The 252,874-nt window shown below is 53.7% G+C and overlaps 7 protein-coding genes, 2 long non-coding RNA genes, 3 other non-coding genes and 2 pseudogenes across 39 annotated transcripts; 7 read left to right on the top strand and 7 right to left on the bottom strand.

Annotated features, from left to right (window-relative positions):
* Window positions 1-1,180: 1,180 nt before the first annotated feature.
* On the top strand, window positions 1,181-80,712 carry ELL (elongation factor for RNA polymerase II). Its single transcript, XM_020884446.2, has 12 exons — window positions 1,181-1,345; window positions 51,257-51,304; window positions 57,889-58,010; window positions 58,356-58,519; window positions 60,433-60,707; window positions 64,479-64,603; window positions 70,794-70,890; window positions 72,036-72,522; window positions 76,270-76,336; window positions 76,646-76,817; window positions 77,863-77,907; window positions 78,516-80,712. The coding sequence occupies exons 1-12, from the start codon at window positions 1,211-1,213 to the stop codon at window positions 78,630-78,632; spliced, it is 1,854 nt and encodes a 617-aa protein (XP_020740105.2). The 5' UTR covers window positions 1,181-1,210; the 3' UTR covers window positions 78,633-80,712.
* Window positions 68,970-69,073, bottom strand: LOC139034510 (U6 spliceosomal RNA). The gene has a single exon (XR_011487056.1). It is a non-coding gene; the product is annotated as a U6 spliceosomal RNA (small nuclear RNA).
* A 3,347-nt stretch (window positions 80,713-84,059) lies between the features above and the next one.
* On the top strand, window positions 84,060-87,333 carry ISYNA1 (inositol-3-phosphate synthase 1). Its single transcript, XM_020884447.2, has 11 exons — window positions 84,060-84,169; window positions 84,276-84,404; window positions 84,557-84,718; window positions 85,080-85,212; window positions 85,295-85,488; window positions 85,685-85,834; window positions 85,908-86,123; window positions 86,236-86,400; window positions 86,492-86,605; window positions 86,681-86,898; window positions 87,024-87,333. The coding sequence occupies exons 2-11, from the start codon at window positions 84,285-84,287 to the stop codon at window positions 87,223-87,225; spliced, it is 1,674 nt and encodes a 557-aa protein (XP_020740106.1). The 5' UTR covers window positions 84,060-84,169; window positions 84,276-84,284; the 3' UTR covers window positions 87,226-87,333.
* Window positions 87,334-87,587: 254 nt separating this feature from the next.
* On the bottom strand, window positions 87,588-103,292 carry SSBP4 (single stranded DNA binding protein 4). 9 transcript variants are annotated; one of them, XM_070461670.1, is made up of 18 exons: window positions 102,917-103,292; window positions 94,572-94,644; window positions 94,134-94,195; window positions 93,963-94,021; window positions 91,144-91,233; window positions 90,683-90,748; window positions 90,409-90,468; window positions 90,254-90,323; window positions 90,041-90,108; window positions 89,895-89,962; window positions 89,542-89,587; window positions 89,420-89,455; window positions 89,260-89,314; window positions 89,102-89,172; window positions 88,937-89,015; window positions 88,576-88,604; window positions 88,236-88,459; window positions 87,588-87,986 (listed from the first exon to the last, which is right to left on the bottom strand). In XM_070461670.1, the coding sequence occupies exons 2-17, from the start codon at window positions 94,625-94,627 to the stop codon at window positions 88,250-88,252; spliced, it is 1,125 nt and encodes a 374-aa protein (XP_070317771.1). In that variant the 5' UTR covers window positions 94,628-94,644; window positions 102,917-103,292; the 3' UTR covers window positions 87,588-87,986; window positions 88,236-88,249. The 9 variants fall into 9 exon arrangements, with proteins under 9 accessions (XP_070317771.1, XP_070317750.1, XP_020740107.1 ...); XM_070461649.1 differs by having other exon boundaries at window positions 93,963-94,047; window positions 102,917-103,286; XM_020884448.2 differs by having other exon boundaries at window positions 88,352-88,459; window positions 93,963-94,047; window positions 102,917-103,283.
* Window positions 103,293-109,034: 5,742 nt separating this feature from the next.
* Window positions 109,035-114,371, top strand: LOC139033049 (uncharacterized). Its single transcript, XR_011485675.1, has 2 exons — window positions 109,035-109,336; window positions 110,491-114,371. It is a non-coding gene; the product is annotated as an uncharacterized lncRNA (long non-coding RNA).
* Window positions 114,372-118,545: 4,174 nt separating this feature from the next.
* Window positions 118,546-122,354, top strand: LRRC25 (leucine rich repeat containing 25). 3 transcript variants are annotated; one of them, XM_020884457.2, is made up of 4 exons: window positions 118,546-118,730; window positions 119,245-120,029; window positions 121,944-122,125; window positions 122,227-122,354. In XM_020884457.2, exons 2-3 carry the CDS (start codon window positions 119,254-119,256, stop codon window positions 122,080-122,082), a joined length of 915 nt encoding a protein of 304 aa, XP_020740116.2. In that variant the 5' UTR covers window positions 118,546-118,730; window positions 119,245-119,253; the 3' UTR covers window positions 122,083-122,125; window positions 122,227-122,354. The 3 variants fall into 3 exon arrangements, with proteins under 3 accessions (XP_020740116.2, XP_020740114.2, XP_020740115.2); XM_020884455.2 differs by having other exon boundaries at window positions 121,944-122,354; XM_020884456.2 differs by having other exon boundaries at window positions 118,550-118,662; window positions 121,944-122,354.
* Window positions 122,355-125,085: 2,731 nt separating this feature from the next.
* On the bottom strand, window positions 125,086-127,322 carry GDF15 (growth differentiation factor 15). Its single transcript, XM_020884454.2, has 2 exons — window positions 127,030-127,322; window positions 125,086-125,995 (listed from the first exon to the last, which is right to left on the bottom strand). The coding sequence occupies exons 1-2, from the start codon at window positions 127,310-127,312 to the stop codon at window positions 125,352-125,354; spliced, it is 927 nt and encodes a 308-aa protein (XP_020740113.1). The 5' UTR covers window positions 127,313-127,322; the 3' UTR covers window positions 125,086-125,351.
* A 1,770-nt stretch (window positions 127,323-129,092) lies between these two features.
* On the top strand, window positions 129,093-163,328 carry LOC139033050 (uncharacterized). The gene is made up of 2 exons (XR_011485680.1): window positions 129,093-129,278; window positions 162,951-163,328. It is a non-coding gene; the product is annotated as an uncharacterized lncRNA (long non-coding RNA).
* On the bottom strand, window positions 137,453-138,735 carry LOC110139250 (transcription factor Ovo-like 2 pseudogene; annotated as a pseudogene).
* Window positions 163,329-166,934: 3,606 nt separating the features above from the next.
* On the bottom strand, window positions 166,935-226,585 carry PGPEP1 (pyroglutamyl-peptidase I). 17 transcript variants are annotated; one of them, XM_070461753.1, is made up of 7 exons: window positions 226,478-226,585; window positions 225,346-225,500; window positions 204,926-204,978; window positions 189,203-189,323; window positions 182,836-182,952; window positions 177,553-177,785; window positions 166,935-171,426 (listed from the first exon to the last, which is right to left on the bottom strand). In XM_070461753.1, exons 3-7 carry the CDS (start codon window positions 204,946-204,948, stop codon window positions 171,234-171,236), a joined length of 687 nt encoding a protein of 228 aa, XP_070317854.1. In that variant the 5' UTR covers window positions 204,949-204,978; window positions 225,346-225,500; window positions 226,478-226,585; the 3' UTR covers window positions 166,935-171,233. The 17 variants fall into 17 exon arrangements, with proteins under 17 accessions (XP_070317854.1, XP_070317842.1, XP_070317850.1 ...); XM_070461741.1 differs by lacking the exon at window positions 189,203-189,323 and adding an exon at window positions 200,154-200,228; XM_070461749.1 differs by lacking the exon at window positions 189,203-189,323 and adding an exon at window positions 200,154-200,228 and having other exon boundaries at window positions 225,346-225,465; window positions 226,478-226,583.
* Window positions 187,337-189,196, bottom strand: LOC139033052 (coiled-coil-helix-coiled-coil-helix domain-containing protein 2 pseudogene; annotated as a pseudogene).
* TRNAW-CCA (transfer RNA tryptophan (anticodon CCA)) lies at window positions 190,775-190,847 on the top strand. The gene has a single exon. It is a non-coding gene; the product is annotated as a tRNA-Trp (tRNA).
* Window positions 194,444-194,546, bottom strand: LOC139034527 (U6 spliceosomal RNA). The gene has a single exon (XR_011487073.1). It is a non-coding gene; the product is annotated as a U6 spliceosomal RNA (small nuclear RNA).
* On the top strand, window positions 224,740-236,949 carry LSM4 (LSM4 homolog, U6 small nuclear RNA and mRNA degradation associated). 2 transcript variants are annotated; one of them, XM_020884472.2, is made up of 5 exons: window positions 224,740-224,843; window positions 229,127-229,168; window positions 231,686-231,784; window positions 234,319-234,502; window positions 236,326-236,949. In XM_020884472.2, exons 1-5 carry the CDS (start codon window positions 224,841-224,843, stop codon window positions 236,415-236,417), a joined length of 420 nt encoding a protein of 139 aa, XP_020740131.1. In that variant the 5' UTR covers window positions 224,740-224,840; the 3' UTR covers window positions 236,418-236,949. The 2 variants fall into 2 exon arrangements, with proteins under 2 accessions (XP_020740131.1, XP_020740132.1); XM_020884473.2 differs by lacking the exon at window positions 224,740-224,843 and adding an exon at window positions 228,725-228,994.
* Window positions 236,950-252,874: the final 15,925 nt, after the last annotated feature.

Raw genomic sequence — 252,874 nt, forward strand, 5'->3', positions numbered from 1 at the left:
TTGACGAAATCTCTAGTCTTTCCCATTCTATTGTTTTCCTCTATTTCTTTGCACTGATCACTGAGGAAGGATTTCTTATCTCTCCTTGCTGTTCTTTGGAACTCTGCATTCAAATGGATATATCTTTCCTTTTTTCCTTTGCTTTTTGCTTCTCTTCTTTTCACAGCTATTTGTAAAGCCTCCCCAGACAGCCATTTTGCTTTTTTTCATTTCTTTTTCTTGGGGATGGTCTTGATCCGTGTCTCCTGTACAATGTCATGAACCTCCACCCATAGTTCATCAGGCACTCTTTCAGATGTAGTCCCTTAAATCTATTTCTCACTTACACTGTATAATCGTAAGGGATTTGATCTAGGTAATACCTGAATGGTCTAGTGGTTTTTCCTACTTTCTTCAATTTAAGTCTGAATTTGGCAATAAAAAAGTTGTACACTTTAAATGGGTTAATTTTATGGTATGTGACATTTTTTTAATGGGAGAGCTGGATAACCAGCATCTCTCAGGGTCCTTTGGGGAGGTAGGATTTTATTCTATAAAAAGTCTACTCCTACAGAAGAGCAAAGTTGACTAACCCCTACGACCCCCCAACAACCCCGGACCTACCTTAGGGAAGACCCAGCAGCGCAACCCAGCGTCCCATTCGCTCGCCGTTTGCATAGACACGCCCACTCACCCAGCCAGTCTCTGCTTCCGCGCCCCCACGTGTTTTGCGCCGCCCTGTCCCCTCCACGCCCTCGCTGGGGCTCTCCACAGAAGCCAAAGTCGGAAGACTTGCAGAGACCTCATAAATAATACATCACGTCAGCGGCTGGTGGGGCGGGGCTTCGACGCGGCTGGCTGAGTCAGGGTTATGAATAATACACATTGAGGCGGGGCCTGAAGGAGTGCGCGTGTCGGGGCGGAGTCCGGGCACGGAAGTGGACGCCTCTGGGGCCTTGAGAGGTGGGGGACATCCATCCTTATGAATATGCAGAAATCAGGGGCGGTGACTGCGGGCCTCCTTCGGCCGGTAGTGCGGCGTGGCTAGCCGCGGCTCATGAATAATGCAGCACGTCGGCGGGCAATGCGGCCCTGGCCCGGCCCTTAGGGGCGTAGCCAGGCGCGTCTCATGAATTATGCAGTGCGTCAGCGGGCGGCGGGGTGGGGCGTGGCCGGCGCGCCGCTGGCCCAGGAGCCGGGAAGCGGGGGGCGGGGGAGCGATGGTCGCAAGATGGCGGCGCTGAAGGAGGATCGGAGCTACGGGCTGTCGTGCGGGCGGGTGAGCGACGGCAGCAAGGTGTCCGTGTTCCATGTGAAGCTCACCGACAGTGCCCTGAGGGCCTTCGAGAGCTACCGCGCCAGCCAGGTGAGCGGCGGACTCGGCGCGGGCGTCGGGGCACAGGTCGGCCTCGCGCGCCCCTCTCCGCGGCGTCCTGGCTTGGGGGTGCGGGGTCCGGCGTCTGAGGTGTTGCTCGCCGGTTTCTGGGCCAGCGGGACGTGGGGTGGGCGCATGTCCCACTCGGAGAGCGGGGAACCTCGGATCGGGGAGGCGACCCTGGCGGGCGGCCGAGGGTGGCCGACGGGCCAGAACTCGCGCGCCGGATCCGGGGGGCGTCTTTGTCGGCACCTGGAGGCGTCCGGGGCCTTTCCGGACTCACCCGGCACCTGGGCAGGAACTAGTTTTCTCACCTGATCAGGGGAGTGGGTGGAGGCAGCGCTGTCCGAGTTCGGGAGGTGGGGGGTTAGGACTTCTCTGGCTGTTTGGCAGGGAGACTGGTAGGGATGGCTGACTGCGCTCCCGGGAACAGCTTTTCCGTCTAGGTCACTGGCAGGGTGGGTCAGTGGGTCACCGCTGTCGGGGCACCTGTGGGGTCCTGTTCAGTTTGTGTGGGAAGGGTCTGTCTGCACTTGGGGGCCGTCTTTGACGCTTCCCAGTGAGGCTCCTGGAGTTGGGTTCACTCTTATTTCTTGGGAAGGGAAGTTTGGGCAGATCCTGACAGCGTTTCCCCAGCTCCCCAGGTGATCCTGAATCGCTGGACACCTTTAGGAAGGGGGAGTCTTTTTTGGGGGGGGTTTGCTGGCATGGAGCCTTTCCTAGGCTGGAAGCCTGTGGTGGGCACCTGGGGAGGCACTCTGGCCCCTGCACCTGGCCGCTGACTCTCACACTTCTCAGGGGCCGATTTGGGCCCTTCTGGGGAAGTTCTAGGTGTTTCAGTTCTGCCACCTGGCCCCCCGGGGAGAGGGTGTTGGGGATGGGCTTCTTTGCACCATCTCTCAAGGCCTGACTCGGGAGCACATCTGGGCCCGTGGGCAGAAACTGCTTCTTCCCATTTCTGTGTGTGTCATGGCGCCCTCGTCCTGTGTTGGGACAGAAGTTGCAGGTGCCCAATGCTCAGGTCCTGAGGGGAAATGGTTGGGGGGGTCCTTTTCCTCTTTGCCTGGAAAGTAGGGACTAAAGAGCCTGTGGTTAGGGGGTTGGGTCTGGTGTCAGGTTCGGGGAGGCGCTGCCCTGTGTGTGTGTGTGTGTGTGTGTGTGTGTGTGTGTACTGGGGATGGGGGGGCCTCGGGCGGGTTAGGAGAGAGACTAACTAGGAAGGAATGTGGCTTTCTTCCTGCCCTGGACTTGTTCGGCACCATTAGCTAAGCCCAGAGTTTCTTTCCCTGTTCTGTTCCCAGTGCCCACCCTTCCCGCCCTGCTTCCCACTTTGGGGGGCAGTTTCCTTCCTCTCCTCGTGTCTCGGTTTCCCCTTCATTGAACTGGGAATTCATCTATTTTGGAAGAGCAAGCGCCTACCGTGTCCAAGAGGGGTTCCCCCAGGTGAGGCTGGGGTGCCCCTGCAGGTGAGGAGGAGGGGGCCGGGTGGCCAGCTGGAGCCTCCCTTCCTTGTGGAATCCCAGCCCAGAGTCTTTTTTCCCCCTGGGCAATTCTGACTCGTCCTGCAGGAAGGCGGACTTTCCTCGAAACAGCTGGGGAAGAGCTCCTTCGTCGTGTAAATGAGGTGAGCTTGGCACCTGGTCACGGTGGCTTGGGAGCCCCGCCTTCCCTGCCATGCTGCCCTCCCTGGCTCCAGTCGCCCGGAAGGCCCGCCTGTGCGTCCACCTCATGCTGTCACGCTGCTATTTTTAATTTAGGGTGTTGGTTACATCCCTTAAGCTGAATCTTCCTCCTGTGAGGGTGAAGGTATAACTGCAGACTCAAGTTTGTCCCACGCAGAGCCCAGCTGTGTGCGTCAGTGTTGATCAGCCAGCAGGGGCTCCCTGGCAGAGCTTCTCCTGCAAGCCGGTCGTGTTAACCTGACTGGTTGGGCTGAGTTTTGGGGGTGACTCAAACTTTCATTTTTCTCAGAGGCTGACAGGTGATTTAAGTTTCTTGGCAATTTTGTATTTAATCCCACCAGACAGGCGGTGTCATGGACTGAGGTAGGACCGGGGCAGCTCGGGCACTCAGTGTTCTTGGGCGGTGGGCCTTGGGAAGGTGACTGATGAACCTGTGCGACTAGAGAAGTGCATTGGCTGTTAGCACAACATGTGTTTTGTTGCACCTCATTTGTATGACTGTCACAGTTTAGAGTTTTCTCTTTAGCGCTGCGGCTATATGATTTGCCAGTGGGAACTTGTGGAGAGGGAGGGTTTTCACTTTTACTTTATGTTGTTCTTTACATTGTACTTTATGTTGTTACTTTATGTTTATGTTTTACTTTAAATTGCCCCTTGGACAGCACAGGTTTGAAGTGCCCATTTATACATGGGTTTTTTTTCCCACCAAACACGTGCCATAGTACTAGGGAACCCACGGTTGGTTGACTCTGCAGATGTGGAACTCGGGATATGGAGGGCCTACTATAAAGTTTATTCACAATTTTTGACTGTTAGAGGTTTGGTGCCCCTAACCCCGGTGTTGTTCAAGGGTGAGCTGTAATGGCAAAGAGGTTTTACAAACTCAGATGTGGCAGGAGACTGGAGAGGAGCTTCCTTCAAAACTTTCTCTGTGGCTCCCAGGAGCCTGTAATCCTAGCTGTTGGACTAGCCCCAGTAGGAGTCCCTGACAGCTCCCGTCCCCCGGGGGGTCTGGAGTCTGAGCTGCCTTTTGTAGACCCAGTGAGCAGCCCGGAATGTGGTGGAAGGTAAAGGTGAAGTTACGTATGGCTGCCACTGTCCAGACTGGGGTGTCGTGCAGTCTCGAGTGTGTCCCAAGGCACTCCCATGGATCTCTCTTTTCGCTGTGATGGGTTATTTCCGGGAGAGAAGAGAGAGGACGTGTAAACACAGCCCATCGCTTTAGGATCGCATCATGGGTCTGTTCAGAGAGGTGTCCCTGATAGTGACTCTGAGGAAGTGATCTTTGCTGGGGCACCTTCCTCGATCACGTGGATATTTCATCCTCAGATTTGATGGGTCTGTTGCTGAGCGACCCCCTCCTCTCCTGGATTACAAGTTTCTTGAGAGGAAGATGTTGTTGTTGAGGGAAAATTGAGGGCTCAGGAAGGGCCCAAGAAACCTGTGAACTGGAGCCTGTCTGGGTTTGAATCTCTGCATCTCAGGTGTACCTGCGTGAGGCCTTGGTTCTGTGCCTCACCCCTCCCAGTCCAGCTCCTTCTCCTCAGAGCCGGCTGCGCTGGATCCTTCTTCTCTTTAGGGTTATGAGTGCGCCAGTACCTGTGCCCTCTTAGCTCCTAATCCCGCCCTCGGGGTTGGTGGTGTCTCAGTGCCCAATCCCTCTCTGAGCTCTGGATTCTTCTCTCGGGGCTTTGAGGGTCCTAGTACCTGAGCCCTCCCAGCACCCGGTCCTTCTGTCCAGATTCTGAGGGTCTCGGGCCCTGCGCGCTCTGAGCTCCGGCTCCTCCTGGCACGTGTGCAGCCCTGATCCCTCCCAGGCTCTCAGCACTTGGTGTGGGGACCCAGGGCTGGTTCCCACCTGAAGGTCTGAGCAGAGACTGGGGGAGACTGTCTTCCTGAATCTGGTCTGAGTGCCCGGTCTGTACAGGGACACCGCTCGGGGGCTAGATGTTTACCAGTGACCAGAGTGTGTCCCCAGTCTCTCTCGCTGGCACGCTGGAGGCAGGAGACAGATAATGAACAGGGTGGCACGGAGATCAGCATGAAGAGCTTGTCAGCGGCCAGTGTCAGGAAGGAAATAAAATGGGGTGATGTGAGAGGGCGCTGATTAAGGGAGGCACACTTAGGGCATGCCAGAGCTGAGGCCTGCCGGGCGAGGGGTCCCCAGGCATGGCGCATGTACAGGCCTTGAGACATGAGGGGCTGGGGAGGGTGTTTGCTGAGGGTGGGGCCTGGGGGCTAGGTAAAGGGGTGGAGGCGGCTACAGGGCTCTGTCCTGGGACGGGCGTAGGAAGAGGGGCCCTGCAGCAGATACCACGAGACTGTTTTGGACTCACACTGGGGGCTGCTCGCCTGCTGCTAAGGGGCTAGCTGTGTGAGGTGGGTTCGTCTCCCCTTCCTGGGTGGGGCACCCCACTTGGCCTTCACCAGGTGGCTTCTTGTCAGCCATGTCGGTTTTTCTGATAGGCTGTCTTTAGGAATACCGACTAGGTAAATTCGCTGCCCCTCCTGGCTTCCAGCCAGGTCCCTGTAAGCCCTTTGTCCAGGCACATATCATCTTCCTGATAGTCTTGGCTGGTAGACTAGCTTCTTGTTCCCACTGTTTATTGTGGGGAGTTGAGGGTCTGAGGGGCCATATTGCTTGCTGAGGTCACTTGGATTGTCCTCATTAGCCCAGGCTGCCTCTCAAGTTAGGAGGGAATTTGAGCCACTAGGACTTAGCTCTGGAAGGGAGTCCCACAGTGGTCTCCAGTCCTTATGAAATGCCAGCATTCTAGGCCCCTGGAGTGTTGGTGGCGTGAGTGGCCATGCAGGTGCCTGAGGTTGCCAGCTGTGACGGTCCTGTATCCCCTCTCCCTTGAGAAAGCTTGCAGGTGATAACCAGTGCCTGTGGGTCGTGCCCCACGTGCTCGCGCTGTCCTGAGCCGTACACGTGACTCATCTCGTCTCCTGGCTGTCAGCCCCAGGTGGGGAGCGGGTCCCATTGCTCAGGTGAGGACACAGGTCAAGACTCTGGGAGGCCGAGTCTCCAGAAGAAGTCGGGCCCCTGGCTGGAGTGCAGTGATGCAGTGTGTGGCCTTGAGCTTTGCCCCCTCTGAAGGGTGGGGAGCCCCTCCCAGAAGGCGCATGCCTCACAGGTACTGAGGGCAGGCGAGCAGCCTGGGGTGTGGGGCGAGTGCTGGTCATTTCTGCGGCTAGCCTGTGAGGCTGTGCGTGAGGGGCCAAGCCCCCCATCGGCGGCTGTGACCCTTGGCTGGCAGCCGTTCGCCATGGTGACTGTGTGTAAACAGTCGTCGGCTCTCGGAAGCCCGTCCTCTGTTGACTCATCGGCAAGGCCAGAGTTCATCACCCTTGAAGTAGTTTTGACATCATACCCGGATTGTGACATCTCTGGGAAGTCCTTGAAAAACAAGACTGCTTCTCCTGGTCCCAGAGCAGACCCTGGTTTTGAGAGAGCTGCATCGTTGTGGCGGCAGCGCTGCTCGCCGTGCCCGGCGGTCAGTCCGTCCTGCGCCTTTGGGTTTGCCTCCGCAGCTTCCTCGTTTATAGGGCCTTGCTTCCTTGCTCTGCCTCGATGACTTTGTTTTTGGTCTTCTTTCTTCTCGGTGGCTTGTGTGACCCGGAGTTGTCTGAGATCTCATCTTTTGCAATACATGGCCACTCTGCAGTCACCCAGAGCCCAGACGGATGTATTCTAGAACAGTCCCTCCAGAGACAGCCTCTGACCAGTTATGTATAAGTGGCACAGACAGCCACGACGTACAGTTCTGTCACTTAGCTTTTTAATGAAGAAGCTGGTGTCCAAGTAAAGCATCCAGGGGGAGACCTCCTGTCCCCACACTCAGGGGCTGCACTGGAGTCTGATGCTAATTACACCCTCCCTGCTGGGCCCTCCCTGGCCCCACTGAGATGTGGCTCCCGGCTGAGTCACCAGGTCAGAGGGTGTGTCAGTGACTCGCCACAACCCCTCCAGAGGGGAGGGGTCCTCACGGGTTTGGGAAGTTTGTGGGGTCACTGAAGTGAAGTGAAAGTTGCTCAGTTGTGTCTGACTCTTTGCAGCCTTGTGGACGATACAGTCCATGGCATTCTCCAGGCCAGAATACGGGAGTGGGTAGCCTTTCCTTCCCCAGGGATTGAACCCAGGTCTCCCGCATTGCCGGCGGATCCTTTACCAGCCGAGCCACCAGGGAAGCCCAGGAATACTGGAGTGGGCAGCCTGCCCCGTCTCCAGGGATCTCCCCGACCCAGAGTCGAACGGGGTCTCCTGCATTGCAGGCTGATTCTTTACCAACTGAGCTATCAGGGAAGCCTGTGGGGCCACTGAACTCCTGTTTAAAAGTGACATGTGTCAGAATTTCTTTCTTCTTACCATAAAAGCAGCGTAGCTCAGTGATGAATACTAGTGATTCCCTGTTCCCATGGACTGTTGTTGACACCTTGGTGCCTTCCTCTTTCTTGCATCTAGACACTGAGTTATCACAGTGGTGGTCTCATATAGTCTTTTTTTTAAATATAAAATTTTATTGATAAAAAATATTTACTTTTAGGAGTGCTGGGTCTTTGTTGCTGGGCATGGGCTGCTCTTCAGTTGTGGCTTGCAGGCTCAGTAGTGAAGAGGAACTAAAGAGCCTCTTGACGAGGGTGAAAGAGGAGAATGGAAAAAACTGGCTTAAAACGGAACATTCAAAAAACTAAACTAAAAAACCCTGAAAACCTAAGATCATGGCATCTGGTCCCATCATTTTATGGCAGTTAGAAGGGGAAAAAGTGGAAGCAGTGACAGATTTTATTTTCTTGGACTCCAAAATCACTGCTCAGTAGTTAACCACTCAACCATCAGAGAAGCCTCTTATATAATCTTAGGTCTCAATTCTTCCCTAAAACTGTATAAACTTTTTTTTTTCTTTAAATCACAGTGCTGAGCTTTGCTTTCTAGTGGCTGCGTTTTCTCCTGCAGTGCAGACTCTGAACGGGTCTGTAGTCCTCTGGCATCACATTGATCCTGGGGGTTCCCAGGTGCCTGGAGCCTTGTCCTCTGTCCTGTGCTGAGTGAGGGCTGTGTGGAGATGCAGGATTGCAGAGAGGAGCGGAGCCGAGGGTTGCCGGTGCTGAGCAACTGAACTCTTGTCTGATGAAATCGAGACCCAAGAGGGATATGGTCTGTTTTGTGGTGTTGGACTGTCAGCTCGGTCAGGCATGGAGCAGGGGAGACTGGGGGTAGAAACTTGGATGCCTGAGCTGGGGTCCCATGGGGTCAGGCAGGGGACAGATGTGGGAGTATTGGGGCTGCCACCTGTACCTGGGTGGGGAAGGTGGACATATCTAACCTTTTCTGATTCTGGGCACAGAGCGGAGATGCCTTTGTGCGCCTGGCTTATTGTCATGCCTGAGCTAGGTTTGTGAGAGTCAAGTTATGCGGGGCTTTTGGAGACGCTGGTGGTCGCCTCTGAAGTGACTCTTGGCAGGGGAGGAAGGCGGCTGTGGCCCATCAGAGAGCCGCTGTGGGTCTGCGGTCGGTGAATGATGAGGGCGCGAGGGAGGTGGGAGATGTGTGTGTGTGGCCGTGGCGATGGCTGCTGCAGGGCCTGTGTCTTTCTGGGTTGCTGCCTTTGTCTCAGGGTGTAGATGTCATGAGCTTCTTGCCAGAGTCCTAACGAGTGCAATTTAGAGGTGGTTTTGAATGGATGTGGCAGCCGTGGAAGCCAGCAGCCTTTCTTTTTCTGGTTCTTGGATTGTGTTCGTGGCTCGGGGGCGGTTGGATGGCAGGTTTCCTCGATTGTGCTGGCCTTGACCAGTTCCTGGACAGTGGATATTCTGGATGTTGGGAGAGCCAAGACTGGGCCCTGGACCTGAGACGGCATTTGGGGGTCAGTGTCAGCCCTAGTCAGCTTCCTGGGCAGACAAGCAAGTGGGCTATGCTGTCCACACACAGAGAACATTGTATCAGGGCCCAAGGCCTGCTTACCACTTCCCGTGGTTCCTAGGCACACTTCTAAATAGGCGGCCCTGGGGTAGCTCAGCCTGCCTTGGCCTGCCCTGCTTTCGAGAAGTGCGTAAGCTGCTGGTGGCTGCGGGCTGAGGTCCACGCTCACTGTGGCTGGCCCCTCATCGGGGCTCTCCTGAAGGTAGGCCTGCAGCGCGGGAAGCTGAGGCGTGGCCCGGGGACGCCTGTCCCGAGTGTGTGCTCTCCTGGTACCCCTGCTTTCTGCAGCCTACGCCTGTTGGGGGGGTGTCAGCTCCTCATGGTTTGCCTGGCCTCTCTCTGTCCATCTTAGATATGCCGGGAGGATGTCCTCACAAGGATGTGTCTCTGTCGAAGGAGGCTACATGTTGGGATCAGGTGGACTGGCTCTAGCCAGCTCCTGCTGACCACATGGGGACCCTGGGCTACTGACTTCTTCCCCAGCCTCAGTTTCCCTGGCTGAAGCCACCCCTGCAGGTGTGCTGGCCTCCCAGGTCAGGCAGGGGAGGCATATGGATGCTGACCACTCCACCTCCCCTTGCGTGTGTATGTGCGTCCAGAAACGACCTGAGAATGTGAAGGCCTTCAGAGTGTAAATACCAACTTCTTTGTCTGTGCTCTCAAAGGTGTCTTTTTAAAGTGAAGGACAGCTAGATGAAGTGAGTTTCCTCAGTCTCTTTGAGCTGTGTCCCTGTGCCTGCAAAGCCCACCGCACCGTGTTGGAGGGAGCTGGGCCCCGTCTGTGGTCTCGATGGGCAGTGGGGGGGGGGGGGCAGCCGCTGAGCAGAGCCCAGCTGGGGTTGAGGGGGACAGGAGGGCACGACCAGGCTCCTGGAGACACGTCTGATGGCCGCAGGCTGACTGCCGAGCCCTCTGGGTTGGTGGCTGCTGCTGGCGGAGCATGCGGAGCCAGGCCCAGAGCCCAGGCTGTGGCGGCTCTGTCTTTGCCTTCAGGTTGTGCCCAAGCGTGTGGCCTTTAGGGAATCACACGAGGGCAGCCTCGAGGGGTCAGACCTCCCTCTGAAAATGCTGCTCCCCAGGTTGCAGGGGACGGGGGAGTTCTCTCCCCTCCATCAGCAGCTTGGCTGCGTGTGGCCCTGGCAAAGGTGTGTAAAAGCGGAGTAGTGAGGGTCCACCCCTGCCCTTTCCTGGACCCTATGGCTTCTTTCTGGGCAGGAGTGGCAGGACATGGGCATGAAGGGCCTGAGGAGCCCCTGGCCTACCTCTCTGCCCACATGGATGTGTGTTCGTGGCCTCCATGTCCTGTTTATTAGACGGACTGAGTTGGCTTTGCCCTGCAGCCTCTGCATACCTGTTGGGAGGCCAGCGGAGGGCATGGTGACGAGGTGGGAGCCGAGATGAGAGAGAGAGAAGCACAGTGGCAATGGGCAGGAGGTGCCCTGGGGATGCAGGGCAAGAGAAACCCTACGGGGAGGGCCAGGAATGTCTGCGTGAGATTCGAGGGAGCAGTTGAAGGAGGGAGGCTGGGGGATGGGGGGCAGCCGGAGGAGGTGGGGTAAGGGGTGCCTGGCCGGAAGCTGGGGCTAATTTCATCATCCAGGGAAGCCCTGAGTGAGCTGCTGCGGCTGCTCTTCTTTGTGTGGGTGTAGATGGCTGCCACTCCTTCCTGGGCTCCCTGTGGAAGGCTCAGCCCCATGCCTGACCTCACTCTGTGTATGAACATCTTCCCCTGGGGGCTTCCTCCTGTGACAGGCAGGACTGGGGGAGGTTGTGGTCTGGGAGGCCTTGCCAGTGCTAAGACCAGTCAACCCCAGTCTTAAACCTGGGACCTCTCAGAGCCTTAACATTCTTTTTATTGTTGTTATCTTTTATCTTTAATTATAAAATTCACATAGTATACATTTGCCATCTTAACCATTTTCAAACACACTTCAGTGCCACGAAGTACGTTCACGTGACTGGGCAGCCGTCACCATCACCCGTCCGCAGAGATCATCCATCTCCCACTTTCTCCCCCCTCAGCCTCTGGCAGCCACAGTTCTGTTGTCTGCCTCTACAGGTTTGATAGGCTTCCCAGGTGGTGCTAGTGGGAAAGAACCCATCTCCCACTGCAGTAGACTTAAGAAACGCTGGTTTGATCCCTGGTTTGGGAAGATCCCCTGGAGAAGAAAATGGCAATCCACTCCAGTATTCTTGCCTGGAGAATCCCCATGGACGGAGGAGCCTGGTGTGTAAACATCCTCACCTACACTTGCTGTCTTCTCTTTTGTTGGCAGTAAGCATTCTGACGAGTGAGAGGTGGTCTTGGAGCCTTTAAAATGCATGAAGATACTTGTGACTGCTGCACAGAGCTGCAGTCTGGAGGGCCTCTGGTGCTTGATAGGCTTGGGAGTTCCCCGGTTGAGGGTGACAGAGAACCTGGCCCCAGCAGAACGGGGTGTATTGGCACCCACACTTGAAGTAGGCTTGGGCTGGCTTCAAGGGCTTCCCAGGTGGTGCTAGTGGTAAGGAACCCCTCTGCCAATGCAGGAGACATAAGAGACATGGGTTTGATCTCTGGGTCGGGAAGACCCCCTGGAGGACAAAATGGCAACCCACTCCAGTATTTTTGTGTGAAGAATCCCATGGATAGGGGAGCCTGGCCAGCTACAGTCCATGGGGTCACAAAGAGCTGGACATGACTGAAGTGACTTAATACATACACGACTTCAAGGCCTGCCTGAGGGATGATCTTGAGCAGGGTCACCTGGGAGCAGATGACAGGAAGGGCAGGGAGAGCAGGTACGGCCCCGCCCTGAATGAGACGCTGTGGTCAAGTGGTGATGCAGTGACCAGGGGAGGAGAACAGTGATGAGCAGAGATGGCGGTGACGGTGCGGGAGCCCGGCCCAGTCAGCACCTGGATCACTTACTTTGGGAGAGTCAGTAAGTACCTTGGGTGATTTTCCCTGGTGGCTCAGGCAGTAAAAAAAAAAAATCTGCCTGCAATACAGGAGACCCAGGTTTGATCCCTGGGTCAGGAAGACCCCCTGGAGGAGGGCATGGCAACCTACTCCAGTATCCTTGCCTGGAGAATCCCATGGACAGAGGAGCCTGGTGGGCCACAGTCCATGGAGTCGCCAAGAGTCAGACACAACTGAGCGACTAACACTTTCAAGTTTTCAACACTTTCAACTTAGGTAGTCTGGAAAACCTGTCAGGAGGGGGCAGGCAGAGCCGGGTGAGGGCCAGGGAAGGGTGGGAGTGTGTGACATGAGTCAGCCCAGGCAGCTCAGCTCTCGGCCACCCTGTCTACTTCCTGACCTCCCAGAGGCAAGACTTCTGCCCTCCCCACTCCCCTAAACCCAAACGGAGGTCCTGAGCCCATGTGACAGGGAGGGGCTGGGCGCCTCCCTACAGGCACCTGAGGCTGCCGGACCCTTCCCTGGTCCTGAACCTGGATGGGGCAGAATCTGCTCTGCTTTTGTCAGTTTAGCCGTTTGGGGCCCATGTTGAATCACAGAGGGAATGTTTTGGAAAATGGGCTTTCTTCTAGGTGGGAAGCGGCCTGGAGACCCCAAGGGCCTGGAACTGCCCTTTGTAGGGCACTGGGCAGGTGCAGGCTGAGCCTCAGCCTTCAAGACCTCTGGCGCTTTTGTCCCCACTCCTGTGCTTGACCTGACCTCAGGGCCTGGGTGAAGGTGCCTGGGGAGGCCAGCAGGAGGACCCTGTGGGGTGGGGCTCCTGCAGGGGAAGTTGGGCCCCCGTCTGGTCCTGCTTCTGCCTCCCCTCCTCGTGCACGGTGTGTGTGCATGTGTGTGTGTGTGCGCGCGCGCGCCTTGGCCACATACCCTTGGTCCCCTCGGTCCAGGGAGGCTGATCTGAGGGGACCCGCGGGCCCTGGTTGGGGTGACCACTCTGTCATGTCTGCTTCCTGGTGGGGGTACCGCTGGGGCCCAGAGGCACCATGCCCTGTCCCACTGCCCTGCGGAGGGTAAGTAGGCCAGGAGGTTCCTTTTTCCTTTTCCCTTTAAAAAAGGAACGATTTACTTATTTATGGCCGTGCCGTGCAGCTTGCAGGATCTTAATTCCTTGACCAGGTTTCTTTTTCCTTTTCCCTTTTTTAAATTGACTGACCGATTGCCATGCCGAGAGGCTTGCAGGGTCTTAGCTCCCCAGCCAGGGATTGAAGCCGAGCCCCGGCAGTGACCACGTCCTAACTGCTGCTGGTGGGTGACGGTCTAGTTGCTAAATTGTGTCCGACTCTTGGCGACCCCAGGAGCTGTGGCCTGCCAGGCCTCTCTGTCCATGCGATTTCCCAGGCAAGAGTATTGCAGTGGACCTCCATTTCCTTCTTTACTTAACCACTGGACTGCCAGGAAATTCCTCCCTTTTTAAAAAATGTTTATTTATTTGGCTGCACCAGGCCTTAGTTGTGGCATTCGGGGTCTTTCCTCTTCATTGCTGCCTCTGGGATCTTGAGTTGCAGCATGTGGCAGTCTGGTTGCCTGACCAGGGATTGAACCTCGGCTCCCTGCATGGGGAGCACAGTCTTCGCCACTGGATCAGCAGGGAAATACTCTCCCCCCCTTTTTAAAACTTAACCGATTTGTATTTTACTTAACTTCTTTGGTTGTGCTGGGTCTTTGTTGCTGAGTGTCCGCGTTCTCTAGGTGTGGTGAGTGGGGGCTGCTCTTCCTTGGGGTACCTGAGCTCCTTATTGCAGTGGCTTCTCTTGTTGCGGAGCACAGGCTCTGGGTGAGCGGGCTTCGGTGGTTGCAGCGTGCAGGCTCAGTAGTTGTGGCTTGTGGGCCCTAGAGTATGCTGGCTTCAGTAGTTGCGGCTCACGGGCTTAGTTGCCCAGTGGCAAGTGAATCTTCCTGGACCAGGGATTGAACCCGTGTCGCCTGCATTGACAGATGGAGTCCCACGTACTGCAGCACCAGAGAAGTCCCCCCTCCCCTTTTTTTCAACAGTGACTTTTTGGGGAAATGCAGCTTCCTGCTGTGGACTTTGTGGTTCTCCCCACATCTGGAGGAAGTGATTTAAGGATCCCAGTGCCGCACTCCCACCAAGGGGAGCGCCCACTGAACCGAGTTATGGCAGCCTGACTCACGGGGCCAGAGTTGGGGCAAGCTCAGCTTGGTCTTGCCCGCATTGGCTGGTGCTTCCCTGCCACGTTCTCAAGGTCCTGGCAGTGAGCCTGCGCCATGTCCCCTTTGGCTGCTTCTGTTACCTGTGGGGTTGGTGGTAGGACTCCCAGGGCCACCTTCTGCGTGTGAAGAAGCTGAGTCTGTTGTGCCCAGTGTTGCAAAACCAAGGTGCCGGCAGTCTGCCGCCAGGTTAGGTGAGCAGGCTCAGGTAAGGATGCCGACGATGTCGCTGTTAGGCACGTTCCTCTCTTCAGTGCCAGCCTCAGAGTCTCACAGGAGGGTTTGTAAAGAGAGTGTTACTGGGTGCAGCGGTGGCGGCTGGCTGCTGCCTCGTTGTGACGGAGGCAGACTTTCCCGTCAGGGCCTGTCTGGCCGCCTGAGCCTGAGACGTCGGCTCTCTGGCCTGCAGTGCTGGGTCTGGAGTGCGGGTGGGCGTGTGAGCAGGCGGCACCGTCCTGGGGCAGAGCTCAGGCGCTCGGCCCCTGCGCAGACAGCGGGGCGTCGTGCCTCAGGGCGGGGCCCGCGCTTCAGGCACTTCTGGTCCCGCTCCTTCATTTCGCGAATGGGAATGTCTGGAGGGTGGTGGCCTCAGGCCCGAGGGGGTCCAGTCGGGCCTGCCTGCACTCCTGTTTCACGCAGGCTCTGCATGCTTTCCGCCCCTTGTGGGAGGCGCTGGCTTTCCTGGTAGCAGCTTTCCTCAGGCACAGTGTCAGGCTTGGCACAGCTTCCAGTGGGCCTGGCCTTTTCGTTTGTGACCTTCTGGTGAACTTGGGGAAACATAGTTGCGCAGCCTGGGTGGGAACAGCTGTGCGCGAGTCCCTGGGAAAGCTAAGAGGGCGGGGGTCCGCCCCTGATCCGAGTCAGGCTCTGGCGGAACATCATTCCTCCCCCCCGCCCCTTCCCGGATCCCTCTGCCTCAGCCCCGTGGGTGTAAGGCCTGAGGCCGGGCTGGTCCAGCACGGGGTCAGTTGTTCACACAGTGTTTTCCAGTGTGTGCTGCCCGCCCTGAGGAACAGTCAGGTAGTTGTCATTTCAGATGGGTCCCGGGTGTGGAGGCGGCGGGCAGCAGGCATCTCCTGTTCCCCAGGGGAGAGCACTCACAGCCAGGGTCCGCGCTTGTGGCTTTGGTGACCCTTCGGCGCTTTCTCAGTTCTGCGCCAGTGCCACCTGTAGTTAGATCCTGATGGGCGCCATCTGTGGGTGAGTCTGAACTAGATCCCAGAGAAGGCCTTCTTGGCAGGCCTCTGCCAAGGGGCTGTGGTTTCTGGGTTCTGTTCACAGAAAAGGCATGATTTTGCCGTTATCTGATAGTGTCACTTCTTCCTTTTTAGAATTGGATGGAACTGTTGGGCTGCTGCAGGACGTGCAGGGATGGTGTAGGGGGAATTTGAGGGGAGGGGGCGGCCCAAGGAGGATGATGGGGGACACCCCCGGGTGGAGAGACCTCTGAGAGATGTCTGAGGCTGAGGCAGGCCTCAGCTAGAAGGATGTGTTCCTTCTTCCCCTGGTTGTACTATTTTTGGTATTGGACGCTCACAGATGTCTGCTCGTTCCAGCAAAATACGCTCCGCTCACAGTAGATCTGGCAGGCGGGACAAGGACAGCCAGCCCTGGCGGCCTGTGTCCAACTTGTCTCCAGCCTGCTCAGGAGAGGGCATCAGGCCCTGCTCGCTCCCTTTGCTGTGCCAGAGCCCTGCTAGTCCAGGGTCGTGTGTGTGGAGATCTGGTGATCTGGGCCAGCTTCTCCTGACAGGAAGCGGAGCTGTGCTAAGGATTCTGAGGCAGTGTTTGGGTTCGAGTGTAGGATGGATGCTACGTGGCCCCTGGCCCTCCCTGGTCTTAGCCCTGCCCTCTGATGTCTCTGTGGGGAGGGTCCCTTCTCATCATTGGGTGGGTGAGGTTAATAACTGACCCCCGCCCCCCGCCAGGTGAGCTGGGCCATAAGAGTGGGGCCAGGAGTGGAGTCTCCCAGTGTGTGCATAAGTGCGCAGGGTGAGGCTCACGGGTTGTCTGCAGAAGGTGGGCTGATGCAGGGATGCAAAGGCACAAGGCTCTGGACCCCTTTTCCCGCAGGGGTTGAAGGTGATCCTGCAGAGTCTGGGCTCCAGAGCCAGGCCTCTCGTACCTCATCCTGGGACCTTCGCACAGCTCCTGCCATCTGCCTCGACTCCTCCTGGTTTTGGTCTCGCATAGGAGAATTCCGAGGCCCGGCACTGTGTGACAGGAATGACCAAGTATGTGATCTGCAGGGCACCGCTCAGCCCAGGTGAGTGGCTGGTCTGCGTGGACCTGGTGTCTCTCCGCACCTCCTTCTTGGAGCGCCTGGTTCTGCTGTTCCAGGGCACCTACCCAGGGTAGATGTCTCTGTTATTGCCTAGCTCAGGGCTGGGCGAGCGCAGCGGCATCGAAGCAGGCCCCTGGAGGACTCACAGCCCAGACCTGGGGCAGACAGCAGGATGCCCCACCCTGGCGGACCTGGGCTGCCTTTGAGCCAGCCTGCCTACCTGGGTTGGCGGCCTCCAGCCCCACGTTCTAGTGGGCACCCCGCAGGCCTGGGTGCAGAGGTTCTTGGTGTCTGAGCTCCGTCCTTCCGTCAGTGAGGGCCCGGGTAGGAGACCATCTGTAGAGCGCAGTGCACGAGCCGGACCGGGAAGAGGGGGCTGCCTGGACTCTGGACCTCAGCTTAGCCCCTTGCGAGATAGAGGTCATGTTGTGGGGGTCTGTCCCTTCCTTTCAGGCCACATCCCTTGCTGTCTGCAGAAGTCAAGGCCTGAGGTGTCTCCGAAAGGGAGGCATTTGCTTCTCTGTTGGAGCTCTAGGCCCCGAGTTTGCCAGGTGCCAGCGTTGTAGACCTCAGACCAGCCGATCCTCTGCTGCTCAAGGTGATAGGGTCTTTGTGGGCCCTGGAGCCTGTCGACTGGACCGGTGGGTGGCAGGACTTGGTGGTGGCTGTACGGGGCTTTGCAGAGCAGGTAGTGCAGGTAGCATTTCCCATGACAGCACTTGGAGCATTAGAGGTGGGGAGTGGGGACTTAGCCCAATGCACAGAGCTTTGTGAATCAAGGCCTTAGCCAGGATGTAGCCTGGGGAACTCTTTAAAATCAGGCCTCGTATTTTGCTTATTACTTTTAGCCCATAGATTAACCTGTGCGGGGTACCAAGCTGGTGGTAGGTCTGGCTGCTGGGCTCCATAGGCCTGGCAAGCCAGCCAGCTCTGGAGGGAAGAGGGTTACTGCTCCTCTGAAAACCGGATGCTAGGATTGTGGGTTCTGGAGCCTCAAGTTGCTTCCCTTTCCGGCCCAGTCATAGATGAATGTGACAGAAATCAGATGTGCACCGCAGTTTCATGTAGGCGTCCAGGAAGAATCCTGAAGTCTGCGGAAAATTTAGGGGAAATTTAGAACAGCGACCCCGTGTCATCATTGTCACTCAGGATGTGCTCTGAAACTTTGGTAACTCAGGGAGTCACAAGATGGCATTAAAACCAGAACAGGAGTGGCATCAGCCAGCCCACGCGGGCAGATCCCTCAGCAGCGTGGCTGGCCCCCAGCACTGCCCCAGCTTGTCTGCACAGTGCCTGGGCACCTGTCTTCAGGGCCTGAGATGCTCGAAGCCGTGTGTGTATGTGTGTCCTCCCCACACGACAGCCATCTGACAAGCCCTCCCCAGACCCAGGGAGACCCTGGCTGTAAGGGATAGACCAGTGGCACGCGGACATGGGGGGTCCTGGTCGGCCCCGGGCGTCTGGCCCAGGGCGCCTGTTCTCTGCCTTGGGTGGGCTGCAGCCAAGCCCCAGGAGTGGCAGCCCCAGTCTGGCAGCGCCTGGCCCAGTGCCAGGCCACATGGGTTCTGAGTGAAGAGCGATAGTCCATTGGGTCAGGTTCCACCGCAGGTCAGGAGGGCTTGCTGGAGAAGGAATGTTTGCTGGGACCTGTTGGAAAAGTGGGTTCCTGGGGCCAGAGCAGGTGGTGAGGAAGAGCCGCCACTCCAGGAGGCTGTGCTGATGGGAAGCCCGTCCTCTTCCAGGTGAGCCAAGATCAGGGTGAGAGGCCAGAGTGTTGGGGAGGGGGCCCGCACACGCCACTGCAAGGCAGAGGCTTCAGGAAATGGCCTGTGTGCCTGTGCCTCAAACCCTTTTCCTCTGGATCTTTTTTTTTTTAACTTTTTATTTTGCATTAGCGTATAGCCGATCCGATTAACAATGTTATCATAGTTTCAGGTGGACAGCAAAGGGACTCAGCCAAACATATGCATGTATCCATTCTCCCCCTAACTCCCCTCCCCTCCAGGCTGCTACGTCACTCTGAGCAGAGTTCCCTGTGCTTACACAGTAGCACCTTGTTGGTTATCCATTTTAAATACAGCAGTGTGTGCGTGTCCATCCCAAACCCCCTATCTTTTCCCCTGGTTTTTCCACCAGGTGGCCAAGTCTGATTGCTTCAGGTCTTCCCGGGCTTCTCCCTCCTGCCCTTGCAGCCTGTGTTCAGAGGCCTGCTCCTCCCCATGCCCCCGGGCGCCGTGTGTCCTCTGAGGTGCATGTGCTCCTGGCGCGGCGTTTGGGGCCGCGCTGACACCCTGCTGCAGCAGGGCGAGCCGTGTCCTGTGAACTCGCGGTGGGACCATATCGAGGAGGGACGTGGCTCCTGTGTGGGCCCCATGTCGGGTTCATTGGGCACAGTCTGTTCTGTCGTTCCAGGGGCCAGCATCCTGCTCCGGATCCAGGATGCTGTCAGCTCAGCTCCCTCCTCAGGGAAAGCCCTGCCCTGGAGGCAGGGAGTCTTCCCGGTGGGGGGCTCTCCTCAGCTGCCTCTGTCTGATTCCCTCCCTTCCCCATCCTCCAGCTCCGCCAGATTCCTTTTCCAAAAATAAAAGCCCCGCCTCCTCCTCCTCACTGGCTTTGTCCCAGCTCTCACCCCGGGGTGGTGAAGTGGAGGTAAAGTTCCCTCTGGAGTTGCCCGGGGCAGCAGTGCGGGGCTGTGGGGTGGACGCCTGGAAAGCTCTCAGACCACTGCTCAGCACTTGCCCTGTGGCAGGCCTGGGCCTGGCCTGTGATGCTGAGTTTAACACTTTTTCTTTTTCAGCCGGCTTCCCTTTTTACCAAATAAAATCAGCTTTATTTTTACTTATTTTAAATATTTATTTTTTTAAACAATTAATTATTAGTGGTGGTGTGGAGGATCTGTTCGTTGTGGCATGCGGGACCTTGCTCCCTGACCAAGAATCACACCTGTACATTGGGAGCACAGAGTCTTAGTGGACCACCAAGGAAGTCTCTATTTATTTTTATATTTTTGTTTTTGTCTGTGCTGGGCGTTGGTTACTGTGCAGGTTTTTCTCTGGTTTTGATGAGCGGGGGGCCGCTCCCTAACTGCAGTGGGGCCCCTCATTACAGTGGTCTCTTGTTATAGAGCCTGGGCTCTAGGGCGCTTGGGCCTCAGTAGTTGAGGCTTCCAGTCTCCAGAACACAGGCTCAATAATTGTGGCTCATGGGCTTCATTGCTCTGCGGAATGTGGGATCTTCCCGGATCCGGGATCGGATTCTGAGCCACCAGGGAAGCCCGGTGTTTATCTTTATGTATTCATTTATTTGCTTGCGCCGGTCTTGGTTGCAGCCCTGAAGGACCTTGGTTCTTCGTTGGAGCTCGTAGGGTCTTTAGTTGCAGCACTTGGCTGCACTGGATGGCCGGGGAGTCCCTCACCAGCTATAACGCGCCACTTTATCAAGCAGGTGATGGGCCACCCTGGTTGGGGCCGGGGGCCCTGCTGGGTGGCCCGTGCCCTGGGGGGTCGGGGCCAGCTCTGCCCAGGAGCTCGCAGCTGTTGGTGAGATGCTGGCCCCGTGGGGTCCCAGGCAGTATCCTCCCACTGCCAGGATGCTCCAGCCCCTTCAGCCTGCCTGTGGTGGCGGCACCTCAGATGGCAGCCGTGGGGCATCTGCGTGGAGCCCTGAATCATTCCCAGTGACCAGGCCCCTCCCTGGGCATCGCAGACCTCGCCAGGCTGCTGAGTGCTGTCCCCTCCAGGGGCTTTTGGATTCTGCATTTTTGGTCCCGGAACCTCTTCCCTCATTTGGCTCAGAAGCAAAAGAGGAAGGTCGTGGAGTTAGTGCGCGGAGCGTTGACTGTGCCGCTTGCCCTGCCTTCCTGCTCCTCTGTGCTGGAGGTGTGGGCTGTGGCGGGTAGTGTCACTGCTGTTTGTCCTCCTTCATGGGATAGGGTTTTGGGAAACCCCAAAGGCCGCTCTTTGGGGTCCTGACATGTCCTTGTTGAGACTCTACAGGTTTGCTCCTAATTTGGCTGGTTGCAGGGTTTTCCGTGGGGGGGGTCCCCGTTTGCAGGGTTGACTGAGGCGAGCTCATTCTGGTTCCAGCTGCCCCAGCGGCCTGCAGCACCGCCGTCACCAGCATGCCAGAGGCTCACTGCTCACGAGGGCCTCCTCCTGGAGCCGTAGGTGCAGGCCTGCGCCCCGCTCTCCCTAGGGGTCTGTGCCCCTTGTCCCGACACCCTCGATGCCCTCTGTTGCCTTCTGACGCCCTCCTGCCACACCACGACTCTCGGAAAGCGCTCTGTCAGCACAGATAGCGCTGTGGTCGCAGCTCCCGGAAGCCTCTCGGCACCACAGGCACGGGGCCTGCCCTGTGTTCTCACGGCCCATCACCCCAGGGCCGCCGCGTCTCTCTCTGGGTCCGCTGCTTTCCTGGAGCCCTTGGGCGTCACTGGCCCTTGGACTGGGTGTGTGGCTCCTTAGCGGGATATCCAGCCGCAGTGATGGGGCCCCTCCTGTCCTACAGAGCTCTGGGACGTTTGGTGGCCTAACGTGGAGTGTCTGCCCCCTGTTAACAAAGCCCTGATCTTAGCCAGCTGGGCGGTGGTGCCACTTATGGCTGCTGGGGACCCCTGCGGGCTGCCGGGTGTGAGTCACGGGGTTCCTGGGGTCCCACTGCTGAGGCCACAGCATTCTCTCCTTGGCTGCCCAAGACTTTCTTTGAAAATCTCCTGGGGAATTCTCTGGTGATTCCATGATGAGGACTCTGAGCGGTCACTGTGAGGGTGGGGTGTGGGTGTGGGTTTGATCCCTGATGAAGGAATTAAAATCCCACAAGCCTGTGCCGTGTACCAAAGAAAACTCTCTGCTGTCAGTGCCCTTGCTGCCTCTCCTCCTCCTTGCCCACCGGGAAGCACCCTCCTGGAGCCCAGGATGCTTCCCAGGGGCAGTGCGTGAGAGGGCCTGGTGCCCACCAGGCCTCTGCCACGAGCCTGTGGATTTGACTGGGCCTGCCCTTCCCGGATCAGTGGTCTCCAACTTTGTTTCTCTCTCACACGGTGCAGCCAGGTGGGTCAGATGGGCCAGTGGCCAGTACCTCACCCCCCAGAGCACAGCCTGCTGAGTGCCGGGGCCCCTCAGGCCCCTCCCCGGACTCCAGCTGAGCAGCCGGCGCGTGCCCAAGACGCTCGGCAGGCCTGACCGCAGACTCGAGGGAGGGCCGGGGGGGCTCCCCACCACCCCTCCTCTCCCCCAACAAGAGCTGACTTGCCTTTAAGTTTTTTTTAACTTATTTATTTTATAGTAGTTGTTTATTTTTGTGTGTCCCTAGTCTTCGTTGCTTTGCATGGGCTTTCTCTATTTGGGGCGAGCAGGGGCTGCTCTTCATTGAGGGCACGCGGGCTCAGTAGTTGTGGCTCGCCAGCTTTAGAGCTCAGGCTCAGAAGTTGTGGTACGTGGGCCTAGTTGCTCCGAGGCATGTGGAATCTTCCTGGACCAGGGATTGAACCTGTGTCCCCTGCATTGCCAGGCAGATTCTTACCCACTGCGTCACCAAGGAAGTCCAACAACAACTGACTTTTCTTGCCACCTCTGTGAGTGTGTCCCAGGATGTGTCCCGCAGCCTTTTGCACACCAGATTGTTTTCTTCTTCCTAATTTTATAGCAGTGCTGGGCAAAGAAAATCTCTCATTTTTGTTTTCTTGGGGACTTCGTGTTTTAGCCACTTGCACTATCTTCTCAGTCTGTGCCATATTCATCACCTTTTCTGGTTGGGGTGTGTGTGTCTTTTACTGGGGCTCACTCCAGTGCAGATTAACCTTGGCAGCTCTCTCACAGGATGCTACCTGAGTGCTGTCTGCTCACCAGGATGGCACTGTGGCGTGGTCATTCCTTCTCCCAGGAGTGACCCATCACGTTCTTGATAGGACAAGATCACCTCACCTGCTGTGAGTTTTGGCCTGGCTGTCCCTGTGAGCAGTGCTTACTCATAGGTTCTTCTCTGGCAAGTCAGATGTGTGAAGTTGGAAACCAGCTGGCCATTTGTCACTTTCTTAAAGTTTGACTGTGGACCCGGCTGGCTGATGACTTTGAAGCACTTAGACTGTGTTGTTAGGCTAGTTTTCAGGGTCTTGGGTTTGCTTGCATTTACCTCCGTGACATATTAGTGGAAAAAACGTGATTGTGGATTGGAAAATACTACATTCTGCATGACTCCTGTTGGTTCCCAGAGTTATTCCATGTGTGTAGAGTGAACCCATGCCAACTTCAGGAGGCGGGAGTGGTCAGTTAGGGGGACTGTGCCTAGGCCGTGGGAGGTGTGCTGCCTGTCCCCGGGCGTGGTGAGGGCTCACCGAGAAGTCCGGGCCCCGGTGCTGTGCTGGCCTCGACTGAGATGAGGATACACCATCCATCGGCCCCCACACGTCACTGCTTCCCTGAAGGAAGCCGCGGTTTCCCCAGCGTTTGGTCCTGCAGGGGTGGTTCCTGTTTCTACCTTTGTCAGAGTTGACTCCGTGAGGAGGACTCTGCTGACAGGTCTTGCTCGGAGGGCACTGGATTTGGACTGCAGGATTTCAAGTGTTGTGACCAGAGGGTTGATGAGGGGGCTGTTAAAGGAATCCATGTCAGATGTCTGCGTGGTGAGTGCTTGGTGAGCACCTTCCAAGGGGAGTTAGTCAAGTGCTGAGATGCACTGGGGTCCTTGCAGAGTTACCCACCACATGCATGGTAGAGGTGACAGGAGTGTGGCTAGTGGTCCTGTTTTACTTAAATGAGCACTTCTCTTTCTTGCTTGCTTTAAATTTTTTGGCCATACCGTGTGACATGTGGGATCTCAGTTCCCTGACCAGGGATTGAACCTCTGCTAGGCACACCCCACCCCCCCACCCCAGCTCCGCCTGCATGCATTGGAATTCTTAATCACTGGACCAACAAGAGAGAGAGCGAGAGTGAAGTCGGTCAGTCGTGTCTGACTCTGCAGTCACATGGACAGTAGCCTACCAGGCTTCTCCGTCCATGGGATTTTCCAGGCAAGAGTACCGGAGTTGGTTGCCATTTTATTTTCCAGGGGATCTTCCTGACCCAGGGATCGAACCTGGGTCTCCCGCCTCGCAGGCAGATGTTTTACCCTCTGAGCCACCAGTGAGGCCCCTAGACCACCAAGGAAGTCCCTAAATGAGCACTTTTTGTTGACTCCTCATCACTTTGTTGAGTAGTATTTGAGGTCATCAGTACAGTTTTGGGAAAGGTTCTGTGGCCCTGATGGTTCTCTTGGTCTGGGGGCTGGGTGCTCCCTTTGTCCGAGTCCGTCTTGTCAGCTGTCCCTGCTGGGGCCTCTCAGCGTGCCTGGGGCCCTTAAGCGCCCTTTCTCCAGCCCTCTTCTCCTGCGGCCAGTCGTTTCCCTGATGGGAGAGCAGACTCAGTGAGATCGTGTGACCCAGGCTACCCCTGCAGTGCCCTTGCTGCCTTGAAAGCCGTGAACAAGGTCGTTCCCATTTCGCAGATGAGAAAACTAGCTCAGGCATGAAGTCTGTCTCCCACGGCCACACGGCTGGTTAGGGGATGGGCTCCCTCACCCTGAAGGTTCTTGGAGGCCTCTTCTCCTTGCCTTCTTCCTGCTGTCTGGGTTGTTGTTGTTTTAGAGTGTTGCAGTGGTTTATTTAACAACATTCAGAAATGGAGAGATAGGAGCTGGAGCTCACATGTGGCAGAGCCGGTTTGTACTGTTCCATACGCAGTTTCAAGCAGCTGCTGAGTTATTGCCAGCCCTTTGTGACCAACTCAGAGAGGTTAAGTGTCTTACTTAGGTCACACAGCTTCTAAATGGCAAACCCTGAAGTGGAGGCAAGTTTTCTGATCTTAGTTCTGGGCCCCGAGACTGAAGTTTTGTCTCTGGTTCACGGCGGCTGTTGGGAGCCCCATGTGTCATTCTTGTTCTGAAGCCTTTGGTTCCAGCTCTGCGAGAACCAGTTGATTGGTGTGGAAGCTGGGCCAGTGCACTGCTCCGATCTCCTACTGAAAGGACGGGACCCCTCCAGGTGCTGCCTCAGCTTTCAGGCAGCACCCAGCCCCTCCCTGCACCCCAGCTCTGGCTTGAGTTTGAATGGCTTGGAGTGGTGTGGAGGAGGGGACCCTGGGATCCCGGGGCAGCGTGTTGGTGATGTGAGGCCGGACCAGCCGAGGGCCCGCAAGTTAAGCTGACTTCTTACCCTGCTCGATTCTGGGTTCCTAGCTTACAGGTTCAGAGAGGGTTTGGACTGTGCTGTGCAGTCACTGCTGCCGCACACAACTGTCAGCTCCAGCGGGACCGTTCCGTCTTCCTTTCCTAAATAGACCTTCTGGTCCTGTTTCCGCCGAGGCAGCTGGCCTGGGAGTCCCGCCAGGTTCTACTTCTGTGATGGTGCAGATGGTAAGCTGAGCCCGAATCTAATTTCAGGCCTGAGATAAAATGGTTTTTGTCGACCTGGGCTTGGTGAATAGGAAGGCGGGTGGCTTGAGCTTTCCTTCGAGGTGTTTCTTGATGTTTGCTCACTCAGAAGGCTCAATGTTCCAGCCACAACGAGAGGGCACTGCGCTCCTCCCATCACTGAGGCTGGCCTCACTGTGTCTCCTACACAGACTAACCTTCTAGTAACTTGGAAAAAAGTTACTTCTCACACCTGACCTGGTTTTATTTATGTTCAAGCCCAGGAAGGTGGGCTCTGTCACCCACAAGTGTGGCATGGGGCTGGGTCTCTCAGGTCCGGCCTGGCGAGCAGCCGAGCGAGGCGTGGAGGGCCGCTCCTTGCCTGGGTCACCCCTCCGGAGGCCCTGCTGCTTCCCGAGTCTGGCAGCGGCTCTGGCTCCACGGTCTCCACGATCACAGAATGCAGTGGGAGTCTCCTGCTTCATTTGAAATCTCAGCCAGTGTCTGCACTCAAGGGCCTCCCGTGGGCAGCGGAGGTGTCCGGGCGAGGTGGGGTTTGCTCCCTCCGGCGCGCCGTGCACTCAGGCACGGCTTCTACAGCTCGAGGCCATCATGAGCTGATGTTTGGCTTGGCGATGCTGAAAGGCCGCTGCAGGAGGACCCGGCCAGTCTGGGCTGAGTCCTCCTCCCCCGTCATGGGACTGAGGCCTGGCCCAAGCCTCAGTTTCTCCCTGGGTGGGTGAGAAGGGAGCAGTCGCCCCTGCCCTGGAGGTAGAAAGGGATTGAGGAGAGCATCAAATGAAGGGCCAAGTGTAGGGGCGTCCTCCGCTCACCACTGTCACCCTGAGGAGAGGATGCCCTCAGCCATGTCTCCACACCTGTCCCAGCCCTGGATGTCATCTGTTGGGGTGTTCAAACCCCCACCATTAGGGCAGCCTGTCCCCTCCGCCAGTGCAGACCCCCCCGAAGTGGCTGTGCAGGGGACCTGGCTTCTGTCCGCCCCCTCGGGCTGTGGCCCCCTCTTGCCCGCCCCCCCCCTCCCCCCCCGTCACTCTGCTCTGCCTGGCTCAGCCTCCATGAGGCTGGTCTCTCTGCCTAGGGCCCCCGCCTCCTTCCCTCTGCTGCAGGGGGCAGCTGATGGGGACACGAGTGAGCAGGAGATGCAGCGCCCAGTGTCTCCCCCCGGGCCCCCTGCTGCTTATGCGCTCCTGTCCCCTGGTCCTCGTGCACACGGGACTGCGCCCTGCCCCTCTGGGCGCTCAGGCCCTTCTCTCCCCACTGCCTTTTCCTGGCCTGGCTTCCCTTAAGGTCTGCGCGCTGCCCATCCTTCTGGTCGTGGCTCATCACCACCTCTCGCCTCGTCAGAACACCTCTTGCAGCGTCACTCTGTCATGCAGCTCTGAGGCTGTGCTGAGGGGTCCTCGGCGGACAGGGCGGCGTCTCTCTCATTGGTTGCTGGGTCCCTGCCTCTGCCTCTGCCTCTGCCCTCCGCCTTGCTGCAGTGCTTCTGCTGCTTTCCCTAGCTATTCATAGGAAATCCCAGGTGAGTTGGTTCTCAGATTGCACCTGCCTGAAAGTGGCTGGTGTCCAGGTGCTGCCGGCTCAGGAGGTGGAGGAGGGAGCGGGTTCCAGCCTGGCATGGGCGGAACTGACCCAGCTGTGAAGGTGCAGATGACGCGGGAAGATGCACTTACCTGATCTCATGCCAGAACACTGGCAATGGCTGTGCGGTGGCAGGAGGGGCCGAACTGGGCAGGGACAGGGAGTTGGAAATTTTCTTCTGTGGTCTTTAGTGCCAGGCAGCAGAGAGGAGGGACGAGGCTAGAAGGTAGAAGACCTTGGCGGGGGGGTGGAGTCTTTGGGGATCCTCTTGCCCTGGGATAGATTTCTGGTAATGGTTTTTGGTTCTGACTCCCTGCCTTGGGAGAGAGGCTTTGCTCTGCCCTTGTAGGACAGATCACCTTCTGGGGGTCTCTGGGACTGTCCCCTCTGAAGGGCACTTACGTGCTGGGACCAGAGCAGACGAAGCACTGGGAAGAGTGGTCAGTGACCCAGCACATCTTCCCCAGGCAGCAGGGTAAAGAACGGTGTTTCCCAGGGCCAGGTGGTGGTGGGCCCCTGCCATTTGTCTGCAGGACTCTCCAGCTGTGGCTGTCCTGCTTTTTGGGGCACCTGGGTAGGTTAGAGATAGGAAAATATGATGACATATTCTTGTCACTTCACCCTCTTGAGTGGGGCATTTCACTCCCATTTAATGGTCTCTGCTTTTGCCCAAGATGAAGCCCATGCCTTGCATGCAGGGAGCCCAGCTCACTCTGTTCTGGTCAGCAGCCTCACAGGGTGGCAGCGTCGTGACTCTGCCTAGAGCCAGGCGAGCGTGGCAGAGCTGCAGTGCAGTGTTTTCCAGAAGATGCTGGGTGGAGCTTCCCAGCCTGGCCTGGTGGGCAGTTCTGGTGCCAGGGACCCCCCTTCTCATCACCCTGGCCGCTGAGCTGCCCATTGCAGCCTCCTGCTTCTTTCCTTTTTAATTTCTCATACAAATCTCCGGGCCAACAGAAATGGTTTGTGTTTGGTACTCCCCCCCCCCCAGTTACCCTCCTGGTCTGTTCTTGGTGCTGAAGATGAGGGCAGCCTGCACTCACCTCTCTCTGTCCGCATTGGCTTTAGAAACCACACTGTGGACTTCCTTGGTGGTCCAGTGGTTTAGAAACCGCCCGCCAGTGCAGGGGACATGGGATTGATCCCTGCTCGGGGAACTAAGATCCCGCATGCCCTGGGACAATAAGCCAGAGAGCCACAGCTAAGACCCGACACAGCCAAATAGATAAAGAAAAATCAGAGGAAGAGAAAACAAGGAAAGCGTACCAGACCAGGAGCAGCAGTGGGCCAGCATGCTCTGTGAGGCGTTTAGAGCCCTGCTTTTCATTTGGAGGGTGGAGGGGAGTCAGGAACCGCTGGGTGTCGGGGGAGCATGGACTTACTCTGGCCTTTCCTGGTGTCATCTCAGCCCAGCTGACGGAGGCCAGCACATGGGCTCTTCCTGCCTGGCTGGCTGAGGAGATGGGGCAGGAGGGACAGCCGCTCCTTGGAGCAAAGTACACAGGGTGGGGAGAGGCAGCCTGACCCTGCAGAAGAGCACCCTGAGTGAGGGTTGAGAGAGGGGCCTGGTCAGTGGGTGTGCTCCAGACAGGCCCCCGGGGGAGGGCGTTCATTCCCAAATGTCCCCTCTTGTGTGACCTCTTGGGGCACCTTCGCACACCTGTGTTCTTGAAGTACTAGTGAGATTTTCAATAACTTGAACCCGATGCTCCAGAACTCAGTCCTGTGTTCCCTACTGCATGGAGACACCCCCGCCTCACCCCGTGGGCATCGGGAAGCACTGGGCAGATTAGTCCCCCAGCGGCACTGGTGTGGAGGTGGGGTGCTGACAGTCCATGCCCCAGCTGGCACTTTATGTGGCTTGTCTGGTGAGTCCTCACTCCCTCCCCAAGGAGTAAATAGTGTTTTAGAAAGGTGAAGGAACCTCCCTACTGGTCCAATGCTCCCAACGCAGAGAGCCTGGGTTTGATCCCTAGTCAGGGAAATAGATTCCACATGGAGAAAGTAAAACCTGGCACAGCCAAATAAATAAATTAGTTGAATGTTTAGAAAAATTAAAAAAAAATAGTAATAGGGACTTCCCTAGTAGTCTGGTGATTAGAAATCCACCTGCCAGTACAGGGGACACGTGTTCGATCCCCGATGCAGGAAGAGTCCACGTGCCAGAGCAGCTCAGCCCGTGGGCCACAGCTCCTGAGCCCGTGTGCGCCCGAGCCGCTCTCTGCAACAGCAGAAGCCGCGGCGAGAGGGCCGTGCGCTGCAACCAGAGGAAGCCTCTGTGCAGCCAAAACACAGAATCAGAAACTTTAAAAACAAGGGATTACGACCTAGTACCAGTTTATTATGTCATCGTGTTAAGTAATGAGATCAAGCAGAGGATTTTATTGCTATAATTTTGAAATGGTGGTGAGCATAAGTGGTATTGGAAAATAGCAACTTAACTGTCTATCATTTGATAAAGCATGTCAGAGTTGATACTGTTCATAACTGCTGAAGGAAATGCTGAGAAAATAGATGTTTTTTCTTCACACCTAAGTTCAAGGACAGCCCAAATGGGAGCCCTGTTCTGTCCATGTCCTCTGATGCAGGGCCCTCAGCGGCTGTTCCCGGCGTGGACTTTTGTAATCTGCGTGATGAATAATGAAGCTTCCCAGCTTCAGTCTCGGAAGCGGGGCTCTTTTGAGAGGTGGTTGATCCCACAGCTCTGGTCAGATCCCTCGTGGTCCTCAGATGTTAGAGAGGGCCCAGAGGAGGGCGGGGATGAGTCGGCAGCCAGCACCAAGGGTCCAGGACCAGCCCGAGACAGTCTGAGTATCGGGATGTGTGTGTAGTCGCTCAGTCGTGTCTGACTCTTCGCGGCCCCATGGACTGTAGCCCGCCAGGCTCCTCCATCCATGGGATTCTCCAGGCAAGAATACTGGAGTGGGTTGCCATGCCCTTCTCCGTGGATTTTCCTGGTCCAGGGCTTGAAGCAGCATTTGCTGCGTTGCGGGCAGATTCTCTCTTGCCTGAGCCACCTGGGAAGCCCCGAGCACCAGGGTAGTTAAGGCCCACAGTGCGTTTGAGACCGCTGCAAAAGGCGGTGCACGCGGCCATCAGGGCTCTCCAGAGAAACAGAATCCAGTGGGAGTGAGAGGGTGAGGAGAGACGTGTGTGTGTGTCTGTGTGTGTTTCCTTTTTGGCCCTGCTGCAAGATCGTACTTCCCCAACCAGGGATGTAATCTGGGCCGCGGCGGTAAAAGTGTGAAAGCCCCGAGTCCTAGGCACCGGACCTCCAGGAAACTCCACTGTATGTACGTGTGTGTGTTTTAAGCAGTTTTATCTGTTTATTTCTGTCTGTGCTCTTTGGTGTTGGATGGACTTTTTCTCTAGTTGTGGTGTGCGGGCTTCTTAGTGCAGCGGCCTCTTGTTGCGGAGCGTGGGCTCTGGCACGCTTGGGCTTCGGCAGGCGGGTCAGGAGCAGCACTTCCCAGGCTCTGGAGCTCAGTCTCAGCAGTTGTGTGCACGAGCTTAAGTTGTTCCAGGGCATGTGGGGTCTTCCTGGCTCTCCTGCATTGGCAGGCAGGTTCTCTGTGACTCAGCCACCAGGGCAGGCACCCGTGTGTGTGTGTGTGTGTGTGTGAATTTTGAAGATTGAGGTATAACTGATGCACAGTGTTGTGCTGGTTTCTGCTGTACCCCACAGTGATCCTGGAAGGGCAGTGTGTGTGTGTGTGTACATTCTTTTTTTTAAATTAAGATTTATTTGGCTGTATGGGGTCTTAGTTGCAGCAGGTGGGGTCTCTGGTTGTGGTGGGGGCTCCAGAGTGCAGTGGCTCAGAGTGCGGCGTGGGGTCTTAGCTACTCCGTGGCATGTGGGATTCTTTTTCCCCCACCAGGGATCGAACCCACATCCCTTGCATTGCATGGCAGATTCTTAACCACTGGACTACCAGAGAAATCCCTATATGCTTTGTTTTTAAACTACATTTTCCATTATGGCTTATTGTAGGATATTGAATATAGTTCTCTGTGCTCTGGAGCAGGACCTTGTTGCTTATCCATTCTATGTGCAGCAGTTCACATCTGCTCAGCCCGGCCTCCCACCCCATCCCTTCCCCAGTCCCCTTCTGGGCAGCCACAAGTCGGTTCTCTGTTTGTGAGTCTGTTCTGTTCGCAGATTCATTCGTGTCACAGCTTAGATTCCACATATAAGTGATATCATATGGTGTTTGTCCTTCTCTTTCTGATTTACTTAATACGATAATCTCTACTTGCATCCATGTTGCTATAAATGGCATTAATTCATTTTAGTGGCTGAGTAGTACTCCTCTGTATACACACACCACGTCGTCCTTACCCAGTCACCTGTCCGTGGACGTGATGGTTGTCTCCAGGTCTGGGCTGTTGTGAACAGTGCTGTTATGAACACAGGGGTGCATGTATCTTTTTGAGTTACAGTTTTGTCTGGTTATGCCCAGGAGTGGGATTGCTGCATCATATGGTAATTCTGTTTTTAGTTTTCTGAGGAACCTCCATACTCTTTTCCATAGCGGGTGCACCAGCTTACATTAGCACCAACAGTGTAGGAAGATGCCCTTTTCTCCACCCTCTCCAGCATTTGTTTTTCATAGAGTTTCTAATGATGGCCATACTGACTGGTGTGAGGTGGAGTGCCCCAGTGTGGTTCTTATTTGCATTTCTCTAATAATTAACGCTGTTGAGCATCTTTTCATGGGTCTGTTGGCTGTTTGTGTTTGAGAAAAGACTTACTAAAGAATCAGCTCATGCTTCTTTGGAGGCTGATAAGTTCAAAATCTGTAGGGCAGGTTGACAGGCTGGAGACCCAGGGAAGAGCTGAAGTTGTATATTAAGATACTGATTGAGAGACTTGTGGAGGCTTTACTCAGAATCTATTGATTTAAATGTCAATCTCATCTAAAAAATGCCTTCACTTCCACTGGTATGTGACCAAACAACTCAGTTCCGTGACCTTGCCAAGTTGACACTTAAAATTCACCATCACACTGCTGATGGTAGCATGTAAATAAATTAGTGGGGAAAGGGGAGGGCTCCTGCTTATGGTGGGATGCCCCGCCTGGCAGAGACAGAAGCTTTGTTTTATAGCCGCTGCTGTAAACCTGTGGATGATGGGGTTGGCTGAATCTGGGCTGTGGGTGGGGAGTGAGCATCTGTTGCCAGCTGCGCAGGCAGAAGGCAGGCCAGCCAGGTCTGGGTGATCAGAAGTCCTGGTGCCGTGAGGGCAGACGGAACCCTCTGGGAGGCCCTCTGGGTGGGGTGCCGCCGAGAAGGACGGTCCCCTCCAGGCGCGTGCCTGGAGCACAGCACCATTCATCACAGGCGCACTGGGTGGGCCCACAGTCCTAGGCAGCCTGTTCTAGTAAAGGGGGCTGGGCGGAAATCTCCAAAAATGTCCGTGTCTTAAACGTCACAGAAAGCCGAGAAACCTCCGGGATAAAGGCGGCTGATGAGACAGGGCAGCTCCGTGCTGTGTGTGGTTCTCGTCACTGGAGGGAGGGCAGTGGGAGGACACCACCAGGCCAGGTGGCAGTGTGGAAGGCAGGCAGCGGTGCAGAGTGTCCTCTCGATAATGAACACAGTGCAGCTGGCGGCTGGCATGTGGCTTACCCTCAGAAACGCACCACGTGTTCAGGGTGAAGCGTAGTGGTCTGTGCAGCTCACTCTTAGCTGGTTTGAGAAAGCAAGTAGATGCACGCAGATCTATATGCTACAGGGTGCCTGCGCGGGGCAGAGAGCTTGTGGGTTTAAAGGTACTTGGGTATTCTTCGTGCTGTGGCAGCTTTTCTGCGAGTCAGGGATTATTCCCACACCACGTCTAGGAGAGAGAGCCAGGCAGGGGCGTTTATTCCCTGCTCCTGGAAGCAGCACCTTGCCTGCCACCCTGTGTGGTCAGGGCTGGCTCCCATCTCTGCTCTGCAGGTGGCTGAGCCCCGAATCAGGTGACCTGGTGTGTGCCCTGGAGGCCAGCAGTGGTAGGACATCCTCCATCCTCTTGGGACTCAGCTTCCCGTGGGAGAGACCAGCCCAGCATGTCAGTCAAGCCCTCCCTGGGTGGCAAGGGTCCGAGTGAGCATGCCCCCCTGGGAGCCTTTCTGAGGAAGCCTCAGTGGAGGAGGCAGCTGGCTGGATCCAGGGAGGAATGCCCTGGACAGTGGCTTGGTGGGGGGCAGTGGTCTCACAGTGCTGGGTCTGAGTGTTGTAAAGGGGGTCACCATGGGCCCCCGGGCTGTGGGCTGTGATTCAACAGATGCTTGTGAGCGTCCGGGAAGGACTCCTCCTCATTTCCGTCTGCTCTCTGTTCTTAATGGATCTACGGTGCTCTGAGCAGCGCTCTAGCTCCCTCCTGGTTTCTGGGGCATCTCAGCTCTAGGCAGCTACACAATGCTTGATCTTGTCACTCTGAGCCAAGATTAGTCACTTGTTTTCCGGCAGGTGACAAGATGTTCTGTAAAAAGGTGGCTGATGGGTTCAGACTTCTGGCTCTCTGTGCTCTGGGGGCAGAGCAGGCTGGGGAATGAAAACAGACCTGCAGGTACAGGAGTGAGTGCCCACCTCTGGCAAGGACTCTGGTCAGCCAGTTGAGGGGACAGGAGTGTCCAGGGCAGCATGACCTCGCTATTAATGCTGAAGGAAAGGCAGACTGGGGAGAAGTTCTGTCCTAAAGTAGTAGGGGGCCTGCTGCCTCCTGATTGCGGGGGTGCAGTCTTGGGTTTGAGTGTGGGCTCTGCTGCTTCCTGAGCTGGTGACCTTGAGCAGAGCTGCTGGCTTCCCTGAGCCCCAGTTTCCTCATCCACTCTGAGCCAGTCAGGGAAACACGTGACCTTGTCCACGGGAGTTCTCCACAGTCAGGCTCCTGAGGGCCACTTGGGACACCATGGCGCTGGCAGAACACACACTGCTCCCACCCTAGAAGAGACCAGCGTCGCTGCCCCATCACCTCTGCAGGTCGGGCCGTTTGGTGACATTTCTCATTGCACAGTTCCCTCTGAGGGCCAGTCATGTTTCTGGGGAGCAGTCAGTTGGTGAGACCTGGGTGGACACCAAGGTACAACTTAACCCAAGAACAGGGCTGATCCTTTCCTGATGAGAGCCAGGTGGCAGCTGATGTGTGTGGAGGGGCAGCCTGCCAGGTGAGCAGGGGCCCGCAGGCACGCTTCTCAGAACCCCAGGGCAGGTGGAGGGTCCTGGAAAAGCCGCCACCCGGCGGACTCTCCAGTCGGCCCATACGTGCCCCAAGAGCGCCATCCATAAACCTGGTGGGGGCAGCAGAGAGCCCCCTGAGGACTGGGGCTGAGCCAGTGGCCGGGATGACAGCTGGGTGGGCAGCCGGCCCCCACCCTCCTTGGGTTCCAGCAGCTCGTGAGTGTCCAGAGTTGTTCCAGGAAGGTCTGTTCTGGCTGGCTGATAGAGGATCCTGTTGTTCCGAGAGACTGACACCTGGGTCTGTTGGAGTCCAAGCAAGGATTGAAAGGAAACAATCCATTCTTGGTTCTGGTAGGGATGAGGCCTGAGCCTCTGACAGCCGCTCGACTTCTTACTATGGAGATGCTCTGCGGGTGCAGGACTTCGGGCAGTGTTTGGTTCCTGGGCCTCCCTCTGGGTCCAGCACAGCCAGCCTCACCCAGGTCGGGAGCAGTTTCTCACAGCAGAGTTTTAACTGTGCCAATTTCAGGTAGCCTTCTCCGTGCCAGACCCTGTGAGGGGGAGGACTTTGTTGGGACAGGTAGCTAGTAACTGGGGACCCACGTCTGAGCCTGCCACCTGGCTGCTCCAAGCACTGTCCCAAACTGGAGGGTGCTCCCCAGCCCGCCCGGCTCTGTGCATGGCCCCCTCGTGCTCCGCCAGGAGAAGAAAGAGCGTGGACTGAACTCAGCCGCCAGCTGCGTGAAACATGGCTGCCTTCCACGTGTTTGTCACGTTTGCTCTGCTCTCCCCTGCCCCACGCATTTGAGGACTGGCCAGGCTGAGCCCTGCCCCCAATCAATGCCTGCTCTCTGTGCCGTGGAAGCGCGCCAGTGACCCCGGGACCTGTGGGGGGGTCCTGAGCCCTTGATCATCTTTTCTCCCACGTTAAGTATGTGTGTGTGTGTATGGATGTGCTGGGTCTTAGCTGCGGCATGCGAACTCTTAGTGGCCACACGTGGGATCTAGTTCCCTGACCAGGGACTGAACCTGGGGCTCCCCTGCATTGGGAGCTCGGAGGGTTAACCACTGGACCACCAGGGAAGTTCCTTCTCCCAGATTTTGATGGCTCTTCGAGACTTTTGGAGTCTTCTGGCTCAAAATATCAGAACTACTTGAAAGAGAGAGGTTACCAGCTCTCTGGGGAGGCTGACTTGTTCAGCCATTTCTCCATGCCTCCGGGATGCCTCTGGAGCCCCTAGGAGGGCTGTCTCAGCCTGTGGTCCAAGGCCATGTCTCTAACCTGACCTTGTGGGAGAGGCAGCTGTCACAGCCCAGCTGGTCCAGAATTGGCTCTGCTTGGAGGCAGTCCCCCTTCCTGGGGTCCCCACTGGTGAGTCGTGGGGTGTTCAAGGCAGGATCTGCATGGTGGGGCCTTCTCTGTTCCCGAGCAGCTAGGATTAATTCCAACGCAATGGTGGCTTCCCAGGGAGCACAGTGGAAGAACCTGCCTGCCAGTGCAGGAGACTCTAGAGACGCTGGTTCAAACCCTGAGTCTGAAAGATCCCCTGGAGAAGGAAACAGCAAGGCACTCCAGTATTCTTGCCTGGAAAATTCCATGAACATGAACAGAGAAGCCTGGCAGGCCGTGGTCCGTGGGGTCACAGAAGAGACACAGCTAAGCCCAGTGCAGCGCTGCAGTAACGGTGGGCGTGGCGGAGCATGTTGAACACGGCCTGGAGCTGATGCCTGAGGCTGGTCAGAGGCTGGTGGGGTGCAGATGTGTGTGAACGTGGAGCGTGTCCAAGCTAACCTCGTGGGACTGATGCTGAGTGAGCTCCTAGGCTGGGAATGCAGGTCCCTGACCCAGCAGCTCCTGGGTAGCTGTGTGTGTGTGTGTGCACTTTAAAAGTGGATGTGAGAGAGTGACCCTGCTATAGGCACCAGCTGGAGGCCATGGGGTGGGGTGGGAGGAGCTCATCCTGAAAGGAAGAGAAGGCTGAGTTCTTGGCCATGGCTTTTGTTTTTCTGCAACTTGTGCCTGCATCTCCTGGGACGGATCTGTGGCGCTTTGCAGAAGATGAGAAGGGGGAAACTTGAGCTGAGCCCTGGGCTGAGATGCAGAGCATCCGGGCAGCCCACATCCTGGGCTGCGCCCCCAGAGGGCCTGGGCCATCTAGGTCAGGCCCTCAGCTTCCTCTGCTGGAAGATTCCATCCTAGTCACTGCTGTCTGGGCGGGGGTGTGTGTGTTTCTTTTGTCATGGTGCCCCTAGGCTGTGGGTGAAAGACAGGTTTGGGCAGAGTGAAGTTTGGTACCAACCTCAGGGCCTGTTGAAGAGTTTTAGTGAGCAGTTAAAAAGGGAAAACAGGACTTCCCTGGTGGCCCAGTGGTTGAGATTCCTTCTGCCAGTGCAGGGGCACAGGTTCGATCCCTGGTGCGGGAAGATCCCACAGACCGGAGCACTGAGCCTGTGCGCCCCAACTGTTGAGGCCCCCCCGCCTGGAGCCTGAGCTCCACACCAAGAGAAGCCTCCACTACGAGAAGTCCACACCCCGCACCTCAAGAGCAGCCCCCACTCACTGCAGCTAGAGGAAGCCCGCTCGCAGCAGGGAAGACCCAGCATAGCCAAGAATAAAAAAACCAAGTACAGTTTTTAAAGAGGAGGAAAAACAAGCCCACTCAGCACACAGGCTCCTGGCGAGGCCCGTCCGGGGCACATCGTGCAGAGTGCCCTGTGTACTTTCCTGCCCACTTGTCCGTTTCCCCAGGGCTCCCGTTAGCCTCATCGGGGCTCCCAGGGAGAGAGTGGGATGAGGCCAAGGACACACTCTGGGGTGGGCCTCTGCTGGGAGGGGGGCTCAGGGCCCTGGGGCAGAGCACGGGCGCGGGCTGCAAGCCCCAAGACTCGGTGCTGCTCATGCGCAGCCCGCTCCGGGCGCACGGGCCCAGGGTGGCAGAGGAGACGAGACCCGCGGTTCGGCCCTCCACAGCCGGTGCCCAGTGCTGCAGGCTGCGTGTGCTGGGGCGTGCAGCAGGTACTGACGTGGGGCGGCTTCCTAATTTTTCTATTTGAGGAAAGGCAGATGGGAAAGATGGAATAGTAATGAGGCAAAAGTGTTGAAAAGAGGGCCTGGTGCAGGCGTGGGTTGCAGAGCTCAGCGTGGTGGCAGGGGTTGGTGGCTCATGACAGCCACACTTCCCTGGAGCCAGGCCTGGGATGTGCTGCCAGCAGCCGTGGAGGGAACAGGGCTCAGTGGAATAGAACCACTTAAAAGTACATGTTTATTTTTGTTGATTTGTTACTGGCTGCGCTAGGCCTTCATTGCTACATGTGAGCTTTTCTCCAGGTCAGCGAACGGGGGCCACTCTCTGCTTGTGGCACACGGGCTTCTCTCGTTGCGAAGCACCGGCTCTGAGTGAGAGGGCTTCAGGGGTTGCTGCACGTGGACTTATAGCTGTGGATCATGGGCTTAGTTCCCCATGGCATGTGGGATATTCCGGGAACCAGGGATCAAACCTGCATACCTTGAGTTGCAAGTGGATTCTTAACCACTGGACCACCAAGGAAACCCTAGAAGAACTTTAATGTGAAGAATTAATCATTTAGCAAATGTTTGTTTCATCCTGTTACATTATGTGTGTTTCACAAAGAGTTTGGATAAATTGTAGAATCGGGATACGATCTAATGAACTGTGTCAGGGCCCATGACTGGTCTTCCTTTGAGATTGGGATCAGCTCTACTAGTGAAGTGGGGACCCCAGCCCTGCCCTGGGACCTCCAATAGCCCTGTCCCCACTCTCTACTTCCTTTTCCTCAGTCATACAACAAGAACCCTAATATCTATGAGTAGTTGAAGATGAGAGTGAGTTTCCTGATGGAGATTGGCTGTTCTTGATACCACAAGGCATCATGTTCATTTTGGCTGTGATTTCCATGAAGAGCCTGTGCCCGGTGCATTCCACCTCCAGTCAGGCTCAGGTGCCTCCCGCCCACCCACATCCAAGTAGAGCGCTTGTCGGGTGCTGATGCCCTGCCGTGCCTTTTGCCCTCCTGGTGTCTCAGCAGCCCCTGTGGTGCGACTTACCCATCTGTAGAGTCACTGCTTTGGGCACCTGGGGAAGTTGCTTGGGCTGACACACGGGGGACAGGAAACCTGGCAGGGGAAGGGTCTTGGCTCCACATGGCCTAGGCCTAGACGTGTTGACTCTATTGGTGTGTGAGCCGTGGAGCAAAAAAATTGTCAAGTGGCACTTTATCAGAGTCTATAATTGCTCTTTGAAGGGCATCGTTAAGAGAACAGAGGACAAGCCACAAACTGGGGGAAGAATCTTTGCAAAAGTCATCTGCTAAAGCTCTAGTATCTAGAATATATGAAGAACTCTCAAAGTGCGGTAGTGAACAGTTGACCCAGTTTTTTAAAAATGCGTTGGAGATTTGTATAGCTTCTCCATAAAGATGCGGAATGGCAGATTTGTCCATGAGAACATTCTTCACGTCATTAGTCATTAGGGAAATGCAAGTTGAAACCACGGGATACCACTTCACAGCTAGGAGAATGGCTCAAATAGAAAACCTGACTACACTAAATCCTGACATGGATCGGGAGCAAGTGGAACTCTCCTTCCTTGCGGGTGGGATGCAGAATGGCCAGCCACCCGGAAGTAGTCTCATGAAGTTAAACATACACTTGCCATTAAGATCCAGCCTGTGCTTCTGGCTGTTCATCAGGTGAGATGAAAACTCATGTCTGCACAGGAGCCTGCATGTGGATGTTTATAGCAGTTGATTCATTAGTTCCCAAGGTGGACATGACCCCAGTGTCCTTCAGTCCACAAGTGGGTGAACAGACTGCAGTACGATATGGGGCTTAATACTAAGCAGTGAAAAGAAGTTTGATGACAGCAGCATGGGTCGGTCTCCAGCGCCCTGCGCTGTGTTGTGTGGTCAGCTGCGTGTGTTGCTCTTCAGTCTCTCAGTCGTGTCCCACTCTGCCACCCTGCGGACTGCAGCACGCCAGGCTCCCCTGTCCTTGACCATCTCCTGGAGCTTGCTCAAACTCACATCCGTTGAGTCCGTGATGCCATCCAGGCATCTCGTCCTTTGTTGTCCCCTTCTCCTCCTGCCTTCAATCTTTCCCAGCATCAGGGTCTTTTGCAAGGAGTTAGTTCTTCCCATCAGGTGGCCAAAGAATTGGAGCTTCAGCGTCAGTCCTTCCAATGAATATTCAGGGTTGATTTCCTTTAGGATGGACTGGTTGGATCTCCTTGTAGTTCAAGGGACTCAAGAGTCTTCTCCAACACCACAGTTCAAAAGCATCAATTCTTCGACCCTCAGCTTTCTTCATAGTCCAGCTCTCACATCCATACATGACTACTTGAAAAACCATAGCTTTGACTAGACAGACCTTTGTTGGCAAAGTAATGTCTCTGCTTTTTAAAACACTGTCTAGGTTTGTCCTAGCTTTTCTTCTAAGGAGCAAGCATCTTTTAATTTCATGGCTGCAGTCACCATCTGCAGTGATTTTGGAGCCCAAGAAAATAAAGTCTGTCACTATTTCCATTGTTTCCCATCTATTTGCTGTGAAGTGATGGGACCGGATACCACGATCTTCGTTTTTTGAATATTGAGTTTTAAGCCAACTTTTCCGCTCTCCTCTTTCATCTTCATGAAGAGGCTCTTTAGTTCCTCTTCTCTTTTCTGACATAAGGGTGATCTCATTTGCATATCTGAAGTTACTGATATTTCTTTGGGCAATCTTGATTCTAGCTTGTGCTTCATCCAGCATGATGTACTCTGCATTTAAGTTTAATAGTCAGGGTGACAATATACAGTCTTGATGTACTCAGTTCGGAACCAGTCTGTTCCATGTTTGGTTCTAACTGTTGCTTCTTGACCTGCATACAGGTTTCTCAGGAGGCAGGTAAGATGGTCTGGTATTCCCATCTCTTGAAGAATTTTCAACAGTTTGTTGTGATCCAAACAGTCAAAGGCTTTAGCATAAAGTCAGCTGCGTAAGGACCCCCAGTAGATGTCCAAGTCTTAACCCCTGGAACCTGTGGATTTGGTCTTACATGAAAAAAAGGACTTTGCAGTTGAGAAAATGTTAAGGATTCTTAAGCTGATTCACAGTTATAGAGAACACACTAGTGGTTACCAGTGAGGAGAGGGAATGAGGAGGGGCAGATAGGGATAGGGGATTTTACAAAAAGGGTTGTTATGGGCTTATATGAAATCATGTATATAAAACTTCTGAAAATTGTAAAGCACTGTTGAATTTAAAGACTCAGTCAGTTTGTTGTGTTGTTTCAGTTGTTAAGTGGTGTCCAACTCTTTGTGACCCCACGGACTGCAGCCTGCCAGGCTCCTCTGTTCTCCACTGTCTTTTAAAGTTTGCTCAAATTCATTCAGTAAAGAGCTTTAAAAAGTTAAAAAAGATATGATACATGTAAATCTGTGTTTAGATGCCAAAAAAAGCCAGGAAAAAAAGTTTTTTTAAAGTTAAGCGTTCAGAGATGGGATTTCCCAGGATCCCTGGGCACTAAATCTTATCGCAAGTGCTCTTTCGAGAGTAGAGAGGGATTTGAGGCAGGCAGAAGAAGAGGAGGTGATGGGGCCATAAGACTGCAGTGTCCAGAGGCCACAGACGCCTGTGGCCGTCAGAGTCGGACGAGTCACGGACGGTGCTTCCACTGGAGCGCTCAGTGTGGGTGCAGCCCTGCCGGTGACAGCCCAACTTCATCCTCCAGGACCCAGGAAGTAAACGGGTTTCTGTTGGTCTAAACCATCACGTTTGTTGTGACTTGTTCCATAGCCACAGAAAACTAATACAGTGTGATCCCATTTATGTGACTGTGTGGAAAAGATGCACCTGTAGGGCCAGGACACAGATTGGAGGTCGCTGGGGGTGAGGGGAGAGTTAGAGTCCAGGTGGGCCCGTGGAAATTCCAGCAGAAATGAATTGGACCGTCCAGTGCTGGCTGTTTATTTACTCATCCAAGAAGAGCAAAACAGAAATGCACGGCAGGGTGTCAGGGCCAGTTATAGGTGACTTTACATCTGTTTTTCTAATCCTTAAGATGTCTTAAAAATTTTTTTCCCTAAGCTTTCTGTGTACTTCGGTGACACATATTTTGACACAAATATTTGTTTGCTGGCAACCAACATGGGTCCTGATTTACACCTGGCTTCTGGCCAGAATCCCTTTTTTCTTGCCTTAGGTGTCCCTTCACTTAATGATGAATGTTGTGCCCTCCTCCTGGCTAAAGGGAGGAGCTGCTGTGAGCCCTGGTGCTGGCCTGCCACGCCCCTGATCTCTGCCCTCAGCCAGGAAGGGTAGAATCTGTGTGTCCACTCAGGTTTCCCAGCCTGGCCCTGAGCTGGCCTCGTCAACCGCACTGAGCTGGGGCTGCATCCCAGGCCTTTCTTCCTGCCTGTGGTTCACAGAAAGGCCCCCCTCTTGGTCCCCGACACCACAGTCTAAACTCTCCACGGCCTTGCCATCCCCTTGGAACCTGCCAGGAAGCCACAGGAAGGATTCCTGAAAGGCGTTTCCCAATCGTCTCTGCTTTACTGGAAATGGGTGGGTGGGGTGGTGGGCAGTTGCCAGGAGGTCAGCAGCCAGACCTTTTCTCATGACTTAACCTCCCCCTTTGCTGGCCACACACTGCCCAGGGGAAGGGGCATCCCAGCTCCGAAGAATCAGCTCCTGGACTTCTTTGTGCTTCATAGATTGGAGAGACAATCCTTCAAGGAGAGGCAGCAGCCTTCAGCTTCATCACTTCGTGCAGGCCCCTCTGAGTTACGAGGGCCTCAGGCCACAGGGAGGGTGCAGCCTGGGCACGGTCAGCGCCCCCGGTGGGTAGTGGAGGACCCGGAGGGCGGTGTTGGGCACCGCCCCCCACGCTCGTCAGCGCCGCACGTCCTGCCGCTGTGTCCGGATCTGCCCTGACCGCAGCGGTCCTTCCGCCTTGCCCCCTTTCTCCCTGAGGGCACACTGGTCTGTGCTTGCAAACAGGACCTGCCCCTGTCTGCGCTGTGTACCTTGGTGAGGGGCGGGGGCGAGTCTTGTAAACCTTTCACCTGGGCGTGTTCTTGGGTTGGTGGGACAGAGCTGAGAGTAACAGCTGCCCTCTGGCTGTGATTCAGTCTCACCCTCTGAGCTCTGACCTGTCTTCGCAACTTTGCCCAGTGCCCTCCTCATCTCCCCAGTTTTTGGTTTCTTTGGTTTTGATAGTACATCCTTAGAACAATCCCAGGTGTCTTTTCATTTCACCCGTGGCTTTTTTCAGCCACTGCATTGCATATGAAGAGATACAGACGTGTGTGTTTTAGACATCTCTCTGTGCAGCTCCCTGAGAGCACCTTTGCTGGGACTAGTTCAAGTAGTGTCCGCACAGAGCCACTCTGGACCTTCACGTCTAGTCTCTGCTCTTCCTTCCCTGGAGGCGGCGCCCATCTGCTGAAGACACTAGCTCATTGGTCCCGTAGAATTTCCCGCGCTGTGCTCTGCCAGTCGCCGTCCTCGTTGCCTTCCGCCCGGCTGGCTCAGGGCTTCTCGGCCTTGGCTCCACTGACGTCTGGGGCTGGGTGATGCGGTGGAGCGGCCGCCCTGTGCCCTGTCATCTGTTGGGCAGGGTCTTCTGTCAGATGCGAGGAGCAGCTCCTTGTCACCAAGTGGCGACTTCCAAACATGTCTCTGGACATGGCCAGTGTCCCTGGGGCAGAGTCTCCCCGTGAGACCCACAAGTGTAAGTGGATGCCTTACCCACTGTGCTTCCTGCACACTGGTCGCTAGACCTGGAGGTGGATTTCGTAAGCCACTTCCTGTTGCTTCACCCTTGAAGCTGCCTTCATGGAGAGAGGAGGGGATTTCGGCCATCGAGTTCCTCCTCACTGTCTCCTTGCCCCATCTTAGGCAAGAGGAGTCTAAGGCCAGTGCTCACACCTCCCCACCCCTCTGGACCCACCTGTTTCCCTGCCCGGCACTGTCCTCTGCCTGCCCTGTGTTGTTTTACATCCATTAACATCTTTATTACATGGGTTTCTTCATCCAAGTCGTACAGAGTGGCCTGGGTGCCGAGTGACCTCGGGGTGTCGACACCCCCTCCTGCCGTGTGGAGGCCTTCCCACTGCTCAGCCCTGCCAGGCCTCCCGACTTAGCCCTGGCTCTCAGCCACACCTTGGCACGCGGAGTGCCGCTGGCCCCGGGAAGCTTCGGGGTTCATCCCCCCTGCACTGCTAATGGGAAGTGGTTCCTGCCACTCGGGGTGCTGACAGGGCCCGTGTGGGTCGGCGCCTGCTGCTCAGGTGGTGCCACGTTGGACAGCCTGGCCCCGGAGGGGTGTGTGGCCTGTGAGCCTGCGGCGAGTGGTGTGAGCCCTCAGAGGGTCTGAGGAGACTCGGGTGCTGCGTGTAAGGCTGCCAGCCGGAGGCGTAGCCCGTGCAGGTGCCGAGAGTGAGAGGCGTGGAGACGGGCAGCGTTGAGCCTGGGCTGGGCTGTTGCGGGATCACACGACCTGCCCGCTAGCTGGTCACAGTCTGGGGCTGCCCCGAAAGCTGCCCCAGGGAGACAGGGAGATGAGCAGTCCTGGCCCACAGGCTTGTGGGGGGTGACAGGGTGGCGCTGACCCTGCGCGCCTTCAGCCCCCGCGGCAGGAAGAAAAGGGCCATGTTTGCCTGGGGAGCCCCTGCGCTCGGGGGCCAGGCCAGGCTGGCTGCGTCTGGAAGGTGAGCCCGATGCACACCGCTGAGGCTGGCTCTGCCTGCTTCCTCAGAGGAGCCTGGTGGTACATTGACCTTCCGGGGAGCACGAGCCCGGGGGCGCCCTGTCCCCCCTTGAGGCTGTGCTCTACACCATGCCTCCTCAGCCACGGCCACAGTCTTTGCCCCGCTTGCCGCCTGCAGCCCAGCCCAGTGCCTCAGCTGTGTCTCCTTATGCCGTGTGCGCTATGCCCTTAGCCTCAAGGCTTGGGCAGTACCCCTTGAACGCAGGAACAGGAAAATGATCCACTTAGGCCGAAGTGTCGCATTCAGCATGTAGAGCAGGCAAATATTCGAGTCTGTCTGCTCTGCACCCCCGAGCCAACCGAGGTACAGGGAGATCAGGGTCAGCTCTGGCACCTGGACACCCCACCCTCCATTGACCTCCGGCCGTGGGTCAAGACGGTGTCAGGACCCTGGGACAGTCGCTGCTATCCCCCCAGACCCCCATCCTTGCACCCGGTTGCCACCCATTCAGTGCTGCACGTGCCAATCCCGCATATCATTATTGTTATTTACACCTTAACCTGTCGTGCCTTTTACAGAAGCGTCACGAGAAAGAAGTCTTTCGTGTTCATACATGCTCACCATAACCCAGCCTTCTTCATCCTCTGTGCAGATCTGCCTGCCCATCTGGTGTCACTATTTGTTCTTCTTAGAGAGCTTCCAGAACCTTCCTCATAGTGCAGAGCTGCTGCAAGCAGATTCTTGCCCCGTTTGTCTGAACCAGTCTTGACGTTACCTTCTCTTCGCACTGTATATGGGGCGTTAGGCTGCGGGCTTCTTTCCTCCATAGCTGGCAGATGTCTTCTGTGGTCTCTGAGCTTGTTTCTGGCATTCGACCTTGTGAGTTTTACCTTCACTTCTCCGACTGTGGTACCGCAGTCTGCTGCTGCGCTGATTTGCAAGGTGTGAAAAGTCTATGGGTTTATAGTCTTATGTCACATTTGGAGGTTTGAGGCCATTATTTCTTTGGATACCATGCCCTTGGGATTTCAGTTACATGTATAATGGATTTCTTAGTACTGTCCAGCAGTTCACCAAGGCTTTGTTCCTTTTCTTAATAGATTTGTTCCTGTGTGATTCATTTTGGATACATTGCTGTTGCCTTGTCATCAGATTCACTAACCTTTTCTTCCACGGTGTCTAATATTAATCCCACTCAGTACTTCAAGATACTGCATTTCTCAACTCAAGAAGTTCTGTGTGACTCTCCTCTGACACTTCGTATTCTTTGCATCAGTTCAAGTTTCCCTTTAAGCTTGCGAGCATTTTAAATTTAGAATAGTTGCTCTAAAGTGAAACCCTTGTCTGATAATGCCATCTTGTCTGTTCTTTCTGGGTCTGTTTCCATTCATTGACTGATGCTTCTCTTGGGTTAAGGGTCACAGTTTTCTACAGTTTCCCACGTCTGAAGGCTTTTGGTTTGGGATACTGAGTGTTGTAGAGTGCATGGGATCATGTGCTGGATTTGGTTGTCTTTTCTTAGAGACTGACAGTTCTTCTGGCTGCTGACAGGCCATTTGGTTAGCAGTGGGTCAGCTGATACTGGGGAAGCTTGCTTCTGAAATTCCGTAGTGAGAGGAATGAGAGAAGCCCTTGAATGAGGGCTCGTTAGCTCCACCACTGAGCGGGGTTCAGGGAGGACTCCTCCGGGCTGGCTGCGGATGGCACCTCCTGCCCCCAGGCTTGGGGCCCCATCTCAGGGAGAGTCCTGAAGCCTTCCCCTGCAGCAGCTCAGGCCCCGTGCTGCTGCCAGGAGCAGTCTCCGCATCGTCTCTCCTTCACGGGCCTCTGCCCACACTTCCGGTTCCGTCAGACTTCGCAGACCACGGTCCGAGGCTTCTCTAGGCAGTGAACCCAGCGGCCTCGAGAGGCTCCCTTGGCCCTTCCCTTCTTGCAGGCCTTTCTGGCCTGTGCCGCCCGCGTTCACTTTGAGAGCGTGGTTGTGTGTTCTGTCCAGCACCCTAGCTGTCGCCGGTGGATGGCTTGTGTGGCCCTGACATGGGTGCCTACTTAGGAAGAAGCTGAGAAGATTCAGCAGGACTGCCGTCTGTCCGTTTGCTCTTCATCCATCCAGTGAATATCTCCAGGGCTTGGGTGGCCCATCGTGGCCTCCCTGGGGTGGAAAGGCCCGCCCCTCGGAGTGCGTCACTGAGCTAAACACAGAAATCTCCAGATAAAAGGTTGGAGGTGACTGCAGCTGTGTCCTCCTGGGGTCCGCTTCCAAGTCTTCCTCTGAGGAAAGGAGGCTGTGAGAGTGTGAGCCACCCTGCGGAGAGCCTTGGAGGTGGCAGGTGGAGCTGGCTCCTGGCCCCGTGTGGGCTTGCGCTGGTCCTCTGACCTTTGCTGCTGCTTGAGGTTTGTGATAGAGTTTAGCGATAACAAGCCTAAAGTGCAGCTCTCAGCCTGGCCCACAGGCCGCGCTCCCGGGAGCCATGTGCCCTGGTCCCGGGCTGCCCCCCCACTCAGGGCGGTTCTGGGGGTTCGAGCCTTCACGGGCCGTGGAGGCGTAAGTCCAGGGACGTGCAGGCGGGCTGTTCTCAGGGAGCCTAGGCCTTTGGCTTTCAGCGTGTCCTGCCGTAGGAGTCTGGAGCTCATTGGCCTGGAGCCTTGAGGCTGCTCTGCCCAGGCTCTCCGAAGCCTTCAGGAACAGCCAGCGTCAGACCTGCACCCGCTACAAGCAGAGCTGCAGCCGCCCCTGCCCCCGCTGGCCCAGTGGCCAGCGCTGGGGTCGGGCCCAGGCCTGTGCTGGGGGAGTCTGTGTCCTGGGCGTACCCAGTGGACACCCAGCAGCCTCCCACGTGAGAGTCCCATTGGCACCTGCCGTAGCTTGCTGCTTGGTGCAGGAAGAAAGCCAGGTGGTCCCGCCCTGCCTGGTGTAACAGCGGCGGGAGGAAATGGGGCCACGTTCCCAGGGGCTGGGAGCCCCCGCTGACAGTGTGACCGAGCCATATGGCAGAGGGGCCCATGGCGCTTGGGGTTCCCCTTAGCCTACCTGCCCCACTTGGAACGTGGCTCAGAGGGAAGGGAGAAAGCTGGCAAGTTATCATGCAACCAGCTTCCTTCCAGTAGGTTGTTGGAGGTAACAGGGCTGGATGCACTTTGAGGCATTCAGATGAAGTCTGTTTGCTTTACAGTAAATATCTGTAAACTTTGGTTTGAAAAAATAAAAGCCTGGAACTTCCCTGGTGGTCCAGTGGCTAAGACTGTTCTTCCAGTGCGGGGGACCTGGGTTCACCCCTTGGTCAGGGAACTCGATGTGTCACATGCCACAGTGAAGATGGGAGGTCCTGAGTGCTGCAGCGGAGACCCGGTGCAGCCAAACAAATAGACATCAAGAAAAGTAAGGCGAAAACTTACTTTGATGTAAAACAGATTCCCATCTTCACAGCAAAACAGTAACGTGCCACTTTGGTCGATGTTGAAGACACACAAGTAATTTTAGTACATTTTAGAACTCTTCAGAAAATTCTCTTTTCTTGTAACAATTTTAATTTTGTTGTGCTTCATTAAAATGTCATTGGGCCTCTGAGCTTGAGAGTCTGTGACAGGTGGGATGGTCACATGTCGGTGCGAAGGACACTCCAAAAGCAGAGACTCCTGCAACACCCCGGCCAGCGCCAGCGTTTCCTCCTGGAAACCTGGTTGGGGGGTGGGGGGCCACAGTGGTGACCAGGCAGCTTACTGACAGGCGCCCCCGGTGGGAAGGTCTACACACAAGGTCACGGCTGTCGCCCCTAAGACTGAGGAGAACCTGTGGCGAGGGCCACACCCGGCAGCGGCAGCGCTAACCCCAGTGCTGCGGGCGGGCCCTCTGGTGCCGGCAGGTGTATCTCTGATGCTGTTGGCTGCCGCCTGTTGAGCAGCAAGGGCTGAGTGCCATTAGGACGCACCTCAGGAGGGGAAATGCCCTGGTGGGCCAGTGGTGTGAACGCCACACGTCCACTGCTGAGGGCTCGGCTGCCGCCGATCAATCAATCAACGAACAGACAAGCACATACCTCAGGGGAATTCCCTGGTGGTTGGGTGGTCGTGACGTGAAAACGTCAGGCTTTCACTGCCGGAAGCGTGGGTCCCATCTTCGGTCCGGGAGCTAGGATCCCACAAGCCACGGGGCACGGCCCCAAAAAAAGAATACACCTCAGTCATTGACCAGGTGTTACTGACTCCTCCTTTTGTTCTAAGATCTTCCAAATGGGGCTCCTGTCCTCTCTGCCTGTACAGGGGCTGGTGTAATTTAGGGTTCTGTGTGGTGTCTGTTTTGCTAATGGCTGTAGACAGGTGACTTGTGTCTGGGGGTCACTTGTGTGTGTGTTTGCGAATGCACGATGGTATAAGTGAATTGCTCTGTTGTGGAAGGGACTGACCTGGCCTGGTCCTCCTGCTGGGAGGAGGAGACACTGTGAGAACCCATGTGGCCCAGAGCCTGGTTCTGCGATGAGTTAGGCGATGCGCACTGCAGACCAGCCCTCTTGGCATCGCGGTCCTTTTAGCTTGAGCTTTCAGCCTTGGCCAGCTTCCCCACAGCATAAAATCTTACTCACAGTGCCGTTAGTGAACGACTAGGGCTTCGTAAGAAAGCGATCTTCTAAATAACCTGCTTGGCACCTGGTAAGCGAGTTAAATGCCTCACTAGATGCCGCAGGGAGCGTGTGAGCCACTCTAGGCACAGGTGGGGCTGCCTTGGTAGAGCCCCTTCCTCAGGGGGTGCACGCTTCTTAGTTCTTCTCCTTCTCGTCCCTAAATCTGGGCTTGCATCAGCACTGTCGTCGTCGTGCCTGTCGCCCAAGCTCCTGCAACACAGCCTTGCTGCCGTGAGCCCCGGACTGAGTTCTGCATGGAGGGGTCTGGGCTGAGGGCGTGAGAACCAGGTGCTGCGAGCCCTTTGCTTCTGTGGCACCCCATGTCTCTGCTCCAAGTTTACACCTGCCGTTCCCCACCAAGAGCACCCTGCCTTCTTGGCTCTCGGGCTCAGGTGATGTCGGTGGAGAGCTCCGTAAGGACAGTGGGCACGCAGCTTTGCTTCGATGCTGTCTTAGCTGCCCTTGCGTGTCCTGCTGTCTCCCTTCCGTCCTCTGTACATCACTGTTGACTGACACTGGGTGACAGACGAGTCTCCCCGCTGCCTGTTCAGTAACTCTCTGTACGCTCAGGTGACATTCCCCAAAGCCCCTGAGGCTTTGGAGTGCTCTCGGGGTCTTTTACAACCCATGGAAATTACACCCATTTTAGTCGTATAGTCATAGTGTTAACTCCACCTGAGAGGTTCCCTCCAGCCCACCTGCAGCCACTCCCCACTTCCAGGCACTCACAGTTCTGCACTCTCATTAGTTTGGCCTTTTCTGAAAATTTATACAGGTGGAGTCATCCATTGTATGGTGTTGTATATTGGGCTTCTCTCATTTAGCTGGTGGCTTTAGGGTTCGTCTCTGTCGTGTCTATTGGGACTTCATTTCTTTTTATTTCTAGGTAGTACTTTGTTTCTCTACCAACTTACGGGCATTTGGGTTTTTGGCTGTTCTTTGAATGTTGTTGTTTAGTCACTAAGTCCTGTCTGACTCTTTGCCACCTCGTGGACTGTAGCCCACCAGGCTTTTCTGTCCATGGGATTTCCCAGGCAAGAATACTGGAGTGGGTTGCCATTTCCTTCTCCTAGGGGATCTTCCGGACCCAGGGACTGAACCTGTGTCTCCTATGTTGGCAGCTGGATTCTCTACTGCTGAGCCACCAGGGAAGTAAAGAGTATTTCTGCTGCGCACATTTGTGTGTGTTTTCGTGCATTCCTGTGTTTCCATTTCTCTTGGGTATATCCCTAGGAATTGGAATTGGTGGGTCACGTGATAACTGTTTAAAGAAACCACAAGGGGACTCCCTGGTGGCTTCGTGGTTAAGAATCTGCCTTACTGTGCAGGGGACGTGGGTTCCATCCCTGGCCAGGGAACTAAGATTCCACATGCTGTGGAACAACTACGCCCATGTGTCACAAATACTGAGACCATGTACCCCAGCTAGAGAGTCTGCACTGCAGCAGAGATCCTGTGTGCTGCAGCTAGGCCCTGACACAGCCAAGTTAAGTTAGCTGATATTAAAATACCTGCTGGACTTTTCTACAGGACCTTGTATGCTCCCACCAGTAAGGGATGAGGGTTCTGGGGTGTCGTCTTTTTTCTTCTAGCTATCCCGGTAGGCACCTGCATAGTCTGCACCGCAGTGGTGAGAAATGGCTTCTCCTGTGCTTACTGGCCACCTGCAGATCTTCCTTTGGGCCTCTGTCTTTAAGATGGTTCCAAGCAAAGGCTGCTTAAATGTTGCGTCTCCAAAGGCCCAGCCAGACGGGCCTCCCCGTGCTGCCCCTCTTAAGTCTGTGAACTGCATTCCAGGCAGCAGTCTCACCATGGCTGGAGGCAGGTCGTCTGGCCTCGAGCCTGCCGTGAAGGGAGCCTGGCCCCTGGCTCAGCAGCGCAGTAGCCCGTGCCCCTGCAGGGGCTGGAGGTCATCCTGTATCTGCCCACCTGGCAGTGAGGCGTGATGTGCTTTAAAAGTGTGGTCCAGTGGTCAAGACTCCATCTTCCAGTGCACAGTGCATGGGCTCGACCCTCACTGTAGGGGGCACGGGTCAGAGACTGAGGTCCAAAAGTAAAATACATCCTTACATTCTTTCTCAGATTAAAAAAAAAAATGTTTTCAGTCTTTCTCAAATTAAAAAAAAAAGGGTGGCTGGCTTCTGGGATGTCTGATTCCGTGGAGGTGAGTGCCGGAGCTTGCTGTGAGCACTCAGGTCTGCTCCGGGTGCCTGAGTGAAGTCCTTGGAGACTCCTGGCTGAAGGGGAGGCGCCTGTAAGCTGGCGAGGTGCGAGTCTGGCCCCCGTGGTCCTGGTTGGCTGAACGCTGTCTGCCTGACCTGTGGACAGCCGCCCGGCGGTCTGACAGGGTCACGGGCACTGAGAGGCCAGCCCGCGCACTGGTTGGCTCCCCCCTGTGGGTGCGGCTGCTCTGCCCGCCCCGGGCCGCCGGCGGGCCTGACGTGCTGGGCACAGAGCAGACAGGTAGTCACTGCGGGCTGGTCCTGGGGTCCAGGCGGGGGAGCTGGGGCGGAGGCCTAAGAGGCGGGCTTTGCTGGAGGCCGGTGAGCCCAAGATCTGGGCTGCCACGTGGAGGAAAGCTGAGGAGAACCACAGGCCCAGAGGCTGATTTGGGCCCTGTGGGTTGGAGGATGGAGGGAGGGGGTCGTTGTGATGAACCGGCACCACCCTGTGGGGTGGGGTCTGCTACACAGAAAGTAGGTGCCAAGGGCCCGGGATAAATGAGAAAGAGAAGTGTGACCCTCCATCTGGATCCGTGTTCTTTCTGAAATTCCAGCAGAAGGCTGATCTCCAAATAGCTAAAGCTTAAATTAGAGTTTTTTGGTGTATTTTTTTCCTGTGACATTTGGAAATTCTGTCGCCCCAAGCACAGGGACGAGCTGCTCTGACGCTGTGATGCGGAGCTGGGCAGGCGTTGGGCTCTGTCCTGTCAGGGCCGTGGGGTGGGGGCGTCGCCTCATCAGCCGGCCACTTGGCAGGTGGCGCTCACCCGCGCAGTCCCGCTCCTCCTGGAGTGCCCCCGAGGCGGGATGGCCTGGGCTGGTGCCGCTGTGCGGGGCGATGGTGAAGGGCTGCGCGTGGCCTCTCGTGTACCTTCAGCCCTGGCCCCTGGGCCATCTGAGGAGCTTACTGACCTGTCAAAACCCTGCTCCAGCGACTCTCTTGTAATTTTCAACACGTGCAGTTTCTTCTTTTCACCCCCTCCTGAAAACACTGTCTTTATCCTGCTCCTTGTGTGACTGGGAAGTGAGTCTTTGGATTTCCAGATATCTTTTTCGGACTTTAAACTTTTTATTTAGCTGATTAACAATGTGGGGTGATTTCAGGTGAACAGTGAAGGGACTCAGCCATACATAAACATGTTCCAGATATCTTCATTGACATTTTCCTGTTTTGCTTTTTTGCAGGATTCTGTTTCACTGAGACCTTCAATCCGATTTCAGGGAAGTCAAGGGGTGAGTCTTTTTTTTTTTATCTTATTCATACTTATTTAGAATTGTGGCTTGCTGGGTAAAGCAGCCCTCTGGGAGCAGTGTTTTGGCCCCATCGCCCCTGTGCCAGGCAGGGCCCGCTGCTGAGCCACGCTTTGCCTCAGGTCCTCTCCAGCCTGGCCCTGTGGCTGCGGCCACATTGGCAGGCCCTCTGTGGGCGGAAGGCAGCTCCTCTGTCCCGCAGCTTCCCACTTCCTGTCGTTGCCAAACTCCTGTTCTGACTTGATCTTTGTGCTGATTGGAAACCATGCCCCGCCTCCCCCCCAGCCCAAGTGAACCTGGCCCCAAGGGCGGGGCGCCTCTGTCGGTGGGCCTGGGACCACAAGTATTTAACTTTTTAGTATCGGGAAGTATAGAAACTCAATACTCCAGTTTTTTGGTGGAAGATACTTGATCATAAATGACCATCTTACGGAAGAATTGAGGAATGGGAGAAAGGGCGGGTTGTCCGTAAGCCTTGCCACCCAGATCCTAGGACCGCCGTATCATCCACCCACTAAAGGTGCTTTGGAACACTTTAGTTTTTTTCCTAGTTTTTATTGCAAGTCTTTTTTTTTTTCTTTATATCTGAAGAGTTGCCACACGCGTCTTAAGTCAGTTTCCACCTGACAGCCTGCTGGCTTCTTACAGAATCGGGGAGATCTGTAGATTTCGCCCCAGGCAGGGTGCTCCAGAGAGGTGAAGCCTTGAGGAGATACATGTCTGCAAGTGCAGATACAGCGATACCAAGAGATGTATTGCAAGACGTTGACTCACGGGGCTGTGGGGCTGATGAGTCTGAATTCCATGGGGCAAGCAGGAGCTGGCCCCGAGGTTCATGGGCAAGCTTCTTCCTTATCAGGGAAGCCTGTTTCCCTCTTAAGGCCTTCTGCTTGTTGTGTGAGGCCGACCCAGACCTGATCATGGGTTCATCCATCGCACCTACAGAGGAGCTTTAGAGCACACCCAGGTTGCCTCTCATGGAGTCACTAGGGGCTTCGGCCTGGCCCGGGGATCACCACCACACCAAGAGCAGGCAGGCTCAGGTAGAGGCCCTCAAAGGCCCCAGGGCATGCGCCCTGCCCCATGCCTTCTTGGGCTCCCCATGCCTTCTTTGGCCCTGGCCGCCTGCTTCTGCTTGATCTTCCCCCGGAGCCGTTTCCCCAAGGGGCAGGGCCCGCTGGGCTTGCTGCCAGACTGGCCCAGTGGCGCCCTCTTGTGACCCGTGGTCACAGTGTGCTGGGCAGCTGTGGGAACACGAGGAAGCCAGGGCACAGATTGCTGTTCTTATCCATGAGCAGTGCTTTCTAGTCAGCACGACACCACTGGGGTGCTCATAGAAGCGCCATGAGGGTCTCCTGGGCTTTGCACTGTGTTGCCCAAATCCCTGTGCCAAACTTAAGCGCCACATCTATTCAAGAAAGGGTCCCTGCCTCTGAGTTGAGAATCCCACATTTTTTCCTTCTGGGCATTCTCATGTGTCACGGACTACCTAGAAGGTTCTGAGGGTGTGGAGGCCGTGTGCTGCAGCCAGGAGCAAGCCAGGCTGTGAGTCTCCACTGAGGCTCTTCCCTGGGTGGGACCGTGTGAGGATTGGAGGAGGCCTGTGGCAAGGGGTTGCTGTTCTTTCCCAGTTTGCTGCGAAGGCCCAGGAGCGCGGTCTGCCCCTGGTGACCTCTGGGCCTTGTCCTTCTCCTGGGTGTTGATAGAACGTGACCGTTCCTCCCCGCCAGGTGTGAGAGGCCTGGCCTAGGGCCAGGTGCAGAGCAGATGCTGTCGTGGCCAGGCACGACTGCGTGGCCACTCGGAGCAGTGGGGGAGGAGTCGAGGCCCTCGCTGTCTGCTCCCGATTCTCCTGGCTGTACCCTCCAGCCTCGAGGCTGGAAACAGCAGGAGGTGGGCGGGTCGAGTTGGCCCAGCTCCTTCAGCACTCCTGGTGCCTGTGCTGACTCCATGTTCTGGACCCCGAGCAGGCTGGCAGGGCCTGCTTCCCAGAGGCCCATGAAGCTGGCGCGCTGAAGATTGAGACCCTCTTTGCTTCTAAGCTCAGGGGCCTCGGCCAGGTCATCTCCCTCTGGCTGCTGGCCTCCTCACCCAGGAGAGGGGCCGTGCACTTCAGGGCTGGGTACCTTAGGAGGGAGCCTTCCTGGCGGCACGTGGCTGTGACTCTGCCCTCCCAATGCAGGGGTCCTGGGTTCCATCCCTGGTCGGATAACTAAATTCTACATGCCTCAACTAAGAGCTTGCATGTCGCAAGTGAAGATCCTGCCTGCCGCAACGCGTATCAGAGATCCCAGGTGCTGCAGCTGGGCCTGTGAGACCCTGCACAGCCAACAAAATAAACCATGGCTCAAGGAGAAGCAGAGTCCCCCTGCAGTCCAGAACACACTCACTTGGTTCCTGGTGCTCGTCCCCCCCGATGTGAATGCAGCCCAGCTGGCAGAGGGTCTCAGTGTCCCCCAGCTCCTGGGGTGGGAGTCAGGTCCGGCCCGGCCACTTCCCCACCCGTGCAGGGAGTGCCACGAGGTCTGGCCGTGGTGGTGGGCGGCCAGGCCCTGGTGTTGGCTGGTTCCTGGGGGTGACTACGGCAGCCTGTGGCGCGTCCAGCACTGGGGCATCATCACTGGAGCAAAGCGCTCGCCTGTGTTTCGTCTGCCACGTCTGTGTCTGTGAGTTCTCTGCTCTCTCTCAGACACCGGGGCGGCTGCCCTGGGCCTCTCTCCATCAGGGGTCACTGCTCAGCTCTCAGTTCCCGACAGCTGGTGAAGCATCAGCTTCCCGAGAGGAAGAGACAACCCCTCACTGGCTGGCCCCGCCCCAGAAGTCTTCAGTTGATGAAGAAAGAAAGGGAGGGGGGATTGGTGTCCAGGGCTGTGTAAGGCATTTCTGTGTGCTGCAGCAGGATCCCAAAGGCAGTTTCTAGAACGAGGTTTGATGGCCCTGGTCAGAGGCCGTGACCAGTGTCTGTCTGCAGTCCCGATGCCGGCTCTGCGGGAGTCCTTAGGGCCGGCCCGAGCTTGAGCCCAGGGCTGCCGGTCGCTGCGTGGCGGGAATGACTTGGAAGCCTGGGAAGTGGTGGGCGGGGGGCTGTGTGCGCTCCCTCTCCCTGTCCATGGTGCGAGGGGGCAGCTCTTGAAAGGAAGGAGGTGCTCAGAACACCCCCTGGGTTTGGGGCTGAGGACCTGAGGGCCTTCCAGTGGGCGGAAGAGGTTGCTTTGCTATGGGAAGGCCGTCCAGGGTGTGTGTGGTCACTTGTCCGATGCTGGCACTCCATGGGCTGTAGCCCAGCGGCTCTTCTGTCAGTGGGATTTCCTGGGCAAGAATCATAGAGCGGGTTGCCATTGCCTCCTCCAGAGGGTCTTCCCGACCGTGCAGTGTGCAGCAGCAATTCTTGATCCAAAAGATGTTTTATGCTGAGGGTTCCCTGAAAATAAAGGTGATAAAGCAAGCGTTCTCTGAAAACCCTCTGGCCAGAGTCTGGCTCGGCAGTGTTTGGTTCCTGTGTGCCCCTGTTTGGTCTTGCTCTCTCCTGAAGAGGATGCCAACTGCATCCCCTGCCGTTTCTTTGTGCCCACAGCCTGCTGGGGTTTTCATTTGTCTCACTGAAGCCCCCACTTGCACTGCAGATACATCAGGCCCTGCGTATGTGGGGTTAGGGCTGCCAGCTTGCCCCTTGAATTTCAAAGGGGCTTGACCTACCCACGGTGGAACCAGCACCCTCCTCGGGAGGATTGGATTGGACGTCAGCCCCTTGGGTCGTCCGGGTGGGACACGGCTGTTTGGAGGTCCAGGTCTGCCTGTGCATCTCCGCACTCAGGCACATCCGTGAGTCTGTGGCACCTTGCTCGGCCTCCTCATACCAGGAGTTGGGGCTGACATCAAATGCACTAAACCTGCCCTGCTCAGGCCTGCTGCAGGCCCTGTGGTGGACCCTGGGGGAGCCAGGGCTCGGTCCAGAACGCAGAACGGAGGCCGAGTTTGAGAACGCGTGTTGCACTCTCTGCCATCGCAGAGAAAGCCGGGCATCCTGGGCCACTTGTGCCCAGTGGGCTGGTTTCCCTCACTGGTTCCTGGGACTGGTAGCCATTAACCAGCATCGTAACAGCCCGTCAACCTGAGGATTCTGTGTGCTCTGGTGCCAGAGAGCTGGGGAGGGGCTGGGGCTTCAGGACTGCTATGGCAGGCTCCACCAGGCCTTCCCCCGCCCGCTGTCTTGCTCCCGCCTCTGGGCTCTGGGCTGTGCCCCCCCACTTGAGGGTTTTGAAAGGGCTGATACATACCTGTGTGGAAAAGGTCCTCACTGGGCTAAAGGGTCACAGGGAATGGTCCCCACGCCCCTGCCCAGACAGGCGCACGGTGGTGACGGGACGTAGGCTGTGCCCCTCTCCTTTCCTCTCCCCGACGGGGGCTGTGGCAGGCAGTCACGGCAGCCACTACCTCTGAGCAGCCAGCGATGGAAAAATGTCGCCGGGGGAGGCCAGGTCTCCGCCAGGGCCAGCAAGCGGTGAGGGAGAGGCTCAGGACCGGGCTTGGGGTGGGGCCGTGTGTCAGGGCTCAGGCTTCGTCTGAAGCGCTTTTGGTTTTGCTGACATCATGGTGCACACTCTTCCTGCCGCATTCTGGGTCACTGCGTCAGTGTGTCCCTGCCTGTGGTACCTGGGGGGCCTCTCCCGCGGTGACCCTCAGAAGCGTCTGGGCGCTGGGTGTCCAGTTACTTCCGTGATAGAGAATGAAGGTCGCGTCTGCAGAGGAGTGTGTGCGGACAGTGCGACGCTGCATGGGGACTCAAGTGTGCGTGTGTGAACACACAGGTGTTTTCCTGCCCAAGGTGAGTCATGGCAGGCAGTCCAGGCTTATAGTAGAAACACACTTGCCAACTGCTTCATCCCCTCTTTGACCCTTACAGAAACGTGTGTGTGGAGATCAGGGTCTCTGTGGCTGCCCAGGGCTGACCTGGCATGGGCGCCCTGCTGGTCTCCCTGCCACTGGCTGCGCATCCTGACCGGGCCCTCCGCCACCTGCTGCATGCGCAGGAGGATGCTGGAGGGCCAGGAGAGACGGGGCAGACACCAGCTGTGGGGCGGGGCCGGCGGGGTTGGGAGCTGGGGGCGGCGTGATCGGCAGCCCGAGGTCGTCTGCAGTCCCTGGACAGCCGCCGCAGACTGCCCCTCACCCCCAGGCCAGGCTCTTCCCACCCAAGCGGCTGGGCCCGGGGGCCGCTCTGTGACGCCTTAGCTCTCCCTGTATGAGGAGGGAGCGTCTCCGTGGAGCAGAGACTGGCTGTGCATGACGGGGCTTCCACAGCGTTTGGAGCCAGTCCTGGGCTGCGTGCCCTCCCAGCTCCCCTCGAAGGTCTCCACACCCCATCGAGGGCTGGGCGGGGCAGCAGCTTCTCTCACGGTGGCTGGGCCTGCATGTCCTTGATCACACAGACTCGACTCAGACAGGCTGAGCTGGCTGCATTCGCATGTGACAGCCGGGCACGGGGCAGGAGGCATTCAGCCCAGGGTCGCATGCTGCTGTCCTCACGTCACCTCAGAGGAGGCGTCCTCGGCTCGGTCTGCTGGAGGTGGCACGACAGCCCAGGGACAGCCTGCTGCCCGCTGCACCCTGGTACCGCCCCTTCTTGTCCATCCGTGACTCCTTCCGGTGTGTCTCCCTGACTGTGACAAGCCCCGTGCTCCAGCCCAGGGCAGACCTTAAGGCTGGTCTTCTCTGGCGACAGGGCTCTGGAGGCCCTTCCCGGCCCGCCCTGGGGCTGGCAGCTGGAGCGTGAGGTTTTCCTGACTGTGTTTCTCAGCAGCTGCTGGCCGTCGCTCAGGGTGGGCAGGGGGCCAGAGGGTCGGCCTGGAATGAAGCGGCCTCTGGGTTTCCTGCCTTGTGCTGAGCCCTGCACCTCAGCCAGGACTAGTGCCATCTGTCTGCCGGCCGGCCAGGCCTTCCGTCTTTCCTCTCTGGCAGCTGTGGCTTTGTCTAGTTAGGCCGCAGTGGTGCCGTCTGCTGTCATGGTTAGGTGAACCATGTGCACACGTCCCGTGTCGTGGTCGGCGGGGGCAAGTGCTGCCCGTCTGTGAGCCCCCCGGGGCCCGTGCCTGCCTTCTTCCCAGACACCCAGGTGGAGGGTGACTCTGGCCTGGAGGAGGTGGAGAGGGCCTCGCCACGTGGGGGTACGGGGAGTGTGCGCCAGGGTATCTCAGCCGGGCGTGCCTGGCCTGCTGCTGACACCCACCCGTCTTGGCCCATTTCAGCTTGACGGGTTGTCTCAAGCCTGGTCTGCCCAGCATGGTGGGGGGGACTGTCGTGGCCGGTTGGAGTGGCCCTGCCTCCGGTGTGTGCTGAGAGCTCGTGCTCCTCAGCGCGCAGTACCATTGCTGCAGATGCGGGAAGCCGCACCCCCACCCCGCGCCGCTGTGGGGGCCCGGGACCCACCAGCAGCCTGGCCGTGGTGACAGGCTGGTCTCTCAGATAGGGAGACAGAGGGGATGTATTCACACGTTGCCAGGGATGGGCCAGGACCGCGGGCTGGCCCTGCCTGTGGGCCCCCCAGTGACACCCCTTTCTCCATGCAGCACATCTCCATCCCCCAACCTGACTGCCCCACGGAGGCTCGGACGTTCTCCTTCTACCTCTCCAACATCGGCCGTGACAGCCCCCAGGGCAGCTTCGACTGCATCCAGCAGTACGTCTCCAGGTGAGCCTTGCCCACACTGCCCCAGCTCTCACTTGGCCCAGCCCGCCATGCGGGTGTTTATCCCCACCTCCAGCCCCAGCTCCCCTCCCCAGGTGAGCTGTCCTGGCTCTTACAGTGCATCCAGGGTCCGGGTGTGGGTCCTGGCGTGCCCCCTCTTGCCCGGGAACCGGGGTTCCCTTGCTTCTTTCAGGTCAAGGTGTGCCTTGCAGAAACGCTGTTGGCCAAGTCAGCACCAGACCCCCTTTCCTAGGCGGGAGTGTCAGAGGCGGGGGCGGTGTTGGCCCCGAGGCCGCCTCTCCGGTCGTCCAAGGAGCTCACCTCACCTTCTGGCCTCTTGTCTTGCAGCCGTGGGGATGTCCACCTGGACTGCCTGGGCAGCATCCAGGACAAAATCACAGTGTGCGCCACGGATGACTCCTACCAGAAGGCGCGGCAGAGCCTGGCGCAGGCCGAGGAGGAGACGCGGAGCCGAGGGGCCATCGTCATCAAGCCCGGAGGCCGTTACCTGGGTGAGGATCGGGGGCCGGGGCTCCACCTGTGGGGGTCTTGTGCCTTCTGGGCAGCTGCCAGGAGAGCTGGAGAGCCTCAGGGCCCTCAGGAGCAGGAACAGGAGTGATGGGCTGACAGAGGCCAGGGCAGTGGGGTCAGTGTTGCGTCAGCAGGTTCTTCTTGGTTGTTGTCCAGTGCATTCTGAATCCAGCATGGACTGGAGGGCCTGAGAGTTCCCAGAATTCTCAATCCCAGGGCCCCGTCCCCAGGCTATTGCCTCAGGTACGTCTGCCTCTCACCGTGCGTGAAGCCAGAGCTGCAGCCTGTCCTTCAGTGGCCACCCCTGCCCTCACCTGCCCCGGTGTCTCCTTCCCATGGCTGACCTGGCCAGGGCACAGTGCAGATGGCAAGATGCACTCTGCGGCGGGCAGCCTGCTGCTGTGCTGGGGCCAGCGAGGGACCATGGGGTGGAGACCTGGGAGGAAACGCATTGAATCCCTGTTTCCTAGGACTTCCCACCCCCTCAGCATCTGCTTGGAAACAGTTTCAGTGACAGTGAGACACTGACCACATTGAAAGTGCAGACAGAAGTCCTGTTCATTTAGAAAGCTCCGTCATGCTGCCTCAGTCTTCCCACCTCTGGATGTAGACGGAGTTAAAGAGGCCAGTGAGTTCATGGTCAGGCAAGAAAGGCCAGAGAGGCACGGAGCAAAGGAGAACCTTTCTGGCTTTTGGAGGTTTTTCTGCTTTAAGGAAAAATTGGTCCTTCACATTGCTCCAAAGAGCACACAGTCTCCCTTGCCTAGCGGTGGCGTTGGCGCTGAATGAAACCCCAGATGGTGCTGGTCCTCCTATCAGCACAGGGCCCTGGTGGGCATGGCAGTGTGTGGCCAGGGAGCCTGGGCCCTGGGCTGTCAGCATCCCAGGATGTGCCCGCCAGAATCCCAAAGGGCTGCAGCTGCCTGCTTCTGCCTTAAGATGCAAATATGGACATTCGTACCCATTTCAATAAGTTTTGGGTGGGTCTTTCAGTCAGACTTTGTCTTACTGTTCCATTTAGGATACAGTGACGGCTTTTGCGTTGGTTTGTGTTCTGGCCTCAGAAGCCATAGACGTGCAGTCCTGGCTGTGTCCGGCCTCTCCCCCATGTCATCAGGGATCTCTGGGGATGAATTCTGACCCTGCAGGTTCTAAAAGCACTCTTTCTGTGTTCATTCGACAAGTCAGAGTTAAGGGATACATGCCAAAGACGGTTGTCGTGGAGAGGTTTGTGGCCCAAGGGTTTAAGACCTGCACTGACTTCGCTCAGAGGTCCTCCTTCCTGCGGTGGCAGGGGCGTTGTCCAAGGTGGAGTGAGTGGCTTTGAATGGAAGCTCCCTCCCTCGAGAGCACTCCGGAGGCTCCATGGAGGACCCCCTCGCATGTCTCTGTTTGCACCCGGAGGGTGGGGGAGAGGCCTTCGGCCCCCGGGGCTCCGAGCACAGGCAGGTCTGCCCAAGTGACCTGACGCTTCTATTTTCTCTTTTGTCATAAGAGAGAATGGCGGGACCCAGGGGACCAGCATAGAGCTGTGAACTGCATGCTCTGAGGTGCTCCTTCTGGCCGTTCTGCGACTCCTTTTTAAGCATCAGCCACTTTCCCCATAGGGGCCAGGGTTTGGATGAAGTTAGATAATAAGGCTCTCAGCCCACTTCTGAGACTGGGGACCCCACACGTGCCCGTCGATCTGCTTGTGGTCAGCAGGTGGCACTCTCACTGGGCACATGGGGCTGCATGAGGCTTAAGGCGCCTTCCTCCTGGGCTCGGGGCTGTAGGCCGCGGGCCATCCATGGGTGTCTCTGCTCGCTCAGGAACGTGCCGTCCGCTCCAGACAGGGGCACACGGCGACCACCCCTCAGCCCCTCCCGTCCCTGACACCTGGCTCTTACTGTAGGCAAGAAGGTTCAGTTTCGGAAACCGGCCCCAGGGGCAGTGGACGCTGTGCCCTCCCGGAAGCGGGCAACCCCTATCAACCCGGCCAGCGCCATCAAGAAGTGCAGCGCTGGCAGCGCTGGCGGGGGCAGCGGGGTGTCTCAGCGGCCCTTCCGGGACCGCGTGCTGCACCTGCTGGCGCTGAGACCCTACCGGAAGGCCGAGCTGCTGCTGCGGCTGCAGAAGGACGGCCTGGCGCAGGCGGACAAGGACGCGCTGGACGGCCTCCTCCAGCAGGTGCGTGCTGCCCGGGGCGGGGCGCGGGGCGCTCTTTACTGTCCAGGGCTCGTCTCCTCACAGCTGTAGGCTCGCAGGCAGTGGGCGTAGCACGAGGGGCCCAGGACTTCAGCTGCGCAAGGTTTTTGGAATTGAATGAAGCCTGGGGAATGCGCAAGCCCAAGTTAGCAAGAACTCAGGCTTCATATCAGGTGGGTCTCCGTGTGGTTTTTCAGTTGTGGCTGTAGGCAAGGGGCTTCATGTCTGGACCCTCAGGCTTCTGTCTGAGGCTGGGGTGTGACTGGAGCACCTCACTTTGGGGTCAGGAGCTAATCAGGCAGGAACGTGGGGCCAGCAGGCAGAGCCTGTAGTTAAACAGCCAGGGCTTTGCAGCGACAGCAGTGGTCCCAGTGCCTTCCTGGCGCTGTGCCCTGGAGGAGCCGGCTCACGGACTCCTGAGAGGGTGAGTGGCTCGCTCCCGATCCACCGCCTTAGCTGGGCCCCATGGATGCCGCTCCGCCGTAGAGTGGCAGCAGGCCACCTCAGAGCACTGCCGCTGCCAGGATGGCACAGCCAGCGGCAGTCACGCCAGTGTTCTGGGAGGAGCTGAGGCCCTGCCTCGGACACTCTGGGCTCCTGGGTGCTGCCTCCTGTGGTCGGAAGTTGGCGCCATGACCATCCGGAGCTGTATCTGAGGAGTTGCCGAGAATTCTTGAGAATTTCCAATTGACCGAGTTCTCCCGTGGGCGCCCTGCTGCCCCTCTGCGCCTCCGAGTACAGTCCGAGGCTGGGGTGACCACACATAGCTTTGGTAGAAGGTCGGCATGGCTCTCGTCCCCCCATGCTCGGACTGGCATCCCTGTGTCGTCATTGCCCCCCCAGCGGGTTCAGGGCACGGGGCAGGGGTGAGGAGGGAAGAGGGGCCTCGGTGACCAGCTGCTGCACTCTGAGCACGAGTGCTGACCTGGGGCTCGGCTCGCCTCCCCTCCCCTTCACTGTGGAGACACCCCCGGGGCCTGAGGGCTGAGGTGCTCCCCGGAGCCTTGTTCCCGTTGGGGGTTCCTCCGGGTACTCACTGGGGCTTCTGTGCAAACTTGGCCTCCTGAGCTGCGCCCCCCACGTGCAGGTTGTGCTGGCGCGGGCTGAGGGGCAGTTTCTCCCGGCAAGCTCGAGAGTCGGCTTGGGGCCTAGAGAAGACAGATACAGTGCTCTGTAGTCCAGGAGGTTTCTCTGGGGCTTGCTAGAGCATCCAGAAAGTTCTGGAACCAGGAAGGACATTTCCCAGGGTGCTCATTTCCTTGGAAAGTTGCATGTGTTGCCTCACCCTTGGGAAATTGGGGGAAGCCCACGGGAGACCCTTTTCCTGGGCTGGGGGCCGCCCAGAGCTGCCTCCTGCAGCACAGGGTGGCTGAGGCACGGCTCAGGGAGCAGGGCAGGGTTGTCAGCCGTGAGCTGAGACTGACGGCAGGGGTGACTACCATGCCTGCCCGGCTGGTGCTTGGAGCACAGATTGCCGTCCAGCCAGGCCCTTGGCCCCTGGGATAGCGTTCTGAAAGACGCCCTTGCTCCTGCTCTCCAGTCTCATTCTGTTTGGGCCCAGAGTGAAAAAGCGGCACATGTAGAATGTGAGCCGTGGCTGACCCAGCATTTGATTGCACCTGAGATTTACCCACTGAGTGACCCTTAGCCATGACAGGGGCACCAGGCTTAGTGTTCTGGAGAGAGAGGGCGCTGGCGGTGCTGACCTGGGTCTGCCTGGGGCACCTGCTTTGTTTTTAACCGCCAGGGTGTTCTCATCACTCCTGGTCCTTTCCTGGGACCAGAGAGGCATCATGCTAAGTGCCAGCTTCCCCAGTCAACTTGGGTTTGGCACCTCCCTGAGGCGGCCCAGGTGATGTCTTGCACTGGAGCATCCTGGGTGCCCACTCTGATCTTTCCCATTCTCTGATTACCTGTCCCATCTGCCTTGAACTGCTATGTTTGCTACCGGACTTCTTGTTCTCCCCGCCAATTGTGGGAGGGGGCACTGGGACCCCACCAGTGTGAGGATAGGAAGGTATGGGGGCTACACCTCACTACGGATGCTCATCCCCCCCCGGTGACCAGGGACTCTAATGAGCAGCACTGACAAAGCAGCGCTGTGCAAAGACGCCTCCTCCTCTCCTTTTGTGAAAACATCCAAAGAGAAGATTTGAGGCAGTCCACCTTCCTGGTGGGAGTGTGGATGGGTGGTTGGCTCTTCTGGAGAGCATTTTAGCAAAGCGTCTCAGAAGCCATAAAAATGTTCAGAGCCTCTGACCCACTAATCCCTCTTCTGGGAAGCTGGCCGAAAAAAATAGTCACCAGCATGGAAAAACCTGCACAAGTGACATCTGTTTATGCTCCAGAGAAGCTGGAAACAGAGTCTGCGTCCAACAAAGGAGAAAGGATTGAGTGAATCACAGTGCAGCCTCTTGGTGGAATATTACTCAACCATTAAAAAATGCTCTTTGTGGAAACCGCCGTGACGTGGAGAATAAATTCACGGTCTCAGTTGTAGTGAAAAACAGCAGCTGCTGTGCCAATCACACAGCTCCACACACACTCCGGAGACCATGGTGCCTGACAAGACACTCAGGAAAGTGCCCTCTGCGGGTCAGGGGCCTGAATTCCATCAAGCACATTAAGGCAAATGTTCTAAATGCATCTTTGCACAGTCTTGAAGACGAGCTCGGCTTATGTTAACCAAAAGCAGCAGGGCTGGCTGGTTGCAGGGAAGGTGGGCTCAGCTTGGGCCCTGAAGGCACCCCTCCCCCAGCTCCCCCAGCTCAGCCAACTCTGCCACAAGAGCTGTGAGTTTGAGAGTGTGTATCTTAGTCCATAGGCTGCTGTCATAGAACACCATGGCCTGGGTGGGTTAGACACCACAGACCCGTCACACAGCTTTGGAGACTGGGAGGCCCAGGATCAGGGCTCCGGGAGACTGGGTGTCTGGTGAGGGCCTGTGTTCTGCCTTCTCATGCTCATCCCGGGGAGAGGGGCAAGGAAACTCTGGGTTCTCTTTTATAAAGACACTTGGGCTTGTCTGGTGGATCAGTGGTAAAGAATCTGCCTGCCAGTCCAGAAGACACGGATTCAGTCCCTGATCCAGGAAGATCCCACATACTGCGGAGCAGCTAAGCCCATGGGCCTCTACTCGAGCCTGCGCTCTAGTGCCTGGAAGCCGCGGCTGCTGAGCCCAAGAGCCCTGAGCTTGTGCTTTGCAGCAGGAGCCACCACGAAGAGCAGCCCGCACGGTGCAGCTGGGGGGTAGCCCCCCGCCCTGCCGCATCTGGAGAAGGCTCCCAGCAGCGGAGGCCGGCACAGCCCCTCCCCCAGAAAGACACTCCCTCGGGGGGCTGCACCCTCGTGACCTCATCACCTCCCAGAGGCCTCGCCGCCTAATCCATCACCTTAGGTTAGCAGGGGGTAAGACTTAACATGGATTTGTGGAGGACAAAAATGGTTCCGTCCACAGCAGCGGGATGGGCTGCTGATGGAGTCTTAGGAGTGTGGATGGCAGCGCCCCCTTGTGGAGCCAGCCCGGCCTCCAGCAGCATCTGGGCCTGCTGCTCTGACCCTTCTGCACCCCAAGGGCCACTGTCCCGGACTGCGGAGGAGTTGGGGGGGCCAAGTGTTGGCTTGGGGCAGAAGTGTGCTGTCCTCTTTCCCCTTTAATGTCTGTCTCCGCCTCCCCACACAACCCCCCAAAATGCTTTCATGATCATCTGTCTCTCGGGCTATACACGAGGTGAGCCTGGCTCTATCTTGCAGGTGGCCAACGTGAATGCCAAGGATGGCACGTGCACGCTGAAGGACTGTGTGTACAAGGATGTGCAGAAGGACTGGCCCGGCTACTCGGAGGGAGACCAGCAGTTGCTGAAGCGGATGCTCATCCGGTAACACTGCCACCCCATCCATGAGTGGGTCCCCGTCCGCCGGGCCTGGGCCACATCCCACCTCCAGGAGGCTGGGGCGGCCTCCTGTGGCTCCAGAGCCCACAGGGCCCGCAGGCAGCATGGAGGGGTCTGGAGAGACTGCCTGGGTAGCCCACCATGGCCTCCTGTAGGGAAAAGGCAGCCTTGCTGAGTTGGGTGGAGGGCATGAGTCTGTGTTGAACACGAGAACTTCAGGACAGAAAGCCCCAAAACGGCCATTCCTGCTGCCCCTCCTTCCCCTCCTACCAAGCTCCCTCTGAAATTTGCGCATCCCCACAGGCTACTGCTGCAGGCCGCCTCTTTCTTAAAAAGAAAGTCTCAAGGACTGGAAGCAGAGAGAAACAAAGCAAAACAAACCTCCCCACAGACACTATTAAGCAGCATTAATTAAACGCATCCCCTCTCGGGTTAATGGGGACCCGAAGTCGGGAGTAGCCTAGGTGGCTCGGGGAGGAGTGGTTAAGTCGGCCCTTGTCTAAGGCAAGCAGTTAATGATTTCCTTCTCCATTGATGCCCACGAGCCCCGGCTGTGAAGCGCCCTTCAGAGCAGCCTGAGATGCTAATTAGGCCTTAAGTGGTTTCTCAGGGACTTGGAGCAATTTATGAAGGTTTTTTTTAAGTTGTTTAAAGCAGTAACTGCATCTGGAAATCAGAGCCAAGTTGGGGCCACTCTGGGTGAACCAGGAGTTCCTCCTTGGCCCTGCAGGGTGCTCATCTGCTGTGCCGGGGTCCCTCTTCTGGCTCCCTGGCAGTCTCTAGGTGCTCAGGGAGGCTGAGGCAGACGACGCTCCCCTCCCCTCTCTGGGCGTCCGCTGCACATCTCAGATAGACACTGTCACCTCCTGCAGGTGGTTGCATCAGCGGTAAAGGATCTGCTTGCGATGCGGGAGACGCAGGTTCAGTCCCTGGGTTGGGAAGATCCCCTGGAGGGGGCATGTCAATCCAGTCCAGTATCCTTGCCTGGAGACTCTAATGGACTCTAGTGGCAGGCTATAGGGCATGGGGTTGCAAAGAGTTGGACACGACCGAAGCGATAGAGCATGCATGCACGCCTGGCAGTAGTGTTGAAGTAGTAAGTTACACCAACCTCAGTGCTTTGAGGTGCCAAGGGGCACATGGGGGTGGGGTGCCTTGAGGCTGCTCCCACCTTTCCTTCCTTCAGAGCCTCTCACTCGGCGCCCACTGATCTCAGGCTCCCAGGCCTTGCCCTCCCAGAGCTCTCCAGGAGGGGCATGGCCAGGAACAAGCAGTCTGGCCTGTGGGCAGTCTGGCCCTGGGTGGGTGTGGGCCCTCGGAAACTAGGCTGAATATTGAGGGGTATCAGGTGGGAGGCTCCTCAGGCTCCTGACTCCCGGAGCTCAGGGCAACAGCAAGCTCTTCTTTCCTCCCTCTTGTTTGCTCTGGGCCGTCTTGGCACTCTCCTCTCGGGCTGCGTGGGCCAAGTGGGGGGTGGCCTGGCCCGATGTCTCTCCAGAAGCTGACAGCATCTGGTGCTCTTGGGAGCTTGACCTGATTGGTGGGCAGAGGTCAGGGTCAGGGGGTATCACTGATACCCACAACCTGGGGCTGCTCTGCACAGCTTTTTTTTTTCATGTTTAGGTTGCTCCCTCCCTGAAGAAAGCCCTCATTGCAACTGCTCTTCATGCAGGGGTCTCAAGGCAAGGAGGAGAAACGAGGTCTTAGGGTGTTACCCCAGGGGCTGCGGCCCTCCTTGTCCTACAGCTTCTTCTAAGCTTGCGCCTGAGTTGGGTGCGCTTGTGCTCCCAGGCTCTGCCTGGGCCCCCGTGGCTCTGCTCTGGCAGACAGGCACTCGGGCCTCGTGTTGCAGAGGCTTCTCCTGTTGCGGAGCGCCGACTCACAGCGGTGCACACGTCACTAGTTGCAGCACTCGGGCTCTGCAGCACGGGCTCGGTGGTTGCAGCACGTGGACTTAATGCTCCTCGGCATGTGAAGCCTTCCCGGACCAGGGATCAGACCTGTGTCCCCTGCATTGGCACGTGGATTCTTAACCACTGGACCACCAGGGAAGCCCTCAGCTGTTTATTCGGATGCTTCCTCCGTGCTTTCGGTCCCCATGAGTAGCTGCTCAGGCCTGGCCTGGCCCAGGCAGAGTCTGGATGTCCCAGTGCAGGATGAGGCCTTGAAATCAGCCCCCCGACTGCCCTGTCCTGGCCTCCCTCCCCCAGGGCGTAGCCTAGACAGCCCAAGCCTCTTTCCGTCTCACGGGCGGTGCACTTCCCTGTAGTTGGTGAGTTGCTTGGCCAAGTGCTCAGCCTTCTGTGCCCTTCACGTCCAGCCACAAGCTCCCTCTGGTTGTCTCATGGCCTTGCATCACTTTCAAGGGACCAGGGCTTCCACAGGGAGCTGCCTCCCTCCCTCGCAGATCCTCATGTTCCCGGGTCTGTGATTCTGCCCTGATGCTGAAGGGACCCAGCTCTTGGAGCATCTCTCTGGGGAGAAGGCTTTGGGATGTCCGTCTTCCACAGCTCCACACCTGGGTGGCCAGCACGCTGTCGGCAGTTGGCCACATCTAGCCTTCTAGATTGGAAGGAACTTTTCCTCCACATTGAAGGTCTGGCCGAGGAAGCCTCGTCAGTTCCCTCCCTGGCCTGTGTGTGTCCCCGCGGTCACAGGATAGTCTGGAGGGTGCTCTGGGGCCAGGGCGCCGGTGGCCCTGGCAGTCTGAATGCTTGCCTGATCCTCTTCATCCTCCGTGCAGCTGTGAGAGGCCTCAGCGTCCTCCCGCGGGCTTCCTCTGAGTCTGCCCTTGGGGGCCATGCTCCTACACCATTCACCATTGTCCTCCTGGTTGTTTATTTTTATTTCTTCTACTTTGGGGACATTTCTTCAGCTTCTCCCATGTCTCTCTTTTTGCCATTATTTCTAGTTCCCAAGGTGCAACCACCACCTCCATCTAGTTCCAAACCAGTTACCCTCCAGAAACCCTGAATTAGCAGTCACTCCCCATCCCCCCGCCCCCAGCCCCTGGCAACCGCTAATCTGCTTCCTGCCTGTTCTGGACAAGTCTTATCAATGGGATTATGTGCTCTGTGGCCTTGGGGTCTGGCTTCTTTCACTCAGTATTATGTTTTCAAGGTTTCTCCACACTGCAGCCTGTAGCAGAGCTTCGTTCTTTCCTGTGGCCAGGGTCTTGGTTCGTTTTTATAGTCTGTTGTGTGTGAGTTTTTGCTTATTCATTTTTCTGTCAGTGAACATGTGGACTGTTCCCACCTTTTCGGGATTGTGTACAGTGATGCTGTGAACATTTGTGTACGAGGACACAAATATAACTGACACAGATTTTCAGTTCTCTCAAATATGTCCTGAGGAGTGTAATTGCTGGACCGTATGGCAGTCCTGGGTTTAACTTTCTGAAGAACTGCCAAACTCTTTTTCTCAGTGGCTGCCCCATTTTATGTTCCCACCCGCAGTGCCCAATTCCAGTTTTTCCACGGCCTCACCAACACTGGTTATATTTTCTTTCTCTCTCTTTTTTTTTAATTCTAGCTGGTGTGAAGTGGTATTTTATAGTGGTGTCGATTTGAGTTTCCCTGGATGAGCAATGATGTTGAGCATCTATGCATGCGGTTGTCGGCTATTTGTATGTTTTCTTTGGAGAGGTGTGTATTTCAGATCTTTGTCTTTCTGAGATTGTTTAGGCTGGTGTGTTTCTGGTGGATTTAACATTTTCATCCTCTTAGAGTCTCTCTTTCCTTTCTTTCTTTCTTTTTTTTTTTAATTGGTAAAAGAATTTTATTATGTGGCTTAAGTAGGTCTTTGCATTCTACTAACAGAAAAGCATTTTCCCACATCTTAGTCAGCCTAACAAATGATATATCTGTGGTTTTATCTGCATGGCTGCAGTGTTACCCTATTGAAGAAAACCTTCCTTTCATTTGTACTTTGGTGCAATTATACAGTAGATACCTCTTTCTCCAAAAAATAAAAATATTCTTGATCTAAGCTTGAAGTGGAAAAAGACATTAACACCAAGTTTCTCACACCACTTGGTAAAAGATTGTAATAGAAATCCAAACAGTATACTGTTTAACATACAAAGATGACATGTGTGCCACTGTTGTAGGCAGTCAGAACTCTGTAGGAATGCTTCAGCATGTGGGTTTATTTTTCTGGGGTTTTCACATATGATAGGTGGAATTGTACCATAATGAAGAATAGTCACCTTTTGCTCAAGAGACTCAGATATTAGATTCTAACACGGGAAACATCTCTTGGGGTCACAGTAATGTACGAATGGATAGGGAAAAAAATTGCCTTAGAAAAAATTTCACCACGGACCAAACACCTGAAATGTTTTTATCATAGCAAGAATATGGAACGCTTCATGAATTTGCATGTCATCCTTGCGCAGGGGCCATGCTAATCTCTGTATCGTTCCAATTTTAGTACATGTGCTGCCGAAGCGAGCACTCCTTTCTTTATCACAATTAATTTCTTTGTGGCTGTGCTGGGCCTTCGTTGCTTGTGGGCTCCTCTCTGGTTGCGGTTCTCAGGCTCCTCACTGCGGCGCCTCTCCTGCTGTGGAGCACGGCTCTGGGCTCAGGCTTCGGTCACCGTGGCATGCAGGCTCAGTAGTTGTGGCACAGGGGCTTGGTTGCTCTCTGTCCTTTCAAATGCATAGTCTTGTCTGCTTCAGGGCCTGACATTTGTCACCTGGAAGCCGGGGTGCCCTCTCCACAGAACTCTGCTGTTGGCAGCTCAGCTTCCCTGGTAGCCCTGAGGCATCTCTGGGTCCCTCCACAGGCCCCCGTTATCTCTCCTCTGGAGGCCAAGTTTCTGTCCATCCTGTGTGGCCCGAGCAGCCTCCTGGCCCCCTGGGGAAGGCCTGGGCTCCTTTACTCCCGAACATGCTGGGGGTTCCCTTTGCAGCTGCCCCCAGCAGGCCAGGCCCCAGAGCAGGGCTGTTGGGGGACAGCCTGGCGGGCCCCTGCGCTGAGGTCTCCGAGGCGCACGCTGCGGGCCTGTGGCCCCTGCAGCCCAGGACTCTTCCAGGACAGTCACCACTCATGCTTCTGCTTTCCGTGTGAAGTAGCATTGCTGTCTTTTTTCCCCTTTCTCTTCTATGCCTTTTAGTGGGGACTTGAGAGAGAATGGACGTGAGCACCTGATTCTCTGTCTCTGACTGGAAGTTCTGGCTGCTTCTACAGGGCTGGACAGTAGACTTGCCCCACCCACTCTCGGAACCTTCCTTTCAGCTCTCCTTGCATTTCAGGCTGCTGTGGGGCGGGCGGCCTCCGGAGTCTGGAATGCAGCTGAGGGCCAGGGAGGTGCTCTGCTGGTCACTGGTCGGAGCAGCAGACGTGGCCCCCGGCCTCAGCTCAGCTTCATACAGGGCGTGGGGGGCCAGCTGGGTGCCTGGCCTCCCCTGAGACTCTCAGCCTCTAGGAGTGCAAGAAGCCAACCTCACCCAGCCAGGGTGACTGTCAGGGCCGGGCCTCTTTTTCTGTCAAGCCTTAGGGCATTTCTTCTCTCATCCCTGGCTGCGCTGTTGAGCTCAGATTCCAGTGGTCTGCTGGCTGCCTCTGCCATCCCTTGGGGGCCTGGGGCCTGGGCTCCCAGGAAGATGGGAGCTGAATCTTGGGGGGGGTGGGGATCCTCCCACCTAAGAGCAGGGCATCTCAGCCCTCTTTTGCATTCTGTTTCTGCAGTGAGCGTTGTTATTGGGATGACAGTTGTTTATAAAAGTAAGGACCAAATAAAATGTTTTTTAAAAAAGGGCCAATACCCAGTGTCTGTAGCTCCCATGGGGACACAGCATGGACTCTGAGTGTCTGGTCAGTTTTGCACAGGGGGTCCTCGGTCTCCATGATCATGAAGGTCGAGACGAGTGTCTGGGCACCTGACTCTTCTCTGGGCACAGAGCATCCAGTGTGACCGGCCTCCTGATGGTGAGGCTGAGGCCATGGCCACAGGGCAGGTGTGAATGCAGCCAGGACAGGGTGTGCTCAGACTGCTTTCTGCCTGCCAGGCGGGCCCGTCGCACCCGGCCCTGCTCTGGTTCAGCGGGGAGTCAGGCCCTCCCCAAGACGCCGGGTGCAAGTGGGACAGCATGGGGTCAGTGCAGAGGTGGGTGGGCCTGGGTGCGCCTCGCAGGGAGGGCCTTCCAACCTACCTTGCTTCTCCTCTGCAGGAAACTGTGCCAGCCACAGAGCACAGGTGGCCTCCCTGGGGACCTTGCTGCCAACAGTCCTCCGGGCGAGCACGGGAGCTCAGCCTCTCCCCCTCAGGTAGGAGCGGCTGGCAGGGAGGGTGGGCGGGCTTCAGCAGAGGCGGTGGGCCTGACTTTGCTTCTCGGGGAATCTTTTGGGCCTCTGACTCAGGGCTGGCGAGTTTTCTTGAATGAGTAAGCAGCTGGCTGGGGGCGGGGGTCCCAGGCCTGGAACCTGGATAGGTTGGGTTATCTGTCGGGGTAGTGTGGCCGAAGGCGCGTGTGCTGGTAGCCACTGAGCCTTGCACTTTCTCTGTACACTGGAGGCCTCTGACTCCCAGGGCTGTTGTGAAAATCACTTGTGTCCCCCAGCGGGACCTGCCGTGTCAGTACCGGGGAGGACCTCGCTATCGGGGGCTTGATCTTCAGCAGTGGGGTCCCTCACTGTTGGAGCTGTTTGGTGAGAGCTGTCTCCTCCCCTCGCGTGCTGTGACCAGTGAGTCCCATGTCTCCGTCCCCTGCTTGGCCAGCCCCTCTTTCCCCCTCTGCTTCCCCCTGGAGGCATCCAGCCTAGGTCCTGAAGCCTCCCAGGGCACCCCGTGGCTGGGGCGTGGAGGGCAGGGCCTCGTTTCACTCTGGTCCACTCTGCCGCACCCTGGGCCTGGGCCTGAGCCATCGGGTGTAATTCCGGCTCCGTTCCTCTGCTCTGGCCTTCCTTCCAGACCTCAGTCTTCTCCTTTGTGAATGGGGATGAGGCCTGCACAATGTGACAGGGGTGCCGTGGGGATTCCAAGGCCCTGGGGAGGACGGTCCTGGCCTGCAGGGCCTGGCCGGTGTCACTCAGACTGGGCTCGTTGCTCTTCCTGTCATTGGGGGAGATGCCGGGCACAGTCACGTTTTAGACCAGTTCCCGGGGAGGCCCTTGTGGGCTGAAGCGGGTGCAGTAATGGCGCAGCCGCCCCTTCTCTGCCCTGCTGGCCCGTGGCCCCGCCGGGTCCCTGGGCAGGCAGGCCCCAGGAGCTCCGGGCCTCTCGGGCCTGATGTGGCGTCCGCGCGCCCCCTTGTGGTCGGAGTGGCCCTGCCTGCGGGCGCTGGTCCCCTCAGGGCCTGTGGTGGGGGTACTGGTCAGCTCAAGTTTGGCTTGTTGCTGCCCAGCCTCTCCCTGGGGCACACAGTGACTCCAGGCACAGGCTCCCTTCTGAAATTCTCTCCTTTCCTTCACAGAAACGGCCGCAGCCTCCTGATTTCATTGACCCTCTGGCCAACAAGAAACCCAGGATATCGCACTTCACCCAGAGAGCTCAGCCCACAGTCAATGGGAAGTTGAGCACAACCCTCGGCCGCGAGGGCCTGCTGCCCACCCCGGGCCTGCTGGCTGGCACGGATGCCCACCTGCCCCTGCGACTGGAGCCGCCGCGGGCCCACGACCCGTTGGCCGATGTCAGCAACGACCTGGGCCACAGTGGCCGGGACTGTGAGCGTGGCGAGGTGGCCGCCCCAGCCCCTACTGAGCGCCTCAGCATGCCCCTGCTGACGGACTGTGCCCAGCCCAGCAGGCCCCACGGCGGCTCCTTGCACGGCAAATCCAAGAAGAAATCCAAGAAGCACAAAGACAGGGAGAGGGCCACAGAGGACAGGCCCCGGGACCAGCCACTCGGCCCGGTGCCGGCCCCCCTTGGAGCCCCTCCAGTTGCCCCACCAGTCGCCCCGGGTAGGTGCCAAGAGGTCAAGAGGCAGAGGGCTCTGCCGAAGGGGGGTCACTGGGAGCCTGAGCACTGGCCCTGTGCCCACGCACCCTCACGCCACAGGACGCTGGGGCCGCCTCCTGAGTCCCCACTGGGGCCCGCCCTGCACTCTGAGGCCCCATGTCCTCGCGCTGGCTCACGTGACTGCCCTGGAGGTGCTCTCCTCGAAGCCTCCTGCAGTCAGGGTGTGCCAGGCCAGCCCTGGGGACCAGGGGCATGGAGCCTGATGGAGCTGAGGCTCACAGGAGGGATACTTCACAGGGAGAGGAACAATTCCAGGGCCCAGTTTTGGCTGCAGGGAGATCCCAGACACAGCACTCAACAGGGGTCTGGGGCTCAGGGATGGCTGCAGGGGGCAGGACTTGGTGGAGAGGGGGTCCCTGGATCACTGTTGACCTGCTGTGACCTGCTGAGCAAACATTTGAGTCTGCAGAGAGAGGGTCTGAGAGGCGGGTCCAGGAGGAGGCGGGAGACTGTCTACTGAAAACGGGCGATAAGAGCCAGAACAAGGTCTCTCACTTGCAGCCTGTAGGGAAGCTGGCGGTTGAGAGCCCCTCAGCGGGATGCGGGATGTGAGGCTGCTGGGACTGTGTGCTGACCAGGGCCTGGGGCACTGCAGAGGCTCATAGGGGTGGAGTCCTCACCCCCAGAGCCTCCCTACTCCCAGTTACAACCCCAGGCATCTGAGCTGAGCACCCCTTGTGGCTATTGTCAACCCCAAAATAACTCTGGAGGCTGGAAATAGGGAAACGATTTCTTTAGGGTCTTAAGAATTACCATTCGGGAGACATAGGTTCAGGTGACCACGAGCATTCGTTCTCAGGAAGAGCAAGAGTTGGGTTTATGGAGAGACCAAAAGCCTTGAGTTTGTTAAAGGTTTCTGGTGAGAACGGTTTAACTCTGACGCAAGTCAGACAAGTCAGAAAATATTTGTTTTAGGTTAGGGGTCCAGTAAGTCAACAGTATCACCTTGGTTTGAGGGTGGGTGTCTAATAAGTAGATCAGCTGTCACGAGTTCCTGGCAGATGACTTCATGGGGTCAAAAGGTCAGAGTCCATGCAGGCTGAGCCGTGCACAAGTCACACTTCCTTAGTGGCTTCTTGATTCCATTTTGAGAGAGCTCTCTGAGCAATACTGACTCCATTGCGATTTTCCTCTCACGAAATTTAACCTAATCAGCGTGTCACAGCAACAGAGGCGCAGCCTTCTGGCCGTGTGGGCCGTTTGACCTGCTGCAGCTTTCAGATTATTTCCTCAGGAGGATCCCCAGCAGGGGGCATTCCTGGATCGTGGGTGGAGCCCCTGCCTGTTAAGGCTTTTGAATTTGTCCCTCAGCTGTCCTTCAGAAAGGCCATGCCAGCTCCTCCCTCTGCAGCTGGAGACGGGGGCTCCAGTCAGTCTGATGAAGAGACCTTGCAGCTCCGTCGGTCCTCTGGGACCCCTCGACCCTGCTGCTAGGCTTCTCAGAGGAGAAGGGAGCCTGGCTCCCTGAGCACAGGCCATCTGACCCGGGTCCCGCCCAGGGGCACAGATGTGAGCAGCTGGGCTCAGGGAGCCGTCTGTCCCAGGCAGCAGAAGCAAGGTTCCATATGCTGCTGGCAGGGTCTGGGGAAGTAGGACTATGGGGCCAGGCAGCAGGCCAGGCCAGGAAGGTGCTGCCCAGACCGGCCCCACGAGCGGGGCTCAGGAGGCACTGGCTCCCGCCCAGTGTGTGTCAGCCGCAGGCAGCGTGGCACCAGACCACGGTGAGGAAGGGGTTTGGGATCGGGAAAGCCAGGGAGCAGGGCCCCGAGGGGAGGAAAAGGACAAGTGAGGCACTGGAAGTTGGGTATGGCACCAAGTGATCCACCGTGACTGTTCTCTCTGGGGGCTCAGATGATGATGATCATAGGTGGGTGGGAAGCCTGCCTTTCCTCTCAAGCTCCCACCACACACAGCCTCCTGCTGTGGCTCTTTCCTGGGTAGGGGTTTGTGCAGGCTAGGGCTACCCACCCGCCTTTAACAGCAGCATTGTTCCCTGAACATTTCCCCTGCCTCACTGGAGAGGGTTCCAGGTCGGCACCCAAGTGCAGAAGCTCCCTTAGCCTTGTGTCCTGTGAGGTAGCCCACCCTTCTGCATGCTGCTGCCTGCTCGTCTGGCCCTGTGGTCCCAGCCCTGCCCTGTGATCGCCTCTGACCCTGACAGGTGTGGCAGCCTCCTCCTGTTGAGCAGACTCCTCAGCTCAACCCACCTGTGTCCCCCGTCTCCCCCACCCTGCCAAGGCCCCCCTCTGCCACCTTCCTCCCCCCTGTGCTGCGGGCCCACTCCTGGGTCCTAGACCCACCCTTGTGCCTGCCCCCAGCTCTCGCTTAGATTGTGGTCCCCACCTCTAGTCCAAGGGCGCCTTCCTGGCCAGGCCACATGCTGGGCAGAGGTGTGCTTCGGTTCATTCAGGCCGAACTCAGGCCTACTGACCCGTGTGTGGAAACTGGGGCACCCTCTCTCGTTGGCACCCAGACCTGGGTCCTGCAGGGTGACCCTGCAGACACATCCCTGCACCTACTGCCCTGGGAGGGGCACACGGGTGGGAAGCAGCTGGGCTGGTGCAGGGGTGGCTGGGTGACAGCTTTGCACAGCCAGTGCCGGGGCAGGAGTGGGGCCCACAGAGGGTTGACACAGGCTGGACTCCAGTGGTATCCTGCCAGGGTGATCTGATTCTCAGCCTCAAGGTGAAGCACCCCGGGGCGCCTGACGTGCCTGGGCTGTGGGAGGTGGGAATGTAGACTAAATCTGCATGTTTGCGCCTATTGGGCTGCATCCCAGCGCGGCCACAGCCTTTCCAGAGGCAACACCCGGACGGGGGTGTGGGTGGGCGCCATCCATTGGTGGGAATCTTCCCTTGCACTGGATGGAGTATAAAACCACACGGGGGCTCATCAAACCGCTGATCCACTGGAGGGCTGCTTTCCTCCAAGAGAGGCACCAAAATAGGCACTCAGCATATGCTGCAAAGTGATAATATCGCTTCTGTCTTGGGGTAAAAAAAGGTCATCTGGAAGAAGTCCCGGGGGAAAGGAGCAGACTGTAGTTTGGGTTGACTGTAGCCTGGGCAGGCCTCGGGCACTGTCTCAGGTCACAGTCCCAGGGCTGTCCCTCTGATCTCATAGTCCTGGGTCTGGTGGGAAGAATGGGAGGGTGGGGGTGGGGGTGGTCAGGCCAGGGACCAGAGCCTGCAGGGCCTGCAACTCCATCGGCAGGGAGAGGAGGGGGAAAACCCTGGCAGCTATCCGGCTTTGTCCTGCAGGGCCCGAGAATGGTATGCCCTCGGGACTCAACTGGCCAGGGGTCACCGATTTTCTTCTTTGTGGCCTCTTACGTGGGGTCAGCAGGGGCTCTGAATGAGCTTCCCAGGCATTGACCCTGCAGTGAAGCCATCCTTTTGGGTGCTTGCTGAAAACTGAGCCCACGATGCCATCTCTGCATGGCTGTACTCTGGGGATGCACACCGTGCTGGCTCGCCACCTCTCCCACTGGCAGGGGGCATGTCCAGCTCCAGGCAGGCCCGCACGGTGGCCAGACGGTGCTCGCCCTGACTCACGCCGCCTCTGCTCATCCTGGCTCCCTCTGCGTGGCCTCCCCTCTGAGGCCTTCAGACGATAGGGCATCAACCTTCTGTAGATCTCATCACAGACACACCAGGTATGGACTCAGGAGATACATTTTCTCTTTGTAGGTTTAAACAGGACCTGCAGCAGCTCAAGTGTCCCCACGTCGACCTCGGAGACGCCCGACTACTTGCTGTGAGTACTCCCCTCGCCTGCTGCTCCCCGCCCCCCGGCCCTGCAGGTTAGCCGAGGCAGCACATACCCCATGGCTGTGTGTGTACTCCTGTGTGTGTGCACGCGCGTGTGCTGACTTGAGCCCATGGCTGTGTGTGTACTCCTGTGTGTGTGCGCACTCGCGTGCGCTGACTTGACCCCATGGCTGTGTGTATATTCCTGATGGCCCGGCTGCTTCCTGGGCGGGGCTGGCCACATGGCTGTGGACACTTCCAGGCTCTCTGCTGCAGCCCCCTAAGCCCCTGCGGCCCCTCTCTCCCATCTCCCCAGAAAATACGCCACCATCTCCTCCTCGGAGCAGCGGCAGAGCTACAAAAACGACTTCAACGCCGAGTACAGCGAGTACCGAGACCTGCACGCCCGCATTGAGCGGATCACGCGGCGCTTCACGCAGCTCGATGCCCAGCTCCGGCAGCTCTCGCAGGGTTCGGAGGAGTACGAGGTAGCGCCCCGCCCGGTGCCTGCATCCCAGCCTGTCCCCCCCCCTGCTCTGGGCGGGGGCACTGCCCGCCCCTGCTTCCCACTCCGAGATTCAGGCCTGTCCAGGGAGCTCCGCCGCCTCAGCCATGAGACTGGGCAAGACCAGCGCTATAGGTGGGAGGTGACTGTGGGCTGGGGGGGCCCGCCGAGCCGTGGAGACAGCCAGGAAGCCGGGGTTGGGGTGTGTGCGCCCCCAGCTGTGAGCACCTGGGGCTTCTCTGCAGCCCATGCTGCGTCACCCACCGGAAAGCTCAGCACTGCCCCCCAGCAGGAGGGGCAGGCCCTGGCCACACCCCACAGCCCGTCAGAGCTGTCACAGCCACGTGGGAGGGGCAGGGGAGGAAGGGTCCCTGGGCTCCCAACCCCCTCCCCCACCTAGGGCACTTGAGCTTCCGCAGGCGTCCCGAGTGGGAACTCAGCACAGGGGGCCTTGGGACACCAGCCCCCCACTGCGACCCCTTTCGGAGCTGGTTACCTGATGACAAGGCCGGCCCTGAGGAGCCGTCACGCTAGGCTCTGTCTGCCTGCTGGAGGCCATGTTGATTTCCCGAGGAGATGGCTTGTGACTGGAGGCCCAGTGGGGGTTCAGAGGGTCTAGGACACGCAAGCGCCCCCCCGCCCCCAGGCACCCCCATCCTCCCGCCTCCTTGCAGCCCCCACAGGTGGTCAGGGGGCCTCTGCACTTGGCCTCTACCTGGGCGCCAGCCAGCTGGCGTGCTGGGAAGGTGCCGTCCCACCTGCTCTCTGCCTCCCCCCCCCCTCCCCCCGTGTGACCCTTCCCACTGTGTGACCCCTCCCGCCGCGTGGCCTCGTGCATGTCCCCAAGTCGCCCCCTTGGCCCTGCTCCTCCCCCAGCCTGCACCCAGCCCCTCTTCTCTTCTCCCTCAGGCCATCACGCCACAGCTGCGACCATTATCTTTTATCCTCCTCCTTTATCAAGGAGAAGGGTCACTCCGTTGGGGTATCCTGCAGATAATGCATTGTTCACTGTTTCTTTTTTCATCCAGACTACTCGTGGGCAGATCCTTCAGGAATATCGAAAAATCAAAAAGGTGAGCCTCCATCCCCTTGTGGAGATTAGGGCGGGGTGGGATCAGGTGAGTGGCGCCATGGTCTGGGAGAGGAGGCAGGGCAGGCCTCCCTGGGGTGGTCTCAGGTCCTCAGAGTAGCTCCTCCCCTGCTGACAGCTGGGGACCTTAAGTCTGTCCTGGGCGCTTGGATGCCCCAGGCCCTTTGCAGCTCCCTCAAAGGTCGGGGGAGGAAGCACAGTTCCCCACCCCGTCCTGGCCCCGTCTGAGCCCTTCACTGCTCGAGTCGGGGAGGAACTGTGGTCTCGTGGGCGCAGGCTGCCCCCACCTTGGGCTCCCTGACCGTCTCCTGGGACGTGACGCCACCACAGCAGCTCTCGTTCCCTAGGGTCGAGTGTGCCAGGGTGGTTCCTACCGGCCGTGCCCCAGCCCCACGTGGAAGCTTCGTGACCCACCTTCCTGCAGCCTCTCACCCTAGCCGTGGCCCTGTTTCCCAGGGTGGACCCTGGGGGCAGCTCACGGGTCCCTGCCTGGCGTGAGGGCAGGGAGCAGCCAGGCGGGCGGCTTGGGTTGGCGCTGGGCTCTCCACTCTGGCCCCGTGGATGAGGCTCAGCCCTGCCGCTCTCTTGCAGACCAACACCAACTACAGCCAGGAGAAGCACCGCTGCGAGTACCTGCACAGCAAGCTGGCCCACATCAAGAGGCTCATCGCTGAGTACGACCAGCGACAGCTCCAGGCATGGCCGTAGCCCCAGGCCCCGGCGCAGGAGGTCCTGTGCGCCAGCCAGGCCGGCTCACCTCACCGGGCTGACTGTTCTGGATGGTGGGGGAGCTGGGGGCAAGGGGGAGCTGAAGACAAGAAAACAGAGATTTATTTAACACAATAAACGTGAGGAAGAACACAGTCATCTGAGCCAGCAACGCCGGCTTTCAGGGGAGCCCATGCAGGCCTGGCCGCCCACAGGTCACACAAGCCCAGGTAGGGTGTCCAGCTCCCCCCAGGTCCCCCATACCTCCTGTGCAGCCCCTCTGCCTAGGACGGGCTCCCCAAGAAGCCCACCTCCTCGCCAGCCACCCCACAGGGGGCTTCAACTTTTTGTCAGAGAAAGACTCCAAGGCCGGCCTGCCTGCTTGCCTTTTCTAGTTTTATACAAAGACAGGCTACTGCTGACGAGACTCAAGTCTATTTTTGTACGAAAGAAAAAGCATCTTTTTTCTACACCTGTGCCTCCCCTCCTTGGACGCCCAGGGTCTAGACGCTGCCCTGGGTCCTTTCTACAGTATTACAGATGCTCCGGAAGTCTGGCCTTGCCTCTGCGAGCTTGAGCTTGGAGGAGAGGACCGGTGTGGGGGCGCCGGGGGCCCCTCCCCTGCGCTGGTCTCACACACCCCCTCTCCCTGGCTCCGAGTGGGGCTCGGCCGTGCAAACCCTGCAGCTCTATTTGGAAAACTCCAGCTGGCCCAGGAGCAGCTGCTGGGAGCCACCAGGCCCGCCTTGCTATTCCAGGCCCTCAGCTGTCGGGGGTCACTGGGAGCTTCTGTGCTTGTAGCGCGCTCTGCAGCACCAGCGTCGGATTTTCTCTCGCTGTCTTCCCCATTCTCTCCGCTGCTGCTCCTCACTTGGTACTGCTCAGGCCAAGTGGTCCCCGTGTTCTGGATCTCGCTCCGCCCCTCGGCCCCACGTGTGGGTTCTGGGGTCCTTTTTGCAGAGCCCCCACGGGGTTTGCACTCAGGGAGGGGCTGGGGGTCGAGGGGGCCAGGGAGCCCCTGGAGAGTGAGCTCAGAAGAGGTGCCTCATCCCCCCTCTCTGGGGGTGCTGGCCCCAGGACACCCATTTGCTGCTTAGTCACTGTGCCTAGTCTGATGTCCCTGAAAGCGTCAGGGGACGTGTGTGTGTGTGTGTGTGTGTGTGTGTGCGCGCGCGTGTACGCGCGTGGGGCCCTGCCAGGCCGTGCTGGGGTCTAAAGCGCGCCTTCACGTGAATTCAGAGCCACGTTCAGCGAAGCCACGACGGAGGAAGGCCGTGGGGCTGGTTGCAACCCCCAGCCCCAGGGTCACTGCGGGGAGCGGGGGCAGGGGTTGCTGCCAGGATCCTAGTGAGGCAGGGAGAGCGGAAATGCTCGCATAGACATGTCTATTTTTCTAAGCTGCGGGGGTGTCTCCTGATGGCTTCCCAAAGAGCAGTCATGCCTGCAGTGCCCCCACCCCACCCCAGCACCCCTGGGGTGCCCGGAGCGCTGAGGAAGCTGATCCTTTATGTTTCAATAGCTGTCGTTTCGTTTTTCATTTGGGTTGGAGGGGGACAGACTGAGCAGACCTGGGACCCTGAGTTCTGTGAACAGCCATCATGTACTCAGCCTGGACGGGCAGACTCGAGTGGCACGGGATCACTCGAGGGGCCCCACCCCAGAGGGCCCACCTGCCCTCTGCCCTGGGGTCCAGTTCAAAGGACTCTCGGTTGAATTTCCTCCTCCTCCTCATTTTTTGTTGTTGTTGTTTATTTTCTCCTTTTAAGGAATTATGAAGCTAAGAGGAGTTTTGTGCTTGGGGCGGGGGTTGATGGACAAAAGTTCTAGCTGATTAAATATGGTCTAACTTATTGATACTGTTTTTTTTTTTTCTTTTAATATTGTACTGTGGAGAAAAACTATTTTGAGCCATGGAGTTGGTGTTTACAAGAACTTTTCACTTTTGCCAAAATGTTACAATTGAAAGACGTCTGCATCTTCAGTTTCCTAATATTTTCTTAAAAGATCTAGTGTCCTTTTTGTACACTAAACAGGTGAATGCTGATTTTTTTTCAACCTACAATAAATTCACTGAACTGAATCTGTCAGCCCAAGCTGGGAGTATATGTGTCATTCCCCAGGGGTGGGGGGACTGGGGTCAGGAGGCCACCTGGCCATGGGGTGACTGGGGGGGGGGGGGGGGCATGGGCTGAGCATAGTGAAAGCTTGGCGGGCAGCCTACCACAGCCACTGCCCAGGAATGAGGTTGGCGGTGGATGGCGGACCTGAGGCAGAGGGCCCTGCAGGTGCCAGAGCGGGAGACCAGCCGGCCTGCTCGCAGGTGGGAGCTGACAGACGGGAGGCGGAGGCCTTGGGGAGCCGTGGAGGCACATAAGCAGAGCGCTGCCCCTGTGGCGTGCGCAGAGTGGGTTGAGCCAGGCAGGGGGACCCCAGGGCCAAAGCCCCCAGTAGTGGAGCCGTGTGCAGCAAAGGGAGTGCTTGATTTGGGCTCACGAGCTTTGGCTGATGGGAACGACTGGGTAACAGCACTGTTTGATTAGTCCTCCTGGGCCGCACACTGGGCTGGGGGTGGGGCTTCCCTTGCCCCGCCATGGGGACAGGGGTACCGAGCCTGAGGCCCAGTGGAGCCCCACAGGCTCAGGACACCAGCCGGAGAGCCATCAGGTGAGGAGCAGAAGGCAGGGAGCGTTTCTACCCTCCAAGGACACAGTGGAGGGGAATGTTTATTTTAGGAAGGAAAAACAAAGAGTAAGACCAGGACTAAAGGGGCCCAGGGGTCAGGGGCTGTGGGCCTTAGCCGCCCGGTGGCCCTGCTGGCCAGTGGCCTTGGCCTGAGTTCTGAAGCAGCCCAGGAATCTGAGGGGCACGGGAGGGGAGGCCAGGCAGGCCCTGCGGGGCAGAGTGTACCCTGCTCCCTAGGTAGCCCCGCCACGCTGTTCTAGTGGATAAATCTCTGTCCCCACACCCCTGCCTGCTTCAGCCTCGTCTCGCCTCAGGCTCGCCTTGCCTACCGGCCTCCCCCACAGCCCTGTGGCCACAGGCAGTTCCCTGACCATCCTTTCTGAGCCCAAGACACCCAAGTCCAGGTCTCCAGGGGACTTTGCGCCTTCACAACCCACAGCACGGCCACAGGGCTCAGGGCTGCCCACCAGTCCCTGCCACTTGCTGGACAACATCTGCCAGCACCTGGGTGCATCAGCCCCTCCCATGCCCCGGGCTCCTTCCAGGCGTGGGCACTCAGCAGTGACCACGACAGTTCTGCCCTTGCCCTTGGAAGCCTGCGGTCTGGTGGGGTGGGGGGTCCCTGGTCATTCAGTGCTCACCCGCAGGCAGCACACTCACCCCATGTCACACCCCCAGCTGGTCCCTACTAGTAGTTACTACTAGTAGTGTTAGCAGTAGCCGGAACTACTCCAACACGGCCCCTCCAGGGAGCATGCCTGGGCCTGCTCTGCCCGCACCCCTCCTGCCAGCACCTCCCACAGGCTGTCCTGTAAATGCTGGGCTTCCCCAGGGCTGGGTCTTTACACAGTTCTGTGGTGTGACTTGTGGCCTGGAGAGCTCCAGCTCCTGCAGGTTCTCCAATACCAACCAGGGGTCAGACAGTTCCGTCCCCAGGTTATGGCCCACAGGTCCCCACTTCAGACAGCAGCCTCGAGTCCTTGGCCACCCATACTTCTGAACAACCCACCATAAATCAGGGGTGTGGGGAATGGTACAGGGCTGCCATGACTTCTCCAGGCGTCACCCTCCCAGCATCTCCATGTTTTCACCTGCACCCCATTGTTTAGGAGCTTTTACAGAGGTTCCATGGTTGAATAAATCACTGGCCATTGATCATTTTTTTTTGTCTTCTAATTTTAGGCCACACCTCTGGGCATGCGGGATTTTAGTTCCCTGACTAGGGATCGAACCCCAGCCCCCTGCGGTGGAAATGCAGAGTCTTAACTACTGGACTGTCAGGGAAGCCCCTGGCAATTAGTGATCAAACTCAATCTCCAAGCCAGAAAGTGGGACAAAACCCAAATATACCAAATGCCCTGTCCCCAGGCCTGAGGGTCTGCCTTGGTCCCCAAACTGCCTCCCTCCCCCTCGCATCCATCCAGCCCTTTTTCATCTGCCCCTGAAACCAGTCCCCCAGGTTTTTGTCTAGGCAGCTCTTCATATCTTTCTTTGATAAGAGATGTCTTCATTATCTCAAGACACCGTCCAGCAGCCATCTCTTGCAGGCAGGCTGCCCTGCCCACCACTGCCTCTCAGGTCCCTCTGGTTGGGAGTGCCGCCCTCACTTCTCTTTACTTATTCTTGGCTGTGCTGGGACTTCACTGTGGTGCTCAGGCTTTCTCTAGCTGTGGTGAGCCGGGGCTTCTCATTGCAGTGATTTCTTTTGTTGCGGAGCACAGGCTCCGAAGCGCAGGCTCAGTAGTTGAGGTGCAGAGGCTTAGTTGCCTTGTGGCATGTAGAATCTTCCTGGACCAGAGATCCAACCCATGTCCCCTGCATTGGCAGGCAGATTCTTAACCCTTGGGCCACCAGAGAAGTCCCCCCAGTTCACTTCTGACTCCCCCACAACTGGAGCCCCTTGAGGGCAAAGCCTGGACTAGTTTGAGAGCCCCCATTCCCCAAGGCCAGGCGCTGACCATGTTTCCTGCAAACGTTCCCAACTATCCACCTTTTGGGTCAGTTCCAGGGGTGGAAACTTTCCAGCCGGAGGAGGCCGCTTGTTTTGGAAAGTTCCTGGGGGAGCCGCCCCCGCCCGCCGGCCGGGTTCCCACGCTCCTTTATCACTGGGCGCTTAGAGGGGCTCAGAGCTGTGCAGGCCTAGCTCCTCCCCTCTGCCCGGCCGATGCTCCCTCGCTTCCCCACGGAGCAGCCTCTCCCCCTGCCCCCACCGCAGCCCTGACCTTGATAGGCTTGATAGGCTTCCTGCTACAGGTGGGGGCACCGAGAACTCACAGCCACCTCCTTACCCCCCTCCCCGGGGCGAGCCCCGTGGGAGTGGAGAGTCTGACCGCTGCTCCAGAAGGGGAAGAGGAGGGAGCCTGGGCTAGACGAGTGTCACGCTTTGAAATTCGATTCCTCGCTTGGTCTTCTGCCTCAGTTTCCCTTGCCTTAGTTTCTCCTGAGACGCCCCCTCCTCCAACCCACCAAATAATGAGTTTCCAAGCCTAACTCAAACTCCGCCTCGTGGCTGGGGCTTGACGCTCCCTTACAGCTTTAAAGCCCTCTTTTGTACAGTGGGGATAGGCGGCCGGGGGTCCTAAGTGACTCACGCGGGCCGAGTTAGGGCCGGGGCCTGGAGCCCAGGTTATTTGCCCGACCGGCCAAGAACCAGACAGCCGCTGAGGCTTGGGACCGAAAGACCTCGAACCCGAGCCCAAGGTCGGCGCGCGCCCTACCCCCGGCCGCGAGCGCCCCTCCTCCCGCGAGCGGGCGGGGCGAGGGGCGGAGCGGGGGTGGAGCCACGGCTCTTTTCTCTGGAGTTCGCGCGCCCCGAGCCCTAGCCGTCTGCCGCTGCCCCAGCCGACTCCGCATCGGTGAGTGCCGCCCCGGGAGGGGTGCAGGCTCCCCGGGGACCGAAGTCGGCTTGGCCCAGCCAGTTCTTGGGACCCCGCTGACCTCCTGCCAACCCCGCGCCCCCAGATTGTCGCGATGGAGGCCGCAACTGAGTTCGTGGTCGAGAGCCCCGACGTGATCTACAGCCCCGAGACCATCGAGGCGCAGTACGAGTACCGGACGACGAGCGTCAGCCGCGAGGGCGGCATCCTCAAGGTAGGCGAGGGGCCGTTCGGCGGGCCACGGGGCTGGGGGAGTCAGGGAGCGGGGAGGGAGCGGGAACTGCCCAACGTCTGCGACCCCCGACCCAGCAGTAGCGAGCGGGGAGGGGCCTGCGGTCCCTGGCTCACCCCGCTGCCCACCCCCAGGTGCGCCCCACGTCCACGCGCTTCACTTTCCGGACCGCCCGGCAGGTGCCCCGGCTCGGGGTCATGCTCGTCGGCTGGGGCGGCAACAACGGCTCCACGCTGACCGCTGCCGTGCTGGCCAACAGACTGCGCTTATCTTGGCCCACGCGCACCGGCCTCAAGGTGGGAGTCGGGTGGGGCTCGGTCGGAGAGAGGGCTTCGCTGGAATCCCTGCGGCGGGGGAGGGGCTCCTACGGAGGAGTGGGCCCACAGGGGGCGGGGTTTCTGGCTGCGGGCGGACTCCGGGCGGGGTTTCCACGGGGGGCGGGGATTCCTCAGGGTCTTGCGGGGGCGGAGCCTAAGGTGTGGGAGGGCTTCAGGGTGGGACCTCCCGAGCGGAGCGGCTTCCGCCTAGGCTTAGAGCTCCGAGGGGAGGTGCCCAAAGCAGGGCGGAGCTTGCGGGTGCCGGGCGGGGCCCTGGCCTGCTCGAGGCCCTCCCCACGCCACGCCCACCTCTCACTGCGCTCCCACTGCCGCCCCCCAGGAGGCCAACTACTACGGCTCGCTGACGCAGGCCGGCACTGTTAGCCTGGGCCTGGACGCCGAGGGCAAGGAAGTGTTCGTGCCCTTCAGTTCACTGCTGCCCATGGTGGCGCCCGACGACCTCGTGTTCGACGGTGGGCGGTGCCCTGGGCCGGGGGTGGGGCGGGAGGTGGGGCCGAGGCTTGGGGCCGGGCCGAGCTTGAGGGTACCCCCCAGGCTGGGACATATCTTCGCTGAACCTGGCGGAGGCAATGCGGCGCGCACAGGTACTGGATTGGGGACTGCAGGAGCAACTCTGGCCGCACATGGAGGCCATGCGCCCGCGGCCCTCTGTCTACATCCCGGAGTTCATCGCAGCTAACCAGAGCGCGCGCGCCGACAACGTCATCCCGGGCACGCGCGCGCAGCAGGTGCAGCCCCTCCCCGTGCCCCTTATCCCCTGCCACTTGTTCTTCCCAGCCATTTGTCCACCCCGCCCCCCCGCACCTGCTCTTCTTTTGTCCCCACGCTCCCATCCTGAGGGTCCAGCACACTTGGGAAACTGAGTAGCCCAGGCCTCCACAGGTCGAAGCCTGTACAACCTCCCCTCACCTTCCCCATCCCCAGCTGGAGCAGATCCGTAGGGACATCCGCGACTTCCGGTCTAGCGCCGGCCTGGACAAAGTCATCGTGCTGTGGACAGCGAACACAGAGCGCTTCTGCGAAGTGATTCCGGGCCTCAATGACACCGCTGAGAACCTGCTGCGCACCATCCAGGTGGTGGGGCGGAGTGGGATCAGGGCCAGCCCCCAGGGACTCCTCTGTGCTGACTGGCCCCCTCTGCCCGCAGCTGGGCCTGGAAGTGTCGCCCTCCACACTCTTTGCCGTGGCCAGCATCTTGGAGGGCTGTGCCTTCCTCAATGGGTCCCCACAGAACACGCTGGTACCCGGTGCCCTCGAGCTCGCGTGGCAGCGCCGCGTTTTTGTGGGTGGAGACGACTTCAAGTCAGGCCAGACCAAGGTTAAGTCTGTGCTCGTGGACTTTCTTATCGGCTCTGGCCTCAAGGTGTGTGGGCCTGGGGGACTGCTCAGCTCAGGAAGCGGGGGCCTGAACCCCCGAGGGATGGGCTTGTGTGCTGCGAGGCCTGCAGCTACCGCGGGTCCCCTTGTCCCCCCAGACCATGTCCATCGTGAGCTACAACCACCTGGGCAACAACGACGGGCAGAACTTGTCCGCGCCACCACAGTTCCGCTCCAAGGAGGTGTCCAAGAGCAGCGTGGTGGACGACATGGTGCACAGCAACCCGGTGCTCTACTCGCCGGGCGAGCAGCCCGACCACTGCGTGCGTGGGGCGCGGGAGTGGGGGCAGGGGCCGGGGCGAGGGCGCGCCCAACTGAGGGCAGGGACCCGTGTGACCTCCTGCCGCCCCCCAGGTGGTCATCAAATACGTGCCATACGTGGGCGACAGCAAGCGTGCCCTGGATGAGTACACATCGGAGCTGATGCTGGGTGGTACCAACACGTTGGTGCTGCACAACACGTGCGAGGTGTGGGGCGCGAGGGGGCAGGAGCAGCGGGGCAGCCGCCAACCCGGCCCACCTCCTGACCCGCTGGCCCCCTAGGACTCGCTCCTGGCCGCGCCCATCATGCTGGACCTGGCCCTGCTGACTGAACTGTGTCAGCGAGTGAGCTTCTGCACCGACATCGACCCTGACCCGCAGAGCTTCCATCCGGTGCTGTCGCTGCTCGGCTTCCTCTTCAAGGCGCCACTTGCACCGCCCGGCAGCCCCGTGGTCAATGCGCTCTTCCGCCAGCGCAGCTGCATCGAGAATATCCTCAGGTGTGCCCCAGCCTTGGGGGTCCCCATCCACGGCCAGGATGTCCGCTGGAGGGGCTGTGCACAGGGCCTAGGGACTGCACAGCAGTCTCCAGGTCTAGCCCCGCTGAGCCCTGATCATCCCCCAGGGCCTGCGTGGGGCTCCCGCCGCAGAACCACATGCTTCTGGAGCACAAGATGGAACGCCCTGGCCTCAAGAGAGTTGGGCCCTTGGCCACCGCCTCCCCGGTGCTTTGCAAGAAAGGATCTGTGCCGACAGCACCCAATGGCTGTACTGGTGATGCCAATGGGCACTCACAGGCTGAGGCACCCCAGATGCCCACCACCTAAGGCCCTGGCCTTAGGAGTTATGACTCCCCTGTAACTCCTGCCCCCATTGCTCCCCAGGACCCGACCCTTCTAGGCCCCCTGAAGACAATAAAGCCAGTGCCACTATGAGCCACATCTGTATTCTTGGCGCCTGCCACTCTAAACCCGCCCAACTCCAGCCCATCTCCATTTTTCATCAGTAGACTCCTACCTCCCCTTCCCAACTCTATTGCCCCAACTCTCCGGAACTTTCCAGAACCGCCCCCGCCCCCCTTGGGAGGAGGGGGTAGGAGCGGGTGGCTCTGCCTAACCACAACCCTTGAAGGCTAGGCTAATAAATAGGGTATGGCTGCTGCGAGCCAAAGAAGAAATTTGAGACCAGATACCAAAAACCAAAATCAAGTTACATTTATTGATGGGGCCCACCCCTGCTGTCCAGGGGAAAGGAAGGTCCCTCAAGGAGCGCCCCCCCAGGACAAAATAGAAATGACGGGAAGGGCCCAAACAGGAAAGAACGTCTCTGAGGTCCTTGTGTGTTTTGTTTTTATATATATATACATATATATATATAAAATGAATAAGTCCTTGGTGCGGGGCCTCCCAGCCATCCAAGCCTTGACTGGGAGTCCAGCTGCCCGCAGTGTGACCTCAGACCCTCACCCTGCGGACCACCCGAGCCCCTGGACCTTGGCCCCGGGCAGGGGCGCTGGGCAGAAGCCGAGGCCGGCAGTGGGCAAGGGTCTGCGGCCCCATCACACGCTCATGGTCATCCCGGGGGAGTACTGCGGAAAGACGAGGGGGTGGCGCGCGGGGGGCCGGCTCAGTTCCGGCCTAGGCTGGGACCCGCCCCCCAGGGGGAATGGGGGACAGGGAGGTGTGGACAGGGGGAGAGGGCAGGATCAGGTGGCGGTGCGTGGGGGAGCCACGGGTCCCAGGGCTGGGGGTGGGATGTGGACGGGGTGGTGAGACGGGGCGGGCCGGGGGGAGGGGAAAGGAGGAGGAAGGGAAGGATGCCGCGGCCGCCCCCCCACCTGGCCCGCCGCGGTCACGGTCTTGCTCTGGCCCCCCGGCCGCCCCGCCGGGGTCTGCCCGCCAGGCCCCTCCGGCCCGACGCCGCCGCGGGGGGGGAGTCGACGCAGTCGCTTACGCTTTCGCTCGGGAACGGGTGCAGAAAGGTCCCGGCGGCCGCCATCTCGCCGTCGTCCCGCGGGGTGCCCGGGGTGTTGCTCAGGCCGGCCACGGTGCCGGGGGAGCTCTGGGGGCGACCGAGGTCAGCGCGAACACCGGCTGCGCGGCCCCGCTGGGACTCTGCTTCTCCCACCTGGCCGCCCCCGCAGCCCCGCCCCCTCCCCCGGAGCGCCGCCCCCTCACCTTCGGCAACCCGTCCAGATCGCCCGAGCCTGTGGACCGACAGACGGCGGACACGCGGCTCAGACGCGCCGGCGCCGCCAAGTCCGCTCCACCAACCTCTCCGCAAACTCCGCCCCCCCGCCCCCTCCCTGATCGGGGCGGGCGTCATGGCTGGCGGCCAGGCCTCCCCACGGTTTCGTTGCTGGACCCTCCCCCAGCTCAGCCGGTCACCCAGCAGCCCAGAGAAGCAAAGGCGCCTTCAATGCCCGCCCAGCACAGAGGCGGACGGGCTGAAGGAGGCCGCCAGGGGGCGCACGAGGCTAGCGGAGCAGCGGGGTGGGGGCGGGTGTGAGGGTGTTGGCGTCCCCGGACGCCCACTCACCCAGGGATCCGTTCACGTGGTGAGGCTCCATCGCGCTCATAGCGGCCATGGGGCCCTCCGGACCAGGGCCAAGCGGGAACTACAGGCAGAGAAACAGCCTGGGCCTCCGGCTCCCCGCCCCCAACCAACCACCACCGCGCCCCGAACCCCGCCAGCCCTGCTTACATTAGACCTGCCGGCGCCCGGCCCGATGGGGTTCATGATGGTGTACATGTTCTCGCTAGAGTTGGTGGAGTCTGAGACAGCACACGAGGGGGCGGGGCGTCAGAGCGGCTTCCCCCACCAAGCACAGCCCTCCCTATGCCCCGTTCAGGCTGTCTTACCTCCAGGGCTAGGCATGATGGGGGTTCCAGGGGGCCCACCTCCTCCTGGGGGTCCCTGCACACAGAGGGAGGCACAGACGGTGAGAAAGTCCCCCCACCATGTGTCACCCCACAACCCTTGCGCTCAGGTCCCAGGTGTCCCAGCTTAGGCCCCACTCACCGAGTAGCTGCCGGGCGAGGAGGAGGAGTAGGGGATCTGGGGAGAGGGGCAGCTGTGAGCAGTCCGCCCACTCCACCACCCCGCCGGCTTTTAATCACCCCACACCCCTCCCGGATACTCACCGAGTTGCCACTGGGGCTGGCCCACGGGCCGCGCACTCCGGGGCCCCTAGAAGAGACAGTGGTGGACCCGGGGTCTCAGCCCGGTGGTACCCTGCCCCCCAGCACACACTCCCTGACACCCACTCTACCGCAGGTGCCCTCAGAGCAGCAGCTGTTGGCCACGCAGATTCCAGGCCGGCCTTCAAATCCCAAACCAGTCATGGCTCACTGCTCTTTGAGCCTGAGCTTCCCCACCCAGCAGAGAAGTCAACACTGCCAGGGACTGCTGTGTGGGGTCTGCCTCAGTACCCCCAGCCCGTGAAGTGGGGTGCTGCCCGCCTGGGCTCGCTCCTAGGGGTCCCTGAGGGCCTTACATGTTCATGGTGGGTAAGCCGGGGCCAGCAAGAGAGTTGGGTGGGGGCCGCATGCCACCTCCGTAGCTCTGCGAAGGCAAAGGGGCCTGTGAGTGCAGGCTTAGCGGGGCAGCCCCTGAAGCTCCCATCACCCAAGCGGCCCTTACCTGGGGCCCAACGCCGGCCATGCCCCGGGGAGGCGTCACCCTTTGCATGGGGCCCATGCTCGAATGCCCTGGGGGCAGAAGGAAGAGTGGGCTCAGGTCTGGCCCATTTCCCCGCGAGGACACGCGCTGTGATGTGGGGTGGGGGGGGGGGTTCCTGGTTCTGGGGTCCTGATTGGCTGGTGGGGGGACAGCAGCTGGAGCTTCCCTACTCACCCTGAGCTCGCGGGGAGGGCTCCATGGTGCCAGGGAGGAGGGGCTGGGAGCCGGGGAGGCCCACGGGAGGCTGCGGATGGGGAGTGGCAGCACTGAGTGGGGGTGCCCCCACTCCGGCCCAACTCCTGCCCCCCCTCCCCACATCCCCCTCTCACCTGACTCGGCATCCGCAGGGTGGGCCGGGGGCCCCCTGGGAACCGCGGTGACATGAAGGGCTGGAAGAGGTGGGCCGGGGATCAGCACCTCCCCCGACCTGCTCAGCCCTCAAAGCTACCCAGTTCCTGCTGCCGCCGGGCCCCCAGCCTTCCTCCAGCACCAGCCGGCATACCTCAGCCCGCGGTGCCCGGGTGCCTAGCTCAGTGGTACTCGCCCAGGGGCCCCGGGGAGGGGTGTGCGTGCGCGAAGGGGCAGGGCGTTACAAGTCCTTACCTGAACATGAGGCCCCATCATGGGGGCGTTGGGGTTGTGGGGGGAAGGCTGGGAGCCGGGGGGGCCCTAGGAGGACAGAACCAGGTGGGTTGGGAGGAGCGAGGTCACCCGAAGTTCCACGGTTTCCTGTGGCTCTGCTGAGCCTGGCAGGACAGGGGCGGGGACGCCGTGGAGGCAGGAGAAGGGGCCAGCCAGCCCCCTCTGCGGGATGTGGCAGGGGAGAGGCCGGGTGTGGACTCTAAAGGTAGGGTTAAGGGCAGGACGCCTGGCTCAGAGAGCCAAGCTTTGCGGCCCCAGGCACCCTGACACGCGAGCAGTCCTAGTGCAGAGCCCCCGCCCTCCTTGGCACTGGGGCCCAGGCAGCTCCACCCCTCTCTCTGGCCCTACCAGGGACAGCACAGTATATACCCACCCTGTCACTGCCCACCCAGGCAGACAGGGGGTCCCAGCCCTGGCTGTACCTGGAAGAAGCCGGGTGCCATGGGGCCTGATGCCATTGCATCATTGGGGGCCATGCTCCCCATCACCGGGCTGGGGGCCGCAGCAGCGCTCTGCAGGAGCGGGAGAGATGGCAAGACCCAAGTCCGGTCACTTTCTGAACCAGTTTTTTCTCTTCTCCCCAAACAGCCAGCCCCACAGAACAAGGAACCCAAGCCATCTAACTACTCAAGCATGGAAGGATTGGGCAGGGGGGCTAACACTGAGCAGAGTCCTTGTCCCCCCCAGGCTTAGCAGCCCCATATGCTGAGTGGCCCTAAGCAAGGGCTCTGCCTCTGTGCTGCACTCATGACCCGCAGGTGATCAGGGCCCCGACCTGCGGAGACCCCAGACTAGGGAGGTGGCCAGGGACGCCAGCCCCCGGTTAGTCCACCCTGAGGATTCTAGGGGTCTGCCCAGAACTCCAGTGTGTGCTTCATCCTTCTAGCACAGGCTTGTTCTTTTGGTCTGAATCCAACTTCAGATGGGTGGGGGCACAGACACCCCCTCCCGGCCCATCCCAACCAGCCCTGAATCCTTCTGGCTGGCAAGGCAGCTTAGCTGGGGCCCCAAGACCCCTCAAACCAAGAACAAACATCAGTAGGCAGCTTGGAGATGAAACTCCCTCCCAGAGGGTTCCCTCGGAGCAACCAGAAACCCTTCAGGAAGGAGGGGGAAGGAAGAGCAGCACTCCCCAGTGCCTCTCCAGGCCCCCAGTCTCTTCAGAAGGAGGAGGGGACAAGACCCGGTGTCTGAGAGGGGAGTTCTGGTGTCTGCCAAGGGTGGAGATGCTGGTGGTAGGCCTAGAGTTGGCAGGGGGACAGGCTGACAGGCCACTTCCTCTGGCTGGTTCCAAGTCCCAGGCTTGTCTGCCTTTGGGGCCCAAAGAGCAGGGGGAGGGGGTAAAAAGAGGCCTAGTCTTCAGGGCAGAGGAGATACATCAAAGGACAGGGAAGGGGGAGGACGCTGCAGGCACTGAGGGGAGCGCTCCTCTTGAGGCCCCTTGACGCCTGTCTCTCCCTGGCCGGAGGGGAGCAGCTCTGCGCCCTGGGTCTGTCCACCCTCCCCAGCCCACAGGGAGGGCAGCCCCCCCCCCCCCCCCTTTTTGAGCCGTGGCAGGCGGCGCCAGAGCATTTCCTGGTCGGGGAAGGTGGCTGGCGGTGCGGGTGGCTGGCTTTCCAGACCTTGAGGTGTGGGGGTGGGGAAAAGATGGGGCTCCCCAAGTCTAGGCCTTGAAGGGTTAATCCGGGGGGTATAGGTCAGGCCTACCCTTCCTGGTGGGTGACCTGAGCTGGACCCCCCACGTCAATCATCCACCCGGAGGCACCAGCCGGACCCCGTTGTCATGACGACAAGCTGGGCGCGCTCCTGTTTCCTGGAGACGCCGAGGTCGGCCCCCAGCCCAGAGGCGCAGACTGAGCCCCCTCAGAAGCTGGGGGCTGGAAGGGAGGAGGGAGCCCCGACTGCGAGGGGGAGGCGGCAGGACGCTCCTCACCCCACCTCCAGTAAGTGCGGAGGTGGGGCAGAACACGCAGCCGGCTTCAGTCTGCTGACACAGGGACCCTGTCACCCCGGAGCCGGGCCGCGGCCGGGGCGCCGCCCCCCTCCCTTGACGCGCCCTGATGCCATGGTAACCAGCTTGCTCCAGGAAGCGCGCTCACTCCTGGGAGACGGTGCACTCTTCCCTCCCCCAGAGACGTGGGGGCGGGGACGAAGCCGGGGGCGGAGAGGGAAGGGCGGGCTGCTCAGCCGGGAGGAGGAACAGAGCCCTCAGGGACCCCGGAAAGGCACTGGGAGGAGTGGGGTGCACTGGGGCGAGGGAGTCGGACCCACACCGAGTCACATGCGCACACAGCTCCAGACACGTCTGTTACCCCCGTTCTGGCCGCACCACAACATGACCAATGGAACCTGATGGGGGTGAACAGCAGTGACCGCCCCCCCCCCATAAAAACGCATACAGCGTGCCCGGGGCGTCTTCGGGGACACGGTGAACCCCGGCCTTTTCGGACTGCACCCTGGCCCTTCTGTACTGGGGGGCGGCTTCTGTCGGGAGGCGGTGCCTGGTGTGGGACTCCCGCTAACTGCAGAGAGGGAGGGTGGAGGACAGGCCCTGAGAGGCACCCCGCCCCAGGGGCACAGCGGAGCGGAGGGCTCAGGAGGTGAACGGCCGCTGCAGGAGTGCAGGGGGGAGGGGGAGGGCAGGCGGGGAGTCTCTGCGGGGCTTGGAGAGCAAGCCCCACAAACCGGGAGGAAGAGGGTAAAGGCAGGAGGCGGCCAACGCCTCCCACGTGGGCCCCCTCCTGTTACCCAGCCCTGCTCTGGACGACACTGACTCCCCCTCAACTTGCACTGAAACCCGAGGCCCAAGAGGCGAAGTGAGCAGCCCCAGTCGCCGAGCAAGGCTGGGAGGTCTGCCAAGCTAGGCCTCTCCAACGCCAGGGTGCACCCCTGCCTGGGCCCCCACCTCGGAAGGCTAGGGGGGAGGGGGCAAGCGTGGGGGACGGCCCGCCCCACCCTGCACACAAAGAGGCAGGCAGCCAGGGAGGCAGGAACTGGGGTTCAGTCTATCGGGTTCCACATGGGGTTCACACGAGGGGAAGCAAAGGAGGGGCTGGCCTCCAGAGGGTCTCGGGCTTATGGGGACCCGCAGGAGCTGGATGCAGTGGAGGACTCCCCAAACAAAAGCCACAGTCTCAGGTCAAACCCCACTGCCCGGCCCACTTGCCCACTGGAGCCCCCTCAAGAGCACAGGCCCCTGCCCATGCCCAGCCCTGGTCCCAACCCCGGGGGCGGGACTCACGTAGTCCTGGAAAGCCTTGGCTTCGCTCGAGTGCTCACACGCCTCTCTGCGGTCGGGCGCTGCACAGTACAAGTCCCAGAACACGCTGTGGGCGGCAGGGGGGGAGATGGTTTCCCCACGCGCCCCCACCCAGGCCCCCTCCAAGGCCCGCCCGCGCCACCTCGCACGCACCACCACCAGGAATGCAGGAAGCCCGGGGGCTCCCCCAGCGTAATGTTCTTCTCCCAGCGGATCTGCAGGGGAGAGGAAAGAAGGTGAGGCGCTAGCTGCCCATCTCTGTCTGACCCCCTCCCCTCCCGAGAGGCAGCGCCAGCCCAGCCTGGGGGCCCAGGGAACACTGGGGCAGGAAACCAGTGCGTCAGACCCGGGGAGCCAGGAGGGGGGCAGCTTGATGAGGAGCCCGCAGAGAAGCAGGAGGCAGATCCTCAGATGGATGGACAGATGCCAGGATGCCCATCTGCAGGCCCAGCCCCAGCCCAGCCCTCACTTCCAGGGCGTGACCTGACCCTACCACAGAAGACCTGACAAAAATGGGGTAGGGAGGCCCCAGGGTGCGGGGGCTAAGGAAGGGTCTGGTGTGTGGGTCCCTGCCTGGCTGGGCCAGCTTACCTCAGACAGAAAGGTCTGGGCTGACTTCTGGGCACCGACGTGTAGCAGGTACTCATACACGTACAACGCCAACCTGCAGGCGGTCAGGTAGGGCCGGTCAGAGGCCTGGGCCAGACTCAGTTCCCGCCCCAAGGGTCCCCGAGAGGGGCTCTCAGGCCAAGTGCCTGCCCTCCTGGTGGGAAGGTGGAGAAGGCCCCCCCCCCATGCCCCCTCCCGCCAGCCTCACTCCCTCCCCTTCACTGTTCCCCCGCTGTCCCAGCTCCCCCACTCCTCAGAAGAGATAGACGGCCTCCATGCCAGTTGCTCAGCCTGACCACCTCCACATCAGCACCCAGCCTGCAGGCCCCTGGAGTCCCCAGACCCACTTCCAGGTCAAAATCTGTTTCGTTCAACACCCCCCAGATGGACCAAGTCCGGGGCCTGTCCCACCAATCCTGAGACCTCCGAGCAGCCTTGACCCCAGAGGCCCTCTGCTAGGAGAAGGGGCTCCTGCGCTCCATCCCCGATCGCGCTCTGGGCAGGCCTCCCGGCAGGCACCCTGGTCCACATGGCCAGGGCCCAGTGCCTCGTGCGTGCCCAGCCTCAGCTGCCGAGAAAAGATAGCGGCTCTCTGACCAGGGTCTTCCTCCTCCAGGCCCCCTGGACCCCGTCCTTCTCTAGGGCCAGTGTGCACCCACCAGTGGCGGCCATGACACACCCGTGCCTGCCCCTAGGAGACTCCGGGGGACGGGAGGCAGGGCCAACAGTGCCACTCAGCTGTCACAACACCGCCTTGTCCAGACGCCCACGCGCCCAGCACCCACGGACGTACCGGCTTGGCCACCGCCCAGGCCGAGAGCATAGGCCACGCTCCAACCAGCAGTGCCACTCACGGGCCACACAAGGAAGCCAGACCATCCATACTGCCTTCCAGGCCTTTCCATCCCGGGCCTCCGCCACCCCCCAGTCTGTCTGCCACACCAGCCAGCAGAGGGACAACCCCCAGCCGCTGGGGTCACCCAGTCACCCTCTACCGCCCCAGCCCCTCGGGGCACCCCAGGGTCCTCCTGCTGCCCAACCAGGCCCCAGGCGGACTGAGGGGAGTCTGGGTCCAAGACTGGAGGCTCCCCGAGGGCCGGCCTGAGGTCGCTCTGGTGAAAGCTGGAGGCCCTTCCAGATGCCTGCCCCTCGGCTGGCCGCCCTCCTCTGGCCAACAGCCCCATCTTAAAACAACTGTGCTTTGATTCAGGCTCGTTTTCTCCCGCTCTTCCCAGCCAGGCTGCTCAATCCTCCCATCCCAGCCCCTTCAGCAGACCACCCGGGCTCCAGACTGCAGCAAGGCCCTTCTGTCCCGGCCTCAGCCCCACGGCTTCTGCCCTTGTAGTGGACCTTCTTCCTTTCTTCACCCATCCATCCCTTCATTCATTCAACACTCATTCACGCAGCGCCTCCCTGAGTAGTGACCACCACAGACTCCTGTCCCAGAGGCTACCAGCTTAAGGGGAGAGATGGAGGAGCAACAATACGAAGGAGAACATAAGTGATCTGGTGGGCTGGAAGGCAGTGCATGCCACAGGAGGACAAGGGGGCTATTATGGAGTCAGGGTGGGCAGCTGTCCCGGGGCAAGGTATGTCCACAGCTTGCATTACACCCCGAACTGTGACAGCTGCAGGAATGACAGAAGCGGGGCGCTGAGAGGTGGGATTTGTGGGTTTCCCCCAAGACTAGCCAAGGTCCCCGCCTTGTCATCACACTCCTCTCAGTAGCTCCTCAAGGCCCAGGCGACCCCAGGTTCCAACATCGCACCCAAGAGTCTTCAGCATCCTCCTTTCTCAGGCTCAGCGATTTTCCTCACCATTCGGCCTCGGTGCTCGTCTGTCCAACTCACTCGCAGAGCCCCCTGGCTTTCTAGAGGCCTCCTGAGCCTTCACCAGTGGTCTGCATCCGCCCAGTTGCATCCGCCTGGTCCAAGCCCATCAGTACAAGAATGAACACAAAGAGCTGATGGGGCCAGAGCAGACCTGAGCAGCTCCTGCCAGCTCACTTCCTCACCTTGCAGGCAGAGAGAGGCGGTGAGAGGTCCACCTGGACCCGGTCACCTTGGGGGGCAGTGCAGGGAGCAGGAAAGGCCAGGGGATGAGACGCCCAGAGACAAGGAGTAAGACAGAGTGGGGGAGGGGGGCCCGGGTAGGCTGCCCCAGAAGGGAAGGGGGGGGTGGGCTGCAGATCCCCCACCCCCACCAAGGGCGGAGACTCTCCTCAGGGCTCTGGAGTCCTCTGAAGAAAATGCTGGCTCCAACCAAGGGGTCAGGCCGCCAGCCCACCGTGTCCTCCTCCATCACCTCTCACCCTCCACCCTCGGGTGGCAAGTGACCTAGGTAGGACACAGGTCTTGGAACCCACCCCCGCCCGCTCTCCTCCTCTCTCCCTGGGTGGCCTCCCCTCCTGCTTGGATGACTGACTGCTGCAGCTGCCCACAGGCTTGCTCAGAACTCAGTGTCCACTGCCCACTTGGTATCTTAAAGGCCCAGCCCCACCCCAGCTTCTTATCCTTCCCTTCCCCTCCAGTTCCCCAACCTGGGTGGTCTGAACACACATGTGTGTGGTGTAAGTGTGAAGACCCACCCAGCTATCCTCCAGGGATCACTACATTTTACTGAATTTAGGGGAAAGAACTTAAGGAAAAAGCCCTCTCTCCTCATCCTGAGCCTTCTCCCCGCCTTCCTCAGCACACTCTGGGTCCAGGCTGCCGCCATCACTTACCTGGACTTCAACAAAGGCTGCTTCCTTCCTTCCCCACCAGCACTCCGCATGCAGACCCGTCTCTACTCCCCCCTCCCCCCCCCCCAACACTAACCACTCACTACCTTTCCACCCCAGGGCCTTTGCACAGACTGTTTCCCTGCTCGGGGCACTTCAGCTAGAGACCCTCATGGCCCCACTGTCACCTGTAAGAGACGTCTTTATCACTTCTAACCCCAGCCCTGCTCCAATCTCCCCTCGCCCCCATCATTTTATTTATCTCCATTTGACACCAGGCTCTCCGCTTACTGCCTGCAGCCCCCACTGAATGTCGCTTTGGGCGGGCAGGGACTTCATCTCACTCTTGAGCTTACCTAGCACTGGGCCCTCAGCCGCCTGGAGGAATGGATCCTGAACCCCCTGGGGATGTCGGGGAAGCGCTGCAGAAGGTAAGCACCTATTGTTCTGATGTTAAGGATTTGGGGTTTTATCCCAAGAGCATAGAGAAGCCAGAGAAGGTTTTCAGGTTTGCTGAAACCAAAAACCTTACATGCTGGTACTATTCATTTTTATCTGGAACAAGTCTCAGAGAATTGGGAGCAGTTTTGTTTTCCTGAAGCCTGGGCTGGTGGTTTGGGCACCTCCAGAGCTCTCCCCTCTGGGGCGCTTCTGGCTTGGGGGCCCCTGTCCAGGCCCCGAGTGGGGTTGTGGGAAAGGGCCTGGGCTGTGGGTCCAAATCCCAGTCCTGCCCCAGCCCTGGTCAGCAAATGACCTACAGAATGAAGAGGGCATCCATCCAAGGGGATCCCCACTGCAAGAGGGCAGGAGACGGGAGGGAGCAGGGGATGCACTGGAGGGCGCCCCTCCAGAAGGACTGGTGACCTGGAGCATGTGGGGTGCCTGGACCCGGGTGCCTGGACCGGGGGTGCTTACGGGGAGAAGTGCCTGCGGGCCTCCCTGCAGCTGCGCATGGAGTAGGGGCAGGATGGGGTACCGGGGCCTCCCAGATGGAAACTCCGCAATGCCACCTTCATTATCAAGAGTTACCGTAACTGGCCAAGAATCAAGGTAAGAGGGGCTCCCTGCTCAGCTCCCCCTCCCCCCAGAGCCCCTGGAGCCTTGTGCGCTGGGGGCTGGGAGAAGCCCTCCACTCCAGGCCTTACGTCAGCCCTCCACCCTGGGCTAATCCACCACCAGCACCACCTAGGCCCCTCAGGGACTCTCGCCCACACGTTTCCTGCCTCCTCTCCACCACCCACAGGGCCAGGCCTTCAGCTCTCCAGAGCCACCCTCCTCACCAGCCTTCCCCCCACCCAGCAGCCAAAGGAACGACCCCCACTCATAAACTCCATCCCAGCATCCGCCCCCAGATACTGCCTTCCCAGAAGGCTCCCTGTGTGGCGTGGCTCCACTCAGCCTCTCTCAAGAACCTCTTACCCACGAGCTCCCCTCCAACAAGGGTGCCCAGGGCCACACCTGGACACTCAGCTAGGGACGGGACAGACACACAGTCATTCCCTTGTCCACTGGGAAAACGGACGAACTACCTGAGGTGATGTGCTTGTATCAAAACCGACTCTGGTGGAAACACACACAAGATTCCTGGCGACACTGACCACAGCTGTCATTTATGGAACTATTCTACACCCACCTGGCAGCACTCAAGGTGTCCCAGAAGCCAATGTTTAGATGCCTCCCCCCAATTTAGGACAGCAGAGCCTCTGAGGCTGGAAGGGGGGAAGGATGCCAAGCGGACATAGGGACCTTCAGCCGTCCCTGTCACCTTCATCTCCTTATTTAAAAAGACCTGAAACCAATGACCAAACGCAAGTGCTCGTTAGTTCTGGGTGGGAAGTGCTCCGGGGACCTCCTTGTAGGTTGATGTTCCTCATTTACAGAAGGAGAGGCCGTGGCTTCCTGCAGGCAGCCCACTCAGACCCCACCTCCCTCTCGCCACCCTGCCTTCCCTCCCCTGTATTCTCTGGACCCTAGAGCCCCAAGAGCACAGTGAGCATCCATTCTCTACCTGGCCCTGGGGTCATTTTGGAGAAGAGATTCTTCTGGCCAGAAGATGCTAGACAGATGACTGTCTTTCTGGCCCCCTCTTATCTAGCTGCGCAGTTGTGAGGGTGGGCTCCATTTCCAAGCACCCTTAAGCAGGAAGACTTTTTAAAATTGACACCTCTCTTCTGCCCAGGTTGGAAGCAGGAGGTGTCTGATCACCCCACTCCTGGGGATCCTGGCACATCTCCAGCCATCCTTGTACCCTGGCTGGGGTCTGGGGGCTACCACTGTCCTGGGGGGAATGGTCTGCTTGTTCAGACATGTGCTGGGCTGGGTCTTAGGGTGTAGTGGTCGGGAAGGCAGGTGCTAGCCCAGAAGAAGCCCACATCTGAGCTAAGAGGGAGGTGAGTTACCGCACAAGCTGGTGGGGGGATCTGGTGCTGTGCCATTAAGAAAGTAAGTGGAAAAGTGGGTGGTGGTGAGGGGTGGGAGGGACCAGCTATGTGGAAGATCTAGAGGATCTAGAGGAAGAGCTGTTTACTGTGGGCACAGCAAGTGCAAAGGCCCTGGGGTGAGGTCGGGCCACAGAGCCGGGGCTGGTACCCAGGGTGGGGGTGTGCCATGTGGGCTGGAGAGGTTTGTCTTTTAAAGTACGCTCCAGCTCCTTTATGGAGTGGGGCTTATTGGGGGTCTGCCGGGGGGGTGGGGTAGAGGGCCAGGAAACCTCGGGGAGGCAGGCAGTTATCTGGAACAGAGCTGACTGTGGCAGCTTAGGGGATAGCCATGGAGATAACAGAAGGGAAGAAACAGGTTTGTACCACATGTAAAATAGACAGCCAATGGAAATTTTCTGTGTGACTCAGGGAACTCAAAACTGGGCTCTGTAACAACCTAGAGGGGTGGGATGGGGTGGAAGGTGGGAAGGAGGTTCAAGAGGAGGGGACATATGTATACCTATGGCTATTTCATGTTGATGTGTGGCAGAAATCAAACCAATTTTGTAAAGTAATTATTCTTCAATTAAAAATAAACAAATAAAAAAAAAAAAAAGAAACAGATTTGAGCTGGGGAGGAGGGCTTTGGAGTTGAGTTTCAACCCCACTGGACAACCCAGGGGAGATTCTGAGTCTTTGAATCCAGCCTCAGTTCTTGGCCAGAGATGGAAGAGTGGGTTATCTGAGTTCTCGGTCCCCCTCCATCATTTTTGGCCAGAGCTATCCTACCCTCAGCCATTTCTTGTCAGGAGGGTCCAGCAGAAGTGCTGGCTTGGAGACGAGGTTCTGCTGCAAAAAAAAAAAACTTAGGAAAACAGCAGATGGTAGCATCCGCTTCACTGATGGGGATGCTGGGCTTTAGATAGGAAGGACCCCATCGAAAACTCAGGTTCAGGGGCACAGGAGAGCTCTTCGAAGTGTGGGGCTGATACACTAGAGAGGCAGACTGGAAGCTCTGAGCCTGGTTCGGTGTCCCATCTGAAATGTGGACAGTCAGCCTTGCAGGATTCTCACCAGGGCTGGGGGAAGGCTGCAGGTAGAGTGCCTCTCACAGGTCGCCACCAACTAAGCCACTTCCATCTCTGGTGAAGGGGGTTCCACTGCTCAGGTTCTTAACTCTCCAGTCCTGTTCTTTTCTCCCTGATCCCATCTTCCTGCCTCCTCCTGCCGTTCTTCTCCTTCCTTCTTTGGCCCCTGTCCTGAGCCCCCTCTGGCTCCCCATCTCAGAACGAGGTCTGGGCCAGCCTGTCCTAACAATGGACTTAGAGTCTGCTAGGTGCACAGATGGTGGGTCCCTGCCCTTGGGGGTTCATGGCACACAGTGGTGACTGCAGGCTCCAGGGAATACAGGGGAGGGAAGGCAGGGTGGGTGAGGGGGAGGTAGGATCTGAGTAGGCTGCCTGCAGGAAGACACAGCCTCTCCTGTAAATGAAGAACGCTCCAGCTTACAGGCAGGCCCCAAGAGCACCTCCCACCAAGCACTAACTAGTGCTTGCATTTGGTCATTGGTTTCAGATCTTTTTAGATAAGGAGATGAGGGCTTCCCTGGTGGTTCAGTGCTGAAGAATCCACCTTGCAACGCAAGGGACCCCGGTCTGATCCCTAGTCTGGGAAGATCCCACATGCTGTGGAGCAACTAAGCAGTGCATCGCAACTACTGAGCCAGCACTCTGGAGCCCAAGAGCCCTAACTACTGAGCCCTCAAGCTTCGCTTGTCCTCAGCCAAGAGAGAAACAGTTGCCGAGCTGTAAGAGATGAAAAGCCCGCACGCTGCGATGAAGAGTAGCCCCTGCTTTCCACAACTATAGAAAGCTGGTGTGTAGCAACGAAGACCCACCACAGCCAAAAAATAAAATAAGTAAGTAAATCTTTAAATAGGGGATGAAGGTGACAGGGACAGCTGAAGGTCCCAGTGCGGGTGGGAAAGGGTCCCAATGTCAGCCCAGGCAGAAAACGCAGGATAGGAGAGAGTCCATGTTTAGGGCTCCTTTTCACTGCCCAGACTTTCAAATCCTCACTCCTGCTCTATTCCTTGAAGAGTCATCATGGGACCTCTCCCTGAGAACCCAGTCTCCTAACGTCTCCAGCAGCTGGTGTCCCACGCTAGGTGGCTTGATTTCTACGATCCTGCAAATCAGCCATCGCAAGCTTTCCCTTTTCCCTGGCACTATAATAATATCACAAACCACCATTGGGTGCCCTTGCTTTGATAGTCACAGGTCCTAGCACTTTTCAAATGCTTCCTAAACCTAAGAAGCGGAACTGTTATTACGTCTGCATTTCTCAGGATAAAGAGTGAGCTTAGGAGGCGGTACTCCCTCACCCAAAGTCACACCCCAGGTAAGTGGCAGTGCCAGGGGGCAGGCGCAGCATATCAGCTGCCACCCCACTCCAAGAAGCTCCGAGCGCCCCCAGCCCCTCATCGCAGAGTCTGGGAGCTAGGTACCTGTCCGTCTACCAGCCTGAACGCATCTGCGACCCAAAGCCCAGCTCCATGCCCAGAACAAGTGGGCGCCCCAAGACTGTGAGCCCTGCGGCTTCCCCAAGGGCCCCACCCAGCTGCGCCAGGCCCCGCTGGACAGGTGGTCTTGCGGGGGTGGGCCCGCCGCCCCTCAGGCCCTTCTCCCGTCCCTCAAGCTTTCACCAAGGAGCGGAGTAGGGGGCGGGCAGCGGAGTGGCCAGTCTCGCCTGTCCGGGAAACTTCCCCCAGAGGATGGGGGAAGTGGCATGAATCGCGAGCGCGCACACCGGTGGCAACCTCGCACACCCAAGTCTCGACGTCGGGGAGGTCTCGCGACCCTTTAGTACCCCTCGGATCTCGCGCGCCTCCGCAAATCTCGCACCCTTCGGGTCTCCCGCGCCCCTTCTACTCTCACGACCTCTCGGATCTCGCGTGTCCCCTCAAATCTCGCGACCCCTTAAACCTCTCATGCCCCTCGGTTCTACCGCGCTCTCACTTAGCTCGCGACTGCCCGAACCCCTCCGGTCTGGCGCGCCCCCAACAAATCTCTCTCGGACCCGCACCCACGTGCCCCACGCGATGCCCGCCGGCATTAAGGCCCACGGAAGCGGCGCGGCCACCGAGCCCCGCCCCCGGCTCCCGCGGTCCCGACCCACCGACTCACTTCTCTCGTGCCTGGCTGTCGGAGGGCACGGCCGAGCCCTTACCCCCCTTGGCGTACATGCTGCTCCGCACTGCCGCCGCCGCCGGGGCCCCACACCTGTCAGGCGGCGCCGCGGGCCGCGCTCCCTGTCGCCATAGCTACCCCGCGCCCCGGGCCTCACCGCCCTGAGCCCCGTGCGGGCATCGCGGGCATTGTCCGCGCGGGGGAGCTCCAGACGGCGGCGGCGGCAGCTCCAGCTTTGGCTCCGGCCGCGGGTTTTATTTTCTTCCTCTCTTCCCTCAGCGCGGGCTGTTCCGGGAAGCGCGCGCCCCCTCCTCCTGCCGCGCGCGCCCCCGCCCGCCGCCACCCCGTCGCCCGCGGGCGCCGCTCTTAAAAGGGCGATGGCGGGAGCGCGGGTGGGTCCCGCCGCCAGGACCGTGGGCCGGGCGCGCACGCGCAGTGGCCGCCGCGGGGGGAAGGGGCGCGGGGCTACACACTCTCAGGGCGCGAGTGGGGACTGCCACTCGGGGGCGAACAACAGGACACAGCTGATAGCTGCTACAAACGCAGCGTCCAGATAAGCCCAAATTGTACACAGGAACACAGCCACACAGTTGCGGCTATACTCGCCGACACAGGACTCGTGAGTCCGCATGGCTGCTGGAGCAACTACTCATAGCCCCATAAAGCTACAGGCAGTCACACTGGGTGCATCGCCCCCGCAGAGCTGCCCACACCCAGCACGGGTGGGAACTGTCACACACACAGCCCGCCTTCGGGACGCACTGTCATTCACGTAGGTATACACAGCTCAAAGAGTGGCTGTTACAAAACCCTGAAACACACGCTCCACACTCACATAGGTACCGAGCCGCACGGAGACACGCATAGGCACCGCTAAGCCACAGCTTCCAACAGCTGTGGAAAGACTCCCCGCAGCTACCCTGGGGCACACCGTCGCAGCCTCCCGAGGGCTTCACACAGGGACCTGGGGTCTCACCGAGCCAGAGACGACTCAGTCACGTGCAACACAGTCACACAACAGACACCACACGGACAAGACGCTCCTGGGTATCCAGGCTACCTCCTGGGAGCCACCCAGCACTGCCTGACAGTCACACCTGTTGTCAGTTGCAGGTGCTGGGTGACTTGACTGACTGGGTCACTTTCGCTGGCTCCGCCTCCCAGCCTGTGCCAGCTGTGAATATTCCACCTTAATAGCACCTCTGCAAGAGTCGGGGTGCAGGCAGTAGGCATCCCATTCTCCCTCCTAGGACTCCTCTTCTCCCCCCTGGGGGTGTGCAGAGGAGGTGGAGGCCGACACCCGAAGGACAGGGGCGCCTGGGGTGGGGTTGGGGGGGGTGGAGACCTGTGTGCCGGGGTACCCGTCCGCAATGTGCGCTGGACCTGCTTGGGCTGGGTGGGGGGAGGCGGTCTAGCTGTGACTTGTAGGTCTAGATGCTTCTGTGAATGTTTGCCGTGGATATTCTTTTTCTTTGCTTTGTACAGCCGCGAGTGTGTGTGTAAACACGCGGTTCCTCTGAGTGCACGTGTTCGTCTTTGTGCGCGGGGGGTTGGCAGGAGCCCCAGTCGCTGTCCGGGCAGTTGTTCCTTGCTCTGCGACGGTGGCTGTGTGTCCGCGGCGGTCATGTGCTGGGCGGAGTGATGCCGCGTTAGGTTTTGTACACTAGTGTGTGTACCTCCGCGAGTGGGTGGATTGCTGGCCCCCTGGGACCTGTGTTGTGTGTGGTTGTCCGCTCAGATTTCCTGTGTCGTGTGCGTCTTGATCGGAGCGCCTCAGCCGCTGCCGGCCGACCCCGAATAAGCTTCCCTCTTAGTACCCCTCCCCTCCAGTGGCCTTCCCCCGACCTAGGCCTTCTTGGTGGGCGGGAAGTCTGGAGCCGCTGGGCTTCCAAACAGGCGAAGAGGAAGGGAAGGGCTAGGCCGGCCCCAGCCCCGCCTCCATCCCGAGGGGCCCCGGCCTGGGGTTGGGGGTGGGGAACGCCAGCCCTTCCCACTTCCTGTCCAGCCGGTCGTCCCCTCCCCCAACTTCCTCTCCCGCGGGCCTCCCGGCCCCCGGCAGGCGCGGAGGAGGGGCCCGCGCTGCGCTCTCCTGGGGGCGCGGCCCGCCCGCTTCCGTCAGACGGTGAGCTGGCGGCTGCCCAATGTCCCGGGGGCCAGCGATGGACGTTGGCATCGAGGACACCCTTGTAATACCGGTTCCCACCACTGCTCTCCAGCACCTACTCGCAGCCAGGCACACAGAGGGTGTGACTCAGCCAAGTCACACAGACATCTGTGACTCCCAGGTCCCCTAGACTCTCCAGTCGCCACCCCGGACGCCCCCGTTATCTCTTAAGGCTCGGTGGCTCTCCAGAATTCTGTGCCCCCTGGGCAGGTCCCTGGCCTGCTCTGCTCTGCGGCTCCTTGAGTCGATGTGAGTCTTCCTCCTCCTCACATTTATTGAGCGCCTGCTGTATGCTGACTCTGTGGACCCCATCGGGACACATTGCTTACAGCTTGTGGAGCAGAGGCTTCTGGCGAACAGGAGGATAATTTCAGAGAGTGCCACGTGCTGAGCAGAGGGAGGGGACCCCGGTGAAGAGGACGGGGCGACCGCTGGGGCAGAAGGCGGTGGGAGGGAAGGAGGCTGGGAGGCGGAGGCGCCCGCGGCCGGGCTAGCTGCGGAGGGGGGAGGCGCGGCGGGCGGGAGAGACTAGCACGGTTCTCATGGCAACGGGGACGGATCTGCAAAACACAGCCTCGGCGCCGGCGGAAAAGTCCGAGAAGAGCAAGATCTGGGTCCCAAGCGGCATCCGGGAAGCTGAACCGAGCGCATCACGAACCTGATCGCATGTCTTGCAAAAGCAGAACCCGTAGAAACCCCCCACCCCCATCCCTCACCCTTGCAAGGGAGGGGCATGAGGAGAAAAGGATTTTTGGTTTTTTTTTAAACAAGTGGGAGGGTGGATCTGAGACTTCTGGAGGAAGAATTCGCGGCAAGTGCAAAGGCCCTGAGGCGGGCACACGGTTAAAGCGCTGGAGGCGAAGCGAGGAGGGCAGCGTGACTGGAGCAGGCAGGGAAGGACCAGAGGAGCCGGGCCAATCCCGGCGGGGACGGGTTGGGCTTTGTTTTGAAGGGAATCGGGAGCCCCAGGAAAGTGTGTGGTCTCAAGGGGTGGGGTCTACGTCAGGATTTTAAGAAGCTCCAAGGGGCTGCCGGGTGGGTAGGGATGGCGTTGAGGAGGCAGAGAGGTTGTTTCGGGAAGAGGCCCAGGTGGACAGAGTCGACCGGAGAATTGATTTAGGAGCAGGAGTTGGGGCGGGAGGGACGGTAAGCGAGGAGAGCTAAGGGTCAAGGCTGGATCGGCTCCCGCTCGCCCCCGTGTGGCTGCGCGGGGGCTGCAGCCCTTAGCCGGGTATCTGACTCGTGGTACCAGTGACTCCCTCAAACCCCAGCCCCGCAAGGTCAGGGTCGTTGTCCGCGGGAACCCGGAGTCAGCTCCGCTTTTAGGGCCGGGGGCTTGCCTGGGGGAGGAGCCATCCGTCCCCTCACTTCCTCCCCTCCGGCTCTTGCATTCTGCAGACCCTTCCTTCACAGGCCCACTCCTGGCCTTTGCACCAGCCCTTCCTGCCGCCTGCAGCGCGCTTTCTCTGGCTACTGGCCTAGTCAGTTCTGGTCTCCTTCGACCTTTGGCCACAGTATTCCTCCTCCCCACCCCCACTTCTCTTCCTCCTGTCTCTTCCCTCCTCCCCTCCCCTTCCCTCCTCCCCTCCCCTTCTCCTCCTCCTCCGGCTCTCCCTCCCCTTTCCTCCTCGCCTTCCTTGGCCGTCTCCTCCAGTTTACTGGTTCTGCACTAGCCTTGGTTGGACTTGTCACTGTTAATGATAAAATATTGCCTAAGTCATCTGTTGGCAGCCCTCGCTTCCCTCTGAATCTGCCCTCCCTGCAGACACAGCGGTAGGGGTTCATGAATATGTTGCTTGCGTCGGTGGGAAGGCTAGTTTGGGTTTTCCCGTTGGTGGTTTTTCCTTTCCACAGGAGGTGGGTGCAGTCCGTTAAGGGGATGGGATAGGGGTTCAGGGAGGGTCCAGGATCCGAACCCGAGGCCCCTGCAGCCCCTCCCCAGCCGAGCGTGGGAGGCGACCACAGCTGGGAGCAGGGTCTGCGCCATGAGACGTTTCCTCGCAGAAGCTGTAATTATGGGTAATTTTCTAACTGCAACACAAAAATTAAAACCCAAACAACATCGGGAGGGAAGAAGCCAGAGCAGCTGGTGAGCACCGGGGCAGGCTGAGCCACGGGTTCTAGCCCAGACCTGGGGGGTGGGGGGGAGGGTCACTGGGACCGGCTGAACTCTGGAGAGCCAGCAAGCCCTTGTAGTCTCGGGTTATAGCCCAAATCGATCACCTGGAGGCGGAACTCCCCGGATGGAGGGTCTCCAGCTGGGGGCTGGAAACCCTGGCGGTGTCGGGCCAGCTGGAGCCGGTAGAAGCTCAGCCCCCAGGCTCTCGGTGTCTGGAGAAACTCCAGGCGAGAAGAGGGACACTGAGGGACTGGGCGGAGGCGCCTCAGTTTAACCTACAGGTCGCCCCTCCCCCGCCACACTCTGTTCATCTTCCACAAGGCTTTATCTGAGGCTGTACACATACTGCCCTGCTCCCAGCACTTTCCTTGGCTCCGAAACCCGCAAATCAAGACCCCGCCTCTCTGCCCTGCACTTGCCAGAGTCAGACTAATCAGTAGGAATTGGTGCACCCAGCTCTGACAATCCTGTAAGTCCTCCCAGCAGCCTCATGAGAGAGGCAGCCTTGTGTTTTTCCTCCCCATGTTACAGAATGGGAAAACTGAGGCTCAGAAAAGCTTGGAGGGAAATACATGGGACGCCCCGAGGCAGCAGCTCGCTCACTGGAGCGCCCTCAGGTCCCCGTCTGGATCTAGAATACTCTGGGAAATTGGAGGCATTTTGTGGAAATCTCAAGAGCAAGGAAGGGAGGAATGGGGGAGGGAGAGACCTACAGCAGATGCAGAGAAAGTTCTGCAGGTGAAACGGAAGCTCAGGGCCAGGAAGCAGCCTGCCCGGGACGCACAGTAGAGAGTGGAGGCGCTGGGTCCCACTTTGGCGTCCCCAGCAACACTCCTCCGTCACCTCTCTTTGGAGCTCCCCCTCTTTTCCTGTCGTGGAGGTGTTTCCATGGCAACCTAAAGCCCCAAGATTCCCCGGCAGTACAGGGGGAATGCTGGGAGTGCTGGGCTCTAGACTGGAAGGACCCTGCTGAAGACTCAGGTTCGGTGCACAGGGGAGCTCTTCGAAGCGTGGGGCTGATACACTAGAGGGGCTTTTCTTCCCTTTTGAGGGGCTTCCCTGGTGGCTCAGCTGGTAGAGAATCCGCCTGCAATGTGGAGACCTGGGTTCAATCCCTGGGTTGGGAAGATCCCCTGGAGAAGGGAACTCCAGTACTCTGGCCTGAAGAATTCCAAGGACTGTACAGTCCATGGGGTCGCAAAGAGCCAGACACGACTGAGCGACTTTCATTTTCACTTCACTTTTCTCTGCTTTCAGCAGAAAATAACAGCACTGAGGAGTAGATGCTTGCTAAGCACCAGAAACTGGTCACTTCTGTTCATACTACTGTTGCGGGAACGCAGCTCATTTTCCCACCCAAAGCCTCAGTGGGGTTTGTCACCCCCCACCACACACCCTGCCCAGACCCTCCCCTAGCCAGCCTCCCCTTGTCCTTCCGGCCTCAGAGAGGCCCTCCAACTATCTGGGGGCACATTGCCGTGTTGGATTTCCTGCAAATCATGGTTTTGCACATTGATTGCCCACGTCCCCAGTAACCCATGAATTCTAGGAGGGCAGAGAATTCGATGATCTTGTTCAGTGCTGTGTCCCTAGCACTTAGAACAAGTCTTGGCATGCAGGAAATGTTTGATAAATACCTGTTGCTGAACCAATGAGTTAAAAATTGCCAGTGTCCCCTCTGCTGAGAGTGGGGGGCAACATAGATCGTCACCTGAGGGCGCCCCAGACCATCTTGACCTCGCCCCACCTTCCCGTTTTGGTCGAGGTGGAGTCTGGGGGTCAGAATGGGTGGGGCTAGGACTTCCCTGTGGTACAGTGGATAAGAGCCCGCCGGCCCATGCAGGGGACACTGGAGGTCCCTGATCTGGGAAGATTCTGCATGTTTCAAGCAACTAAAGCCCGTGGGCCATAACACTCTAGAGCCCAGGAGCCACAGCTTAATAAGCCTCTGTGCTGTAATTACTGAAGCCCCCCTCCCCCAGGGTCCACATGCTGTTACTACTGAAGCCCGTGTGCCTGAGCCTGTGCTCTGCAACAAGAGAAGCCGGTGCACCACAAGGAGGAGCCACTCCTGCGCCCAGCAACTAGAGAAAGACCTGGTGCAGCAAGCAAGACCCAGCAAAGCCAAAAATAAGTAAGTTTTTAAAAGGAAAAAAAAAAAGTGGGCGGGACCAATTTTTTGCCTCTGTCAAGACCACCCAGGTTGCAATCCCGAGCATAGCCACACGGGGGCAGCAGAGACTCGCAAGTTCGATTGTGGGGGACCTGGGCAGACTCCGCCCTTGGCGCCCCTTTGAGTTAATCAAAGGCCTCTCTGATTTTTTCAGGCTTGTAACCTAGTCCACCTCTCTTGATCTTGCCCATGCACCCAAGTAGGTTTCCAAAGATATATTTATGTGCCAAATTAGTTCATGGTACAAATGAAGAAAAAATCACTCAGTACTCCCATCCCTTCAAAAAAACGTTCCCATTTTGAGCTCTTAGCTGCACATCTTTTGTTTTTTTTTTCTCGAGAGGACTTTGATTAACTCTCTTTAAAACTGCAAACCTCCCTGTCTTGCTCTCTGAATCTCTCAAATTCTGCTTAACTTTTCCTCTCCAGGACTATTATCTCCTAATCTCTTTGAAATTTACTAATTGACGTTTCATCGCGTCTCCCTACCCATTCCCCACCCACCCCCAATGTCAGCTTTCCAAGGGTGGAAGTTTTGCTGCATCCAGTGGACGCTCAGTAATATTTTTGGAAGGAACAAAGAAATCTTACCCAACTCTAAGAAACAGATAAAACTAAATAACCTTCTTAGCCCCCTCCCCCCCACCCCACCCGCCGCAGGCAGTCACTACCACGAAGTCAAGTCTAAACCCACACATCCAGGAGCAACAGATGACCATCCTGTGCATACAGTGGCTCTGCACACTCTTCCAGGTAGATCCAGACAAATGAACTCATCTGAGCACAGTGCAGACTAATGCTCAACCACACGACTTGGGGGCTGACTCTTCAGTTGCTGTAGAGCTTTGGACAAGCTACTCAAATACACTGTGGCTCAGTTTCCCCATCCGTCAAATGGGGAGGGGGGAGGATAATGATGCTTCCTGCCTCAAGGAGATCATGTGAAGATGACATCACTTAATGATACTTAAATAGACAGTGCCTGGCTGCTGCAATTTATAATTCTTAGAATGTTTTAAAAATAGGACTGCTTATAGTATTCCTTTATAGTCCTCCACCTATTTTTTCTTTTTTCAATTTTTAAGTGTTTGACTGCAGTTGGGTCTTTGTTGCAGCACATGGTTCCCTGACCACGGATTGAACCTTGGACCTCCTGCATCGGGAGCAAGAAGCCTTAGCTACTGGACCAGCGGGGAAGTCCCAGTCGTCCACCTATCTTAATTTGGGGTCCCTTAGAAATATCAATAACCTCAGATGTGCAGATGACACTACATTATGGCAGAGAGTGAAGATGAACTAAAAAGCCTCTTGATGAAAGTGAAAGAGAAGAGTGAAAGAGTTGGCTTAAAGCTCAACATTCAGAAAACTAAGATCTTGGCATCCGGTCCCATCACTTCATGGGAAATAGATGGGAAGACAGTGGAAACAGTGTCAGACTTTATTTTTTGAGCTTCAAAATCACTGCAGATGGTGACTGCAGCCATGAAATTAAAAGACGCTTACTCTTTGGAAGGAAAGTTATGACCAACATAGATAGCATATTAAAAAGCAGAGACATTACTTTGCCAACAAAGGTCCGTCTGGTCAAGGCTATGGTTTTTCCAGTGGTCATCTATGGATGTGAGAGTTGGACTGTGAAGAAAGCTGAGCGCCGAAAAATTGGTGCTTTTGAACTGTGGTGTTGGAGAAGACTCTTGAGAGTCCCTTGGACTGCAAGGAGAGCCAACCAGTCCATCCTAAAGGAGATCAGTCCTGGGTGTTCATTGGAAGGACTGATGCTGAAGCTGAAACTCCAATACTTTGGCCACCTCATGCTTTTCCTCATTAGAAAAGACCCTGATGCTGGGAGGGATTGAGGGCAGGAGGAGAAGGGGACGACAGAGGATGAGATGGGTGGATGGCATCACTGATTCGATGGACATGGGTTTGAGTAAACTCCGGGAGTTGGTGATGGACAGGGAGGCCTGGCGTGCTGCGGTTCATGGGGTCGCAAAGAGTCGGACACGACTGAGCGACTGAACTGACTGACTGAGGAGTAGGCCAAAGATCGGAATTAAACTGGAATTATTTGGAACGAAGTCCTGGTCCAGGTGAGAAGAGAGATGGTGGCCTGCAGGGGGCGCCAATGAGCAGGCTCCACAGGCCGCGTTCCCAGGAGGCCTTCGCGGAGCCCGCGCAGAGCACGTGCCTCGGAGACTTCCTACCCAAGGAAAGAGGGGGCTGAGGCGTTTCTAATCAACTCTCCTGCGGTCTGTGGTCAGGGTTGCTCCCAGGAGAGCAATCTGGGCCAATGGCGTGGCGGCCTGTTACCAGAGCAACCTCAGCAAAGAAATGCCCCTCTGGCAGGTGGAGCACGGTTGCTGACCGCAGCTGCCCTGATGCCACGTTTTGTTTGCCCACCCCTCTCCCAAAGGCGTTCTGTGACTTCTAAATTTTTACTATCCCCAGCGAAGCCGTGTGGCCTCAAACAAGGTCTTTCCAGTTCCTTGAAAATCAAGCTTGGCTTCCTGAATTCGATTTTTGTGCCTGATGGCCCGTTTACCTCTCCCCCACCCTGGGGACCCTCAGCTGGAGGATGCGTCACACACGTCCCCGGTACCCGTCACATGCTCACGTCCACCTCTGTCTCCAAGCGCTTCCCTATACTTGTTTTCCAAAGGAGGAAACAGAGGCACAGACAGTTTAAGTTACTGGCCCCAGAACACACAGCAAGGAAGTGGCTGAACGAACCTGTCACTGTTTGCTGAATTAAAGCACAGAGATCCGCAGCTGCCCGAGCTTGCTCACCCTCCAGGTTTGTCCCTAAGTTGGCTTGGCCATCTTAGCCCAGCACTCAGGCTTTGTACCTGCCTCTGGTCCCGACCTGCCAGCCCCGTAGCCCCTCTGATACCTCAAGATCCCTAGGGCCTGTAAACAGCTTCCGCTGCACTCCGGCTGCCTAGCACCCTGCCCTCAACCCACCCCGGGGTGAGACTGGGCTCTGAAAGTAGCCAGACCAAGGCCAGGGGATGGGGGGTTGGTGGTTCAAAGGCTGTCACAGGGGACTTCCTGGTTAAGAATCCGCCTGCCACCGCAGAAGACGGGTTTGATCCCTGCTCCAGGAAGCCTCCACGTCCGGAGGGGCAACTAAGCCTATGCGCTGCAACTCCTGAAGCCCGAGTCCTAACGCGCATGCTCCACAGCAATAGCAGACACCGCGATGAGAAGGCCAAGCACCCCAACTAGAGAGGCGGCCCCATGCAGCAACCAAGAGCCCGAGCAGCCAAAAATGAATGAATAAATAAAATTTTAAAAGCTTAGCTACAAAGGCTGTCACGGGAGGAAAGGAGGTGGCAGGAAGGGGCTGGGGCCGGATATGTGGAGGCCTTGCCCTGGGGAGGCTCAAGGTGGAGAGGGGCTGGTTCTGCATAAGAGTGAGCGCCCTGGGACGGGGCTGGAGCTGGATGCGGGGCAGGGGAAGCCCTTGGCCACTCTGGCTCTCCAGGCGAGGAGCCTCTGGGAGCACACCGAGGCCACACCAGCACGGGGCGGGTGCAGGGAGATCAGAGGGTGTCCGGGGCATGGGACCAAATCGAGGCGCCACGAGTAGGTGGCCCCAAGGCTGGGTTACCCCAGACAGCCTCCTGCGTCTCTGTCTTTGTCTTTGGGGGAGACCTCTGAATCTTTCTAGCTATCTCTGGGGTCTTTGGGATATCTGAATTTTGGTGGGTATCTGGGAGTTTCCGAGGGGCTTCCCAGGCGGCTCAGTGGTAAAGAATCCACCTGCCAACGCAGGAACTGCAGGAGACTCTGGTTTGATCCCTGGGTAGGGAAGATGCCCTGGCGGAGGAAATAACAACCCACTCCAGTATTCTTGCCTGGGAAATCCCATGGACAGAGGAGCCCGGTGGGCTACAGTCCGTGGGATTGCAGTCAGGCAGACTAAGCGATGGAGCATGCACACATGGTGGTCTCAGAAGGTCTCTAGAAGTCTTGGAGGCTCTCCGAGGTCTCTGTACTGACAGGCTAGCCTGCCTGGGACTCAGATGATCAAGAAGGGGAGTATGAAGATGTGTCTTCTGGAAGTTTCTGGTTCCTCTCGGCCAGGGTGGGGGCCGCAGATCCCAGAATCGCCCCTCTTCCCACAGTCTACCCATGGCCTGTGGGGGGCTGCAGCAGGAAGGTCCAGTCCCCAGCTCCCCCCCAGACCCATCTCTAGCACCCACTCTCTCAGGCCCCAAGCCTCTTGTCCTTCCCCAACCCCCACTCCAAGCCTGAGTGCCTTGAACCCTGTTTCCTCATTTCCTTCATTTCCTCATTTCCTCCTATTCTAAGGGGCCTCAGCATTGGAATCCACCCAGAGCCGCAGCTGACTGGCGCCCCTCTGTTCCTCTCCTCCTGAAAGCCTGGGTGCTTGTCTGTGCCTGTTGGCTGATCCCAACATCTGGACTGAACGTGCTGCCTGTGATTTGTATTCACATGATATGATAAGATTCTAAGGGAAAAAAATGTAAAAACACACACGGGGAGCTTGTTCCTCCCATCCATCTGCCACTAAGAGGTAACCCCAGGGTATTTGTTTTTCCTGTTTCATCAAAAGTCTTTTAGGAAGCTGCTTTAAAATTTTTTATTTATTTGTTCCAATTAACACACTCACTGAGAGGCATTTGCTCTCACCCAGATCCACTCTCACCCCAGGGCCTTTGCATGGGCTATGCTATCCCCCAGATGCCCTCCCCCATCCCTTTACTTAAACAAGCCCCTTTATTCTTTGCAATAAAGTCTCCTTTGATCATCGGATTAAAATGTTGTCACCTTCCCTGCTTGCTTCCCAACTTTATTTTCTCTGCCACCTGTTACATATTTTCTTCATAGATTTTGCATGTTGCCAGTCTCCCTGATGCTACAAGAGCTCCACAGGGACTGGAAATTGTCTGTTTTGTTCATGGCTGTATCTGCAGCTCTTAGACCAGTGCCTGGCACACAGTAGGAGCTCAATAAAGGCTTATGAAGTAAATGAACGAGTCTCTCCTTATTGTTTCAGAGATCTATAACTTCATTTTCATGACTCTGTGGCATCTCCCAGGGTAAATAACTGTTACTGATCTAACCAACTCCTTAGGTTGCTTCTGATTTTTTTTTTTTTAAATAAAGAGTACTGCAGTGAATCACCCTGTAGCTATGCTATGCTTTTTGCCTTTAAAAAAAATTTGTATTGAAGTGTAGTTGATTTACAATGTCAAATAAGTTTCAGGTGCCTTTTTGTTTTTTATTGTGCAAAGTACACTTAACATAAAATTTATAATTGTAGCCACTTTAAGGTGAGCAATACAGTGATTTTTATTTTATTCACAGTGTTGTGCAACCATCCCCCCTGTCTAGTTCCAAAACATTTTTATTACCCCCAAAGGAAACCCCCCACACACTAGCAGTCACTCTCCATCTCCCTCCCCAGCCCCTGACAACCACAAGTCTGCTATTTGTCTCTGTGGATCTGACTGTTCCAGACATATCCTATCAATGAAATCACACACTGTGTGGTCTTTTGTGTGTGGCTTCATTCATCCAGCACAATGTTTTTGAGGTTCATCCACGATGTAGTGTATGTGAGAGCATCACTCCTTTTTAAGAAAATTGATTGATTGATTTTAATTGGAGGCTAATTACTTTACAATATTGAATTGGTTTTGCCATACATTGACATGAATCCGCCACAGGTGTACACGTGTCCCCCATCCTGAACCCCCCTCCACCTCCCTCCCCGTCCCATCCCTCAGGGTCATCCCAGTGCACCAGCCCTGAGCACCCTGTCTCATGCATCCAACCTGGGCTGGAGATCTATTTCACATATGGTAATATACATGTTTCAATGCTATTCTCTCAAATCATCCCACCCTCACCCTCTCCCACAGAGTCCAAAAGTCTGTTCTGTACATCTGTATCTCTTTTGCTGTCTCACATATAGGGTCATTGTTACCATTTTTCTAAATTCCATATATATGCGTTAGTATACTGAATTGGTCTTTATCTTTCTGGCTTACTTCACTCTGTATAATGGGCTCCAGTTTCTTCCATCTCATTAGAACTGATTCAAATGAATTCTTTTTAATGGCTGAGTAATATTCCATGATGTATATGTACCACAGCTTCCTCATCCATTCGTCTGCTGATGGGCATCTAGGTTGCTTCCATGTCCTGGCTATTATAAACAGCACTGCGATGAACATTGGGGTGCACGTGTCTCTTTCAGATCTGGTTTCCTTGGTGTGTATGCCCAGGAGTGGGATTGCTGGGTTGTACGGCAGTTCTATTTCCAGTTTTTTAAGGAATCTCCACACGGTTCTCCATAGCGGCTGTACTAATTTGCATTCCCACCAACAGTGTAAGAGGATTCCCTTTTCTCCACACCGTCTCCAGCATTTATTGTTTGTAGACTTTTTGATAGCAGCCATTCTGACCAGTGTGAGATGGTATCTCATTGTGGTTTTAATTTGTATTTATCTGATAGTCATGTTGAGCATCTTTTCATGTATTTGTTAGCCATCTGTATGTCTTCTTTGGAGAAATGTCTGTTTAGTTCTTTGGCCCATTTTTTGATCGGGTCATTTCGTTTTCTGGAATTGAGCTGCATGAGCTGCTTCTATAGTTTTGAGATTCTTTGTCAGTTGCTTTGTTTGCTAATATTTTCTCCCATTCTGAAGACTGTCTTTTCACCTTGCTTATAGTTTCCTTCATTGTGCAAAAGTTTAAGTTTAATTAGGTCCCATTTGCTTACTTTTGCTTTTATTTCCATTACTCTGGGAGGTGGGTCATAGAAGCTCCTGCTGTGATTTAGAGCATCACTCCTTTTTTAAAAGTTTATTCATTTGGCTTTGCTGGGTCTTAGTTGCGGTAAGTGGCATCTTCAGCCGAGGCAGTCAGGGTCTTCTCTTCGAGGTACGTGAACTCTTGGTTGTGGCATGGGGGATCTAGTTCCTCAACCAGGATTTGAACCAAAGCCCTCTTCATTGGGAGCACTGCGTCTTAGCCGCTGGACCACCAGGGAAGTCCCAGAGCTTCATTCCTTTTTAAAAATGTATTTGCTTATTTCTGGCTGTGTGGGTCTCTGTTGCCGCGTGCGGGCTTCCTCTGGTTGTGGTGAGCGGGGCTACTCTTCACTGCGTGCACAGGCTTCTCACTGCTGTGGCTGCCCGCGTTGCAGAGCGTGGCCTCTAGGACGCTCGGGCTTCCGTAGTCGCGGCCCCCCCAGGCTCTAGTGCGCAGGCTCAATAGCTGTGGTGCGTGGGGTTAGCTGCTTCACGGCAGGTGGGATATTCCTGGACCGGGGACTGAACCCGTGTTTCCTGAATTGGCAGGTGGATTCTTTACCTCTGAACCACCAGGGAAGCCCCAGCTCCATCCCTTTTTCTGGCCAAATAACATTCACTGTATGGATGGACCACATTTAGTTTATCCACCCATCAGTTCCTGGTCCTGTCGTTTTGTAACAGGCAACTATTCCGGAGTCCCAGGAGTGGGATGCTGGCTCTGGGGCCCGGGCATTCATAATTCCCATGACAGGATGCCTCCCACTGCTCTGTGCTACTGATGCTCCCCCAGCAACGTGTGGGCTTGCTCGTTTCCCCACATCCTGGCCAGCACAGGGTGTCATCGCACTTTTGAATTTTTGCACATCTGATAAATATGCAAAACTCCTCTGAGTTTGAAGATAGAAAGGGGAAGAGTCTGAGGAGAAAGGAAAGCATAGGGGAGTAGACTCCAGCCCCCCAGAGTCCAGGAGAAGACTCTTGACATTTATTCCACTTTACATATGTGGAAACTAAGATAAAGAACAGTGAAGGTCAAGCCATGAGCCAGGGGCTGGAAAGGATTTGAACCTGGCCTGCCTAAAGCCAGGACCCCAGTGAGGCAGAGACCCTCTGCCAGCCCAGCTGTGCCCATTCCCTCCTCAAGCCCTCTTTTGTTTTGTTTTTATTCCATACCACAGAAGACGAGATGGTTGGATGGCATCATCAAGTCAATGGACAGGAGTTTGAGCAAACTCCGGGAGATGGTGAAGGACAGGTGTGTCCACGGGGTCACAAAGAGTCGGACGTGATTTAGCGACTGAACAGCAATGTGGCATGACTAGAGATTGAACCTGTGCCCCTGCATTGTCCCGAGTTTTAACCACTGGACCGCCAGGGCAGTCCCCTCAGCCTCTCTTGTGTCACTATTCCTGGGGTCTGACTCAGGCCACCCTCTCCTGAGACTCCAGGCTCCTGGAAGGGTTCCCCACCTCCAGAGCCCAGGCTCACTGCAGAAGAATCTTTTCACACAGTGCCCCTCCGCTGCTCACACACCTGCCTTGGCCCTGGGAATAAAGCCCCACTCCTCAGCCTGGCATTGGAGGCCTTCGCTGCCTGGCCCCCACCCGCAGCCAGCTCCTACACTTACCCTCGGCCCTCCAGCCACTGCACTCCTAACGAGGCTGTCCCCCTTAACCACTCTCTCCCAGGCCGCATGGCCTCTCCGGAGACTGGACCTGTGCTCCCTGCTGTGCCTTCTCGCTGCCGTCTGTGGCCGTTCATTTCTGCCTGCTGCTGCTACTCGTCCTCCAAGCCCCAGACAAAAGTCCTCTTCCCCAGCGAGCCCTCCTCTCAATGCCCCCCGCCCCAGCATCTTCATACACAAGGAGAGTTCTGAGTCTGTGGGAGAGGCTAAGAGCTTGCAAAATCAAAGGCAGGTTTTAGGAATCCTTGGCAAACTCCTATTCATGTGTTGAAACCCCACCTGTAATGCCTCCTTCTCCAGGAAATCTTCCAGTACCCTGTCCCTCACCCCGACCTTGACCTGACTCCGTCAGACTGGGGGTGTCTGTGTCCAGCTTTATCTTTTTCCAAGACTGGATGCTCCTAGAGAAACCGACCGGGGGTGGAGCCTCTTCGGGGGCTCAGCGTGGATAATGTTTGTTGAATGAATAAATGAATGCATGGGTTGGGAGTCAACTGAGCTGAGACTGGGAAGTGAGAGTGAGTTGATGAGGTAGCAGTTAGTTGGGGTGTCACTGGGGGACATATAGTCATTGAGTCTCAGCAAGAAGGAAGCAGGCCGCCCGCCCCTGCCCCTCCCGTGAGAATCCCGATTCTTGAGGCCTTCCACGGGGCGGGGGCGGGTCTCTGGGTCGTCTTTATTCTTCCCCTCTGCACTTCACTCGGCACCAGTTCCTCTTCCCCGTGAGCAGAGCTGGGTGCAGAGCGAGAGGAGCGCCAGGCATCACAGTGGATCGGAATCCGGGGAGGCTCGGACCCTCTGACCCCCACGTCCGGGTGAGCCACCACGCCGCCGGCAACTTCTAGCACGACAGAGGCCAAGGGCGGGCAGTAGGACCAGAAAGGTGGGAAGGAGGCATTGGAACTTGGGTCTGTGCAAACCAGAGCCGGGGCGGGGTGGGGGTGGGGGTTACTCGTCAGCACCCCAACCCAAGACTCTCAGACCCAGACTCCCAGCCCCCTGCAGTTCGAGAAGAAAGGCAGAGGGGCGGGGTCGTTTCCGGGGCAACAGCTCATTTGCATATAGGCCTGTCTTGGCCAGCTAGCTCTCCCAAAATATTTGGGGAAATTGGGCAACCTAGCCCGAAGGGGCACATCTGAGAGAAAGGGAAGGGGCTGACTGGGCCAAGTCTCCTCTTTGCCTTTCAAGCCCCTGAGGCATCAGGGTTAGGTGCCCGTTCCCCAGAAGGGGAGACTGAGGCCAGAGCCAATCAAAGAGGAGCAGCCAGCGAAAGGCTGCCGTTTTAACACTTCAGAAGTGGCCTGAGCTATAAAAACACATATATATATATACAAGTGGCAAGGGGGAGGGTGACCACAAGCTGAGGCTGGGGCTTGGATTCCGGTGTCTCTGCCTAGGTTGCCTGAATGGGGGACGCCCTGCTGTGGGCGCTGTTGTTGCCGTTGCTGCTGCCCCAGGCAGGCAGCCAGACATGCAGCGTGTTCCCGGGGAACGTGAGCTGGGCCGAGGAATACCATGACAGATGCCTCAACTTCAGCGGTCGCATCCTGAGCCAGCTACCTCAGAACCAGTCTCTGCAGGCCAGATTCGTGCAGTTCCTCGATCTGTCTGCAACCGGCCTTCAGCGGCTCCCGTGGTCCTTCTTCAGTGACCTGCCGCAGCTGCAGTTACTGATTGTGACCAACAACTCCTTGGACTTCGTGGACAGGGCGCTGGCCAAACGCTGTGACCTCACCCTGCTGGCTGACTGCAGCTGTGCCCTGGTAGACTGGCACAAGGACTGGCAGGGCAACTGCTCTGGCCCAGAGCCTCCGGAGTGCCTGGATGTGCCCACCGGTGCCTGGCACAACCTCTCTGTCTTCTTGGAAGTGAGCTGTCCCTCTGGCCTGACCAAGGCAACCATCGGAGCACTGGCGGCCAGTGGAGGCCTGCTCCTTGTGCTTGCCGTTGCTGGCCCGGTGCTGGCCTGGAGACTCTGTAGACGTCGGATGGGCCAGAACCTGAGCAAAACGTGGGCTGCTCAGGATGGCTCCAGGTCTGGCTCGGGCTGGCAGCCGAGGTACAGTAGCCAAGCCCGCAGGCCTAAGCCCCCAGCCAACACCCCGCCCGGATCTTTCACTTCTGACTACGAGAACATGTTCGTGGGCCCACCGGCTGCCAGACACCAGTGGGATGAACACAGGTGAGTGACCCACACACGTGTGTCTGTGAGTCTCTGGAGCCGGATGGCCAGGGTCCAACTCCTGGCTCTGCCTCTTATAGGCTGTGTGATCTTGGGCAAGTAGTTTCCCCTCTCTGGGCCTCAGTTTCTTCCCAGATAAAATGGGGTTAATAACAGCCCTCCGCCTCCCAGAGCTGGCGTAAGAACTAAATGAGTTCCTGGATAGAAGACATGCATCCCCCTGCATGACCTGCACACCCAGTTTCTGGCTGACAAGGTTGCGGAGGGAGGAGGCAGGTGTTCAAGGTGGAGTGGGCTCTGTGGTCGCAGTCAGCGGCCTGGGCTTAGATCTTGTGTGACCCCAGGCTGCCTTTGAACCTCTGTTTCTATCTCTGTAAAATGGGACCACATCCTCATCTCCCCCTGACACACGGGAGATGCCAAGAAAGCCGTCTATGTCTCTCTATCCCCACAAAGCCCTGCCTCCCAAATGGGCTAAGCTTAGATAGATGGGTCTGTTTCCAGGTTGGATGAGAGAGGGGATTTCTGGGGGGCAGGCGCAAGGAGAAACAAACCTGGAGGTGGGAGAGAACAGAGACCGCTGTGAATGTGTTTTGAGAAGGCAAGACTTCAGGGCTGAGGTTGGAGGGGGCTGGGAGGATCCAAGCAGGAAAGGAAGAGGGTCACGATTGCGTTGGGCAGCAGAATCCAAAAGATGGGGAGGCCTGTGGGAAGTTATTGATGAGAAATGAGAGAATATGCAAAGCAGATACAAATACGGCTCAAAAGCAGAAGTGGTCTGCGGTAGGGAATAGAAGGCACCAGACTTCCTAAGGCAGTGTATGTTCTGATGCCCACCTCTGCCTTGCTGTCCCCAAGATCTCAGGGCCAGGCTCCTCTAAAAATACGGTTTACAATAGAATGTGTCAATCTCATCCTACACTTCACAGTTGCAGAAATAGAGTTTCTGGACACTCCTTGGCAGCCCAGTGGTTAGGACTCTGTGGTTTCACTGCTGAGGGTGCAGGTTCAATTCCTGGTCCAGGAGCTAAGATTCCACAAGCTAGGTGGCACAGCCAAAAAAAAAGAAAGAAAGAAATGGAGGTTCTAGGAGGCAGGAGAATGACTTGCTCAAGGTCAGAATCAGAGACTAGAACAAACCCTGACTTCCATCCCCATACAACCATTTATGTAATTTGGAGTAATTTATACTAAAGTATACATGACTGATAGACACCACTTAGTCAGTGGGGCCTTTGTTCCAGGAGGAGCCAGGGGTGGGGTTAGGATGTTCTGGAGGTGGGAAACTTCTTCTCTGGGGTCTTGCCCACCATAGCAAGATATTCCTAGAAGCTACCTCTTCCCTGATCCATTCAATAGGTGGGGAAACTGAGGCTCAGGGATTTATTTTTGTATCGAGGCCCAAAGTCAGTTGCTTCAGGAGACCTGAGGGGGAAATTTCCCATCTGAAGGGGCACTGATTCAGCTCCAGGCAGCAGGTTCATGTGCCTGGTGTGACCAGAACTTCCAGTTTTTCAAGAGGAAACCAAAAACTAAATTTGAATGTAAAAAATGGGCAACTATCTCAGCTTTAAGGAAGAAAGAAAAAAAAACCTGCCATGACTCAAGGTCCTTGGACCACAGCGTTGCAATGCTCTCGGACCGCAGCGTTACAATGCTCTCGGGCCGCAGCGTTGCAATGCTCTCGGACCGCAGCGTTACAATGCTGAATCCATAGACTCTTCCCTGAACCACTGTCCCCACTTGCTTTCCTCACCGGAAGTTGGGCCAGGCTGGGAGAGCACTGCTTGATGCCTCACTCACCTCATATGTAACTAGGGGTGGACTCAATCACCATGATCTGCTTCGCCTCTAAACGCTGATGTGCCTGCTCCCTGAGTCCTGCCTGACCTCCCATCTGTCTTTTCCCCACAGGTCTCCCCCTTCGGAGGGCAGCGACTTCTACATGAGCTACGAGAGCCTCGAGCACGAATCCCAGCCTGTTTATTGCAACCTTCAGTCGCTGGGCCGGGTCCCCTTGGATGACGAGGAATACGTGTTCCCCGGGCGCTGAGCAGCATCGTCACCATCTCAAACTCCAGCCTGGCCCCTTCCAGGTGACGGGGCATTCTTCAGTCCTCCTGTCTGAGGACTGGGACCAGGGGAGGGTCATCCTTGAGGCTCTGAAGCCCCATCCCTAGCCCACTCTGCCCCCCAGGCCACTTGGCTGCTAGAAGAGGAGGAGAGACCCCAACATGGATGGGGACGGGAGAGTCAATGTGTGAACGCTGCTGGCATCCCCTGTCAGTGTGCAAGCATTGCCCAAATAAATTCTACAGGACAGACGAGGCTGCTGGTGAGTGGGCTCCTCAGAGCGGGGATTTCTTGAGCTTCCAAGACAAGAACTCTGAGACTCCTCAATTGCTCCCAAGCCCCAGTCCCTCCCCTCTGTCCCTCTCAGGCCCCTTTCTCGGATGCCTGGTATCCAGTCTTGGGCCCCAAGGCAGCCCACACCAGCCTCAGAAGGGTCTTTATAACTCAAGAATAGGACTATGCTCCTCCCCTGCTCACATACCCTCTATGGCTCCCCAGTGCCTCCAGATTCTCAGCCTGGTGGTTGAGACCTGCATGGACCCAGCCCTGTCCAACTCACCACCCTCTCCCATTCCTCTGCCCTTCTAATCTGGGCCTCCTCTCCCATCAAGCTCACTTCCCTCCTGAAGCTTTCATTTCCTCACACCACTTACCCATGCCATCTGACGGCCCAGCATGCCATCCCCTTCCACATCTTCTCACGCTTAAGCATCTGTATGCAGGCATAGAACTCTGGCCTGGGCATCAGGAGACACAGGTCCAATTCCTAACCCCGTCGTGAACTCTCTGGGCTTCAGGTCCCCCACGTGTAAAACAGGGTGATTAGAATTGGTCTCTAAGGTGGTTTTAGCTCTAATATGTTGAGATACCTTACCTCATCCTTCCGGGTCTAGGTGCAGCACCAGTGCCACTCCAAGAAGCCATTCCTGGTTCTTCCTCAGGTAGAGTTCATCACTGCCAGAGCTCAGGGTATTTTGAGAGTTTAAGCTCATGTCTCAGGTGGGTTTCCTATCAGCTGCCCCCAGCCTGGCTTCTGTCAAGCCCTCAAACTACAGGCGACAGAGCTGGACACAGACATCCCCAGTCCTGGGAGGTCAAGCCTGGACCAGAGGGAAAGATGGAGCCAGGACCACCAGACAGAGATGAATGAAGGTGTTTTTAAAAGGCTGTATGTAAGAGGGGAATCTGGAGTGGGTTTTGAAGGATGCATAGGTGTCTGAGGAGAAGAAAGGACAAGGCACAGGGGGCAGGGAGACCAGCTTGGAGGCGTGAAAAGACACATGGGCAGTGGTGTCCAGCCCAGGCAACAGCTGGTGTTTGGGGAAAGACTCAGCATAGCATCTGCTGCCTTTGGGTCATCCTGACATTGAGTTTTATTGAATCACACCACCTGGGAGTGACCCCAAGTGGGAGAGGTGACCTATGAGGGTCTTCAGCTTCCTTGCACCCCTGCATCCCGGTCCTACATGGCTCAAGCCCCCACTCCTGCCCCCAATCATATGTCCCTCTGTTCACTAACACATTGCCTGGGTTGACTCCTTGGCACAGTCCTTGCTGCAAATCAGCCACTTCCTTATGACATTTCTTTTACTCATCTATCTTGTACTCATCTGTCTTCTGCACTTGACCGAGCTGGAATGGAGTGGTTTTGCCTACCTTGTCACTTTATCTTCTCAGGGGCACAGCCAAGGCCTGGCACAAAGGGGGTACTCACTGAATACAGTCAGGGGCACCTACAGTCATTCCAGCCTGCCTCTGGGTGGAGGGATTCACAGGGGACACAGCACTCACTGCTGGAGCTGGAACTGTCTCCTCCAGACCCCTATTCCAGGTACTCAGGGTGAACAGGCAAGCGAGGAGGGGGCTGGATTTGGCACATCTCAGCAATTATTCACGATCCCAAGTAGAAAAGGGTATAACCTGGGAGATGTGACGTGCATGAATGTTCTTCACACATTTTCTCTCCTTACTCTCTCTTATTTTTTTTGACACTGGCATGAGGCATGAGCCATGCTCAGCTCCCTGACAAGGCGTTGAACCCATGTCCCCTGCAGTGAAAGCATGGAATCTTAATCATTGGACCACCAGGAAAGTTCCTCCATGCTCTTTTTACATGAAAGGATAGAGGCACCATTAACATGAAGGGAGGTGCCACAGACAGCAGAAGGAAGGCGACTCTTCTAGGTGGTGGTAGATTCACACACACTGCACCTGATGGCAGATGGACGTGACTCTGGGCTGCCCATGTTTGGAAAGGTGACCCCCATGGGGGGAGAGACCGCAGGATGGTGATCAAGACAGGGCCAGATACCTACAGAGACAGGAGTGCCAAGAGATGAGAAGACATGGAGGGAGACTAAGACCCAAAAGGGTCTCAGAAACAAAAGCAGAGGAACAGGGAGGTAGAGAAACACAGAAACAGTGAGAGGGATGTCCCCGGATACCCGTGGGCCCCATGGATGTCCTGACAGTGAAAAGAAAGTGTCAGCCGCTCAGTCGTGTCTGACGCTTTGCCACCCCACGAAATGTATAGCCCACCAGGCTCGTCTGTCCCTGTCTGCAGGCAAGAATACTGGAGTGTTGGGAGTGTTGACAGAAAACAACAAAATTTTATAAAGCAATTATCCTTCAATTAAAAGATAAATAAAATTTTAAAAACAAATAAAATCACACACACCACAAAGAATACTGGAGTGGGTAGCTATTCCCTTCTCCAGAGGATCTTCCTGACCCACGGATGGAACCCTGCCCCATCCTGAATTGCAAAAAGATTCTTTACCATCTAAGCCACCAGGGAAGCCCATTGACATCATGAGCACCATCCCCTTTCCCGGCATCCCCAAAGAACGTCCTGCCACCCATTCCCTGGGCTGTTTCAATCATCCCATATCAGATCCCCTGGGGGAACTGAGGCCAGCGGGGCTGGGGGTGGGGGTGGGCTCTTCCCAAGGTCACCGGCTCCAGCCTGGATACCACAGAGGGCTGATCAGACAGCTTCACGTTTATTACCAGGGTTTTTCATAAACACACACCCTGTCAGACCACCCCTCCCCAGCCCTCTAGTCCCCAGGCAGAAGACCCCAATAAATTAATAATAAATAGAAATATAAATACATAGGTTTGGGTGGGAGGGGGCAGACAGCAACGGTTATGAATAGGCTATTTCAGGTTCCAGGAGCCCACCAGACAGGCAAGGACAACTGAAGTCTTTCAAATGCGTCCATGCCATAAATGAAGGACCAGGGCCGCTCACACGCAGTGACAGTCCTTGGCCACGAGGTCGTCAAAGGGCGTGAGTGACACGCGGCCGTCGCTGTCTTGGTGCATGAGCACCACCGGCTCGTAGCTGGCAGGCACGCAGCAGGGCGCCGGCGCAGCATCAGGGTTCAGGCCATGCAAGCGCGCCTGCATCTGCGCGTGCGTGTTAGCGGACCGGAAGTGGCTCGGGCACGCGCCGACGCACATGCGCACGTCCAGCTCCCGCGGCGCCAGCACCCAGTCGGCCCAGCCCAGGTCCTCAAGCGACGCGCGCAGGCTCTGCAAATGACAGCAGCGCCCCTCCCCGAGCGGGCAGCTGTCCCGAGTGTGAGCATGCGCGTGACGGCGCCCCCTGGTGGCGCTTGGCCGCCAGTGCAGCTCAAGCTGGGGCGGTGCAGAAGGCAATGCCTCCTGCAACTGGTCCGGGCTTGCTAACAGTTGCAGGCGTATTGCGGGACCCCGGGAGCCTCCGAGTCTCAGCTGTCGCCGTAGTGGCCGCGTCACGTCCCACGAGCTCTGCGCCTTCGGGGACAGCCGGAGAAGGGCCCGATGCAGGCGGGAGGCTGCAGGGAGCCCCTCAGTTAAGTTGACCCGGGGGATGCGCATGTGCAGGTGGCCACCTGGCCCAAGTCGCACTATGGAAAAGAGGAAAGAAAGCTAGTCACTCACGGGCCTACCGTGTGCTGAGCGCGGGGTGGTGGTGGTGTTTGTGCCATTTCCTCCAACACCCCAAACTGGATCCTACCTCAGGGCCTTTGCACAGGCTACTTTGTCCACCGGCCACATTCTTCCCCTGAATCTCAGCGTGGCTGGTTACATACCACTCCAGCCTGACTGAAATTGGCATCGATTGATTTCATTTGGTTGTCTATCATTTGCCTCCCCCACTAGAATCACAGCAGGGACTCCTGTCTCCTTGGTCACCACTGTGCCTGGCACACAGTAGATGCTTAGTACCCGCGGGAATGAATGTATATCTGATCTTTAGAGAGTCTGCGATTTCAACACTGTCTCTGCCTCCTTTCTGCGGGAGTCCCATGGCAACAAGTGGCATTAAGGTGGGATAAAAGCTCTGGCTTCTGACTTGACGCCTCCCAGTTCCTAAAGCAGACCAGATCTTGCGCCTGCTCCGCCTGCTGGAGGCTCGGTGGAGAGTGTGAATATACTCCACTCCCTAAGACACCAGTCACATGCACCTTTAGCAGAGTCTTGGCGCGCGATTGCATCAGATTCGGAACCAGCCCAAGGAGGTTTAGCGCATCTCAGCGCACCGCTCAGTGCCCCCCGCTTCCCTTCCTTCCGCGGGACACCTGGATCTTTCCCCTGGGAAATCCCCCATACAAACAGCCCTTTCCTTATATCCAAGGGCAGAGACCACACCCCCTCGCCCGAACTTGTCTCTGGGTTCTCCTAGGTTCTTTGAGTCTTCAGTGGAGTCGCTGGATTCCCTGGCCTTAGTTTCCCCATCTGCGACCCCGGGAAGTGTTGTAACATCTCAGATTGGCTAAGCCTCGCCTGGTCCCGCTGCACATCCGGTCTTTTGCTCCCCCAAGGGGCATCTTTCTTGCCTGGTTCAGGGATGGGGAAACTGAGGCTCGGCGGTAGGTCTAAGAACCACCAGTTAGATGACTGGAGCTGCCCAGGGTGGGGTCTCGGAGATTTTACTCACGTTTTGGAGTGACTATCCGGACTTGAGGAGGGGGGATGAGGTCCGAGTTCGGGTCTTCCCAGGTCTGGTTCGCTCGAAGCCGTGTCAGCAGATCTTCGTAGCGTTTCCGCAACTCCCGGAATCTGGAGATGTCTGGGCTGGAGTGCACGTTTGAGGGTCCTTGCAAAGTCTGGAGGTGCTCCTGGGTCAGAGACAGGGCGCCTCCCGACCGGAGCCAGGAGAACATGAGCAGCATCAGCAGCATCGGAGAGCGATGTGGCGCTGCCGGTCGCTGACCAGGCATGGCTATGTTAGTTAAGTTCTAAACTAGGACTGACCGGTCGCTGCTGGACCAGCCTTTATAGTCCCCGGACTTTGTCCGCCCCCGCTTGCCTGGTCCCGCCCGCCGTGGGTGCAAAGTAAACACTGCAGGACCAAAACTGGGCGGGGTCTTCCGCTGCTTTTCAGCAGACGGTGCTTTTGATGGGGGGGGGGGGGGGTGCTCCTAGGTATGCTGGGGAACCCCCCTCAAGAGCCTTCTGAGCCTCAGTATTCTCTACTGTGAAATGAGGTCATCGTCCCACCTGGGCTGGTAGGAACAGTAATTTTCTCAAAAAAGATTTATTACTTACTATGTGCTAAACCCCATAGCAGGGATTTAAGAGGTGGCTTTCTTCTCTGATGAGATTCCCCCTCTCCTCTCTGCTCAGGTCAAAGGCTGAAGATAGTGAAAAACCAAGAAAAAAAGAGGGAAAAAAGGGCCAGAAATAGCCAGAAGGTGCAAACTGGGGCAAATCATTCCTATCCATCCCACCTCTATTCCTTCACCTGGAAAATAAAGATTGAGACTTTCCCTTGAGAGAAGGTCAAAAAAGGTGTAAAGGACAGGGCCAGGCACAGAACAGGTGCTTGATAAACTGGGTGTTTTTGCAGTTACTCATCCTCAGCTGGGGAACTCCTATCCATTCCTCAAAACCCTACTCAAAAATCCCCTCCTCCAGGAAGTCTTCTCTGACATTACTTTTCCAGGCTCAGCAGGATGCTCCCTTCCTCCAGCCCAGCCCTGATCCCACAGTACTGGGAGTGCGTGTACTTGGCCCTGTCTGCTCCAGACTGGCAGCTTCTTGAAGGCTTGGACAGGGACAATGGATCTGGGCCCTGATCCTTTGGCTGGGCCTGAAGAGGAGATGGCAGGGAATTAGGGTAGTGAGGCTTAGGGCAGGGAGGGCTGGTGTCGAGTCTAGCCACTAGATAATGGAAGGGCAGCAGGTACTCTAGGAATACCCTTCCTCCTGGGCCACCCAGACCTTGTTCTACTGCTTGGGACTCCTGGCCCCAGGCATCCTTCCCTGTGCCCGCTCCCAGCTTCCTGGGCTCAGAGAGGGTGGGCAGCTGTTCAAAGCAGACCATGGGGGTATGTAAAGTGTGAAAAGGATACGTGCAGGGAAGGGGCTCAAGGACTTATTAGGGGTCGCACAGTAAGGATCCCCGTGAAAGAATGGAGTCCAAGTTTCTCCCACACCGGAACACACCCACTTGCTGGGTGAGCCCAGCTATGCCTCCGGTACCCCCTGAGGCTCAGTCCCAGCCTCTATGCAGGGGTTCAGAGGATCCCCTGGCAATGCGCTGGGCTTAATAAACACACAAGTAAATGCGCTACCATCCTGACTGTGGCTGTTTGGGAGGCTGGGTCTTCTGCACCCACATCTTGGCACATAGAGTAAGTGCGTACTCAGGAAAGGGTGCAGGACTGAAGAGACAGGGATGCCCCACAGCCTCCCCACCACACCCTCCTCCCGACCCCACCCCCCGCAGAGGCCAAACCCTGGAAGCAAGGCAGAACGCTGAGTAATGCTTAACACGGCAGGGGCTATTCAGCCAGGGTCATCATGCCCAGGCTTGACTAGGGATGGCGGGGGCAGAGGGGGCGCTGTCTGGGATGGCATCACTGCAAGGTAAATAATGGTGAGAAGCCAACATTTACTGGACTCCAGCCTGTGGGCACAGTTCACACGCAGTCCTGTTAATGGATAAAGGAACAAAGCCTCGGGGGACTGGTGTGTGTCTAGGGCTGAAAGGTTGGACTCCACAATGGGCTTGGATTCATCCAGCCTTTGGCTGAGCCATCTGTTACCTGGCATTTCTAGGCTTGTGAGGGGATTCTGAGACTCCTCCACTTGTGACTGGTTTTCCTCCTAGTTGAAAAGCCTTGTGAAGAGTTTGCCCTGATCCTTGATCCAACAATCTGGACGGCTCTTGGCTTCAGAGAGGTGAGTCTGGGTTCACGTTCCCTTCCCTCTTCTCCCTGACTGTGACACGTGCAACAATGGATTTCAACCTCAGTTTCCTCATCGGTAAAAGGTGTAAGAGCACCCCCACACACACACACAGGGTCGTGTGTGAGTGGGAATTTTGCACACACTGGGTATCACTCTGCATGTGTGCATGCTTAGTCGCTCAGTCGTGGCCAACTCTTTGCCCCGCCATGGACTGTAGCCCGCCAGGCTCCTCTGTCCATGGAATTTTCCAGTCAGGAATACTGGAGTGGGTTGCCATTTCCTCCTCCAGGGGCTCTTCCCTACCTAGGGATTGAACCCACATCCCCTGCATTGCAGGCAGATTCTTTACTGCTGAGTCTTCAGCGAACGCAGGGATCAGCATGGCCAGGATTCAAATCTCAGCACCTACCACCCACCCCCCACCCCCGCCTTGCTGTGTGACCATAGGCAAGTTACTCAGCCTCTCTGTGCATCAGAACCAAGGCAGTGTGTTGGTTGTAGGACAGAGGACAATCGTTATAGAAATCCTCGTATAGTTTTTACCCAGGGCACCCATAGCAGCTGCTGCAGACCTACTCTCAGGTCACACACCAAGATAGAAACCCTGGTGATGTGGGGGCCCCCCTTCCCACTAATGACCCCAGGCTGAGGATGACCTTGGTGGACGCAAGCTTCTCAAAAAGACATGCCAGAAAGCTGATATTTCAATGCTTTACTTGCTTTCTGGGGCATCAAGTTTAGTGTCTCCGGGGATCCAGCCCCCAGCAATGTCTGGCAGACCCTTGCCCACCCCGGGGTCCCAGACACGAGGCTTTCAGACAAGGCACTCAAGGGGTCTCCCTGGGGTCGGGGAGAAGCCACCCCAAGCCTGCAGGGGCTGGTCTCTCCTTTGGGGACAGGACACAGGGTCACCTCCAGGAGGCAGGGCTCTTCCTAGAGAGAGATTCAGGATAAGATAGAAACCTGAAATGTGGAGGGAGCCCTGGAAACACGCCAGGTACCCCCAAGGCCCAGATGGATCTCCTGTGGCCTCCAGCCAGGCCTTGCGGGCAGAGAGGCCAATTCCCCACCAGCTTTCTCTGGGGCTTCCTCAAAGAGGTGCAGGACCCAAAAGCCCCTGGCCCAGGTCCCACCCCTGTGAACAGCTTGGGTGAGCCCCACCCAGGGGAGCGGGGAGCCAGGGTCTGGGGGTGTTTCTCTCTTTCCTGTCTGTGCCCCATGTGTACTGCGGGGGCAGACACTTCTGTGGGTCTCTGGGCAGCTGAAGGGGAGGCTTGGGTGAGGAGAGGGAGGAGGGGGAACGGATTTCAAGTCGGGGGAGCAGCTCAGGCTGGACTGGAGCCCCTGGAGGTCTGGGAGCTCCTGAAACTCAGTTACAACCACTGAGCCTCAGCTTCCTCATCAGTAAAAGATGTCAGTTCATGTCACCCCTGACCGGGCTGTGGGCGCTCTCACAGGGACTAAGTCATGGGACAGGGTCTGTTGGGACGTTTACTTGGCATCTGTTAGAATTAAATGTCAGGAATTCTCTAGCGGTCCAGTGGTTAGGACTCTGCACCTTCCAATGCCCGGGGCACAGGTTTGATCCCTGGTTGGGGAACTAAGATCCCACAAGCCTTGAGCCAAAAAAGGAAAAGAATTAAGCTTCAAGGCGTGGACCCTGGCCAGTATCTCCTCACTTTAAATGCTGCCATTCTGACCTGCGGGCCTAGCATGGACTCAGACTCTTGGTTGGCATCATGGCTGTGGTCAGACACAGGGCGGACAGGAATCCCAGTGGGTGACAGGTAGCCTGTCTGGAAGATCCAGCGCCTCAAGGGCCTGGATGCAGCCTCTGGGTGGGCGATGAGCGACTCCCACCTGGCGCTGAAGGGACCCTCAGATTCCTGTTGCGGGAAGGCAGAGCCCTTCTGGGGCCCGAAACTGGGCTCTTGTCTAACACTCGGAAATGAATTGTTCGAGGAGACACATGTGCTGACAAAGCAAGAGATTTTATTGGGAAGGGGCACCCGGGCGGAAATCAAGAGGGTCAGGGAGCCCAGGAGAGCTGCTCTGCCACGTGGCCTGCAGTCTCGGGATTTATGGTGATGGGATTAGTTTCCGGGTTGTCTTTAGCCAATCATTCTGACTCAGAGTCCTTCCTGGCGGCGCACGCATCACTCAGCCAAGATGGATGCCAGCGAGAAGGACTCTGGGAGGTGGTCGGGCACATGGTGTCTCCTTCTGACCTTTCCTGAACTCTTCCGGTTGGCGGTGGCTTATTAGTTCCGTGCTCCTTATCAGGCCCTCCTGTCGAAAAATAACTCCTACAAATGGTTCCTAGGGTGCCTGGCCAGGGCGGGCAGTTTCAGTCCGTGTGCTAGAGCACTCCTGGTAGAGTTGCTGACACTGCAGACAGAGGAAGCAGGGTCCAGGGAAAGTGGCATTTCTCACGGGCAAGGGGGATGCTGGGCCGGAAGTTCCCTGGGCAGAGAGACGCAAGCACACAGCAGACTCACGGGTCTATTGTGTGTCCATTTCCTCCAGCATCCCAAGCTGGATCCTACCTCAGGGCCTTTGCACAAGCTACTTCCTCTACCAGCTACACTCTTCCCCTGAACCTAAGCATGGCTGCTTACATGTCCCTCCAACCTTCCTAAAATAGACACAACCCTATTTTACCTGATTGTCCATCATTTGCCTCCCCCACCAGAGTCACAGCAGGGATTTCTGTCTGCTTGATTGCCACTGTGCCTGGCACACAGTAGGTGCTTAGTTAATACTTGCAGGAATATTGAATGTGTGTCTGATCTTTAGACAGAGAGATTCCAACACTGGCTGTGCCTCCTCCTGGTAACCAGAATAATTTTTACTGAAGGTCTACTAAGTGCCTGGGGTTGAAGATGCAGCAACCAGCTACTGCGCTTTCAGCTCTCTGGGTCTCAGATTCCATAGCTGAGAAATGCAGGGTACCAGACCACACACCTGGGCTTCTCAGGCGGCGCTAGTGGTAAAGAATGTGACTGCCAATCCAGGAGGCATAAGAGACGTGGGTTCAATCCCTGAGCTGGGAAGATCCCTTGGAGGAGGGCATGGCAACTCACTCCAGTATTCTTGCCTGGAGAATCCCATGGATGGGGGAGCCCAGCAGGCTACAGTCCATGGGGTCACAAAGAGTCGGACACGACTGAAGCGACTTAGCACGCACGCAGACCACACAGGTCAACTAGTTTCCAGAATCCATGGACCACTCTCCTCTCCCAGAGTGGTCTGGATCTTGGAGATAAGTGTGGGGTGGGGCTGTGGGTCTAGGGCCCTCAGAGTCATCACTAGACTCAGAGAGGATGGGGTTTGCTTGGAGTCACATAGCACAGGTGAGGTTAGAGAAGGGTGAAAGCACTTTCTGAGGTGTGACATCCCCTCCCCTCACCAGGCCGCTCACACACACGCACACACACACATGCACACACACACACACACACACACACACACAGGAAGTCCTTCCAGATCCTGGTGTAGCCCATATCGCCTTCCACCCCCCTGGAGGCTCCTTGGAATGCAAGGAATTTAGGGGAAATTGTGAGGGCTCCTGCTGCTGGCAGCTTCAGTGGTCTTTGACACGGGATTGCTTCAAATCCAGAGCTAGTCTGGGCAAGCTCTGTGCCCCCCGCCCAACAAGCTTACCCAGATCCCTGCTCCTGAATTCCCTCCTCCCCACAGCTGAGGGCTAGGAAGTGCGCCCTCCTGGAGGGCCCGCCTTCGTGTTCTTTGGGTACTGTGCCCCTTCAGGAGAGTCACAGGGCTTTCTGGGCCTCAGTATCCCCATCTGTGATCCGAGGAGGGGTTACCACAATCCTAGAGTGGCCAAGTCCCACCCTGTCTGGCCACAAAGGCAACTGCTAATTCCCCTGTCAGTCCCAAAGATGAGTGGGGTGTTCCTGCAGGGTTTGCAGATGGGGAAACTGAGGCTGAGTAGCAGCTCTGGGTCTCTATGACACAGAACCACTGGTCAGATGCGGGGGCTTCCCAGGGGGATCTCAGCACTTCCGCTTGGGCTTTAGCCTGACGTCTGGGTTTGTCTTTTGAGTTCCCCTTCATTTGCAGCCTAGTTAGCAGATCTTTGTAGGATTTCTGCAGCTCCTGGAATCTGGGGGTGTCTGGACTGGATGGCACTTCTGAGGGTCCTGGGAAAGCCAGAAGGCCCTCCTCAGCCAGTGTTGGGTGCACCCCAGCTATCACCCCAAGAGCATCAGCAGCATCAGAGAGCAGGTTGGTGATAAGCCCAGGCATGTCTGTGCTTGGCGTGCTCTGAGCCAGAACTGACACCTTTGGACTTCCTGCATGGTCTGAGCGTATCCACTCTGGCCCGCCCGGTGTCTTCTGCTTGCCCTTGTGTGAAGAATAAATACTCAAGAGGTCCAAGTTGGGCCTGGTACCAGGGATGTGCTCCTGGGGAAGCTGAGGCACCACTCAGAGCCCCAGTATCTTCCTCCATTAACTGAGAGCATCATTCCAGATGGGCTTGGGGAAAGAATGATTTTGTCAAAAAACAAAATAAAAAGTCAACTTTACACTCTGCTAACTTCCTGGTGGCTCAGAGGTTAAAGCATCTGCCTGCAATGTAGGAGACCTGGGTTCGATCCCTGAGTCAGGAAGATCCCCTGGAGAAGGAAATGGCAACCCACTCCAGTATTCTTGCCTGGAGAATCCCATGGAGGGAAGAGCCTGGTAGGCTACAGTCCATGGGGTCGCAAAGAGTCGGACACGACTGAGCAACTTAACTTCACTAAGTTCCATAACAGAAGTTTAAGAGGTGGCTTTCTTCACCCATGGGATTCCCCCTCTCTTCCCTCTGGTTAGGATCAAAGCCTGAAGATGTTTAAAAAAAAAAAAACAGGAAGCAGAGGGAAAATGACCAGAAAGAACCAGAAAGGATAACCTGGAGTAAGTAATACTTCTCTATCACACCTCTGTTTCTTCACCTGGAAAATAGAGATTGAGACTTTCACTTGAGAGAAGATCAAATGTGGTATAAAGGACAGGGTCAGGCACATGGCTGGTACTTAATAGACTGGCTATTTTTGCAGTTACTCATCCTCAGCTGGGGAACTCCTATCCATTCCTCAAAACCCTACTCAAAAAGCCCCTCCCACCTCTCATAACTTTTCCAGGCTCAGCAGTGTGCTTCCAACCCCGTCCCTTTCTCCAGCCCAGCCCTGACCCCACAGCACTGGGTGTGTGTGTGCTTTGCTGTCTGCTCCAGACTGAGAGAGTCTTGAAGGCTTAGGGATGAAGCTCCTGTGGTTTTTTGTTTTTAACTTTCTGTTTTGTATTAGGGCACAGCAGATTCACAATGTCGTGATAGGCAGACAACAAAGGGACTCAGCCATACATATTACATGTATCCATTCTCCCCCTAACTCCCCTCCCATCCAGGCTGCCACATAACATTGTTCAGAGTTCCCTGTGCTATAGGGTAGGATCTTGTTGGTTACCCATTTTATTTAAAAACTTTAAGACAAAACTTTTTATTTTGTATTAGAGTATAGCCACTTAGCAAAGTTGTGATAATTTATCCATTTTAAATATAGCAGTGTGTACACATCGATCCCAAGCCCCCTAAGTCTGTGAGTCTGTTTCTTTTTTTTTAAATGTTTTATTTTATTTTTTGGCCACACCATGGCCATAACGTGACATCTTAGGCATGTGGGATCTTAGTTCCCCAGCTGGGGATTGAACCCTGGCCCCCTGTATTGGAAGTGCAGAGTCTCAACCAGTAGACCACAAGGGAAGTGCCTGTGAGTCTGTTTCTGTTTTGTAAATAAGTCAGATGAAGCTACTTTGGACCCTAATCCTTTGGCTGAGACTGAAGAGGAAGTGGCAGAGAATTGGGGTGCTGGCACCTGGGTCAGGGAAGGCTGGTATCAGGTTCAGCCGCCAGAGGATGGAGGGGTGGAGGGTGCCCCAGGAGCATCCTTTCCCGAGTGGTACCCGGTCCGTGCTCTGCTGCTCAGAACTGGCCCCAGGCATCCATCCCTGCGCCTGCATCCAGCTTCCGGGCTTCACAGAGAACGGGCAGCTTGGGAGGCAGACTGTGGGAGCATGTAAAGTGTGATGGGGCATGTGCAGGTTACAGCTACAAGGCGGGGGCACAGCAAGGCTGTCACTGGAGGAACAACATCCAGGCCCTCCCCACCTACAGCTGTGCAAGCCCCACCAAACCTCAGGCTCTATTTGGTCTTCACCTCGGATTGCGTGCAGTGGGATTGCACCATGGCAGGGGGCGGTGGGGGGAGGGTTGAGGCTCTCCCCGTGATGCCCCGGGCACTCAGCACGTGCTCCGTAAGACATCTGTCTGCTCACGTCACCATCACATCCATGTGACTGCAGCTGTTTAGGAGACTGGACCAGTCTTCTTCCCATACAACTTAACCCCTTTCTAGGGATAAGGAAACCAAGGCTCTGGGGGAAGGAAGTGGGTATGTCAGGGACAAGTCCACTGTGGGATCGCGCATGTGTCCACACAGGCCATGACTTCATCCAAGTCCACACAGGTCAAGACTTCATCTGAGGCTTGTCAGAATGCCTGGGTTCCCTGGGAACCCAGAGCTTGCAGGCCTGGGAGGAATTTTGGGGAAGTCATCTCTGCTCCCCTCCCTACCTCTTCTGGGGAATTTTCACAGGACTTGTCATGCCTCCCAGGTATGCGCCTCCCCAGAAAATTAACAGGAAATTCACCTTTTAAAATGGACAATTGAGTGACTTTTAGTACATTCACAGTGGTGTACTACCGCCACCCTGTAGTTCTGAAAGATTCCCGTCACTGTAAGAGGAGACCCCACCCCTGTTAGCAGTCACTCCCCATCCTCCCTCCCCTAGCCCCCGGCAACCCCTTTCTTTCTATCTGTAGAGCTATAGAAAGACATCTGTCTTTCTATCTATAGAGCTTTCTGTCTCTATGGATTTGCCTGTTCTGGACATTTCACATTAAATATTCTTTTCCCACATGAACAGTTCTCTGATGCCAGCTGGGTGCCTTCTAATTCAACTCAATTAGGGTTTCCTGGTGGCTCAGACTGTAAAGAATCTGCCTGCAATGTGGGAGAGCTGGGTTTGATCTCTGGGTCAGGAAGATCCCCTCAAGAAGGGAATGGCTACCCACTCCAGTATTCTTGCCTGGGAATCCCATGGACAGAGGAGTCTGGCGGGCTGCAGTCCATGGGGTGGCCAAAGGGTTGGACACGACTTGGTGACTGAACAGCGACAACCCAGAGACAACATCGGACCCCACAGCTTACGGGCTCAGTCCCACAGACTGCCCTCCATCACCACCTGTCTTCAGATGCCCGCCAGGAGTCCAAATTGTCACCTGTACTTCTGATCAAATGAAGTACAGGTGAACTCAAGAAACCCATTTACTCACCAGACCACAGGTTTATTACAGAGGATATTAAAGGAAATGGATCACCCGGCAGATGGGAGAGCTGCATAGACCAAGGTAGGCAGGAAGGGCGTGGGTTTCTGTGCCCTCCCCCAGCGCACTGCTCTCCCAGGACCTCTATAAGTTCATCAACCCAGAAACTCCCCAAAGCCCATCTTCTGGGGCTGTATGGAGGCTTCATTCCACAGGCACAGCTGATTAAGTCATTGGTTGTTGGTGACTGAAATCTATCTCTAGCCCCTCTCCCATCCCTGAAACTGGCAGGAGGGGGTGGAGCTGAATGTCCCAACCCTCTGATCACATGGTTGGTGCTCTCAGCAACCAACCCCCACCCTTGGGTGTTTTCCCAAAGTCAACTCTGTGCCAAAAGACACCTTTGTCTCATCACAGAAAACACCAAGGGTTTTAGGAGTTCAGTGCCAGAAGTGGGGTAGACCACAGATATCATAAATCACATCATGCTGTGCTGTGCTTGGCGGCTCAGGGGTGTCCGACTCGGTGACCCCAGGGACTGTAGCCCACCAGGCTCCTCTGTCCGTGGGATTCTCCAGGCAAGAATACTGGAGCGCATTGCCATGCCCTCCTCCAGGGGGTCTTCCTGACCCAGGAATCTAACCGGGGTCTCCCGCATTGCAGGCGAATTCTTTACCAGCTGATTCACCAAGGAAGCCCATAAGTCACAATATACACAGATAAATGGAATCACACTGCATGTGACCTTTTTTTTTTTTTTTTTTTTTTAGCATTTCAAGTGGAAGTACTTTTATTTCAAGGCACCATATCAATCTCTCCAAGGGTGTTTCTCTCAGAACACCCCTGCCTCCATGTGTGAAAATCCTAAAAACAAAACAAAAAACGAAAACTAGACCCAGACGGTGATCACAGCCCTCCACTAGCTTCCATTAGTGTGATAGCGTTCCTGAGGGCCCAGGTGACAGGGGCCTGATGCCACTGTTATCGACAGTGTTGGCATGGAGCCCCCAATGAGGCCCCAAGGACAGAGATGAACAGACCACTTGGACTCTGGAATAGCACGTGGGGCAGGGAACCTGCAAGACCAGGAATCCATGGACATGTGGCAGAGTTGGCATCCACACCCCTCTCCTACTTCTCTTCCTCCTCGCTCAGGTTGGCGTTTCCCTGGAGCGAGGACGTCAGCTTGTTTTGCAAGAGAGCTGCAAGTTTCTTGGATGTCTTTTTGAGGAACGCGCTGCCCGGGTGGGCACCATTCACGTGCAGGTACAGGTCCTCCTGGGTGGGGCCCGTGTAGCCGCAGTCCTCACAGACGTACAGCTTATCCCGGCGCTGCTTATAGGCATACTGCTGCTGCACCCCATGGATCTTCTTCAGGTGGGACTCCAAGGAGCAGCGCTGGGTGAAGGCTTTGTGGCAGACATCACACTTGTAGGGGCGAATGCCTGTGTGCGTGCGCACATGCCGCTTGAGGTCGAAGGTGTCGTTGAAGCCCTTGCCACAGAAGCTGCACAGGTGCCTCTTCACCTGGCTGTGGCACTTGAGGTGCCGGTTGAGCATGCGCTGCAGACGGAAGGCCTTGCCGCACAGGTCGCAGGTATGCAGGGCCGCATCGCTGCAGGTCCTGTGGTGAACTTGATTTTCGACCTGGCGACCGGGCGCTGCTTCGCCGCCAGGTGTCCATCAGGGCCCTCGCCGTCGCCAGGCTCTGGGGTTTCGCGCTCCGGGCCGCGCGGGGACGAGCTGCTCTCTGCGCCTCCGGGCTCCCCCGCGCTGCTGCTGCCGCCGCCGGTGCTACTGCCGCCGTCGCTGCGGCAGTCCTCGGGGGGATCGTGGAGCAGACGGCCCAGGCCCACTGGGATGTAGGTGTCTGCTCTCTCCTCGTCCGGGAGCTCATCCCAGCTGCGGACCGAGACCCCCGGGCTCCTCCTCTTCACCAGGAAGACTTTGGGCATCGTGGGGGCCCTCTCCCCGGACTGCGGGCCCCTAGTCCCGGTTGCTCCCCGCTAAAGGCGGCGGCGGCGGCGGCTTGGTCCCCGGCTCCCCGCGGCCGGAGCCCACCTTCCCGCCCCGCCTGCCCCCTCCCTCCGCCCCCCACCGCCGCCGCGCGGCTGGGCCTCTCCCCCGCACGCCGGGAGACTCCCAGCCTCCCGGCTCCGCGACACCTCTGCCTGAAATCGCGGGTGAGACCTGCATGTGACCTTTTGAATCCGGCTTCTTTCACTCAGCGTGTTTTCACGGTTCATCTCCGTTGGGTCGTCTATCTGTGCTTTGTTCCTTTTTATGACTGAATAATATTCCAAGGTGTGAAGACACCATGCTTTGTCCATCAGTTCATCCACTGATGGTCGTTTGGGCTGTTTCCACCTTTTGAACTGCTGTTGAGTAGTGCTTCCTTGAGCATCCACATGTGAAGATTTGAGGATCTGTTTCTAGTTCTCATGAGGTTGTACCCAGAAATGGAATTGCTGGCTCATATAGTCATTCTATGTTTAACTTTCTGAGGCATGACCAGAATGTTTTCTATAGCCCTCTGTCTTTTATTATTACTTATTTTTCAGTATTTTTATTTACTGCACTGTGCCAGGTGTTAGTCCCCTGACCAAGGATTGAACCCAGGCCCCCTGCTCTGTCGGCATGGAGCCTTAGCCACTGGGCCACCACGGAAGCTCCCGTATGCCTTTTATTTTTAAACATTTAACAATATATAAGCTATGGAAAGAAAAAACGACTAACCTAACTGTTCAGCCTGATGACAGTTCACATAACCATTTCCCAAAATGAGTTTCTCCCGAACATTCCCAGCTTCACCACTCTCCCTACCTCCTATAACAACTGTGCCCACCTCTGTTACCCTGGGTGAGTTTTCCCATTTTCTAACTTGATATGAACAGAACCAGCCAGTACGTCCTCCCTTCTGTCTGGTGACTTTCACTCAATACCATGTCTGTGAACGGCTGTGTTCTTCATCTGTCGTGTGGCTCATTCTTTTTCCTTGCTGTATAGTATTCCACTGGACATGTCCAGGAGTGGAGCTCATGACTCATGAGTGGGTGTCTGTCACTTTACGAGCAGGATAGTAATTAGTTTCCTTTATTACTGGAAATTCTCAAGGGGACACAACCCATGGGTGGTCCCCCAGGACAGGAAGAGGGAACATTAGCTCCCTGGTGTTTCCACTTTGTCAAATTCTGGAATGCTGGCAACCAGGCCAGTTTGGCTCCCCTTCACAGCATCTTTAGCCGATGACCTCACAGCCTGTCCCTTGGCCAAGCTGGGAGGAGCGGTGGGGCAGACTGCAGGCAGCCAGCCAGTGATGAGCACCGTAATCTTCACTCACAGCTTCCGTGGGTTCCGGAGGCCAGGCCAGGGCAGCGGTATAAACAGGGCACAGTGACCAGTCATGCTGCTCCCTCCACTTGGCTTAGCTCCCAACTGCCTAGAATTTTCCCCTCTACCTACTGTTGGCCATAGACACCTTCATCAAACAGACTCCCCACACAAGAAACAACCCAAACCCGATTGTTTGTTTCTCATGATGTAATGATCTCATGATGTCTCATGAGGCAAACAGGGTCACGACACGAAATCTGGAAGAGGTGAAAAAGCAGGTTATTTAAAAATCTCTGAGTTCAACAGGCAAGGATAATCACCGGCGAACCACTGTAAACATACCTCCAGGTCAACACGTGTATGTGACATCAAGGGTAGCCCACGGGCAGCCTGGGTTCACATCCTGGCTTAGTCCTTGAAATGCCAAGTGGATTTGGGAACCTCAGTTCCTCTCCAAACCTTGGTTTCTCAGTGCAAGCTGCTTCTCTGTGTTACCCCCTTACAGGGTAGCGCTGGTTAGATTGGTTGCAGTGTAATCCCAATGTTTTAGAACTAACAGCCCACTATTTTGGGTAGTTGGCCAATCAGTAATATCTCAGCTTCAGCCAGAGTTGGGTTCAGACAAGCCTGGTCAAGTTTGCTTACAAAGAATGGCCCCCCACTGGCAAACTCCTCTTTATCTCTTCAGCCCCAGCGTTGATGCCCGTCTTCCCATAAGTCTTCCGTGTTCTCTGCCCTGGGTCCCTCAGGCTAAGGGGCCTCCATCTGGCTCCATCCTGACCATACAGAGCCAGGGTATCCGAGTCTGGCTCTGTGTCCTGCCGGCCCAGGGCTTTCTCAAGGACCACGTCCTTCGGTCACTGTTAGTGCCCTGTGGCTGCCATAACAAGTCGCTATAAACTGCGTGGCTTAGAAGCAACAGGACTTTATTCTCTCACAGTTCTGGAGGCCAGAACTTTGAAACTAAGGTGTCAGCAGGGCTGCGCTCCCTCCAGAGGCTCTAGGAGAGGAAGCTTCCTTGTCTCTTTCAGCTTCCGGGGCTCCAGGCATTTCTTGGCTGGTGGCTCCATCACTTCAGTTTCTGCCTCTGATTTCCCATGGCCTTCCCTTCTCCTCCATCTTTCCCCTTTTCTTTTTAAAGTAACTTTATTTATCTATTTTTATTTACCTATTTTTATTTTTGGTTGTGCTGGGTCTTCAAAGGCTTTCTCTGGTTGCGGCGAGTGGGGGCTACTTTTCGTTGTGGCAACGGACTTCGGAGGCTTCTCTCGTTGCAGAGCACAGGCTCCAGATGTGTGGACTTCAGCAGCTGCAGCATGCGGGCTTCGTAGTATGTGACGTGGGCTCGGCTGTTCCTCTGCTTGGATTCTCCTGAACCCGGGGTGACCCCATGTCCCCTGCATCGGCAGGCGGACTCTTGCCCACAGCACCACCAGGGAAGTCCCTTGTATTCTTTTTTAAAAGACATGTATTTACTTATGTGGCCATGCCAGGTCTTTAGATTTGGTATGTGAACTCTTAGTTTCAGCATTTGGAAGCTACTTGCTGGAGCAGTGATGGATCTGCACCCCCTGCACCCTGAGTTCGGAGTCTTAGCCACTGGACCACTGGGAAAGTCCTTATCTCTCCTCTTTTCTAAGGACATTCTGTCAGTATATTCAGGGCCCAGTATAAGTCCAGAACAAAACAACCTCATTTCAAGATCTTTAATGTAACTACATCTGCAAAGACTTTTTTTTTTTTTTTTCTCAGATAAGGTCACACTCACAGGGACTGAGGTTAGGTATGGATCTTCAAATAGGTGTGGTGCAGAGAAGAGCCACGAATCCCCTGAGAGACATCGCAATAGTGAGTGGTGATGGTGTGGGGACACCACACCAGCAGAGTGTGGAGCAAAGAAAGAAACACCAGGTGAAAAGTTTTCTAACGCCTACTGTTGCCAGAGTGCGCTCAGGTCAGTTCACTCTCCACGCAACATGGTGGTATTGAAGGGAAGTACTACATTTATTGCAGGGCGCCGAGCAAGGGAAGGGAAGACAAGCCTCCAAACCCCTGCACCTTGGACCTTGAGTTAGGAGTTTTGTTTTGTTTTGTTTTTAAGGGGGAGAACAAAGAGGCTGAAATTAATCATCTTGTGGCATTGTTGTGACTTTTTAAAAATTTTAGATCTTTTCTTTGTTGATGAGTGTGGGTTTCTCTTTAGCTGCGGTGCGGGGGCTTGGCTGCCCTGCTGTGTGTGGGATCTGAGTTCCCTCATCAGGCATCGAATCCACATCTTCTGCATCGGAAGGTGGTTTCTCAACCACTGGGCCGCCAGGGAAGTCCCGCTATGACATATCTTCCTTTCTTTTATTATTCATTGATTTTTGTGTGCTCAGTCGCTCACCTGTGTTGGACTCTTTGCCACCCCATGGACTGTATCCTGCCAGGCTCCTCTGTCCATGGAATTTTCCAAGCAAGAGTACTGGAGTGGGTTACCCGTTCCTATGCCAGTGATCCTGCCAACTCAGGAATCAAACCTGCGTCTCGCATGTCTCCTGCATTGGCAGGTGGATTCTTGACCCCTGTGCCACCTGGGAGGCCCCCATTTGTGTCATTTTTTTTCTGGTTGCCCTGGGCCTTTGTGGCTGTGCCCGGGCTTTCTCTAGGTGCAGAGAGCGGGAGCGACCCTCTTGTGGTAGAGCACAGACTCTAGGCAAGCAGGCTTCAGTAGCCACAGCTTGCGAACGCAGTAGTTATAGTGTACGGGTTTAGTTGCTTCGAGGCATGTGGAATCTTCCTGGACCAGGGATCAAACCCGTGTCCCCTGCGTTGGCAGGCAGATTCTTATCCACTGTATCACTAGGGAAGTTCCGCTATGACATTTCTTAATCATAGTTCCAAGCATCAGATGTCTCTGGTTTACGATTTTCCGGCCAGGTGCTCCATGCCTCCAGGATCTGTGAGTTCATGTTGCCCCGGAGAAACAACCTGAGTTTGTACATTAGCGATATTATCTCCAAAAATCATTTTGGTACATTAATGCTGTTATCGGCATCAGCATTTGTAATCATCTGACTGGTTGATCAGTGTTCAGTTAGCACAAGATTGAGGTCACACGGGACAAGAAAGGGAATAAAGTTTGGGACAGATGAATTAACCATAAACTTGGTAAGGGAACTCTTTTGGGGGGCTCAATCCAGCAGGTAAGACACAATTCTTGTTAAGACCTGATAAGGTGGATGCAGTGTCTTCATCTCAAGGGTGACAGATTGAGGCCAGAGAGGCGGTTGTGCCAAGGCCAGAAGTCAGTGAAGCTGGGCTTGGAGCCCCAGGCAGTCAGCTTACTGGAGCCTTTAAAACAGGGAATACGGCTGCCCTCAGGGATGAACATGTGCTGTGGGGGTGGGGACGGAGATGAATTTACCCTCCTCCCTTCCGAGTTACTGGCTGAGACCCCCCGTAATAAAAATAGACTGGCAAGAGAGAAACACACAGAAGTTTGGCATGTGTACTTCAGAGGGAAATGAGTAAAGCTCCCCCAGAGTGCCTAAGCCACTCCCTTAAATACCATCTTTCAGTTCGGTTCAGTCATTCGGTCGTGTCTGACTCTTTGTGACCCCATGGACTGCAGCACACCAGGCTTCCCTGTCCATCACCAACTCCCAGAGCTTGCTCAAACTCATGTCCATCGAGTGGGTGATGCCATCCAACCATCTCATCCCCTGTCGTCCCCTTCTCCTCCTGCCTTCAATCTTTCCCAGCATCAGGGTCTTTTCCAATGTGTCAGTTCTTCGCATCAGGTGGCCTAGGTATTGGAGTTTCAGTTTCAGCATCAGTCCTTCCAATCAGTCAGGACTGATTTCCTTTAGGATTGACTGGTTTGATCTCCTTGCAGTCCCAGGGACTCTCTATAGAGTTTTGACCTAAAGACAAAAGAAGGATGTTGGCTACCATATATAAAATAGATAACTAAGGAGAACCTATAGTATAGCACAGGGGGAAAAAACGTAAGAAGGTATTGTTGAGTCCTGCCCCAAGGCCACAGGTGTGAGGCCTTGCACCCAGGCCTCAGAAGCGGAGCCCAGAACCAAAGTCACCTTTGAAGCTGACTGAACCCCTTTGTAACTGTTGTCAAAAGTCCCTGACAATCACTAACAAGCTTCCTGATTCCCAGTTAAGTGAAGACGGCCACTCTAGCAAACACCCTATAGTGCCCCGACCAATCATCTAATGCCAGCCGTCTGGCAGGGATTTTCTGTCTTGAGGCTATAAAAATTGGCTGTTAACCCATGAAAATTGTTGACTGTCCCTGGTCAGGAGGTCGGCACTGCACCCGCAGTGCCCACTTTATCTCCGTTCCTTGTTCTTCATAAACTCACTCCCTTCTGAAATGCTCTGTGTCTGGAAATTCTTCTCCAACCTGCGCTTGGACTACCTCAACAGGTATGATCTGTTTGCAGGACATATATTAAGTTAACCTTGAAGATGCATTCCAATATATAGGGATATGTGTGTGTTCAGTCGTGTTCATCTCTCTTCGACCCCAGGGACTGTAGCCCACCAGGCTCCTCTGTCCATGAGATTCTCCATGCAAGAATACTGGAGTGGGTGGGCATTTCCTCCTCCAGGGAATCTTCCTGACCCAGGGATGGAACCCGAGTCTCTTGCGTCTCCTATTTGCAGGCAAATTCCTTACCACTGTGCCACCTTGGGGTTGATTCCACTTGTGGGAAGTACCTAGAATACTCAAATTCATAGAGTCAGAAAGTACATTGGTGGATGCCAGGGACCGGCGGGTGGAGAAGGGGAGTTAGTGCTTAACGGGAACAGAGTTTCAGTTAAGAAAGTAAAAATTTCGGGCGACGGATGATGGTGAGAGTTGGACAACAATGTGAATGTATTTAGTGCCGCTGAGCTGTATGGTTAAATATGGTTAAAATAGTATGTTTTATGTGACTTTTATCAAAACAAAACCACCTTTTTTCTTTCTTTTTAAAAAAAGGGTGTTGGTGGGGGCTATTGGGGCCAATTCTGGGAAGTGACCAGGAAAAGCAGAGTAAACAAGGATTTGTTCTGCAGTTTTTTTTTTTTCATTTTGTGTGTGTGCGTTGAATCTAATTTTTTTTTTTTTTTTTTTTTACTGCATTGTGCAACTTGCAGGATCTCAGTTCCCCAACCAGGGACTGAGCCTGGGCCCCCTGCAGTGAAAACGTGGAGTCCTAACCCCTGGACCGTCAGGTTCTAATTCATGCTTTCTCTGTGCAGAAGTTTCTCCAGTCATTTAGAACCATGCCTCTCCTCCAGGTACACAAAGCGACCCACACCTACAGATGGAGATTTCCTTTATAGATGGAAATGGCTCTTACAAAAGCATAACTTCTACTCAGTTTTCGGAGCTTCTCCAGTATCTGCAGTTTTTCAAAAGAATCCTTATGCTGAAGAGGCATCTTCTGCTGCCTTCAGACAGGACTGAATCACTGGTGATGTCAGGCATGAACTAGGCTTGCAGTACCTGGGCACTGTGGGAGGAACGCAGCTGCGGGAAGTGAGATCCAGGTCTGAATCCTGATTCTGCCGGTCCCTGGCCGGGTGACCTTGAGCAGGTGGCGTGGCCTCTCTGTGCCACTCGCCCTTCAACGTCCTGAGCCCTGGACTGGTCGCAGCTGTGAGGATCCACAGGTCTTTCTCCTTGTGCTTGCTGGGGAGGTGTTTTAAAGGAACACATCTGCTCATTTATCCATTCACTCCTTCATTTGTTCATTCCACAAATATTTCTTTCACCTCTATTATGTGCCTGGACTCCTTTCAAGCAGCAAAAGAAAGGCTCTAGACATGGGAGAAGGAGAGGAAAGGGTGATCCTGGAGGGGAACACAGCATGTTCAAAGGCCCTGAGGTCAGACAGGCAACGCCAAGCACCAGGCTGGCAAAGGAACTTGAAAGTTGATCCAGGCCCAAGAGGCCATTCACAGCAAGCAGGCCTGGTTCAAACCCCAGTTTGACTTCTCCTTGGCTCTGTGACCTGGGCAAGCAAGCACTTCACATCCTGTAATCTTTTGCTTTTCAAAAGTAGTTTTCCTCACCTGGAGAGGTTGGTTTTTTAAGCTCTTCATAGTCAAGGTAAGTTTAAAAAAATCTGTTGAGTATGTGAATGCACCCCCAAAAGTGCCCAATTGATGGCCAGGGTCACGTGAACAAAGTCATAGTTAATAAGCAGTGTATTATTGATATATTAATTAGTAATTATATTAATTCTTATAGTAATATCAATAATGAACCATAATGAAAAGAATTTTTTAATTACATTATTGATATGAATTGGAGAAGGAAATGGCACCCACTCCAGTATTTTTGCCTGGAGAATCCCATGGATGGAGGAGCCTGGTGGGCTACAGACCACGGGGTCGCAAAGAGTCGGACACGACTGAGCGACTTCACTATCACTATCACTATTGACATTAACATTGAATATCATTCTCTATGCTATACAATATGACCTTGGTTTTTGTTTTTGTTTTTGTTTTGGCTGCATTGTAAGGTAGGTGGGATTTTAGTTCCTGGACCAGGGATTGAATTCATGTCCCCTACAGTGGAAGCTCAACATTCAGAAAACTAAGATCATGGCATCACTTCATGGCAAATAGACAGGGAAACAGTGGAAACAGTGGCTGACTTTATTTTTGGGGCTCCAAAATCACTGCAGATGGTGATTGCAGCCATGACATTAAAAAGATGCTTGCTCCTTGGAAGGAAAGTTATGACCAACCTAGATAGCAGAGACGTTACTTTGCCAGCAAATGTCCATCTAGTCAAGGCTATGGTTTTTCCAGTAGTCATATATGGATGTGAGAGTTGGACTATAAAGAAAGCTGAGCGCTGAAGAATTGATGCTTTTGAACTGTGGTGTTAGAGAAGACTCTTGAGAGTCCCGTGGACTGCAAGAAGATCCAACCAGTCCATCCTAAAGGAAATCAGTCCTGGGTGTTCATTGGAAGGACTGATGTTGAAGCTGAAACTCCAATACTCTGCCACCTGATGCTAAGAGCTGATTCATTTGAAAAGACCCTGATGCTGGGAAAGATTGAAGGTGGGAGGAGAAGGGGATAACAGAGGATGAGATGGTTGGATGGCATCACTGACGCAATGGACATGGGTTTGGGTGGACTCCGGGAGTTGGTGACGGACAGGGAGGCCTGGCGTGCTGTGTTTCATGGGGTCACAAAGAGTTGGACACGACTGAGCAACTGAGCTGAACGGTGGAAGCACCAAGTCTTAACCACTGGACCTCCAGGGAAATTTCAATAGGACCTTGTCTTTAAAAAAATTTTTAATTGTGGTAAAATACACACAGGGGCTTCCCAGTGGTAAAGAACCTGCCTGCCAATGCAGGAGATGCAAGAGATAAGGGTTCAATCCCTGGATCAGGAAGATCCTCTAAAGTAAGAAATGGAAACTCACTCCAGTATTCTTGCCAGGAAAATTCCATGACAGAGAAGTCTGGTGGACCCCACAGTCCATGGACCCCACAGGGTCCAACATAACTGAGTGACTGACCACACACACACAAAATACACACACCATGAAGTGTATCATTTTAACATATGCACCTTAGTGGCATTTAGTACCTTCTCAGTGTGGTGTTACCATCACCATTATCTATTTCCAGAACCTTTCCATCAGCACAAAAAGGAAACCATGTCCCCATTAGTTGTCACTCCACATGATGCTCCCCCAGCCCTTGGGAACCACAGAACCGGCCTTAGACACCAGAGAGATAAGAGAAGCAGATGAAAAGCAGGGACTCTCGAGTTTGTCTGCCAAGCAACACAGAGGGGAACAGCTTGCTGAAACCCCTCTGGCTGTAAACTGCTTCACTGATTAAGCTTGCTTCAGTTCTTTTTTCCCCTTTCATTCTTTTCTTCCTCTCTTTGACTGCCTAGCTTCCTCAGTGTCACGTAGCCCAGTTGTTTTACAGGAACTTGGAGGCAGTGCTTGTCCAACTAAGGCTGATGGGGCCCACTGACCCTAAAACTGGGCCCGTGTAGGTATTGGATGAATGACCTTTTGACGTCAGAGGGTCAGAAAAGTCCACCCTCAGGTCATGCTAAGTATCTCCACGTTTGAACATGCGGAAGCATGTAACCCATATACACCTGTGCAGAACACCAATTACGTCACCTTTTCTCCTACTTCCAAACCTTTCCCCATGCCCAAGACCACGCTGCTTATCCTGTAAATATCCCAGCCCCCTCACCTTGTCCTTCCGTCTCCTCGCTTGACTGCCTGGTGAATAAATTTTTTCTCTGCTGCAAACTTGAGAATTTCAGCATTTGGCTTGCTGTGTGCCAGGCAAATGGACCCAGTTCTGTAACACCGGGATCAGCATGCGTGTACAAGTTTCTGTTTGAACACCTGTCTTCAGTTCTCTTGGGAATGTACCAAAGCATGGAATTGCTGGGTTGTGTAGTAATTTTATGTTTAACTTGTTGAGAAATCACCAAGCCTTCTCTTGTTAGTTTTATTTTTCATTATGAAATATTCCAGGCATACAGAAAGGTATCAATAATAAAATAACAAATACGCATGTACCTGGTGCCCTGATGAAAAAACATTCCCAAGACTGTTGAAGCCACTGTACACCCCTACCACTCATCAAGCCCTTGTCTAAAATTGGGATTTGATCATCCCCATATACATGTATATATATACACACCTGCATGCTCTGTTGCTTAGTCATGTCTGACTTTTTTGTGACCCCATGAACTGTAGCCCTCCAGGCTCTCCTGTCCATGGAATTCTCCTGGCAAGAATATGGGAGTGGGTTGCCATTTCCTTCTCCAGGGCATCTTCCCGACCCGGAGATGGAACCCATGTCTTCTGAGATCCAGCACTGGCAGATGGGTTCCGTATCACTGAGCCATCTGGGAATTCTCGTGTACATATGAGTATATGCATATGTATGTATCTATGTGTGTATATGTGTGTGTTACATTGCTTCAGTCTCATCTGACTTTTTGCAACTCTATGGACTGTAGCCCACCAGGCTCCTCTGTCCACAGAATTTCCAGGCAAGAAAACTGGAGTGGATTGCCATGCCCTCCTCCCGGAGATTTTCCCAACCCAGGGTTTGAACCTGAGTTTCTTATGTCTCCTGCATTGGCAGGTGGATTCTTTATCACTAGCGCCACCTGGGAAGCCTACATATATACATATATATGTACACATACATACATACATACATACATACATACATATGGTAAATGTATTTACATCTTTATCAGCAAAACGGTGCAGCGAAGAGATGGGAATACCAGACCACCTTACCTACCTCCTGCGAAACCTATATGCAGGTCAAGAAGCAACAGTTAGAACCAGACATGAAAGAGCAGACTGGTTCAAAATTGGGAAAGGAGTACATCAAAGGCTGTATATTGTTACTCTGCTTATTCAACTCATATGCAGTGTATATCATGAGAAATGCTGGGCTAGTTGAAGTACAAGATGGAGTCAAGATTGCTAGGAGAAATATCAGCAACCTCAGAAATGCAGCTGACACCACCCTTATGGCAGAAAGCAAAGAGGAACTAAAGAGCCTCTTGATAAAAGGTTAAAGAGTAACATGGAAAAGCTGGCTTAAAAACTCAATATTCAAAAAACAAAGATCATGGCAGCCAGTCCCATTACTTCATGGCAAATAGTTGGGGAAACAATGGAAACAGTGACTGTTTTCTTGGGTTCCAGAATCAATGCAGATGGTAACTGCAGTCATGAAATTAAAAGATGCTTGCTCCTGAAAGAAAAGCTATGACCAACCTAGACAGCATATTAAAAAGCAGAGATAGCACTTTGCTGACAAATATCCGTGTAGTCAAAGTTATGACTTTTCCAGTAGTCATGTGTGGATGTGAGAGTTGGACCATAAAGAAAGCTGAGTGCCAAAGAATTGATGTTTTTGAAATGTGGTGTTGGAGGAGACTCTTGAGAGTCCCTTGGACAGCAAGGAGGGAGATCAAACCAGTCAATCCTAAAGGAAATCAACACTGAATATTCATTGGAAGGACTGATGCTGAAGCTGAAACTCCAATACTTTGGCCACTTGTTGCAAACAACTAACTCACTGGAAAAGACCCTGATGCCGGGAAAGATTGAAGGCAGGAGGAGAAGGGGACGACAGAGGATGAGATGGTTGGATGGCATCACCGGCTCAATGGGCATGAGTTTGAGCAAGCTCTGGGTGTTGGTGAAGGACAGGGAGGCCTGGTGTGCTGCAGTCCATGGGGTCACACAGAGCCGGACATGTCTGAGCGACTAAACATACACACTGGGATGATTCCACTTGCCACAGGGTAACTGAGTCTGAGCACTGCAACTTCTGAGCCCATGCTTCTAGAGCCCACGCTCTGTAACAGGAGAAGCCACCACAATGAGAAGCCTGCGCAGTACAACTAGAGGAAGTCCCGTGCAGCAACGAAGACCCAGTGCAGCCTAAATAGTGTACGAACAAAATGAGATTATCAATTGTTGTCATGAAGGCGTGTCTGACTCTTTGCACCCCCATGCACAGCAGCAAACCAGGCTTCTCTGTCCTTCACTCTCTCCTAGAGTTTGCTAAAATTCATGTCTATTGAGTCAATGATACCATCCAACCATCTCATCCTCTGCCTCCTCTTTCTCCTCCTGCCCTCAATCTTTCCAAACATCAGGGTCTTTTTCCAATGAAGAGATCACATTTTGCATCAGGTGGCCAAAGTATTGGAGTTTCAGCTTCAGCATCAGTTCTTCCAGTGAGTATTCAGGATTGATTTCCTTTAGGATTGACTTTTTTGATCACCTTGCTGTCCTTTTCAAAGTCTTCTCTGGCACCACAGTTTGAAAGCATCAGTTCTTTGGTGCTCAGTCTTCTTTATGGTCCAATTCTCACATTGCTACATCACTGCTTGAAAAACCATAGCTTTGACTATACGGACATTCGATGGCAAAATGATGTCTCTGCTTTTTAATATACTGCCTAGATTTGTCATGGCTTTTCTTCCAAGGAGCAAGCGTCTTTTAATTTCATGGCTGCAGTCACCATCTGCAGTGATTTTGGAGTCCAAGAAAATAAAGTCTGTCACTGTTTCCACTTTTCCTCTATTTGCCATGAAGTGATAGGACTGGATGGCATGATCTTTGTGTTTTAATGTTGAGTTTCAAGCCAGCTTTTTCACTCTCCTCTTTCACCCTCATCAAGAGACTCTTTAGTTCCTCTTCACTTTCTGCCATTAGAGTGATATCATGTGCATATTTAAGGTTGTTGATATTTTTCCTGGCAATCTTAAATTGAATCTTGTGATTCATCTAGCCCAGCATATTGCATGATGTACTTTGCATATAAGTTAAATAAACAGGGTGACAATATATAGCCTTGATGTACTCTTTTTCCAATTTTGAACCAGTCTGCTGTTCCATGTCCAGTTTTAACTGTTGCTTCTTGACCTGCATACAGGTTTATCAGGAGACAGGCAAGGTGGGCTGGTATTCCCATCTCTTTAAGAATTTTCCACAGTCTGTTGTGATCCACACAGTCAAAAGCTTTAGCATAGTCAATGAAACAGAAGTAGATGTTTTTCTGGAATCCCCTTGCATTTTCTATGATCCAGTGGATGTTGGCAATTTGATCTCTGGTTCCTCTGCCTTTTCAAAATCCAGCTTGAACATCTGGAAGTTCTTGGCTCTTGTATTATTGAAGCATAGCTGGAAGGATTTTGAGCATTATCTTGCTAGCATGTGAAATGAGTGCAATTGTATGGTAGTTGCATTGCGTTTCTTTGGGATTGAAATGAAAACTGACCTTTTCTAGTCCAGTGGCCATTGCTGAATCTTCCAAATTTGCTGACATATTGAGTGCAGCACTTTGACAGTACCATCTTTTAGGATTTTAAATAGCTCATCAGGAATTCCATCACCTCCACTAGCTTTGTTCATAGTGATGCTTTCTAAGGTCCACTTGACTTTCACTCCAGAATGTCTAGCTCCAGGTGTGTGACCATATCACATAGTTATCTGGTTTTTTTTTTCTCCATTTATTTTTATTAGTTGGAGGCTAATTACTTTACATCATTGCAGTGGTTTTTGTCATACATTGAAATGAATTAGCCATGGATTTACATGTATTCCCCATCCCAGTCCCCCCTCCCACCTCCGTCTCCACCCGATCCCTCTGGGTCTTCCCAGTGCACCAGGCCCGAGCACTTGTCTCATGCACCCAACCTAGGCTGGTGATCTGTTTCACCCTAGATGATATACATGTTTCGATGCTGTTCTCAGCTATCTGGGTTTTTAAGATCTTTTTTTTATATTGTTCTTCTGTGTATTCTTGTCACCTCTTCTTAATCTTTTCAGCTTCTGTTAGGTCCTTGCCATTTTTGTCCTTTATTGTGCCCATCTTTGCAAGAAATATTCCCTTGATTTTCTTGAAGAAATCTCTAGTCTTTCCTATTTTACTGTTTTCCTCCATTTCTTCGCTTTGTTCAATTAAGAAGGCTTTTTTTTTTTTAATCTCTCCTTGCTATTCTCTGGATCTCTGCATTTAGTTGGGTGGGTACATCTTTCCCTTTCTCCTTTGCTTTTTGCTTCTCTTCTTTTCTCAGCTATTTGTAAGATCTCTTCAGACAACCACTTTGCCTTCTTGCAATTCTTTGGGATGGTTTTGGTCACTGCCTCTTGTACAATATTATGAACCTCCATTCATAGGTCTTCAGGTACTCTGGTCTACCAGATCTTATCTCTTGATTCATCACCTCCACTGTATAATCACAGGGATTTGATTTAGGTCTTACCTGAATGTCCTAGTGGTTTTCTCCCACTTTCTTCAATTTAAGCCTGAGTTTTCCAACAAGGAGCTCATGATCTCAGCTCCAGGTCTTGCCCCACTAATGCCAAAGAAGTTGAAGTTCAACAGTTCTATGAAGACCAACAAGACCTTCTAGAACTAACACACACACACACACACACACACAAAAGATATCCTTTTCATCATAGGGAATTGGAATGCAAAAGTAGCAAGTCAAGAGATACCTGGAGTAACAGGCAAGTTTGGCCTTGGAGTAACAAATGAAGCAGGGCAAAGGCTAACAGAGTTTTGTCAAGAGAGCGCAATGGTCACAGCAAACACCCTCTTCCAACAACACAAGAGATGAACTCCACACATGGACATCACCAGATGTTCAATACTGAGGTCATCAATAAAGAGATACAAATTATGAAAAGAAACCAAACAGAAATTCTGAATCTGAAAAGTACAAAGACTGAAATGAAAAATTCACTAGAGGCAGTCAATGGAAGATTTGAGCAGATGGAAGACAGAATCAGCAAATCTGATTGAAATGGTCGAGTTGAAGATCAATGATCAGTTGAAGAGCAGAAAGAAAAAGAATGCGGAAAGGTGAACTGAGTCTGAAAGACCTGTGGGCACCATCAAGAGGACTGACATATACGGTACGGGCGTTCCGGAGAGAGGAGAGAGGGGAAGGTCAGAGAGAATATCTGAAGAAACAACAGCTCAAACTTCCCAGATTTGACGAAAGATACAAAACCACCCTAGTGAGCTTCCCTGGTGGCTCAGTGGTAAAGAATCCTGCCAGTGCAGGAGATGCAAGAGAGCAGGCTCAGTCTCTGGGTTGGAAAGATCCCCTGGAGAAGGAAGTGGCAACCGACTCCAGTACTCTTGCCTGGGAAAGAGGAGCCTGGCGGGCTGCAGTCCATGAGGTCACAGACGAGTTGGACACAACTTATTGACTAAACAACAGCAACAAATCTACACATCTCAGAGGCTCAATGAACTCCCAGTAGAATATACACAAACAGACCCACACTGAGACACATTGTAATCAAACTGTTGAAAGCCAAAGAGAAAAATGAACTTTGAAAGTAGCAAAAGAAAGCTACTTATTGAGTACAAGTGATCCTCTGTAAGATCAAAACCAATTTCTTATAAGAAACCCTAGAGTCCAGAAGGCAATGAAATGACATATGCAAACTACTGAAAGAAAAACTGTTGATCAAGAATTCTATATCCAGCAAAACTGTTTCTCAAAAACAAGGGAGAGGGAATTCCCTTGTCGTCCAGTGGTTAAGACTTGGTGCTTTCACTGCCAGGGTCTGGGTTCAATTCCTAGTCAGGAAACTAATATTCTGCAAGCCGTGTGGCATGGCCAAAAAAATAAGAAAGAAAGAAATAAAGGGAGAAATCAAGACATTCTCGGGTATGCAAAAATTGAGGGAGTTTGTTACCATTATATCTTCAATGCAAGAAATACTAAAAGGAGTCTGGCTGGTTGAAAGTTATCCTAAATAGCAACTCAAAGCTGTTACTCAATTTAAGAATTGAGGGGAGAAGTAAATAGTTTTATGATAATAGTTGGAGACTTCAATGCCCTACTTTGAATAATGGATAGAACATCTGGACAGAAGATTAAAGATATGAGGGTTGAACAACACTCTAACTAGCCCAAATGGACATCTACAGAAAGAACACTCCTTCAACAGCACACACATATCCCTATCAAATGCATCTAGAACGTGCTCCAGTTATTCAGCAAAAAAAGCAACTCTCAATACATTTTTGGGCATTTTAAATTTTATTTTTATTGAAGTATAGTTGATCTAAAATATTATATGTTGCAGGTGTACTCAGTAATTTTTAAAAGGCTGAAATCATTGCCAACAGCAATGGAATAAAACTAGAAGTCAGTAACAGAAGGAAAGGTGGCATGTTCACAAACATGTGGATATGAAACCACATACTATTCAAAAGACAGTGTATTAAAGAAGAAATCATGAAAGAAATTGGAAAATACTTAAGGATGAATGAAAACAAAAACACCACATGCTAAAGAACCCAACTTGGGTCCACTCACCCTCACGGGGTGAAGTCAATCTGTTGACACCTGGTTATAGTGAAGGAAAATGTAGCATTCACTGCAGTATACCAAGCTAGTATTCAAAACACCAGAGCTCCCTGAGAGCTTTCAGTGAAAGGTTTTCAAGGACAAGGTGAGGGAAAGGGATTGTGGGCTTGTGATCTGCTCGTGGCTGGTGGGGAGGTGATCAGGAGTCAACACCATCGACCTTGTTCCCACTGTTCTGAGGTCTGTGCACTCGGGGACATCATAAGGAACTTCTTCCTCCTGGTAGAAGTTTCAGTATCTAAAAACCCGCTCAGAGGACGTGACTCAGAATATTATTTATAGCCCTTGAGATGGAACTAAAGATCCTTGACTTGTTTAATGGCTAAACTATTATTATTTTGTCTTGCTTGGCTATTTTTCCTTCTTTCTGCCTTTTCTCACATCTCTGATTAAATTTATTCTTTGGAATTTGAGGAAGGATTAGGAGGCTAATGTTTTCCTAATCTGCCTTGCAGGCGTGGTGAGGGCGTGGGGAAGGCGGGGGTTCTGTCCCGGGAAGCCCCATAGAGTCCTGATCAATTACAAACATACTAAGAGTTATGGGGTGCAGCAAAGTCAGTGCTCATAGGGAAACTGACAACTTTAAATGACTACATTGAAAAAGAAAAAAACTCAAATCAATAACCTAAATTTATACTTTGAGGAAGTAGAAAAAGAAGAAAAGCTCGTAGAAGGAAGGAAATAATAAAGATTAGAACAGAGACAAATTAAGTAGAGAATAAAGAAATAACAGAATCACAGGAATTAATGAAACCAAAAAGTGCTTCTTTAAAAGATTAACAATATCAACAAACTTTTAGCTAGGTTGACAAAGAAAAGAGAGGGAAGACTCAGAAAACTAAAATCATAAATAAAAGTGGGGCATAACTACTGATTCAAAAGAAATAAAAAAGATAAGGGACTTCCCTGCTGGTCCAGTAGTTAACACTCCAATGCAGGGTACATAGTGCTTCCAATGCAGGGTACATGGGTTCCAATCCCTGGGTCAGGGAACTAAGATCCCATATGCCATGCCACTCGGCACAGCCAAAATAAATAAAGAAAATATAAAGAAAAAAACGGTAAGAGAATATTATGAAAAATTGTATGCCAAATTAATAACCTAGATGAGATGGACAAATTCCTAAGGACACCAAATTACCTAAACTGACTCAAGAAGAAATGGAGGGTGTCCCTGGTGGTCTAGTGGTTAAGAATCCGCCTTGCGATGCAGGGTACACCAGTTCAATCCCTGGTCCAGGAAGATCCCACATCTCTCGGAGCAACTAGGCCCAAGAGCCACGACTACTGAGCTCTTGTTTCTCAAGAGAATAGCCCCTACTTACCGCAACTAGAGCAAGCCTGTGCATAGCAGCAAAGACCCAGCACAGCCAGGATAAATAAAAAATAAAATATTTTCTTTAAAAGGGAAGAAACAGAAAATCTGGAAAGTGGAAATGTTAGTCCCTCAGTCAGGTCCGACTCTTTGTGATCCCACGGACTATAGCCCTCCAGGCTCCTCTGTCCATGGAATTCTCCAGGCAAGAATACAGGAGTAGATAGATCCATAACAAATAAGGAGATGGAATCAAAAGTCAAAAACCTTCTGGGACTTCCCTGGTGGTCCGGGGGTTAAGACTCCCAGATTCCAATGCAGGGGACACAAGTCTGAGCCCTGGCTGGGGAACTAGGATCCCACATTCCTTGAGGTGCGGCCATTAATAATAATAAACTTTCCAACAGAGAAGTCCAAGACCAGATGGCTTCACTGGTGAGTTCTGAGTCATTTATGGAATAAGATCAATTCTTCCAATTCTTATCATACTCTTCCAAAAAAATGGAAGGGGAAGCAACAGTTCTAACGATGCTAGAATTACTCTGATAATAATGACAGATAAACATGCCACCAGAAGATAAACTTATACACCATGAGATAATAGAAAATATATATGTGTGTATATCTACATTGGGCTCTGCCCCCCAGGTTCCCAGCACAGAGCTCCTGAAACCCTTGTCACTTCCTACTATGAGTAATTTTTGTGCTAATATTTGGTCTTTAACCCTCGTTCCCTGCACAGAGTTCCTAAACACTCTGGAATTTCCTGGGTGACAGAAGTGCCTTTCATTATAATGAGGTGACTCTGGCAGGGCATATGGATGGCTCATGGATGGCAGCCTGTCACCACAGGGGCCAAGCCATGATTAGGAGTTTGGAATTCTCAGCCCCATTCCCCGCCCCCTCCCCCCATTCTCCAGAGAGAGGAGATGGCCTGTAAATGGAGTTAATGATTGATCATGCTGATGTGATGACGCCACCATAAAAACCCCCAAAGTACCGGGTTCAGAGAGCCTCCGGGCTGGTGGCCATGTGGAGGCGCTGGGAAATGGCATGGAACCCCTGACCTCTTCCTGCATGCCTTGCCTTCTACATCTCTGTATTTTCTTTTTTCTTTTTTTTTTTGCTTAAAATAGTAGTAATTTCATTGGAAGGACTAATGCTGAAGGTGAAGCTCCAATACTTTGGCTACCTGATGGGAAGAACCGACTCATTGGAAAAGACCCCAGTGCTGGGAAAGATTGCAGGCAAAAGGAGAAGAGGGCAACAGAGGATGAGATGATTGGATGGCATCACCGACTCAACGAACATGACTTTGAGCAAACTCTGGGAGATAGTGAAAGACAGGGAAGCCTGGTGTGCTGCAGTCCATGGGGTGGCAAAGAGTCAGACCCAACTTAGCAACTGAACAACGACAACAAGTGACAGTTTATATTTTCATATTTCTGGAGGATACAAGTCTGCAATCATGGTATTGACAGGGCCTTCTGAGATCTATAGAGAAGAATACTTCCTTGTGTCTTCTAACTTCAGGCATTTGCTGCCAATCCTTGGTGCTCCTAGGCTGATAGATCAGTTCACTTCAGTCGCTCAGTCGTGTCCAACTCTTTGCGACCCCATGGACTGTAGCACACCAGGCCTCCCTGTCCATCATCAACTCCCAGAGCCTACTCAAATTCATGTCCATTGAGTCGGTGATGCCATCCAACCATCTCACCCTCTGTCGTCCCCTTCTCCTCCTGCCTTCAATCTTTCCCAGCATCAGGGTCTTTCCAATGAGTCAGTTCTTCACATCAGGTGGCCAAGGTATTGGAGCTTCAGCTTCAGCATCAGTCCTTCTAATGAATATTCAGGACTGATCTCCTTTAGGATGGACTGGTTGGATCTCCTTGCAGTCCAAGGGATTCTCAAGAGTCTTCTCCAACACCACAGTTCAAAAGCATCAGTTCTTCGGTGCTCAGCTTTCTTTATAGTCCAACTCTCACATCCACACATGACTACAGGAAAACCATGGCTTTGACTAGACAGACTTTTGTTGGTAAAGTAATGTCTCTGCTTTTTAATATGCTGTCTAGGTTTGTTATAGCTTTTCTTCCAAGGAGCAAGCATCTTTTAATTTCATGGTTGCAGTCACCATCTACAGTGATTTTGAAGCCCCCCAAAATAAAGTCTTTCACTGTTTCCATTGTTTCCCCATCTATCTGCCATGAAGTGATGGAACCAGATGCCATGATCTTTGTTTTCTGAATGTTTAGTTTTAAGCCAACTTCTTCACTCTCCTCTTTCACTTTCATCAAGAGGCTCTTTAGTTCTTCACTTTCTGCCATAAGGGTGGTGTCATCTGCATATCTGAAGTTATTGATATTTCTCCAGGCAATCTTGATTCCAGTTTGTGGTTCATTCAGCCCGTCACTTTGCATGATGCACTCTGCATATAAGTTAAATAAACAGGGTGACAATATACAACCTTGATGCACTCCTTTCCCGCTTTGGAACCAGTCTGTTGTTCCATGTCCAGTTCTAACTGTTGCCTCTTGACCTGCATACAGATTTCTCAGGAGGCAGGTCAGGTGGTCTGGTATTCCCATCTCTTTAAGAATTTTCCACAGCTTGCTGTGATCCACACAGTCAAAGGCTTTGGTGTAGTCAATAAAGTAAAAGATGTTTTTCAGGAACTCTTGTTTTTTCGATGATTCAGCGAATGTTGGCAATTTGATCTCTGCCTTTTCTAAAAGGCAGGTTCCTCTGCCTTTTCTAAATCTAGCTTGAACATCTGGAAATTCACAGTTCACATACTGTTGAAGCCTGGCCTGGAGAATTTTGAGCATTACTTTACTAGTGTGTGAGATGAGTGCAACTGTGAGGTAGTTTGAGCATTCTTTGGCATTGCCTTTCTTTGGGATTGGAGTGAAAACTGACCTTTTCCAGTCCTGTGGCCACTGCTGAGTTTTCCAGATTTGCTGGCATACTGAGTGCAGCACTTTCACAACATCATCTTTTAGGATCTGAAATAGCTCAACTGGAATTCCATCACCTCTACTAGCTTGTTCATAGTGATGCTTCCTAAGCCCACTTGACCTCGAATTCTAGGATGTCTGGCTCTAGGTGAGTGATCACACCATCGTGGTCATCTGGGTCATGAAGACCTTTTTTGTATAGTTCTTCTGTGTATTCTTGCCAGGCTGGTAGATGCATCACTCCAACTTCTGCCTCCAGGAACTGCCCTGGCTGTCCAGTGGTGAAGACTCCTCACTTCCACTGCAGGGGTCGAAGTTTCGATCTTCGGTGTGGAAATTAAGATCCCACATGCACAAGGTGTGTTGCCCCCAAGATTGTTTCTGCCCCCATTGGCTTTCTTTTTCCTGTGTGTACCTATCTCTGGTCACATAGGATTAGGGGTCCATGTACTGCAGTATGACTTCATTATAACTTGATCTCACCTGTCAATCAGCTCTTCAGTGGGTCCTCCCCATGGGGAGGGTGCCCCTTTCACTGGTCCTTCCCAAAAAGAAGAGAGAAGTGCTGAAAGAGCCCATCACATTACTCTCCGTAGATCTACTGTTCCAATGAAGTCATTCCAATTTTTCTCTTATTTTCGCCAATTGAGTAAGCAATTTACCTTGGACTGTGTGGCCTTAGGGTTGGAAATTTCTGTGAGCCTTCAGCTCTTATCCTGTTCTTTTATTAATATAATAAACAGATCTATACTAAGTGAAGGGTTTCCCTGGTAGCTCAGGTGATAAAGAATCTGCCTGCAACGCAGGAGACCCAGGTTCCATCCTTGGGTTGGGAAGATCCCCTGGAGAAGGGAATGGCTACCCACGCCGATATTCCTGCTTGGAGAATCCTATGGACAGAAAAGCCTGGTGGGCCACAGTCCCTGGGGTCACAAAGACTCAGAGACATGAAGTAAACTATGCCGAGCTCTGCGATCTGCTCTCACTAACATCACCCGAGCACGGGGCTGTGGGAACCTTCCATTTATGACCAGTGGTCAGAAGCACAGGTGACCACCTGCACCTGTGATTGGCATCTCAAGTGGGGCCCGTCTTGCAAGACTGAGCCCTTAACCTGTGGAATCTGATGCTATCTCCAGGTAGAAAGTATCAGAATGGAGTTAAATTATCACCCAGGTGAGTTGCTTGAGAATTGCTTGTTGTGGGGGAAAATACAGAAGCATTTTTGGGGTCAGAAGTGCTGTGAGGGGGCAGCGGTGAGAGGACAGGAGCAGCAGAGAGGGCTTGCCTGGAGATCCAGTGGTGAAGACTCTGAGCCTCCAACGCAGGGGTGCAGGGGGTGTGGGTTTGAGCCCTGGTTGGGGAACTAAGATCCCATGTGCTGGCTTGCTGTGTGGTGTGACTGAGAAAAAAAAAAAAAAACAGGGAGAAACGAAGGAGGAAGACTGAGGTTTTTAATAAGACGCAGATCAATATCCCTTACAAATAAAGATGAAACATTGGTAACCAAACGTTAGCAAACCCAAACTGAATCCAAAGGCATATTAAAAGAGCTATATATCATAACCAAGTAGGATTGATCTCAGGAAGGTTAGCATGTCTCAACATAAGAAAATCAATCAATGCAACACATCCTATTAATAAAATGAAGAGAAAAAAAATCCACTTGATCATCTCAATTGATGCATTTAAGGCACTTGAAAATCCAATATACTTTTATGGTAAAAACCCTCAGAAGAATAGGAAAATTCTCACACATGATAAAACACATTTATGAAAATGCCACAGCTAATTTCATCATCAATAGGGAGAGGCTGAAATCTTTCCCCCTAGGACAAGAAACAAGCCAAGAATGTATACTTTGACCCCTGCTATTTCAATGTGATATTTGGAAGTTTCAACGAGAGCAATAAGGTAAGAAAAATAAATAATAGACATCTAAATTGGAAAGGAAGAAGTAAGACTATCTCTATTCACAGATGACATGACCCTATGTCATAGAAAACCCCAAAGAATTTACAAGAAAGCTATAAAATATTTACATGTCATATGTCTCATGAGGGTTCATTATCCAAAATATATAAAGAACTCCTACAACTCAACAACAAATATTCAACTTAAAAATGGGCAAAGAATTTTACATCCAAGGAAAATATACAAATGGCCATGAAGTAGGTCAAAAGATGCTCACAACATTAATCATTAGGGAAATGCAAATCAAAACTACAGGCAGATATCACTTTATACCCATTAGCATGGTTGTTATGAAAATAGCAAGTGTTGGTGTGAAGAAATTGGAACCCTCTTGTGCCTCTGGGGGGGATGTGAAATGGTGCAGCTGCTGTGGAAAATGGTTTGGCATTCCTCAAAATCTAAACACAGGATGACCATATAATCCAGCAATTCCACTTCTGGATATTTTTCTAGAAGAATTGAAAAGCAGGGACTCAAACTGAGCTTGTACACCAATGTCCACAGCAGCACTATTCACAATAGCCAAAAGGTGAAAGCAATGCAAATGTCCACCAAGAGCCAAATAGGTAAACAAAATTTGGTATATCCTCACAATGGAATACTACTCAGCCATAAAAATGGAATGACATTCTGATCTGTGCCACAATGCAAATGAACCTTGAAAATTATGCTGAGTGAAATGTCAGTCACAGAAGGACAAACATTATATGGTTCCACTGGTATGAAATATCTAGAACATGCAAATTCATAAAGACAAAGTAGATTTGAGGTTACCAGCGGCTGGAGGAGGAGGGGGAGAAATGAGGAATTATTGCTTAATGGTTTCAGAGTTTCTGTTTAGGTGTGACGGAAAAGTTCTGGAAGTAGATAATAGTGATGTTTTGTGCTTTTTAAAAAAATATTTGCTTATTTATTTGGCTGCACCAGGACTTGGTGGCAGCATGTGGAATCTCGATCCCTGACCCCCTGGACACCAGGGAAGTCCCCAGTGGTTTGTGCTATGTGTGTGCTCAACATTGGAAATATACTTAAGTCACTAACAGTCCACTTTAAAATGGCAAATCCTATGTATGTTATACATATTTTTTCACAATACAAAAATGCAAATTAAAAAAACTTTATAAAAATGTATCACACTGTTACAGTTATCTTCACTGAACGATCTGAGTTGGAGATTTTTGACTGTAAGTCTGGCTCATGCTTTTTCACTGCTATATAGTACTCTGTTCATAGGAGCACACTCTAACCTTTCCCTAGTTTCCAGATCCTTATTATGAACCATGCTGCTGGGAAGGCATGCACATGTAGAGTTCTCTGGGGTTCACACCAAGACCAGAATGGCCAGGAGGGAGATTCTAGCCATTCTCAGCTATACTAGCATGAGCAAACCGTTCTTCTTAATGGTCAAGTCAATTCTCAGGCCTGATCACCAGTGACTCTGTCCCCTTCCTGATAGTGAAGCGACATCTCAGTGACTTCTGTTCACTGGTGACTAGATTGAGTTCCTAGTTATTGGTTGTCCTGGGTTCATCTTCCTGGGATTACCTGTTCATTCCTGCACTGCATTGAATGTGTGTATGTGTGCGCTTAGTCACTCAGTTATATCTGAGTCTTTGTGACCCCATGGATGGTAGCTCACCAGGGTCTTCTGTCCATGGAATTTTCCAGGAAAGAATACTGGAGCAGTCAGTTATTTCCTATTCCAGGGGGTCTCCCCAGTCCAAAGCTCAAACCCACATCTCTTGTGTCTTCTGCGTTGACAGGTGGATTCTTTACCACTGTGCCACTCAGGAAGCACAATGAGTCCCCAAATTCATGTCCACCCAGAACCTCAGATTGTGCCCATGAGGGTCTTTGTCGATGTAATTATGCTAAGCTGAGGTCATGCTGGAGTAGGCTGGGCCCTAAACCCCCTGCTACGAGACTGATTTCCTTGCAAGGGGTCACATGAAGATGGAAGCAGAGATTGGAGTGATGCAGCCACTAGCCAAGAGACCCTCAGCCGTGCCGGAAGCCATCAGAAGCCAACAGAGAGGCCTGGGGCCGATTCTTCCCCATAGCCTCCAGTTGTGTGACAATTTGATTTGGGACTTCCAGCCTCCAGAACTGTGAAGGAATAAACTTTCTGCTGTTGTAAGTCACCCAGTTTGTGGTTGTTGTTATGGCAAAAAAAATACCATTTGCCCATTTCTATTTCTTTTCTTCTCTCTCTCTCTCTCTCTTTTTTTTTTTTTTTGGCTGCATCACACAGCTTGTGGGATCTTAGTTCCCTGGCCAGGGATCAAACCTGTGCCCTGGCAGAGAAAGAACTTAGTCCTAACCATTGGGCTGCCAGGGAATTCCTACCATTTACCCATTTTTCTGTCTAGTGTGTCTTGTGGGGAAGGGGGGGGCTTCTATGTCCTGGAAGTTATTTCTTGGTTAGTTAAATGCATCACAGATATCAACCTCTCTGTCCCTGGATTATCTTTTCATTTTTTTTTTTTTAATGGATTTCTTTGGTGGCTGGAAAGTTTGAAATGGATCCTAATGGACTATCCCTAAAGTATTCATTTTTTTCCTTATCAAGGGCAGGTTTTCATTTGTCAGGCAGTTAAGTCTGGGGTATGGTTCTCCTCTGTGATGATTCCAGTCAGCCGTGACTTCCCTGCCTTCTGGGTTTGGGGCTCTGCCAGACCCCCCAAATCACCGCTTAGTCGGGGAAGGATGAGGCCAGCTGAGCATGAGTCAGCAGGGTGTGCCTGGACTGCAGGAGGAAAGGGGGACGGAAGTGGTCAGCTCAGACCCTGGCCAGGGGGGCGGGGGTCACCAAGGCAGCCCAGGCCAGGCCGGAAGTGGGTCAGCTGAGGCCTCGGGCTTGAGGCCCCACGTGCTCACTGCCCGGAACCCCAAGCCGCCCCCACACGGCCTGCTCCAGCACCCTGGTTTGCATGCCTTTTCCTGTAATGGTTTCACAGACCATGTGCATTTATGGAGCGCCTGCTGTGTGAGCATGTGGAAGTCAGCTCCCTGATACAGGGGAGATGGAAGCCCAGAATGGGGCAGCCCTGTGGGTGACTTGGTGTAGAGGTCCAGTCACCCAATACCCGAAGTCCTCCTCCTTGGCTGGGTGGGGACCTCGCTGTCTCTGGGTGTCCTCACCCTAAACATGCAACTTAGAAGAAGAAACAGCTAAAAAGTGTCCACATTTTTTCTGCCTCCCTCACTCCCTCTGCCCCCCTTTGCCCTCACTGCATTTCTGTTTTTCAGTAATCACCACCAATGCCACAGTGTGTGTGTGTGCATGCGCAGGAGTGTTGGGTAGGCAGCCTGAACCCATCCTTCTTGTCTTCCGGGGGACCAGGACATGTCCAGGCAGGTCTGGGCACTTGCAGAAATTGCTGAATGCCTGGCAAGCTGCCAGGGCAGGAAGGAGCTGGTAAGAAGGTTAAAGAGGGTGTGGGAGAAGGACTAGCTTGGGGTTTCCGGTGTGGTACTTTGCCCTTTTTACCCCTTCCCAGACCCATCCCACTCAAAGTGTCCCAAGATGACCTCAGCATCTTCCCCCAAAACTTAGGGTTTTGAGGAATGCATAGGAGTTCTCTAGGTGTAAATGGAGCAGGGGGTGGGTGGGGGTGGGGGGTGGTGGACTTCCAGGCAGGAAAGACAAACTGGGATCAGCAGAGACCAGGGAAAAGGGGTTCAGCATAAGAAAAAAGATGTCCAGCATAAGAGCCTGGCTTTCTCCTGTGGGCCAACAGGAGCCACCAAGAATGTGAGAGGTGGAGGGGGGCCCAGGCAGGTGGGTAGAACTGGAAGGACGCTAGTCTGAGACCCTCACCTTTAAGATGGAGAATATCCAGGCGGGGGCTGAGGGAAACTCTGTGGAGGGGGACCAAGCCCTACCCTTTGAATGAGCCTCCCTGAATATGCCCCGGACCCTTCAGCTGCCTGTCTGTCCTCCATCACAGCTGGGGTCCCCGGTACTGCGCCCCCAGACCGGGAGCTGCTGGTTTCCTGGTGTGTCTCCAGTCCCAAGTCCAGCGCACGGCAGGCAATTCTTAGGAGCCTCAGCCAACAGAGGACCCGGCTCTAGAGGCAGAGAACTGGCAGGATGGGGCCTCAGCTGGAGGGGGAGTCTGACCTTCGGGGGCTCGACATCCCCTTCCCCGTCCGCGAGGCGCCCCCTGCTGGCGGGGGAACAGGACACCAGCGCTCCCGCGCCGCCTCTCTCTATAGTGTGAGTGCGCGCTCACAGCCGCGTCCGACTCCGCGAGCCCATGGACTGGAGCCCGCCAGACTCCTCTGCCCGCGGAGTTTTCCAGGCGATGAGTGGAAGTGGGCTTGCCATTTCCTCCTTCAGGGGGTTTTCCCGACCTAGGGATTGAACCTGGCGCGTGGCTTCCCAGGTAGCTCAGTGGTAAAGAATCCGCCTGCCAACGCAGGAGACACAAAAGGGACGCGTGTTGGATCCCTGGGTTGGGAAGATCCCCCAGGAGGAGAAAACGGCAACCTAGTGATACCCAGGAAACTGCTGACAGGGTTTACCTCTGAGATAAAGACCTAGTTTCCAGAGCGGGAAGTGGGAAAGAGACATTTCAGGAAACCCCTCCACACTATCTGATTTGGGGGCTTCCCAGGGGTTCATTGCACCGCCGTTACATACTCAGGGCTTCCCTGGTGGATCAGTCGGCAAAGAATCTGCCTACAAATGCAGGAGACACAGATGCGATCCCTGGGTAGGGAAGTACCCCGAGGGAAGGAAATGGCAACCCATTCCAGCATGCCTGGAGAATCCCATGGCCAGAGGAGCCTGGCAGGCTACAGTCCATGGGGTTGCAAGAGTCGGACACATGCCCTGCGCTGTGCTGGGGGCAACACCGGGGACCCCAGACGGATCTGACCGTCCTGAGGGCTCCCACAGAACCCGCCAGTTACTACCCAGAGCACGTTGGCATGGGGATGGGGGTAGGCAGGCAGCTACGGGAGGCAGAGGAGGTACCCAGGCAGCCAGGAGGGCTTCCTAGAGGAGGAAGTTAATAACATCTGTGCTTATTAAGTAACTCCTGTGTGCCAGAGCTCACACAAGACACCTGAGTATGGGGAAACTGAGGCTCAGTGAAGTGGGACTCAGATCGCCCCCTACTTCCCGTATCTTACTTAGGCATTGGGAGGTGTGTAGACCCTGGGACCCATGTTCCCAAAGACAAGCCATTTCCTTATTGCTGAAGCCCCTTCTTCCTGGAAGGCCATCGACCCTGGAACATCCCCATTCTGGCTGAGATCAGACGCAGGGGGATGAGCGAATCCTGTTTCTAGAATTTAAGCTTCTCAGATCCAGCTTGGGTTCCCATTCCCATTCCTCCTGTCCCTGGGATCAGGGTTTCAGCTGACAAAGTCTCGTTTCCCCATCTGTAAAAAGTGGTAACGGCATCTCCACAGGGGGATTCCACACACCCTGGGGATCAACGTGGTCATGATTCAAATTCCTGCCCGCCCCCCGCCTTGCTGTGTGACCATAAGCAAGTTAATCAACCTCTCTGGGCATCAAAACAAAGGCAGGGGGTTGGTTGCAGGAGGAAGAAAACTCAGTACAGTAATGCTCTCGTCAGTATCCATTTGGCACACTCGTAGCACCCACCACAAACCAAGAGCCACATGCCAAGGACAGAAACACTGGCGCTTCGGGGCCCCCTCTGCCAGCCAATAACCCCAGGCTGAGGGTGACCCTAGTGGACGCCAGCTGCTCATAAAGACACACAAGAGACTGCACATTTTAGCTGTTTTATTTGCTTTCTGGGATGTCAAGTTTGGGGTGTCCCAGGGCCCAGCCCCCAGCAAAGTCCGGCCTGGGGTCCCAGACACGAGGCTTTCAGACAAGGCACTCAAGGGGTCTCCCTGGGGTCGGGGAGAAGCCACCCCAAGCCTGCAGGGGCTGGTCTCTCCTTTGGGGACAGGACACAGGGTCACCTCCAGGAGGCAGGGCTCTTCCTGGAGAGAGATTTACGACAAGATAGAAACCTGAGATGTGGAGGGAGCCCTGGAAACACGCCAGGTACCCCCAAGGCCCAGATGGATCTCCTGTGGCCTCCAGCCAGGCCGTGGGAGCAGAGAGGTCAGTTCCCCGCTGGCTTTCCCTGGGGCTTCCTCAAAGGGTGCAGGACCCAAAAGCCCCTGGCCCAGGTCCCACCCCTGTGAACGGCTTGGGTGAGCCCCACCCAGGGGAGCGGGGAGCCAGGGTCTGGGGGTGTTTCTCTCTTTCCTGTCTGTGCCCCACGTGTACTGTGGGGGCAGGCACTTCTGTGGGCCTCTGGGCAGCTGAAGGGGTGGCTTGGGTGAGGAGAGGGAGGAGGGGGAATGGATTTCAAGTCGGGGGAGCGGCTCAGGCTGGACTGGAGCCCTTGGAGGTCTGGGAGCTTCTGAAACTCAGTTGCGACCACTACCCCCGAATTGGAGGACGGGGTCTCTGAGTGGCGTTCATCCAAGAAGCGACTCACAAGACGTGGAGTTGTGAGGGGGGTCCTGGCCTCTAACACACTTTCTTTATGTAGAAATGGAGACGCTTCTCCTCCCTTTACCAGGCACTTGTTCCAGGAGACGGGAAATTTAACTGGGGATATAAAATCAAGGCCCTTTGCGGCTCCATAGAAACCTGTGGATGAAGGCCATGGGGCTCGTGGCCACGAGGGGAGGCACCTCCATCAGAACCCCAGGCTGGCTGCAGGCTCAGGAGAGCTTCCAGTGGTCTTGGGGGGAGGCTGGGGCCACAGAGAAGAATGAGGCTTTGTTCCACCAACCCCGACAACGACAAGGGACTTCTGGGTTCAGACATGCCAAGGGGCGGGGAGGTCAAAGGTCAACAGTCTAGACAGCAGCAGAGAAAAAAAGAGGCCAGTGTGGTGGGCCGATTTCCAGGAGCAGCTCCCCTCCCCCTCCCGGGTACCCCTGAGTCGGGAAGGGGGTGGGGAGCACAGGCCTGGGGGGTGCACGGGCACAACCTCTGGCCGGGCTTCTTGGCAGAAACCTCCAAGGTGAGAAAAAGGCATCACACGTATACTTTTCAAGTCATCCCCCTGAGCAGGTCCTTTCTGTTCGAGAAGTGTTCACACCAGCAAAGAGCAGGGTAGCGAAAACTATTTTTCTTGCTGAAACTATCAGAAAGGTCAGAGTCTGACCTTCCCCCCAAAGACGTGGCCCTGACTGGGGGCTCCCGCCTCCCCCGCTGCCCCGCGGCCCTGTGTCTCTCAGTGACCAGGGCACCTTGACTGTTTCTTGACTGGACCACATGAGCCAGGTCGTACCACTGGAATTCCAGGTTCACCCACTGGCATTGCTGCTTCTTTCCACCTTGCTTGCTTTCTATCCACTCCTTTAAATTTCTTTTTCAAACTACATACTCATGCACAGACCACCAACCTTCTCTTTGGTGGGAAGGGGGAATCAAAGGGGCTAAGAAAAGAATAAAGTTGTAAGGGGCAGAGGTTCTGGCATCTTAAGGGAGATGCCATTACCTAACACCATCCCCCACCTCTGTACCCTCCACAGGAGCTTATCAGAGACAGGACCCCCTCCACTTTTCAGCATCACTTTTCACCTCTCCTCTACCAGCCTTCCCACGACATTGCTTAGCCCATCTTTCCACCGTTCACACTTACTGCACCCACCCCTTCTGGCATCACTCACCTTCATATCTTCCAGGCTGCGCCCACTTCACAGAACCATCCCATTGCCTGTTCTGCGCCCCACCCCACCCCCAATCTGAGACTCTGAAATGACAAGGGAGAAGTAACGGGACTTGGCCCCGCTTTCTTACACAAGGACATTTCAGTCCAGGACTCAGCAAATGCAGACAGATACGCCATGGAGTGAATGGATGAATTTGCCCAAAAGGAAAAAGATAAATTAAAACAGGAACATTAAAAAGCTGGCAGGGAGCAAGTGAAATATTTAATGGCTGTCTGATTGAATAAAGACGAGCTATATGCTCTGCATCGTGAACAAGGACAAGGCTTTGGCTTGACTCGATAAGGAGATCTAACACCATTGCAGGAACACAAAAATGACACGCACACACGATAATGATCAGACAATAAGTTATTATCTCTAAGTGGCTAAGTCTCATGTTGCTTTAAACAGAGAGAAGAAATGAGGACAAAAGAAAGATGAAAATGCAGAGCCTGGGGATGGTGTGTCTGGGTTCCAGTGGGTGCCCAGCTTAGCTCAAACCTGACTCACTTCCAGTCCGCCCTTCCCTCTGCAGCTTGCCTAGGCCCATTTCTTCCTCAGAGCCTCCCCCCTCAGACCTTTAGAGAAGACAGCTCATTAGAGTTTAATGCCATTCTGAGTGAGACCTCTGGGAGACCCTCATTTAAAAAAGCCACAAGCTCCACTCACAGAAGCTGGCTGATGGAGTAGATCAATGACGTCCTGCACCCAGACTCCTCAGCAGACTGCGAACGCAGACTGGGGTGTGGAGGAGGGAGAAGGTCCCGATCGTTTCACCCCGCAGGGCATGGTCCACACCCACTGCCATCTGCTGACCCCACATTACTCTTCCCTTCCAGAGAAAACACAGGACTCAGAAAACGCATTTCACTCAGAAACCCATCAACCTGGTCTCCGAGTGGCACAGAAGCTCAGCGGAGGCAGCAGCTACCCTGGGCTTCGGAACAGGAGGGAAAGAGGGTGAACATATAAGAAAACAAAACAAATGTTTTCAGAAGAACTGCCTGCTGGGAGACACCAACGTGATCTAACACCACATCAGACACCAGCACGCCTCACACATAGGGAAGAGATCAAACTATTGTGTTCTCCAAAGAAACAGAGGAATACTTTCCAAACGGTTGTTTTCCTCATGGTTACTGCTGCCAACCCCCTCTCTCTGATGGGTGTCAAGGTCCAGCTGAATTTAGTTGCCTCCTGGGAGATGCGCATCCCTGGCTGGTCAGTTCAAAATCATCAAGGAGTGAGATAAAAATTTACCAAGTCCAAGGCGTGTCCAAAACTAAGCTGCACGAAAGCTCGCTGGCCGCCCTGCAGCCCTCCCGGCCAAACACACCAGCACACGCGGAGCCCAGCGCCAGCCTCCATTCTGCCCCCCTCCTAAGGGCAACAAGAAGCTGGGCCCCCAGACCAAGACTGAGGATCCAGGCCAGATGTGGGGTAGGTTTCTAGTTGCTACACACTTTTACATATTAAAAAAAAAAAGTGTGTGTGTTGAAATGACAGTCTGCTTTCCCACCAGTGGCCCACCTCCGGAGGTCCTATAGGCACAGCTCACAGCTCGGTTGTTAAAGGATTAGCCAACCCCTTCAGTCTCCTGGGGCAGCAGCAACTCCCTCTCCCCGTGGTCTGGGCAAGGGCCTAGCCTCCACCCCCGCTGAACAAGGGGATCTTAATGTCACCCCCAAAACAAAAAATGTAGGTCCAGTGTTCAAAGCCAGTGGCAGAAGCGGCTACACTCCAGGAAAGAGAAAAGACACTTTTGTGTTCGGCTAAAGCCCGTATTTTGACCAAAGGGAATATAAATAACTCTGTGCCCAAACTGGCACTACTGCTTTTAAAAACAGAATAAGAAAGAAAGAAAAAGAACCCGTGCCAGATCCGAAGTTGGTCCTCGCCGGAGCTGTCCAGGCTGTTGGGACATGGATCAGGGCAAAGGGTCTTCATGAGGATTTTCAATTTGGGAAAAAAACCAGTCATGGACAGAGGGAATTCTGGAATCCTTCCACCACAGACTTAGAAAAGCAGGTGGCCCCAGCCATCCCAGACTGGAGATCCACCTGATCGGGGTTCTCGGTAGAAATCAGGACTTCCCAGCTTCCTGACTGCCCCAGCTGTATCCCCAGGTGCAAAGAGAAATAGAAAAAAAATCTTCAGTTGCTGCCTTCCAACCAACCAGCGCTTACACAGAGAAAAAGGGAGAGGAGGTGTGCAAGCTGGCATATTTGATCCAAGTCAGAACCCCAGCTGGATGTGCTTGTCTTGCCCGGTCAGGGCCCGGGGGGCGGACGTCTCTCCCAGGCTCCTCGGCAGGATGAGGTCTTGGGAGGCCTGGGCAGCCGTCAGTGTTCATGGCAACAGTTGATTTTGCCTTCTGATTGCTCTAGGAGGTCCAGCATCTCCTCAATGATGGCCCGAAGTGCCCGGCCCAGCTGGTCTGCATTGTACGGCTTGCCCAGAGGGGGCACATGGACAAAGGCCGAGCGGCCGTGACTCTGGTACAGCGAGGTATAGTAGGTGAAGTCGCAGAGGTACCTAAGCCATAGGGCATGGGGGATGGGAGGGAGACCAAAATGGGGTTAGAGTGAATGTCCCATCCAAATCCATCAGAAGACAGCCCCTCAACCTCACCAGTCAGCTGCAAGATGGAATACTGCTCCTCCCTCCCCAGACAGCAAAAACGAAAAAAAAAAAAACAAAAAACACAATAACTCCAAGTGCTGGTGTATATGTGGAGAAAGAAGCAATATGAGACACTGTTGCTTGGGATGCAAATTGCCCCAGGGGAGGGCAATCTGGCAGGCTAGTAAAATTACAGGTGTACAATATTCAATGTCCTGTGATAAACCATGATGGAAAAGAATACAAAAAAGAATGTATGTGTATTTATACCATGTGTGTGTATATATATATATACACATACATACACATAGATATGGGCTTCCCTGGTGGCTCAGATGGGAAAGAATCCACCTGCAATGTGGAAGACCTGGGTTCAATAGCTGGTTTGGGAAGATCCCCTAGAGAAGGGTACAGCTACCCACTCCAGTATTCTGGCCTGGAGAATTCCATGGACAGAGGGCCTAGTGGGCTGCAGTCCATGGGGTGGCAAAGAGTCGGACACGACTGAGCAACTTTCACACACACACATACACACACACACACACACACACAGAGATATGACATGTATATAACTGAATCACTTTGCTGCACAGCAGAAATTAATACAATATTGTAAATCAACTATACTTTTTTTTTCCGCCCTGCTCCCCACCCACCCCTCAACTATACCTTAATAATTTTTTAAAAAATAATTAAATGTAAGACCAGAAACTATAAAACTCCTAGAGGAGAACATAGGAAAAACACTCTCCGACATAAATCACAGCAGGATCCTCTATGACCCACATCCCAGAATTTTAGAAACAAAAGCAAAAATAAACAAATGGGACCTAATGAAACTTAAAAGCTTTTGCACAGCAAAGGAAACTATAAGAAAGGTGAAAAGACAGCCCTCAGATTGGGAGAAAATAATAGCAAACGAAGCAACAGACAAAGGATTAATCTCAAAAATATACAAGCAACTCCTCCAGTTCAACTCCAGAAAAATAAATGACCCAATCAAAAAATGGGCCAAAGAACTAAACAGACATTTCTCCAAGGAAGACATACAGATGGCAAAAAAACACATGAAAAGATGCTCAACATCACTCATTATCAGGGAAATGCAAATCAAAACCACAATGAGGTACCATTACACGCCAGTCAGAATGGCTGCTATCCAAAAGTCTACAAGCAATAAATGCTGGAGAGGGTGTGGAGAAAAGGGAACCCTCTTACACTGTTGGTGGGAATGCAAATTAGTACAGCCACTATGGAAAACAGTGTGGAGATTTCTTAAAAAGCTGGAAATAGAACTGCCATATGAGCCAGCAATCCCACTTCTGGGCATACACACCAAGGAAACCAGATCTGAAAGAGACACATGCACCCCAGTGTTCATCGCAGCACTGTTTATAATAGCCAGGACATGGAAGCAACCTAGATGCCCATCAGCAGACGAATGGATGAGGAAGCTGTGGTACATATACACCATGGAATATTACTCAGCCATTAAAAAGAATTCATTTGAATCAGTTCTAATGAGATGGATGAAACTGGAGCCCATTATACAGAGCGAAGTAAGCCAGAAAGATAAAGACCATTACAGTATACTAACACATATATATGGAATTTAGAAAGATGGTAACGATAACCCTATATGCAAAACAGAAAAAGAGACTCAGATGTATAGAACAGACTTGTGGACTCTGGGAGAAGGTGAGGGTGGGATGTTTCAAGAGAACAGCATCGAAACATGTATATTATCTAGGGTGAAACAGATCACCAGCCCAGGTTGGATGCATGAGACAAGTGCTCGGGCCTGGTGCACTGGGAAGACCCAGAGGGATCGGGTGGAGAGGGAGATGGGAGGGGGGACCGGGATGGGGAATACATGTAAATCCATGGCTAATTCATTTCAATGTATGACAAAAACCACTGTAATGATGTAAAGTAATTAGCCTCCAACTAATAAAAATAAATGAAAAAAAAAAAAAAAAAGCTACTCAAACTAAAAAAAAAAAAAATTAATATCTGGAGTTAAAGTTTATTGATTTAATTAATATAGACATGTCTTTAGAGTCAACATTAAGTATAACACCTTTATTGTACCTAGGTTTAATAGAAGTCAAATAAGATCTTATGTTTGTTGCAAATTTATAAGCAAGAAAAATGACTTGGAATGATGAAATTTTTATAACTAAATTAAATGTAAATGAAATAAGAGCTTTTGGGTGAACTCTTTGGGAATAACTAGTTTAGGAATGTCTACTTAAGAATAATCTCTCCAGATACTTAGTAACTTAAAATTTTAGAGTCGTACTAAATTAAGTTATATAATGAAAGTTGATTGAATAGCTGCGTCATTCCAGAACAAAATAAAATACTGAAACTAATTACTGAGCACTGGTGTCCCTTTACAGAAAAAATAAAGGTATTTAGAACTATCAATAAAAAAAAGTAAAAAATAATTAAAAATTATTTTTAAAAATTTATTTATTTTAAAAAATAAAATAATTTTTAAAAAATTACAAATGCACAGAGTTTATGACCTGATGTTTCAAGTTTTTAGAATCTATCTCAGGTACCATGTGCACCAGAGCAGAGGAACGATGAACAAGGTATTTCTGCAGCATGATGTGTAAAAACAGAAAAACAGGAAGCAAACGGCTAGAATGGAACACTGGTGGTCCCCTCCCAAGCCCCTCGCCCCCCGTGGGGGACATAGCCAGTCGGCAGTCTGCGCCCTGCAGGAAGGCCCCGTCAGAATGCCACCGGGCTGCCGCCTTGATCTTGGACTTCCCTGGCTCCAGAATCATAAGCGATGACGTTCTGTTGTTTACAAGCTACCCAGTTGGGTTCTTTTGGTTATAGAGGCCTAATAGAATAAGATACCACCTAATGTCCACTGACAGTGAGTGTGAAAGGGGCTCAGTCGTGTCCGACTCTCTGCGGCCCACGGACTACGCAATCCATGGACTCTCCAGGCCAGAACACTGGAGTGGGCAGCCTTTCCCTTCTCCAGGGGATCTTCCCAACCCAGGGATCGAACCTGGGCCTTGCATATTGCAGGCGGATTCCTTACCAGCTGAGCCACAGGGAAGCCGTCCACTGACAGAGGAGTGACTTAATAAACTGGTTCGTCTGCACAGCGGGATACCACGCAGTGGTTTACAAGGCATGTGGTGGATCCACAGGAAGGCAGAACTCAAGATCCCTAGCACATGCCCACAGGGGAGGCCAAGGAAGAGAACTCTCATGAAACCCACACCATATAACCTCACCATCATAAAAGCAAAGCGAAACAGAACAAAATGCAAAAGCAGCACACGAAGTGTCCTATACTGTATAGAAACATGTGTGGCTAAGAAGGAAGTGTCACAATTTAAGTCTCTGATTTAACAGAGGGCTCCCTGGCAGGGAATGAGGCGGGGAGAGAGAGAGGTCAAGGGAATTTTTCACAACGGGAACACATGAAAATATATTTCAGAATTATCCGAGTAACTTAAAATTAGCTTCAGGAGAGTTTCCTGGTGGCCTAGTGGTTAGGGTTCCAGGCTTTCACTGACAGGGCCCGCAATGTGTGTGGCCCAGTCAAAAAAAAAAAAAGGTCAGTTTTAAAAAAAGACTGGGAGAGGGGAAGGACAATGCAAGAGTAGGGAATTAAGAGGTACAAGCTATTAGGTATAAAATAAGCTAAAGAATAGAGGGTATATTGTACAACACAGGGAATATAGCCAATATTTTATAATAACTATAAATGGAGTATATACACCTTTAAAATTGTGAATCACTGTACTGTACATCTGTAATGTATAATATTGTACGTCAACTACACTTCAATTAAAAAAAGAAAAAAAAAGACAGATGGTAAATTCAGTTACTTCTTCATTCCATCAACTGAATTTGCTGCCTGCTGCCTTTGGGCTGCTGAGGTGTGCACAGTGTTGAGAAACTGAGGCACTTAGTGTTGAGAGGGCACAGAACAGAGGGGTCTGGGAGGCAGGGAGGCCTTCCCAAACAGCCAGCACGCGGAGTTAAGACCTGAAACAGTCTTATCAGCGGAAAGTGAGTTCTGAGCAGAGGCAGAGCATGTGCAAAGGCCCTGAGGCTACAGTGAGCCTGGGGCGTGAGAGGAGCAGGAGGACAGTGGGCTGTGGGTGTGGAAGGCAATGGGTGAGGGGAGGCTACAGGCAGAGAAGCCTGCAGAGGTGGACAGGGGCCAGAGCACACGGGCCTGGGGATGGCGGAGAGCTGGGATTCTATTTGAGGCGCAGTGGGAACTGCAGGAAGAATTAAGCAAGTTAGGGACTTCATCTGCCTTAAATTAGTAAAAGACTTTCTAATAGGCTGGCTAGTTGTTTCTCCTCCAAATTTCTGTTCACCTAGAACATCAAAATGTGACCTGATTTGGAGACAGAGTTTTGCAGACATAATTGGTTAAGATGAAGTCACACTGGTGACCTTATATCTTATATCCAATGACTGGTGTCCTTGTAAGAAGGCCACGTGAAGACACATACCAGGAGGAAGCCATGTCGCGATGGAGGCAGCGATTTGGGGTAAAGTATCTCAAGCCATGGAACATTCAGGGTTGTCAGAGGCCACCAGAAGCCAGGAGAGGGTCTGAGACTCCCCCTCAGGCCCTCCAGAAGGAGCCAGCCCTGCTGACACCTTGACTTTGAACTTCTAGCCCCCAAACCGGGAGAGAATAAATGTTTGTTGTTCTAAGCCACCAACATGGTGATTGGTTACAGCAGCCACAGGAAACTAATATAGAAAGTGACTTCTCAGGGGAGAAGGACCGTCAGGGTTGGAGCAGAGGTGGCAGGAGGAACAGCAGGGAGGCAGCCGGAGCCACGGCCAGGAGATGCAAGGGGCCCGGGGTGGGAAAAGTGGGCAGAGCCACACATGAGTCGCAGATGGGACCTGTTATGAATATATACTTAGCTGTGTGCCTTATGCATGTTGAGAATTATATACTGTGAAATCCTATGTAAAGTTTACTGTGTAAAATATTATGTGTGTGTGCTGGGCTTGCCTGGTGGCTTAGTGGCAAAGAATCTACCTGTCAATGCACTAAGAGATGCTGTTTGATCCCTGGGTCAGGAAGAAAGCTGGAGGAGGCCGTGGCAACCCACCCCAGTAATCTTGCCTGGAGAATCCCATGGGTGGAGGAGCCTTGAGGGCTTCAGTCCAGGGGGTCACAGAGAGTTGGGCATGACTGAGTCATTTCAGTCATGTCAGACTCTTCTCAACCATACTATTTAAGTAGTCCGTGCTTTGATTTTAATATCTTTAGACCACGAAATTTTTGTACCTTGTTTTATGTCCCTGGATATGTTCCAATGTCTCCGAGTTTACAGTCTATGCGAACTTAAATAGAATTTGTTTCCTACTGCTCTGTGAAAATTGTATAAATCTTAATTATGCTGAATTGGTTCACAGTGCTTTTCAGGTCTATTATATCCTTCTACTTCTCTGTATATTCATTCTATTAATTTTTGAAGATTTGATATTGAAATTCCAACTAAAAATCTTAAATTATCTACTTAAAAATAATTGTAATATATAGAGGAACTGGGCTTCTCTAGTGGCTCAGTTAGTAAAGAATCTGCCTGCAATGCAAGACCTGGGTTTGATCCTTTGATTGGGAAGATCCACTGGAGAAGGGAATGGCAACCCACTCCAGTATTGTTGCCTGGAGAATTCCATGGACAAAGGTGCCTGGCGGGCTACAGTCCATGAGATCCCAAAGAGTCGGACACGAATGAGTGACTAACACATAGTAGAATTATATGTAACCTTGTTCTGTATCCTCCAAGTCTCCTGTAAATGTGTTATCACACTTCCACAATTTAAAAAAAATTAAAAATAAATAAATAGTCCATCAAGTGATAAATCAATGACCTTTTCAAAAGTAAATAAATAAATAAATAAGTTAGCACTTGGCCCAAAGAGGTCACAGTCAAACACACTTGGCTTATTCAACACTCAGCCTGGGCTGATAGGAGGGAAACCCCATTCAACCTACACCACAGGGGCCCCATGGTGCCTTACCTGCCTGCATCTTGTGAAATGGTCACTGACACATCTAAGCCCAGTGTAGTGACCCTCTCACATACAGCATCCATGTCGATGATGGAGTCAATGCTCTCAGGCCCGTCCTCCACACAGCAGTGGGAGCCGGGGCAGAATCGGCAGTTGTCCAGGCCCTTGTAACCCTTGTTGTGTCCACACTTCTCCAGCGTGACTGCGGTTGCCATGCCTGACACGCCTACGTGCACCACCAGCTGCAGACAGATGGGTACAGCTTAATGAGGTCTGGTCGTGGGACTGGGGCATCCCCCCAGGCCAAGGAGGGGACAGTATCCTCACAGAGCACTGCTGGTAGTTATGTGCTTTCTGACATCTTGCTGCTGGAATAGATCCTGCAATCACTCTTACAGAAAGGTGTGCTAGGTGAAACATGCAAGAGTGTGAAATATGCCAAGATGTTCATAGGAGCTTTGTCATTACAATACTGGAAACAATATAACTGGCCATTCATGGGGAGGGGGGTTGACTAAATAAATTATGAGCTACTATGGTCAAGGCAATTTTGTATGGAATAATCTTCAAGACATATTGCCAGATGCAAAAGGCAAGGTATAATTTCTAACCTAAAAATAATCAAAGAGATAATAATCTGCCAATGGTCACTTCAATGTAATTTATAAAAATAAGAAAAAAAAACATGGAAATGAATAGCAAGCCCAATAATAGAAAAATGGTTATATTAATTACTAAATATTACCCAGCTATTAAAATAATGTTGAGGGAGAATTTTTAATGACCTGTGTGATTAAAAGCTCCTGGGCTGCTTTATCTGCTACTGGATGCCTGGCACTAAGGCTGTTACCTGGTCCTCCATAAACCAGTAGCACCAGATAACACAGTGATCTCCTGTGAACGTAAAAACAAACAAGCAGCTGTAGTTTATAGGGCCAAATGGTGACTCTGCCACCATCACACACACACACACACACACACACACACACACACACACACGGAAAAGGTATGTCCCTGTGCTAACACCTAGAAACTGTGACTGGGACCTTTTTGGGAAAAGGGTCATGCCAGATGCAATTAAGTAAAGGATCTCAAGATGAAGTCCTCCTGGATTATCTGGATAGACCCAAAATCCATGGACAAATGCCCTTTAAAAAGACACACAGAGGAGGGACAGAGGAAGAGGGAAGGAGAAAGTCCTGTGAGGACAGTGGCAGAGGATAGAGCGACGCAGTCACACGCCAAGGAAGGCTTGGAGCCCCCAGGAGCTGGAAGGGACAGCCAGGACCCTCCCGTAGAGGCTCTGGAGAGAGCCACAGCTCCACTGTGACTGTGGACTTCTGCCCTCCAGGGCTGTGTACAGATAAATTTCTGTTGTTTTAAGATATCTCGTTGGCAGTCAACTGTTCCAGCAGTCACGCTAATCCATGTAGCGCATGCTCAGTGCCTGAGTGGCGTCCAACCCCATAGATTGTAGCCCACCAGGCTCCTCTGTCCGTGGAATTTTCCAGGCAAGAATACTGGAGTGGGTTGCCGTTTTCGACTCCAGGGGATCTACCCGACCCAGGAATCAAACCCTCATCTCTTGCATCTCCTGCACTACGGGTGGATTCTGTACCACTGCATCACCTGGAAAGCCCTAATGAAGTACACTGCTTAAACGTACTTGTGGGGGGGGGGGTGCAGATTTGTATATGCAGGTGCATCTGTGTGAAGATGTGAGTGATGACAATAACCATGGTCCCAGTCACCCATTATTGAGAGCCTGCTGTAGGCCAGGAGGTCTCAACCAGGGGTTTGGCAATATCTAGAGACAATATGGGGTATCAGACTGGAGACAGAGAGCTCTTGGCACCTAATGGGGGGTGGCCAGGCATGCTGCTTAGCCCCCTTTACAGTGCCCACCACAGGGAAGGCTCTGCCCCAGCGAGGCTGAGAAATCCTGGGGTGGGCTAAGGAACCCTTTATCACCCTTCTGGCCTCATCTCCCTCATCACCACCACAAACTCAGGATGTTGGTACTGGTGATATTCTGATCTGTAATAAGAAATATAGGGATTTCCCAAGCGATCCAGTGGTTAAGACTTCACCTCCCAACACAGGGGGTGCGGGTTTGATCCCTGTTTGGGGAGCTAAGATCCTACATGCCTTGTGGCCAAAAAGCCCAGCATGAAACAGAAACCATATTGTAAAAAATTCAATAAAGCTTTTAAAAAATGGTCTACATCCAAAAAAATCTTAAAAAAAGAAATATTTATTTGTTCTTAGTTCACTATTTCAGGCACAGAGCTCTTAAAACCCCTAGAGTTCCCCAAGTGATGAAAACAATAAAGGTGTCCTGTTGTGTTTTTCTTGGGGTCGCGTGGCATCGAGATCTTAGTTTCCCAACCAGGGATCAAACCCATGCCTCCTGCAAGGGAAGTGCAGAATCTTAACCACTGGACTGCCAAGGAAATCCCCTGTTTTGTGAATGAGGTAATTAAAAAATATTTCTAAAATTTATTTCTGGTTGCGCTGGATCTTCATTGCTGTGGGCTTTCTCTCTAATTGCGGAGAGCGGGGCTACCCTCTGGTTGCAGTGCTCAGGCCTCTTGCAGCGGCTTCTCTTGTGGGCACAGGCTCTAGGCGCACGAGACCAGCTGCTCTGCCGCCTGTGAAATCTTCCCGGACCAGGGATCGAACCCATGTCCCTGCACTGGCAGGCAGACTCCTATCCACTGAGCCACCGAGCAAGTCCAGTGAGAGAACTTCCGGAAAGCACCTTAGAATGGGGGCTGGTTGCCAGGGGAACCAGCTACCTGATTAGAACACTGAAACCTTGAACTCCAACCCCTGTCCTCCCCCACCTCAGGGGAAGGGAGAGGGCCCGGACACAGAGTCCAGATGTCAGTGGCCAAGTAATTAATCAGTCGTGCCTACATAAAACCCTTAAACAACAGGGTTGGGAGAGCTGCTAAATCAGGGAACAAATGAAGATCTGGGGAGAGTGGGCACTCAGAGAGGGCGTGGAAGCTCTACACACCTCCGCCCATACTTGGCCCTCTGCATCTCTTTCATCTGAGTGGTTATTCCTGAGTTACGTGCTCTTATGATAAACTGGTAGTCCAGTGAGTAAATGGGTTCCTGAGTAGTGAGCCGCTTCAGCAAAATTAATTGAACCCAAAGAAGGGATCTGATTTATAGCCAATTGGACAGGTAACAACCTGGACTTAAGACTACCATCTGCAAACTATTCTATATAAAATGGATAAACAACAAGGTCTCTAGTCAATAACCTATAATAAACCATAATGGAAAATAGCTTTAAAAAGAATGTGTGTGTCTGTGTGTGTGTATATAACTGAATCACTTTGCTATACAGCAGAAATTAACACAACATTGTCAGTCAACTGTACTTCAACTTAAAAAAAAAAAAGATTGGAATCTGGAGGGCAGTCCTTAACCTGTGGAATTTTAGTCTTTTTATTTTTTATGTTTTTGGCCACACCCGAGGCATGTGGGCTGAGTTCTCTAACCAGGCATCTAACCCACACTCCCCGTGGTGGAAGGGCGGAGTCTTCGCCACTTAGAGAGCCAGGGAAGTCCCGGAGTGTGGGAACTGAGCTGAAAGGGAGGACTCCAGCTGCTGTCCAGGAATTTCACGGTGTGCGGATAATCCCGTACACACACTGAACTGGGTGGTAGAATTTCAGTGCTAGTCACTCCTTGGCTTGGTATCTGCCGGTGATAGCTTCCAAGTCCCCTCTTCTCCCTTGGATACCAAAATCTGGGGGTGCTCGAGTTCCTTATCTAAAATGGCCTAGTATTTGCATAACCTACTCACATCTTCCTATAGTCATGAAATCACCTCCAGATTACTTATAATACCTAACAGAATGTAAATGCTATGTAAATAAATAGCTTGCCTGCTCAAGGAAATTCAAATTTTGCTTTTTGGAACTTTCAGGATTTTTTTTTTTTTTTTCCCTGCCCTGCATTGCTTGTAGGATCTTAGTTCCTCAACCAGGGATGGAACCCAGGGTGTAGAAGCATAGAGTCCTAACCCCTGGATTACCAGGAAATTCCCTGGAATTTTTTTAAAAATATTTTTGATCTGTGCTGGGTTGAATCTTGACTATTATTATTTCCACCTGTCACAGAAGGAAACTGAGGCATGCGGAAGCCTTTCTGTATGGTGCGAAGTTTCCTAAAAACATTTTCATGCATGAGGTTTTCTTTTTAACTAGAATAAGGCAGGGATGCCTAGACACAGTAGAGGAAAAAGCTCACTCAAAGAAACTTCAGCCAATTCTTGCTAAGCCTCCAGGCCCCCCTCTGTAAAAACAGGCAAATTCCACTTGAGAGGGCTCCTTAGAAAGCAAGATGCCTCGAGCCAGCCCAGGAGAATCTGAAATAACAGGCTAGAGTGAAAAACTGGGGCCCCCATAGGAGACTGGGACCTCACTTGTCAGAAATACCAGCCAAGTTTCCACACAGTTCGTGCCCAAGGTCTTGGCTGGGCCACAACTACCTCTGGTAGGAGGGTGTGATCCCTGCCTGTCCGGCCTCCAGTCCATCACATCTGGTTAAAAAACCACAGCTCCCTCCCACAGCCATTCTCCCTTTGTGAAACACCACTCCCTCCCCTGACTCCTGCTCATTCTAGGAGGTTTGGGGAGAGGTGACACCATCCCCTGGCCACCAGAGTGGGCATGTGGGATCCAGGCTTCACAAATTACAGCATTCCTTCTTCCCCAGCCATAGTGACTGACTCAGGGACTGGACTGTGACCCAAGCTGGCCAATGAGAATCAGCTATAGACTTTGGGGAATTATTTGGAGGACAGGTGTTCTCTATTTGCTGAGGGGCTGAGTTGGGAGGATATCAGTCAGCAGCCACCTATCATTGCCAAAACAAAAGCAAAGTGCAAAGCAAAGATGAGTGGTCAAGAGAGGAGGCTGATGACACTGGGTGAGCACCTGGATCAAGCTATACCTGAAGCACACAAATGTTGATGCTCAAGCTGGGTTGAGGTATGTTTTGACTGTCACTTATAACGGAACATGTTATGACTGATACAGAACTCTAGTGGGACAGAATCAGCCTCTGTGAAGTTTCAGATGTTTGCTTTCCTCTCTCACTTCCAAGGGTAACCCAGAAAAGTGTGGCACTTGGGGGGATAAGGCTGTGGCCATCAACCATGTGATCAGAACAGAAATAAAGCCACACAAACCATCCATTCCTGGGGCAACCAGCCGCAGATCCTGATAGGGAAGCACCTACCTTTACCCCACTCACCGTTGCCCTGCTTACCTGGGGACTGTGCTTCTCCCACAAGGCAGGGATGAGCCTCTGGACTGTCTGATACTCCACTGGAATCTCATACACATGCAGATCCACGCTGTCCCCAAGCCCTAGCTTCTCCAGCTCCTGGAAGCAAAAGCAGAGGACATGCTGTGGTCTTAGGTCTGGGCTGCAGGGATAACACAATCTCTGGGGGTAAGCTGACCTGTCCTCAGAAAACAAGCAGGGCTTCTGACTCACGGCAGAGCAGGAAGGCACCTGTGCCATCCACCCCAAAGCTCCTCCCTCAGCCCCTTCTCCACCCATTCTCTCAGCATCTCTGTGGGCGGCAGCACGGTGCTGTGGCCTCTGAGGATAGGCTCCTGGATTTGAACCCTCCCTGTGTGACCTTGGGCTTCCCAGGTGGCGTTAGTGGTAAAGAACCTGCCTGCCAATGCAGGAGACTCAAGAGACGCAGGTTCAATCCCCGGGTCAGGAAGATTCCCCTGGAGGAGGGCATGGCAACCCACTCCAGTATTCTTGCCTGGAGAATCCCATGGACAGAGGAGCTTAGCAGGCCATGGGGTCGTGAAGAGTCAGACAGGACTGAAGTGACTAAGCACATGTGTGACCCTGGGGAAGTCACTTAACCTCTCTTTGACTCAGTTCTCTCATCTGTAAAATGGGGGTAATGATGTATTTACTTCAGCAGGTAGCTGTAATAATTTAAGGAACTAATTCACACTGAAGAGTTTCAAGCAATGCTGCAATGCTTAGTATATGATAAGTGCTCAGATAATATTGGCTGCCATTACTACTATTATTTTTACTGTTTGTTATTATGGTCTTCCTTTGTTATACCTGTAAGAATTATTTATGATCTTGGTGCATGGTACATATCAGGGTCCAACATATCTACAGATGGACCCAACTCATTAGAGAGTCTCTAACCATCTCAGGAATGAAGAGGTGTAAGAACATCATGGATTATAAACAAAAATGGGCTGTGATGACCCCAATGTTCATAGCAGCACTATTCACTATAGCTAAGACATAGAAACTATCTAAATGTCCATCATGAGATGAATGGATAAAGAAGACATGTGTATTTATATATGTATATATACGGAATACTAACCAGCCATAAAAAAGAATAAAATAACATCATTTGCAGCAATGTAGATGGACCTAGAGATTACCATGTTAAGTGAAGTAAGCCAGACAGAGAAATACAAATATTGTATGATATAAGTGATGTGATCTTATCGCTTATCTGGACTCTAAAAAGAAATGACACAAATGAACTTATTTACAAAACAGAAACAGACTCACGAACATAGATAAAAACTTTTGGTTACCAAAGGGGATGGGGGGGTCAAGGAAAAAGATAAATTAGGAGTTTGGGATTAACATACACAAACTACTATATATTAAACAGGCAAACAATAAGGACCTACTGTATAGCACAGGAAACTATATTCAATATCTTGTAACAACCAATAGTGGAAAAAATCTATATGCATATATACACATATGGATATACATATATTATATACATATATTTACATAAATAAATGGGGCTTTCCAGGTTAGCTCAGTGGTAAAGAGTCCACCTGCCAATTCAGAAGGCACAAGAGATGCAGTTTCGCTCCCTGGGTCGGGAAAGTCCCCTGGAGGAGGAAATGGCAACCCACTCCAGTATTCTCGCCTGGAGAATCCCACAGACAGAGGAGCCTGGTGGGCTGAAGTCCATGGGGTTGCAAAGAGTCAGGCATGACTGAGTACGCACGCATGCAAACAAATACATATCTGGAAAAGCGGGCTATTGATGGGCCACCACAGGTGTACTTTTCTGGGGAAACATAGGGGTTTTCTTCAGATCTCAGTGTGGCGTGCTCATGACTGGGCTTCTTCCTCGAGATTGGCACAGGGCCCAGCGCATAGCAGACCCAGAAAATTTCCCCGGAGAAGGGGGTGGCAACCCACTCCAATATTCTTGCCTGGAGAATTCCATGGACAGAGGAGCCTGGTGGGCTATGATCCAAAGTGTCACAAAGAGTTGGATACTTAACACTTGTGGGATTCACTAGAGGTGAGTTTTTATGGTTTTTGGGGTTTTTTTGCCATGCCACATGGCTTCTGAGATCTTAGTTCTCCGACTAGGAATCGAACCCAGGCCCATGGCAGTGGAAGTGTGGAGTCCTAACCACTGGACTGATAGGGACAGAATAGGATAGTTATACAGGTGACTATGGAAGTTCCAGGAGGGGACTATGGATAGAGTAGAGAGGGAACCCTAGGAACTTTTGGGAGATTACTGTAAGTTAATGATCACTCATGTAAGCTATTGGAATGTTGTGGAATGAAACAGCATGCTTAACTATAAAGCCAAAAATAAAAGCATGAGATACGCCCGAGGCCATTAGGTGGAAGAAAAATGTCACCACCCTCTTATGTATGTATATATGCTCAGTCACGTCCGACTCTGTGACCCCATGGACTGTTGCCCGCCAGGCCCCCCTGCCCACGGAATTTTCCAGGCAAGAATACCGAAGCAGGTTGCTATTTCCTCCTCCAGGGAATTTTCCTTACCCAGGGACTGAACGCGTGTCTCTGGAGTCTCCGGCATTGGTAGGCGGATTCTTTACCACTAGCGCCACCTGGGAGTTGGTGATGGACGGGGAGACCCGACTGAGCGACTGAACTGAGCTGAGTGCCACCTGGGAAGCCCCACCGCCCTTCACTGATTTGAACAAGCATCACAATGTTCTGAGTTGACCTCAGAGGGTCAGATGTTCTCCCGCCCGAAATGAAGGAAGAGCTAGTGATGTAAGCCCCACGTCTACTCGAGGGAGACAGTCTTCCCCATCCCCTCTCCTTTGACTCTAAAATTGCAGCCCAATTCATCCTCAGGGCAGAGCTCCCTCGCTTGCCCACCTGCATCTCTTCCAGGCATCCTATATTAATAAATCTACTTCTTGCCTCGCTTTGTCTCTCACTGAATTCTTCCTGCGATGAGACATCAAGAACCCAAGCTTCATTAAGTCCTTAAACCAGGTGCTGTGATCTTAGTTGGAAGACCGTGAGTTCTAGCCTGATTCGACAGGTTCAAGCCCCAGTCAGAGGTGAACGGTTCCAGGAGCACCAGGGGAAGTCCCCAGAGGTGAGTTCTTGCATCTCCTGCAGCGGCGGCAGGATTTCCTTCTCCAGTCACCTTGACCTTGCTACCCACACTGTCCCAGCTCCCTGCCCTGTCGACTGCAGTTGCTCTAGACAGTGTCCAGGAAAGGCAGGTCTCTGCATACTGATGTGCTGTGTGCTAAGTCACTTCAGTCATGGCCGACTCTTTGAGACCCCATAGACTGTAGCCCGCCAGGCTCCTCTGTCCATGGGATTCTCCAGGCAAGAATACTGGAGTGGGTTGCCATGCCTTCCTCCAGGGGATCCTCCCAACCTAGGAATCGGACCCACGTCTCTTATGTCTCCTGCATTGACAGGCAGGTTCTTTACAGTACCACTAGCATCACCTGGGAAGCCCCCCCTCACTGACAGATAAGTTCAAATTGCTCCCCAAAGAGGGTGTATCAAGGTCACCTGGAGAAAAGGATATCTGGATGGGGTAGATGGGGTATGGCGGGTGTGGGGGGAGTCTCAAATACCAACACCAGGAACTAGGACCCCAACCCTCTTGCCAAGCCCAGTGATGTGTAAGATCAGGAGGGGCCCCCCAAGAAATTCCACAGCCGGAGAGATGAGGGCAGAGTGCAAGCCTGCTCCCCAAACTTGGTGCATGGTGAGCTGCAGACACTGGTGGGTAGATGACTGGGGGGCGAGGAGGTTACATTTTATATAAAAATTATTTTAAAATTCACTAAAGAAAAAACTTTGTAAAATATGTAATCTCTTGCACAGTCATTTTTCTTGGTCATTAATATTTTTATTCTTCATGCTCCCTTGTCCTCTCAACTCCCTGGTCTATGGAGATGGGAATCAGGGGGCACTTTCCTTAAAGGTTTGCAGATCCAGAGATGAGACAGGCCTGGTGGTTCTGGCACACAGCCACGATTTCTACCTGACTGTACTGTTTCTTACACCATCGAACCCCTGAGAAGAGCTGGAAGTTTTAGCTCTGTGCTCCCTGTTCCCATTCCCATGATATTATCAATACTCATCCTGTTTCTGCACACTGCAAGCTCAGGGCAATTATTCTGAATGGCCACACATTAAAAATAACAAGATTTGGGATTTCCCTGGAGGTCCAGGGGTTAAAACCCTATGCTTCCACTGAAGGGGGCTTGGGTTCAATCTTTGGTTCGGGAACTAAGATTCCACATACTGCTCGGTGTGGACAAAAAACAAAAAAAGACATCACAGACCACTTTGCTTGAGGCTTACTGGATACACCCAAGTTTTGTCTGGGCTTCCCTGGTGGCTCAGATGGTAAAGGATCTGCCTGAAATGAGGGAGACCAGGGTTTGATTCCTGGGTTGGGAAGATTCCCTGCAGAAGGGCATGGCAATCCACTCTAGTATTTTTTTTTTTTAGAAAGAAAATCACTTTATTCTCATTAGTTCACAAACAATAGCATCAGAAAAGCACATTTAAGAGTCCACAACTGCCTCTTCTTCCCAACCCCAAACTCAATACCATCTCAATGAACTTCTATATAGTGGCAATACCCTCTTCCACTGTAATCCTGAAGCACAAAAGCTAATAAAGATTAAGGAGAAGTTTAACAGGTGGTCTCACACTTCTTATCTTCACTATTAATTTTACTTTAATTGCTAAATCAACATGGTCATGAGAGGTGATCTTTCATGTCTTCAGTTGGCACTTTTTGATTAAGCTAATCCATTGGCCAATCTGCACTGTTTCAGCACCTTGACGAAACCCTCACAAAGTTTAAGGTCACCCTGGCTCTGGGCACACTCTAAAAGCTGTTTCACTTCATAGAAGCAGGGGCCATTCTGCTGCAGCTGTGCCGGCTGGGTTCCCTGAGCCTCCTGGAAAGTGATTCGGGCCTTGAGGGCTCAGCACTGCTTCCTCCACTGAAGCCCCCCGTGATGGTGTGACCCAGAGTGCAGCCCACGGCAGAACTCCCAGCCACGCCGGCAGCAGTGGTTGCCAGCTGGGCCAGCAGACCTGGCTGCTGGGGAGTGGCAGATGGGGAGCCGCTGCTGGTGGCTGAGCTGTGGGCACTGGCCTGGGCGCTGCTCTCATCTGAGGCTGGCAGGAGGGGCCACGCAGGAAGTGTGGCCTCGGCTTCCACGAGGCATCCTGACTGCACTGCTAAGCCCACTCCAGTATTCTTGCCTGGAGAATCGCATGGACAGAAGAGTCTGGTGGACTACACAGTCCGTGGGGTCGCAAAGAGTCGGACGTGACTGAACGACTATGCACAGCACGGCACAAGTTCCGTTTGGCAAGTTGATTGGAGACCAAATCTCATCTCCTCTTCGGAACTGCCCCTCCTCTGTCCATGGGATTCTCCAGGCAAGAATACTGGAGTCGGTTGCCACTCCCTTCTCCAGGGGATCCTCCCAACCCAAGGCAGAATCTAAAATCATATCATGAGACTTCCCTGGTGATCTGGTGGCTAAGATTCTGGCCTCCCAATGCAGGGGATCCAGGTTCGATCCCTGGTCAGGGAACTAGATCCCCCATACCACAGCTGAGAGTTCCCATGCCACAATGAAAGATCTCATGTGTTGCAACTAGGACCCAGCTTGGCCAAATAAATAAATAAATATTTTTTAAAAAGTAAAATCAAATCATATCAGTGCCTTTCCTGCTTCTTCCCTGCTGTGACTCCTGCCACGCTCAGAATAAAACTCTTACCTCCCCACGGTGGCCCACGATGCCCTGGGGTCTGGATGCTGCCCTCCTCTCCCTGTGTCCCCCTTCTGCTCAATTCCCCCAGTACAGTCGCCTATATACCAGACTCACTCCTGCCTCAGGGCCTTTGCACTGGCTGTTCCTTCTGCTTAAAATGCTTTTCCCTCCCTTTGAGGAGTCAGTTGATTTCTCAGCCCTCATGTCTCAGCCTCCCGAGACCTTCTGGAAGCCCAGGCCGCTTTACATGCTCTCTCGACCCCACAGGCCAATGTCCCAGGATGTGCACACAACAGATGCTGGTGAATGTCAGCTGAACAAGTGAGCAGCTCAGGCATGTGCTGAGAACAAATACAGAACCAGCCGAGCCTAGGCAAGTACCTGGCACTCCTGAGGGTGCCTTGCTTTCCTTAAGTGTAAATGGGTTTGGACTTGCTGTTGGCTAAGACCCTTCTTTCCTTTTTATCCTTTCCCACATCTAAAAGGAGCTTCTTCCATATGACCCAGAAATTCCTCAGCTGGTCATACACCCTGAGGAAACCATACTTGAAGAAGACACATGTACCCCTGTGCTCACTGCTGCACTATTTACAATAGCTAGGACACAGAAGCAGCCTAGACATCCATCGGCAGGTGAACGGATGAAGAAGCTGTGGTACATGTACACAGTGGAATACCACGCGGCCCTAAAAGGGAACACATGTGGGTCAGTTCTAATGAGGTGGATGAACCTTGAGCCTATTATACAGAGTGAAGTAAGTCAGAAAGAGAAAGACAAATACCATACATTAATGCGTATGTATTCCATGACTTAGAAAGACGGTACTGAGGAGCCTACTTTCAGGGCAGCAAAGAAGACGCAGACACAGACAGACCTGTGGACACAGCGCGAGGAGGAGAGGGTGGGACGCATTCTAAGACTAGCATGGGAACACACACTGTCATACGTGAAACAGCCAGCCAGTGGGAGTTTGCTGTGGCATTCAGAGAGCTCAAACCAGCGCTCCATGACAATCTAGATGGGGGGGGGGTGGGGCGGGAGGTTGAAGGGAGGTTCAAGAGGAAGGGGACATATGTACACCTATGGATGATCCGTGCTGACGTAATGCAGAAACCAACACAATATTGTAAAGCAGTTATCCTCCAACTAAGAATAAATAATTTTTTTTTTTTAAAAAGTAGCCTCAGGACTTCCCTGGTGGTCCAGCGGCTAAGACTCTGCATTCCCAGTGCAGTGGGGCCCGAATTTGATCCTTGATCAGGAACTAGATCTAGATCCCAGGGGCCACAGCTAAGACTTGGTAGAGCTAAATAAATAAATAAATATTAATACAATAAAATAAAAGTAGCCTCACTATTCACAACAGCTGAAAGGCAGAAAGAGCCTGAGTGTCCATTGATGGATGACAGGATATAAAGAAAACATAGTCCGCCCACACAGCGGAATTTTACTCAGCCATGAAAAGGAAGGAAACACGGACACAAGCTAAAAGGTGGATGAACTTTGAAAACATCATGCTGTGTGAAAGAAGTTAGACGCAAAAGGTCACATTACATGATTCCACTTATACAAAATGTCCAGAGCAGGCAAATCCACAGGGACAGAAAGCAGATCGGTGGTGTCCAGGTGGCCTGGGGATAGGGAGTGACTGCTAATGGGGACAGGATTCCCTCTCTGGATGATAGAAAACATCCTGGAATTAGAGGTGGTGGTTGAACAGCATGGTGAATGTAATTAATGTCCCTGATTTGCATACTTTAAAAGGGTTAATTTTGTATTATGTAAGTTCATCTCAATTTTTTTTTTTAAGAAAGGGGAAAAAAAAAAAGCAGCTCTTCATTGCACAGATGGTGGAGGGTGGGAGCTGGGGCAGAGCCTCTAGAACCTGGGGACCAGGTTTGTTCTCCCTCCCCTACCCCTACATCCTAGCTGGGTGATTCCAGGCAAGTCACTCACTCTCTGGGTACTTTAGTGCCTTCATCTGTAGATGGATGAACAGTGGTACGAATATCATAGGGGAAAAATAATAACAACACAATACACGTGAAAGGTATAGTGCTGAAAAGGGCTCAAAACATGTTAAATTATATTTAAAAACATTAATGTGTTTCCTTGAAAAAAAAAAAATCAGGGACTTCTCTGGTGGTCCAGTGGTTAAGATTCCATGCTTCCAATGCAGGGGCCCCAGGTTCGAATCCTGGTCAGGGAAAAAGGATCCCACATGCCATGGGGCATGGCCAGAAAGAAGAAAAAGAAAAAATTACGCTGAATGAAAGGAGCCAGACACGAAAGGACAAAAACTGAAAGGTTTCACTTATATGAGGTCCCTATTACCATCTGAGGCACCTAGGGCTTCCCAGGTGGATCAGACGGTAAAGAATCTGCCTGCAGTGAGGGAGACCTGGGTTCAGTCCCTGGATCAGGAAGATCCCCTGGAGTAGGAAATGGAAACCCACCCAGTATTCCTGCCTGGAGAACTTCATAGATAGTACAGTTCACAGGGCTGTAAAGAGTCAGGCGTGACTGAAGCGACTGAGCGTGCAGAGCAGTCAGATTCATAGAGACAGAAAGTGTTTGAAACGGTGGGTGTCAGAGACCGGGGAGAGGGGAGGTGGGGAAGGAGTGTTTACTGTGGGCAGGGTTTCAGTTCTGAAGATGGAAACGTTCTGGAGATGAACGGTGGTGATGATGTGGTGCTCGGCCGTGTGTGACTCTTGTGACCCCACGGACTGTAGGCTGCCAGGCTCCTCTGCCGATGGGATTTCCCAGGCAAGAATACTGGAGTGGGGTACCGTTTCCTCCTCCAGGGGATCTTTCCCAACCAGGGAAGATCAAACCTGCGTCTCTGGAGTGTCCTGCCTTGGCAGGCAGGCTCTTTACCAGTAGCGCCACCTGGAAGGCCCACGCTAAGGACGACTACACAGCAGTGTGAACGTACTCAGTGCCGCTGATTTGTACGCCTACAGACGGTTCAAATGGCAAATTGTAAGTTGCTGCTGCTGCTAAGTTGCTTCAGTCGTGTCCGACTCTGTGTGACCCCATAGACGGCAGCCCACCAGGCTCCCCCATCCCTGGGATTCTCCAGGAAAGAACACTGGAGTGGGTTGCCATTTCCTTCTCCAATGCATGAAAGTGAAAAGTGAAAGTGAAGTCACTTCAGTCGTGTCCGAATCTTCCTGACCCCATGGACTGCAGCCCACCAGGCTCCCCCGTCCCTGGGATTCTCCAGGCAAGAACACTGGAGTGGGTTGCCATTTCCTTCTCCAATGCATGAAAGTGAAAAGTGAAAGTGAAGTCGTTCAGTCGTGTCCGACTCTTCCTGACCCCGTGGACTGCAGCCTACCAGGCTCCGCCATCCATGGGATTTTCCAGGCAAGAGTGGGTCGCCATCGTCTCCTCCACAAATTTTATGTTATATATATTTTATTGCAATTTGACAAAGAAAAAACTGGAAGCTACATTCTGTATCAGTCACCTTGCTGAGCAGGGACACTAAAAGCATCTGCTGAAGTGCTGACACCAAGGACTCTCAGGCACTTGTTATCAGGAAGACAAACAGCTTCCATCAGGCCTCTTTCCCTGACTGTGGGATCTTAGCACATGATTCCCTGTGGTCCGAGCTGTTCCCTGCGAACCAGACTCTCCACATTGGAGATTTTGAATTTGGCTCTTTACCAACTGTACTTCATTTGTTGAAAGCTGGGAACTATTAGATTCCAATTATAAATCCTCCAGAACTTTCTGGAATTCCTTCCTGCTTTTTCTCCCAATCTCAATGGAAAAATCTAAAATCAACACAGGATGGGACTTCCCTGGCTGTCCAGTGGTTAAGACTCCAAGCTTCCATTGCAGGGGTGAGGGGGAACTAAGATCCCACATGGCGCATAGCATGGCCAAATAAATAAATAAAACGAAACGAAATCTACAGAGTAAATGGGCTTCCCCGGTGGCTCAGTTAGTAAAGAATCCATCTGCAGTGCAGGAGACCAGGTTTGATCCCTGGGTCAGGAAGAACCCCTGGAAAAGGAAATGGCAACCCCCTCCAGTGTTCCTGACTGGGAAATTCCAAGGACAGAGGAGCCTGGCAGGCTACAGTCCATGGGTCACAAAGAGTTGGACATGACTGAAAAAGAGCGCGCGCACACACACACACACACACACACACACACACACACACACAATACTAGGTGACAAAACCCGTGAGTTACAGGGTAACTTTAATATAAAATACACTACATTAAAGACGGGAGCTTTGTGTTTAGTCCATCAGTTGTGTATTATTAAAGACATGGCCACCATAATTTCACGACTGTCTTATATGCAGCGTGCATATACTTTTCATAAAAGAAACATTTCAAAAATAATTTAAAGCACTTCACTCTCTTTCCAAAAGTATTTTTAAGTTATTCCTTTAAAAATTAACTCAAGCTAAAAAAAAAAGAAAACTAACCCAAGTAGTCAAACAACAAAGTCCTACTATATAGCACAAGGAACCATAGTCAATATCTTGCAATAAACTATAATGGAAAATAATTTGAAAAAGAATACACACATGTATATAACGTTGTATGTATATATCTATCATTTTTCTATACACCAGAAACTAACACAACATTGTAAATCAACTATATTTCAACTAAAAATAAATAAATAAATAAAAACTAACTGAAGTAATTTTTTTGAACATGGTGTTTGGACTCTGCCCTCAAGTTAAAGACAAAAAGAACCATCAGCAAATACTAAATTCTAGTGAGTAGGTTTTCTTTGGGGGAAGTGTGGGTTAGCAATTCTGAAGTTCCTTTCTATTTATTCTAGGATTGATCAAAGAAGTGAACACACTGGGGATCACGGGGGTGGGGGGGAGGTCCACACTGTCGGAGGAAGGAGTTATATGTCTGTGATGTTGGATCCAATTTGGAGGTATCCGTGCAAATTCTAGGGTTTTGATACAGAAATGGGTGTGAGTTTGGGCGCTCTCAAAATACTGCTGTTTTTAAAATGGATAACCAACAAGGACCCACTGTATAGCACAGGGAACTTTACTCCATATTATATAACAACCTAAATGGGGAAAGAATTTGAAAAAAAATAGATATATGTATATATAGAACTGAATCACTTTGCAGGACACCTGAAACTAATAGTTAATCAACTATGTTGGTGGTGGTGGTAGTGTTTAGTTGCTCGGTCGTGTCCAATTCTGCGACCCTATGGACTCTAGCCTGCCAGGTTCCTCCGTCTATGGGATTTCCCAAGCAAGAACACTGGAGTGGGTTGCCATTTCCTTCTCCAGGGGATCTTTCCAACCCAGGGGTCGAACCCACGTCTTCTGCATCACCAGGCAGATTCTTTACCACTGAGCCACCAGGGAAGCCCTAATCAACTGTACTCCAATATAAAATAAAAAGTGATTTTTTTTTTAAAGAAAGAGGTGCAGGGGTGGGTGAGTGGGTATGAATGTACACACCTCCACTTTCCAGCTCTGTCCACTGACAGAGCTCAGAAACAATGACATCCTGGCAGCAATGAGCACACCCAGCTCCCCGATTCCAGCTTTATGATTTTTTAAAAATTTTTAATTGGAGGATTTCATTATTGCTTTACACTGTTGTGTTGGTTTCTGCCAAATATCGATGTGAATCGGCCATAAATATACACATGCCCCCTCCCTCTTTAGCCTCCCCCCACCCCACCCCCATCTCATCCCTCTAGGTCATCACAGAGCACTGGGCTGCGCCCCGTGTTATACGGTAACTTCCCACTAGCCATCTACTTTACCCGTGGTAGTGGGTATGTGTCAATGCTAAAAATACGGAATGCTTAATGAGTTTGCCTGTTATCCTTGTGTGGAGGCCATGCTAATCTTCCCTGTATTGTTCCAGTTTTAGTACATGCGCTACAGAAGCGAGCTCCAGCTTTCCCTTTTTAAATACTATTATCCGTTAAAAGAATGAAGGCTTTCTTGGAGAAGTGGCTCATTTCAGGGATGGGGCAGGGAAAGTATAAAGGTGGACCTGGAGTTACTACATGACCCAGTAATTCCCCTGCTAATACAAACATACACACCTAAGATAAATGAAGACCTTCATCCACACAAAAACTTGTATGTGAATGTCCATCCAGCATTACTCTTATAACCAAAAGGTGGAAATAACCCACATGGCCGTCAATGAGTGAACAAATAAATAAGATAAGATCTCATCCATACAGTGAAATATTACACAGCCATGAAAAGGAGTGAAGCACTGATTCAAGCTACAACAGGAATGGATCTCAAAAATGTTGTGCTGTGTTATGAAAGGAGACATAAAAGGTCACATCCTATATGATTCCATTTTTATGATATGTCCAGAAAAGGCAAATCCATGGAGACAGAAGATAAATGAGTGGCGACCTGAAGAAAAGGAGGAATGGGAATGATAGTCAATGCGTATGAGGCTTTTTTTGAAGTGATGAAAATGTTCTGGACTTATATCAAGGTGATGGTTGTACAACTCTGTGACTATAATTAATAAATCGCTAAATCATACACTTTAAGAGGGTGGAATTTATGGTACGTGATTATATCTCAATTCTAAAAAAGCACACAAAGCATCTGACATCCGACACTCAGGCAGAAATCAGTAAATCTGAAATTACTGGGAAATTAAATATGTATTTCCAGGGACTTCCCTGGTGGTCCAGTGACTAAAGACTCCGCTCTCCTGGTGCAGGGGACACAGGTTCAATCCCTGGTCCAGGAAGATTCACAAGCCACAGAGCAAATAAGCCTGTATGTGACAACCACTGAACCCATGCTCTGCAACAAGAGGAGCCATCACTGAGAAACTTGCAGGCAGCAGTGAAGACCCAGTGCAGCCAAAAATAGATTAAATAAATCACTATTTTTTCAAAAAGTGAGCATGGAACCAAAAAAAGAAGAAAGTGCAAAAAAAAAAAAAAAGAAGAAGAAAGTGCTCAAAATTAATGGGCTTCCCAGGTGGCACCAGTGGTAAAGAACCCACCTGCCAATGTAGGAGACATGAGACGGGTTCAGTCCCTGGATGGGGATGATCCCCTGGAGAAGGAAACGGCAACCCACTCCAGTATTCTTGCCTGGCAAATCCTATGGACAGAGAGGATCCTGGCGGGCTACAGTTCATGGGGTTGAAAAGAGTTGGACACGACTGAAGTGACCTAACGCAACACAGGAATGACAGGGACATGGACTATAGACAACTACAGCCAGGCTGCCATGGGCCAAATCTGGGACAATCTGAACACCAAAATTAAGACAGTAAGAAAAGAATCTGGAAAAGAGTAGATGTGTGTGTGTGTGTGTGTGTGTGTGTGTGTGTGTATAACTGAATCAGTTTGCTGTACCCCTGAAACTAACACATTGTCAGTCAACTCCACTCCAATATAAAATAAAATTTTTTAAAAAAAATTAAGAGAGGAACTTCCCTGGTGGTCCAGTAGTTAAGACTCTGTGCTCCAAACGCAGGAGGCCCAGGTCCCATCCCTGGTCAGGGCACTAGATCCTGTTTGCCACAACTAAAAATCCTGCATACTGCAATGAAGATCCATGTGCCGCAACTAAGACGGGGCATAGTCAAAGAAAAAATAATTTTAAAAATTAAGAGAGTAAGAGATTATCATCTGTGGAGGACAGTCAGTACCCATGAATTCACACAGATACAAATACACTTCCAGTAGAAAGCCATAAAAAGTATCGAGGGAAAGAAGGAATTAGAAAACCATCATTTGGCAAGCATCATAGGAAAATAATAACTGATTGAGGTGAGACCCTCCAGGAGATCCTAATGTGATCTTGATCTAACTCTCTATGGGATACTTTTTCATTACAAAGGGCAAGAAAGTAACTTTGCAGAGAAGAAATTCATCAGCTCTCACCTTTAACAAGCCATCAGTGTATCCAGTGCCTCCTGATACCATCCTTGAAGAAGGACACAACATCACTTCTGTGGGATTCTTGCCCCAAACACACAGCCTCCGGTCTGGTCTTGAGGAAACACCACCCCAAGGGACATTCTCCAAGAACAGTTCTTAGCCAACAACGTCATCCGTGAGACTCAAAGGAAGACTGAGGAACTTCCCAGATCACAAGGGATTAAAGAAATGGGACAACTGAACCCTATGCACAATCCAGAATTCTCTTTCACCATGAAGAATTTTAATAGGATGGTGGGCAAAATCTGAATCAGAGCTGTATATTATAGAATTGTATCAGGGTTCAAGGAGTCTGATTTCGATTACTGTGCTGAGGTTGTGTTTTAGGAAATATACAGTGGCATATTTAAAGATAGAGGGTCTCATGTCTGCAACTGACTCCTAAATAAAACAAAGCATGACAGTTCCTCAAAATATGAAACAGAGAACTATCATATGATGCAACCATGCCACTTCAGGCTGTATGCCCACAAAAACTGAAAGCAGGGTCTTGAAGAGATACTCCCTATTCATGTTCATAGCTGTATTACTCACAGGAGCTAAAATTTAGAAGCAACCCGAGTGTCTACTGACCCATTAATGGATAAGCAAAATGTGGTATATACATGCAATGGACTATTAATCAGCTTTAAAGAGGAAGGAAATTCTGACACATGTTACTGTATGAGTGAACCTTGAAAACATTATGCTAAATGAAATAAGCCAGACACAAAAGGACAAAACAGGATGGCCTGACTTATATGAAGTCCCTGGTGTAGTCAGAGTCTTAGTGACAGAAAGTACAATGATAGTTGCCAGGGACTATGGGGAGAGGGGAGAATGGGGAGTTAGGGTTTAATGGCAATGGAGTTTCAGTTTGGAAGATGAAAAAGTTCTGGAAATGAATGATGATGATGGATGCAAACAATGTGGATATACTTAATGCCATTGAACTGCACACTTAATAACAGTTAATGTGGTAAAGTTTATGTTATACATATTTTACCACAATTAAAAAAATTTCTTAGCAGTAAGAAAATATTTTAAACTATATTTATCTACCTACCTATCTGTCTATATGCTCAGTCACATCTAACTCTTTGTGACCCCATGGACTGTAGCCCACCAGGTTCCTCTGTCCATGGAATTTTTCAAGCAAGAATACTGGAGTGGGTTGCCATTTCATTCTCCAGGGGATCTTTCTAACCCAGGGATCTAAACTGAGTCTCCTACATAGGCAGATAAATTCTTTACCACTGAGCCACTTGGGAAGCCCCTAATTATATAGAGAAATGTAATATAATGTTAACATTTGGGGAGTCTGGGTGTGAAAAGACTTTTTTGCACTATCCTTATAACTTGTCAAAAAATAAAATTTTTTTTAATGAATGGGGTTAAAGATGGCTTGAATGCAGAGTCCCAAAGAATAGCAAGGAGAGATATAAGAAAGCCTTCCTCAGCAATCAATGCAAAGAAATAGAGGAAAACAACAGAATAGGAAAAACCAGAGATCTCTTCAAGAAAATTAGAGATACCAAGGGAACATTTCATGCAAAGATGGGCTCAATAAAGGACAGAAATGGCATGGACCTAACAGAAGCAGAAGCTATTAAGAAGAGGTGGCAAGAATACACAGAAGAACTGTACAAAAAAGATCTTCATGACCCAGATAATCACAATGGTGTGATCACTCACCTAGAGCCAGACATCCTGGAATGTGAAGTCAACTGGGCCTTAGGAAGCATCACTACGAACAAAGCTAGTGGAGGTGATGGAATTCCAGTTGAGCTATTTCAAATCCTGAAAGATGATGCTGTGAAAGTGCTACATTCAATATGCCAGCAAATTTGGAAAACTCAGCAGTGGCCACAGGACTGGAAAAGGTCAGTTTTCATTCCAATCCCAAGGAAAGGCAATGCCAAAGAATGCTCAAATGAACGCACAACTGCACTCATCTCACACACAGTACTCTTGCCTAGAAAATCCCATGGATGGAGGAGCCTGGTAGGCTGCAGTCCACTGGGTCACTAAGAGTCGGACATGACTGAGAGATTTCACTTTCACGCATTGGAGGAAATGGCAACCCACTCCTGTGTTCTTGCCTGGAGAATCCCGGGGGTGGGGGGAGCCTGGTGGGCTGCCGTCTGTGGGGTTGCACAGGATCGGACACGATTGAAGCGACTTAGCAGCAGCAGCAGCACACGCTAGTAAAGTAATGCTTAAAATTCTCCAAGCCAGGCTTCAGCGATTCGTGAACTGTGAACTTTCAGATGTTCAAGCTGGATTTAGAAAAGGCAGAGGAACCAGAGATCAAATTGCCAACACCCGCTGGATCACTGAGAAAGCAAGAGAGTTCCAGAAAAACATCTATTTCTGCTTTATTGACTATGCCAAAGCCTTTGACTGTGTGGATCACAGTAAACTGTGGAAAATTCTGAAAGAGATGGGAATACCAGACCACCTGACCTGCCTCTTGAGAAACTTGTATGCAGGTCAGGAAGCAACAATTAGAACTGGACATGGAACAACAGACTGGTTCCAAATAGGGAAAGGAGTACGTCAAGGCTGTATATTGTCACCCTGCTTATTTAACTTATATGCAGAGTACATCATGAGAAACGCTGGGCTGGATGAACCACAAGCTGGAATTAAGATTGCTGGGAGAATTATCAATAACTTCAGATATGCAGATGACACCACCCTTATGGCAGAAAGTGAAGAGGAACTAAAAAGCCTCTTGATGAAAGTGAAAGAGGAGAGTGAAAAGGTTGGCTTAAAGCTCAACATTAAGAAAACTAAGATCATGGCATCTGGTCCCATCACTTCATGGTAAATAGATGGGGAAACTGTGGAAACAGTGGCTGACTTTGTTTTTCTGGGCTCCAAAATCACTGCAGATGGTGATTGCAGCCATGAAATTAAAAGGTGCTTACTCCTTGGAAGGAAAGTTATGACCAACCCAGACAGCATATTGAAAAACAGAGACATTACTTTGTCAACAAAGGTCCATCTAGTCAAGGCTGTGGTTTTTCCAGTGGTCATGTGTGGATATGAGAGTTGGACTATAAAGAAAGCTGAGCTCCGAAGAATTGATGCTTTTGAACTGTGGTGTTGGAGAAGACTCTTGAGAGTCCCTTGGACTGCAAGGAGATCAACCAGTCCATCCCAAAGGAGATGAGTCCTGGGTGTTCATTGGAAGGAGTGATGCTGAAGCTGAAACTCCAGTATTTTGGCCACCTGATGCAAAGAGCTGACTCACTGGAAAAGACCCTGATGCTGGGAAAGATTGAGGGCAGGAGGAGAAGGGGACGACAGAGGATGAGATGGTTGGATGGCATCACCGACTCAATGGACATGGATTTGGGTGGACTCCGGGAGTTGGTGACGGACAGGGAGGCTTGGCATGCTGCGGTTCATGGGGTCGCAAAGAGTCGGACATGACTGAGCGACTGAACTTAACTGAAAGATGGCTTTCTCTCCCACCACTGCTGAGAGGAGAAATCTCCAGCAAAGACCTCTCTCGGCATAAGGTAAATAATTTCATTTATCTTTATATCCTGTCAATGACAACCTCACTTTTCCTTACCCTCCTGCACCTTGCAGCTTGAAATTTTCCTGTCCCCTCTCCGGCTTTTCTTCCCCATGGACTTGGCAGCCCTTTCTGGCAACAGAAGATGAAAGGCCAGTAATTAGAAGAATCCGCGACTTCCCTGGTGGTCCCGTGGTTAAGAATTGGCCTGCCAATGCAGGGGACACCGGTTCAATCCCTGGGCCGGGAAGAATCCACATGGAGCAGAGCAACTAAGCCCACGTGCCGCAACCACTGAGGACGGAGCCCTGGAGCCTGTGCTCAGCAACAAGAGAAGCCACTGCAGGGAGAAGCCCGCACACCGCAACCAGCGGATAGCCCCACTCTCCGCAGCCAGAGAAAGCCCGCGCGCAGCAATGAAGACCCAGTGCAGCCTAAAATAAATAATTTTAAAAAAGAATCCTCAAGAAAAAAATCTATCCCCCAGGTTAAGTGAGGACTTCTTTATTGATTTAGAGTTTGGCTTGGGGACTTGTCCTCAAAGTGAGACTGCTGTCCATGTGACAGACTACCCAATGTGCGGGCAAGTCAACTGGGGGAACCATCTCTGTGGGTGGGGGGCTGGGAGACTGAAGATGCTGCTAACTCGGTTAGTATCCCAGCCAGGGAAACTCTAGCGGGCACAGGAACCCTCTTGGTGGCCACCACGATGTGATGTGCCAGACGGCCACGCAGCAGCCCCCCCATGGAGCCTCTCTGTGCCCCTCTCCCTTCAGCCAGCAGACGGGTCCCTGCATGCCGATCACCCTCATCTGCACAGAGTAACTCAAGGCTCACTCCCACTGGGTGACGTTTACCCAGCATTAGTGGGAACAACTGCCCACATCGACGGCTGATTCAAAAATCACCTGATGCCAGCATGGTATCATGGAGTGGGTCACCTTCTTGTTCGAACCTTTTCTCCTCATGTCCTCTGGGTCCTCACCTACCCCCTCCCCAGCTGGGGGTAAAATAAACTAAGAAAACCATCTCTGGGACTTCCCTGGTGGTCCAGTGGTTGAGAATCTGCTTTCCAATGCAAGGGACGTGGGGTCTGATCCCTGGCTGGGGAACTAAGATTCCACAGGCCTCAGGGCAACTAAGCCCATGTGCTGAAACTAGAGAAGGCTCCACACTGCAATGAGGACCCAGTGCAGCTGAAATTTAAAAAGAAAAGAAAATCATCATTGAAGATACACACACGTCACGTGGCCAGCATCCCCAGAGAGGCGTCCACATGTTCATCAGAGACCCTGAGAGGGGCATCCTTGCTGCTTTATCCTTGGGGAGCGAACCCTGAAGCCCCCAGTGCCAGTGCCAAGGGGAAGGGGGCAGTCGGGAGAGAAGACAGCTGTCCCTGCCCCCACAGACACACCAGCGCAGGCTGAGCACAAGCAGCCAGCATGAGAGGACCGTGGAGCCCGCTCCATGGACCATCTCCTTGCCTGCAGCGTGAGACCAGGCAGCACCCATCTGTGGTGGCAGAGCTCAAGAATCAGCGGCCTGCAGGGCGGGGTGAGGCGATGGGGGCCAGGGGGCGGGTGCTGAGCAGGAAAGAATGCTCTGGGTTGATGGCAATCAAACAACTCTCTTGCTCAAAGCATTAGTGACATGGGCATAGATACTTTTTTATTTTATTTTATTGTCACACAGCACGGTATATGGGGATCTTCCTGGGCCAGGAATTGAACCCAAGTCCCCTGCAGTGGAAGTGCAGCGTCTTTACCATTGGACCACCAGGGAAGTCCTAGGCATAAATACTTTTCACCAAAGTGATGCGGGCATTGAAGACATGGGTACATGACTTTATACAAATGATTCCCCAACTTTAAGAAGGGCAAGGGTGGGAGAGGAATAGCTACACTTCTCACTTGAAGTTAGGAAAAGCTCAATTCCTGGCCTCTGGATACTTTCTGCTCCAAAAGGTCTGGAGGGTTTTCCTGGGGGGGAGGGTAGCAGTGCATCCCAAGTCCACCAGGCACATTCCGTGAAAGGAAAGGGGCTTGGGCGCCCCAGACAACACTGTCTACACCCCGTCTACCTGACAAGACCCTGCCACTCGGCCGCGTCTGACCGAGTCCCTTGACCCCACAACAAAGACCTGCTTTGTTCCCTGGTTAATATCCTTAGCAGGTCTGTCTAGACTCACTGCGGCAGTAATTGTCCCGTGATGTCACTAGGACCTGTGACCCGGTTCCTCCTTGCCCTGCTCGGTCAGGGAAGGCTCCAGACTTCCCCCAGCTAAGGGGTCCCAGCCCTTGACACCCACCTGAGCTTCCTAGGGAGAGACACACCCACAGCCAGCATCCCATGCTGACCACCCAAGACCTGCGAGGAGATGTGACACTTGAAAAATGCACTCCTCTCCTGCTTGAGGTGCTGAGACGCAGCGGTGTCTTGGGCAAGAGGAAAGGCTGGAGTGCCCCTCTGTCCCCAGAACTCCCACCTCCCTCATGGAGCTGGTGGGAAACAGGTCACTCTCTGCTGGGGCACAAGTTCACCCAGGGCATGCAGAAGGAAGGTCAGATGAGAGAGAGAAGAGAGAGAGAGACAGGGAAAGACAGACACACAGAGAGGCCACAGGAAACTGGGAGAGAGAGACAGAGGGGAAGAGATATGAAGAGAGAAGGGGAAAGACAGAGGCCCAGAGAGCAAGAGACACCCAGAGAAAAACCGAGAGACACAGAGACATGGAGAGACAGACCGAGAGGGGTGATCTGGTCCCTGGCAGAGGAGGAGGAGTTCCTCCCGCAGGTGGCAGCTTAAGCTTCAGGAAAAAGCAGTTGGGACAGGAGGTGACTTGCTGCTCACCTCCCCTCACCCAACATCCATCTTCAGCTTGAGCTGATGACATCAGTGGTTGCCCACAGCTAATGCCTGGACCACACCAAGGGCCTTCCTAGGCAGATTTTCTTGAGGAATGGGTTAGACCCATCTGGTGGCTATGCCCCTCTCATGGGCAAATCTGTTCCATCCAGAGTAACTGAGAAGCACCACCAGCAGTTCCAAGGTACCCCATGGGGGATCCTGCAGATGCCCTGCCGTACAGAAGGTGTGGGTTGTTGTTTAGTCGCTCAGTTATGTCCGACACTTTGTGACCCCATGGACTGTAGCCCACCAGGCTCCTCTGTCCATGGGACTTTCCAGGCAAGAGTACTGGAGTGCAAAGGCATGGGCCCCAACTGCAACTGCATTGACACCACGTTCTAGAATAGGCAGAATGCACCTATGGTGGCCATAAAGTCTGCAGAGACATCTGCACCTGGGTGGGGGGCAGGGGGCAGTGGGAGTAGCTGGGAAAGGACATAGGGGCTTCTGCAATGCAGAAGAGCAGAGGAGGGTCTGAGAATGTTCTAGATCTCAATCTGGACTCAGGCGCCACAGAGGTGCACAGGCGTGGAACATCATGGAGTTAGATATCTGCGTGCACTCAGGGTACATGGGGGCGGCACCAGCTTTTTAAAAGGGAAACGATCAGGTCTGGGAAGGTTGGCATCTTTTTAGCTGGGGAATGGTGGAGAACCTCCTCTTCCTGTCTCATAAAGTAAAGGAAGGAAACTGAAAGACTTCTAGAGGCGAAGTCTGGAGGGAGGGTTGACTGAAACAGAAAGTGGATCTCCCCTCCGGCAGCAGGAGGAGAAGCTGTCATCCTTCACCATCCGAGTCCTGATGCTCGGAGGGATTTCCAAAGATTGTTTAATTGATTTTTCTCCTATTTAGATGCAGATCATAGTGTCTGGGGGCCCGGGAATTCAGACACACGGCTTTGTGTCCACTCAGCCCCGTGAAGACTCCTGTCTGAAACTCGCACAAAGCCAGACACACACATCTTGAGAAACACGCTGTTTCTTTTTTGTCTGGGGCTCCAGGGAGCGGGTGCGACGAGCAGGGCCTCAGACACGCTCCCATCTGTGGAGTCCCGGGGGTCCCGTCCCTCTGTCCTGCTTCCAAAGTGGGGTGAAATTTTTTTAAAAAAGAGAGACGAATGTGGCTGAGATTTTGAGGTCTGGAAGAAGGGTATAAAAAAACGTGGGGATCTCCCAACTAGGTGTTGATACACTGAGGTTTCAACTTGGATTTTCCTCCAAATTCAGGGCTCTGGAGTGGAAAGCCAGGGCAGGGGGTGCTTTAAATCAAGCAGCTAATGGGCGAGGATTAACACTAGTTTGGCTCCAGTCTCTGCAGATCTGATTTATATAAGGAGAAAATGTTCCTCTCTTTCTCTCTGCCCATTGTTTCCCAGTCTGTCTCTCCAAATGCCGCAGCTGACAAAGAAACTAGAAGGCTTGGGACAACTGGGAAGACTCCCCCCTCCCTGCCCTCAATACGCAGTTTTTGCTTCCTTCAGCTGCCAGGAGGCAACACAGAGGACCGCTGCAATCCCCTCTACAAGGTTGCCACAATTCCCAATATCCCTGCCTGGCCCCCCCTAAACCTGGCCGGGGCATGGGACACTTCTGAAGAAATACTGTTCTGGTTTCTCAGCTGGATGACCTCAAATAACTCTCTGTGGGCCTCAGTTGCCTCATCTGTAAAGTGGCCACAAGAATAAACACACCTAAGGGTTGTTGGAAGAACTCAGTGCTCTAGGCAGAAAAAAATGCCTGGCACAGAGCAAGCACTCAACAAACATTACAGCAGCAACTATCTGAGCAGGAATATCTATGACTCAACATCTCTCTCCGGGAAACTTCATGGGAGATGCTCTCTTCATAGGTTCCTTGCTTTCTTTGGCACCAGATACTGCCAGGGGAAGCCCAGCCTGATTTCTCCCCTCTGGTTTCAGTTACCTGGACCGCAATCCAACTGGCATTCACAGTGTGTTCCCCAAAAGGGCCGAATCCTGAAAAAAAAGTAAAAGCAGCACATCACCACCCAGCGGCCCCTCCTGGCCCGCCAAGGGCCAGGTGGCTGCGTGTATCCACAAGAACGGAGCACGGAGCTTCGGGAGCAGCCATGCCTGGGACAATGTCAGGGGCCCGGTCCAAGTTCTGGGGTGCACCCAGCGGCCCCTCCCGGCCCGCCCAGGGCCAGGTGGCTGCGTGTATCCACAAGAACGGAGCACAGAGTTTCGGGAGCAGCCATGCCTGGGACAATGTCAGGGGCCCGGTCCAAGTTCTGGGGTGCACCCAGCGGTCCCTTCAGAGAACCCTGCCACGTAACTGTTCTTAACTGAAGTTGCGAGTCCTTCCTTGCTCTCACTCTCACCTGGCCTCGTGCGCCAAGGGGCCAGCGCCCGCTTTTGCTCCAGAAAAGGCCGACTTTGTTTCCCTCGCAGTGTCTTCCCCTTGCTGTGACCCCCAAATATAACGATTTTATCACTGTCTTCGTTTCTGGGCTCTGGAATTACAGGGCTGGAGGTGCTCCGTGATTCACGGTCTGATAAGGAATGGCCCTTAAGGGATGTACGTGGGTATCTCCCAGGTCAGGCTGTCCAGGCACCATCCCATCATCCTCCTCCCTAGTCACTGCGCCCCATTTATTTACAAACCAGACTGTACCTAAGGATGTGCCGGGTGCTCTGCATGCCCTGTGGCCTTCAGCCCCCCTGTGCCTCCCTTTCAGGCAAGGGTGTTTCCTGACTGAAACACAGAGGTGAGACCAGCTGTCCACGGTCACATAGCGAGAAGACGGAGGGGCAGGGATTCAAACCCAGACCCAGCAGAGTCTGTGGCCTGCCTCTTCTGACCAACCCAAATATACTATCTAAAAAATAAATCTCTTGAAGAGAGGCTGTCCTTGATCACGTGTCATGGATCACTCCAGCTGGGCCAAGTGCCCCAAGCAGTATCATAGCTCTGGGATGAATACTGTGCCCCGGAACAGCAGGGGGCCCCCAAGTAGGGTCAGAATCTCACTACCCCTTTCCTCGTCCTGCATGGACCAAACATGGGTCCCAGCTCAGACACTGACAAACAAGGGCACCTCTGTGAGCCTAGGTATCCCCTTCTGCAAAATGAGACGGTAAAGATCTAATAACATCAGGCCAGAAAAATGTCCCTCCCAGGGCCGCCGCCAGAGTCAGCCCTAAAGTAATAAACAAGCGGACACAGGAGGGCTGCAGGGGAAAGTGACCCTCTGGCAGCCTGACACACCTGCCAAGTAAGTGGCTTCTTCCGTCCTCCTAGGAATTCCAGGGCCAGCCAGGACCTTCCTGGGCCACATACCACCTGTTTGAGTCTCAGCCGGATTGCTCACTGTCACCCCTCAGGACGGGTCCCCCCCTCCCACCCCCGGCAGAGGCCCGGCGGAAGTTGACGCCCACGAGGCTCCGAGGTGGAGTCTCTCGGAGGGGGAGGCGCAGTTAGTTTCGGGGAGTTGGTGACAGAGGAGGGGGGGGGAGGGGGGAGCAGGCTTATCCACAAACAGCCCGGGCAGGAAGGATTTTGATCAAGACAGTCCCTTAAACAACCGGAAGAACGGCCAGCACCCGAGGTCCCCCGAACTCCGCCGGCCCCTGCCTCGGGGGAGCAGCCCCTCATTAGCGCAGGGTTCGGGGAGCCGTGTCCGGCAAGACGTTCATTTGTCACCGGGGCACTTCCTGCCCGCAAATCGGCCTTTGTCCCCTGGGACCGGGGGTGGTGACAAACCCGACCTCGGGAGGCAGACACAACAAACAGGTGTCCGGAGGGTCAGTGTCCCCAACCGGGGAAGGGAGGACGCCAGAGGGGCCTGCTCCGTGCGGGGCGTTTGCCAGGACCCCCACGTCCTTGGCTGCCCCGACCCCTGACAGTGGGACCCCAGGGGCGCCCCCTTCTCCACGTTCTCTGTTTCGCGCGGACTGCGCTGGGACCCCGTGGGCGATGACACCTTCCAAACCTGAGGCGACTTCTAGCACCTGCCCCACCCGGCCGCCGCGTCCCTCCCCGCGACGCGCCCCGCTGCCTCCCGAACCGCCCCACCCAGCCCTGCCCCGGGCCGCCGCGGCCGCGGCCGCCATGCGCGCGATGCCCTCGTACCCGTCACCACCACCGCCTTCCTGGGCTGCTCCATGGCCGGCTCAGGCTGTGCCTCTGACCGGTTCCCGGTCCGCACTGGCGAGTCAGCTGCCGCTGCTCGGACCCGCGCCGCCCCGCCCCCGAGCCCGACCCCGACCCCGCCCCCGAGCCCGGACCCGCCCCCCCGGCCCCGCCCCCGCCCGGGCCGCCGGGCGTGCGCGTGCCCGGGCCTGAGACGCAGCGCGCGCACCGCGTCCGTAACTCTCCGCTAAGAAGTGCGTGACTCCTCGCGGTCCCCAACCTGTTTTCCCACCTGCAAGATTCGGACGGTTCATCTCGCAGGCTGTGGCCGCTCGAACTCACTGAGTCATGCCTTGGGGACGAGCTGATCATGTAGTCCACAAATGTTCACTGTTCGCTGCTGTGAATTATATCGGAGCCCTCCCCACCGCCCCCGTGTGTAAGGCTCCTTTATTCGGTCCCTTTGACAGATGAGAAAAGTGAGACATAGTTCGGGAAGCCACTCACCTAAAGCCTCCTGGGGCCACAGATGCGGCATTCAGGCCAGGAGTTTGAGGGGGGGAACGAAATAAAGTGAAAACACGGCACAACTGGGTGGTGCCTGAAGCAGGCTCGTATGTTGAGGAGGCTGATGTGGCCCCAGAGACCAGGCCTTCCCCCGCTTGTTGCTCCAGGACACAGCTGCCCTAACCCCAGCAGTCCTCCAAGGGCCCAGCCGCAGGGCCTTTGCACTTGCTGCTCCCTCTGCCTGGAACATGTTCTGAAGATTACTGCGAAACCAAATGCTTCTCCTTCAGAACTCAGCTGGAACATAAACTCCTAGGTGTCCGCCTCACCTCGGCTGAAATCCCTACCCCACTTCACCACCACCCAAGTAGGTCCATCTCATTTCCTTGTTCCACTCTCTTCAGAGCAGCAGTCACATTCAGAAATCATCCCTTTAGAGGCACTGCTGTTCTGGTTTATTTCCCACTTCCTGCCCTAAATTCCAGAGCAGGGGCATGTCTCCATTAGAGCCTTGTGCCTGGCACACAGTAGGTCCCCAGTCCACGTTCATCAGAGGTCAGAATTCCTCCCAAGATAGCCAGAAAAATAACACTGAGTTTCTGGCTGCATCCTTAGAAACAGGGCTGGACCTTGGAGTTGGGTCACTGACCTCTCATTCCAAGCAGCCTTGTCCTGGATTAACCAGGGTGCTGACCAAGGACTGTCTGTCTCTGACCCAGGCCTCAGAATACCCAATGCAGCATTCTCTGAACTGCCCAAAGCCTTGTTTGCAAGCTCAAGCCCGAGATCACATACTTAGTGGCTATTTTGGTCTCTGGCAGCTTCAGGTAGAATTCAGAAAATCTGAGATCTTGCCTGGGCTGGCTTGGGAGTGAGAGCTCAGCCAATGGGAAGAAGAGAACAGAACTAAAATCTTACCAAGAATCAGATTTTATCATTCAAACATGTAATAAATGTCTGGATGAAGTGCATGCATTGCTAGAAGCTGGGGCTGTGGAAAGACAGAAACCACAGTGGGTGTCATCTTCCCCCCCCATTGCACTGGACGGGGGGGAAAGGAAACTGTTAACACCCAGAGTTAATGGTGATCAGAGAAACTGAGTCACATGCTACTGCCACGAGTGACTGGGGATAAAAGTTCGTGTTTACTGGATGCAGTCCCTGTTTAAGCACATCACTAGTGTTCTTTTTTTCTTTTTAAGGTCTTAAAAAAAAAACACATTTATTTATTTGGCTGTGCCAGGTTTTAGTTGTGGCACTCAGGATCTTCGATTTTCGTTGTGGCATGTGGAACCTTTAGTTGTGACATTCAGGATTTTTAGCTGTGGCATTCAAACATTTAGTTGCAGCATGTGGGATCTAGTTTCCTGATCAAGGATCAAACACAGGTCCCCTGCTTTGGGAATGCGGGGTCTTAGCCACTGGACCACCACCGAAGTCCCTAGTGTATGTTTGTTTCTTTTTAATATCACAAGCTTTTGGAGGGAGGAACTGTTCTTACCCTGTTTTGCAAGTGAGGAAAAGGAACCTAGAGCTGCTAAGTCACTTGTCCCAAGTCACACGTGGAAGGGGCTGGGACTTGGATCAGGAGTAACTGATTCCTTGGAGAGGGACAAGCAAGGTGAAAGAAAGTTGGCTGGAAGAGCCAAATTGTGAGTTCAGCCTGGCTTAGCAACAGTGTAACCAGCAGCACAGTGCCTGGGACACCCCTAAAGGGAAGGGGAGGGATGGAGAGCTTTTTAAAAAAAAAAAAAAATGGTTACATTGGAAAGCCGCTCAGCAAAGTCTAGCTACTGTGGAAAAATTTGGCAGTTCTTCAAGAGGTTAAACATAGTTACTGAAGGCCCCAGCAATTCTACTTCTAGGGATACTCCCCAAATAATTACAAGTGTCAAAATACTGTGAAAGTTTTTGAATGTTCATGACAGTACAATTTAGGACCACCAAAAGGAAGAAAAGAAAACAAATGCTCATTAGCAGATTAAAAAAAAAAAATACAACTGTTTACTTTCCATTATTTCAAACAGTGGAATACTGTTCATAGTAAATGAAGCAGGGACACATGCTACTGCCTAGAGGAACCTTGAAAATATCATGCTGAGTAAAAGAAGTCAGACAGGAAATGTGACACAGTGTATGATTCTAAGTATACAAAATGTCCAGAACAGGCAAATCCATGGAGACAGATAGTAGGTTAGCAGTTGTCAGGAGCTAGGGGAGGGGGGCTAGGATGTGACTGCTAATGGGAACAGGGTTTCTTCTGAGGGTGATGAAAGCATTCTGAAACTAGATAAGAGGCGATGGTTGCGCAACATGGTGAATGTCTTTGATACCACTGGATTATACACTTTAAAATGGTTGAAGTGTTATGTGTATTTTGTCATAATGATTTTTTTAAGTGTGGAAACACTGTTGGAAATACAAATGTCAGAGAAAGGAAAGATCTGTTTGCAAATGCAGAAACTATCTGAGGAAGGAAGAGCAGGAGTGATAATAGTGGGGCCTTTGGGGAGGGAACCAAGATGTGGGGGAGGTGAAGGTGGGGGGTGGAAGGGAGACACTTCTACATTTCTTCCACTGGTATCACTGGCTTGATGGATGTGAGTCTGAGCAAGCTCCGGGAGTTAAGTGATGGACAGGGAAGCCTGGCGTGCCACAGTCCACGGGGTCACAAAGAGACACGACTGAGCAACTGAACTGAACTGTACTACTCAGAAATAAAGATTATATGGACACTCTCTTCTTTGAAAAACACCACTAGATTTTTTTTTTTTTTTTGGCCATGCCACATGGCATATGGGATCTTAGTTCCCTGACCAGAGATTGAACGTATGCCCCCTGCAATGGAAGTGTGGAGTCTTAACCACTGGATCACCAGGGAAGTCCTAGATATTTTTTTTTTAATTGTGGTAAAACACACATAAAATTGACCATTTTCAAGTGTACAGTTCAGTGATGTTTAAAAGAACATTCTTCACATTGTTGTGCACCCAACCTTCAGAGCTCTTCTTTTGTTGGCTGCGCTGAGTCTTGCGCTTTGCTTGGGCTTTCTCTGGTTGCAGCAAGTGGGACGACTCTTTGCTGTGGTGCGCGGGCTCTGGGTGAGTGGGCTTCAGCAGTTGCATGCAGCGCACGGACTGATTCGTTGCGGCGCACTGGCTTAGCTGCTCCGCAGCATGTGAAATCTTCCCAGGGATTGAACCTGTGTCCTCTGCATTGGCGGGCAGATTCTTACCCACTGCACCACCAGGGAAGGCCCAGAGCTCTTTTCATCTTGCAAAACTGAAACTGTATCCATGAAAAAGCAACAACTCCCCATTCTCCCCTCCCCCAGTGCCTGGCACCTACCATTCTACTTTCTTTGTGAGTTTGACTACTTTCAGGAAACTCGTAAGAGCAGAATCACCCAGTATTTGTCCTGTGCCTGGCTTATTTCACTTAGCATAATGTCCTCAAGGTTAATCCAAACTGTAGCATGTGTCAGAACATCCTTCCCTTTTAAGTGGAGTCGCTCAGTCATGTCCGACTCTTGGTGACCCCATGGACTGTAGCCCACCAGGCTCCTCTATCCACAGAATTCTCCAAGTAAGAATTCCCTTCTCCAGTGGATCTTCCTGATGGAGAGATCAAACTCAGATCTCCCACATTGCAGATTCTTTACCTTCTGAGCTACCAGGGAAGCCCCAAAATAGTAGTCGCTCAGTTGTGTCTGACTCATTCTGACCCCATGGACTGTAGCCTGCCAGGCCCCTCTCTCCATGGGATTCTCCAAGAAAGAATACTGGAGTGGGTTGCCATTTTCTACTCCAGGAGATCTTACCAACACAGGGGTCAAACCCACATCTCTATGTCTCCTGCATTGGCAGGTGGGTTTTTTACCACTTGCACCACCTGGAAAGCCCAATAGACTCAGGTGCCACATCTTATTTCCCCTAAAAAATAGCAACGACAACAACAACAAAAATTTTAGGAACTTCTCTGCCAGTCCAGTGTTTGAGACTCTGCAGTTCCAATGTAGGGGTTGTGGGTTCCATCCCTGGTCTGGAAACTAAGATCCCAAATGCCACAGAGTCACAATACAAACAAAAAAAGTTCTTTTGCCAAGAATTATTCCTAAAAAAAGAGAACTGTCCCTCTTAAAATTATTATGCATTTTTCTTAGAGAGAGAATGGAGGGCAAGAAGTATAGTGACTAGAGCAAACTGTCCTGGGTTCAAATTCTTCCTGGCTCTTCACATGGTGTGCACTCTTGGATGAGTTACTTTCACATTCCAAACCTGTTTCCTTATCTGTAAAATGAGGATCAAAGAGTGCCAAGGCCTCATTGAGTCCTGGGAAGGAAGGTAAAGTCTGTGATAGGAGTGTTCTTGCCTGAAGAATCCCCTGGACAGAGGAGCTTGTTGGGCTGCTGTCCATAGGGTCGCACAGAGTCGGACACAACTGAAGTGATTTAGCATGCATGCATGCATTGGAGAAGGAAACGGCAACCCACTCCAGTGTTCTTGCCTGGAGAATCCCAGGGACGGGGGAGCCTGGTGGGCTGCCGTCTGTGGGGTCGCACAGAGTCAGACACGACTGAAGTGACTTTGCAGCAGCAGCAGCCGCGGCATAGATAACAATGTGGGCAGTGTGTCTTTGTGGGACAAATTTTTTTTTAATGTATTTTAGTATAGTTGACTAACAATGTTGTGTTAATCTCTACTGTACAGGAAAATGATTCAGTTATACATACATATATATACATTCTTTTTCATATTCTTTTCCATTATGATTTATCACAAGATATTGAATATAGTACCCTGTACTATACAGTGTTTTTTTTAATAGGATGGTCTGAGTGTTTGAATATGGAAAGATGAGTGTGGTGTATTGGTTTGTTGATCAACAAGCCCACAGCCTATCCAGTGTCTTCCACACGCCCTCCCTCCAGATAACATCTCCAGTCTCTTTTGACATGTGTCACTACTGTAATTTCACACTTATTCATATGATTATGCAGCTGCAGACTGTCTTTTCCTCTGGACTGCGAGCCTGGGAGGGCAGGGACCTGGTCTGACTTGGTCACTGCTTTCACAGGGCCCAGCATGCAGTAGGTGCTCAATAAACATGCTAAGTAGAACGGAACCCACCACACTGGAGGTTGGTTTGGGAAGGAAGCTGCATTCTCCTGTGGGCTCCCACTGTGACAACACTGGGAGATTAGAGACACATGGCCACATAGAGCCAGGCTGGGGAGGTTGGGACTGGACCTGGGTTCAGATCCTACCCCTGGGGATCTTCAAGACTCTTCACATTGCCAGCTCCTGCTGGGTGTGGCCTTGGGGGAAGAAGGGAGAGAGTAGAAGCCCAAAGGACCCCATGACTCCTTCTTGGGGCTCCTTTCTTTAGACTCTGTCAAGGGCAAACTGGGCCCAGTTCAGGGACTTGGATGGCCTTTTGACCAAATCAGACAGAGGCACAGTTGGGTAGATATGTGTGTTTAAAAAGGTGAATGCTTCTTTTACTCCAGGTGGTCTTGATACCTGTGAGTCCTTTAGGGGGTCTCAGGCTAGAAAATGGAAGGGGTGCTTTTGTTAATGAACCAAACTTGGGTCTGCTCACATGCACACAGTAAAGTCAATCTACTGATATGGGTTTCTGGGGAAGGAAAACGTAACAATTATTGTAAGGCACCATAAAGCAGAATGGGTGCCTCTAGTGGCTTGTGTTCAAAAACCCTAAACTCATGGAAGAGCTCCTCCTCCTCATCACAGTTACTCTATGTAGTGCATCTCTGTTACAGGTGACTTTTTAAACTGAAGTATGGTTAATTTCGGAGAAGGCAATGGCACCCCAGTCCAGTACTCTTGCCTGGAAAATCCCATGGACAGAGGAGCCTGGTGGGCTGCAGTCCATGGGGTCACGAAGAGTCGGACACGACTGAGCGACTTCACTTTCACTTTTCACTTTCACGCATTGGAGAAGGAAACGGCAACCCACTGCATTGTTCTTGCCTGGAGAGTCCCAGGGGCGGCGGAGCCTGGCGGGCAGCCGTCTGTGGGGTCACACAGAGTCGGATACGACTGAAGCAACTTAGCAGCAGCAGAAGCGTGGTTAATTTAACATGTTGTGTTTCTTTCAGTTATACATAGACACATATTCTTTTCCAGATTCTTTTCCATTATGGGTTATTACAAGGTATTGAGTATAGTTCCCTGTGCTACACAGGAGGTCCTGTTGTTTTCTTGTTTTATATATAGTAGTGTGTATATGTTAACCTCAAACTTCTAATTTATCTCTTCCCCCAGCTACCACTATCCCCTTTGGTAAGCATAAGTTGTTTTCAATGTCTGTGAGTCTATTTCTGTTTTGCAAATAAGCTCATCTGTATCTTTTTTAGAGTCTACATACAAGTGATATCGTATGATATTTGTCTTTGTCTGCCTTACTTCACTTAATATGATAATATCTAGTCCATCCTTGTTGCTACAAATGGCATTATTTCACTCTTTTTCATGGCTGAAAGTGAAAGTCACTCAGTCGTGTCCAAATCTTTGTGACCCCATGTACTATACAGTCCATGGAATTCTCCAGGCCAGAATACTGGAGGGGGTAGCCTTTCCCTTCTCCAGGGTATCCTCCCAACCCAGGGATCAAACCCAGGTCTCCCTCATTGCAGGCGAATTCTTTACAGCTGAGCTACCAGGGAGGCCCAAGAATACTGGAGTGGGTAGCTTCTCCTTTCTCTAGCAGATCCTCCTGACCCAGGAATCGAACTGGGGTCTCCTGCATTACAGGTGGACACTTTACCAGCTAAGCTACCAGGGAAGCCCTTTTCATGGCTGAGTAATATCTATTTTATTTATATATGCAATATATCACATCTCTATCCTTTCATTCATTTGTTGATGGACATTTAGATTGCTTCCATGTTTTGGTCATATGATTTTGAAATCTTGTTTTGGTTTTTGGTCTTTTTGGCCCAATCCTGCGGCGTGTGGCACGCAGGATCTTAGTCCCCAGACCAGGGATTGAACCCATGTGCCTTGCATTAGGAGCTCGGACTGCCAGGAAAGTCCCCATGTGACTTTTTAAATGAGCTGTTAATACTGGAATAAGTTCAGATCTACAGAAAAGTTGCAAAGACAACACAGAGAGTTCCCTATCTCTTCACCCACAGTCACCAAATAGGAACAGCTTACCTTATCAGTTCTATTATTTGTACAAGTAAGAAATTGACACCAGTGCACTGCTGTCAACCAACCATCTGACCTTATTCAGATGTCACCAGTTCTTCCATCCATGTCCTCTCTCTGGTCCAGAACCCTGGCCAGGGAACCTTGTTCCATTAAATCATCACATCTCGTCAGTTTCCTCTGGCTGGCACGGCTCCTTGAGCTTTCCCTGTTGCTCATGACCTTTGAAGTCTTGGGGAGGACGGGCCAGGCATCCTTCAGGCTCCCCTGATCTGGGTCTGCCTGATGTCCTTGTCATGATTAGAATGGGAGTTTGAGGAAAACCAGAGTTGAGGCGCCCTTCTCATCTTGCCATATCCGGGATCCCTGACTTCCATATGACTTGTCACAGTGACATAACCTGAATTACTTGATTAAGATGGTGTATGAGATTCTCATGATTGTATATCAGATGACCACAGACTCTGGCTTAAATAACACACATTTATTCTCTTGCACTCCTGGAAGCCAGAAGTCTGAAATCAAGGTCAAGGTGCTGACAGGGTCATGTTCCCTCTAGAGGCTGTAGGGAAGAGTCCTTCTTTGTCACACCCTGCTTCTGGGGGCTCCAGGCATCCCTTGGCTTGTGGCCGCATCACTCCCGTCTCCACCTCTGTCTTTTCTGCATCTCAAATCTCCCTCTGCCTTTTCTTAGAAGATTATCAGTCACTGGGTTCCAGCTCCAACCTAAATCCCAGATGACCCCTGGCTCCTTAGCTGAATTACATCTGAAAAGACTCTTTATTCAAATAAGGTCACTTTCACTGGTACTGGGGTCAGGACTTGGACATGTGTTTAGGGGGCCACCATTCAACCCACTGGCTTCCCAGGTAGCTCCTTGGTAAAGAATCCACCTACCAATGCAGGAGACACGGGTTTGATCCCTTGGCCGAGAAGACCCTCTGGAGGAGGAAATGGCAACTCACTTGAGTATTTTTGCCTGGAAGATTCCATGGACAGAGGAGCCTGGCGAGCAAGTCTGTTCATAAGGTCACAGAGAGTCGAACACAACCCAGCACGTGAGCACATGTACACTACACATTCAACCCACTACAGGAGGTGTTGCCAGTATTTTTGCTGTTGAGTTTCTATTTTCCCTTTTCTCTATTGTTTAAAATCTAACCACTAAGTTCAGCCCACTGTACCCCGCCCCAGGGTAGGGGTGGGGGAGGATTGAAATATAATTTTTTAATGAATGGAAAATATTCTGTCTAGTGGAAGAAATATAGCTTAATCAACTAGTCCACTGTTGTTAGATATTTATATTCTTTCTGCTATTTTAAAATTGGTGACATTGCTGCAAGGCCTTGGCACAGAGCAGTTCCCTTCATTTGCAAGACCTCCTTAGTGTAAGTTTTCAGAAATAAATTACTGAGTTGCAGGGTGTGACACTTTTATGGATTTTGAAACATAATGCCATTTTCTTCCACTTAAAAGAAAATATATGTCTACTGGTTTCACTTTGTCAGCATTGAGTTTTACAATACTCCTCCTCTCATTTTTAAAGTGCAGGGTGGTGTATCTTTTTTTTTTTTTTAATTAATTAACTTATTTTATTTATTTTTGGCTGTGTGGGGTCTTGGTTGCACACTCAGGCTTAACTGCCCTGCTGCATGTGGGATCCTAGTTCCCAGGTCCATCCACTGAAACCCTGTCCCCTGCATTGAAAGGTGGATTCTTAACTGCTGGACCACCGAGGAAGTCTCTAGTTTATCTTTTTTAATTTGATAGGTTTAGCAGAAACTCTTTAGGTTTCTACTGTCAGAAATATAATTTAAACTGGACCGCAAAAAATGGAGGAGTATTTTCAAGGGATAGGAAATGATGACAATTTATGAAGTCTCAGGTACAGCTGGATCTAGGATTAAACAGGGCCAAGATGCCAAAGTGGAAAGATGGCTATGTCTGTACCTGACTCACATTACTTACTCCAGCTCTGTGATTCCGGCAGCTTCCCAGGGAAGACCTCTGATTGGCTGAAACTGTGTCATGTGTCCATGATGAAGGGGAAGGAAAAACTGTGCTGCAGCCTCAAACAGTGGCCCATGCAAACTCTGACGTTGTTCCTGTAAGTCAGGATCAAGTAAGATTAAGTGTGCAAACAAGCAGTTACAACCGGGGCCAAACCAGGTATTGACTGAAAATCCACACAAGGTACTGAAGTTCAAAGTATAAGAAACGGAATCATTAGATTTTGGGGGACAGTCACTCCAGAATTCAGAGAGCTATGCGTCTAGTCAAGGCTATGGTTTTTCCAGTGGTCATCTATGGATGTGAGAGTTGGACTGTGAAGAAAGCTGAGTGCCGAAGAATTGATGCTTTTGAACTGTGGTGTTGGAGAAGACTCTTGAGAGTCCCTTGGACTGCAAGGAGATCCAACCAGTCCATCCTAAAGGAGATCAGTCCTGGGTGTTCATTGGAAGGACTGATGTTGAAGCTGAAACTCCAGTACTTTGGCCACCTCATGTGAAGAGTTGACTCATTGGAAAAGACCCTGATGCTGGGAGGGATTGGGGGCAGGAGTAGACGGGGACGACAGAGTATGAGATGGCTGGATGGCATCACCGACTCAATGGACATGAGTTTGAGTAGACTCTGGGAGTAGACTCCTGGCATGCTGTGATTCATGGGGTCGCAAAGAATGGGAAACGACTGAGCAACTGAACTGAACTGGACTGATGCATTAGTGGAGGGCTTACCAATTGCTAGGGACAATTGGTAAACTCCAATTGCTAAACTCCAAGTGGATTAAGCAACAAAGGACAACTACTTGTATTCATATATGTAGAAAGTATACCTATAACTTCAGGTATAGCTGGATCCAGGAGCTGAAAACATGCTTCTTTTCCACAGAGTTCTTGTGTACGTTAGATTCAATCGGTAGAGAGCTTCTTCCAGAAGATCAGTTGTAATAGCCCTGGGCTTTCACTATTGCACTTTCAAAAACCTCTATAGAAAGTGCTTTTCTCCCTTCTAGCCCTCAGTATCCCTTTCAAGGGAGAGTCTAATCGGCCTTGGTTGGTCACTTGCTCCTATTAAACCAATCAATCACTTTGCCCAGGTGGACAGAGGACTGATTTGGTGTTGTTGTTCAGTTGCTAAGTCATGTCCGACTCTTTGTGACCTCATGGACTGCAGCACACACTTCCCTGTCCTTCACTATCTCCTGGAGTTTGCTCAAACTCAAGTCCATTGAGTCAGTGATGTCATCCAACCATCTCATCCTCTGTCGCCCCCCCCTCTTCTCCTGCCCTCAGTCTTTCCTAACATCAGGGTCTTCCCAATGAGCCGGCTCTTTGCAATAGGTGGCCAAAGTATTGGAGCTTCAGCTTCAGCATCAGTCCTTCCAATGAATATCCAGGGTTGATTTCCTTTAGGACTGACTGACTGATTTCCTCTAGGATTGAATTCTGATTGGCCACCACTCTACACATCACCAGATGGTCAACACTGAAATCAGATTGATTATATTCTTTGCAGCCAAAGATGGAGAAGCTCTATACAGTCAGCAAAAACAAGACCAGGAGCTGATTGTGGCTCAGATCATGAACTCCTTATTGCCAAATTCAGACTTAAATTGAAGAAAGTAGGGAAAACCACTAGACCACTCAGGTATGACCTAAATCAAATTCCTTATGACTATACAGTGGAAGTGAGAAATAGATTTAAGGGACTAGATCTGATAGACAGAGTGCCAGATGAACTATGGATGGAGGTTTGTGACACTGTATAGGAGACAGGGATCAAGACCATCCCTGTAGAAAAGAAATGCAAAAAGGCAAAATGGTTGTCTGAGGAGGCCTTACAAATAGCTGTGAAAAGAAGAGAAGTGAAAAGCAAAGGAGAAAAGGAAAGATATTCCCATGTGAATGCAGAGTTCCAAAGAATAGCAAGAAGAGATAAGAAAGCGTTCCTCAGCAATCAATGCAAAGAAATAGAGGAAAACAACAGAATGGGAAAAACTAGAGATCTCTTCAAGAAAATTAGAGATACCAAGGGAACATTTCATGCAAAGATGGGTTCGATAAAGGACAGAAATGGTATGGACCTAACAGAAGCAGAAGATATTAAGGAAAGGTGTCAAGCATACACAGAAGAACTGTACAAAAAAGATCTTCATGACCCAGATAATCACGATGGTGTGATCACTCACTTAGAGTCAGACATCCTGGAATGTGAAGTCAAGTGAGCCTTAGAAAGCATCACTACGAACAAAGCTAGTGGAGGTGATGGAATTCCAGTTGAGCTATTTCAAATCCTAAAAGATGATGCTGTGAAAGTGCTGCACTTAATATGCCAGCAAATTTGGAAAACTCAGCAGTGGCCACAGGACTGGAAAAGGTCAGTTTTCATCCCAATCCCAAAGAAAGGGAATACTAAAGAATGCTCAAACTACCACACAATTGCACTCATCTCACACACTAGTAAAGTAATGCTCAAAATTCTCCCAGCCAGGCTTCAGCAATATGTGATCCGTGAACTTCCAGATGTTCAAGCTGGTTTTAGAAAAGGCAGAGGAACCAGAGATCAAATCGCCAACACCCACTGGATCATCGAAAAAGCAACAGAGTTCCAGAAAAACATCTATTTCTGCTTTATTGACTATGCCAAAGCCTTTGTCTGTGTGGATCACAATAAACTGTGGAAAATTCTGAAAGATATGGGAATACCAGGCCACCTGACCTGCCTCTTGTGAAACCTATATGCAGGTCAGGAAGCAACAGTTAGAACTGGACATGGAACAACAGACTGGTTCCAAATAGGGAAAGGAGTATGTCAAGGCTGTATATTGTCACCCTGCTTATTTAACTTATATGCAGAGTACATCATGAGAAACGCTGGGCTGGATGAACCACAAGCTGGAATTAAGATTGCTGGGAGAATTATCAATAACTTCAGATATGCAGATGACACCACCCTTATGGCAGAAAGTGAAGAGGAACTAAAAAGCCTCTTGATGAAAGTGAAAGAGGAGAGTGAAAAAGTTGGCTTAAAGCTCAACATTCAGAAAACTAAGATCATGGCATCTGGTCCCATCACTTCATGGGAAATAGATGGGGAAACGGTGGAAACAGTGTCAGATTTTTGGGCTCCAAAATCACTGCAGATGGTGATTGCAGCCATGAAATTAAAAGGTGCTTACTCCTTGGGAGGAAAGTTATGACCAACCTAGACAGCATATTGAAAAGCAGAGACATGGGACTTCCCTGGTGGTCCAGTGGTTAAGAATCTGCTTTGCAGTGCAGGGGATCAGGGTTCGATCCCTGGTAGGGGAACTAAGATCCCACATGCCGAGGAGCAACTAAGCCGGAGCATCACAACTACCAACTACTGTGCCAAAACTAAAGACCCTACCTGATGCAACTAAGATCCAACGCAGCCACACAAATAAGTACATATTAAAAAAAAAAAAAAAAAGCAGATTTAAAAAAAAAAAAAAATGAAAAGCAGAGACATTACTTTGCCAACAAAGGTCCATCTAGTCAAGGCTATGGTTTTTCCAGTGGTCATCTATGGATGTGAGAGTTGGACTGTGAAGAAAGCTGAGCGCCAAAGAATTGATGCTTTTGAACTGTGGTGTTGGAGAAGACTCTTGAGAGTCCCTTGGACTGTAAGGAGATCCAACCAGTCCATCCTAAAGGAGATCAGTCCTGGATGTTCATTAGACGGACTGATGCTGAAGCTGAAACTCCAATACTTTGGCCACCTCATGCGAAGAGTTGACTCATTGGAAAAGACCCTGATGCTGGGAGGGATTGGGGGCAGAAGGGGAAGAGGACGACAGGATGAGATGGCTGGATGACATCACCGACTCAATGGGCATGAGTTTGAGTAAACTCTGGGAGTTGGTGATGGACAGGGAGGCCTGGCGTGCTGCTATTCATGGGGTCGCAAAGAGTCGGACACGACTGAGCGATTGAACTGAACTGAACTGAATGTTTATAGAGCTGAGGAAACTGTAGTAACTATAGTCTGCCACAAGGCGTCACCCAAGCAGAGTTTTCAAGGATGAAAAAGAGTTTATCAATTGCGCAAAAGGAGAAAGACTGCACATAGAAAGATCTAGAAAAGTCAGGAAGAGGTGAATGACCATGCAATTTTCTGCCAGCACCGTGCTGACACTGGAGCACATCATGTGCCCCAGTTTCTGTTGTTTACATCAAAGCGGCCTTTACCCTTGCCAAACACAGCTTGGCTGGTCACGCTGATCCCTCTATCCCAGTTGACATATCACTGTTGCCTGCTACTAATGTCCTAAACACTTCCCAGTCCTCACCAGCATGCCTGGGATCATCCCCAAGCCCATGATAGAGAGGAAAATAAACAATGCCCTGACCTGGGTGGGACCTCTTTGAGACACAAGCTCTTATGTTGTCTCCCTAAGGTCCACAGCTGGACTAACCCTCAGGTGCCCACTTTGTCACCTGCTCATTGGTATCCACTGCAGGAACCCTTCCCTCCCTGTCTCAGGTCTCCATCCCCAGTGGGGATGTCCTAGGGTCACCCCTTGAGTACTCTATGTATCCTTGAGTCCTCATTTCAGGGTCAGCTTCTGAGGGAGGGAAGACCCCAGAGACATGAAAGACAGCTGTGGGTCCAGGGCTATCGGCTGCTTCGATCTTTATATGGTTTCACATTTGATCACTCTACACAGTAACCCTGATTGGTAGAGATGATCACAGACAGTCCCCGACTTGTGATGGTTTGACTTCAGATTTTTCAACTTCATGAAGAAATCAAACTTTGAATTTTGACCTTTTCCTAGACTAGTGATATGTGGTAAGATGCTCTCTCGTGATTCTGGGCAGCTGGCAATGAGCCTCAGCTCCCAGTCAGTCATGTGGTTACAGCGGTAAACAACTGATACATTGACTTTTTTTTAACTTTCAGTAAGTACAGTATTCAATACATTATATAAGGTATTCAACACTATTATCCAATAGGCTTGTGTTTGATGATTTTGCTCAACTGTAGGTTTATGTGAGTGTTCTAAGCACATTTAAGATAGGCTAGGCTAAACTAAGCTACGATGTTTAGTAGGTTAAATGTATTAAATGTATTTTCAATTTATGATATTTTCAACTTACAATGGGTTTATTGGGACATAACCCCATCACAGGGCTTCCCTGGTGGCTCAGAGGTAAAGAACCCACCTGCCAATGAAGGAGACCTGGGTTCAATCCCTGGATTGGGAAGACCCCCTGGAGAAGGAAATGGCAACCCACTCCAATATTCTTGCCTGGGAAATCCCGTGGACAGAGAAGCCTGGTGGGCTACGGCCCATGGGGTAACAAAAGAGTCGGACACAACTCAGCGACTAAACAACAACCACCCTATCACGAATGAAGGGAAATCTGTACTCTTGTTTTTAGCAAGAAGAAAGAGGGAGGAACAAGCCTCAATCACTCAGTCCCTTCATAACAAAACTGACCCCCAGACCGTCTCCCCTCACTAGGTCCTGGAGAGGAGATTCTAGTGCCCTGCCCAGTGGGATGTGGCTGGACAGTTCTCATCCTCTTCTGCCCAGGTCTCTGAGACCTGATGCAGGGGAATCTTTTATTGAGAAGCTGAGCATCAGGGGCTTCCTGAGCCAGCTCTGAAAGGCATCTGGTCTTCTCAGCTGGAAGAGCTTGGCTCTGGGCTCTTGGGAATTCCCTGGTAGTCCAGTGGTTAGGACCTGACGCTTTCACTGCCGGGGTCTGGGTTCAAATCCTGATTCAGAAACTAAGATTCCACAAGTCATGCAACATTGCCAAACAAAGAAAGGAAAAATCTCTCAGGCCAATGCTGACAGTAAGGAGGCCTGGAAAAGAGTGGTACTGGAGGAGGACACCTATGTCTCACTTATAAACCTGAGTCAAGGCATGTGTGGAAGCCAAAACAGAGAAAGGAACAGTTGATGGTCACCCAGCTGGATCACTCTTGGAAATTTAGGCTGCAGATATGCTCACGAGTGTGTGAGAGTACATGCACGGTCACCTAGGCGATGTGAATTATTCAAATAAATGTCAATGTTCAAAGGAATCATAGCTAATACCTGACGCAGTGGGTTGAGAATTGGCCCTGAAAAGATAAGTTCTAACATATCTTAGATAACATACATAAGTTCTAGTCCCCATATCTGTGAATATGACCTTATTTGAAATGCATTCTTTGCAGATTTAATCAAGATCTCAAGATGAAATTATCCTGGATTTAGGGTGGGTAGGCTTCCCAGGTGGCACTAGTGGTAAAGAACCCATCTGCCAATGCAGGAGACATAAGAGACACAGGTTGGATTCCCTGGGTCGGGAAGATCCCCTGGAGGAGGACATGGCAACCCACTCCAGTATTCTTGCCTGGAGAATCCCCATGAACAGAGGAGCCTGGTGGGCTACAGTCTATAGGGTGGCAAAGAGTCAGACACAACTGAAGCAACTTAGCATGCACAGCGCGCAATAAGAGAAAAGAGGGTCCTCATTAGAAAAGAAGAGGAAAGAGAAAAGCTATGTGATGACAGAGGCAGAGATTGGAGTGACATGTTTATAACCAAGAACTACAAGCATTGCTGGATTGCTGGGGGAGAAGCTTGGGATGAATTGTCCCTCAGCTCCTTTAGAAGAAACCAATCCTGCCCACATCTTTTGAGTTCAGACTTCTGGATCAAGTTCTGTGGTTTAAAGCCACCCAGTTTGATTGCTCTGTTACGGCAGCCCAAGGAAACTAATACATTTGCCAATTTGTCTTGTTTACCAACTGTCACCCCTCCTAAGCCTTGGGAGGGCCAGGAGTTTTGTCTAGTTTATTCACTTTGTTTCCCAGAGCAGGCCCATAGTAGATGCTCAATAAATATCGCCTATCTGTATATATCAAGCAGACACTGTTCTATGTGCTTTCCCATGGCTTACCTCATTTCCTCCTCACTGCAACCTTCTACAGCACTTATTACGTCCATTTTAAAGGGAGGTGAACTGAGGCTCTGAGGGACAAAGCCAAGATTCCAACCTACCAAAAGATAGTGACTGTAGTCATGAAATTAAAAGGAACTTGCTCCTTGGAAGAAAAGCTCTGACGAACCCAGAGAGTGTATCAAAAAACAAGAGACTTCACTTTGCCGACATAAGCCCGTATAGTCTAAGCTATGGTTTTTCCAGTAGTAATGTACAGATGTGAGGATTAAACCATAAAGAAGGCTGAGCGGCTGACCGCCGGAAGAATTGATGCTTTTGAACTGTGGTGCTGGAGAAGACTATTTAGAGCCCCTTGGACAGCAAAGAGCTCAAAGCAGTCAATCCTCAACCCTGAGTATTCCTTTGAAGGACTGATACTGAAGCTTCAGCTTCAATACTTTGGCCACCTGATGCGAGGAGCCGACTCACTGGAAAAGACCCTGATGCTGGGAAAGACTGAAGGCAGGCGAAGGGGAAGGACAGAGGATGAGATCGTTGAATGGCATCACCGACTCGATGGACGTGAGTTTGACTAAACTCCAGGAGACAGAGAACGGCAGGGACGCCTGGTGTGCTGCAGTCCATGCGGGTCGCAAAGCGTCCGACTCACTGAGCGATTGAACAACAACAATAATGAGAATCAGAAAAGGGGCGGGAAGGCAGACATTAAGCACATTCCAATAATAACCGAAGAGCCTCCATTTCTCAAGGAAATTGGAAGTAATAACCGACTTTGCCCACAGCGTGGAGCCGATGAGATCCTCAAGCGTCCGACCTGCGCGAGTGCCTTTACCCACAAGGCCTCCTGCTCTGACACATGTTGTTCCGCCCCCTTTTGCAGCACTCACGGCGGCACTTTACGACTCTGGTCCTCATTTCACTGGTGAGAACACGGTCCGGCCCGCCCCCCGGGCTTAGTAGGCCCCGCCTTACTGTGAGTGGATTGGTTGTCCTTCCCACGAGCCCCGCTCTGACTGGCTCGCGTCGCTGCCACTCTATTTCAGCTTAGTGGCGCGCAGCGGCGGCTACCGGCGGGAACGTGAGCGGCGGCGGCGGTGGCGGAAGTGGCCGGGGAGGCCGGTCCCTGCCGACACCATGGTGAGGCGACGGGGGAACCGGCCGCCAAAGGCCTGTGGGGCGGGTGCTGGGGCAGGGGCGATGCAGAGTGAGTGTGTCATCCGGGCCTCGACTCCTGCCGCCCGGTCGGAGCGGGGGAAACAGACCGGAGTATGCAGGGGTTTCTCTCAAGACACCTGGCACGTCGGTCTCAGGGAAATAGAAGATTGGACGAACGTGTAATCATAGTATAGCAACCTAGCCGCAGTCTTCTCATTTTCCGGATGGGAAAAATGAGGCCGGAGAGGAAGGGGACCCCCCCCCCCCCCCGCCCCGGGAACCCAGTGAATGAAACAGAATGACTTCTCAGTTAAGGAAGTGGCTCCGAGTGCATTCGACCCAGTCTGACCTCGTAAAATGTAAAGCTAGAGCGCCGGGAAGTAGAACCCCGTTGTGCGTTCTGAAATTAAGCCAACTTCGGGAATTTCAGAGCTTGTAAGGTCCTTAGAGGGCTTCCCTCGTGGCTCCGTGGAACAGAACCCACCTGTCAGTGTAGGAGACGCGAGTTCCATCCCGGGGTCAGGAAGATCCCCTGGAGAAGGAAATGGCAGTATCTTCCCAGAGAAATCCCGTGAACAGGTGGGTCTGGCGGGATACAGTCCATCTGGCGGGATCGCAAGAGTCGGACCGACTTAGCTACTGAACAACAACAAGCCCCTTAGGATGCTAGCCGCACAATCTCCTGTGCCTCGCCTTTTCAGGCGGAAAAACACCTAGAGATGGGTTTGCTTTTCCCAGAGTCACAAAGCATGCGGTTTAGAGGGAGAGGGGGCATTTTGAGCCCAAATGGGCTAACTGTCCTCCCAATTCACAGAACGAAAAACTGAGACCCTGACAGGAAACCTCTCCAAAGGCATGCTATTCACAAGTTGTGGACAAGTGATAGATCTAAACCAGAGAGTGCATGTACCCCCCAGTGTATGAGAGGGAAACTGTGGCCCCACAATGGAATTGAGAGCTGAGGGCTTCGTGAGAGAGTACCTGGCCTGTCAGCACCCAGGTTGCTCTGAGGGGGTCACTGCACATTTCTCTGAGCCTACCATGAGGGCTCATTAAATTTCTCCTGGTCAGTCAGTGTAAGGCTGGAGAGAAGGGAGCGGGTTCCTCTCTGCTCAAGGGTAGAGTTGGTCTCAGGGAATGAGCAAAACTGGAAAAATCCATGTGTTAAGCTCTTTGGAGACAGGATTTTTGCTTTTTATTCTCATGGGAGTCCCAGAGCCTAGAGTAGTGCCTGCATGAAGGACAGACTCGTTCAGCCTGTTCCTGCCTTCTGGGGAGTGTTGAGGCCGTGGACAAGGCTTCTTCCCTGTGGTTCCTGCAGGGCCGGAAGTAGAGGTCTGGGTGAAAGAGTGGGTGGTCTGCAACAACTTCCTGAATTGGGAGCCTCAGGATACTGTTAGGTCTAGGCTTGAGGACCAGGCCCCAGGCATTCTGAAAAAGGCCTTTCTTTCCTCAACCTTTTTTCCCTGACTCCAGAGGACCCTGTCTCCCCCAGAACTGAGTGTTCAGCCTTCTCCTATCTCCCTGGCACCTTCACGCATCTTCCATCCCCCACCCGTGGTGCCGTCCCTTCCCCTCGGCTTTCAGGTTCACCAGGATCCTCCCCTGCCCCTCACCTCTGTCTTCAGCACAGTTTGGGGCTGTAGAAGATGGCGAGCTGTGACCAGGCCGTGCGCTGTCCCAGCCCCACCTCTCCCTTACCTAAGCCTCTCCTTTCTGCGGGGCGGAGCAGGAATCCCCCCGCCCCAGGTGCCTCCGGGGGTGGTGTGCGCTGTATTTGTTCAGCAAATATTTACTGAGACCTTCTCGTGTGCCTGACCGGGTGTTCAGTGCCGGACAAAGTCCACACCCTCCGAATTTTCCAGTCTAGCAGGAGGCTTGGCGTTTCCAGTCTAGCCAGGGAGACATAATAAATAAACAAGTTAATTAGAGACTGGCTATGTCCTGTAATAGAAGCAGCAGAGGTGACCCAGGTGGAAACCTCCTTTCTTCCCTCGACAGGGTTATAATGAGGGCCTGGCTAAGGAAACAGTCACCAGCTGGGGGCAGGGCACCCCAGGCAGAGGGAACCTCGGAACAAAGGTTGCCAGCAGCACCAGGCGTGGTGTGTGAGGCGCAGAGTGGGCCGGTTTGCTGGAGTTGCATCAGGTCTGGCCCTGTGGGCTGCCTAGGGAGCGGGTGCACAGGGGAGGGCTGTGAGCAGGTGCTGGTCCCATCTGTCGCAGCCATCCTCCGAGGGCATACTGCCAGGAACAGCTGCGGAGGCTCTGGGTCCTGCAGGTCTGCGCTGCTGGTAGCTGGGACAGGGTGGCAGCCTGAGAGGGACCAGCTTAGAGGTGCTGTGTGCCATAAAAGGACATCTGTGGGTTCCCTGCTGACAGGCATCAGCCTACTCTCCCCAGCTTTACCAGGACCTTGCTCTGTGGCCCTGGGCAGGTTCCTCCTGCTCTAGCCGCTGGTGTCTCATGTAGAGGCTCCTTGATTGGACTGCTCTGATCCTCCCACCACCTCTCAGAGTCCATCTTCATTCTCGCCTTCCAGGGCTAACCTGGCGAGAGGAGGACCTAGGTGTGCCCTGGTCCAGATTCCCATTGTGGACACAAGAGAACAGGCTTGCCCAGGAGGAGTGTGAGGCTTCTCTGCTGTAAATACCGCCTGGGTGTGTGGCTGCTGCATGCGTGTCTGAGCCTCCCGCTCACAGCACTCGGGCAGCCTTACACAGATGCATTCCAGAGCAGAGGGCAAGTTGGCCACCCACCCGCCCTTCTGGGAACAACCACCTCCTTTCCACGTGGCCCCTTCTTCCTCCTTATCTTGCCCTTCCAGGAAGCCTGTGCAGGAAGTGGGCTTGGGCCTAGCTTCCTGCTGCCTCTGGACCTCCCCCAGGTGGCTTGTAGGGAAGGCCCGTGGGATGTGGAATTCCCCTCCCTCCAAGCCCTTCCACAGGGAGCCTTCCTCTGGAGATTGAGGGCCATTTGTGGCCTACTGACAGAGAGGCTCACAGCCCCCACCACCTGCAGAAACAGCTACTCCCTATTAGATAGAGACTGAGGGTAGGCTGGAACTCCCCAGCAAAGAGATCCTAGAGGTCAGACCAACTTAGAGTTCCCCAGTTACTGGGCCATGATATGGTTTTCCCTGAGGCAATTTCCTGTCTGGTGGGGCCCTAGTTCTAGAACTTTCACCTGCCTATGCTGTATAGACTGCCACTGGACCCTGAACCCAAGCACTGCCCCTTGAGTCACCCTTCTGGAGGCCCAGAGACAGGTCCCAGAGTAAGGCTCAAGATTTTGTGTTCCAAAAATGAAAACTGATTTTTTACCCCCCAGTTAACACTATATGGTTTTTTTAATGAAAAATTCAGTAATAAAGGAAACAACAATCTTGAAAGTTCACCTTATCTGGGTGAGTTTTTAAATCCCATCATTTATCTGCTGTCCCTTGCAGTAACCGCAGACTTTTTCTGAAATGTTTCTTCCTCTCACATGGTAAATTCCGCTCAAATACCCAGCTCAGATGTGACCTCCTTAGATCAGGAGGCCAGTTGAGCCTGATGGATCACTCTGCCGGGGGACAGTCAGGGCTGCCCCCCAAGGTGTGGGCCCAGCATGAGCTGGCTTCTGACAGATAGCGTTGAGCCAGGCTGCATCTTTCACTGGGTCTCTGGTGCTGGGGCTGGCAAGTTCCTCAGTCTCTAAGCTCATCATCCCCATCTGTAACGTGGGTGCGACGAGAACCGTCTACCATACTGAAAATGAAAGGCTTAGCTAGAGCTGCATGTGCTAACCTGGACGTAGCTCTGAAACAGCAGAGCAAAACACGAACGCAGCAGCAGGACCCGTGCGCCCTGATGCCCTTGATAAACCTGGAGAGCTACACCTGGTCCTGTCAGGCGTGACTACGCACAGCATGAGCTACAGAGAAACGCCCAGGAAGATCAGCCCCAACGCCAGAGGGCAGCTGCTGCTGAGACTGTCGGGAGAGAGCAAACCATTTTATTGAAGGACTTCAGGGGAGGGTCAAAAGGCTGGGAGGACAAAGATATAACGTCCTTCTCCTGGCTCGGATTGCCCCAGCTGCAGAATTACTGAAATGAGGATTTTTCTAGACTTCTGTGCTAAACTGGGAGGCGGGTATGTGACCTGGGGTTGGGCAGAGTTCAGAGACTGTTGTTTCTGTTGAGGAATATGCCAGCCCTGCCTAGAGGCCAGGGCTCCACGTTGCTAATGAGCCAGACAAGTCATGCGCTTTTGTTTGCCTTTCAGCTTCCCTTGTCGCTGCTGAAAACGGCTCAGAATCACCCAATGGTGAGTTTGTGCCTCTCTGAAGCGGTGCCTTTCAGCAGGGTCCAGCCTCAGCACAGGAACACGGACACTGGGTAAAGGGTGAGGTGCTTCCAGCCAAGCCCGCCTCCTGCCTGTCCACGGAGCAGCAGCTTGTCCTCTTCTCCCTCCCACACGTCAGGGCCTGTGTCATTTCTGCTCCTGTTCCAAGTCATACATACTTACTAAAGTGTCAAATACTAGAGATTCAGAGGAAATGGAAGCCCCTCTTCATTAATCTTCCCAACAATTTATTCTTCGGCATTTACATGTTTTGACTTTTAATATGTGTGTATAAGCATGAATGAATGTTTAAAATGTGAGTGGGTTCATCTGCTTTTGTTCTTTTGTGATAGAGTGTGATATCTGTCAATATATTCTGTTGTCTTTCCTTTTTTTAATTCAGATATTATTCACACAACCATACAGTTCAACCTTTTCAGGGTGGACAGTTTAGGTACATTCAGCACATTCACAGGGTTGTGCAAGCACCACCTCTGTGTTGTTGCAGAGCAATCCTATCACCCTAAAAGGTGGCCCAGTCCCCAGTAGCAGCCACCCCCCCAGGCCCCTCCCCCAGCACCTGGCAACCGCTCCTCTGCTTTCTGTCTCTGTGGACTTGCCTGTTCTGGATATTTCCCATAAATGGGATCACACAACATGTGGCCTTTCATGTCTGGCTTCTCACTCAGCATGATGTTTTCAGGGTTTGTCCACATTATAACTTATGTCAGAGCTCCATTCCTTATGGCCAGATGATATTCCGTTGTGTAGATATATCACACTTTATCCATTTGTCCTGGTGGCTTCCCTGATAGTTCAGATGGTAAAGAATCTGCCTGCAGTGTAGGAGACCAGAGTTTGATCCCTGTGTCGGGAAGATCCTCTGGAGAAGGGAATGGCAACCCACTCCAGTATACTTGCGTGGAGACTTCTGTGGACAGAGGAGCCTTGCAGGCTACAGTTCATGGGGTCACAGAGTTGGACATGACTGAGCAACTAACCCACATCCATTTGTTCCCTGAAGACGAACATTTAGGTTGTTTCTGCTTTTTGGCTGCTGAAAGTTTGAGCTGCCGAGAATATTCATGTACATGTTTTTCCGTGGATATATGCCTTCATTTCTCTTGGGCAGATAGCTAAGTTGATTCTTTTTTTTTTTTTTTTTTTTTTTTTTAATTTTTTCAAACTTGAAAGTGATGACTTTCTAAATCGTGTTTTTTAAACCTTAAAGTGGTTGCCAAGGGAAACAGGCAGAGTAGCTGTAAAATGTCTGCAGCACCATGGAAGGCAGAGGGGAGCATGTGATGACTGCATGGTGGCCATCCGGGGACTCAGCTGAGTTGTCCTACAGGCTTACCAGGGTCTCACCCTCGCTCACGTCACTTGTCACCCACCATCAGGAACTTGAGCAGGAAGCCATGGGCATGGACTGGGCTGCTGCTGGTTCTCATCATGCCAGCACCCGGCATCATGCCAGTGCTCAGGTCCGGCCCACAGAACAGTGCAGAGGTGGTGTCTGGGCAGCCCAGTGCCGCTCAGCCCCAAGAGTTGATTATTTTAAAAAATTCTTATTTATTATTGGAATATAGTTGATCCACAACATTTTGTTAGTTTCAGGTGTACAACAAAGTGATTCAGTTATGTATACACAGGTATCTGTTCTTTTTAAAAATTGTTTCCCATTTAGGTTGTTACATAATATTGAGCAAAGAATTCCCTGTGCTGTAGAGTAGATCCTTGCTCAATTTTTGTTTGTTTGTTTTTGGAGTGTACTTGCTTTACAGCGCTCTGTTAGTTTCTGCTGTACAATGAAGTGAATCAGCTACGTGTGCACTTCCATCTCCTCCCTCTTGAACCTCCGCCCCAGCCCACCCCTCCCCGTCCGTCTGGGTCGTCACAGAGCGCTGAGCTGAGCGCCCTGTGCTAGACTGCAGGGTCCTGGTCACCGGTTTTAAACACAGTTGTGTGCACACGTCAATTCCAAACTCCCTAACTATCCCTCCTCGCCCCCATCCACTCTGGTAACCATAGTTTGTTCTCTGAGTTGATATTTTTTTAAGACAGGCTTTTCCTAACAAAAGCATGTCTTCTGAATGAGGTGCTTTTCCCGAAACACATCAAGACAGGCAAGTAATTCCTGCAATGAAAGACTAGACCACCATAGATCACACGTGTGGCATCAGTGGGCACCTGGCCACCCTGTTACCCTAACCTTACTCATTCTTTTAAAGATGTGTGGGTGTTGTTCATTTCTTCCACCACAGGAAAATAGTTTCATCATAGAAAGTGTACAATGCGAGCAAAGTGTACTGAGAAAGCAGAGCGCATCTCCTGTAAGAAGGGCTGCTGGGGGCCTGGGTACTGTGCGCCGTGCCCACTGGGTCCCAAGAGGAGCCAGGGATGGGTCTGAGCAAGGCTCGATGGTGGCGACCTGCTCCTTGGGGTAGGTCTGCACCTTCCCCAGGGCCTGTGACTGATGTGGGACCCGTTTCTCTCCAGTTGGTAGAGCTTAAAAATGGGGAGACATACAACGGGCACCTGGTGAGCTGTGACAACTGGATGAACATCAACTTGCGTGAGGTGATCTGCACATCCAGGGTGAGTACCCTGTGCCCTCCGCCTGTACCCCCTGTCTGGGGGCCTTCAGGTGGGCCTGGCCTGGTGGGCATCTTGAGTGGAGGCTGTGGGGCCAGGGTTGCACACTGGGACCTGGGATGATTTTCCAGGGCCTTAGCGTTCGCACTTCCAAGTCCGGTCCAAGCCCTCTTCCGGGACGTTTGGGAGGAGTGGGAAGGTCCACACCTCAGCCTCTACTGCAGGTCATCCCGCCAGGGGCGGGGCCCAAGGGACTGGGCTGGATGTGGAGCTGGGCAGAGGGACAAGACTCCAAGTCTGGTGCCCTGGACTTGGCACCTGTGGATGCTGCCCCGCAGGTACTGAGCCGCTCCTCCTCCCCCCAGCCCCAGCACCACTCCTGACCAGGAAGGACTTGGGCCTAGGGGTGCCTCTGGCTGTAAACCCGTTCTCTACAGGGAGGGGGTGGCCTCCGGGCAGACTCCCTCCCCCCGCCTGCACTGTGTTCTGCTAGTTAGTGCTTCCTTTCCCCTTGGTTCCCATCTCCACCACCTGCCCAGGGTAGCCCCCCATGTTACAGGGAAGAAGCTGCTGGGAGGCCTGGGCTGTCTTGAGCCAAAGACAGGGTACCCTCAGGGCTCGCCCCGCCAGCATTCAGCAGAGCACAGGAGAGCCACTCGCGGCCTGTGGGACCTTTCCTGCCCCAGAAGGCAGACGGGGGAGGGGGGCCCACCCCCCTTCCCCCCACCTGCTCAGCTCTGTGACTAAGTTCTTGGGACCGAACTCCAGGTGGCAGGTGGCTGAGGATTTCCGTTGTGGATTTCCATGGCACTGTGGTGCACAGCTGGGCACATGTCCCCTGCACATGGCCAGCAGGTTTCTGTCCACTTTGAGGATGTCGAGCCAATCACTGGGTCTTGGGGCAAGGTCAGTCCCGCCTCCATGGCCAAGCCTGAACACATGGCTCCCCCTGCAGGGTTCCCCTGGGGACCCAGCGGTTGGGAGGAGAAACTGGGTGTGAGGAACCATCTTGTGCAGGCCATCAGGCCTCCTCACCTGTAAACAGGTGACGGCAGTCCATCCTCCCCTTGGGCAGCCGGATGCAGAGACCCCAGGGGCTGAGTGCGCGCAGGAGAGCAAACATCTGGAGGCATGAGCTGCCCCCGTGGAAAGCACATAAGCCTGGTTCCTCCAGGGAGTGCGCTGGGCTGGGCCTGCCCTTGGCTGGGGAAAAGCCTCACACTGAATGGCCGCCCCGGTCCCAGCCCTGAGATTCCACAGAATCATCGTTCTGTCTGGCTGTACTCTGCATCCCCAGGGACTTGGCCGCTCGCCTCCCCTTGCTGGGAAAGGAATGCTCTGAGGCCTCTTGGGGTTCCTGTATGGGTCGGGGTGTGTGTTCCTGGGAAGAGTTGGCCCTCAGACATTCTACTGTCCCTGCCGAGCGCCTCCACTGGGCTGGGCTGAGTGGCTTAGGCACCACTGACATCATCCAGGAGGACTGGGGGCTTCAAGGGGGCTAGAGGCAAGGCCTGTTGAGGGCTGCAGTTATCCAGACACGAAAAGGCGGGAACAGCGTGTGCAACATGCACACAGAGGGCCAGAATCCCACTGTGTGTGTTCCAGAATGTTCCATCTGGAAGGCACATCGAGTGCCGAGAGGGGGCAGCCAGAGTGGGGCTGGCTCTCAGGCCCTCTGGAGCCACACCGAGAGATCTGGACCTCGTCCTGAGCCAACGGGGCCCTGATTGGGATCTAAGCAGGGAGATGTCTTGGTCTGATTTCTAGGGGTATGGAGGGAGGGGTTGGCTTGGGGCAGCAGGGGTGGGGCGGGAGAAGCAATCTGATGGATGAGGTCCCGGGCTCCGGCCCAAGGGCAGCAGGAGGGTGGGGCGAGGCCTTGTGCTGGTCACAGGGTGTATGGGGGTCGGGGGGAGACAGCATCCTGAAAACTTGAAGGTCGGCGTTGCTCAAGAGTCTACAGCTCTACCAGCCCCCTTGTCTCTATTTCCATTAGCTCCCCTGTAAACTGGCATCACCGGGTGCTGTCCCGGCCGGCCCCAGACCTGCCTCCCTACCCCCCTCCTGGCCCTCTTCACCCATCACACAGGGTCTGTGTCCTGCTCACCTGCGTCCCATGCCCAGCTCAGACCCTGCCACGAGACACTTGTGTGAATGAATGAGTCACGGCGCGTGGAGCGGATTCCAGGAGAATTCGGGAAGACTGGGAGCAGAAGGGGGAGGAGCTGGGCTGTGGCAATACCTGGCATGTGAGGCAGCCTCACCCCTCTCCAGGCTTTGGACGGCCTCCCCCACCAGAGGACAGGCTGAGGACAGGCTGCTCACGAGGCCCTGCCCCGCCCACCCTCATGCGTGAAGGGCTGCCAAGGGTCTGGAGAGAGCCTGCTGGAGGCGGCCCCTCCCGTGTCCTGTGCAGAAGGAAGAACCTCATACCCCGCGGGGGCGATGCCAGGTGCAGGGAGCCCGAGAGGATGGATGCTGCCCGGCTGCCTACACTTCCCTCCCCGTGGCCTTGACACGTACCACCTCTCTGGCAGGACGGGGACAAATTCTGGCGGATGCCCGAGTGCTACATCCGTGGCAGCACCATCAAGTACCTGCGCATCCCCGACGAGATCATCGATATGGTCAAGGAGGAGGTGGTGGCCAAGGGCCGTGGCCGCGGTGGCCTGCAGCAGCAGAAGCAGCAGAAGGGCCGCGGGATGGGGGGCGCCGGGCGAGGTAGGCCCTTCTGTCCCCCTTCTTCTCCCCTGGCAGGCAGCCGGGGCCTCCCCGCTGGGGGGTGACCGCCGCACACGGCATCTGGCCTGGCCCGGTGTTGACATTCTCCACTGGTGTTGTCATCTTGCCGAGGGCTTGGCTCTGAGCCCCTCCTCCATGGCACTGGGGGGCCGTGACTCACGGGGCTTTTCTGTGGAAGAGCTGACACTGCTGCTTGCCGCCTGCGTGCCCCATGTCCCCAGCTCCAGGAGCCCGGCTGGGTGCTGGTGATCAGTGCTAGCCGCGCGCATCACCGCAGCAAGCCCCCCCGCAGTGGCGCTCCGCCCAGCAGGCCAGCCCAGTGCCCACACAGACCTGGGGCTTGAGCCCTGCCTGTTTCTCCGAAGGTGCTCTAGGCGCCTCACAAGCCTCGATTTGCCGCCTGCAGAGAAGATCCCCGTGGTGCCCAGGCTGGGACCCTTCCTGTTGTGACTCCTTTAGACAAAACCGAGGTCATGCCTTTTGGGTAGATCACCCCGCACCACCCTGAAATCATAAATCTAGCATAAAATTAAATGTGCCTTCAGCTAGAGCCAGAGGCCAGCTGTGGGCCCCACCCTTCCCTGCCTCCCCCACCCGACTTCTGTCCTTGGAGGGACCTGACTTTGTCTCTGCCACCTGGAGAGCCTTATATGCCGGGTCCCGGGAACCCACCTTGGGAGCTTATAGGCAGAGCCAGGAAGGACATAGGAGCCCGCCCTGAGCTGAGGCTCGAGTGACAGTCAGAAAGGAGCCAGAGAGAGGAGGGCCCCCCAGGTGGAAAGAACCCAGGATGGGGGTGAGCAGGGCCCCAGGGGTCCCAGGACCTGCCTCCAGGGCTAGGCTCTCCAGCCAGGGTGCCACCACTGTCCAGTAAACGGCCTGAAGGAGCAGGGAGGACAAGGAAAGCGCCTTGCTTGCACAGGGGCCCCTGCATGACCAGGCTCCCCTTGGCCAAGCTGGGTCTTGCTTCATTAGAGATGAGGCTAGGCAGACCCTGTCAGCACTGGCTCTGTACCCTGCGTGTGTGTGGAGGAAGGGGGCCCTGGAAGCCCAGGCTGGCTCTCTGCGACCTCCTAGGCAGGGGCTGCGCCCACCCTTGTGCTATTTACCTTCCCCAGCAGCAGTGCGGTGTGCTCCACGTGGAAGGTCTTTCGGAAACAGCCCCACCTCTGGCCACAGAGGCCAGAGCTCAGGAGGCTCCCCCGCCCCTTCTCCGGGCTGGACACAGAAAGCCCACCCCGCCCCATTGTCTCTCTCCTGGGCCAGATGTGGGTGGTGCCACAGCAAGGCAGGCTGGGGTGCCCCGGTGCAGCCCCAGCCACACAGCTGAGCACCATTGCTCCACCCCTGGGCTGAGTCCAGGCCTCCTCCTCGCTTGTACTCCCTGCTCCTCCCGGAAACCCTTCTGATTTTGTCCTGATGACCACCCACCCCCAACCTTGGCCCTCAGCCCTCTCTTCCAGGAAGCATCCCCCCGCCCCCCGGCAAGCCCCAGTGTGACTTGGTGCCAGCCTCTGTCCTCCTTGGCATCCTTCGCACCCCTGGGGAGCTGGTCTGATAACGCTTGTCACACTGAGAACGTTGTGGAGCAGCACCCCTGCCAGCCCCGGTCAGACGCTCCACCTCAGGTTTTCAGCCTGCTCTTCCCATTACAGTCCTGCCCCCACTTTACAGAGGTGGAAGCTGAGGCTCAGAGGGGTTCAGCGACGTGGCTATAGTCTGAAGGTTCCAGTTCCTGGTCCCTGCCCACAGTGCCCCTCCCAGCCCAGCTCTGCTGAAGCTCCCCCCCCCCTGTCTCACAGGTGTGTTCGGTGGCCGGGGCCGAGGTGGGATCCCCGGGACTGGCAGAGGTCAGCCAGAAAAGAAGCCAGGCAGACAGGCGGGCAAACAGTGAGCCACCCCTCCACTCCCAAGACTGAGCTGCCACTCCGAGCATCCGTTCCCACCCCGAGGCCGCATTCCTGCTCTCCAGTTTATGACTGTTCAGAACAAAAAGAAGACGCTGGGGTCAGGGAAGACCCTGCCTGTCATCTTGTGATCCTCCTGTTTTTCTGTTAGCCAGCAGTTCTATGGTTGGAAATGTTATTCTGTGCTTCTGGTTTTCTGAAGCCGCAGCCAACTGGATTCCTGGAAGATTCTGTGTTTAACGCATCTTGAAAGCCCTCACTCTTGTTTTAAGGGCAGGCATTTTCCAAACAGGTTTGTTTTGCATTCTGTGTGGTGAACAGACGGGAGGTTTTTCTTTTCAGCTGATTGCACTGAGATAGACAGCCTAGAGGGTCTCCTGAAACGTGGACCCTGAAACTGCCTTTTCGAAATGAATCCAGGCAAGTGTGTGACTCGGAAGCTGTTCTGGGGGATGATGCTGGGCCCTGTTCCGTCCCTTCTCTCTGTCTTACAAAAATAAAAACAAATACAACTACAAACTGTGAAATCCGTAATTCCTTTGAACCACTGGGCACATCTAGTAGTGGTGTCCTCGGGAAATCACAGCCCCCACGCAAGAAGTTTCCTTTTGCACCCATGGCCTCTCACCAAGGGGAAGTGTTTCAATAGGACACTGGTTCCCATGACCCTCAGCAGCCTCTTACAAAAGGTGGAAGACAAGATGGGGGTCTGCGCAGCAGGTGACCCCCTTCCCCTCTTTGTGGGGAGGTGGGGGAGGGAAGTCCTAGGCGGAAGCCAGTAGGACACCCACAGTCTGTCCTCACCCTCTGTCCCTGTTTTGCAAGCCCTGTTCACACCAGAGCTCCCTGAGAAGCTGTGACAGGGAGCTGCCTCCAGAAACACATGAGGAAGGTTTTTGTGAACCTTTTACCTCCTCTTACAGTCAGGGCACTTGCCTGTCCACGACTCGGCGATTTGCCTGAGATGCTGAGCCAGCACTTGTGCAAAACGCTTCCGGTGATGTGGTCCTTTGACCAATATTCCTGGACAGCCTGGTGTTTAAGAGGCTGGTTCCTATGGATGTGAAGTCTACGTGGCCGGGAGTTCTACTTGTCACTGATACCGTGTTGAGACCGGTTCTGAAGGGTGACTGGAAGAAAAGATGGTGGTGCCTGTAGAAGTCCACTCAGGTCTGCAAAGTACTGGCCTAGCTATCTCAAAGATTCTCTTAGGATTTCTCAGTCTGATCCTATCTGGAGAGTGCTGTTCCCTGCCAGTACCTCACCATTGCCTCTCTCCCTCTGCACCCCCTCCAGGGACCTACTGCTGCCCGAGTCCGTTTTGGCATAGGTTGGGACAGGGGTGTGTCTGAGTACGACCTGGGCCTGGGGAACCCACCTCCCTCAGACGTGGGCGGTGCCAGGCCAGGCTGGTAGGAAGACAAAAAGAATGGTGGGGAGGGAGGGCCTGGGTTCACAACTCCCCTCCCCCACAGCCCTGAACACAGAATCCCATCATGGCCTTTGGGGGCCTTGGTTTGGAGTCTGGGTTTCCCACTTGCCAGGGGCGTGATGTCTCTGGTGAGGCTTTGATGAGAGCCGGGCGCTCGCCTCGGGTATCCTGCACGGCTGTGAACGAGAAGCCCTTTAGAAGCCCCGCCCCTTCCTGCTGTTCGCGGTTTGGTTTTTCTCCCTTAGCTCTGGACCAAGAACACTTTCAGACGTTCCCAAGGGCCATTCGCCGCTCAAGGTCTTGGGTCTCCGACGCGCCCCGTCTGCACACAGGGGCACATCCCCGGCGGCGTGCGTAATCGCGGCTTCCTGCCCGCGCCGCCAGCCGCGCCAGCCGCCCCTGACCTTTCCAGCCGGGCAGCCCGGGCTCACGGCCCAGTTCTCTCCGAGCCCGCTGGTGACGTGAGCCGCCTCCCCGGCACTGGCCGATTAGGTGCCAAGGGGCTTCCGGAAGGCTCCGTCCTCCTGAGTTGGGTGTCAGGACAGCCCGGTTTTCCAGTTCTTCTTCCTGGTTGGTTTCAAGAAACCAGCCTCAACGCCCTGAACAAGAAGAGAAACCAAAAGTGCCGGCCTGGTTCCCACAGGTCGGCCTCCTTTCTGCCCTCCTGATGGTCTGTCTCCGGGGTCTGGCACCCCCATCAGCTGACTGCTGCATGACCTGCAGCCTGCGGGCTACCTTAAGTGTAGGTGGTGAAGTGTAGGTGCTTTCCGCGGGCCGACCTTCTCCCTTTGGAGTTTGTTCCAGCTTCCAGGCCAGGGAGGCCCACACACCCAGGTGTGACTCAGCTTGGGGCCAGCCTGGATTGCCCTGTTGCTTCAACCTGGGGCCATGAGTCCATTTCAGGGAGCTGGAGCCAGTGGGCAGCTGTAAGCAGCAGCCCCCCAAGGTAGTGGCGGGCAGGAGGGCGACTCTTGCCTTCCTGTGTCAATCCTGCCTGCACACCCCTCAGCACTGATTCCTCCTCCCCCGGGCCTCACCTGCTGCTCCATCAGCACCTCCCCTGGAAGCTCTGCCCCAGCCTGCTGCCTCCCACTTCCTCCAGGCCGGCTTGACGGCAGGTGTCCTCCCCAGCCATCCAGCTGGGCCCTGGGGTCTGCACGTCCCGGCCCGTGTGTCCCTACCCGCCCATCACTGTCTCCGCGTCCTCTGCCCGCCCTCCGCGTACAAGGCTGCTTGGTCTGCGGGAGGTACGCGAGGTGGTCTGATGTCCACTCTGACGGTCTCAATGGGGGCAGCTGTTCGCCGTAACGGGAAGAGAGGCCTGGCTGGGGGTGGAGGAACAGGGGTCACAGCTGCATCCCGGGCACTGGAGACTAAGCTGTGAATTAAACAGAGTCCCCCACCGCAGGGACCCTGACCTTCCAGGAGGGTGAGTGGCAACAGACAGGCCAAATGCATAAATTCCAAGAAGAAAAGGAAGGTGGGGAAGAGAGGTGGTCAGGGCAGGCCAGGGGTGACATTTGAGAAAAGGGCTGGAGGGAGGAGAGGCATCAGTCATACCCCTGGGGGAAGTGTTCCCGACAGGTAGGCAGCCTGTGCAAAGGTCCTGTGCCAGGCGGTGACAGGAGCAGAGAGGGCAGGAAGTGGGGCAGGGGCAGGCTCTGGGTGACAGAGGAAGCCACAGAAGGTTCCAGAACAGACTGAGGCGAGCGTGGAAGCCAAGAGAGCAGGGGAAGCAGTGCTGGGGTGGGGGTGGGGTCAGCCCACGGGAGAGGCCACAGAGGTGGCGGGGGAAGGGGCAGGGGTGCCGTGAGGGCCCAGACTGGGTTGTTCTGCAAGCTCAGGACGCTGGGGTGGGAGTTTTCTGAAGACTAGAAGGGGGACATGGTCAAATCGGTTTCTGAAGGACATGAAGTCTCTGGTCAGGACTTTTCTGGAAGTCTAGTGCTTAAGACTGCCTTCCAATGCATGGGGTGCAGGTTTGATCCCTGGTCAGGGCGCTAAGATTCCACACGCCTCTGGGCCACAAAACCAAAACATAAAACAGAAACAAGACTGTCTAAATTCAATAAAGACTTTAAAAATGGTCCTTATCAAAAGTCTTAAAAAAAAAAAAAAGAAGCCTCTGGCCTCAGGCAGTAAACACAAAGCCCCTGAGACTGTGGGGCCTGCTCAGGGCGGGAAGCGAGGACGGACAGACCCCGGGGCTTGGTCCCAGGAACGGCTGAGCAGGGCACAGGCAGCGTCCATGTGCAAACGCAGAGAGCGTGAGCCAGCCACCCCAGGACACATGCTGGGAGGTGTAACCCCACGGGGCCTCAGACATACAGCCAGTGCTCCATACTTGCTTTTAAAAAAAGGATTTTTTTTTTCATACTAGGAATTAACTCGTGCCCCCTGCAATGGAAGCGCGGAGTCTTAACCGCTGGACCTCTGGGGAAGTCTCTCATTCCTGCTTGAAAACACAGGAGAAGCGCCTCCCTGAGCACCTGTGGAGTGTCTGAAACCTCACCTTAGGACCCTCTTTATCTCCACAAGCTGTGGGGGCAGCGTGACTGACTGGACAGGGGGGACCCGGGCAGCGGTGCCATGTCACAGGGAGGGGCCAGGCCACTGGCCTCTGTGCCCCGGAGGCCGACACCAGATGCCTGGCCCCAGGTCCGAAAACTGTCACCTTACAGGCCCTGGGTCCTGCCCTGAGTCCCCCCTCCTGGTCTGGGCCCAGCCACCCAGGGATGACTCACCCCCACTCCGCCCCCGCTGGAACCAGGCACCAAAATAGTCACCCAGCTCACTCTTGGGAGTGGCCGTGGAAATATTTCAGGGCTGCATTCAGTGCCTAAAAATACTTGGGGAATACAGGCATGCATCTCTCCTCCCTCAGTCCCTTCTCTGTTCCTTGGAAAACCATCCCTATAAGCACCCCAGGGGCCCGTCCCTCCATGCTACACCCCTCCAGCAGGTTATGTCTCCCTGGCCAGCAGGGCTGTGGGAGGTCCCCAAGTGCCCACATCCCTGTCAAGTGTGGTGAGGTGGCCTTGCTTCCTCCCTGTTGCCATGGAGAGACTTCACAAGGTTCCCCAGAACTCTCTGGAAGGGCGAAGTCTTTTCTACAACCCTTAGAAGTCTTGATTCCTGGAGAGGGAGGCCAGGGCGCAGCAACATTGATCAGGGAGATCTTCATTCCTCAGCAGTTTTCCTTCAAACTTAGAAAAAGGATCTTGCTGTTTGTGTTCATGAGGCTGCTGGAAGCAGGCTCCTAGGACAGGGCCCCCGGCTAGATCCACTCCTGTTGCCTCCCCTGCCCACTTGTTTTGGGACCCCTACATAGGTCCTTCTCCCTCCCCCAGGGAGAAGGCTGTCCCCCTCCAATGCACCCAAATATCTTTGATATCATCCTAACCACTCAGTCTCCCGGGCATACCCCATCCTAACCACCAAGCCCCCTGACCTTTTTTGTGGCCCCAGGAAGGTGAGGGGAACAGGAATGATTCGAGTTGGAATGTGGCTTGGCCCACTGGGATCTAATCCGCTTCTCTATCCCCTGAAGCCTCCAGCTAGAGGGAATAAGCAGGTGCAAAGGCCCTGGGGAAGGCACATGCTGGGTGTCTTGGAGACACAGCAAGTTGAGCATTATTGCCTAAAGTCCACACTTGATGACTCAGAAGGTAAAGAGTCTGGCCTGCAATGCAAGAGACCTAGGTTCAATCCCTTGATTTGGGAAGATCCCCTGGAGAAGGAAATGGCAACCCACTCCAGTATGCTTGCCTGGGACATCCCATGGACAGAGGAGCTTGGCGGGCTATAGTCCACAAGGTTGCAAAAAGTCGGATACGATCAAGCAGCTAACACAGAGACAGTTTTTACCTAAAATGCTTTAAAAACAATTGAAGTAACATTCAGTAACATAAAATCAACCTCTTTAAAGTGAGCAATTCAAGGACTTCCCTGGTGGTCCAATGACTAAGACTCTGGGCTCCCATTACAGAGGGCCAGGGTTCCATCCCTGGTCAGGGGGACTAGACCCCACTTGCCTCAACCAAAGATCCTGCATGCCACATCTAAGACCTGGCACAGCCAAATTAAAAACAACAACAGAAAGGGAGCAATTCAGCGGTATTTAGTACATTCGCAATGTTGTGTAACCACCACCTGTACCTAGTTCCAGAACATCACCCCAGAAAGAAGCCTCACACCCACTCCCTCCTCCTCAGCCCCTGACAGCCACTAATCTGCTTGCCTGTTTATGAACTGACCTGTTCTGGACACTTCACATAAACGGAACCACATCCTATGCGGCCTTTGGCATCTGGCTTCTTTCACTCAGCATGGGATTTTTAAGGTTCACACACGTTGCGGTGTGTATCAGTGCTTCACTCCTCTCTTTGGCTGAATGAAATGTCATCTGACTGGATACATTGTGTTTATCCTTCATGAGCTCCTGGACTGTTGGCTGAGTGTTTATGCTGTGTTTACACCGAAGCAACAACAGGCCATCTCTTAGGTCTATATACTCTGAAGATGCGGGGGAGAGAGATCATCAGGAAACCAAGAATTAAACAGGATGGATACCGGGTGAAGGCCCTAAGGGCCTACCAGGCAGAGAGAGCAGCACGTGCAAAGGCCCTGAGGTAGGAATGAGCTGACGTACCGGAGGAAAGGCACCAAGGCTGGTGTGGCTAGACTAGGATAAGTAAAGAGGGAGGTGGGCACAGTTGTGAGGCCTGACGGGTGTGGGGAAGGGGCTGGGCTGGACTTTGAGATGGAGAGACAGAGAGACTGACAGCAGAAGGGAGAAAAGAGGGCCTCCGCATCTTGAGGCCTGGGCCCAAGTGGCCAAGGGTCTTCACCAGCATCCTCTCAGCCCAAACCCTTCACTGATACTCTGACTGCATGAGCAAGAGTTAACTGCCCTGTGCTGAGAGAACAGTGTGGCCACACAGGAAGTGGTCCATAAATGTTAGGTGGATGAATGAACAGAGGGATGGATGGATAGGTGGGTGGATGGATGGATGGCCAGACAGATGGACAGGATGACAGGTGGATGGAGGGAGGAAGAGCTGGTACCCAGTCACTGCAGTGAGAACATGATCTCCCACCTGCTAGTAGGTGATTGGATGGGGGTTGTGGAGGAACTTAACCAGCTGCCAGAGGGCCTCACCCACCCTTCTCTAGTCTCAGAAGATGAGTGGAGTGGAGGCTGAAGGGTGGGGGTTGGGCAGGGTGCCTTGCGTGCAGAGGCGGCCGCCGGGTACCAGATGCCGCTACCTGCCTCTGCCTCTGAGTCAGCATCACCATGGCAACGCGGGCCCTGCCGGATGCTCCTCGGGGCACATCCCCCATCACTGCAGCCACCGTCACTGCCACCTCCTCACAGGGGGCTGGAGCAGAGGGGCAGCTATTTTTAACCAGGTTGCGGGCAGAGCTCAAAGACCCCGATGCCCACCTTCTCCCATCTGTCAGCCTCTCTGTCTCTTAAGCCACCCCCTCCCTGCAGAGCTTGCAGCCAAACATGGGGTGAGGGGGCTGAGTGAGGGGCCCAGTGGGGTTGGGGAGCCAGCCGAGGGAAAGTCCTCAGGCTCGGCTAGATGGGGGGGCTGCAGAGCGTTTGTGGGCACTAGTGAGGGAACATCAGGGGCAAAGGTTAGGTGGCTGGATGGCAGCAGTGGGCAGAGAGCTAGGGGGTGACAGGGAGGTGGGCTGAGCAGGGAGCCACAGGGCATGTGAAGAGGCCGGGGGGCACTCACAGAGAGCAGAAGATGGACCCCTGTGACCCTGGGCTGCCTCTGTCTCCCCTGCATCCTCTGGAACATGGGCACTGGTGGGGAAACAGAGGCAGGGAGGGTAGTCACAGGCTGTACCTGAGCTGGCAAGGACTCCACCTACCCCCACCTCAGCAGCTGACAACATGGATGCCCCTGTGATTCGCCCCTGCCCTTACCTCCCCCCATCTCCCCTTTGCTCACCCCACTCCAGCCTCTTCCTTGATTGTCTTCCAACACATCCTATATCCCTGCCTCAGGGCCTTTGCACTTGCTAACCCAGCGTTTAGGAACATCCTTCCCTGGTGCCTCCTTGCAGAGGTCATGGGCCCTCTGTATTCCCCACTCCCCTCCTCCTGGTGACATTTCTTCACAGCTCTTGCCAGATACTATATTACCTATGTTTTCAGATATTCCCACCCCAAGAATGCGGGCCCCTCTCAGAGTGTCGGTCTATCCAACGATGGCAGTAGCCAGTGTGCCGAGGGAAGGGGACCCAGGCAGTGAAATGCCAGTGTCTGGGTCCTCTCCACCTGATCCAAAGTTGCAGGGCCAGGCTGGGGACTTGGGAGCGAGAGCTACAGCTCCCTGGGTGGTTCAGGCCACAAAGCACTGTCAGAGGTCACTGAGCAGTGGGTGAGCCAGGCCGCGGCCAGAAGCCAGCATCAGGGATCTTGCCCTGTGAGCCTCCAGGGTAGCTGAGACCTCCAGCTCGCAAGGTGGCCTCCTGAATCCCTTATCACCACACATACTGAGCACCACTAGGGCCACCATGTCCTCACTCGCTCCAACTGGGCTGCCCTCGGACACTCACTTCAGATAGTATCTTCCTTGTACAGATTTATAATGTCACCTTCTCATCATGCTAAGACTGAAGACTGGTTCCAATCCCCAGCCAAGAACCATGCATCCCAGTGAAAACTGGCTTGATTTTATAACAATCAAAGTGTCTCTTGCTGTGTCTTCTGCCTTCTATAACTGGTCTGTCTTCCCATCTCCTTTCTCTCTGGGTCTGTCTCCACCAGACTTTGCCTCCTTCCCTCTCCTGCTGTCTTCCTCCATCTCTGCCTTTCTCCCTTTGTTTATTTCACAGTCACTATAATTCCTTTCCCCCTCCCAACCATTTGTCGGCTCCAGCCCTCCTGTTAGGAGGCCATGAAGAGTCTGCCTTGTCCAGAAACTTGGGGCCAGCCCCTAAGCCTTTACTGATCCATTCATCAGTTTTTCCTGGTGGCTCAGTGATAAAGAACCCGCCTGCCAATGCAAGAGACTCGGGTTCCATCCCGGGGTGGGAAAGATCCCCTAGAGAAGGAAAGGGCAACTCACTCTAGCATTCTTGCCTGGGAAATCCCATGGACAGAGGAGCCTGGGGTCCCAAGAGTCAGACGTGACTTGGCGTCTAAACAACAACCACCCATTCATCAGATGGGCTTGTCCTGGGGCCCGAAGTTCTGGCTGGAGGGGAGTTTGGCAGCAGACATTCTCCCTCCTTCCCGGGCAGTAACAGCGCTCCAGGGCCCGGCATGGAAGGGGTTAAGGCGTGCGGTCCTCCCTTCCCCAGCCCTGCATTTAATTAACGGCCCCGCGGGAAGGCCTAGCCAGACCGGGGGTGGCGGGGCGAAGGGAGGGAGGAGGGGAGGAGGGGGAAGAAGTGGGAGGGAGGAAGAGGACGGAGGGAGAGGGACCAGAGAGGGCTGGAGATAAGGAGGGGGGGCCGGGAGCCAGTGGGGGATTCGAATCTCGCCTGGCTAGTGTCCCCAACTCGTACCTCTGGGCTCTCGGTTCCCCTCCCCGCCCCTTGGAGTGGGAATCCCCTCCCAACCCCCTCCCTAAGGCCGAGCGGGCACTCGCAGTAAATGTCAGCTCTCTCCCATTGTCGGGTGGAGAAAACTGAGGACCACGCTGAAGTGGCTACAACGTAAGGCACCGCTCGGGGCCGCCCAGCGAGTGTTTAGGCGCTTTTGTCCGCGTGCTGGAGAACGAAACTAAAATATCAGTCCGTGCCAGCCCGGCCACCCCTGGTGGGGGGCCGAGGGGGGAGTCTCGGTCTGGATGAGGGTGACCAGGTGGGACTGGGGCGGGCTGGGGCCGAGGGGCGGGCGCCCGGAGCCCAGAGACCCGCGGCGCTTCCAGGCAGGCCACGCCCCTTCTCGTGCCTCAGTTGCCCCGTCCTTTCGCACCGCGTTGGGGGAAACTGCGGGGGCAGGCCTCCCCCCACCAACCACACCCACCGCCTCCCGAGCGGCGGGGGCGCGGGCCGGGCGGCCGGAGCACCCGCGTCTACGCCGCTCCTCCTGGCCTTGACGTCGGTTCTGACGCCACCCACCCCCACGCCACAGAGTCCGGTCGCCGCGCGGGGTTAACTCTTGCGCTGCCGCCCGCTGCGCCGAACCCCCCCCACCCCCCAACCCCGCCGTAACCTTTCTCTCCCCGATCCCCGCCAGAGGCGGGACCAGGCTGCGGGGACCGACGTGAGATAGGTTTTGGGCAGCGCAGCCGCGAGGCGAGCCGAAGAGGCCCCTTCGGCATCAGGTCTTTGCCTGCGCCGCGGAATGCGCCTCCCTCCTCCCTCCAAGTCCGTGTTTACTGCGACAACGCTCCCTCCGGCCCGGCCCTGACCCTTCCAAGGCTGGGCGTGTCCTCGTCCGGCTGGGTTTTCCCGCCCCGGGCCGGGGGTGGGGGTGGGGAATGGATAGGGTGGGGGTCTCGTCAGGCCCGGGACGGGGACCTCCCACCCAGCAATCCACTATTTCAAGGTCGAGCTTCTTACCCCCATATTTAACATGAGAACCGTCAAAGCCTAGAGAACTTAAGTTACCGGGGTGGGGTGGGGGGGTGGCGGGGCGTGCAACCCTAGCCTAGTCCCAGCTCTGGCAGCCCTCCTTGGCCCCCACCCCTGTGGGTGTGCGAGCAGGGGGGCCCTCGATTCCTGCTGCGGGGGAGGGAACCCTGCAGGCCCCGCCCTGCCCCAGGGGAAGTGAGAATGGGGGGCCCTCCCCCCGCATCCTCACCACTTCCTCCCTGGGAGAGGCGGCGGCGGCGGCGGGGCCTGGGGGGAGGGGTAGGAGGAGACGGGCGAGGGGGTTCGGAAGAACGTCCTCAGGTTCAGAGGAAGGGTCGTCCTGCCCCCTCGCCCATTAAGGGCAGGACTGGACTTAATACATACCCCATATGTAGGCCCTCGCCCCCAATCTGCTCCTTCCTTGGGGCCTCTTCCTAAGCGACGCGGACTCCGCCTGCTCCTCCCCACCCTGGGGGCCCCCACCGCCTCCTCCCTGCTGCCTCACCCCCGTTCGATCTACTCGCCTACAGGGGCCAGGATCCTGTAGAGCTGCCGACGTGGTGTCTTACCCCAAGGGCCCCGCAGCCCCAGGTCCAGCCTCATCTCCCCGAGATGCCCAGCTCCCTGAGATTCACCTGGATTCCAGTCTTCCTCCAAAGTCTGGGCCTATGCTTTGCTCAGAGCCTCAATTTATTTATGTGAAAAACGGGGACAGGCGTCCCTCTTCGGGTGCTTCTGTGGGGCTTTTTAAAGAACAATGTCTGGAGTGGGTTTCCCATCTTGGCCTCCTGGAAGCATCTGCTCGTTACTTCACTAAATGATACACTTATTCATTTAATTATTTGTTACTGTATCCATTGATTCCCAACTTCCCTGGTGGCTCAGATGGTAAAGAAGCCGCCTGCCATGCGGGAGACCTGGGTTCGACCTCTGGGTTGGGAAGATCGCCGGGGCAGGGAATGGCTATCCACTCCAGTATTCTTGCCTGGAGAATTCCAAGGACGGGAGCCTGGTGGGCTACAGTCCGTGGGGTCACAGAGTCAGACACGACTGACACCTCCCCACCCCCACCCCCACCCAGGTAGTATGGGAAGGATGTCTGGGTCCCACAGTATTGTGGGTGGGGCAGCCCCAAGGTCTTTAGGCAGAAATGAGAGCTTCCACTGAACCAATTTGAAGCCTCCTCAGAGAGACCCCTGGCGACGCACACCCAAGAGGCCGCTGCCTGCCACTGCCATCTGTCCCCCCTGCCCCCCAAACAGCTCAGTACCTCCACGGACCTTGGGAGGATTCTGGCTGATTCAGGCAATCCCCACACATATTATAGTAGGTGCTTATCACCCAGGCTGGACACATTATTGAGCTCCTACTGTGTGCTGACCCCCCTCTTGGAGACTGGAATGCTGTGTGGGTACCTGCAGCCCTTCCTGCCCTGCGAACACACGTGCCTGTCCTCTTGGTTTGGGGCTTCCCAGCCTTTAACATTTTTTGGATACTGGAAATTTGGGGTCCGGAATCGACCCAGAGTGTCCCTGAGGAGGGAATGCCTGAGTTTTGCTCTCATTTCTTCATTTTTCAGTTTCCTTCTATTTATGGCAAGAGAAACTGGTTTTCCATTCCTGGTGGTGACTCGAAGCTTCCCTTTTGAGATGTATTTACTGAAGTAAAAGCTGAAAAGGGGTCGACACTGACCTAAGGTGGGCTTCTCTGTGGTGGTGGTGGTTTCCCATCCGCCCTGAGATTCCAGTTAGCTTGGAGGTGGTAAGGGAAGGCCCTAAACCCTCCCCCAGCACACAGGCCTTGGCATACAGCAAGTGTTCAGTAGAGGGTGGTAGATGAGTGATGATGCTTCAACTTGGCCAAAATCAAAAATCAACTTCTGAAGTTGGTCCTGTGACATCTGACCCTTAAATCTGTTTCTCCAGTGTCCACCTGTGAGTACACTGGACCTGGCCTGTGTATGCAGCAAGTGTACTCACCTAGGCCTGTGCTATGTGCTTAGTTTTGTCTGACTCTTAGTGACCCCATGGACTGTAGCCCCCCAGACTCCTCGGTCCATGGAATTTTCCAGGCAAGAATACTGGAGCAGGTTGCCATTTCCTACTCCAGGGGGATCTTCCCCACCCAGGGATCTAACCGGAATCTCTTTCTGTCTCCTGCATTGGCAGGTGGATTCTTTACACTTGAGCTACCTGGGAACCTGGGCATGGGTATTCAGCAAATGTACAGACAGTGTGCACTGGATGAATGCAGGAGGCCTTCCTGTCCTGGGAGGGTGGGGGTCAGCGTGGCCTAAGTTATTTTCTTCTTGTCCCGTAGTCCTTCTGGGCTCACTTGGTATGGTCAGTTAATCAACATATATTGGACTTAGCGGCTCTTCTGGGAGCCTAGGGATGTCACAGTCTCGGGGAACAGTCAACAGAGTCGCCGGCTCTGCCGGTGTCCTTCTGGTGCTGAAGGGGGCTGGCGGCGCATCAGCTTCCTCGCCTGTAAAATGGTCTTGTGAGACTGGAGAGAGCCAGAGGGCTGGGGCTGGGCCCTCACCGGGAGACTGGACAAACACCTGCACTGGAGGAGGGAGGTGACTGATATTCCCGCTCCAGGCGAGGGCGGAAGCGGGGCAGAAGGGGAGAGGCCGGCGCCTGCGCCAGTAACCCGATCCTCTGGAATGCGCCGGGGCCAGACGCGCCCCCAGCCCGAGCCCGGCGCCCTTCCCCCGGCCGATCCGCGGGTCCTGTCACTGGGGACGATCTCCGCAAGCTCCACCCCCACCAGCCCTTGGGTCCTTAGGGCCGGGGACTCGGTAGGCAGGAGCCTCACCCGCCCCGCGGGGTCCCGAGCGCCCGGGCACCGTCCTTGGCGAGACCTTCTGCCCCAGGACCCCTTCGCTTCATTACTTTCGGCTCTTTAACTCTCTTTGAGGCTTTGTGTTTTATTAAGTAGATTTTAGGTCTCGATCTTCAAATAAAAACTAAACATTAAATCGAATTGTAGGTTCCTTTAAACAAGAGAGCAATCTCTTTGCGCTGGGGAGAGACCAGAGCCGGGAGATTTGAAAACGGGTGAGGGGGCCGTTACGATCAGCCAGCCTCCCTTTGGAAGCCTAGGGTGGGGATGGGGCTTCAAATTTGGCTTTGTGACCCAGGGCAGGTCACACATCCTCTCTGGACCCCGCTGGGGGTGGGGGTGGGGGTGGGATAATTCCCAAGACTTAAGATGATGCAGGGAGAATAAACGGGAAAATGAAGAGTCCCAACCTAGCCCTTTTACCATCTAGTCCCTCAATTCCATCTGCCACTTCTGCCCTTGAGACAGGCGCTCAGCAGTGTCCCAATCTTAGCGACCCCATGGACTGCAGCATGCCAGGCTTCCCTATCCTTTACCACTTCCCAAAGTTCAAACAGCACCTGGGTTTCAGTGGAAGCACTTTCACCGCCACCCTTACCTTCTCTCCCTCTGGCTTTCCCTGGCTCAGTGAATCCAGCCTCATTTCCCTCTCTACCCTGCACGGATGTGGCCAGCAGGTTTCTGCCCCAGGACCTTTGCACTTGCTGCTTTCCCTGGGACACTGCCCTCAAATGAATTATCTCATGATTTGCTCCAGCTCCTCCTGAATTCAGCATCATCTCCTAGGGTGACCCTCCCATAGTACTCAACTCTAAAACCACTTCCCCTGCATTCTGCAGGAAGGAGGTACCATTTATTCTCCTTGAAGCTGTGCTTGCCAGGTTCCTACCTCAGACTGTGTGCCTGAGTGGTTGCTGGTGTTTGTGTCATTCATGTGTCCTCCCCATCTCTAGGCTCACAGTAAGTGCTCAGTCAATGTATGTGGAATGAATGAATGGGAGATAGCCCATGTTCACTGCCTGGGACTGGTTGATGGATTTCAGGCCCCCTTAGACCTGCCTGAGGAGCCCCCAGCCTGGGAAGACTAAGCTGGAAACAGCTGCACCCCAGCTCTGGGGGGTCAACCCCTGGCGCAAATGGAGGATCAGGACTGGGGTGTCCCAGAGGGAAAAAGGAGAGGATGAGGAAGGACTTTGGGTCACAAGGAATGGCAAGTCACAGCACAGGAACCTAATGGGGTAGGTATTGGAGAATAGGGATAGCAGAGGCTGCCAAGGGCAGCCAAGCTAGGTCTTCCCCATCTAGCCCCAAGGACCCTTCTGGGACAGAGTAACTTAGACACAGAGAGTGGGCAGGGCTCAGTCAGATGAAAGGGTCTAGGGAAACCCCTCTAGGCATGGTGATGGAAGACTTCTTGGAGGAGGGGACACGAGGTGGGTTTTGAAGGATGAGTAGGAGTTTGCCAGGAGGCTAAGGAAGGGAAGTTCAGGCTGAGGGTACTCCAAAGAACTGCAGTTAAGTTTGGCCAAATGATAATAGAACGATTACAGAAAACATTTATTGAGCTCTTACTATTTGTTCAAATACTTCCAATAGAAGTCACAATACTCATGAAGTAGGTGGGATTATTTGCTCCATTTTCATAAGCAGTAAATACAATCAGAGAGGTAATACGCCTTGGCCTTCCTTTGCCTCCATTTTCCAAAGCCTGTCTGCTGGTCACCCTCTCAACTCAAGCTAGCCCTGCCCGCAGCTCACCAGACCATTCTTACCTATCAAAGTCAAGGCCTAAGGTCAGGGGGGAGCCTCCTAAGGCTGCCCACTCACCCTCCTGCCTTGGGGAGAAGCATGACCCCACTTCCTTCAATCTAGCCCCACTGCATAGTCCAGAGAAGGGTCCTAGGGCAGGGTAGGTTACAGGCTAGGGGCTGCATCCCCTTCATTTAGGGGTCCCTTTGGCCAGACTGGGACCCGAGAGGACACAACTGGAGGATACAGAAACTCACATGTCTGGAAACACATATACATACACACGCATACATACACATGGGTACACATGCATGGATTCACACAAGCACAAACACCCACTCCTGTGTGTGAACACACCTGGGTACACTGACCCATACATGAACACATACAGGCACATGTGGGCACAAACAGACATTTGTGGGTACACAGACACACATCCATACCCCCAACTCTCCACCAGCCAGGCCAGGCCTCTTGCTCATGGTGACAGCCTCCCTCAAGGCCTTCTTGCTCCACAACCCAGTTAGGGGCACGGCCTGGTGAGGAAGGGAAACAGAAGACCAGGTGTTCATGTCCACAGGCCAGTCAGACAAACAGGCCAGAAAGTGCCACAGCAACCCACCAGTCCTCTCCTTTAACACTGGCTAAATGATAACCCACTCCAGTATTCTTGCCTGGAAAATCCCATGGACGGAGAAGCCTGGTAGGCTACAGGCCATGAAATCCCAAAGAGTCGGACACGACTGAGCGATTTCACTTTCACTATTGGATGCTAGGCTCCAAGCAGGAAGCTGGAGACCCAGCAGGCCCAAGATAGCCTGCCCTGCTGGGACTTTGGTCCGCCCTAGCATTGTGGATGGTTCCAGGTATAATGGGAACAAGGTGAGTGGGAGGGGCCTCTCTGAGGACCAGCCGTAGGCACTGGGGGAAGGGAGCCAGCTCCTGTTAAGGCCCTGAGGGCAGTAAGGAGTTGGGAAGACAAAGCTCAGACAGGGTGAGAGTGAAACGTTAGAGGGTGTCACCGGAAAGAACAAAGGAATGTATGGGCCCTCCACCAACTGGTGATGGACTGGGCACCATCCAGTGTGTGATGAGAACCTTGGAGGGGTTCTGTGCAGGGTTCCTAGGTCGGACCCAGATGTCCCAAGGATCTCTTGGGAGTGTGGTGAAGGGCCCCTCCCACCTCCCTCATATTCCCATCCCCAGCCAGTCTCTGTGGAGGCCCATTAAGCCTGACCTGACAATCATAGTAGTAATTAACAGGTAATAATTACCAACTGGGATTCCTGACTTAACAGCCCAGTCCAGGAGCCACCGGGGTACCCACAGGAGGCTCTAGCAGACGCAGAGGTAAAAACGTAAGCCGCTGCCCAGGGGCACGGACGCCCGAATTCTACTGGATGGATAAGAGCTCAGGCTTGGTCACGCTCTGGCCTCGAGGACAGTTCACTCCACCTCGCAGAGCCTCAATTTCCCCTCTGTAGTCAGGAAGTCGGACTCCCGGGATTTAGACCCCACCCTATGAAAAGTAGCAGGATCAAAGCATTTCCAACAACTTCTGGCTGGAACCCCCTCTCCCCTCCCCAGTCGTTCTGGGGCAAACACACCGGGGTGGGGGTGAGCTGGAAACAGACCTGGCCCACACCCCCGGCAAGCCGCCGGGCACAGCTCCCTTAGGCCCGCACAATGCCCAGTCTGAGGCGCGATAAAGGAGACACAGCATAGTGAAGCGGGAGGCGCCAGGGAGTTATTTATCCATCCAGAGCCCCATCCCCCTCCGGTCCCTGGAGGCCGGCACCGCCCCCGTCCCGCCCGGGGCCCCACGCGCGGACGCGGGGCGGGGCCTCTGGGAGGGCGGGCGCCGGGTGGCCG

The sequence above is a fragment of the Odocoileus virginianus genome, chromosome 3 (assembly GCF_023699985.2).
Source record: "Odocoileus virginianus isolate 20LAN1187 ecotype Illinois chromosome 3, Ovbor_1.2, whole genome shotgun sequence".
NCBI lineage: Eukaryota > Metazoa > Chordata > Mammalia > Artiodactyla > Cervidae > Odocoileus > Odocoileus virginianus.

Excerpts from the sequence above, each read along its gene's own strand:
- SSBP4 (XM_070461649.1), bottom strand. The coding sequence starts at position 102,975 with ATGTACGCCAAGGGGGGTAAGGGCTCGGCCGTGCCCTCCGACAGCCAG. Across the intron at positions 94,048-94,133 it reads TTCCTGCATTCCTGGTGGTG|CGTGTTCTGGGACTTGTACT; the intron begins GTGCGTGCGAGG and ends TGCCGCCCACAG. Across the intron at positions 90,324-90,408 it reads CCCTGCGGATGCCGAGTCAG|CCTCCCGTGGGCCTCCCCGG; the intron begins GTGAGAGGGGGA and ends CCCCATCCGCAG.
- LSM4 (XM_020884472.2), top strand. Across the intron at positions 229,169-231,685 it reads CGGCTCAGAATCACCCAATG|TTGGTAGAGCTTAAAAATGG; the intron begins GTGAGTTTGTGC and ends GTTTCTCTCCAG. Across the intron at positions 234,503-236,325 it reads GATGGGGGGCGCCGGGCGAG|GTGTGTTCGGTGGCCGGGGC; the intron begins GTAGGCCCTTCT and ends CCTGTCTCACAG.
- PGPEP1 (XM_070461733.1), bottom strand. The coding sequence starts at position 207,128 with ATGGAGCAGCCCAGGAAGGCGGTGGTGGTGACGG. Across the intron at positions 177,786-182,835 it reads GGGAGAAGCACAGTCCCCAG|CTGGTGGTGCACGTAGGCGT; the intron begins GTAAGCAGGGCA and ends ATCTGTCTGCAG. Across the intron at positions 171,427-177,552 it reads ATTTCACAAGATGCAGGCAG|GTACCTCTGCGACTTCACCT; the intron begins GTAAGGCACCAT and ends CCTATGGCTTAG.
- LRRC25 (XM_020884455.2), top strand. The coding sequence starts at position 119,254 with ATGGGGGACGCCCTGCTGTGGGCGCTGTTGTTGCCGTTGCTGCTGCCC. Across the intron at positions 120,030-121,943 it reads CACCAGTGGGATGAACACAG|GTCTCCCCCTTCGGAGGGCA; the intron begins GTGAGTGACCCA and ends TTTTCCCCACAG.
- GDF15 (XM_020884454.2), bottom strand. The coding sequence starts at position 127,312 with ATGCCTGGTCAGCGACCGGCAGCGCCACATCGCTCTCCGATGCTGCTG. Across the intron at positions 125,996-127,029 it reads CCGGATAGTCACTCCAAAAC|TGCGACTTGGGCCAGGTGGC; the intron begins GTGAGTAAAATC and ends TCTTTTCCATAG.
- ELL (XM_020884446.2), top strand. The coding sequence starts at position 1,211 with ATGGCGGCGCTGAAGGAGGATCGGAGCTACGGGCTGTCGTGCGGGCGG. Across the intron at positions 1,346-51,256 it reads AGAGCTACCGCGCCAGCCAG|GATTCTGTTTCACTGAGACC; the intron begins GTGAGCGGCGGA and ends GCTTTTTTGCAG. Across the intron at positions 51,305-57,888 it reads GATTTCAGGGAAGTCAAGGG|CACATCTCCATCCCCCAACC; the intron begins GTGAGTCTTTTT and ends TTCTCCATGCAG.
- ISYNA1 (XM_020884447.2), top strand. The coding sequence starts at position 84,285 with ATGGAGGCCGCAACTGAGTTCGTGGTCGAGAGCCCCGACGTGATCTAC. Across the intron at positions 86,401-86,491 it reads GCGAGCAGCCCGACCACTGC|GTGGTCATCAAATACGTGCC; the intron begins GTGCGTGGGGCG and ends GCCGCCCCCCAG. Across the intron at positions 86,606-86,680 it reads TGCTGCACAACACGTGCGAG|GACTCGCTCCTGGCCGCGCC; the intron begins GTGTGGGGCGCG and ends CTGGCCCCCTAG.